Below are 271768 nucleotides of genomic sequence, written 5' to 3'. Positions count from 1 at the left end.
GTGTCTCACATTCTGCCCCCTCCTGTGTCTCACTGTCACATTCTTCCCCCTCCTGTGTCTCACTGTCACATTCTGCCCCCTCCTGTGTCTCACTGTCACATTCTGCCCCCTCCTGTGTCTCACTGTCACATTCTTCCCCCTCCTGTGTCTCACTGTCACATTCTGCCCCCTCCTGTGTCTCACTGTCACATTCTGCCCCCATGTCCAGCATTCTGCCCCAGTCTCTTGCATTCTACCCCCAGCGTCCACCATTCTGCCCGCAGCGTCCAACATTCTGCCCCAGCTCACAGCCTGCCCCCATGTCCAGCATTCTGCCCCCAGCGTCCAGCATTCTGCCTCAGTCTCCAGCATTCTGCCCCATGTCCAGAATTCTGCCCCAGCATCCAGCATTCTTCTGCCCCATGTCCAGCATTCTGCCCCGTCTCACAGTCTGCCCTCATATCCAGCATTCTGTCCCCAGCGTCCAGCATTCTGCCCCATGTCCATTCTGCCCCCAGTGTCCAGCATTATGCCCCATGTCCAGCATTCTGCCCCCAGCGTCCAGCATTCTGCCCCATGTCCATTCTGCCCCCAGTGTCCAGCATTCTGCCCCAGCATCCAGCATTCTGCCCCAGCATCCAGCATTCTGCCCCCAGCGTCCAGCATTCTGCCCCCAGCATTCCTGCCCCATGTCCAGCATTCTGCCCCCAGCGTCCAGCATTCTGCCCCCCGCATTCTGCCCCCAGCGTCCGCATTCTGCCTCCAGAATTCTGCCCCCAGCGTCCAGCATTCTGCCCCCAGCATTCTGCCCCCAGCGTCCAGCATTCTGCCCCCAGCATTCTGCCCCCAGCGTCCAGCATTCTGCCCCCAGCATTCTGCCCCCAGAGTCCAGCATTCTGCCCCCAGCATTCTGCCCCCAGCGTCCAGCATTCTGCCCCAGCATTCTGCCCCCAGCGTCCAGCATTCTGCCCCAGCGTCCAGCATTCTGCCCCATGTCCATTCTGCCCCCAGCATTCCTGCCCCATGTCCAGCATTCTGCCCCCAGCATTCTGCCCCCAGAATTCTGCCCCCAGCGTCCAGCATTCTGCCTCCAGCATTCTGCCCCCAGCGTCCAGCATTCTGCCCCCAGCATTCTGCCCCCAGCGTCCAGCATTCTGCCCCCAGCATCCAGCATTCTGCCCCAGGCTCCCTGGATAGCCGCTCTCAAAAAAAAAAAAAAAAAAATTCTTCTTACCTTGTTATCTGGCTGTGCTCCAGCAGCGAGGCTCCCTCCCTCTCCCAGTCCCACGTGGCACACTGACTGAATGAGGAAGTGGAGGAGCAGAGCAGTGTGTGACGTCAGGTGAGGGCGGAGCTGTGGCTGGACCATTGTGCAGGGGGGAATTTCGGCGCTAGCTGGACCATGGTGCGGGGGGGGGGCCTGCCCGAGGGGCCCGGGGGGCCCGGCAGGTGCTGAGTCTGAATTTAAAATAAAGCTGCAGAAGCCTGTATAAAATGTAGGGGGGCCCCAGCGCGGATCGGGCTGCCAGCATGGTCGGGCCCCCCTAATCACCGGGCCCCATACACATGTAAGGCCTGTCATGCCCTGATGGCGGCCCTGTATATATATATATATATACGCAGTATATATCAACATCCAAATCATTCCTTTTCCCCATTAAAATAAAGAAACAAAAAAAATAAACATATTTGGAATCGCCAAGTCCATAAAAGTCGGATCTATCAAAATATAGAGTTAATTAACCCCTACAGTCAACAGCGGTGGAAAGAGGAAAAAAAAAAAAATCAATAAACCAGAATTGCATATTTTTGGTTACTTACCTCCCTAAAAAACATGCATTTAAAAGCTATCAAAAAGTCATATGTACCTCAAATTAAATGTCAATAAAAATGTCAACTCACCACGAAAAGGACAAGCCACGCACTCAGCTCCATCAATGGAAAAATAAAAAAGTTACTGGTCTTGTAAAATAGCGACACAAAGCTTAAATTTGTTTTACACAATGCTGAATCTTTTTTAATTGCCTAAACAGGCAATGACTAAATGAATGGTGCAAATAAATTTTATCCCATCAAAAAAAAACCTCATACTCTATGCCTTTTGGAAGAAAGGGTGGTGGAAGGTAAACAAAAGTGCAAACGCTAAATATTTCCTGGTCCATAAAAGGGTTAAAGTTCATCTGCCAAGTATATATACACATCTCTGCCAAAAATTAAGAGACCACTGCACAGTTTTCTAAAAATCAGTTTTTCTACATGTCTGACAGTCATTGCATTCCAGTGTCAGTTGAATTCCAACCAGAGTACACCTCATTCTACTTAATGTGCTTCTGATTACGTGATCACCTGAACCAAATCTTATTTAACAAAGGAAAGTATAAAAAAACCCTGCTGTGGTGTTCACAATCCTTTTGCAATAGGACAAGCTGGATGGCAAAACAATATCCCAAAAGTAATAGGAATGAAAAACTATCTTTTAACCATGCCAGAGGAGTTGAAAAGAAAAGTCTTGAGTGAGTAAAAGAAAGGCTCAATTCTGGCTTTACTAACAGAGGGTTACAGTGAGCATCATGTTGCCTCCATCCTTAAAATTTCAAAGACGGCAGTCCATTACAAGCAGCAGACATTAGGGACAACAAAGCTACAGACCAGCAGAGGGCAAAAATGACTCTCCATTGACCAGGATGACTGTCATCTTATTTGAATGCCACTCAGCAACCGCAGGATGACATCAAGTGACCTACAAAAGGAATGGCAAATGGCAGCTGGGGTGAAGTGCATGGCAAGAACAGTTAGTAACAGGCTCCTAGAGGCAGGGCTCAAGTCATGTAAAGGTAGAAAAAAGCCTTTCATCAATGATGAAGCAAAGGAGAGCTAGGCTGAAGTTTGCCAAAGACCATAAGGATTGGACCATAGAGGACTGGAGTGAGGTAATCTTCTCTGAGTCTAATTTACAGCTTTGTCCAACACCTGGTCATCGAAAGGTTAGACAGAGATCGGGAGAGGCGTACACAAGCCTACGGTGTCTTGCACCCACTGTGAAATTTGGTGGAGGATCGGTGATGATCTGGGGATGCTTCAGCAAGGCTGGAATTGGGCATGTTAACCTTTGCGAAGGACGTATGAATCAAGCTGCATGCAAGGTTATCCTGGAAAAACAGTTGATTCCTTCTGCTCAGGCAATGTTCCCCAACTCTGAGGACTGGTTTTTCCAGTAGGACAATGCGCCATGCCACACAGCTAGGTCAATCAATGTGTGAATGAAGGACCATCACATCAAATCCCTGTCATGGCCAGCCCAATCTCCAGACCTGAACCCCATTGAAAACCTCTGGAATGTAATCAAGAGGAAGCTGGATAGTCACAAGCCATCAAACAAAGAACTGCTTACATTTTTGTACCAAGAGTGGCATAAGGTCACCCAAAAGCAGTGTGAATGACTGGTGTAAAGCATGCCAAGACGCATGAAAGCTGAGATTAAAAATCATGTTTATTCCACAAAATATTGATTTATGAACTCTTCCTGAGTTAAAACATTAGTATTGTTGTTTCTAAATGATTATAAACTTGTTTACTTAGCATTATTTGAGGTCTGCAAGCACTGCACTTTGTTATTTTGACAATTTCTCATTTTCTGAAAATAAATACAAAATTTAGTGCTTGGAAATTCGAAGACATGTTGTCAGTAGTTTATAGAATAAAAGATCAATTTACATTTTACTCAAAAATATACCTATAAAGAGAAAAATCAGACAAACTGAAAATATTGCAGTGGTCTCTTAATTTTTGACAGAGTGGTGTATATATATATATATATATATATATATATATACATATACAGTGGGGAAAAAAAGTATTTAGTCAGTCAGCAATAGTGCAAGTTCCACCACTTAAAAAGATGAGAGGCGTCTGTAATTTACATCATAGGTAGACCTCAACTATGGGAGACAAACTGAGAAAAAAAAATCCAGAAAATCACATTGTCTGTTGTTTTTTCATTTTATTTGCATATTATGGTGGAAAATAAGTATTTGGTCAGAAACAAGCAATCAAGATTTCTGGCTCTCACAGACCTGTAACTTCTTCTTTAAGAGTCTCCTCTTTCCTCCACTCATTACCTGTAGTAATGGCACCTGTTTAAACTTGTTATCAGTATAAAAAGACACCTGTGCACACCCTCAAACAGTCTGACTCCAAACTCCACTATGGCGAAGACCAAAGAGCTGTCAAAGGACACCAGAAACAAAATTGTAGCCCTGCACCAGGCTGGGAAGACTGAATCTGCAATAGCCAACCAGCTTGGAGTGAAGAAATCAACTGTGGGAGCAATAATTAGAAAATGGAAGACATACAAGACCACTGATAATCTCCCTCGATCTGGTGCTCCACGCAAAATCCCACCCCGTGGGGTCAGAATGATCACAAGAACGGTGAGCAAAAATCCCAGAACCACGCGGGGGGACCTAGTGAATGAACAGCAGAGAGCTGGGACCAATGTAACAAGGCCTACCATAAGTAACACACTACGCCACCATGGACTCAGATCCTGCAGTGCCAGACGTGTCCCACTGCTTAAGCCTGTACATGTCCGGGCCCGTCTGAAGTTTGCTAGAGAGCATTTGGATGATCCAGAGGAGTTTTGGGAGAATGTCCTATGGTCTGATGAAACCAAACTGGAACTGTTTGGTAGAAACACAACTTGTCGTGTTTGGAGGAAAAAGAATACCGAGTTGCATCCATCAAACACCATACCTACTGTAAAGCATGGTGGTGGAAACATCATGCTTTGGGGCTGTTTCTCTGCAAAGGGGCCAGGACGACTGATCCGGGTACATGAAAGAATGAATGGGGCCATGTATCGTGAGATTTTGAGTGCAAACCTCCTTCCATCAGCAAGGGCATTGAAGATGAAACGTGGCTGGGTCTTTCAACATGACAATAATCCAAAGCACACCGCCAGGGCAACGAAGGAGTGGCTTCGTAAGAAGCATTTCAAGGTCCTGGAGTGGCCTAGCCAGTCTCCAGATCTCAACCCTATAGAAAACCTTTGGAGGGAGTTGAAAGTCCGTGTTGCCAAGCGAAAAGCCAAAAACATCACTGCTCTAGAGGAGATCTGCATGGAGGAATGGGCCAACATACCAACAACAGTGTGTGGCAACCTTGTGAAGACTTACAGAAAACGTTTGACCTCTGTCATTGCCAACAAAGGATATATCACAAAGTATTGAGATGAAATTTTGTTTCTGACCAAATACTTATTTTCCACCATAATATGCAAATAAAATGAAAAAAAAAACAGACAATGTGATTTTCTGGATTTTTTTTTCTCAGTTTGTCTCCCATAGTTGAGGTCTACCTATGATGTAAATTACAGACGCCTCTCATCTTTTTAAGTGGTGGAACTTGCACTATTGCTGACTGACTAAATACTTTTTTTCCCCACTGTATATATATATATACATAAACACACACACATTTTTGTTGGTCTACCTGACCGTGGTTTTGTTATTACAGAGCCCCTGATTTTCCATTTGTTAATCCCAGTTTGACTGGCATTATCAATTCCTTGGATATCTTTTTGTATCGCTTTCCTGTTTTATACAGTTCAACTACCTTTTCCCGTAGATCAGTTGACGATTCTTTTGCTTTCCCCATGACTCACAATCCATAAATGTCAGTGGCTGGATGGAAGATGCAAGAGCCTGGATCTCAGAAACTCACTCAGCTTTTATGCACACACACTGATTACAAACAAACAGGTCACAGGTAAGTACGTTACCTTTAGTAGCCATTCAAACCCATTTGTGTCAACTTCTGTGCATGTTATCAGGCCAAAATCACCAGGGTATGTAAACTTTTGATCAGGGTCATTTGGTTGTTTTAAGGTGTCATTAAGATTTAAGAAGAGAAAACACAGTAGTTTGACAATAAATGGCTTCATCCAACCACTGCCCATGAGTGGAGAAAAGATGTTGGTGTTATCATTCATATTTTCTGAAGAAAGGCCAGTAAAGCAAAATTCTGCCGGGGTATGTAATCTTTTTACCACAACTGTATTCCGTAACTGACCTCTGCTGCTCACAAAGCCTTGACAGCATGTAGTGTACGGAGTTTCAGTGCGTGGCCACGTAACACACCAGTCAGTGAGCTGACACTTGCATGTGCTGCTGCAGTACTGCCAGAGTCTTGACAATGGCCTTGCTATCATTGCATTTAACAGCATAAAATGGAGTGACTCTGGGGAAAGCTTGGAAACACAATATCCCAAGATCAGCCACATAAAAGGCATCCTTGTCATCAGCTAAGGACACTTCATTGATCTTCTGCTCCAAGACATCACAAGCAGAGAAGCCTTCCTCAAGGAAGCTAAAGTCACACTCCTCACCACCCGTGAACCTGACCCTGACTGAAAACATTTTCAGTCAGTGTCAGGTTCGCGGGCGGTGAGTAGTGTGCGTGTGATCCAGGCATGTATATCTAGCTCTATTTAGTGTCTGCTCTCCTCGTGGTTACATTTCTTCTCTTCTGGGTACTTGGTGCCCTGTTGGATACATATTTCGTAACTTTTTTTAAGAATGCCAGCAGCACAGCAGTAAAGAACAGCTCTTTTTGAGCTAGTTTTATTCTTACCAAGCTTCTATTTCACCAGGAAGCCTCCTTGGGTGCAAGTCCGAGTCCCTCTTTGTAATAAACCACATCTTTAGCTTCAGCAATGAAAACATTGCCTTTAACTTCCTTGAGGAAGGCTTCTCTGTTTGCGATGTCCAGGAGCAGAAGATCAACAAAGTGTCCTTATCTGATGACAAGGATGCCTTTTATGTGGCTGATCTCGGAGATAAGGTGAAGAAGCATGTTCAGTGGTTCAAAGCGCTCCCCAGAGTCACTCCATTTTGTACTGTTAAATGCAGTAGTGCCATAGCGGCAGCAGCTGTAGCTGGCTTGCGGAAATATGTTTTCATAAACCGATGAATTACCAAGTTGAGTAGGTGGGCCAAGCATGATACATGTGTGAGCTTGCCAAAATTCACAGCCACCACCACATTATGGCCATTATCACACATAACAATGCCTGGCTGTAGGTTCAGCGGCGAGAGCCACAGATTTGTTATTCCTTTTAATAACTCTGCCGTGGTGTGTGATTTGTCTCCTAGAAAAATTAGCTTCAGCAGAGCCTGTTGCCACTTCCCTGAGACAGTGCTGCAGAGTTTCCAGCTTATGTGTGCTCTGAGATAGCACATCAGAGATAGAGGATGAGGAGGAGCAGGAGAGGGAGCAGGAGAGGGTGCAGGAACTCATATAGGAGGTGGGGGAAACCCTGATAGAAGTAGAGCCATCAATCCTTTGCATCAGTAGCACATGAGCCGTGACAGGGTGGGATTCCGCAATGTTCACCCAGTGAGTAGTCAGTGAAATGTAGTGTCCCTGGCTCTTGTCCATGTGTTGGTCGTTAAGTGAACAATCCCAGTATCCATGTTAGTAAGGATATGGGTAATGTTCCTGGACACGTGCTGGTATAAGGTGGAGATGCCACACAGGGATAAATGTTGGCGGCTGTGGACAGAGTACTGAGTGACCAAATTTGTACACCTTTAGCAGGCCAATTTTGATTTTTATTTCAAACAAATGAAATAGCACACAAACCAAATTCTAGAGTATTCAGTGGGTAAGGAAAGTATTCAGACTCCTTTAAATTTTTCACTCTTTGTTTAATTGCAGCCATTTGGTAAATTTGGTAAAACATTCATTTTTTTCACATTAATGCACACTCTGCACCCCATCTTGACTGAAAAAAAAGAAATGTAGACATTTTTGCAAATTTATTAAAAAAGAAAAACTGAAATATTACATGGTCATAAGTAGTGTTGAGCATTCCAATACTGCAAATATCGGGTATCGGCCGATATTTGTGGTATCGGAATTCCAATACTGAGTTCCGATACATTTTGCATATCGAATACCGGAATCGGAAGTTCCCATAATGCTATGAGCCAGTTTGATTTGATTCAGCCAATGAGGAATCCTAAGAAGTGTGGGCACATCCTGTTAGGCATGTCGGCATGTTAACTAATGGCATGGCTGTGATTGGCTGCGAGCAGACCACCCAGCTGCTCCTCCCCCAGACACACGCTGAACAGTGATCTATGGGAAGTGAAACTAGTGAGGGAGGAGGAAACGACAAGTTCTCATTTCAATGCCAGAACACCCCCCCCCCTGGACGTTTATCTTAGAAGCAAGAGATGATATCTTGGAAACCGTGCAGACTAGCCACAGAAGGTAAATTACTTATTGTCAGCATTCTGCAGCCTAGATATGCATTGAGATTATGTGAAAAGCCCGGACAACCTGTTCTGTTATGTATTTCCGCCAAGTTGGATCGCCCGCCAGGGATGGTGGGGTACTCGGTACCGGGCCCGTTGGTTTCAATGGGAGATGTCACGGTAGCTGTGACCCGGTCCGTGGCCCTGGGCGTCCATTGTAAAAGGGAAATGTTGAACGTGTGGATGATGATTAAAGTTTATGAGTGAATGATTCGTGACACCACCTTTGGTGTTCAGCAATGAAGATGTTAAGCCGACGCTGCAGACAGATCCTCTGGGACAGATGGTGTGGTGCAGCAATGATGTTGTGGCCCTCCACAGGTAGGGCTGTAGTCCCAGGGCAGTGTAGATGGAGAGGTAGTGAGAGACGTAGATGGTGCAGTGCCAGGCACAGAGATGTAGCAGTGCTGAGTGTGTTGGCGCAGGAATAACTGGAGGACACCAGGGCATGTAGTTCCAAAGCTTTACCCACAGTCTGTTGTGCATATAGGTGCCCGCATCCGTGCTGTGTCCTCCGGGTCAGGGGCTCAGTCAACCTCCAAGCTAGATGAAGCACTCCGTTCCAACACTCCGCCAACATGTGCCTTTTCTCAACGTCTCCCTCTATTGCTACACAACCCCTTTAACATAGTCAATATCTTTGTAACTCCGAACGTCTTAAAAAAAAAAAAAATTAATTCCTGCTATTCCATTTGCCTTTAATGTCTCCTCCACCTCCCCCAATACATTCTACATTATTCTTAGTTGTTTTCCTTCATGTAGAATTAACCTACAAGGAAAGAAAGGGTTTATTTTAATTCCGATATTTCTGTTCCATTGACTTGCATTCGTTTCCGATATCGTAATCGGCGATATCCGATACTTTTTGGGTACCGGTTCAATCCAATCCGATCCGATATTTCCTGATATCGGAAGGTATCGCTCAACACTAGTCATAAGTATTCAGATCATTTGCTCAGTATTGAGTAGAAACACCCTGTTGAGCTAGTACAGCCATGAGTCTTCTTGGGAATGATGCAACAAGTTTTTCACACCTGGATTTGGGGATCCTCTGCCATTCTTCCTTGCAGATCCTCTCCATTTCCATCAGGTTGGATGGTGATCGTTGGTGGACAGCCATTTTCAGATCTCTCCAGAGATGCTCAATTGGGTTTAGATCAGAGCGCTGGCTGGGCCAGTCTGCAATACCAAGACAGGTTATTACACTTGGGGTTATTTAGTTTGGAAAATCGAAGGCTTAGGGGTGATCTTATTACAATGTACAAATATATGCGGGGACAGTACAAAGACCTTTCTAATGATCTTTTTATTCTTAGACCTGTGACGGGGACAAGGGGGCATCCTCTACGTCTGGAGGAAAGAAGGTTTAATCATACTCACAGACGCGGATTCTTTACTGTAAGAGCAGTGAGACTATGGAACCCTCTGCCATATGATGTTGTAATGAGTGATTCCCTACTAAAATTTAAGAAGGGACTGGATGCCTTTTTTGAAAAGTATAATATTACAGGGTATATACACTAATTTCCTTAATATTGCGTTGATCCAGTGAGCTAGTCTGATTGCCGTATGTGGAGTCGGGAAGGAATTTTTTCCCCAATGTGAAGCTTACTGTTAGCCATATGGGTTTTTTTTGCCTTCCTCTGGATCAACATGTTAGGGCAGGTTAGGGTATGGGTTGAACTAGATGGACTTAAAGTCTCTCTTCAACCTTAATAACTATGTTACTATGTTACTATGTAAGAATGGTCACAGAATTGTTCTGAAAACACTCCTTTGCTATTTTAGCTGTATGCTTAGGGTCATTTTCTTGTTGTAAGGTGAACCTTCGACCAAGTCTGAAGTCCAGAGCACTCTGGAAGAGGTGTTCATCCAGGATATCTCTGTACTTGGCTGCATTCATATTTCCTTCAACTGCAACCAGTTGTCTTGTCCCTGCAGCTGAAAAACACCCTCATAGCATGATAATGCCACCACCATGTTTCACTGTTGGGATTGTATTGGTCAGGTAATAAGCAGTGTCTGGTTTTCTCCAAACATACCGCTAAGAATTATCACCAAAAAGTTCTATCTTCGTCTCATCAGTGTCATGGTTAGGACATGGTTAATGTCCTGTTCTCACAGGGTTAACTTTTGCCGGCCTCTCTTTTGATCTGGGAGGGGTATTTATACTCACTCCAGACTAGGATTCCCTGTCAGCGATACTGTTATTCTGGCTGTGTGTCTGCCCCCCTGGTGTGCGTGGATACTGCATTGCTTGTTTGATTCCTGTGTATGACCTGGTCTGTCCCCTCACTCTGAACTCAGTCTCTCGTTTTGGTACTATTGTCTTCTCCGGTTCTGACCTCCTGGCTTGGCTATTGTTACTCCGTTACAGTTTGTCCCTATTGTACAGTCTATTGCCTGTTCTGGTTTTCTGATCTATTGCTACGTCCTGACTATTCGCTCTGTCTAACACTTTGTTACTGTCCTGCTATCTCGTGCTTTGACCCGGCTTGATCTGGTTTACGTCCCTGTCTATGCCTCTTGGTAACTTGTCCCATAGTTACCTTTCTAGGAGTTTCCCTGCAGCTCCTAGCTCTGTGGAGCTTAGGTCACGCCCCCAGCAGTCACGTGCTTCAGGTCCTGATAGTCTGAAGCATGCATCGTCGCCGCTGCTGCCCCGCTCCACAGGTATCTTTGAACACTGTTTTTGTACTCAGGGCACGCGCACTGGCTCAGTGAGCAAGTGCAGTGCAGTGTTCCTGATATTATAGCTGACCATTTCAGGTTTTTTTTTTCCCTCTGAAGGAAAAAAAAAAAGTGTGTTATCCTCATGGATCCCATACTAGCTTTGGCTAATCAGGTCAAGCACCTGACCCAAATGTTCCACAAACTTAACGTGGGACAGTGCACGATGGCCCATACCCAGCAACAGTTGGTGGATACTGTGCAGGGGGCTGTCGCTGCAGGGGCTCCTAGTGCTGGGGATAGAGATGTGTCATTGGCATCCCCCGAATCTCCGGTCAAATTGCCAGACCCTTTCTCAGGGGATAAAAGGGAGGCTTGGTCGTTCAGAGAGGGATGCAAGCTGTTTTTTTCTCTGAGGCCCTGCTCCTCCGGGGATGAGTTTCAGAGGGTGGGGGTCGTCATTTCCCTACTTCGGGGGGCTCTACAGGCATGGGCTCTCTCTCTCTTCCTCTGCTCCTGAACGTATGTCTGTGAATTTGTTCTTTGAGGCTCTGGGGCACATTTATGATGAGCCTGATAGAGTGAGTCTGGCAGAGGATATGGTAATGAGTGTGACACAGCGGAGGCACTCTGCTGAATGGTTCTGCTCAGAGTTTAGATGTTGGACGTCCAAAGTATCCTGGAACGATGCCGCCCTGAGGGGGTTGTTCCGCAGGGGCCTGTCTTACCCTCTGCAGGATGCTCTGGCATTACATCCTCCTCCTGATACCCTGGAGGACGCCATGATGCAGGCAGTCCATATGGACCGGAGACTCCACGCTAGAGGAATGATGCAACAAGACTCTCCCTTGTACCCCAAATTGTGTGACACTGCACCTGTATCCGAGCCCATGGAGGTTGGGTCAGTCTCGGTTAAGGAGAAGGAGAGAAGGCACCATGGAGACAATCTATTATGCTTTTACTGTGGAGCCTCTGGACATTGGAAAAGGAATTGCCCCTCCTGCCCTTCTTCAGAGAAATGACTGAGTCTGGGCAACAATCGAGGAGGTTGTCCAGACTCCCAGGTACATTTTTTCTCACGTACAAAAATGGTGCTCCAGGTTGAATTGGAACTTGCTGGCGGTCCTGTTATGACCACCGCCTTTGTTGACTGTGGTTCCTCCATTAATCTGATTGATGCCCAAGTTGTGACTCTTAATAAGATAGGGACAGTCAGGTTAAAAGACCCTGTTAAAATTGTGGCTTTAGATTCATTCCCTCTTACCCAGGATGGAATTTGTTTTATGTCTGAAGATTTTTCTATGAAAGTGGGTTCCACTCATGTGAAAAATTTAAGTTGTTTCATTATGAATAATCTGCCTGTAGGACTGGTATTGGGAATGCCCTGGTTGCAACGCCACAATCCTCTTATTGATTGGGTGAAGGGGGAGATCACCCGATGGGGATGTAATGATAATGGTCTGTGTTGTAATCCGGTTCCTTTTGTCAATCCGATAAAATCTGTGTCTGTGTCATCTGTCGGTCTGGAGGGTATTCCGGGGTACCTGAGAGACTTTGAAGATGTGTTTTCCGAAAGCGAGGCTGAGGCGCTCCCACCACATAGACCATATGATTGTGCAATCGATTTAGTACATGGAGCCAAATTACCCAAGGCTCGTTTGTTTAATTTGTCCGGGCCTGAGCGCCAAGCTATGAAAGAGTACATCAAAGAAAGCCTTCGCAAGGGGCATATTCGGCACTCGGTCTCACCCATGGCAGTGGGGTTTTTCTTTGTAGAGAAAAAAAGATGGTGGGTTGCGAACGTGCCTTGACTTTCAGGAAGTGAACAAAATTACTGTTAAGAACAAGTACCCTCTCCCATTGATTCCTGATCTATGCAATCAACTCACGGGGGCCAAATGGTTTTCTAAGCTCGATCTACGAGGGGCTTATAACCTTATAAGGATCCGGGAGGGGGACGAATGTAAAACAGCGTTCCTGACAACTGAGGGGCTGTTTGAAAACCTGGTTATGCCCTTCGGCCTCACTAACGCTCCTGCTGTTTTTCAGAACTTTATTAATGTTGTTTTTTCTGACTTGATTGGACGTTATGTAGTCATTTACCTGGATGACATCTTGATTTACTCTGAAGACAGTCAGTCACACTTACACCATCTACGGACAGTTCTTATGAGACTCCGGGAGAACTATTTGTATGCTAAGCTGGAGAAGTGCTCATTTTTTAATGCCAGAACTATCTTTTCTGGGTGTAATTGTATCCGGGGAGGGATTCCGCATGGATCCAGGGAAGGTTCAGGCCATTACAGATTGGGTGCAGCCTCATGACCTGAAGGGGTTGCAGCGATTTCTGGGCTTCGCTAATTATTATAGGAAGTTCATTAAAGGGTTCTCGCAGGTGGTGAAACCCTTGACAGACCTCACTCTTAAAGGGGCAGATGTAAAAAATTGGTCGGTGGCAGCAAAAAATTCCTTCCTTACATTAAAGTGTTTTACTACAGCCCCTGTGTTGGTACAACCCGATTCGTCAAGACCTTTTATCGTCGAGGTCGATGCTTCAGAGGTGGGGGTGGGGGCAGTATTGGCACAGGGCCCCCCTACCCTGACTAACCTCAAACCCTGTGCCTTTTTCTCTAAGAAGTTCTCTTCGGCCGAGAGAAACTATGATGTCGGTAACAGGGAATTGTTAGCAGTTAAATTGGCCTTCGAAGAATGGAGGCATTTTTTGGAGGGGGCCGCTCATCCCATTACGGTCATCACTGATCATAAAAACCTGGCCTATATCGAGCTGCTAAGAGGTTGACCCCCAGACAGGCTCGGTGGGCACTTTTTTTTTCTCGATTTCATTTTACCATCACGTTCCGACCAGGGTCTAAAAATGTAAAGGCGGATGCCTCATCCTGAAGTTTTGATTCTGTGTCCCCTCCAGAACCTCCTTCCTCCATTCTTCAACCGGGAGTGGTTGTAGCCGAAGTCTCCTCTGAGCTACAGAGAGAGATTCTGGAAGCACAAGCTCCCAGGAATAAACCCAGGTAAATTGCTTGTACACTAAGAATTCCGTCTCACACTCCAAGAATTTCATGATTCTGTGTTAAGTGCACACCCTAGTATTGCAGCTACCCGGTGTCACGGTCACGTGTGTCTGGACGCAGCGGATACCGCAAGGCGAACCCATGACACGCGTGACCCTGGATACACCGCCTCCAGTAGGGCGAATTTAAATAATAAAACGTGCAGCTGGATACACCGCCTCCAACAGGCGAATTTAGATATTACACGTTATATATACAGTAGTCTGGAAACCTCGCCTCCAGTAAGGCAAATTTAAATAATAAAGGGGAAACCTGGGTAACAATAACAATGGTGGGCCCTGCGATAGGGAATAGGGACGTGGAGACCTCCTGTACTCCCCTGAGCCAGTGTCCCTGCACTCCTAACGTTCCCTATGCCGATTCCGCACCTGGCGACGCACGCGTACCTCAAACCCTGACTCGCCCTGCACCTAAACCCTCACTAGGGAATTGGTCAGTGCGGAAACTAATCCCACCACTGCACTAAATACACATAAGGGAAAATGACAATACAGGGGGAACACCACTTGGCTTTGCTCTGTTGCGTACGCTCCTAGCAACAGAGCCCACCACCTGCGTGCATCTTCTCCTCCAACCGGATCATCACCATAACCGGATCCATCACCATAGTGCAGCCTTGGAGCAGAGTCCACCACCAGTTGCAGCTGCCCAGTAAACAGAGTCCCAAAGATGAGTCCAGCTTCTGCCAATAAGTCCAGCATGCTCAAGTCCAACTTTTCTGCCAAGAAGTCAAGCATGCTTGAGTCCAGCTTTCAGCAACCAAGTCCAGCATGCTGAGTGCAACTCTCACCATAGTTGCCACTCCACCAAGCCATGCAAGCACTTCCTGCTGACACCAACATTGAACTCCACCAATCCATGCCAGCACTCCTTGCAGACTCCATAGCTGACTCAACCCCTCTGGCTGGGCTGCCCTGGACTCTTATTCAGCTCCTTCATCATCCAGCTTGCTTCCCAAATGACGAACTATCAATATCACCAAAGATCATCAAACACACCTGAAACTCTTTTATAGAGCCTCACACCTGATCCGTAATACGTGCACATTAAAACTAAAGTGCAATACCACTCACCACCACCGGGGCAACTTAGAACAAACGACACCACGTGTAATAATTCTAATGGCCACCGGGGGCAATCAACCCACTTTGGCACCAAGCCAAAGGAAAAAAAGTTCACTTTGTCCATTTACTTGTCAGATCCACCTTGGATCATGACAGTATCCCCTCCTTAATGAGGGGCATCTGGACCCTCAAGACCACTCCTCATAAGGGAAACACCTACAGCGGAGAAGCCCAGATCCTGGGTTCACCCCACCACCACCTGAAACTTCAGGTTTATGACAAACGCACCGCTGGTATTGGCAATACATGTTCTGGAGGCACCACTCATCTCCACAGCGCCGACCTGGGGAATGAGTTTATGTATGTGTATGTTTGCTATGAGCTGATCAGACTCCACAACACACTTCCACAAGATGTTTTTTGGTGGCCACCCATACATGCTCGTTCACACACAGGTCCGGACCTGAACGCTTATTGCCACACATTTGTTTGTCATATTTTGGTGAACTCATTCTGGACTCGACAACAGAGGCTTTCCCCTTTGTCACCACACTCACACCCCTGCTATTCACCAAGGGACACCACCCTCCAACCCTTTCACCATGAGGTCTGCGCCTCCCAGGGTTGATTAATGGCGAGGGGTGAGATTTGTCCCTACTCCCCCACAGCACACCTGCTGCTCACACCTGGAGGAGAAGGGGACAAGAATATGGAGGAAATATACACTCGCTGGTCGCCTTCCTCCAAACGATCAGGAGGGAGCGGCCTCTTCGGTGGTATAGAAGATTTGGCGTCAGCCCCGCGGACTATAACACCAAACTGCTCACTACAGGGACGTACCCCTTCACCTCGGGGAACCCCAGACAACACCATGGGGATCACAAACTCCACCCAGTTGTCTGGGTACGTCCGCCTGTATGAACAAGTCCCGCTCCCCAGCAGCAACTCTAGGGGGCACTTTGCCAGAGCCACAGGAATATGGAGGAAAAATACACTCTCTGGTTGCCTCCACACAACCAAGAGGGGGCGGCTTCTTCAATGGTATGGAAGATTTGGCGTGAGCCCCGCGGACTATACACCAGTCTGCTCACCACAGGGATGTACCCCTTCACCTCAGGGAATACCAGGCAGCTCCATGGGGCACCAACTCTTCCCACCTGCCTAGGTACCTCCACATGCATGAGCAAGTCCCGCTCCCTAGCAGCGACTCTAGGGGCTTTTTGCCAGACCGCAGCCGCCATTTGATTTTCTGGTTGAGCCCAAGGAAAGGCCCCAGACCCTGAATACTGCTGCTGGAACTGCTTCACACCATGCAGCTTCTCACACACCTCAGTGAGGTCCAGCAGCAATTACTCACAGGTCTCCACATGGCCAAGGCTGACCAGAAAAAAAAAATGTAGGGTTGGTGATAATGTCACGGTCACGTGTGTCTGGATGCAGCGAGTACCGCAAGGCGAACCCATGACACGCGTGACCCTGGATACACCGCCTCCAGTAGGGCGAATTTAAATAATAAAACGTGCAGCTGGATACACCGCCTCCAACTGGCGAATTTAGATATTACACGTTATATATACAGTAGTCTGGAAACCCCGCCTCCAGTAAGGCGAATTTAAATAATAAAAGGGGAAACCTGGGTAACAATAACAATGGTGGGCCCTGCGATAGGGAATAGGGACGTGGAGACCTCCTGTACTCCCCTGAGCCAGTGTCCCTGCACTCCTAACGTTCCCTATGCCGATTCCGCACCTGGCGACGCACGCGTACCTCAAACCCTGACTCGCCCTGCACCTAAACCCTCACTAGGGAATTGGTCAGTGCGGAAACTAATCCCACCACTGCACTAAATACACATAAGGGAAAATGACAATACAGGGGGAACACCACTTGGCTTTGCTCTGTTGCGTACGCTCCTAGCAACAGAGCCCACCACCTGCGTGCATCTTCTCCTCCAACCGGATCCATCACCATAACCGGATCCATTACCATAGTGCAGCCTTGGAGCAGAGTCCACCACCAGTTGCAGCTGCCCAGTAAACAGAGTCCCAAAGATGAGTCCAGCTTCTGCCAATAAGTCCAGCATGCTCGAGTCCAACTTATCTGCCAAGAAGTCAAGCATGCTTATGTCCAGCTTTCAGCAACCAAGTCCAGCATGCTGAATGCAACTCTCACCATAGTTGCCACTCCACCAAGCCATGCAAGCACTTCCTGCTGACACCATAAACTGCGACTCCACCATGCCATGCCAGCCCTTCCTGCAGACACCAATGTTGAACTTCACCAATCCATGTCAGCACTCCTTGCAGACTCCATAGCTGACTCAACCCCTCTGGCTAGGCTGCCCAGGACTCTCATTCAGCTCCTTCATCACCCAGCTTGCTTCCCAAATGACGAACTATCAATATCACCAACGATCATCAAACACACCTGAAACTCTTTTATAGAGCCTCACACCTGATCCGTAATACATGCACATTAAAACTAAAGTGCAATACCACTCACCACCACCGGGGCAACTTAGAACAAACGACACCACGTGTAATAATTCTAATGACCACCGGGGGCAATCAACCCACTTTGGCACCAAGCCAAAGGAAAAAAAGTTCACTTAGTCCATTTACTTGTCAGATCCACCTTGGATCATGACACCCGGGGGGCAGTAGCTAGGGGACAAACTGAACGCACCAACCAGTCATTGGAGCAGATTCTGAGGTGCCTGGCCTCCTCCAGACAGGAGGTCTGGTGTGAGGTATTACCCATGGCAGAATGTGCATTCAACTGTCGGATTAATCAGTCTACCGGAAAGTCTCCCTTTCAGGTCAATTATGGGTTTGTTCCACAGTTTGGGGAATTTTACCGTATGGATTCGGATTACCCTGGTGCCGAGGGGATGGTACAACAGTTAAAAACCCTCTGGAAGGAGGTGCAGGGGAACATCTCCAAAGCCCAGAAGAAGTTCAAACAGTTTGCGGACAGGAGGAGGGGGGTGGTTCCTGCGTTGACAGTGGGGGAAAAAGTCTGGTTGTCCACCCGTAACATCAAACTTAAAATACCCTCTATGAAGATGGGCCCCAAATTTATTAGCCCATACAAGATTGTAGAGGTGATCAACCCGGTGGCATACAGATTACAGTTGCCCACCTCATTCAAAATATCTAACGTCTTCCACAGGTCCCTATTAAAACCTGTAGGGACAGTTAGAGAAGATCCCTCATCCGTGGCTCCACCAGTGTTGGTAGAGGGTCAACTGGAGTACGAGGTAGGGTGCATCGTTGATTCACGGTGGGTGCACCGGAGACTTCAGTACCTTATTCATTGGAAGGGATATTCCGTTGAGGATCGGTCATGGGTTCCGGCCAGTTCGGTGCACGCTGATCGACTGGTGCCGGCTTTTCATGCCAGATACCCTGAGAAACCTGGGGGTCCAGTGGCCCCTCATTAAGAGGGGGTACTGTCATGGTTAGGACATGGTTAATGTCCTGTTCTCACAGGGTTAACTTTTGCCGCCCTCTCTTTGGATCTGGGAGGGGTATTTATACTCACTCCAGACTAGGATTCCCTGTCAGCTATACTGTTATTCTGGCTGTGTGTGCGTGGATACTGCATTGCTTGTTTGATTCCTGTGTATGACCCGGTCTGTCCCCTCACTCTGAACTCAGTCACTCGTTTTGGTAGTATTGTCTTCTCCGGTTCTGACCTCCTGGCTTGGCTATTGTTACTCTGTTACAGTTTGTCCCTATTGTACCGTCCATTGCCCATTCTGGTTTTCTGATCTATTGCTACATACTGACTATTCGCTCTGTCTAACCCTTTGGTACTGTCCTGCTATCTCGTGCTTTGACCTGGCTTGATCTGGTTTACGTCCCTGTCTATGCCCCTTGGTAACTTGTCCCGTAGTTACCTTTCTAGGAGTTTCCCTGCAGCTCCTAGCTCTGTGGAGCTTAGGTCACGCCCTCAGCAGTCACGTGCTTCAGGTCCTGATAGTCTGAAGCACGCCTCGTCACCGCTGCTGCTCCGCTCCACAGGTATCTTTGAGCACTGTTTTTGGCTCAGTGAGCAAGTGCAGTGCGGTGTTCCTGACAATCAGACCAGTGAATCTTATTTCTCATAGTCTGGGAGTCCTTCATGTGTTTTTTTTAGCAAACTCTATGCGGGCTTTCATATATCTGGCACTGAGGAGAGGCTTCTGTTGGGCCACTCTGCCATAAAGGCGTGACTGGTGGAGAGCTGCAGTGATAGTTGATTTTGTAGAACTTTCTCCCATCTCCATACTGCAGCTGTGGCGCTCAGCCACAGTGATCTCGGGGTTCTTCTTTACCTCTCTCACCAAGGCTCTTCTCCCACGATTGGTCAGTTTGGCTAGATAGCCAGGTCTAGGAAAACTTCTGGTGGTCCCATATGTCTTCCATTTAAGGATCTCGGAGGCCAATGTGCTCTTAGGAACCTTGAGTACTGCAGAAATTTTTTGTAACGTTTGCCAGATCTGTGCCTTGCCACAATTCTGTCTCTGAGCTCCTTGGCCAGTTCCTTTCACCTCATGATTCTCATTTGGTCTGACATGAACTGTGAGCTGTGAGGTCATATATAGACAGGTGTGTGCCTTTCCTAATCAAGTCCTATCAGTTTAATTAAACACAGTTGGACTCCAATGAAGTAGAACCATCTCAAGGAGGATCACAAGGAAATGGACAGTGCGTGACATAAATGAGTGTCTGAGCAAAGGTTCTGAATACAGTTGTGGCCAAAAGTATTGACACCCCTGCAATTTTGTCAGATAATACTCGGTTTCATCCTGAAAATGATTGCAAACACTAATTCTTTGGTATTATTATCTTCATTTAATTTGTCTTAAATGAAAAAACACAAAAAGAATTGTCCTAAAGCCAAATTGGATATAATTCCACACCAAACATAAAAAAGAGGGTGGACAAAAGTATTGGCACTGTTCAAAAAATCATGTGATGCTTCTCTAATTTGTGTAATTAACAGCACCTGTAACTTACCTGTGGCATCTAACAGATGTTGGCAATAACTAAATCACACTTGCAGCCAGTTGACATGGATTAAAGTTGACTCAACCTCTGTCCTGTGTCCTTGTGTGTACCACATTGAGCATGGAGAAAAGAAAAGACCAAAGAACTGTCTGAGAACTTGAGAAACCAAATTGTGAGGAAGCATGAGCAATCTCAGGGCTACAAGTCCATCTCCAAAGACCAGAATGTTCCTGTGTCTACCGTGTGCAGTGTCATCAAGAAGTTTAAAGCCCATGGCACTGTGGCTAACCTCCCTAGATGTGGATGGAAAAGAAAAATTGACAAGAGATTTCAACGCAAGATTGTGCGGATGTTGGACAAAGAACCTCGACTAACATCCAAACAAGTTCAAGCTGCCCTGCAGTCCGAGGGTACAACAGTGTCAACCCGTACTATCCGTCGGCATCTGAATGAAAAGGGACTGTATGGTAGGAGACCCAGGAAGACCCCTCTTCTTACCCCCGAGACATAAAAAAGCCAGGCTGGAGTTTGCCAAAACTTACCTGAAAAAGCCTAAAACGTTTTGGAAGAATGTTCTCTGGTCAGATGAGACAAAAGTAGAGCTTTTTGGGCAAAGGCATCAACATAGAGTTTACAGGAGAAAAAAAGAGGCATTCAAAGAAAAAAAACACGGTCCCTACAGTCAAACATGGCGGAGGTTCCTTGATGTTTTGGGGTCGCTTTGCTGCCTCTGGCACTGGACTGCTTGACCGTGTGCATGGCATTATGAAGTCTGAAGACTACCAACAAATTTTGCAGCATAATGTAGGGCCCAGTGTGAGAAAGCTGGGTCTCCCTCAGAGGTCATGGGTCTTCCAGCAGGACAATGACCCAAAACACACTTCAAAAAGCACTAGAAAATGGTTTGAGAGAAAGCACTGGAGACTTCTAAAGGTGGCCAGCAATGAGTCCAGACCTGAATCCCATAGAACACCTGTGGAGAGATCTAAAAATGGCAGTTTGGAGAAGACACACTTCAAATATCAGGGACCTGGAGCAGTTTGCCAAAGAAGAATGGTCTAAAATTCCAGAAGAGCATTGTAAGAAACTCATTGATGGTTACCGGAAGCGGTTGGTCGCAGTTATTTTGGCTAAAGGTTATGCAACTAATTATTAGGCTGAGGGTGCCAATACCTTTGTCTGGCCCATTTTTGGAGTTTTGTGTGAAATGATCAATGTTTTGCTTTTTGCTTCATTCTCTTTTGTGTTTTTTTATTTAAGACAAATTAAATGAAGATAATAATACCAAAGAATTTGTGTTTGCAATCATTTTCAGGAAGAAACTAAGTATTATCCGACAGAATTGCAGGGGTGTCGATACTTTTGGTCACAACTGTATTTATGACCATGTGATATTTCAGCTTTTCTTTTTTAATAAATTTGCAAAAATGTCTGTTTTTTTCAGTCAAGATGGGGTGCAGCGTGTACATTAGGGTGACCGCAAAAAAATCGATGTCGGAATTTTGTCCGTCTGGACCCCACAAAACGATTCCCCTTTCCAGATATTGAGAGAGCCAAAATTTGAGCTCGATCAAACGACGTTAACCCGTGCCGCTCGTCGTTCAAAGTTTGAAAAAATCCAAATTGAGGTATTTTAAGATTTAGGTATTTTGCATAGTCTGTTAGACTATAAAGAATGTGACAACAACATTGCAGAAATAGCCCTGACCAAATTTTCGAACCATTTGTGGTATTTGAATGCAGAGTTGGTGGGATTATCATTTTTTGATCCCACCATTACAGAAATTAATGAAAAGTTGTTAATGGCTAATAAATTGCTCAGTAGCACAGATGAACCATCAGAGCACGCTAGGGTTGTAAATCCAAAAGTTAGGAAAGAAAAATTAAAAGAGGTAGGAAGTAACCGACTTTAACGACCTTCTGACAAAAGATGAAGAACAAAAGCAATATGTCCTGCAAGTTGTAAGCAAATACCGAGCATTATATTCTGACGTTTCAAAAACTACTTTAGCAAAAGCTCTAGAATAGATTAGATAACTATGTAAAATTATCAACTCATGTAGGTTAGTGTGCTCTGATGGTTCATCTCTGCTACTGAGCAATTTATTAGCCATATACGCGGTTATACAACACGCAATAAAAATATTTGTGTTTTTGTTGACAGTGATTATTGTAATACTTTATATCATTCTGTAATTCTGCTGAAGTGTGATGTGTCTGATACAAACTATTTTTTGATTAATAAAATATTCAAAACTTATAAAGTGTCTTTCATTTTTACAAACTGTATAAAACAAATACTTTTATACTTGGGACGTTATAAGTTGGCCATATACATAATATCCCCAACCAATATCACTGAGAATTACACTGTCAAAATAATAATGTGCAAATAATTCAATTGCTTGTGTTGCTATGAAATTTTTTATGCAGGTCATCAAAATAATAATAGACTCTGGGGTATTAAAAATACATAATATGCCCAATCAAAATCATTTTAGAATTACACTGGCAAAATAATAGTGGGCAATTAATTGAATTGTTAGTGTCACTATCAAATCTAACATTTAATTGATTTACTAGTGACACTATCAAATTCATCGCGCACTACATCAACAAAATGTCAACAAAGTAATAGCAGCACAACATTTAATGGTTAGTGACATTATCAAATCTAACATTTAACCCCTTCATGATTGGAGGTATTTTCGGTTTTGCGTTTTCATTTTTTGCTCCCTTTCTTCCCAGAGCCATAACTTTTTTATTTTTCCGTCAATATGGCTGTGTGAGGGCTTGTTTTTTGTGGGACGAGTTGTACTTTTGAACAACTATTTGTTTTACCATATTGCGTACTAGGAAACAGGAAAAAAAATTCCAAGTGCGGTGAAATTGCAAAAAAGTGCAATAACAGTTGTTTTTGTTTGCTTTTTTACTAGGTTCAATAAATGCTAACACTGACCTGCCATTATAATTCTCCAGGTCATTACGGCTTCATAGAAATAAGATGCTTCTCCATTACTAATCCTATAGTTGTATTGTAAATAAACACACAGCAAGCACAGCAAGTATAAAGTTCTTTATTTGAAATAAAAACAAAACACAATTTTCCATTTTTATTTAAATATAACAGTTATTCTCACATAACGCCCATTGCATTGAAGCACTTGTCTCCTGTAATAAAGCAAAAATAAAAAACAACCATATCCCTCACCTGTCTGTCATTCTGTCCCACACCGTAATCCATGTCTGAGAATAAACAGTTTTCAACCTGGATTGTGTCAAAATGGGACTGTCCAGGCTGAGCACCACTGAAGAATGAGCTGCTGCTGCATCGGTGAGCAGCGGTGACCTCATCGAGGTTACTGCAGGTCACTGAGGCTGCATTCCCAGTTGGGCAGAACCTCATCACCATGGGAAAAAGTCAAGCGAGTGCACCGCAGTTCAGCTCAGTGAGTTAATTGCAGATCAATGTGAGAAAGACTGATTCTGCAATGATTGCAGGTTACAAAAAGCTACTTTTTCCTCAAAAAATATAGATTACATGACAGATGTATCAGAAATTTGATTGATTAATCATATATATGTACTGTACATCGCCCTCATTGCAAACTGCTAAATCAGTGTTCACACTGTCATCATTATTAGGCCACGTTCACATGTTCAGTATTTGGCCAGTATTTTACATCAGTATTTGTAAGCCAAGATCAGGATCAGAACAATCAGAGGAAAGCATAATAGAAACACGTTACCGCTTCTGCATTTTTCGCCAACTCCTGATTCTGGCTTACAGATAATAAGGTAAAATACTGACCAAATAGTGAACATACTACATTGTTCTACATATTTTCAAAAGCTGTCAGGTATCAGAAATGAGCCATTTCTTAATGATTTTGACCTGAATTCAAATCCGGCAGTGAAACTTTTTAGTTTCAGTACTTTGAAACATTATTATTTTTAGAAATATAAAGATAAGGAATATTTTGTTAAGCCAGTTTTCTGATAATTATATAGAGGAAACTTAACAATTCAAATAACTAAATCAAATCTAAACTTTATTGTGAATTATAAACATTCACAGAAATTGCACTACAAAATTTGGTCTTCATTCAGTAACAACTTTTTTTTTGCTTGTCTCTTGTACTTCTGCATCTGTTACAATTATCCAACATTAATCTGCAAACATTGATCAATTCCATTCCATTTTCCTTGATATCTTGTCTCCATAGCAGCAATATCTTGTTGAAGTCTCTCACCGTGCTCGTCGCTCCACAGTTTGGTGGAAAGAACTCAAGGTGCAAATGTAAGAAATAAACCTCTAAGAACATGCTGCATCCAAAATCCTTATATGTTTTGAAGAGATTTTCCGCCAGCTCTTCACAGTTGTCTGCTCTTCAGTTTCTCAAAAAATTAGTTTCCTCTAATGCAAATGCTACCCATGCAGGCTTTTCTTTGCCCTGCAAAAACGGATAAACTCCTCATCTTGAAGAAGCTTGCGAATCTGAGATCCAATAAAAATGCCTTCCTTTATCTTTGCTTCATTCAAAATTGGAAATTTATCTATGAGATACAATGGTTTTGCATTTTTTTCATCGCCTTTACAAAGTTCTTCATTAGACCCAACTTAATATACAATGGTGGTAACAAAATTTTATGTGGGTCAACAAGTGCTGGATGCAGGAGATTTTTACTCACTTGCTGAAGTAAATGTCGGAGAGGCCAGACTTTTTTTATTGTAGTGACTATCCCACTCACACAGAAAGCAGCAGTACTTTGTGTATCCACCCTGGAGACCAAGTAAGTGTGCAATAAGCTTTAACCCCTTCACCCCCAAGGGTGGTTTGCACGTTCATGACCGGGCCAATTTTTACAATTCTGACCACTGTACCTTTATGAGGTCATAACTCTGGAACGCTTCCATGGATCCTGGTGATTCTGACATTGTTTTCTCATGACATATTGTACTTCATGTTAGTGGTAAAATTTCATTCAAATAACTTGCGTTTATTTGTGGGAAAAACGGAAATTTGGCAAAAATTTAGAAAATTTCGCAATTTTCCAACTTTGAATTTTTATGCCCTTAAATCACAGAGATACAGCACACAAAAAACTTGATAACTAACATTTCCCACATGTTTACTTTACATCAGCACAATTTTGGAACCAAAATTTTTTTTTGTTAGGAAGTTATAAGGGTTAAAAGTTGACCAGCAATTTCTCATTTTTACAACACCATTTTATTTTTAGGACCACATCACATTTGAGATGACTTTGAGGGGTCTATGATAGAAAATACCCAAAAGTGACACCATTCTAAAAACTGCACCCCTTAAGGTGCTCAAAACCACATTCAAGAAGTTTATTAACCCTTTAGGTGCATCACAGGAATTTTTTTGAATATTTAAAAAAAATGAACATCTAACTTTTTTTCACAAAAAAAATACTTCAGGTTCAATTTTTTTTTATTTTACCAAGGGTAACAGGAGAAATTGGACTGCAAAAGTTATTGTGCAATTTGTCCTGAGTACACTGATACCTGATATGTGGGGGGGAACGACTGTTTCAGCGCATGGCAGAGCTCAGAATGGAAGGGCCATTTGACTTTTTCAATGCAAAATTGGCTGGAATTCAGATCGGACGCCATGTCACGTTTGGAGAGTCTCTGATGTACCTAAACCGTGGAAACCCCCTACAAGTGACCCAATTTTGGAAACTAGACCCCCATGGAACTTATCTAGATATGTGGTGAGAACTTTGAACCCACAAGGGCTTTACAGAAGTTTATAACGTACAGCGGTACAATTAAAAAATCATATTTTTTCCACAAAAATGATCTTTTCACCCCAATTTTTATTTTCCCAAGGGTAACAGGACCCTAAAAGTTATTGTGCAATTTGTCCTGAGTACGCCGATACCCCACATGTGGTGGTAAACCACTATTTGGGCGCATGGCAGAGCTCGGAAGGGAAGCAGCACCATTTGACGCTTTTGGCTGGAATTGAGATCGGACACCATGTCGCGATTGGAAAACCCCTGATGTACCTAAACAGTGGAAACCCCCCACAAATGACACCATTTTGTAAACTAGACCCCCCCAAGGAACTTATCTAGATGTGTGGTGAGCACTTTGAACCCCCCAGTGCTTCACATAAGTTTATAATGCCCGGGCATGAAAATAAAAAAATCGTATTTTTTCCACAAACATGATCAATTAGTCCCCAATTTTTTTTATTTTCCCAAGGGTAACAGGAGAAATTGGACCCCAAAAGTTGTTGTCCAATTTGTCATGAGTACGCTGACACCCCATATGTGGGAGAAAACTACTGTATGGACACACGTCGGGGCTCGGAAGGGAAGCAGTGACATTTTGGAATGCAGACTTTGATGGAATGGTCTGCGGGTGTCATGTGCGTTTGGAGAGCCCCTGATGTACCTAAACTATTGAAACTCCCCACAAGTGACCCCATTTTGGACACTAGGCCCCCCACGGAACTTATCTAGATGTGTGGTGAGCACTTTGAACCCCCAAGTGCTTCACAGAAGTTTATAACGCTCGGACGTGAAAATAAAAAAATCATTTTTTTCCACAAAAATGATATTTTTGCCCCCAATTTTTTATTTTCCTAAGGGTAACAGGAGAAATTGGACCCCAAAAATTGTTTTGCAATTTGACTTGAGTAGGCTGATACATGTGGGGGTAAAACACTGTTTGGGCGCATGGCAGAGCTTGGAAGGGAAGGAGCACCATTTGACTTTTTCAACTCAGAATTGGCTGGAATTGAGATCAGACGCCATGTTGCATTTGGAGAGCCCCTGATGTGCCCAAACAGTGGAAACCCCCAATTCTAACTCCAACCCGAACCCCAACACACCCCTAACCCTAATCTCAGCCCTAGCCCTAACCCTACCCTAACCCTAATGGGAAAATGGAAATAAATACATTTTTTTTTATTTTATTATTTTTCCCTAACTAAGGGGGTGATAACGGGGGGTTTGATTTACTATTTATGGCGGTTTTTATGTTTGGCAGCTGTCACACGCTAAAAGACGCTTTTTATTGTAAAAATAGTTTTTGCATCACCACATATTGAGAGCTCTAATTTTTCCGTATTTTGACCCACCGAGTCAGGTGAGGTCTTATTTTTTGCGGGACGAGTTGACGTTTTTATTGGTACCATTTTCGGGCACGTGACATTTTTTGATCACTTTTTATTCCGATTTTTGGGACGCAGAATGAACAAAAACCAGCGTTTCATGAATTTCTTTTGGGGGGGTGCGTTTACACCGTTCCGCGTGCGATAAAATTGATAAAGCGGTTTTATTCTTTGGGTCAGTATGCTTACAGAGATACCTTATTTAGGTCTTTTTTTAGGTTTTGTTGGTTTTATGCAATGAAAACTATTTTATATAAAAAATAATTATTTTTGCATCGCTTTATTCTGCGAGCTATAACTTTTTTATTTTTTTGCTGATGATGCTGTGTGGCGGCTTGTTTTTTGGGGGACAAGATGATGTTTTCAGCCGTACCATGGATATTTATATGCGTCTTTTTGATCGCGCGTTATTACACTTTTTGTTTGGCGGTATGATAATAAATCATTATTTTTTGCTTCGTTTTTTATTTTTATTTTTTAAGGGGTTCGCTAAAGGGGTTAACTAATGGGACAGTTTTATAGGGCGGGTCGTTACGGACGCGGCGATACCTAATATGTGTACTTTTATTGTTTTTTTTTTATTTCTAAAAAATGGATTTATTTGGGGGAATATTTTTTTTTTTTCTCTAATTTATTTGGCGATTTTTTTAAATTTATTTTAACATTTTTTTTATTTTTTTTACTTTATTAAATAGTCCCAGGTGGGACATCACTGTCCTGTGACAGATCGCTGATCTGTCACATCACAGATCACTGTGACAGATCAGCAATCTGTCACAGGCACTGCAGAAGGCTTCCTCATGCCTGCGCTTTACAGGCACTGAGGAAGCCAGCTTCCTGCAGGCCCCCGAAGGCCCCCGTCGCCATCTTGGATTCAGGGGCCTGCAGGAAAGGAGCCCCCCCCGCAGCAGCGCTGCACATTGCGCTGCCGTGGGGGGCTCAGGGAAGCACGGAGGGAGCCCCCTCCCTGCCGATGCTTCCCTTTAACCCCCGGTACACCGCGATCATGTTTGATCGCGGTGTGCAAGAGGTTAACGTGTCGGGGGCGGTCCGTGACCACCCCTGACACATTGTGCCGGGTGTCAGCTGTGATAATCAGCTGACACCCGCCCGCGATCAGCGGCGCTCACCACCTGGGCACCGCTGATCGCGGTAGACGTACTATCCCGTCCATGGGCATAGGGGCCCGGGGCCCATGGACGGGATAGTACGTCTCATGTCAGAAAGGGGTTATGTCATGACAGAGGAGCTACAAATGTTGGTCATAGTTCAGGCACCTCAATAGCCAGTGTCGGACTGGGGTGCTAACGGCCCACCGGTAACCACCTCCAGTGCCCCACTTTTCAGCTACATGCAAATGTGGCATTATCCTCAATCACAAATTTATATGACAATGGACTGGGTAGATCGGTAAATTAATAAGATGCCACCTTTGTCTGTACATAGTGATTCAAGTATATTGTGCCAAGTACTACTCATATTAGAGGGTGGTGGCCTACTCTTGCACAAGGGCCCACCGGAGGATTCTTTTGTTCCCCTGTGAGCCAGTCCAAGGCTGTCAACAGCTGTTTCATGTTGTCAAAGATTCCCCAAGCATATGGTTAGATGCTATTATTTTTCTTTCTTTTAAGTACATTCCATATGTCTTGATTATCCTTGAAAATATCTCGACTGTGAGCATCCGTGTAAACTTATTCAAATACAAAATAATATTGAAAAGGTTAAAATGTTAAGTAGGTGCAAAAAATAAGCCCTTTTAAATGATTTCTATTTGGTCAGGAGAAATTATGCATGCTGACAAATTAGTGAATTTATCTAATTTATGGATATCGCATGGGTTTTACGATGTTTGATTCCTGCTCTTTGCTTTTTTTACGTTGTTGAGTTCCCCTGAATTGGACAGTCATAGAAAAGACATTTGTACTGGATATAGCCCTAGAAATTTATGCTTCATGTAAAATAGCAATGGGCAAATTGGAGAAATTCTTATAAAGGAAACATATACTGGTCAGATTTAACTAGTTTGGAGAAATATATAAGCAAAAAAATGATCCCATTTAGTAGTGGTTGTGCCAGCTACTGCAATTCACTTGCTGCCCATTCACAGCTGCAGTACATGGCACAGCCACTACCAAATTTATGAACTATTCTGATATTGATGATTTTATCATAAGGATAGATCATATTAGAGTCAATACAAACCCTTTTAAGTGTTTTCAGTTGGTAGCATAAGAAATCAAGGAGGGGAGCTTTGGTGTATGAGGAATGTGCAGTAGTTATGCGGATCCAGGAAGATGAAGCCACTAAAGGTAGAGCCACATGAAGGTGAGACCTAATATCTGCAGAAACATGAGAGAGTACACTTTAATAGTAAGCCTCAAATGAAAATACTACAAGAAATAGTAAATTTGTATACGTGTATGAGGGTATTGCTAAATTAATTTACACTTTTAGGAGTCTGAAAGGATCTGGGCTTTAAAAATTTGAATAGGAGGGGTTATTACGTTATACACAGCCTAGAGCTCATGATACTCTTAATCTGCTCTTGGTTGCCACATGTGTTAGTCTACTAGATTATTTTGAGTTATTAGAGGGTGGTGGCCTTTGATTCAAGTCCTTCATCAATACGCTAGAAGAGTAAGCAGCTCCGAAGACCATCTCTCTCTTTCTGGAAGACTAATTCTGCCATGCATTATTTAAAAAGTACCTTTCACCAGTTTTAGCATGTTAAACATTGTGTAATAGTGGGTACAAATCTAAATACAATGTAGTTTTAATTTTTAAAATTTTCATCTCCTTTTGGGAGACTTTAACTTGTAAAATATAGGTTATAATTTTTGTTAAGACTAAGGGGACGTTACCAGAGATTTTTCTTGTGTACTTCTTCATATGCATGGAGTTGACCAATCATAAACAAGCAGCAACATACAGGAAAAAAAGGAGCATGCCTTAGAACAGGGTTTCTCCTGTGTGAAACATGTAATGACAAACTGTCCTGCTCTCCTCACTGGTATGGCAGAACCATGCACAATTAAAAACTGTAGGAAGTAGAGCAGAGATGAGTGTGAATCACTGACTGATACAGAAGGGCCCCTATGCAAGAACAGTACATATGCCCTTAAGAGTCCAAAAGCTCTTCATAATGCACAATTTCTCCTACTTTGGAGGTAAGAATTGGGTCCCCTAACCTCTTGGGAACTTTTGCAGTTGCAAGGGGTTGCACCAATGATATGTCCGCCCCTGGTGTGATTGCAAGCACCTTTCAGCTTTCAAATTCTGACAGTCACTGAGTGGGGACTGCAGGGGAATTGTACAACTCCTGCCAAATCCTCAAATTAATTACATCTGATTATGGGGGTCTTCTAGCAATAATGTATTTTCCAAAGTACGTAACCTCTTTAAAAATGCCAATATTCAAAAGTACAACAGAGAAAACCAAGCAGCGTAGCTTCTTTGAACCCAATTATAAGTTGACTTGCTAAATGTAAGAAATCTTGTCAGTTACAACAGGTCACTATGTATTTAGCTAGAATTGAAAAAGTACAAAGGCAAGTTGGAAATAATTAAGCAGATATCTGAACCTGGTAACATCCACTGTCACTAGTGTTGGCACTCAAATGTCTTTGTGACCACTGTCTTCTCTTCCCATAATTACTTTATGCAAATACTAGTCTAATCAATACATAATAGAAATCCAACAACACATACATAATTTGGTTGAATGATCCATCACATCAATGCCTGTCTGCTGTTAACCTTATGCATTGGAAAATTTCTGAACTTAGTTTTAATTTTGCTATCTATTATATTTCACAACTTCGTCATCACTTTATATACTTCAACATTTGTATTGTATTGGGTGTCCACTGTCAGGAAAAAGTTAAGTTCTAGAGCACTGGTGCATGTACACATGTAAGAGTAACTTCAGAGGTTGTTATCATATAAAAATGACTGAAAGTAGTTGTAAATTAAATTCTCTCTTCAGCATGGACACCCCTCAAAGCTCACATGTAAAAAATAGTGTGATTATTAATATACTAGATGGTGCCCGATTCTAACGCATTGGGTATTCTAGATAAAAAAAAAATTAAAAAAAAAGGTTATTCTCACCTTCCGATGGCCCCCGATCTCCTCTCTACGCTCCCGGCATCTTCCGGTACCAGTAATGCTTAGCGCGAAGAACTAGAGATGATGTCACTCTTGCGAGAGCGCGACGTCATCAGCGGTCTTTCGCGCAAAGCATTACTGGGACCGGAAGATGCCGGGTGCATGGTGGGAGGAGGGAAAGAGTCCGGGGGCCGTCGAAAGGTGAGTATATCACTATTTATCTCCTCTCCATGCTCCCGGCATTTTCCGGTCCCAGTAATGCTTAGAGCGAAGGACCGGAGATGACGTCACTCTCGCAAGAGCGCGACGTCATCAGCGGTCTTTCGCGGAAAGCATTACTAGGACCGGAAGATGCCAGGCGCGTAGTGAGAAGAGGGAAAGAGTCCGGGGGCCATGGGAAGGTGAGTATATTACTGTTTATCTCCTCTCCACGCTCCAGGCATCTTCCGGTCCCAGTAATTCTTAGCGCGAAGGATCGGAGATGACGTCACTCTCGCGAGAGTGCAAAGTCATCACCGGTCTTTCGCGCAAAGCATTACTGGTACTGGAAGATGCCGGGCGCATGGTGACAGTAGGGAAAGAGTCCGGGGGCCGTCAGAAGGTGAGTACATCACTATTTTTTATTTTAATTCTATTTTTTACAGGTTTATGGTACCCAGGGCCTGGAGGAGAGTCTCATCTCCTCCGGACCCTGGGTACCATCCGCACATTGAGCACTGCGCCGGTCATCTCCCGGCTGCATCGCCGCCGACCTCCGTGCGGAAGATGACCCGCGGCAACCGTTGTGAGATCAGTGGCTAGCGCCGCAGATCTCCAGACGGTAGCAGTGTCGTGCGTCATTCGAATGCCGTACCAATTCGCGGCCAGACTGCGCCTGTTGCTGATTGGTTGTACCCGGCTGGCGGCGGCCAATCAGCGATGCGGGATTTCCGTTACAGACAGACAGAATTAGATGACTATATAGTAGATAAGCATAGGTTGAATTGTGGTTCAAACATTTTCTTGGTTGTTTTACACGAATATCAATCATTTAAAGAAATAATACTTGTCATGTATTTAAAAAACAGTACTCTTTATCCCATCTCAAAGGTCTTCCACCCATTCATCCAGTGCTCTACTTTGGTTTTTCCAAATATTCAGAATCATGTTGCAAGGTCCACATCACATGGTAGATTGCTTAATACTGCTTTAACCCAGATATGTGACTGGTTGATGTAGGTTTCTTTCAGCCAAAAGCACACAAATGTGAATTGAAAGTGAGTTGGGGATCCTACAAGCAGGGGTGTTCATAGAAATAATGGGCCCCATAGCAGAGGTTCTAATTAGCACCCCTCTACACCCCAACCAAAAAAAAAAGAATATTCGTCGGGATCACGAAAGAACATATCTCACAACTTTCCAGCCTTTACAAAGTAAATTTCCTCTTACTGAAGCCCTAGCTTCACTTTTCATTGCAGTCAAAAAGTATGATGCCAATAGTGTCACACAAGCACTGTATGATACCCTCACAGTGAATTCCTCCACAGTACCCTCCACATGCACAGTATGAGAACCCTACTGTAACCCACCTCAACTCCTCTAGCAAAGTATGGTGAGCCCAAAACAGTATTATCCCCCATCTGTGACCCCCAAACAGTCCTCCATGCAGTATAATAGGCCTATAATTCACTACATTGTATAATGGCCCTCAATAGCCACACAGCATAATGGACCCCGCACAAACCTTCCCACTGTATAATTGCTTGCATACAGTATAATGGCACCCACATAGCCCTCCCTTTATTATGACCCCCACATAGCCCTTCATATAATAATATAATGGTGCCATATAATTGCTTGCAATAATACTGTATAATTGCTTGCATACAGTATAATGGCACCCACATAGCCCTCCCTTTATTATGGCCCCCACATAACCCTCCATATAATAATATACGGTGCCATAGTCCTCCATATATTACTATACTGCACCCGATAGTGCTCCATACAGTATAATTCACCCCATAGTCCTCCATATAGTATAATGCACTCCCTATAGTCCTCCATACAGTATAATGCACCCCATAGTCTTCTATATAGTATAATGCACTCTCCATAGTCCTCCATACAGTATAATGCACCCCCCTACTTCTCCATATAGTATAACGCACTCCCCATAATCTTTCATATACTATAATGCATGCCCCATAATCATCTATATACCACACTCCCCATATTCCTCCATACTGTATTATGGCCACCACACTGTACTCACTGATTTAAAAAAAAAAAAAAAAAAAAAAGAAAATACAATACTCACCTCTCCTCAATGTTCCCCCACTGCTCTCGTCTCTGCAGAGAGCATTCTGAAGCGACGCACATCTAAGCACAGTGGGCGCCATGTAGTGACAGCATTGCGCCCGCTACGCTGATACATCAAACGCAGAGGAAGAATGATGGAGAAGCAAAAGTCAGTTGACACTCCCACTCTCATCATTGCTTTTAACTGTATCTGGCATCCAGGTTGCCGATACAGCTGAACAAGCGATTATGAGCCTATACCTCATAAGAGAGAGGATATATACTTTTTATGAGTAGTTTCCCACTGTCTGACTCAGGTTAGGAAACACAGTTAAAGACTACTATATGGGGTGGCAGCAGCAACAGTAAGAGACTCAAATGCCAGCTATGCGATTGTCCTCATCTACGTTTTGTATGAGACTAGCACATGTACAGAAGGCCATTAAAGGGATTGAAAATTAACAGACAATCCCCTTTGAATGTCCCTAATATGATAAAAAAAAAAATAGTATACTTACCTGCCGTACAGGTGCAACTGTTCTACTCTAAATGCTGCTTTCCCTGGCAATCTTAATATGAACACTGCAGCCATGATTCTCTTAGAATGGATGTTCACGGGTCTATCATAGTGGTAGTGGGCGCTCACAGTTCTGTCAGAGCAGACAATTATGGCTATGTTAGATCAAATATTCAGAGTACTGTCAGACTGGACGATCATGGTTCCTTCAGAGCAGATGTTCACATTACCGTCAGAGCAGATGTTCATAGTACCATCAGAGCTGATGTCCATAGCACCATCAGATCAAATGTTCACGGTTCCATTGGAGCAGATGTTCACGGTTCTATCAGAGTGGATGTTCATTGTTCCGTCACAGTTGACGTTCATAATATTGAGGATAAATAGATAAAATTCATAAAGGTGTTTTGTCAAACGTCAAATAAATAAAAAATTGGTGCACTTGTAGAATTGTATTAAAATTTTTCTTTACAAAATATTCAATGATGTCCATTAAAGCAGAATAAAGGGGGATGACAAGCGCAAATATGGTGGTTTTGAAAGGTACAATTGAGAAGGTAGTTATGGAGTTACTTACGTGTGAAGGTTGTGATTGTCACAGCTCTAATTATAGCACATGAAAATTACAGTTGCTGCAGTCCCATCAGCAAATCAAGGGAAACCCTTCTTCCCTTCACCCATGACAGTAACACCTGAGAGAAGGTCTGCCCATTCAGGTTAGGAAAATCACTGAAATAAAAGGACGACATCTCTCCTCCACATAAGTTCGGTTTCCTGTCCTTGATGGGAGAACTCAGGATGAAGGTGCGTCTGGGAAAAAAAGGTCCCAAACCTGGTGGCTGGAATAACGGCTCACCTGGACGTGGCAACGGCGCATTGGGTCTGGAAGCGCCACCATAGGGCTTGATTGCTCATGCGGTAGGAGAGTGTGAGGGTTCAGCATAATCTGTGGCTGCTATGTCTACTTGGGTTCACTCACACGCATGGCATGCCACAAGACAGTGAGCCCTGTTTTAGAGCACACCAACCGAATCCAGGAAGTTGTCTCAGCGCATGCACACGGCGTGCGCACCCTGATGAGGAGTGTGCTGAGTCCATTGCAAATGATTCAGCACATGTGCATGGCCTGCCACAAGATGGTGCACCCTGATGACATCTGCGGAGAGTGAATGGAAGATGGTTTGGCGCATGCGCATGGCGCACCACAAGATGACATGTTCTAGTGACGAGCCGGTGTCAGTACCCAAGTACCTGAGCAAGTGCCGAGGTGCTGAGCAGGCGAGGGATTCCACTCACAGTCAGGGACACCGGCGAGCTATGGGGGCCCGGTGCCAGCTCCCACGAGTGGGTCCACCCCGCTTGCTCAGGGCCCAAATCAATATTTACCTCTCCCCGTTCCTCCGCTGTGGCATCTTCTGAGTCTTCTGACTCTGTGACATTTCAGCTCAGAGGGTGCAATGACATCACTGACTGTTCAGAGCAGAGGATACATAGTAAAGTGCAAAAAGCCCAAAGATGGCAACACTGAGGAGTCCGGACCTGCAGCCAGTGTGGAGAGGTAAGTGTTTAATTTTTTATTTTTTTATATTTGCAGCAATATATGGGAACCATTATGTATAGAGTACATACATAACAAATCCTCTAAAACGGATGATCCTTATACAGAACTAGCCGAAGAGTCGGACGCTGCCCGGGCATAGTAACTAACTACGGTTAGTTATAACAAATTATGATATATATATATATACACATACATACATACACTCACACACACACACAGATATATATTGTGGTGTAGTAACCACTGAGGCTACTTTCACACTTGCGTTTTTTTGCTGCGCATTTTTTGCGCAAACGCATGAAAAAACGCATCATGCGTTTGTGTGCGTTTTTTTTAAAAAAAAGCATGCTTTTTTTGCGCATACGTGCGCATTACAATGAGCACCCATAAACTATAATGGGTGTTTTGCTGTAAAAAAAAAAACGCATTGCGTGCGCATGCGTTTTTTGGGGGCAAGTTGGACGCACAAAAAATGCAACAGGATGCATTTTGTATGCCCGAGCGCACACTGCAAAAAAACGCATGCGCATACAAACGTATGTGTATGTGCACCCATGTTAAAGTATGGGGAAAAAACGCATGTTTTTTGCGTTAAAAAACAGCGCAAAAAAATGCAAGTGTGAAACCAGCCTGAGTCCACTAGGGGGCACTGTGTGGATATCCCAGGAGAAAGGATGAATGGCAGAATACGGAATGGCCGTTATGTATCCCAAAGTGGGTGGCTTTGGGATGGAGACACGTGTGTTGTTCAGCAATGATATTGCTGAGGTGTTGTTTCAATGTGTAAGGGAGAAGTCTCCAGGTAACTAGAGAGATGGGCGGACCTGGTTACCTACAAACCCACCCAGGGGGTGTGTTTAAAGCACTGTTGGAAAGAGTGTGTAAATGCTTGAAGGACCTGTGATGAGGTCAGTCATGTGACCCGGTGGGCGTGGCTATGAACCATATAATGTGGTCAGGGTAGGTCACAGGGGGTGAATGCTTGGACCCGGTTGGTCCAGTGTGGAAGGTCCTGCTGAGATGGGGCTTCCTGCCTGACAGCACGTGTGGACGCTGTGTTTAATGGCTGCAAGTGCCTGAGAGTTCCCTGGAGGGAATGAATGTCTGCAGTATGGAGAAGCAGCCATGAGAGTACCCTGACGGGGTGAGATATAACTGTGAGGCTGAAAAGCCTGCGTATTGGACATTGCTAACAGAGTGAAGCTCTGTCATGGATGCTATGCCGTTTATATATTGCTGGTCATGGTTTATGATGTTTAACAAACCGCATGGACTATACTGAGTTTCAGGAAAACCTGTGCCAAATCTAATTTTGTGGCTGCCAAGCGAGTGATCCCCTACTTAAATGACAGCGCTACCTCACAATAAATATATATTAGCTGAAGAGCCCGGCGCTGCCCGGGCATAGTAACTAACTGTGGTTATTTATAACAAATTATAATTATCCTTCATCCGATAGTCCCGTGCCCATATACCCATCATACATATCCACCATCCCATAGTCGAGTGCCCATATACCCACACAGCCTCCATCCAGTAGTCCCATGCCCATATACCCATCATACATATTCGCCATCCCATAGTCGAGTGCCCATATACCCATCCTTCATCTCATAGTCCCATGCCCATATACCCATCATACATATACTCCATCCCATAGTGCCGTGCCCATATACCCGTCATACATATCCTCCATCCCATAGTCCAGTGCCCATATACCCGTCATAAATATCCTCCATCCCATAGTCCAGTGCCCATATGCTCATCACACATCCTCCATCCCATAGTCCCGTGCCCATATACCCGTCATACATATCCTCCATCCCATAGTCCAGTGCCCATATACCCATCACACATCCTCCATCCCATAGTCAACCATTATGACATCATAGTGAGCGGCGGGGCTTGCAACCTATGATGACATCAGCGTCACCATGGCAACCATTATGACATCATAATGAGGGGTGGGGCTTGATACACACTTTTTCCCCATTATGTAGATAGGGGCAAAATTGTTTGGTGAATTGGAACGTGCGGGGTTAAAATTTCGCCTCACAACATAGCTTAGGACACTCTCAGGGTTCAGACGTGTGACTGTGCCAAATTTTGTGGCTGTAGCTGCGACGGTGCGGATGCTTATCCCGGACATACATACATACACACCCACATTGAGCTTTATATATTAGATAAAGCTAAGTGTAGAGCCACGCCCACTCCGCATAGCCACATTCACTATAATATCCCACATCATCCCATCAGTCAGAGCTACCGGATAACAACCCCTAATATCCCACATCGTCCCATCAGCCAGAGCCACCGGACTACTACCCCTAATAGCTCACATCATCGCGTCAGCCAGAGCCACCAGACAACTACCACTAATATCCCACATCGTCCCATCAGCCACAGCCACCAGACTACTACCTCTAATATCCCACATCGTCCCATCAGCCAGAGCCACCGGACTACTACTCCTAATATCCCACATTGTCCCGTCAGCCAGAGCCACCGGACTACTACCTCTAATATCCCACATCGTCCCATTAGCCAGAGCCACCGGACTACTACTCCTAATATCCCACATCGTCCCATCAGCCAGAGCCACCAGACTACTACCCCTAATATCCCACATCATCCCGTCAGCCAGAGCCACTGGACTACTACCCCCAATATCCCACATCATTCCGTCAGCCTGGGGTCAGAACGAGAGCGCTAAGTGGAAGGGCCCTAACTTCCATTACGGGGATCCCTTTAAGAGAGACCTGGTGTCAGAACCAGAGCGCTGAGTGGATTTGCCCTGACTTCCATACCAATGATCCCTTTAATAGAAGTCTGGGGTGAGAATCAGAGCGCTGAGGGATTTACCATAACTTCCATACTGGAGATCCCTTTTAAGAGAGGCATGGGGTCAGTACCAAAGCACAGAGTTGATTTGCCCTCACTTCCATACCGGGGATCCCTTTAAGAGGGGTCTTGGGTCAGAACCAGAGCGCTGAGTGGATCTGCCCTAACTTCCATACAGGAGATCCCTTTAAGACAGCCTAGGGTCAGTACCAGAGCATTTGAAGGCAATTGCCCTGACTTCCATACCAGAGATCCCTTTAAGAAAGGCCTGGGGTCAGTACCAAAGCGCTAAGTGGATTTGCCCTAAATTCCATACCAATGATCCCTTTAAGAGAAACTGAGGTCAGAACCCCAGAGCTGAGTGGAACGGTCCTAAATTCCATACCAGAGATCCCTTTAACAGAGGCCTGGGGTCAAAACCAAAGCGCTGAATGGATTTGCTCTGACTTGCATACCAATGATCCCTTTAAGAGGGAAGATGTGTGCCTATATTATGGAGGATGTGTGATGGGGATATAGGCACGGGAGGGGGGGTATTCATTTCTGTCATGTGCTCTGCTACTGTCGGGGGGGCGGACAATGGCTGGGAGCTTATGTTCCCAGGGATGCTAGATTTCCCCCACCATGTCAGTGTCTGCTGAGGTATTGTCAAGTGGGAAAACTTGCTCATAGCAACCAATCACACCTCAGCTTCTTTTAACCAGCTCTGGTGAAATGAGGGATGCTTAGTGATTGGTTGCAAGGAAAACTGTTGCTCATAACAACCAATCATAGCTCCGCTTCTTTTTAACAGCTCTGTTGAAATGAAAGATGCTTCGTGATTGGTTGGTGATACACACACATTCAGTTTTATATAGAAAGATTGCAATATAGTAAGATTATATCTTTGATGGGAGGAGTGCTTTTTTAATGTATGTAATTGAAAAGTGAGAACAAAATATTCAAAACATTTTGATATATTCAGTATAGAGTATTGGCACTATGCACAGAAATGCACTTACACACCTTGGCTGCTATGAATGAGGTTATTAATGGTTATCTGAGGAATGTTTTGCTATGCAAATCATCAAGAACTACTGCTGGTAGCTCCTTTTGCAACTGTTGACTAATGATGTCCCAGATGTGCTTGATGGGAGACAAGTCTAGAGATGCTACAAGCCATGGTGGCAAGTTTAAGCCAGGTTGCTGACACTAAAACACGCAACATGTGGCCTGACATTGTCAAATTGAAAAATGTCTCCTGAGAGAATTCTCTCATGAAACCTTCATGGCACTGCTCACATGATCTACAGACAAATCTTTGCCCATCATTGAATCTAAGAGAAAAGCAGGAGTCATTGGTGAAGAGGATAGATCTTCATTGCATGCTTGTTCTGCACTACCATAGCTTTTGAGAGTGGTTGCATTGAGGTCAATGGAACACCTGTAACTAGACATCTGGCTTGTAGCTCAATGTCATATAAATACCTTCTGATTGTTTGTGTGGACAGTGTTTCACACGTTAGGCTTTTTATCTGATGTCTAAATTCACTTGCAGTACAGTATGCATCAATAGATGCCATTCTTCAGATCTGACAAGACCACCTGGGCAGCTCCAACGAACACTCCTTCACAAGAGAACATCACACCTGTCCTATTCCCAAGGTTATTCTGTGGGGTAACAATGCATTATAGCTGGACCGCTCTAGTCTTCATTTGAGTTACAATACCAGCTTGGCATTACATTGCTTAGGTCGTGGAACCAGAGGTAACAACCATTTCTCCAAAGCATCACAGATGCCATTTTCCAAAAGGCTTCCGCCAGATTGCATGTTGCTTGTGAGTAACCTGTATGGCCTAAACATACGATGTTCTGCCACATCTCCTAACTGGTCTCCCATTGAACACTTCTTGGATATCATTAAATGGCAATTGCAAAGGGAGTTGCCAGTACCAGATCTTTAGGATTTGTGACAACCAATATTAACGTCATTGATAAAATGTCAAGATGTGCAAGTGCATGTATGACATCATAATGAGCGGCGGGGCTTGCAACCTATGATGACATCAGCGTCGCCATGGCAACCATTGTGACATCATAATGAGGGGCGGGGCTTGATACACACTTTTTCCACAGTATGTAGATAAGGGCAAAATTGTTTAGTGAATTGGAACATGCGGGGTTAAAATTTCGCCTCACAACATAGCTTAGGAGACTCTCGGGGTCCAGACGTGTGGCTGTAGCTGCGACGGTGCGGATGCCTATCCCGGACATACACACACTTGAGCTTTATATATTAGATATACATCATTAACAAGTAGTGAGATGCAACACTATACGAAGCAGACCTCCACAACATGCCCACACAGAACCAATAGAAAGCTGGTTCACTTATTTCTAGATTCAATTGTATTCATCTCTCAGACATGAGAACTGCGACAGGAACAACAGTGCTAGTCATCTCCAGCACAGACTTGCTTTGGGGAGATTGTCATGAGTGTAGGAGAGCAACAAGTGGAGCTGAAGAATGTAGGGACTTTTATTGTCAACAGATAATAGTGTGAGGGCACAGTATAATGAGGGCAATGTGCAAAGATGGGAAAAATCTGAGCGGGCTCACTAAAAAGATGAAGCAAAGTGGGGGGAGAGTGTGGACAGGTGGCATCATGGGGTAGTGGTCAGAGAGGGGGGCATAATATGTGGATAACACAAGGAAGGACAGTGTGGAGGCCATAGTTCATAAGGAAGGACATTGTGGCAGTTATAGTTCTTAAGGAAGGCCAGTGTTAAGGCAATGTATCATAAGAGGGACATTATGAGGGTCCTATTGTGCAAGAAACAGTGAGAGGCAATTATTTATTCAGTGCCACAGCATTGGAGATAAGTACATTCTATTAAACCATGAAATTATTTTAAAAAGGGCACCACATCAGGATTTACTTCAGAACAGCAGAGGGAATTCTGCAGACACTAGGTCTTGGTGTGAAGTCTCATCATAGTGTCTATACTACAGGATCATGCGATACAAGCATATATGGTGGGAGCTGACACTGCAACTGATCACAGTACCAATCTTTGTGGTGCATTCGTGTAGTGATGTATTCACATAACTCTGGTGCTGTATTCATGCAAGTTCCTCTTTGTTTGCAGTCTTTGGGATTGGGTCAGTAGGACAGTGTGACCTTTGGTCCAAAAAACAGTTGTGCACCTTTGACTGAGAACATTGTGAACCACATATTTCATAAAAAATGCTTTACTTCAAAATGGCATAACATTGTAGCCAAGAGAAAATGGAAAACCTCTCCTGTTTGATGTCCACCTTTCAAAACAATTCTATAGGTGACACATACTGTGGCTGATATAATTTCAACACTAACAAGATGTGATTTGTCTTTCTATTTTATAGAGCTTTGTATTGCTGTGGGTGTAAGCAGCTCTACCTATGGTACTGTAGTTCAGTCTCAACTAAGGAAATAGGTGGAGATACCAATCCAAATTCATACGGCCCTACAAAGACCTTACTCTAGGGGCCTATGGTGAGTCTTGGGGGTTTGGTCTTCCCTCTCATAATTCTAAGTTTATTAATGCCTATATGCATGTTCCATAGCGTTTTTACCTTTGCGTTCCATGGTGGCAGCAATTTCAAATAGGTAAAAATGCCTGAGGTCTGTACATGTTCAACTGTAGTTCATTCCTGAAACACGTTGTTTTACAAACTCCTATATCGATACTAAGAATATAGATTTCTTGGCTGCTGTTCCTCCACTTTGGTAGTGACATGCAGACCGACAACCTCTTCCTTCCTTTTTATCTACCGTACAATAGTGTTTTCATTCAATTACCATATTTCTCGTATTAGAAGATGCACTTTTTTTCCCCAAATTTGGGGGGAAAATGGGTGTGTGTCTTATAATGCGGATATACCTTATCGGCCACGGCGGAGAAGGGTTCCATAGTCGCTGCAGGAGGCAAGAGAGGAGCATTACTGCAGGCCTTAGGCTGGGATGAGGGGTGTTCTGATGTGCACCACTGCGGGTGAAAATGGCTGCGGTGTTCTGTGGTGCGGGGGGGGGGGGGTCCGTCAGCATTTTGTGAAAGCCCAGAACCCCTCCGCATATTCATTACTGCGATATGGTGGCCTCTGAGAAAATGGCTGCCGGGGGCAGCGCATGCCAAGATTGAGATCTCGGCACCTAAGAGCTCAATCTGAGCATGCGCCGCCCCGACACCCACTTTCCCAGAGGCCAACGCATCACAATGGATGTGCAGGGGGGCTCTGGGCTTTCACAAAATGCAGGCGGAGCCCCCCCTGCACCACAGAACACCGCAGCCATTTTCACCCGCAGCGGTGCACATGAGAACACCCCTCATCCCAGCCTGCAGCAACACGCCACTCTTGCCTCCTCCAGCAGCGACCCCGCTTCATCGCAGCCACCACCCCGGCTAAGCAATAAGACGCATGGATTATGAGTCACCATTTTATAACAAAAAACATTATTTGTACCTATTTTTCTCCTCAAAATTTGGGGTGCGTCTTATAATCCGGTGCGTCTTATAATCCGCAAAATGCGGTATATTAATGAATGGTTATGCATTTTCTTCACATGTAAATCGTTTTTGCATGGATATGCAAAATCTGCCATCGGATTGTTGCAAAACAGGAGGCTACACAAGTCCAGTGTAAACAATCAAACCCTTTATTGTGTAAATTACATTAGAGCGCTGTAAAAAATAACCTGTTAAAAGAGTGAGAAACAGTAGATTGATAGAGGTAGTAGGAAAATTGATGTAACAGTCCACAGATGGTTAACAGGAGTGTGTCAGGCCAAAAGTAATTTTAAAAGCTGATCAAAATAGGTTGACTAAATAAATAACAAAAAAATCATTTTTTTTTTTTAAATACTATAGCCTAGCAGATTTCTACATTAACAAAATCAACACAATACTGATGATAAAATAAGAGCACAAAAGCTACACCACTAAATAGGGTGATATTATAGGGAAAAAAAAATATGTTAGGATCCGTGGAGATTATTTTAATGCTTGTCCAATTATGTGACTCTTTTTTTCTGAACTGTACACAGCATGTAATTACCTACAATCATTTCCCCCTACAGTTGTTCTCCATAAAGAAACAATGATGCTGTAAACTTTGCTGATTAATACCAACATAGCATCAGTGACAGTCATGCTTCCTGCCATTTGTCAGATGTTCTTCAATTCTGTGCCAAAATGAAAGAGGACCTCCATTTAATTGTAAGATCACTGAAAGCGAGACTGTTTAATACCAGAGTTGTCATGTTTTCAATGTTTTGATAATAATAGACCATATATTATAGCATTTAATCACTGTGCCTTTCCAAACATTCACATTAACCAAAGTGTAGGAGCAGACTTCTAATGGAAAAAAAAATGGAGATACTTGTAACCGGTTTACACATATATTTTCATATATGTTAAGACATGGAATGCATCCATAACCTAAAGAAATTCTTCTAACTAAAGCATCTCAAATCTATTGCCTAGCCAGGCAATAATGTAGAATTCAGATTTAATAAATTGTAATAATTGAGGGGGAAAGGGTGTTAATCTAAAGATGGGAGAGGGTCAAAAAAAAATTCTGGTATACCATATAATTTTTTAAAGATATTGGTATGATCCTCAATAAAAACAAACTATGTTAAAATATTTGTTGGAAACACACGCACATGAGGGGAAAAAAAGCAATTTTTTTATTATTATTTTTTTTTTTTTTTAAAACCAAATTTCTATCATAAGCCAATACTATAAAAAAGCTATTTATTGTACAAAGTAAACTGTTCCTCTCACCAGTATTAAAAGGTTAGAATTATATCTGTACATGTAAAATTATTGCTTCTTTTGAAAAATATATTTAGCATGCTAGGATTTTTATACCCATTTCTGCCTTTATAAAAGGTTACAATAGAAAAAAAACAAAAAAACACTAGTAAAGCTTTTGCAATTTTTTTTTTTTTTCACAGAACATTTTCTTTCAAGGCAGCAGTAACTTCTCTTGATAATGCATAAAATCATATGTGCAAAAACGGAGACTCCGAGGCATTGCTGTAGCACATAGTGACACAGCAAAAAGGGGAAAAATATTTAGATCTATGGAATCACGTGTCCCAGTCAGTACAGCACAGCACCGCAGCCTGCTGGACTGAAGGGTTAAATTGGAGCACACCGCTTCATTTGCTTCCATTTACCATCACCCCACCAGAAAAATGTCGCTGCAGAAGAGGTATATAAAGCTTTTTATATCTCATTTTCCCCCACAACCTGAATGCCACCAACAAAAACAAATAACATTTTTTTATACATGCTATAAACAAGAAAGAAAAAAAAAATAATATATATATATATATTCTTAAGACCTCTCTCAAGGTACCGGCTTGGAGAAGGGTGGTTTTTGCAGTGTGGGGATAAATTCATGCATGCTAATCCATGCACATCATTTTTTTTTTCTTTTGTTTAAATGTTCTATCTAGTACAGTACTAAAATCTGCAGCGGATGTGTGGCAATAACAAAAGGGAAGGAGAAGGAAAAAAAAAAAAAAGAGAAAAGGTAACTTGCATAATCTTTCACGCGCAGGTTTAAGAAAGTAGCCCTATTATAAAAAGGTCCTGAGAGTAAAATGAATAAGCTCCCCCCCCCCCGTATTAGTGTTCTTGGAGCATAATGTCAAGTGCTTGTTGTACATTTCTATCATCGCGTGGATCATTCTCAAATGCAAGAGCAGAAACAATATAGCGAGGGTCTTCAGGTTGGGCAACTGCATATTACTATGCATAGTCAGTGAGCAGTCTGGCTTTTAGAGGATCAGTGGTAGATGAACTCATAGCATTTCTTGGGCCTCCTCTGTTACTCCCTTGTCATACTCACAAGTAGTCCTCTGAAGCAGGCAACAGATCAGTGCTTCCATTTACATATGGTCCAAATTGTGTCATGCTGTACCTTTCCTTCCATCCAGTGTGTGATGAAAATCTGCTGCATTGGCAAGTGTCTTAGGTCATCTCAACATCTGCCATTTGTAAAAACACAAAGTCTGAAACTTTAAGCTAAACAGGAATTAAAATGATATGGATGTATTGTCTCCTACATCTTCATTTAGTATAAATTGTTAAATAGCACAGATATACTCCTGCACTAGGGATAGGGCAATACAAGTAATGTTTTCTTCACTTTAGTACGAGAGCCTCGGGGACTTGATGATTTGAAGGCAAATTTTCCAGCTGTTCCTCCATGTAACTGTTGGGATTGTCACCTTGGTGTCGAAGAAGCTGCTTATCTGGGTACTCACTGTTGTCAAAAGGTACCCGATGCACACACTGCACATGTGTCTTTAGGTTCCCTTTTTGAGAGGCACTGTATGGACAATATCTGCACTGGAATGGTCTCTCCCCTAGGAAAAGACAAGAAAAATCACTTTTTCACAGCGCAACAGGTTAATTAGCTGCATAAAAAAAAAAATCCTGAAAACAACCAAAATTTAGTGCAAAATCTAGATAAAGTCATTACTCATATCACATTCTTTAAGGGAAGCCAGTTACCTGGATTTGACCATAGGCTTCAACCACTTTACGGGTCTCTAATGACTGTACAAACATGGCTTTAGTTACTGCGGCAGAAAAGGATCCCTTTGAAGAAGAGCTCTTCTAGTGTGCGCACTGTATACTGACCCCAATCAGCCAATTGGGAAGACACTTATCTCATCACACAGAACCAGCCATCTGTTCTGATGACTTTTGCTTTTTGGGCATTCACAGTGACCTGGACTACATGCCCAACGATAGCTGACGCAAGTATACCTAAGTTCACTGCCCTTTCCCAGAAGAAATAATCAACAGATAAGACAGTGGCAAGAGTGACTATTGAGCCAAAAGGGTCCACCCAAATTACTATTTCAACCGGAGTAGTTATAAAATTGTACTCACACAGTTAAAAGTTCACCGTCTGCAGTAATCATTGTCAGCTCACATAACTAAAAATGTGCTTGTACAACTATTAAAGAACCCCATAATATGAAGCAAAATCCAGCTGACAGGTTTCCCTTTAACATAAGTGACCTGGAAAATAACAGTATATGATGCTGAGGTCACAATGAGGAAAGGAGAATGAAAGAAAAACAGATAACAGGAAAGTACAAAAGCACAGGGAGATGTAAAAGTGATAATCAAAGAAAGAGGTTCAATGTGTGTCCACACAAAGAAGAGAAGTAAAGTATTACTCTCACACACAGAACTGTCAAAACCTCACAGGCTTTGTACCGATTTCCATAAAGAATCACAATGATGAACAAATAGGAGGTTCTAAGTACAGGGAGAAGCACGGCAAATGTGAACTAATGCGAGCCTGAAGCTTTCATACAACTGTTTAACAATGACATTTTGAACATCACAGAACAATGCCATGTTCCTAACGTAACATGGCAAGCTTAAGGTTTAATTAATACATTAACCTTATGGAGAGTTAATTAGAAAGTGAAAATCATTTGGAATCAAAAGAAACCAGCCAGGCAAATTATATTTAGGGCTGAGAAACGCTCCCATCCTACTCACTTAAACATGCCACTACTGAAAGGGGGCTGACATCTGCACATTTTGATTTTATACGTTATGCTTATCAACCAATTCAGATAAATAGTGTGGTTTATGCATGACATTACATTGTAGTGAACAGTAAAATACATTTGCACACAAATTTGTTTACATGGGTTCAAAAGCCAAATTTCTTGTCAATATAGGTTTCCATATATTAGCTCATAGTCTATTATGGTGACCATGCTGCATCAAAATTGATTAAAGCATCACTCCAGTGGGTTGTTTTTTTTTAAATTTTACCACTGGAGTGGTGCTTAATATCCAAGTCCCCTGCCCCCTGTCTGAGAGTCCCCTTCCGGTATTTACATCAATTTTTGCCGTAACTCTGGTCTGTCTCTCGTACTTTGTGACCTGTCCGCTGCTCCAGTTTTTCATGGAGCGAGCTGGAGGTCACTAATCAATGTAAATCTATGATCGCCTCATTCTGGCTCTCATAGGCTTGCAATGGGATTCTGGCCAGTCAGAAGCTATGCTCACATGATGACGGCGCAGGACCAGATCGGCGCAGAAAAACGGTGAATATGCCTTAGGGTGAGTATATGACGGAGCAGAGGACTTGCGCTAAAAGGGAACCTGTCACCCCCCACCAGGGCGTTTTCAAGTTGAAGAGCCACCTTCAGCAGCACTAAGACTGCATTCTGTGAAGGTGGCTCTTCTTTTTCTGACCCCTAGTAATGCTGAAATATCAACTTTTATAACTAGGTCCTCAAACCTGTAATGCGTCCCACAGGTATGGTGCATCCCCCCTGTATCAGCTGCCTACCATCCATCCATCATGCCCCTTGTCTTGTGTCTGGGCGCCGCCCACCATCCGTCTATCATGGCCCTGTGCGCCGCCACCTCCTCCTGGTTTGTATGCCAGCACCTGCGCTGTGACAAGAGTTCTCGGGCATGCACAGTGCGCGCTGCCCGAGAACCAACATCAGGCTATTGCGCCTGCGAGTTGCGGAGGCCCCAGATCCCACCCCGCAGTGTGTTATGATGTATTCACACTGCGGGGCTGGGGCCTCGGCAACACGCAGGCGCAATAGTCTGATGTCGGTTCTCGGGCAGCGCGCACTGCGCATGCCCAAGAACTCTTGTCATAGCGCAGGTGCTGTTATACAAACCAGGAGGAGGCGGCGGTGGCGTACAGGGGCATGACAGGCGGATGGTGGGCGGCGCCCAGACACAAGACAAGGGGCATGATGGACGGATGGTAGGCGGCTGATACAGGGACACATACCATACCTATGGGACGCATTGCAGGTATGAGGACCTAGTTATGTCGATATTTCAGCGTTACTAGGGGTCAGACACAGAAGAGCCACCTTCACAGAATGCAGCCTTAGTGCTGCTGAAGGTGGCTCTTTAACTTGAAAATGCCCTGGGGGGGGGTGACAGGTTCCCTTTAAAGCACCACTCCAGCGGTGGAAAAAAAAAAAACTGGAGTGGTGCTTTAAATATAACACTTGCAAGTCGGGAAAGAATGGATTATTCATACCAAACCTGAAAACAAAATACAGTAATTTGTAAATACATTTCTTACAAATCAGTGTATAAATTAATATGGAAGATTTTAGTTGCCTTTTTTAACTCAAAGAGTACCGTATATGTGCACAACGACAACATCTTACTGTACTACAATATAAGAAAATGCACTCTAGGAAACAACCAAGAATCTCAAATATTCTAAGATTCTTATAATTCCTATAGAAATAAATATCCCTGCTCTTCTTGGTTAGTATTTGTTCCCTTATTCCGCAACAGACGATCAAAAAACTAAAAGTAATGAAAAAACACAATCTGCTGTCTCATTAACGTTGGGGCAGCATTATATCTGGATCAAGACAACGGTTCTGTTGCGATGCAAAAAATGTTTCATCAGTAGATAAATCTAAAGGGGTTTTTTATGAGCAGGTGAGAAGCCCCTCTCAGTAGACTTGGCATTGGAAATGTGTTTATTTAACAGCCCCATTTAGATCTGAAAAGGGACAGTGCCTGAGCGTCCGCTCTTAAAACGGTCAGAACCCACATAATTTACTTTTAAAATGGGTCACATTTGACAGGTTATTAAAAAAAAATAATGTTGTGGCAACACTCCTTTGTTTAAAGATAAATTAAAATGTATGCAACTTCTAACAATTTAACCCAGTCTTGACAGGTGAAGTACATATAAGGTCGGGTTCATATTACCGTTCAGGGACTCTGCAGAGGGCTGCGTACCTCCTCCGTTATGCCCCGTCTACTTCCGAATACTTCTGCATACGTCCTGCGTACCTATCTTTAACATTGGGTACGAAGGACATGTGGATGTATGTGGATGCGTCGTTTTGACGCGCCCGTCTGCGCAAAATGCAACTTGTTGCGTTCCCGTGCGGTCGACGGGCGCGTCAAAACAACACATCCTCATACATCCACATGTCCTTCGTACCCAATGTTAAAGATAGGTACGCAGGATGCATGCAGAAGTAGGCGGGACTTAACAGAGGAAGTACGCAGCCCTCCGCAGAGCCCCCGAACGCTAATGTGAACGTAGCCTTATTCACACATAAGATGCAAGTGTATGGAGCGGAATCAGCAGCGGAGTTCTCATAACATCAAGAAGAGGATGGCTGTGTTAACCCGATGCACAGCTCCAAATACTGCCATAAACCCCTGAATTCATACCATAAATATGTGTCAACAGATGCACAGACTTCAGACTACTCCAGTTACTACCCCCAGAACACGATTTGTGGAGGGGGGGGCGCAGATGGCTGTAATTGCAGCCATGAGCTTGCCGGTACTGTTACTGTCAGAGCGGATGTTCACGATTCCATGAATAAAAAAAATAAATAAGATTTAAAAAAAAAATAAATACAAGTTTGGCATCATTGTAATCGTACAACCTTGCAAAATCAAGTTGGCGAGTCATTTTCACTGTACAATGAATGCAGCAAAAACAAAACAGGTGAATTTAAAAAAATATATATTTTCACCATCTGATCGCACTTATTTATTCATGGTACAATATGGTAAAATGAATGGGGTCATACAAAAGTACAACTCGTCCTGCAAAACAAAGCCCTCATATGGCTATGTCAACAGAAATTATGGCTTTTGGAAAAGGGAAGGGAGGGAATGAAAGAATCACCTGGTCATTAAGGGGTTTAATATATTTTACCTTGTAGCCTGTGGATGCCATGATTGCATAGAGATGTGGCATATTTAACCAAGCTCTACAGAATGCTACCAGAGTGTTCATGTAGCCTGTTAAGGCTGTGCATGTCGTATAAGTTGGGCTGCATCATCGACTTTCTATTGTCATTTTTTCTATTTGTAGAATTTTTTAGTCTATTTTCTGTATGTAATTATTGGAGCAGCCATCTTGACTGAGGCAGTGTGCATAGTAGAAAAGCGCACACCATCACCCTTTTATATATGGTCTGCGTCGGTCATTATTCTTGTTTCAGCACTTACAGATCTGCTTTCCAGCTTCCATATAAGGCATAGGAAGCAGCAGTCGGAACATGTTCATTGACTTACACAGAAGACTTTTCTAGGCATGATCTGTGACCTGTGCAGAGAGGGAGCCAAAGTGAACTGCGGCCATCTATTGTGAATGGTGGCTCCAGAGACATCAGATTATAGGGGATACATTAGTGTATTTCTGCATGTGAATCCAAGTAGCCAGTGAAAACAAGTCAGGATTTTATTTTTTTAAATACAGACAGTGATGTGTAAAATTAGGGGGAAAAAAAAATCATCAAAATTATACATAATAATGAACGCTTTGAGTTACACAGTAGGCAATTTTTTTCTTGAAATTCTTTGTTAATTACGCTTTAAAGTTTTTGAAATATCCATCATGAGAATTTGAATGAAAAATATCAGACAATATAAAACCGATTATGGTATTTGTTTTTGCATTTTTCCCCTTGGCCACTAGAGGTCAGCCCAAACGGCAAAAAAAAATAAAAAATTGTTTCATAGCCCAAAAGTGGATTATTATTAAAGAGAAAAATTCTCTGTCATGTAAAATAATAAATTGGTCAAAAATATATGGACATCTACCTTATTAGTGATAAACATTTATATTGATGCTCAAAGTGGTTTTGTGGCTTTATGAAAATATATTCATTCATTTACTAAAAAAAGCAATTTTCAAAAAATTCTTTATTAATTCCTCAAATTTTCTGGTACCTGCTTTTCATCAGGTAAAGCAAATATTCTTACTCATATTCAGAAATGAAAAAATCTGATGGCACGAGTGGATAGCTCATACCAAGAGAGCTCTACAAAACATTACAGAGTATCCTGACTACACAAATCCCATCAGTATACGCTCTCTTATGAAGAGTAGCGAGAGTTGCCACAGACTGCATCCAGTATGTTAATACAGTAGAATATAAAATTCATACATTGCAAAAAAAAAAAATCCATTGTTTTGTGGGTCCTTTCAAGCAGAACTTCAGTGTTGTCCTATTTTGTTTAATGTAAAGTTAGGTTAATTTCTTCTTTTTTTTTTAATCCACGCAATAGCTAAAATAGCTAAAGGGAGCCTGTCAGCAGGACTTCATCTCCCAAACTGTTTATATGTGCATGTAGGTCTTTCATAGACAAGTCCAGTAATACCTTTACATGGCCAGATTGTTCATTTGTTACTGAGAAATCGGCATTTGAATTGATGTGTAAATCCTACTGACAGGTTCCCACACACAATTTAAAGGGAACCTGTCACCAGTTTTGGCCGATATAAGTTCCAGCCACTGCCTTTCAGGGCTGATATACAGCATTCTATAATGCTGTATATAAGCCCACAATCCAACCTGTAAGAGAAGAAAAATAACTTATGATACTCACCTGCGGGGCGGTCTGGTCCGAAGGATGTCGCTCTTTGTCCAGCGCCTCCCATCTTCTTGTGATGCCGTCCTCCTTCAAGCTTCCCTGCATCATTCACACAGAGTCTTCGGCCCGCGCTCCTGCGCAGGCAGGCATACTTCTCTGTCCTGTTGAGGGCAGAGCAAAGTACTGCAGTGCGCAGGCGCCAGGAAAAGTCAAAGAGCGCCAGAACCTGCGCACTGCAGTACTTTCCTCTGCTCTCAACAGCGACACCCCTCAGACTGGACCGCCCCGCAGGCGAGTATAATAAAAGTTCTTTTGTTTCTCTTCCAGGTCGGATTGGGGGCAGATATACAGCATTGTAAAATGTTGTATATCAGCCTTGAAAGAGGATGACAGTAACTTGTATCGGTCAGAACTGGTGACAGGTTCCCTTTAACCAATATTATTCATATTACTCAACCAATCCTAATAAACATAAAACTGCTCATCACCAATTGAGCTTCCTGCAATCTAAACTAAGATTCGACATTGTTTATTTGTTCACTAAAGACAGACTTCCACCATATGCTTCAGCTAATAGATGAGGGACCTGAGAGGATGAGAAAACCTCATCCTATCAACTCAACATGTACCGTAATTACAGTTGTGCTCTAAAGTTTATAAACCTCGGCAGAATTTTTGCTTTCTTGGCTTTTTTCCAGAGAATACAAATGATAACACCAAACATTTTTCTCCACTCATGGTTAGTGGTTGGGTGAAGCCATTTATTGTCAAACTACTGTGTTTTCTCTTTTTAAAACATAATGACAACCTAAAACATCCAAATGACCCTGATCAAAAGTTCACATACCCTGGTGATTCTGGCCTGATAACATGCACAGATGTTGACACAAATGGGTTTGAATGGCTCCTAAAGCTAACATCGTCACCTGTGACCTGTTTGCTTGTAATCAGAGTGTGCGCATAAAAGCTGAGTGAGTTTCTGTGATCTTGACAGACTCTTGCATCTTTCATCCAGCCACTGACATTTCTGGATTGTGAGTCATGGGGAAAGCAAAAGAATTGTCAGCGAATCCAGGGGAAAAGGAAGTTGAACTGCATAAAACAAGAAAGGGATATAAAAAGATATCCAAGGAATTGATAATGCCAGTCAGCAGTGTTCAAAGGGTGATTAACAAATGGGAAATGAATGGCTCTGTAAAAAAAAAAAAAAAACTGCATTCAGGTAGACCAACAAAAATGTCATCCAGAAAAATTATTTGGGATGCAAAGAAAAACCCACAAACAATATCATCTGAAATACTGGACTCTCTGAAAACTAGCGGTGTGGCTGTTTCAAGATGCACTATTGGAGGCACTTGAAGAAAAACGGGCTGCATGGTCGAGTCGCCAGAAGAAAGCAATTACTGAGCATATGCTACAAAAAGTATTTCATCTATAAACAGCACAGAGAAAAGCTTCAAAACTTATGTTACAAGGTAATATGAAGTGATGAGACCAAAATTGAACTTTTTGGCCACAACCATAAACGTTATATTTGGAGAGAGGTCATAAAGGCCTATGATGAAAGGAACACCATTCCTACTCTAAAGCACAGAGGTGGATTGCTGATGTTTTGGGGATGTGTGAGCTACAAAAGGCACAGGAAACTTGGTAAAAGTTGAAGGAAAGATGAATGCAGCACGTTATCAGCAAATAATGGAGGCAAATTTGCAATCATCAGCCCAGAAGCTGCGCATGGGACGTACTTGGACGTTCCAACAGGACAATGATCCAAAACACAAGGCCAAGTCGAACAAAGTAAAGGTTTTGGAGTGGCCATGTCAGTCTCCTGACCTCAAAATCAGTCATTCTGGGGAGATCTCAAGCGCACAGTTCATGCTAGACAGCCCAGGAATTTACAGGAACTGGAGGCTTTTTGCCAAGAATAGTGGGCAGCTTTACCATCTGAGAAAATAAAGAACCTCATCCACAACTACCACAAAAGACTTCAAGCTGTCATTGATGTTAAAGGGGGCAATACATGGTATTAAGAAATGGGGTAAGTAAACTTTTGATCAGCGTCATGTGGATGTTTTCGGTTGTCATTATGATTTGAAACGAGAAAACACAGTAGTTTGACAATAAATGCCTTCACCCAACCACTAACTATGAGTGGAGAAAAAGTTTTGGTGGTGGTATCATTCATATTCTCTGAAAAAAGGCCAAGAAAGCAAAAATTCTGCCGGGGTATGTAACCTTTTGTGCACAACTGTATAAGATTTATGAAATGGAATTTTCCAGATTTGACAACCAAATAGCAACCATAATAAAGATTCTGGTAACAATCTACATTTTATAATATGGACATAAAGGTTTGCAGAATAAGTAGTGAATATGTCAAAAATTAATACATAAACTACATAAACTAATGAATCAATCTAAAATGGTTTTATGTTTGGGTGACACTATTCGTACAATTTTATCTTTTTCATTGCAGCTAAACTTTATCTAATCTTCACCATGAACAGAAATGGCATGCTGCAACAATCTTCACCTTAACATGTCACAAACTGATCCGAACTTACCGTCCCCAGGTCCACTGCTGAGTCTATGCCACTGCTCCCAATGCCGCCTATTGTCTGCAGGGCTGACACGTCGATAGCTCTGAAGTTTATACATGAGCTCAGTGGCGTTAAACGCCTCATGCCATCAACTTGGGCAAAGCCGCTGAGCTCCGTTATTGGCTGCAGAGCTGTCGGCACAATACCAGGAGTAGTGGCGGAGATTCAACTGTAGACTCAGAGAGGGCAAGTATAGCGCAGGTTTGTTTATTTAAAAAAAAAAAAATGCATGTGGGGGACAGAGGCTCTCTGAAATGGGAAACCCACTTTAAGAAGCATCAGCAAAGACCCTTTCACAACAGAAATTTGGACACAGACAGTTTGGCCAAAATATTTTGGGTTATATTCAAACTTGGCGTGGGGGTCCCCTCTCTTAACCTTTCAACACTTGGTAAGCTCTTTTTGCCCTTGTTTGCACTTTTTTATGCATACTTTGCACTATGGGCATCATATAGAGCGTCACTACCTGGTACTGCACCATGTGCTAAGGAAGCCCTTATATATGGTGTTAAAACTATGGCGTTATGAATCCATGAACACGAGCTGTTTAGGTACCTTTATCTGAGGGTGATACCCCCCTATTTTGGGACGTTCCTAGAAACATGTATCATGTCTTTGTAATATCCGTGTGCTTTTACAATGTATTGTGTCCTTAATAAATATTTTTCAGTACTTTTTTTATTGTAAAATAATGTAACAGTTGTAACAAGTCAGTTCATGGAATATTTAGGAGAGAAATATATTCCCGGATCAAATGAGTGATATTATTGAAAAGTAGAAGCATTTAGAGATCACACAAAGTGGCAAGCCACAAAAAGTTACACCCTTTTGTCAGATGGAGTGGAGTAGTGGCAATGTGTCCTCTTGAGTAACGGATTTCACTTCTCCATCTGACAGTCTGAGAAAGCCTTCCTCCAGAATAGTAGAAACTGATTTAGTAGTAAAAGAGGGATCAATTCTAAATGAATGCTAACAGATCTAACAGAAGATTATAAAAGCTCCTGAATATGTAATGTGCATGTGTCAACATTTTTGTCCATATACACCGTGTTTTAAATTATTACGCAAAGTGGATTTCAGTGTCATACAGATGTAAGTTTTTTATTTTTGAAATACATTCAAGGAAGGTATTGTTTGTCAGGCACTTTGGATCATTGAAATCAATCTCAAACACCTGTGATAATTAGTTTGCGTGGCGAGCCCAATTAAAGAAAAACAACTTAAGGACGTTTCATATTATTAGGCAGGCCACAGTTTTCGAGCAATACATGAACGACAAGGATCCGTCTGCTGCCAAAAAACATCAAGTGCAATGCATTGGACAAAGTATGAAAATATTAGTCAATGAAAACTTAAGCATAATCATAGTACTGTGAAGGTATTTGTGGCTGAGAAAGAGCACAGGCGAGTTTGTGCAAATAAAGGCACAATGAGGAAGTTTTCTGCCAGACAAATTCATTGGATTAAGAGAGCAGCTGCTAAAATTCCATTACAAAGCAGCAAACAGGTGTTTGAAGCTGCTGGTGCCTCTGGGGTCTCACGAACCTCAAAAGGTGTAGCATCTTCTAGAGGCTTGCAGTTGTGTATAAGCCTACTATTCAGCCACACCTAAACAGCGCTCACAAGCAGAAACAGCTGCGGTAGGTCATGATACACATGATGACTAATTTTAAAACAATATTATTTACTAATGAGTGCCGTGCAACCTTGGATAGTCCAGATGGATGGAGTAGGGAATGGTTAGTAGATTGTCATCATGTCTCAACAAGGCTGCAACATCAGCAAGGATGTGGCAAAGTAATGTTTCGGGCCTGAATCAGGGAGAAAGCTGGTAAGCCCCTTTAGGATTCCTGAAGGTGTGAAAATAACCTCGGCAAAGTATATAAAGTTTCTGACTGATCACATCCTTCCATGGTACAATGACAATACACCATCTCATGCTGCAGAGAATACCTCTGAGTCATTGACTTCTCTGGGCATAAAAGGAGAGAAACTCATGGTGTAGCCTATACTGACCTCAACCCTAGTTGGAGTATGCTCCAGAAAAAATCTATGACAGTGGGAGGAAGTTGACATCAAAATCGCAACTCTGGGAGGCTATTGTAATATCCTGCAAAGAAATTCAAGCAGAAACTATCCAAGATGTATAAGGTCAATGAATACCAAAATGTGAAGGTTATATCAAAGAAGGTGTCTTATGTTAACATGTCACTTGGTCTGTTAAGATGTTTTTGATTGAAAAAGCTGTTGATTTCAGGAAATATTACCTCTTAATGCTGCAAATTCAACAAATTACCATTTTCAGCTCTTTACAATCATTAAAACGCTTAGAAACGCTGTTGTGCGTAATAATTTGTAACAGGGCATTTTGAATTGTTTTAGTTTGTTAAAAAATATGGTTTTCATTGGGAGGTTTGGCCAATAAATTTTGATTGACACCAACTGTTGATGATTTGGACATGATACTGTCTCATTTGCATCAATCATTAAGGAAAAATCAGAGAAAAATAGCATTTGCATAATAATTTTGAACACTGTGTAGCCTACATAAAAAAATGTATGCCGTTTGTCTAAGAAGCTCATCCATGCTCCCCTTTCTACTGGGGCAGTAGCAGAAGCCTCTCTGCTGTGCCCAGCCTGCCATAGGAAGATTGGGGCTTCAGCGTTTCTTCTACATCAGGGGTGGGGAGCATGCGGCCCGCAGTGGCTTTTCATGCGGCCCGCGGGTAGGTCTCTGGAGTCCTCAATGCTCGGGCGGCTGCTGTATCCTGTCAAAACGCTGCCTGCCCTGCACATGAGGATGATGATGTCGTGTGGGTGGGTGGGGTTAGCGCCCAATGCTCTCCCGTCCACGTGTCCCAGAAGAGGAGATGCTGCCAAAGAGTCAGCGATCTCTGTGAGTGCGTGCCCGCAGCTCTGTGCCTCCCTGGGGATCTGTGCCCTCCAGCTTTGTGCCCCCCCCCGTGATCTGTGCCCCCAGCTATTCTTTCACATGTAATCTATGCCCCGCACCCATATATACCCCATGATCTGTGCCCCCAGCTATGTTTCCACATGTGATCTGTGCCCCCCACCTATATATACCCCGTGATCTGTGCCCTCCAGCTATGTTTCCACATGTGATCTGTTCCCCCCACCTATATATACCCCATGATCTGTGCCCTCCAACTATGTTTCCACATGTGATCTGTGCCCCCCACCTATATATACCCCATGATCTGTGCCCCAGCTGTTTCCACATGTGATCTGTGCCCCCCACCTATATATACCCCGTGATCTGTGCCCTCCAGCTATGTTTCCACATGTGATCTGTGCCCCCCACCTATATATAACCCCTGTGATCTGTGCCCGCCAGCTATGTTTCCACATGTGATCTGTGCCCCCCACCTATATATACCCCCTGTGATCTGTGCCCTCCATCTATGTGCCCCCCCCAGCTGTTTCCCCATGTGATATCTATGCCCCCTGTCATCTCTGCCCTCCAGCTATGTGCCCCCCGCTATGTGCACCCCTGTGATATCTGTGGCTCCTAGCTTTGTGCCCCATGTTATCTATGTGCCCACCTGCTATGTACCCCCTGTGATGTTTGTGCTCCCATGTACCCCCTGTGATCTGTCACCCAAAGCTATGTGCACCCCTGTGATCTTTGTGTCACCCCTCAGTGATCTGTCCCCCCCGGTGATCTATGAGCCTCCCCGACGATCCCTGCCCCCCCCGGTGCTATATATCCCCCCACAGCTGCTGCATTTACCCCGAAAGTGCTGTATATCCCCCCCGAGTACTGTATATCCTACCACCCGTGATATATATAGCCCCCAGTGATGGAGAAGCAGCTCCAGCCGTCACATTAAGGGTGAGTTACCGTAATTAATTGTTAGCCTGAAAATTACCCAGGTATATTTAGTCAATGTACCCACGTATACAGAAAATTTCTGCATGAAAACCGAACTCCTTCCCAGAAAACGCTTGTTTTTTTTCCGCGCATCCCCAGTCTCACAGAAAATAGCTAGAAATGCAGATTTTTCCGCAAAATTAATGAGCATGCTGCGTTTGTTACCGCGATGCGTTTTTTTTGTGGAAAAAACGCATCATAGAATCATAGAGTTGGAAGGGACCTCCTGGGCCATCTGGTCCATCCCCCTGCTCAAAGCAGGATTCGCTAAATCATCCCAGATGTCTGTCCAGCCTCTGTTTGAAGACTTCCATTGAAGGAGAACTCACCACTTCTCGTGGCAGCTTGTTCCACTCATTGATCACGCTGTCAAAAAGTTTTTTCTAATATCTAATCTGTGTCTCCTCCCATTCAGTTTCATCCCATTGCTTCTAGTCTTTCCTTGTGCAAATGAGAATAAAGTTGATCCTTCTACAATGTGACAGCCCTTTAGATATTTGTAGACAGCTATTAAGTCTCCTCTCAGTCTTCACTTTTGCAAACTAAACAATCCCAAATCCTGCAACCTTTCTTCATAAGACAGGGTTTGCAGACCGGTCACCATTCAGGTTGCTCTTTTCTGAACTTGCGAAAAGTGCGGAATTCATTAAAATGAATGGGATGCTTCTTTTAAGCATTTTTGCTGGTAAAAAAACACGAAAAAAAAACGCTTACGTGGGTACACAGCCTCAAGGTGATCATTTTTGTGCTGCCCTCAAATGATGGTAGAAATTTCCAAATGGCCCCTGGATGGAAAAAGGTTCCCCACCCCTGTTCCACATGATCCAAAACAAGAAACTGCAGATGAACAAATAGTGAGGGAAACTACATCTCCTATTTCAGTCATTCATTTTAAGGTTTTGCATTCCGGTAAACACTGCACTTCATCCATAACTAACATTCAAACCTTATTAGTACTCAATGTGTTCCAATTCTGCCAAGAAAGAATTCACATCTACTATTCCTAAACTACATCCCAAGATGACCAAACACAGCAAGAGAATAAGGAAGAGGGGGAAAAAAAAAAATTTCACAATAAAAGTTCTTAAAATAAAATATATGAGCTAGTGGTCTGCACATACACATAATTCTGGTAAAAAGTAACAAACCTGTCAGAATTTTTTGTTAATCTAAAAGAATTAGATAAAAGTACTGAATTCAAGTAAATCGGGATGATGGCAGTGCATATGGTGATAACGATTCGGTTGTTGTGGAAAATATTATTTCTCATAAAATAAATAAAAAGATGGAAAGGTAAGGAATGAAACAAGCAGTAAGAACCCTATATGGAAACTTACGCAAGATCGTTGCTTTCTTGCCACTGCTTGAGAGAACCACTGTGACTCTCCAAATGCCAAGTAATGTAATGGAAATGGGTCTTTCTATACTTTTTCTTTTGTATGGCTGGTTTACCTTTTCACTATATACTTTATTTAAAGAAATCTACAATCTTCTACAACCCATCCTACAACTCTATTCTGAGCTGGAAGACACTGAATGGGAATATCACCAATGAGCAAACGTGCTCGTATAAGGTGTTATCCGAGCATGTTTTGGTGCTAACCAAGCGTCTTCGGTGCGCTGAAAAAAATATGTTCCAGTCCCTGTGGTTGGTCGACAGCTTCAACACATGCAGGGTTTACTTGCATGTTAGGCAGTCCCTGCATGTGTTGCGGATGTCTAACAGCCGCGAGACATGCAAGTGCAGGGACTCTAACATATTATTTGAGCATGCCGAAGACACTCTGTTAGCATACGAGCGTGTTCACATAACACCTTATCCGAACACGGTCGCTCATCACTTTGGAATATTTATTGTTTAGACATATTCCAGTAAACAAAAAGTATCAGTGGAGCTGCACAGCTGGAACTCCATCGATGGTCAGTATGGAGGGACTTCGGTCCCCCGTTTAAATGGAGTGGTGGTTGAACATAGAACAGACTGAGCCTATGGAATCGTCATAGATAACCATGCACTCGGTGCGTGGCTTATTACTATGCAGCTATAACTATAACATGACAAGTATAAAGTTAAATTCATTCAATTAAGGTTCTTATTTAACCTTTTAACAACCCATATGTTTTAGTTTTTAAATTAGCCATTTTTAAAATAATTTTAAGAGGGGGCGGGGTTTTATTTTTATGGCTTTTCAGTTTTGCTTTTTTTTTGCATTTTCTTTATCATTTGTTTTAACATCCTCATATTCCAAAGACAATAACTTACACATTTATGAATAGGTTTACTTTTTCATAAGGAAGAATAATTTGCATTGATTATTTTAAATGTTCCTAAAACCTCACTAGTCTCTTCCTCTCTTCAGTTCTTCAAAGGGGGCAAACCAAGGGCCATAGCAACACATTGGCACCAGACAATAGTGTCCCAGAAGTGATGTTGGGACACAGGAATTGGTGCTCTCTGATCCCGGCAGCTGCGGGTACTCCTACAGCCCCTGCATGATCACAATGACAAATGTTTATGTCACAGATGGATATAGCACCCAACCATGACGTACATTTTTCTTACACATAGCTAATGGCTTTGTAACTATAAGTAGGTTCTTGGAAAACTTTGAGGGTTCCGTACGTCAAGGATATTGGAAAATTAAGTTTCATAATGTAGTTTATTTCAGGAAACTAGAAATCTCCTTTAATTAGAAAAGTACTTGCTTCTTTCAATTTGGGGTCCTTCAGGTGTACCATTAAATGACTGTTCTCTGTGCTCTTTGGTTTCAGGTACATTCAAGCACAGAAGTGTGTTCACATTTTCTCTACAGAAGTGGTTAGACTAGAAGTAAGAAGGAAGTGGAAAGGGAGCCTGTTTAGATAGACACTGTACATTAGAAAACAGGAAAGGCACACCACCACACAGTCCACAGAAACTGCAAGGTCAGGATACGGAGGTACTCTATAGACTTCATGTGTTGGAAAAAATACTCTTCAGAAAAACACAGACTGTCTTTGATTTATAAAAAACACAGAAACTTGGGATTTGTAGATTACTGGCTATATTAAAAAATATATATATGAAGCACACAGACAAAAAAAAAAGGCGATCAAAAATACCAAGGATATCTTGTAAATATGCAAAATATAATATTTATTGAGGTAAATAGATACAGGGAGAGGAGGAGTTCCACCTACTGGCACATGTGGAAATGGGACGCTCAGAAGGGCCGATATAGTATCACAATAGCCATGGGATTAAATGGAAACATACAAGGTAAGTATAAACTAAACATGTATTGCACATTACCCAAATGGCCTATTACAACAATGCTAGAGCTAATGCACCCAATATGACAGAATAAATGACAGCATAAATCAGCATGTTACCTAATGGAGAAGCAGGAGCCGGTCCAAGAGCGTCCACCCCGACGCACGTTTCGGCGGTATACGCCTTTCTCAAGGGGCATGACAATGAAAGGAAGAAGGAGGTTTAAAAAGCCCCAACAGCCAATAGCAGTCGCATCCTCTAATTAGAGTAATCAGTGTCCAGGCAACCAAATGCCAATCATATGCCAGCATGTGGCGTCATGCACAGAGTAGGGACACTGCAACCCCTCCAAGCGACGCGTGCGCAGACATGGTAACAGGGCGGGCGGCGGCGTCACGTGCCCAGTGACGTCAGGTCATACGACCGTCACTGTGGCAACAGGAGACGCCGAGAGCCGGCGCACGAGCAGGGATCATGATGCGCACGCGTACCAGGGTTGATATAGAGGATGGCATGAAAGAAATCAAGTTTAGAGGAATAACTACATCTCGGAGTGCACCTTAACCCGATTATATACAATATATAATGCATTGAGTGGCTTAATCTAATAATAATAATAATAATAATAATAATAATGTCTGTTGGGGCTTTTTAAACCTCCTTCTTCCCCTCATTGTCATGCCCCTTGAGAAAGGCGAAGACCGCCGAAACGCGCATCGGGGTGGACGCTCTTCGACCGGCTCCTGCTTCTCCATTAGGTAACATGCTGATTTATGCTGTCATTTATGCTGTCCTATTGGGTGCAGTAGCTCCAACATTGCTGTAAAAGGCCATTTGGGTAATGTGAAATACATGTTGACTTTATTCTTACCTTGTATCTTTTCCATGTAATCCCATGGCTATTATGATACTATTATATCGGCCCTTCTGAGCGTCCCATTTCCACATGTGCCAGTAGGTGGAACTCCTCCTCTCCCTGTATCCATTTACCTCAATAAATATTATATTATGCATATTTACAAGATATCCTTGGTATTCGTGATCGCCTTTTTTTTTGTCTGTGTGTTTCAGCTTTATGCGATTTTTTTGTAACTGTCCATCAATGTGTAATCACACTAAAATATTATCATTGGATTTTAAGGTCATATCAGTGTGATGTTGCTCATAAGATATTTATACATTTTTATAAAAAATATATATGCATACATAAGAGCAGAAATTAAACGTTTGAGTATCGAGCAAATATGCAAAAGGTCATCTTGACATAGATGAGGAAAGGTCAGTGCTTTACTGAGGAGTACTACTGTGCAACTTTTCTCCCCAGCAATCATAAGAAAAACCAAACACTCAATTAGTTGATAACATACTTGTTTTGGGGCATCTGCGGAGGTGGTGTGAACTTCAGTACCTCGGAGTCCATTAGACTCAAATACCACTGTGGGAACAAGGGGTCTTGTTAAACAGAGGAGCATTGAAGCTTTCGTTAGTGTGTGTACATCATTGAGACCATTACAATTCAACCACATTAAAAAGGGAAGGGGAGGGAAGAAAAAAAAAAAGAAAAAAAGACACCAGTTACTTGCCTGTGGCCAGTACATACCAATTTACTGCAACACTTTCAGTGAGAGTGTGTGCTAATGGCAGCCTAAGGCCACTGCCCTTTTTAATTCAGATTTCAGTGCTGAAGAAAGCAATCACTGACAACATTAATTATCAGTGTGTGTGTAAAGGGACCCTCTACTTGCATTACTTACCATTTGGCCTCTGTCATTTCACATCAGACTGGCTTATGTATGCATCATTCACACTTCTGCACATAAGCCCAATAGTCTGGAGCTGTCACAGAACGCTCGTAGCACATTTTAAGCTCTACCTAACTTGCAATGTTAATAGTCGCAAAGACCAAATTGGTGTAGCTTCAAACAGATATTAAATGGCTGTATTAATTAGGTTTCATTTGTCACTGTCCAGCTTACAGAGGGCATATTGCCATAAACCAAAACTGGCATAAGGTGATGATGATGAGGATGATCATGTAAAACAGGGGTTAATGCTATGCAGAGACGAGTAGCTGGATATCGGTGCGCTTGTGGCAAAATGAATCACTTGCATATTCATTCATACTCATTGTGGTCTTTAGTTAACCTTTCCCATAAAAAATAAAGTAAAATTCTGAAATAAAAGACGTAAAATTACAGCCGATACTACTTAAATGGGAGTATTAATTGCTCAATACCATCCATACCAAGATCAAGAAGACCTCTTATCAATACCAATAAAAGGTTATTTTTCAGGTAGGTAACTAGAACAAAAGACATATAGAAGCAATCAATGCAAGTAAGTCCATGGAGCCAAAGCAATACATCAGATTGAACAGGTTAGTATTTGCAATGTTATAAGGAATACAGCGGTAAACTGTATTGCCTAAATGCAAAGAAGATGTACCTGTGTGAGACCTCATATGGGTCCTTAAGTGGCTTGGCTGGGTGAAACATTTCCCACACTCAATGCAAACGTAGTCTCCTTGTCGTGCCTGTGTCCTTAGCATTCCTTTGGTTGATAGAAGGAGGAGGGAGGGGGAAAAAAAGAGGAGAGACGTTGAGAAGAAAACATTATGCTAGAAGAAAACATCATTAGTATGTCTAATGTGTCATTATGTGAGGCTACCTTCAGGCCCTAGATGACAACTGTCAGCCTTCATCTGGGCTGGGGATGACAGGCCAGGCACACACAGGACTGCGAGAATGCATAAATTACATTGAATTAAAAAACCCTCCCCGTGATGTGCCCGCACCAGGACTGGCATGTCAGGTGTGCGCTTTTCAGAGCAGCTGGATCCACTTTTCAGCCATCACCCAGCTTTGTCAAGCAGTGTATCAAGCAAATCAAAGTGACTCCAGCGTGCCAGAGACTAGTCAGATGGATAATAGAAAATGAGCAGAACCAGAGATTGCCTGTCCCCCCTGGGCTGATGTACCTTGGAGACAAATGCAGAGTGAGTGGAGCCATCACAGACTTATCAAACCTTTAGCCCTCACCTATCTGCCTGCTGGTGCTGTGCCGACCCTAGACCTGGGAGGCACACACTAAAGACAGCGGAGGATGAGAGTGTCTTTCTGGACGTTCGAGACAGTGGGCACATAACAGCCCTCTATTCTGCCTTTAGTAAACATGTTTTCTGGCCCATTAGCATTTGTGGAAAACTACTCAGACCTTCCTTTTTTTTTTTAAAGGTCAGTTTACAACATCTGACTTAAAGGGCTAGCTGTTGTCTTTGCTGCTGATCAAGAAAGACATGTCTGACTTTTAGATTTGTATGTTTGCCTGGGAATCACATTTGCTTCTTTCAAACATATGTTCCTGGAAATGACACACACTAGAGAAAAAAAAAAAGTGTCTAATAAAACAGCCTATAAAAAATAATTTACAAACTGTTTTGCATTAAAGGTAAAAAATCAAAAATTAGGATTTAATAAAAAAAAAAAAAAATTAGTAAATTTGAATAAAAAAAAAATCTAATCAAATGTGATGTATATACAGTGTTAAATGGGCAAAACCGGCCCAGCAATAAACGCCACATGAGATTAAGATGACGTGAATAGCGAAGCAGAGGGACTTTACATGAATTAAGCTTTGGTTTTACTTTTTGGAGATTAAACAATTAAAACGAGCTATATAAAATTGGGCAAATTAATAAATAGAAAAAAAAAAAAAAACTAAAACAAAACACAAAGGTTTCATTAGTGATTTTACCTATATTTCGCTAGATGATCTTTCTAAAAGGAGAGCAGAGGCAGAGGCCTCCCACATAACACTGGCCAATGTAATAGTTTGTACTGTGATGAGTGCAGTTTACAGAATCTACAGTATTTCTCCACTACATAGAGGCTGTAACAGGTCATCAAAGGAAAAAAGAATCGTTACATCCAAGTTAGTCATCACATCTGTATTGTCTGCAGCCAGGAATTCTAGAAGTTTTTTTTACATAGATTACAGAATGACCCTAGGAAGATGGAGTTGTAGTTAATGTTGCCTCATTAGTTATGTAATGGTTAATTCTAGGGGAAAAAAAGAACTCCATTAACCCCTATAATATCGGACACCACCAAACTGGCAATGTAGAACAGATACCTGGAGGAAGTAACCGGCTTAAGTCAATCTGTAAAGCTTGCAGCACCATCTAGTGGCCACCAGAGCTCACTGCAGCAGCATGTTCAATTCCCTGTACAACTGCATTCATCAGCAAATAGCAGCTTAGGAAAGATAAAGCCTCAACCGAAGACTCAGTGGGGAAAAACACTTCCTTGGGAATGAATGCAACCTATGACTGAAAATAAAGCCAGTTGTCAGTCCCCACTGACACCAAAAGCAAGGGAAGTCAGAACCAAGGAAAAAAAGTATGGCGAGAAAATCTCTACAGACTATATACCACATGTGCGATTCCCTTTATTAACATGCTAATAACGCATACTACTGAATGTGATGTGAGGAGTAAATCTATGCTGCCCACAACCTGACTGCGCTGGCACAGCTCACTTTCCAGCGACACACTCAAGCTGCCAAGGAGTAGAAGAGACCGGTCTGTTCAACATGAGGGATGAGATGGACAGACATTGACCAAATCTACCATCTGTACAGATTTCGGGGAAAGAGAATCCTGTAAGCCGGTGCTCACTCTCGACAATAACAATAATGTGCAAAAGATAAAAGACATTCTGCAGTACATTTATACAGGAACCTAAGATTCATCGGATCATCAAGGAGAGGTTTAAAGGGTTAGTCCAAAACCCAAAAGTAAATTTAAATTAATCTTTAAAAGCTAATAACTTTTATAAGGGATGGTAAAATTCCCTACAATTCACTCTGTACTATAACTTCGGGGTCTGTCTAGATTACCCACTTCCTATGACGATTTGTTTGAAAATCCCCAGTGGAAGATGGGATAGTCAAACAAGTCATCTACTGGCTGAAACAGCTGTCACTCCCCTTTCCACCCTGAAAAGAAGCATCTTCGGGGGTTGGGACATCCTGAAAGGAAGGGAATTTTACCAGGACTTAAATTACAAAAGTTATTCGTTTTTAAAGATTTATTACATTTCATTTTTGGTTTTAGACTAACCCTTTAAGCAACTGCAGTTAATGGGCTTACACCATGTCCTCCATCAGGAGTACTCTGCTCCTCTGCCTCCCAGCTTCCTGATAGCTAGGGGGCACTGTACTCCTGGATGGATGAGATTGGGCCTTCGGCAAGGTTGTACTCTCCGATGCTCCGAAGTGAAGCTCCCCAGATTCACTGCCTGGAAGTATCCCTTGTAATAATTAGGAAAACTTGCATGTCGGGAATTTCTAGAAAGGTGGGTAACAAGAACCGAGAGAGCAGTAATGCTACCTATATTGTATATCCACTATCCACAGGGCAGGAGATAGATTTCTAATCCTGCAACAAGTTTCAGCCCAATATGAAAGGGAATCTGTCACTAGGTTTTTCCTTCAGCATCTGACAGCTGCATAATGCAGGGGCAGAGACACTGATTCTAGTGATGCATCAATTATTGGGCTGCTTATTGCAGTTTTGATAACATTAATGTTTCATCTGCAGAAGATATACCAGTTATTGGAGTGTTTGGCTCTAATTAAATCTCCCCCAACACTGATTGGCAGCTGTCTGCCATTGCACAGTGTACACAGCAAGTGTGCCAATCAGTTATGGGGAAAGGGTTATAAAGAGCTTATGAATATGCTTGTCAACCTGGGAGCAGTTTTACTAGTCTGCTTGTGATATAATCACTGTTTTATCAACAGATTACCAAAACTACTATAAAGCAGCCCAGTAAGTGACACATTGCTAAAATCAGGAACTCTTGTCTCTAAATCATTCTCCTCTCAGATTAGGTGGCAAAAAGCTGGCGACAGATTCCCTTTAAAGAAGAAGCCTGAGGCCCTATTAACAGTATGTGAGCAGATTACATGACGGCACAAATTTACCTGCAGTATCCAAACTACTATTGGCGCCCCAACTTTGGTACAATGTTGCTAGGTCCTTTGGAATGTAGGTCTTGAAGATATTAAGAATGTCTACTCGCTTCTCAAGGCTCTCAGACCCAGGCTCCTGCTTTATTGTTTGAAAAGGAGATGGAGTGCCCGTTGCACTCAGAGGAGTTTGTAAAACAGAACTGGTCTTGGGTCCAGCACTACTGTTGGACATGCTTCCAAAGTCATTCATAATCTTGGCCTGAGATTCCCTTTGAGGCACTGCTGGGCTCTCCTGTTTCACATGTGGCTCTATTTTCTGGAATGGAAACTGTGGCTGTGACAATGTGAATCTGCTTTTTACCGCATCAGACACAGAAAGTTTATTTGGAGATGTAAAATGGGACACTCCCTGTGACATCAAGTATTTTTCTGCCTGCTTACTACTAGAAGGCTGCAGAACTTGTCTTGATACTGATGCCTGAACAGATGGATGATTTCTGCTGTAACTTCCAGTTTGGGTCAACTTGGGACTAGAGTCGTATTTGACCTTTGATGCTGGTTGTTGGACCACTGTGCTATATTGTTCCTGAGCAGGTGCTACCTTAGGCTGTCGCTGTGCATCAAAGTTTGGTGTTTTCGGACCATTGATGCTACGAGAATTTCCACGCACCGGAGATGTGAATGTCTTAGTTCCTAAATTTGATGATGAATTGCTTTTGGATGAGGAAGGAGGATTTGGCATCTGTGTACGAGAGAACCTAGCTATGGGTAATGGTTGACATTCCTTGCCACCGAGAGCTGGAGGAGGTCCTGTACGCCCATTTCTAACCAGAAAAAGAACATTATTTTTTAAGTTTTTGAAGCCATTTTGTTGAATCCATTGAGGAGCCATGGAGTTACAACTGACTTTATGCCAAATTCTTTTGTGCACCCATAAAACTTCAGGGTAATAGGTCTTATGACTACAGTAGGGACATGGGTGAACCACCAGTTCGGCTTGCATTGCCTCAGCAGCACTTTTACCACAAACCTCGCTCCGGCTTGACTTTTCACTTAGATCCAAGGGAATAAGTTCTTGATTCTCAGCTCCAATATTTTCTAACGCAGAAGTTTCCTTCTTCAAGTCAAGTGCCATTCCGCTTGAATCAGTAACTTCAGATGACAAATGTTTTTTCATATCTACCGATTCCAGGTTATTTTGTAATACAGGATGAGATATGCTAATATTATGGGTAAATCGGTGAAGCTCTTTGTTGTATTTGAAGGCTGGTACTTTTAAATCGGAGGGATATTCATTTTTCACTAAAGAAAGGTTTGGATGTTTATCAGAAACAAAAGAAGGACTTTGCCGATCTAGGTTTTCACATTTGCTGGTGTCTTCAGACTTAAACGTTTGATGGTTTGCGCTAGGTATTTCCATATCCATATCAGTACAATATTCATGGTGGTATGGCTTCATTCCTGAAAAACAAAACACACCATTTGTAGAGAAACTAAAAAAAAAAAAAAAATACAAAAACTCAACATATTCCTATCCTATGTCCACAGCAGATCAGTCACTTTCTTCATAACATATGTATACAATGGGGTTTTCTGCAGTTTAACGAGAAGAAACTATTCTTCGGCTACCTACTGTTTTCAGCAGAAACCCAGTGCAAATAGCATTTTCCAAAGAACCAGGAACATAGGATTAAAACAGAAGTTATTAAAATGTACCTGTCATTTCACCTAAATTTTCTGAATAATTTGCCAAGTGAGTACTTGAGGAATAACAATTTCATGCCACTTAATGACTCATATCCTTCACTGTCACCAGTTTTCTCCTATGAAGACTCTTTTGAATATTCAGTTGTCTATGAGCTGGTGGGTGGAAACTAGCTGCAATAATGTCTCCCATATATTGCCCACAGACATGTGACTGGAAAGCAGGAATCCCTTAAAGAGAACCTGACTGCTGATAAATGCTGCCCAATCCACAGGCAACACGTGTCAGACACTGGCTGTACGATCTCAGCCAGGTAAGCTTTAATGTGTGTGCGAATAGGCAGACACCTGTCAATCCAGGACAGCGGGCAGGGAGAAGACGCCAGGGAGCCGCTTATCTGACAAAAAATACGGCCATGTGAGCTAGCCCCAATTGTGATGAAATAAATACTTACTGGAAAGCAGTAGAGTAGTCTGTCTTTGTCTCTCTGCTCCTCCCCTTACCCTCTCCATAGATTTTAAGGCAGCTACAATCTAATCTCTTGCTAATCTGACTACTGCTGCCCAAGATTAATTTTAGCAATTTTTAAGAGCAAACCATGAATTTCTTAGGCAGGGGGAGGACAAGCAGTGGCTCATATGTGGGGAAAAAAAAAAAAAAAAAAAAAAGATATTGCTCTAATAAGTAGGTACAAAAGGTTCCTTATATTTGCTTGCACTACTGATTTATACAAAAGTTTGCTTATAATCAAAGGCCTGCTTCACACATCAGTTTTTTTAAATCCGTCAAAATCCACCGTTGTGCAAAAAAAACGGATCCGACATTTTGCTTGGCAGATCCGTTTTTTTTCCCATTCAGTTGCATTACCGGTGGATCTTGACGGATGGCCATCTGTTCAATCCGTTTTTTTGCGGATCCGCCAAAATTTTGGCGTCCGCCGACATGCCTGAACGGACCATGTAACGTTTTTTTCGGCGGCCGGATCCGCATTTGACATTGCGCATGCCCGGAGGATTTGCCTTTCTCGGAAATTTAACCCAAAACTATGTTCTGGCGGCGAAAAAATTCTCTCTCTCTCCTAAAATAACGGTCCGATGACAAACGTTGTCATCAGTCCAACAACGGATCCGTTGTCCGCCATTTTAGCGGATTTTAACTGAAGCAAAAAACTGATGTGTGAAACAGGCCAAAGACGCAGAGGGTGACCAGTACAATCCAAAACATAGGCTTCTGCAGATGGATGCCAATTCTCACAGACCACTATTTCCTCGCTTGCAAACTTATTAACCATTTAAATACCGTACATCAAAAAGGAGCAATCTAATTATTCAGATAAACCACAAAGCTAGGGAAAGAAGGAAATAAATGGAAAGATGGCTTTGTCCCATCAAATGGAACCTAAAATTGTAAGATTTGTCCATGGGACACTTCTTGGTAACATGAAGGCACCTTACAAAAGATGACGGTAATAGCATGATGGTAATACCTTACTGTTTCACGTGACAGGAATAACAGGTCAAAGCTTTGCTAACAGTCATCTGTAAAAACTTCCAAGGCCTTCAGGAAATTGAGAAGGAATTACTTGTGGGAGATATGGCCTTTTCACAAAATCAGCTTTATCTGCAAAAGGCAGCTCTACAGAATGACTGTGCACAAGACCAGCACCACACTGTGATGTCAGGCTTCTCTATATCAATTTTATAGCTAGAATTACTTTTCCTTAGGCACCGCGTCTGAAATGTGCTAGATGGCATCAATACAACAGCAATAGAGATGACCCCACATGCCATATGAAGAGGGAGTATGGAGCTAAGCTACTTATCGCAGTCGTTTAAGCTTTATTTATACGCAGAATAACTCTTTAGGCTGACTCAAGGTCTCTGCTGCCGATTTCTAATTACTGCTTTCACACACTGAACTTTAAAGAGTTAATAAACCTCATTTCCATGTTTAGTGGAGAGTCAGAATGACCTGAAGAGAGCCACCTAGTACCCAGGTCAGTGCCGCCAGGCCGTCCTCAGCACATTCACCACTGGCATCCATGATTTGCATATGCAGAGAAACATTAAGGCTACGTTCCTATGATGAGTATTAGGAGGGTTTTTCATGACGCAGATGTTCTGCAGTATTTCTGCACCTATTACCTGCGTTTTTTCATTGTATTTTTTAGGGTTTTTTGGCATGTCATGTTTTAAATAAAGCTGCTGTGTGGATTATGTGCATTTTTAATTTCCATTTGCGTTTCCCTGTAGATTTTTTTTTTTAGCCAAGATCAAGTGTAGTATCTTTCGAAAAGGCAGCTAAGAGAACAGGCTGCCATAGTAGATTGATACAATGCACGCTGGGTTTGGTGTGCTTGTTAGTACAACAGGTGGCTCAGTCATCTGGTCGAAAGCATCGCCCCCCAAGATCAACACCTTTGGATCAGGGAAGATCGAAAGCCCGAAGTCTGATTTGCCCCAGAAGTGGTGACCCTATGATGCCACAGTTTGCTGGGATTGGGAACCCAACTGTCTTCATGTACACACCCTTTTACACGACTTTTGGCCTTAGGATGAGGAATTTTTAAATCGCATGTCGAAGGTCTGGGCAATATTACACTGTAAATCCTTGACTATTTCATATGTATTAGCTGAAGAGCCCAGCGCTGCCTAGTAACTAACTGTGGTTAGTTATAGCAAGTTATAATTATCCTCCATCCCATAGTCCTGTGCCCATATACCCATCATACATATCCACGATCCCATAGGCCCGTGCCCATATATCCATCATACATATCCTCCATCCCATAGTCGAGTGCCCATATACCCATCACACATCCTCCATCCCATAGTCCCATGCCCATATACCCATCACACATCCTCCATCCCATAGTCCCGTGCCCATATACCCATCATACATATCCACAATCCCATAGGCCCGTGCCCATATACCCATCACACATCCTCCATCCCATAGTCCCATAGTCCAGTGCCCATATACCCATCATACATATTCGCCATCCCATAGTCCAGTGCCCATATACCCATCATACATATTTGCCATCCCATAGTCGAGTGCCCATATACCCATCCTTCATCTCATAGTCCCATGCCCATATACCCATCATACATATCCGCCATCCCATAGTCCCGTGCCCATATACCCATCATACATGTCCACCATCCCATAGTCCAGTGCCCATATACCCATCACACATCCTCCATCTCATGGTCAACCATTATGACATCATAGTGAGCGGCGGGGCTTGCAGCCTATGATGACATCAGTGTCGCCATGGCAACCATTATGACATCATAATGAGGGGCGGGGCTTGATACACACTTTTTCCCCATTATGTAGATAGGGGCAAAAAATTTTGGTGAATTGGAACCAAAAAATGCCAAATTTTGTGGCTGTAGCTGCGACGGTGCGGATGCCAATCCCGGACATACACACACATACATACACACACTTGAGCTTTATATATTAGATTTGACACTGTGTCACCCTATACACGTGTGACCACTTTGTCAGTATGAGGATGCAGTTCTCTCGCAGGTTCTTCTCTTGACAGGTCTAGAGAGGGGACAGTGTGGCAATCAGGTTCCAATCCCCCCTGACCACCTGGCTCCCCTCTTTCAGGAGGGGAGCATCGAGGCCCCTCTTTTCCGGGAGGGAAGTAGAGTCTTAAGCAGAGTCTTGCTTGGGTGAGAATTCTGGCAGATGCTGGGAGTAAGATGGGTTTCCTTTGGCTTCGGCTAGAGGAGGCTATTTGTTCCTGACCCTTGCTGTGGCCTTCTGGCTCAGAGGGACATGGAATGGTTTAGGGGGATACTTCTTTTGGAGAGGGTTTCAAGAGACCAGTAGCTTAGTGCACTTTTTTGTGGCACTCTGGTTTAGACACGAATTAGGGCTTTCGAGAAACAAAAAAAAAATACCCTATGGGGAAAATACACACAAAATATTTACCACAAATCCAATCCATTGTGCTGGAAATGTAGGATTGCTTCATTCTTTTGGGCACCAAGTACACAACTTTAATAACTCCCCAAAAACTCATCATGAGAACTTAACCTCAAACTGGTTTTCTGCCTAAATGGATTCAAGCTTTGCCAATATGGGCACGCTGGGAATGCAATGTCAGAGGTAAATAAAGAATGGGTGGTGGTTTTAAGGGTATATGAACACACTGCGGATTCTGCTGTGGATCTGCAGCGGATTTGGCCCTGCGGATCCACAGCAGTTCTGCAGACAGTGTACAGTCATGGCCAAAAGTTTTGAGAATGATACAAATATTAATTTTCACAAAGTCTACTGCTTCATTTTTTCTAATGGCAATTTGCATATACTCCAGAATGTTATAAAGAGTGATCAGCTTAACAGCAATTACTTGCAAAGTCGATATTTGCCTAGAAAATGAACTTTATCCCACAAAACACATTTCAACATCATTGCAGCCCTGCCTTAAAAGGACCAGCTAACATCGTTTCAGTGATTGCTCCATTAACACAGGTGTGGGTGTTGATGAGGACAGGGCTGGAGATCAATCTGTCATGATTAAGTAAGAATGACACCACAGGACACTTTAAAAGGAGGCTGGTGCTTGGCATCATTGTTTCTCTTCTGTTAACCATGGTTATCTCTAAAGAAACACGTGCAGTCATCATTGCACTGCACAAAAATGGCCTAACAGGGAAGAGTATCGCAGCTAGAAAGATTGCACCTCAGTCAACAATCTATCGTATCATCAAGAACTTCAAGGAGAGAGGTTCCCTTGTTGCCAAAAAGGCTCCAGGGCGCCCAATAAAGACCAGCAAGCGCCAGGACCGTCTCTTAAAAGTGTTTCAGCTGCGGGATCAGGCTACCAGCAGTGCAGAGCTTGCTCAGGAATGGCAGCAGGCAGGTGTGAGTGCATCTGCACGCACTGTGAGGCACAGACTCTTGGAGCAAGGCCTGGTCTCAAGGAGGGCAGCAAAGAAGCCACTTCTCTCCAGGAAAAACATCATGGACAGACTGATATTCTGCAAGAGGTACAGGGAGTGGACTGCTGAGGACTGGGGTAAAGTCATTTTCTCTGATGAATCCCCTTTTCGATTGTTTGGGACATCTGGAAAACGGCTTATTCGGAGAAGACCAGGTGAGCGCTACCACCAGTCTTGTCTCATGCCAACTGTCAAGCATCCTGAAACCATTCATGTGTGGGGTTGCTTCTCAGCCAAGGGAATGGGCTCTCTCTCAGTCTTGCCTAAAAACACAGCCATGAATAAAGAATGGTACCAGAATGTCCTCCAAGAGCAACTTCTCCCAATCGTCCAAGAGCAGTTTGGCAATCAACAATGCCTTTTTCAACATGATGGAGCACCTTGCCATAAAGCAAAGGTGATAACTAAATGGCACAGGGAACAAAACAGAGATTTTGGGACCATGGCCTGGAAACTCCCCAGATCTTAATCCCATTGAGAACTTGTGGTCAATCATCAAGAGACGGGTGGACGAACAAAAACCTTCAAATTCAGACAAAATAAAAGCATTGATTTTGCAAGAATGGACTGCTATCAGTCAGGATTTGATCCAGAAGTTGATTGAGAGCATGCCAAGGAGAATTGCTGAGGTCCTGAAGAAGAAGGGTCAACACTGCAAATATTGACTTGCTGCATTAACTCATTCTGTCAATATAACCTTTTGTTACTCATAATATGATTGCAATTATATTTCTGTATGTGATAAAAAACATCTGACAAACACACATAAAAACCAGAGGCCAGCAGATCATGTGAAAATATAATATTTGTGTCATTCTCAAAACTTTTGGCCATGACTGTACAGTACAATGTTAGCCAATAGTATTTCAAATCCGCAGTGCACATGCTACGGATTAATCCGCGCGTTTTGCTGCGGTTTTAAATCCACAGCATGTCAATTCTTTCTGTGAATTCCGCAGCGGTTTGACACCTGTTCCATTGACCAGGTGTCAATCCGCAAGTGAAAAATCGCTGGCAAATCCACAGGTCACTTTACCTGCGGTTTTATCTGCAAATCTGTGCAGAAAAATCTGCAGGTGAATCCGCAGCATGTACACATACACTAAAACAGGGAAGTCGTTGGGAGAGGTGCCCTATAAATGTTACCACAAAGCATCAGACGAGTATGCTGAAAATCAGTGAGAATATGGCAAGGTTCAGGATTCTGTTGGAGGCTCTGTTGCAAGTCCCGTCATTTTCCACACAAAAAAAGCACAGCATGCAGCCATAGTTTTTGTGTTAAATAACTTGTGTGTGACACCCTAAAGAAGCCAAACAGCTCCATATAGTCAGTCAGTTTTGTCTGGGACCACTGATAACGGACCAGTTCATTCAGTTTAGCAGTTTCTATACTGGGATAGAAAAAATTGAACTCAGAATGCCTGTGTGCATCAAGCCTTAGTAGTATTTATTAGGGGAGCAGGCAGGAAAAAGGCATCATAGACACCCATAATCAGAGAGCAGCTGTCCATTTATTTTCATACAAACTTTTCCTACCAAACAGAACACCTAAATTAGAAATATTACAACTTTATTTTGTAAAATGCCAGAAATGTTTATGCAAGTATTACATGGTGGAGAATTAGAGAGGAGATGTAAGCTTGCTTTCTATCATCATTAGTACAATTACTGGAAAAAAGATTTACGCTGCCATCTACACCACAGTGGCGATCGGACATCTGTGGAGCCGTGCTGCCACTTGCTGGCTAGCTTTAGAAATAACAGCTTTGAAAGCAAAATAATTGAAAATCCTTACTGCTTATAATCTGCTTTTTATAACTAAATGCTTGTGTAAATGGGTCATCTAGTTCTATGGGTACTTGTGTGAATGGGTCATCTAGCCGACAACCCTTCAATATTAGGTCACTAACTCCTGGCAGTCTCACTGATCAGCCTTTTAAAATGGGGTAACAGTACTCCACCACCACCATTTACAAGGCAATGCTGAGTGACTGTGCCTACATCACGAAACAATCACTGACCTCAGGGAGACCAGTCAAAGAAAACACTGCGGCAGCCGGCAAAGGCGCTCAATCACAGTGAAATCCTAGGTGCATTGCTCCCTGGGAAATACGAATATGCAAATAAAGTCCGTGGAGCCTCATTTAAGAGTCTGGTGCCTGGTATTACAATATGCTACAGATCCTTATCTACATACTTGGGATTGAATGGCTACATAGGCTATGTTCCCATGATGGGCCCAGAGGAAGGACCCCCAGCAAACACATTTTCCCTATAAACGGGCTGAGTATTTGGTGAGTTTTTGATGTTGCAGATTTGCTACAGCATTTCTGCACTTAATAGCTTAATTAGGTTAATTGTGTTTTTTTTTTACATACGTTTTTATCAAGCTTGTCTTTATTTTGGTATGTCATATTTTAAATAAAGGAGTAAAACCTGGTACCAGGACCAAAACGCTGCTCACAGTATACCTCCCTTGACAGCTCCACAGAAGCACGGTAGAACGACAGTAATTTGGGTGCTTGTCGGATATAAAGTACAACGGCATTGTCCAATATAGAGGGGAAGAAGGCAGCACTCATCGCACCAATCGCGATTCTATATTCAAGGCAGCTTAAAAACATAGCGGCGGGGAGAAGAGGTGGAGACATCGAGAGGACTACGGACAGTTCACGCTCCTTTGACCCGAGGAAGTGCTTGTAGCGCGAAATGGACAGTCTCCACCGCTTCTCCCCACCGCTATATTTTAAGCTGCCTTGAAGAAAGAATCATGACTGATATGGCGAGTGCTGCCTTTCTCTATTAGACAGATTTTAAATAAAGTTGCACTGTTTTTCATAGTTCCTGGTATTTGGCTTTGGCAAAACTTCATGTGCAGACTAAGTGCGTTTTTAATTAGTTTATGCCATGAAAACGCATGTGCAGTTTTTTCCTACAGATTTTCTACATCTAATGCAAGTTTATGGGAAAAATCTAAACATAAAACTCAGTACTTGCAAGAGGAAATGACATGTTCATGTTGCAGATTTGAAACACGCACTGCAGATAAGTTTCCACAAAGTGAAAAAAAATAGAATACTAATATATTGGCATCTAAATGGTACTCCACTGGCACCCTGAGATCTTGATTGTGTGGTCCTGGTGGTTGCCATGGTTATCTAAGGCCAAATAATGGCCTTCGAGTTTACCACACAGAGAATCCTGTTCAGATGGTAACAGTTTAGTTGTAAAAATAAAAAAAAAAGCTTTAATTCCCTTAATTCCTGGAAAGTACCTGAAGGGTTAATCTACCTGACACCAGTTTTTATCAAGGGGTCCGGCTTTTAAAATGGTATTACTTTTGGGGGGCTCCAATATATAGGTCCCCCGTAATCACTTGAAAACTCAAGGCATCCCCCCAAAATATAGATTTTGTAAATTTCCTTGAAAAAATGAAAAATTGATGCTTAATGTTTAAACCTTGTAAAATCCTAACAATATGAAAGGACATTTTACAAATAGTGCTAAATCACGGCAGACATAAGGGAAATGTTTTTAACTTTTTAAGGTGGTCTGACAATCCAGATTATAGGTATAAACATTCAAAATGAAATATTACTGATTTTTTTTTAGATTTCCATGAAATGTCGGATATTTTTATAAATAATCACACAACATATCAACCTAAATTTACCACTAACAAAGTACACTACTCAGAAAAATAAAGGGAACACTTAAACAACACAATGTAACTCCAAGTCAATCATACTTCTGGGAAATTAACCGGTCCAGTTAGGAAGCTACACAGATTGTGAATCAGTTTCTTCTTCTGTTATGCAAATGGAACAGACAACAAGTAGAAATAAGCAATTAGAAAGACAACCCCTTAAAAAAAGGAGTTGTTCTGCACGGGGTGACCACAGACCATTCCTCTGTTCTCATCCTTTTTGGCTGTTTGTTTGGTCAATTTTTCATTTTGTCATTGCTCTCACCCCTAGAGATACAGTAGCATGAGGCAGTGAATACTGTACAACCCTCAGAAGTTGCTCAGGTAGTGCAGCTCTTCCAGGATGGCACATCAATGCGAGCTATGGCAAGAACGCTAGCCGGGTCTGTCAGCAGTGTCCAGAGCATGGAGCAGATACCACGAGACAGGCCAGTACACCAGGAGACGTGGTTGGAGCCGTAGAATGGCAACAATCCAGCAGCAGGACTGCTACATCTTCCTTTATGCAAAGAGGAACAGGAGGGGCAGTGCCAGAGCCCTGTAAAATGGTGTCCAGAAGCCACGAATATCCATGTGTCCGCTCAAATTATCAGAAACAGACTCCATGAGTCCACAAGTGGCTGTTGTGCTTACAGCCCAACACCATACAAGGAGATTGCATTTGCCAGAGAACACCAAGAATAGATTCAACAATGGTGCCCCTGTGGTCTTCATGGATTATAGCAGTTTCACCCTGAACACATGCGATAGAGTCTGGAGACGTCATTATGTAATGAATGAAGATTTGCAAGTGGAATATTTCATTCAGTTATATCTAAGATGTGTGTGGTACTTTAGTGTTTCCATTATTTTTTGGAGCAGTGGATAATGTCTAGTGGAAAAACAATCTTAAAATCACTGGGATATGCTGGAATATCCAAGAGTTATTGCTTCAAAATGATACATGAGGGATTGGAAAAACTAACCCACAGATGTGCATTTAATGATTCAAAGATAAACAAATGGGGCTTTTTTTCCTCCCCAAGAGTAAATGTTGATGTGTAGATGATGTTGTGGGGACCCACATCATGTGAATGCCTTTAAAAGGAAACCTGTCATGTCCTTCGCTGCATGTAAAATGTCCACAGTGCGTTGTTAGTGATGCAATGTGCATCACCAACATGTTTTTTTCATTAAAAATGGTGGTTTAATCATGTGGAAAAAGCACGTTATATAGTTATATTGTACCTGCTCATTTAGTTATAGGGTTGTGCTTCATTGGGCTAAGTGTCACTCAAGATCAATTTGAGCAGTGTATCAAGGAGTCGCACATGGGCCGTGATGAGCAGCCCCGGCGGCACAGGCAGTGAAGCTGGGTACTAAACACTACACAAATGCGGGATTTTTAAATCAGATTTGAGTGCTGTTGACGCAACCCCGGGAACATCATTGAAATTGTGTGGGCGGCGACAACCGAGACTGAACCCAATGAAGCACAACCCTATCACTAAATGAGCAGGTATGACATACAGTAACTATATAAAGTGCTTTTTCTACATATTAGACCACCATTTTTGATTAAAAACATGCTAGTGATGGACATTGCATCACTAACAACACACTGGGGACTGTTTACAGCTGCAAACGACATGACAGGTTCGCTTTAACACTTTCGCAACACAAGACGTAATAGCATTTCCTACGTCAGGCCCGCAATCACCAACAACATGATTGGGTTGCCGATGCGCCCATTGCCTCCAATCTCTCCACAAAATGCGATTGTGGGTTACTAATGGGTTGTTATGGAATCCAGGGTCTGCTGAAGACCTGCGTCACTCATCTTAAGCTGACCATTCAAATTAGATAGCTGTTGGTCAAACGATGCTTGGACCGATGGTTCAGCCAACAGCCATCTCAGCTGACTGTCACTCATTCGGCTCCTGGGTTCTCTAAAGGCTCCGTCACACTAAGCGACTTACCAGCGATCCTGACACCGATATCAAGGTGTCAGGATCGCTAGTAAGTCGCTATGTGATCGCTGGTGAGCTGTCACACAGACAGCTTCATCAGCGATCAGCACAGCGATGCCGAGTGCCCGGCATCGCTGGCCATCGCTGTAAAAAATAGAATCAAAATAAAAAATCTAGTTATTCTCACCTTCCGATGTCGCGTTCAGCCATCCTGCCTCTCTCCACGCTCCGGTCCCAGTGATCCTTTGCACGAATGACCGCGAGATGTCACGGTCTCGAGGGATAACAAAGTCTCGCGGTCATTCGTGCAAAGGATCACTGGGATGGGACCGGAAAATCTTTGAAAATTCTTGGAGAACAGGAGAAGTGCCAGAAGACTGGAGAAGAGCAAATGTTGTTCCTATCTTCAAAAAGGGGAAGAAGGTGGACCCAGGCAACTATAGGCCGGTGAGTCTGACTTCTATACCAGGAAAGATCTTTGAACAAATTATTAAACAACATGTATGTCAATACCTGGATAAGAATGAAGTGAATAAGCAGAGTCAGCATGGGTTTGAACTAATAAGTCATGTCAGACTAATTTAATTTCCTTCTATGACGGTATTACTGATTGGGTGGGTCAAGGAAATGCTGTAGATATAGTATATCTTGACTTCAGCAAAGCATTTGACAAAGTCTCTCATACAATCCTTATTGAAAAAATGACTAAGTATGGAATGGACAAGGCAACTGTTAGGTGGATTCATAACTGGCTTAGTGATCGGACCCAAAGAGTGGTCGTAAATGGCTGCACATCCAGTTGGAAGAATGTCTCAAGTGGGGTACCACAGGGCTCTGTCCTGGGCCCTGTATTGTTCAACATCTTTATCAACAATTTAGATGAAGGAATTGAGGGTAAACTGATTAAATTTTCTGATGACACAAAGCTAGGAGGGATAGCTAATACTAGAGAAGAGAGAGAGAGGATTCAAAAAGATTTAAATAAACTGGAGAAGTGGGCAGCAACTAACAGAATGGTTTTTAACAGGGAGAAATGCAAAGTACTACATCTGGGCAATAAAAATGAAAAAAGCATATATAGAATGGGAGGAATAGGGCTAAGTGACAGCACATGTGAAAAAGACTTGGGTATACTAATAGATCACAGACTGAACATGAGTCAACAGTGTGATGCAGCAGCAAAAAAGGCAAATGCAATTCTAGGATGTATTAACAGAAGCATACAGTCTAGATCACGTGAAGTCATTATTTCCCTCTACTCCTCTTTGGTCAGACCTCATCTGGAATATTGTGTCCAGTTTTGGGCACCACATTTTAAAAAAGACATCAACAAACTGGAGCAAGTTCAGAAAAGAGCGACCAGAATGGTGACCGGTCTGCAAACCCTGTCTTATGAGGAAAGGTTGCAGGATTTGGGAATGTTTAGTTTGCAAAAGTGAAGACTGAGAGGAGACTTAATAGCTGTCTACAAATATCTAAAGGGCTGTCACATTGTAGAAGGATCAACTTTATTCTCATTTGCACAAGGAAAGACTAGAAGCAATGGGATGAAACTGAATGGGAGGAGACACAGATTAGATATTAGAAAAAACTTTTTGACAGTTAGGGTGATCAATGAGTGGAACAGGCTGCCACGAGAAGTGGCGAGTTCTCCTTCAATGGAAGTCTTCAAACAGAGGCTGGACAGACATCTGACTGGGATGATTTAGCGAATCCTGCTTTGAGCAGGGGGTTGGACCAGATGGCCCAGGAGGTCCCTTCCAACTCTACGAAAAAAAAAAAAAAAAAAGGCAGGATGGATGAACGGGACGTCGGAAGGTGAGAATAACTATATTTTTTATTTTTTTTTTATTATTTTTTACACCTGATCGCTGGTCTCCCGCCTGTCACACACAGCGATGCGTGCTGGCCAGCGGGAGACCAGCGACCAAAGAAATGTCCAGAGGTTTCTTCCAGCGATCAGCGATACCAGCAGGGGGTCCGCTCGCTGGTGAGATCGCTGTTACGTCACAAAAGTTGTGACTCAGCAACGATCTCGCTACCGAGATCGCTTAGTGAGACGGGGACTTAAGAGAAAGCCACTGGCTGACATGATGGCTGGCAGCTATCTCTGGGAGAACAATGCAAATCGACAGTAAACAAATTGGACATGCCTGATCAATATCTCTCCCGATCATCAGTCGGCCAACACACCCTTACACATCCATCAGCCTAACCAGCTGATATCGACAAGTTTGGCCAACATTAATGTGTGTGGAGGTCTTTAGATCACCTTGTGAACTGCAATAAAAACAATTGATCGCAGGTTCAAGTCGCGTGAAGTGGCTAAAAAAATATATATATATATATATATATATATATATATATATATATATATATATATATATATATATATATATATATATATATATATATAATACGAAACAATTTCAAATTTTTTTTTTTTATTTGAATCATCCTCCTTTTCCCCAGTTAAAAATTAAAGAAATTAAAAAAGAAACCCATTTGCCATCACACAGTCCATAAAAGTTCAATATATCAAAATATAAAATTAATTATAGAAAAGAAAAAATATATATATAAAATATAGATCTGAAAATAGCAAGTCTTTGAAAACAAAAAAGATATCAGATTTTTGTATTACTATTCAAGTGTAGTCATTGTTATAATGCTCCAAAGCATATTTACTGCACAATAATTAAAGTAAAAGCAAAATTAAAAAAAAAAACTAGAAGAAATGAAGAAATGTCTAAATTTCTTCACCGCATGTGTATTTTTTTTTTCTCATTCAGTACATCGTAAAGTAAAATTAATCCTGTAATTCAAAACTACACTTTGTCCCAGAAGAAACAAGCTCTCATACAACTAGGTTAATTAGCAAAAACAAAAACTGGCAGCGGTGAGAAGGGGTTAATTAAAGGATTTATCCACTGCAAATAATAATTACTCAACTTTAGGATAACTCCTCAATATCAGATCATAGGGGGTCTGACAACACGGTGCAGCATTCCCCTCCAAACACTACTAAAGGAACTGGTAACAACTGATTGGTGGGGGTGCTGGTTGTTGGACCCCCACTGATCTGATATTGATGGCCTAATCACAGGATAGGTCATTAATATCATTATAGCAGAAGGGTCTTTGAGGCCTGTTAACAAGGATGTGAAAATGTGTGTACATTAAAGGGAGTGTTATCCTAAAACTGAAACTTATAATATTTACTAGAAATAGGCCAGATGCTATCGCATTGGAAGTGTGCAGTAACAGCTGCGTCGTTACCGCGCATGTGCGGGTAGAGCGGGTAAAGCGCGCAGTTGTGGCTGTTACTGCGCATGCAAAAGTGACATACACGTCACAGCGATTCCTGCGGATAAGTAGTAACGACGCGGCTGTTAGAGCGCCTGCGTGGGAATAGCGGAGACGTGTATGTCACTTGCGCAGGCGCAAGTGACACTGCCACGGTGCCTTATGGGATTCGGGGACAGCGGCCAGAGGTCCCAACTGGCAAATTATATTATATATATATATATATATATATATATATATATATATATATATATATATATATATAATATAATATAATTTGCCAGTTGGGACCTCTGGCCGCTGTCCCCGAATATATATAAGTAAATATATATATTTACTTGTGGCACAGATTATTTATTTTGGGTTATGTAAAAACAGTTCTATTTCATAGGTCAGGTCAAATGCTCAGCGCACCGCTCTTCTCCCGCAATTACCATCATTCACCCCTTGCGTTGATTGACAGCTCTCCAAGGTCTGTGTTAGATCCCCAGCTTTCCACATACTGATGGTTGCTCGCTGCACACAGGATCACACAGCAGAAGGTGGCCAATTTGGCAAGAGGGGGACATGAAAGTGAACATACAGCGATGATGTACGCATTCAGGTCCTGTAATGTCAGTAAGCAGTCTCATCTTTTCATTTAGCATCAAACACCCGCTTCTGTGAAACCCTATGTGCAACAATTGACCGCTGCAGAAAGGACACAGAGGGTGTGGGAATACAGGGCACAGGCACATGCCGAAAAGGTGCGAGTGCTCAGCTTCTGAAGCGTCGGTATGTGCAGGGCTGGGAATTCAATACATACAGCGCTCCTTGGAATTCTGTCAATCATCACAATGTGAAGGGTGATGGATGGAAGGTAATTAAGTGGGTAAAAAAGTGTAACTAGCCCTTGGCCATGCCAAGAGTGCTCCGAAGCCCCTCATTGACATATGTAATAAGTAAAATCTGTACCACAAGTTTGGCCTTACAGGGTTAAATCTCCTATATTATAAATGGTCCAGTTTTAGCTTTGGAAGTGACAGACTACTTTTAAAATCTTCAGGTAACTGTACAGGTAAAAGGGAACTATGGTAATTCCACCTGATCTGAGGACATTTACTGACCCTTGGGATACTGCAAATGAAAAGGTTGAATGATTTTAGTCTTTTGATGTTTTATTTTATGATGGGGAAACTGTTAGCTACATGTCGTGGGCATGGGGTGTTTCCAGTACAATCTGTACACTGAAAAATCAGACAATCATGTATCGACATGAGAGAAGAAAACTAACGCATCTGATAAGTATATGGGTTACTCATGTTCGCAGTGCAGCGATGCAGCCTACTGGAAGTATTAGGCTATGTGCACACACTGCGGAATCACCTGCGGGTTTTTCCCCGCGGAACCGCAGGTAAAGTGACCTGCGGTTTTGCTGCGGTTTTACACCTCTACTATGTTAAAGGTGTGAAACCGGAGCGGAACCCACAGAAACAATTGACATGCTGCGGTTTATAAACCGCAGCAAAAGCGCGCGGAAAAACGCAGCGCGAGCACTGCGGTTTTGAAAACCCATAGGGTTACATGGTACTGTACCATGTCTGCGGAACTGCTGCGGTTCCGCAGGACCAAAACCGCAGCGGAACCGCAGCGTGTGCACATAGCCTTATGGTAAATAGTCTGCTCCATGTTCATAGACACCAAGCAATGAAAACTTCTGGGATATATGTGCAGAGACCCACCGCCCTATATACAAAGCCCATCCTTATTTTCAGACGAGTGTAATGCTTGGCTGAGCAATTCTGCCCCTTAATGGGGGTCTCACCACTCCCTCCCCCACTCACCAAAACTGCTGACACATCAGGTTTCTAAAACTAAAGTTACATTGTAACCCATATATTTCTTTATTTAGATTTCAAGTATTTGGTTTCATCAAGCCATCATTTTTCTCTTTGATAGGCTTTAGGTCTCATTCATCAGTGGGTTTTTTTTCTTTGCATACATAAGAAAAATATAAAGGTTTGGCATCGGTGTTTGGTCAGTCAGTTTTTCCTCATATGCAAAAAATAAAAAAATTTTTTAAAAAATGGAGGTTAAAGCACCAATTCAGCAGTTTTTTTTATTGCACCATTGTGCTGGAGTGGTACTTTAAGTGTAATTCTCCTACCCCTTCTCATACTCACATGACGCTGCCTTCAGTGACTTCCAACATATCCAGTCTGACTCCCGCGAAAAGTGACCTGTCGGCAGCTCCAGTGCTTCATGGGGCGGTGAGGATGTAACTTTTCAGTACATCCCTATGAGAGCCTCATTCTTGGTCTCATAGACTTGTATTGAGCTTGTGACGCAACTTCTGACGTCTGGCAACCGGATAGTGAGTATATATGACCGTCGGCAGGGGACTTACATTTCAAGCGTGGTGTTGGGGGGGTGGGGCTTACACTGAAGTGGTGCTTTAAGAGAGTGATAGTGAAAAATGGTTGGTATTAGTTTAAAAAACATAGACATGGTGAGATTTTCTTACTTTTCTTTTTCATACAGCAGGAACAAGGGGTAACAGGATAGAGAGCAAATAGCATGGTTTAGGGGAGGGCTACATGGCATGTGACGCATGAAATGGAGGATGCTTTGTCGCACTGCAACATCGTCTTTAGCCATTTCTGAGAGCGCCGCTCTGCGACATCTTCTAGTGATATCTGAGAGCGCCTCCCTGCGACATCTTCAAGTGCTTTCTGAGCACGCCGCCCTGCGACATCTTTTAGTGCTTTCTGAGCGCGCCGCACTGCGACATCTTCTAGTGACTTCTGAGGGCGCCGCACTGCGACATCTTCTAGTGCTTTCTGAGTGCGCCGCCCTGCGACAGCTTCTAGTGATTTCTGAGAGCGCCGCACTGCAACATCTTCTAGTGCTCTGAGAGCACCGCCCTGTGACATCTTCTAGTCCTTTCTGAGCGCGCCGCACTGCGACATCTTCTAGTGATTTCTGAGAGCGCCTCCCTGCAACATCTTCCAGTGCTTTCTGAGAGCGCCTCCCTGCGACATCTTCTAGTGCTTTCTGAGCGCGCCGCCCTGCGACATCTTCTAGTGCTTTCTGAGAGCGCCGCATTGCGACATCTTCTAGTGCTTTCTGAGAGCGCCGCCCTGCGACATCTTCTAGTGCTTTCTGAGAGCGCCGCAGTACGACATCATCTAGTGATTTCTGAGAGCGCCGCAGTGCGACATCTTCTAGTGCTTTCTGAGAGCGCCGCCGTGCGACATCTTCTAGTGATTTCTGAGAGCGCCGCAGTGCGACATCTTCTAGTGATTTCTGAGAGCGCCGCAGTGCGACATCTTCTAGTGATTTCTGAGAGCGCCACAGTGCGACATCTTCTAGTGATTTCTGAGAGCGCCGCCCTGCGACATCTTCTAGTGATTTCTGAGAGCGCCGCCCTGCGATATCTTCTAGTGCTTTCTGAGAGCGCCGCACTGCGACATCTTCTAGTGATTTCTGAGAGCGCCGCACTGCGACATCTTCTAGTGATTTCTGAGAGCGCCGCCCTGCGACATGTTCTAGTGATTTCTGAGAGCGCCGCCCTGCGACATCTTCTAGTGCTTTCTGAGAGCGCCGCACTGCGACATCTTCTAGTGCTTTCTGAGAGCGCCGCACTGCGACATCTTCTAGTGATTTCTGAGAGCGCCGCAGTACGACATCTTCTAGTGATTTCTGAGAGCGCCGCCCTGCGACATCATCTAGTGATTTCTGAGAGCGCCGCAGTGCGACATCTTCTAGTGATTTCTGAGAGCGCCACACTGCAACATCTTCTAGTGATTTCTGAGAGCGCCGCCCTGCGACATCTTCTAGTGCTTTCTGAGAGCGCCGCACTGCGACATCTTCTAGTGCTTTCTGAGAGCGCCGCACTGCGACATCTTCTAGTGCTTTCTGAGGGTGCCGCATTTTAACATCACATCTCCAGATTTCTGACATTAGATACAATGCTGCAGTGTGGCACCGATTTCTGATAGTGTCGCATACAAACATAGCCTCTAATGATATCCGACAGTGTCACATTGTGACCTGCAATCCTCTGCGACAGAGTTCCACATGCGTTGGTTTCTGGTTTCAAGTGTTACCAGGCTTCAATGCAAGTCACATACAATTTCTACTTGTGTAATTTTTTTCAGCAAACTCACGGCTCTAAAAAAGTTTTGGGTACCAAATGGCAGACAAGGAGCATAAATGTTTTTGGTCGCGCAACTTTCCTAAGGATTGATGTTTTGAGACACGTCAATGTGTGGCCCAGCCTTATTAATTATGTGGCTATTCCTACAGAGACAGTCGCTTTCAAGAGCAAAGTATCTGGCAGAACCAATAAGCTAGAAAATAAAAAAAAAAAAAATGTGCTAATTACTATCAGATTATAAATTATAGGTCGCCTAAAAGAGGGTTTCACGAGGATTAAATAAGAGAAATGGACATCTAGAAAATGTTCTCATTTCTTGACAAAAACGTATACAAGAACCTGTCCTTCCATGCAAATGAGGAAAAGCTGCCATTGTGTGCCTGCCCCACCCTTTCCTTTTGTGCTATAACCTTCACAAAACAGCTTTACCATTCCTAGGAAAATGAAATCCTTACTAATGACAAGCTGCAGGGACCAATGGGAAGGGCTTCCGAATTGTTAGGCAAGTTAGGTTTAAAAGTGAATGACTTCTGAACAGAAAAACGCCATCCTCATTATGTAAAACAGGCCCTCAGCTGCACCACTAGGTGGCGCCTGCTCACATTCTATAAAGAAGGCTTTCGCTTTGTGTGTGGTCCTCCCCTAAAATACCAATACAAATTATAGGAAAAACACAAATGTGCCGTCTTATTGGGGTGGCGAATGTCTAAAAGCCATGAATCCAATTTATACTGGGGCAGGCATCAAGTTGATTGAAATAAGAGAATAGTTTGCTTTTTCTGACTTGATTTTCCCTCAAGCCATAACCTATTTACATGACAATGTGCAGATATGTGAAGCAAGCAATTAAATGCTACAATGCTTCTGTCTGCAATGACTCTCCCTGCAGAAATGCAAGTATATAAAAGGTAGAAATATATATATATATATATATATATATATATATATATATATATATATATATATATATATATATATACACATACCGTATCTATTACTTAAGAGTCATAGCAAAGTGAGAAAATGCATAACATGGAAAGTAATTGGAAGACAGAAGCGAATGGGAAAACAAGAAGGACGGCATTTTATTCAGGGAGTGACTGATCCTGCTCCGGCAATCCCGCTGCTGTCAGCAGAAAACACTCCAGCTGCAGAGCAGGTTGGGAAACGCAATAGTAAGAGAGGGTCCTGTGCCCAACAATCATTGCTTGCTGTATATCCAAAGACTACGTTGCCATGATGAGTTTCTAGGAGCTTTTCACACTGCATATTTTTGCTCAGTTCCAGAAAGGTGGATTGGATTTATAGAAGTCTGGTGCCCGCCGTGTTTTTTTCTTTGTTTTTCCCCACAAACTGACCAGCTAGTCCATTTCTCTTGTTGGTATTGAGTATTATGTGAACGTTCCCCATAGAATTGCATTAGATGTAGAAATTCCACAGGTTAAAACACATTGCTTGTGTACTGCAGAAATGCACTAAAGCAGCAATATGCATGTAATCCGCACATGGCTAGATCAATAGCGTTTTGTCAAAGCCAAATACCAGGAAGTATTAAAAAAAAAATAAAAAACAACAGCCTCATTTATAAAACACAGCATGTCAAAACGAGAAAACCACAGTGTCAAAAATGTGATAAAAATGAATGTAAAAAAAATGTAACAAAAAGCAGTAAAAAAAAATAAATAAATAAAAAAGGACCTAAGGCTGTGTGCACACGATGCGGATATATAGCGGATCCGCAGCGGATTTTTCCGCGCAGAAACGCTGCATATCCGCATTGTGATGTACAGTAGCCTTAAAATCAATGAAGAAAAAAAAAAACGCTGTGCAGATGTTGTGCGGTTTTCCACTTCCCCTGTCTCCAAATCCGCAGGGGGGAATCCGCAGTGGAAAACCGCACAAAAACCGCAAGAAAACCGCAGGAAAAATGGAAGAAATCCGCAGGAAAAATGCAGGTCATTTGACCTGCGGATTTCTTCCATTCTGCGCGGAAAAATCCGCGGGGCAAAAAAGACAGTCTGCACTCAGCCTAATAGGTGCAAAAAATCTGCATCATCAAAAACTCTCATTGTGGGAAAGTGGCATAAAGGAGATGCCCTTGCACTAAAAAGCATGGTCGGCGACGCTTTCTAATTAAGAGGAGGAATAAATACGGTAAATAAATAGGAGGTATATAGATGCATCCTAGCCAAAGGTAGATACCAAACGCAGTGGTGCCTCTCATCACTCCAGGTGCGGCTTTGATGCAAAACTATAAAATTATTTTTCAATTATTCCAGCCTATATAAGGTTATGGATACATCAGGATATAACAGGGATAACGACACAGACCCCAGATTTTTATTAAAAGGCAGAAAAGCATCACAGAACTAAAATAAATACAGTTTTCTAAAGTTCCTAAATGAATCGGGAGGTCAGATAAGTGCAGTAGGCGCCCGCCTGGAGTGGAGGTCACAGTCAGTTCAAGGTAAGAGGCAGATGCCCTGGACACAGCTGTTTCTTCTTTCAGACTTCTAGAAAAGGCAGGCACTCCTCCCCTCCCCCTGCTGTCCCATTATGTGGCTGCTGTAGGACAGCTTCACTTGTGGACTAAGTCCTGCCCATTATTTCTTACAAGCATTACAACCTAGCTATAGTGACGTTCCCAGAAGCAGTTCTCTCCTTGTTCACTACAATGGCAGACTATATTATTGCCTACATACAAACACCAAAAGCGTTCACAAACCACCCAGAAATTAAAAATCACAAACAATTTTATTAATCACTATTAATATTTTATTATATTGTAGTGCCAATATCCCTAAAAGATAATAAATGGAATTGGGTGTATGAAGGGGATATCTAGTGCTTATCCATAATATGTCATGAATGGATGTCCCCCACAAATACCTCAATGAGCGTTTCGCACAAGTTACTTTCTCAAGGGGACCACCTCATATACTAACTTTTATTTATCTTTTGGAGATACTGGCACCGTCTTTGGTATATATGGGTACAGATTACATATTTGAAGCTAAATGTGTTATGTGTTCTCCTACTTACTTGATCCTCATTAAACAGTGTTTTTTAAATTGCCATAAGTATAATTTTTAACATAAACTAATAAAATTTTGTATTTTTTACATTTGTTGTGAGTGGTTTGTGATCACTTTTGGTGTTCATGTGTAGGCAATAGTACTCCACTCTACAATCATAGAATCATAGAATCATAGAATCGTAGAGTTGGAAGGGACCTCCTGGGCCATCTGGTCCAACCCCCTGCTCAAAGCAGGATTCGCTAAATCATCCCAGTCAGATGTCTGTCCAGCCTCTGTTTGAAGACTTCCATTGAAGGAGAACTCACCACTTCTCGTGGCAGCCTGTTCCACTCATTGATCACTCTAACTGTCAAAAAGTTTTTTCTAATATCTAATCTGTGTCTCCTCCCATTCAGTTTCATCCCATTGCTTCTAGTCTTTCCTTGTGCAAATGAGAATAAAGTTGATCCTTCTACAATGTGACAGCCCTTTAGATATTTGTAGACAGCTATTAAGTCTCCTCTCAGTCTTCTCTTTTGCAAACTAAACATTCCCAAATCCTGCAACCTTTCCTCATAAGACAGGGTTTGCAGACCGGTCACCATTCTGGTCGCTCTTTTCTGAACTTGCTCCAGTTTGTTGATGTCTTTTTTAAAATGTGGTGCCCAAAACTGGACACAATATTCCAGATGAGGTCTGACCAAAGAGGAGTAGAGGGAAATAATGACTTCACGTGATCTAGACTGTATGCTTCTGTTAATACATCCTAGAATTGCATTTGCCTTTTTTGCTGCTGCATCACACTGTTGACTCATATTCAGTCTGTGATCTATTAGTATACCCAAGTCTTTTTCACATGTGCTGTCACTTAGCCCTATTCCTCCCATTCTATATATGCTTTTTCCATTTTTATTGCCCAGATGTAGTACTTTGCATTTCTCCCTGTTAAAAACCATTCTGTTAGTTGCTGCCCACTTCTCCAGTTTATTTAAATCTTTTTGAATCCTCTCTCTCTCTCTTCTCTAGTATTAGCTATCCCTCCTAGCTTTGTGTCATCAGCAAATTTAATCAGTTTACCCTCAATTCCTTCATCTAAATCGTTGATAAAGATGTTGAACAATACAGGGCCCAGGACAGAGCCCTGTGGTACCCCACTTGAGACATTCTTCCAACTGGATGTGCAGCCATTTACGACCACTCTTTGGGTCCGATCACTAAGCCAGTTATGAATCCACCTAACAGTTGCCTTGTCCATTCCATACTTAATCATTTTTTCAATAAGGATTGTATGAGAGACTTTGTCAAATGCTTTGCTGAAGTCAAGATATACTATATCTACAGCATTTCCTTGATCCACCCAATCAGTGATACCGTCATAGAAGGAAATTAAGTTAGTCTGACATGACTTATTAGTTACAAACCCATGCTGACTCTGTTTAATCACTTCATTCTTATCCAGGTACTGACATACATGTTGTTTAATAATTTGTTCAAAGATCTTTCCTGGTATAGAAGTCAGACTCACTGGCCTATAGTTACCTGGGTCCACCTTCTTCCCCTTTTTGAAGATAGGAACAACATTTGCTCTTCTCCAGTCTTCTGGCACTTCTCCTGTTCTCCAAGAATTTTCAAAGATTATAGAGAGGGGTTCAAAAATTTCTTCTGCTATCTCCTTCAGTACTCTGGGGTGTAATTCATCTGGACCTGGAGACTTGAATTCATTTAGGCTAGCTAAGTGTTTCCTCACTATCTTTCTGTTTATAGATATCCTGGATTCTTCTATTCCCTTAATAGGACAGTGAATAACAGTTGATGTTACATTTCCTTTCTGAGAGAAAACAGATGCAAAATAGGAATTTAAAAGTTCAGCCTTCTCAACATCCTGTCTTACCATTTCATCATTTTCATCCTGTAAAAATCCTATAGCATCTTTGACTTTTCTTTTACTTTTGACATATCCCCAAAATCCTTTATTATTGCTTTTGACATCTCTTGCAAGCCTCAATTCATTTTCAGCTTTAGCTAATCTGATTTGTGCCCTGCAGGTTCTGCAGACAGCATTATATTCTTCTTTAGATATGCCTCCCTCTTTCCATTTTATAAACATTTTTTTCTTCCTTTTTAGCATGTGCTTAAGTTCTGTGTTCATCCATCCTGGTTTCCTTAACTGCTTCCTATTCTTCCCTCTTTTCGGAATTGTTAACAACTGTGCTTTGAGAATTTCATTTTTCAAGATTTCCCATCCTTCCTGGACATTTTTGTCTTTAAGGATATCCAGCCATTGGATCCCTCCAATTCTCTTTCTGAATCCCTTAAAATCTGCCTTTCTGAAATCTAACCTTGACGTCTGAGTCTTCACAGGTCTTCCGCCTCTAGTTATCCAAAATTCTAAAATAGCATGGTCGCTACCTCCTAGGGTCCCAGCCACTTTTACCTCCTCAACCATTTCCTCCCTGTTTATAAGGATTAGATCCAAGGTAGCAGTTCCCCTTGTTTTCTCCCTTACCTTTTGGAAGATAAAGTTGTCAGCAAGAGAGGATAAGAATTTCCTTGACCTGTTAGTTTTGCCTGAGAGAGATTCCCAACAAATGTCTGGATAGTTGAAATCTCCCATGACAACTATGTCATATTTTTTGGAGAACTTGGCCATTTGATGCATCGTGGTATATTAACGGGAGAACTTACATTATTATGTCCCTAGATGAAGAAAAATATATGTGTTGGATAAATATTTTTGTAGTTAATGGCAAAAATTAGTGTTCACACAAACCAAGTGGTTATTTAGCCTGTGGATACGTGGCGACTTTGGCCACAACATAGATCGTGCAATGTTGTACCATAATGCAGATGAATGGGGTCGCATTGTGACCGGCAGGGCACCATGGCTGCGGCAAGCAAGTGGTAGTACCGTGATGGTCACAGCGTGCAGCGGTCACCTCTATCACACTGCAGTGTAGCAGCAAGAAACGGCGAGCTTCAGGTGTACCGTGACCAAAGTCACCAAGTAGCCCCAGCCTTAGTTACATCTATATGCCCACATAATGCAGGCAATCCCCACTTCCTCCATGCCTAACCCTCCAAACAAAAAAATAGCCATGACCCATCAGATTAGTGCTACTTCTCAATAAGGTCACTGCATGAATCCTATACTGCGCCAATGTATTGGCAAGATTTCATAATTTCATCTGAAGAATACACTGATGGAGTCTGTATGGACCAGCAGATATGAAACCATGGTACACTCCAACACACACTGCTTGTAGCAAGGAGTAATGAACTATCGGCGCTATACCATTTTTTCTGCAGCATGCACGGGTCCTTAAAAAGACAAATGCAAAATACCACTGAAGAGTGAATGAGACCTGTGTGATGCCAGGCATGTATTCTTATGACTGCATAAACCTCATAATTCACTCTAAATCCACAATAAGGAACATGGATAGCCTTAGAGACCGAAACTAAAGAGGTTTTCCCACTATTTGTCACCAACCACAATATAACCAATAAATACATGATCACTGGGAGTCCAACCAATCAGACCCTCGCTGATCCTGAGCGTGGGCGGCCCAAAATCCAAAAAAAAGCTATATTAAATCCCCAGCGCTCTCCTTTTTCATGGCTGCAGCATGTGGATAATATTTATAAAATCTCAGCATCTTGCCGGATACAGTAACCTGCGGTGGATTTCTCATGTGCAATTCTGCAACAATTCCACGTGTGTGAATTCACCTTAACAATCCAGCATTCCAAAATAAACCCTAATGATTGCTACTGCACTCTTACACACTCCGACATTTCATGGTTGGGAATGTGCTGAATAGTCAGCCAGCTGGGTCTGCTGTCAGGCTCACGGATCTTGTGTTTTGCGGGAATAACATTTACGTTCATATAAGGAACATCTGGCACAGTTCAGTATTTGTAAGATGAGCTAGATTACGCTTACCCTGGAATCCTGACGTTTCATTTACAGCCTTCACCGATGAAGTAAAAAACAACTTACTTATTTTGCAGTATTGAAAAGTAATACATTTTTCTCTGAAAACAGTTATAAAAACGAGCCTGGCATAGGACGTGTCTGCTGAGTGGCTTCTCTCCATCCAGTTCTACTCGACATCTGAGCCAGGCGAGGAGAAGCGGTTTAACAGATACATCTCTACATTTATGGTGGAATTTATTAAGACCAAAAATTAAAGGGAATCTGTCAGCTAGTTTTTGCTACCTCATCTGAGATCAGCATAAAGTAAGAAGAAAGACCCTGAATCCGCAGATGTATCACTTAGTTTACTGGGTGCAGCAGTTGTGACACAGAGTTCTTAGATGTAGCAGAGCTCAGAAAGCTGCCACCGCCCACAGCTTTATATGGACATTGTTTACTGACAGTATGCAGTTAATCAAAGACTGTGGCACGGTGGGACCAGGGTCAAGCGAGCTGTTGTCTGGGCAGTGATAAAACATCAATTGAATTAATGCAGTCACATTACATAGCAACACATGCAGACAGATTCCCTTTAAATATGTCGGTCATTAAATATATAGTATGGTATTTTTCTTTTTGCCACATAAATGATGTAATCATCTAACTAACTAGATCACACAAATATATCTATATAGCCATCCATCTATATACAGGGTTAAATTGGAGGCCACATCATCAGAATGTCACAGTAAACGGAAAAATGTGGTCTGTCTGCAGCCTCTGCTAGGTAGCGCTTAGAGCATATGGTGTTCAAGTAAAAACAAAAGTCATTAAAATGGAACAACTGTTTTGTACTGTGTGTCTACAGTCTATTACCTGGTGACGATGTCGTTGCTTCTTCAAAACTGTCATCATCAGCTCCGTCATCCCCAATGCCATACGCCAAAGAGTCTTCTGGAGCTGAAACAGAGTCCGGACTACTTGGTCTACTCGCAGAGTCACCCTCACTATTTGATCCATATCTGTCATGCTGAGAGACAGAGCCACTCTCACTCAGACTTCTACGCTCTTTTCGATGAACCCTGGAATGAAGCACCATTTGATGGTACGTCCGGAAAATCTTTCCACACTCAAAGCACTCAGTAGATTTGTTTTGAGAAGATCTGCGGCTCTGCCGGGAAGGAGGTCTAAATTCTAAATCGTTAGGCGGCTCCACGACATTTTCTCCAGGCTGCATGCTGCTTTTTTCTGTGCGACTTCCACTTGAGCAACTACGTCTCTTTGGATTGCTGGCATTACCAATTTCAGGCTCACGTTTACGTTTCTCCTGATTGACAAGGACATATTCACCTTTGTCTCTATCGTAAGAAACATCGGCATCAGCCAAAGTTTCATCCCATCCCAGGTACTTGACATACTCTGATGGCTCTGCAACTTTGCCTTTGGTGGCCAGCTGCCAAGCTTGATAGCTATTGACTGGGTCAAGTTCAGGTACTCTCTTCCCATTATCTTCATCGGTGCTCTTGAGAGCTTCTACTAAAGGTTTCAATTGCAGATAGTCTAAGAAAATCTGTTTTGAGGCCGGTACCTCTGTACTCACATTCTGCAGCTCATCGCTTTTATGCGTGGCTTTGTTTTCAGAGAGTTCTTCGATTTTGCAGTGGACCAGGTTGTGTGCGCTAAGGCTTTCCAGATTCGTAAATAAATTTCCACATTTTACACAAACTTCATACAGACATAAGCCTGTCATCATGGTTTCCTCCTGAACAACATCATTTATAGTGGCTACCGGTTCACTATCAGATTTGGGTTTGCTTTTGCTCCCAGTCTTTGGACCATGAGATTTCATATGGTTTTTTAGAAACCAAGGCTCCTTAAACCTCCTACCACATATATGGCAACCATGGTCAAATGATCCACGATGCTTTTTCATATGAGCTTTAAGAAACCATGCTTGGACAAAAGCCTGGCCACAGATTTCACAAGGGAACTCGCCAGAATTCAGTTCACTTTTACCGTTTTCTGAGTATGCATCTCTATTCAATGGAATTGCTGTTGTGATATGGTCTTTCTCAATGTGGTTTAATAAAGTTTCCTCACGTAAAGTCATGTAATTGCAAAACCTGCATTTATATGGCTTGTGCACTTGTACAAGATGTTGATCAAGCTCCCTCCTTCGATCATACTTATTTTTGCAAAACATACAGTTGTAGTCACCTGGTGTGTCGTCATCCACGACATCCGAATCTTCCATTTGGAGAGAGCCATTAAGAATTTTGTTACAGGCAGAAGTGCTTTTTGTTGGACTTGCACACACTCCCATACCTTCTGATGCACCTAGCTCTCCAACGTGAGAATCACCCATTTCAACATCATGAACTTGGCCAAGTGTACCAGTCCTATGGGTGCGGAGGTGTATCTTCAAGTTTCCTTTCTGTGCAGCCCTATGATCACAGTAAGGACATTTATATGGCTTTTCCCCAGTGTGCTTTCGCATGTGCTGAGAGAGGGAGCTCTGGAAAGGGAAACTTTTCCCACATATCACACAACTAAAGGAGGTTGGTTTGTCATCGTCCATCTCACTTTTTGACTTAGCAGCTGATTCACGCAGTTCCATATCAAACGGTTTCCTTTTGTCCATTACTAGCCAACCATCAGGTTGGGAATTTAAAGCCTATCCAGGAATGACAGGCTGGAGACTTCTTACTCTGTTGAATGCTATTTAATTAGCATAACGTCCACAATGAACTTTACAAATCTGCATTAACACGTACCACACATGGATCCCTGAAAAAAAGGAAAAAAAAAAAAAAAAACGCATGTTACAATTGGGAATAATTACAACAAAGGAAGACATGTAAATTTGTCACAAGGGAACAATACAAAACAACTGCTACACTTTGCAACTAAACCAAAGAGTTGAGAGATTCGAGTAATTGGACACATAGGCCCCAAATCATCTAGACTGGTGAAGTCAACAGTTTGCTGGAGTAAGATGTGCTAAATCTATTAAGAGGCATGGGCTTTTTAACTAGCTTGGAAAATCTTTCGGCTGCTCTGAGCCAGCGCAAGAAATGTACTGTAGTCATGCACTGGAAAACAATTCTGTAGTGCTTTCCACCACTTTTTGGTATAAATCATCATGAAGTAGTTGGCTGCATTCACCCACACTCCCTTCCACCAAAGCTTCACCTACTCTTCAAAAAGTTGACAAAGCTGGCAGAGACTAGCGTGAAAAGAAATGAGCTGATCAATACCCTATATATAATAACATGTGCGTCGGAGGAAGTTTGGTGACCACACACTTATGTACCATGCAGCACCATATTGGCATGGATATAGGATTCTGAGTCACTACAAGACCCTCTATTCTTTTTGGATAACTTCTCTCACCCCACAAAACAGACTCCCCTAATGATTCTTCGGAGCCGAAGAGGCAACACATAGGGAAGGAATTACATTGCTTGGTGATATCCTTTATACTTGGGTACGGCCCTTGTTAGGGAAGTAGCAATACACGGGGCACGACTGGGTATACCAGTATCAATATCTATCTACCCATGTTCTGGTATTGGTAGTTTTGAAGGTTCAAGTCTCAAAAACACACAAGTGAGATCAAACCTTTTTCATTTGGCATGGTTATATTGAACATTTAAGAAAAAAAAAAAAAAGACTTGAACTTGTGCAAATTTTAATGTTTTGTCACTATCCACTAACTGACTTCCATCATCCGGCATAGCGTTCCTAGATTTATTAAAGCAAAGTTTTACATACGGTGCATATCTTTATACATACCTCCACATTCTGATTTATAACCATATTTAACGACCCATAATCATCTTTACTATCTTTGACATTCCAGTATATTTATCAATCTTTTCTCTTACATTTTGTTTAAGTAACTTCATCACCAACATTTGTCTACTAACTATAACCAGTTTGAAAAATAGTTTTTGTTTTATTATTCTATTTTCTGTACATGATCATCAAAAACAGGATAATGATGATCATTCCTAATCTAGTGTCGACTTCTTACAGAGTTACACTGCACAAAAGCCAAACGGACCACACAAACCTGTAACCCCAGATTTCCATTGATTTCTATGGGATAGTTTCCTGGGTATGCTCTGATCGGTGCAGGGAGGGGGAGAAGGTGAACTTTGACAATACTTATAATTTACAAAGCACATCACCACAGCATTCATAACTGTTAGCTCTCAGTGTAATCCTGCCACTAACTAATCAGACTACTGAAAAGAGATCTCTACAGAAGAGGACATTTCAGCGTACAGTGAGGATAAAAACTGAAAATACGGTACATCTGAGTGTCTTTAAAAATATATGCAAATTGCCTCTTCAAAGAAAATCAGGACTTGAACTCTATAGCGCCACCTGTTGGTAGTAGCGATCCTACAAGTCACAATCAACCCTTTAATGAATCTTGTAATATGACTTAGGATAAAAGCCAAAACATAATAAAAATATCATAAAATAACAAAATTTTTATTTAAATTCAACACGTCATTTTCAGATGACACATTGCCTTCAAAGTAGCAGTGAGCAACCAGCGGCTCTCAAAAAAATGCTCACAGATATAAGTCTCTGGTCACATGTATTTTCCATATCATCGAAAAAAAAAAAAAAACACTGGTGAATAGCACCGTAGGGGAAGGGAATTATGAATTGTGTGCTGCGTGGTCATTTCTGGGACAGCCATATTCTGGCAGAATGAATGAGTCGTGACTCATATGATACAGAAAGGAGTAGATTACGTGAACTAGATGCTGTGGGTGCGGTTATATTCATTGTAGTTTATGGAGAAGGAAAGCACTTGGCAGGTTCAGCGTCCGGCATGCACTACAATGCAGAGCGCTGAATGCATGGCCTCTTCCTCTGCTTGACCAACAGCTCACCCTCATTGCAGCACATCAGTCTGAGCTGTCAGTCAAGTAGAAGGTGGGGCTGGGAAGGGAATAAAGCTAGGGAAGCAGAGGCTTGGAAAAAGTTTGGAGACACCTAGTGCATTTAAGACTCATTTGTGTACGAAACATTGAATTTTCCATCAGGGTGCAACAGAGTGCATCAATAAAGGGATGGCATTATCTTTCAGACAGTAACGTGACATTACAAACAGTTTGAGGGGGTTAGATCAGTCTGCCAGATTCCCTTTACCACTATATAACCCACGTACAGCATGCAAACACCATCATGTCAGGAAGGCTACCATTATAAAAATGTATTGCACATAGTGCATAGTGTCACATGTACATAATCTTAAGACATGCTAGTACTAGGGCAAAAACAATCAGCACACACAGTATATATTCTGAGGACAGAGAGGTAGTGTATCTAATAAACAAAATCCCACAGGGGTACTTCTCTGCCCTGTTGAGGGCAGAGGAAAGTACTGCTGTGGCAGGCGCTGGGCCTCTCTGACCTTTCCCGGCGCCTGCGCACTGCAGGAATTTGCTCTGTCCTCAACAGGGCAGATAAGCACGCCTGTGCAGAAGCACAATGCCGGGAAGCTATGTAGCAACAGGAGGGCAGCATCGCATAAAGATGGGAGGCGTCAGACCCAGACCTGCGACACCCATCGGACCAGACAGCCCCCCCGGATGAGTATAATAAAGCTTACTTTTCTTCTCTTGCAGGTCGGACCGGGGGCTTATCTACAGCATTATAGAATGCTGTAGAAAAGCCCTGAGAGGCAGTGGCCATATCTTATAGCAGCCAAAACAGATGACAGGTTTCCTTTAAAAGGGAATCTGTCAACAGGTTTTCGCTACCTCATCGGAGAGCAGCATAATGTAGGCAAAGAGACCCTGAATCCAATAATGCATCACTTAGATTACTGGGTGCAACCATTCTGGCACACAGAGTTTTCGGATTTAGCAATGAAGCAGAGCTGAAAAGCTTCCCCCCTCCCCACTACACTCTGTATGTAAATAGCTTAAACTGCTTATCACAGTAGAGGGCTTGTGTCAGACCAAGGCTCATGCAAAATGCTAATCACAGCAATGATAAGCTACTGGTGATAAAACAATCATTGCAAGCAAACAAAACCTCAGAGCTAAAATCTGTGTTTTAACCCCTACCTCATGCTGAATTCAGATTACATAGCAAAAACATGCTGATGGAGAAAATGCCCAATATAATTTGTTGTGCAATTTCTCCTGGAGTACTCCAATAACCAATAAGTGGAGGAAAATAACTGTTTGAGTGCATGGCAGGGCTGAGAAAGGATGGAGTGACGTTTTGAAATGCAGATTTTGATGGAATGTTCTACAAGTGTCATGTGGCATTTGGAGAGCCCCTGATGTATCTAAACAGTGGAACCCCCCCCCCCCCCCACAAGTGACTCCATTTTGGAAACTAGACCCCTGAAGGAATGTATCTAGATGTGTGGTGACCGTCTTGAACCCCCAGGGATTTCACAGAAGCCTACAATGTTGCGCCATGAAAATAAAAATCTAATTTTTTCCAATAAAAAAATATTCTTTAAGCCCCAATTTTTTTATTCTCAGAAGGTTAACAGGGAAAATGAACCCCAAAATTTGTTGTGCAATTTCTCCTGAGAACACCAATAACCCATATATGGTCGAAAACTACTTTTGAGGCACAGTGCATAGCTGAAAGGGAAGAAGCGTCATATTGGGGTTCATATTTTGCTGGACTGATTTGAGGGTGCCATGTCACTGACAGAGTTCCTAAGGTGCCAGAACAGCAAAGACCACCCATAAGTGACCTCCTTTTACATACTAAAACAATTAATTCTTCTGGGGGTGCAGTGATCATATTGACACCATAGGTGTGTCACATAATTTTATGCTATTAGGCAGTGAAGAAAAAAAATTACATTTTTAACCACAAAAAATTGGTTTTAGCCCCAGATTTTACATTTTCACACTGGGAAATGGCTAAAATGGCACTAAAATTTGTCTCACCGTTTCTGTTGAATGTGGAAATACCCAATGTGTCTGTAAAGTACTGCTTAGCCACACGGCGAGACACAGGAGGGACAGAGTGCTATTTTCTACCTGGAGTGCAGCTTTGCTAGAGTAGTTTGCAGACTACATATACATAGCCAAGTGATAGAATAGCAGAACTTCCCCCCCTTAAATGACCCCATTTTGGAAATTATACCCCTTTGGGAATTGATTTACAGGTGTAGTAATGATTTCTACTCCATAGGTATTTTCCAAAAACAAGCAGCACTGGATGTTACTGAGTGAAAATTGCAAACTACCATTGTAGTGCCCAGTGACACTGCAGTCACCAGTACGTTATAGTGCCCAGCTAATGCCTCTGGAGACACGAACCTGTAAATTAGGTGGGCTGTCATCGCTACAGAAATGCCAAAATTCCAAACATGTGGACACTAAATGGGGCTCAGAAGGGAGGGGGGCATTTGGATTTGATAGAGCAGAATTTGCTGAATTTTTTTCTTTTTTTTGGGGGGGGGGTTGCGAGGAGCTATAGCACCTTTTCAGAGCCTCTGTATGACCAGTAATGTGGAAGCCCCCTATATTTCCGTTAACAGATGACGGAGCTGAGCAGGGACTTTTTTTTTGTGGATTGAGTTGAAGCTTTTGTTGGGAACATTTTGCATAATATTTGGGATCACATTAATCCGGCACTCTATGCTGAGCACTTAAATCGGGTTTCCATCTAAATCTATGAGTGATGAGATTCAGATGAAACTCCTGAGGGATACATTCACTATAGTGCGGCATCAGAGTTACTTTGGACTAAGTCTGACCTCTGCGCAGCGGTGTCTTTTGCAGAAGTGCATAAAATTGTGGCGGACACTGCCGGATCAGAGGCGGCCAGACAGCATCCACAGTGCCTCGATCTGCCTCATTATACGGAATCTTCCACTTGGAGTCCCGTCTGAATTACATATTTCATATATTTAAACAGAAACCCCAGTTTAACCCCTTCACTACCAAGGGTGGTTTGCACGTTAACTCCCAGGCCAATTTTTACAATTCTGACCACTGTCCCTTTATGAGGTAATAACTCTGAAACGCTTCCATGGATCCCGGTGATTCTGACATTGTTTTCTCGTGACATATTGTAATTCACGTTAGTGATAAAATTTCATTCAAATAACTTGCGTTTATTTGTGAAAAAAATGGAAATTTGGCGAAAATTTTTAAAATTTCGCAATTTTCCAACTTTGAATTTTTATGCCCTTAAATCACAGAGATACAGCACACAAAAAACTTGATAAGTAACATTTCCCACATGTTTACTTTACATCAGCAAAATTTTGGAACCAAAATTTTTTTTTGGTTAGGAAGCTATAAGGGTTAAAAATTGACCAGCGATTTCTCATTTTTGCAACACCATTTTATTTTTACGGACCACATCACATTTGAAGCCACTTTGCGGGGTCTATATGATAGAAAATACCCAAAAGTGACACCATTCTAAAAATTGCACCCCTTAAGGTGCTCAAACCCACATTCAAGAAGTTTATTAACCTTTTAGGTGCGTCACAGGAATTTTTAGAATATTTAAAAAAAAAAATTAACATTTAACTTTTTTTCACAAAAAAAATACTTCAGGTTCAATTTTTTTTATTTTACCAAGGGTAACAGGAGAAATTGGACTGCAAAAGTTATTGTGCAATTTGTCCTGAGTACGCTGATACCTGATATGTGGGGGGGGGAACCACTGTTTCGGCGCATGGCAGAACTCCATGGGAAGGAGCGCCGTTTGACTTTTTCAATGCAAAATTGGCTGAATTCAGATCGGACGCCATGTCGCGTTTGGAGAGCCCCTGATGTACCTAAACAGTGGAAAACCCCCACAAGTGACCCCATTTTGGAATCTAGACCCCCCCAAGGAACTAATCTAGATATGTGGTGAGAACTTTGAACCCACAAGGGCTTCACAGAAGTGTATAACGTACAGCCGTACAATTAAAAAATCATATTTTTTCCACAAAAATGATCTTTTCACCCCCAATTTTTATCTTTCCAAGGATAACAGGACCCTAAAAGTTATTGTGCAATTTTTCCTGAGTACGCTGATACCCCACATGTGGGGGTAAACCACTATTTGGGCACATGGCAGAGCTCAGAAGGGAAGCAGCGCCATTTGACGTTTTTGGCTGGAATTGAGATCGGACACCATGTCGCGTTTGGAAAGCCCCTGATGTACCAAAACAGTGGAAACCCCCCACAAATGACACCATTTTGGAAACTAGACCCCACCCAAGGAACTTATCTAGATGTGTGGTGAGAACTTTGAACCCCCCAGTGCTTCACAGAAGTTTATAATGCCTGGGTGTGAAAATAAAAAAATCATTTTTTCCACAAACATGATCTTTTAGTCACCAATTTTTTTTATTTTCCCAATGGTACCAGGAGAAATTGGACCCCAAAAGTTGTTGTCCAATTTGTCCTGAGTACGCTGATACCTCACATGTGGGAGAAAACTACTGTATGGGCACACATCAGGGCTCGGAAGGGAAGTAGCGACGTTTTGGAATGCAGACTTTGATAGAATGGTCTGCGGGTGTCATGTGCATTTGGAGAGCCCCTGATGTACCTAAACTATTGAAACTCCCCACAAGTGACCCCATTTTGGAAACTAGACCCCCCACGGAACTTATCTAGACGTGTGGTGAGCACTTTGAACCCCCAAGTGATTCACAGAAGTTTATAACGCCCGGGCGTGAAAATAAAAAAATCATTTTTTTTCCACAAAAATGATATTTTTGCCCCCAATTTTTTATTTTCCTATGGGTAACAGGAGAAATTGGAGCCCAAAAGTTGTTTTGCAATTTGTCCTGAGTAGGCTGATACACTATATGTGGGGGTAAAACACTGTTTAGGCGCATGGCAGAGCTTGGAAGGGAAGGAGCACCATTTGACTTTTTCAACGCAGAATTGGCCGGAATTGAGATCCGACGCCATGTTGCATTTGTAGAGCACCTGATGTGCCCAAACAGTGGAAACCCCCAATTCTAACCCCAACACACCCCTAACCCTAATCTCAGCCCTAACCCTAATGGGAAAATGGAAATACATTTTCTTTTAATTTTATTATTTTTCGCTAACTAAGGGGGTGATAACGGGGGGTTTGATTTACTATTTATAGCGGGTTTTTAGGTTTGGCAGCTGTCATAGGCTAAAACACGCTTTTTATTGTAAAAATAGTTTTTGCATCACCACATATTGAGAGCTATAATTTTTCCGTATTATGACCCACTGAGTCATGTGAGGTCTTATTTTTTGCTGGACGAGTTGACGTTTTTATTGGTATCGTTTTCGGGCACGTGACATTTTTTGATCACTTTTTATTCCGATTTTTGGGACGCAGAATGAACAAAAACAAGCGTTTCATGAATTTCTTTTGGGGGGGTGAGTTTACACCGTTCCGCGTGCGGTGAAATTGATAAGACGGTTTTATTCTTCGGGTCGGTACGGTTACAGCGATACCTCATTTATGTAGTTTTTTTGTGTTTTGGCGGTTTTATGCAATGAAAACTATTTTATATAAGAAATAATTATTTTTGGATCGCTTTATTCTGCGAGCTATAACTTATTTTTTCGCTGATGACGCTGTATGGCGGCTCGTTTTTTGCCGGACAAGATGACATTTTTCAGCGGTACCATGGATATTTATATGCGTCTTTTTGATTGTGCGTTATTGCACTTTTTGTTCGGCTGCATGATAATAAATCATTTTTTGCTTCGTTTTTTATTTTTAATTTTTAACGGGTTCGCTAAAGGGGTTAACTAATGGGACCTCTTGTATAGGGCAGGTCGTTACAGACGCGGCGATACCAAATATGTGTACTTTTACTGTTTTTTTTTATTTCCAAAAAATGAATTTGGGAATATTTTTTTTTTCTAATTTATTTAGCGATTTTTTTAAAATTATTTTTACACTTTTTTTTTTTTTTTTTTTATAACTATTAGGTTGTCCCAGGGGAGACATCACTGTCCTGTGACAGATCGCTGATCTGTCACATCACAGATCAGCAAACTGTCACAGGCATAGACGCAGACTTCCTCATGCCTGCGCTTTGCAGGCACTGAGGATGTCAGCTCCCTACAGGGGAAAGAGACCCCCGCAGCAGCGCTGCACATTGCGCTGCTGTGGGGGGCTCAGGGAAGCACGGAGGGAGGGAAGCACGGAGGGAGCCCCCTCCGCGCCGATGCTTCCCTTTAACCCCCGATACACCGCGATCGTGTTTGATCGCGGTGTGCAAGGGGTTAACGTGTAGGGGGTGGTCCGTGACCGCCCCTGACACATTGTGCCGGGTGTCAGCTGTGATAATCAGCTGACACCCGGCCGCGTTCAGCGGCGTTCACCACGTGGGCGCCGCTGATCGCTATGATGTATTATTCCGTCCATGGGACTTAGGGCCCAGGTCACATGGACGGAATATTACATCCAATGTAGGAAAGGGGTTAAGCGCTCAGCGCAGAGATCAAGATAAATGTGAGCTGAGCCTTACTGCGATCTTTGAGAGGCAAAAAAAAAACAAATCAACAGCAGGTGAAGAATTGGTTTTATTAAATTTTTACGCAGCGTCTCATACAGTATAATTGATCAAACAACTTTATTCTTTTGGTCGGTGTAATTACAGCAATACCACATTTATATTGTGTTTTAGGTTTGGCTGCTGTCAGACTAAAAAAATGCATTTTATTGCAAAAATGAGTTTTTGCATTGCCATATTTTGATAGTTATAATTTTTCCATGTTTCCGCTGACAGTCATGTGAGTGGGCTTGGTTTTTGTAGGACGAATTTACTTTTTTATTGGTACCATTTTCAGGAACATGACATTTTTCGATCGCTCTCTTCCAATTTTTGGGAGTCAGAATGAACAAAAACCAGTGGGGGGGTGGTTTATGCCATTCCACATGTGATAAAATAAGGCAGCTTTATTCTTCGGGTCAGTATGACTTCAGCGATAACCCATTAATATCTTTTTTATGATTTCACGTTTTTACACAAAGTTTAATAGTAAAAAAAATATTTTTGCATTACTTTATTCTCAGAGCTATAACATTTTTCCGCTGACATAGCTGTATGGCGGTTTATTTTTTGAGGGACAAAATTACGTTTTCAGAGATACAGTTTTACGGATCAGGCCGTTCCAGACGTGGTAATACCAAATAAGTGTACTTTTTTTTTACATAAATAAAATATATTTATTAGAACAATAATTTTTTTTTTCTTTGTTCTTCATTTCGTGATTTTTTTAAAAAAGTATTTTTACATTTTTTTATTAAAACTTTTTTCACTGTCCCAGGATGGGACATCAACTTCACACTGCCAGATCGCTGAACTAATGATCTGCAATGCTACTGCATTGTAGAGCATTAGATCAGTGTCTGACATGCAGGGAGGAGGCGTGTCAGCTCGTGCTGTCAGCATGAGCAGACAGGCCACCATTCCTGGATGACCCTGCGGCCATCTTTCGGCCTGGGGTCACCATGGAGATCATAGTCATATCGTGGGAATTAAGTGCCCGCAATCGGTGCTAGCATCGATCTTGGGCATTGCTGCAGGGTATCCGCCCTCAAAGAGCTGCCACCCGCATTTGATCGAGGCTGCACTCTGCATGTGCCTGCATAGTCTTGGCGCCATACAAAGAACTTTGCGAAAACGCAGCTCATACGGCGCATGTCGGGAAGGGGTTAAATAATAATTGTAAGTATGCTTCACACAGGTTTTAAGAGGGCAAGTAGGAATCAGAGTGCAGCCAATCAAGTGCCCTTAGTAAATTGTTTATCAGCAAGTGTATATTCAGGTACTGTGCCAAGGAGATAAGATATCAGCAATGATCTTAGACAAGCAATTATTGATCGCCATCAATCTGGGTAGGGTTATTAGGCAATTTCCAAACAATTTGGCGTTCACCATTCTAAAGTAAGTGATATTGTTTACTAGTGGAAATTAGTCAAGATGCTTGAAAATCTCTCGAGTGGATAACCCAGCAAATTCATCTTAGGCTGGGTTCAGAGAGCGTATTTTTTGGTCCGTACATGAATGGATGGATTGTGGGTCTCTGTCCAAACACACAACCTCATGTGTCGATGTGGATGAAAGCTCAGGTCAAGAGACTCCTAGTCAGACCAGGCATTTGAGTCCGAAAACAGGTGGCTGAACCCAGCCATAAAAGGACAAGTCGAGCAATGCTCAAAAAAATTTCAAAAACGAAGAATTAAAGCTCAGACACTACAGGCCTCAGTTTGTTAAATATTCAAGTTCATTACAGAACAAATTAGAAAAGAGATGGAGCTAGTCTGGCTTGTTTAGAAGGTTTGCCCAAGAGAAAGCCTTGCATTTCTAAAAAGAACAAGGCAACACAGCACGGGAAAAATTTGCAAAGTTGCTTCTGAACAAACTGCAAGACCAAGTCTTGGCCAGAAGACACCAAAGTGGAAAGGTTTGGACATAATGCCCAATCATACACAGCATATACGGTAAACAAAAACACCGCATACAAACTGTCAAGCATTGTGGTAAAGAGGTGATGATTTTTGTTTGTTTTGCAGCCACCTAGCAGTTATGAATTCGACCATGATCTCTTCCATACACAAAAGTTTACTAAAGTCAAATGTGAGGCCATCTATCCAAAAGGAGAAGCTTGGCCAAAACTGGGACATGCAAGAGGACAATGACCACAAGTACACCAGCAAATTTATATCAATGTCTAAATTTTTATTTTTATTTTAAATCTGGGTATTGGAACAGCCAAGTCAAAGTCCCAACTTCAACCCAATTGAAATGCTGTGGTGGGACCTTAAGGCTATGTTGCCCGTGATAAATTATTAAAGCCGCACATTTTACAGTTGCAGCAAAGTGGATATTTATAGAAAGTATTGCGTATTGCTTTTTTTTTTTAAACTGACTTGTGGAGCGCATTACAAAAATGCTACTGAGTAAGCTGATTTTTATGTGTAGGTTTATCCCATAGAATTGCATTAGATGCAGAAAACAGGAAGTTAAAAACGCATATGCATTAGTGTCAAACAAAATAAACACAAACAGATTAAGAAATGTTGCAGAAAATCTGCAACATCCAAAGCTCATGGTGGGAACATAGCTGAAGAGCTGTGCATAAGCCAATGCCCACAAACCTCAATGCATCAAAGCAAGGTTGGCTACCAAAATGAAAACTAGAAATATCCCCAGAGTAGGTCAAGATGCCAGACAATGTGAGACTGAATGTCATTCAGAAAACAATTAGGTACTCTAAAAAGATACTGCCATTTAAGACTGTTCTACCATCTATTGATTCATGAAGTGTACTTCATTTTTCACACACTGTTTCTACATTTCAGCCTGGTTTATAGTAAATAATGACACTAATCATATGCTGTTGTCCTGTGGTATTTACCCAATTTTAAGACCTTTTAAGGACCAGATTTTGTTTTTCATTATGTTCGGATAGGCAAAACAACACATTTCAAAAGAGGGTGTATTTTGAAATTCCTCATGACTATGTAAAATTCTAATAAACTTTAGATAATGGACAGTTTAGTTTAAATTGACCAGGGCTGTGGAGTCAGTAAGCCAAACCTGCGACTCCGACTCCTCAATTTCCCTTACACCGACTCCAACTCCAACTCCCACATATATTGCTTATATTTAAAGGGAATCTGTCACCCCTTTTTTGAGATATCATATAATGATATCATTAGATTGTGTGTCACATAAGGATTCTCTTAGTACTTTTGCTTCCCCCTGACCCCGCACCTTTCATGCATAAATACCTTTTTTATATCGGTTCAGATGTATGTAAACTGCCACTGTCCGATCCGCTGGGCGGGGCTTATTCAACTGCTCCCCCTCCCTGTCTTGCTCTACGCATTTCTTCTTGTGTATAGCAAGACAGGGAGGGGGGGGGGGGGGGGAGCAGTTGAATAAGCCCCGTCCATTGGACCGGACTGCGGCAGTTTACATACATCTGAACCGATATAAAAAAGGTATTTATGCATGAAAGGTGCGGGGTCAGGGGGAAGCAAAAGTACTAAGAGAATCCTTATATGACACACTTGAATGATATCATTATATATTTCAAAAAAGGGGTGACAGATTCCCTTTAAGTGAAAAATTTATTGTAGTACAATGTGAACATCAGAAATTTAATCATTTTTATGATACAATAATCAAGATATTTTAGATAGAACATAATATATATTTATTGGAATACAACTTTAGAACACAAAAAACTAATAAATTGTAAATATGTAATACACTATGTAATATCGATTACATTCATATTATATACTAGCTGAAGAGCCCGGCGCTGCCAGGGCATAGTAACTAACTGTGGTTAGTTATAGCAAATTATAATTATCCTCCATCCCATAGTCCCGTGCCCATATACCCATCATACATATCCACGATCCCATAGGCCCGTGCCCATATAACCGTCATACATATCCTCCATCCTATAGTCCCATGCCCATATACCCATCACACATCCTCCATCCCATAGTCCCATCATACATATTCGCCATCCCATAGTCGAATGCCCATATACCCATCACACATCTCATAGTCCCATGCCCATATACCCATCATACACATCCTCGATCCCATAGTCCCGTGCCCATATACCCATCATGCATATCCGCCATCCCATAGTCCTGTGCCCATATACCCATCATACATATCTTCCATCCCATAGTCCAGTGCTCATATACCCATCACACATCCTCCATCCCATAGTCCCGTGCCCATATACCCATCATACATATCCTCCATCCCATAGTCCAATGCCCATATACCCATCACACATCCTCCATCCCATAGTCAACCATTATGACATCATAGTGAGCGGCGGGCCTTGATACACACACTTTTTTCCCATTATGTAGATAGGGTAAAAATTGTTTGGTGAATTGGAATGTGCAGGGTTAAAATTTTGCCTCACAACATAGCCTAGGACGCTCTCGGGGTCCAGACGTGTGACTGTGCCAAATTTTGTGGCTGTAGCTGCGACGGTGCGGATGCCTATCCCTGGCATACACACATACATACACACACACACACACACACACACACTTGAGCTTTATGTATTAGAACTTTATATATATATATCACTTTGTAATAAAACTATGTAAGTGGAAAAGAACAGTTTTCAACAAAAACATACTAAATAACATTTGTGCAGTCTATGAATTTGTTCTAAGAAATAGTATCGCCTCCATCAGATCCTCCATAGATGACCTCAAATCTTACCTAATAATTTTAAGGCTAGAGAACAACCTCTACACTAACTTGGGATAGAGGCAAAGCCGTAACCACATGGGCAACATCTCTAACAATTTCCAAGTATAAAGGAATTGCCTCATGCACAGTCAGTTTTGATGAACGGTTGAATTTTTCTATTTCTTTGAGAGCAAGTGAAACATTTTGCTGAAATATGGTCAATCTACTTGCTATAGGAGACGGAGTGAAATCTTTTTCCTTGCGGCAATGCTTTGCCTGCTCCATGCCATCCAAACACTTGTCAAAGTCAAACTCCTCATCTGATGAGGATGAAGATATGGCAGCAGTAGCACTGTCAGGACCCAAGTCCTCTTGCGCCTGGCAGTCCTCCTGTAGGCCACTCATCCTAACTGCTACCTCAGTCAGAGCCTCTTTTCCTTTAGTAAGCTGTTGATCATCAAGCAGTATATGATGACTCGGATCCACATAAAACAGCTGCCAGAAAAATTTTATTTTTCAATAGCTGTGTCTCCATTTCATTGAAGCAGAAATGCCATCTGCGATTAAACCTCCTCTTTGGGACAGGCAAAATAGCAAGTTCTTCCACTCCCTTATGAAAATGCCAGGAGTTAAATCCTCAGCTTTTAATTTTTTAGTCACAGTAAATGGGTGATTAAGCAATTCCTTCAATTCAGCTAACCTGTGTCCATTGACCTTCATTTAGGGTTACCTGAGGGTTCGCCATATCTATGAGAAACGGTTTTAGTTCAAGCAATCGCTCAATTATTAAATAAGTGCTGCCCCACCAAGTGGCTTGATCGACAATTGCTCCTTTCTCAGCACGTCTCTTCAAGATGGAATCAATTTTAGGGGTTCTGGCAGCAATAACCAATTTCCTCACTTTTCCAATCAGATTTCCAGCATGTCTCTCTTGCAGACTATCTCTTATTGCCAGCTGCAGCGTGTGCACAACTTTCTCACTTTCTCCAGCTCGGGGCCCAGGAATCAGATACTGTGCAGGGCAGGCACCCCTCCCCCGCCTCTCTCTGGTGAAGACAGCAGAAGACAGGACAGAGGAGGGGAGATTGCCCCCTGCAGTCTGGAGCCAGTGCAGGACGGGAGCACTGCAGCATTCGAGTTTTGATAGGTGCGTGCCCCTGCTTCTAGGGGGGCAGCTGCCCCCCTGCCCCTCGCTGGCTACGGCCATGATTCACACACAGCGTTTTTGCGGATCCTTTTTTTGCATTGACTCTGGGCATCCCAGCAAAGTCAATGGGTTTCAAGATATGACATTCAGACACATCGTTTTGTGATTATTCATTTTTGGGCTGAATGAGCATGTCAGTTTGTGTGGCGTTTTTCTAATCTGCTTTTGCTATTGAAAACATTATCTATGAGCTCAAAAACCTTTCAGGTGATGCGGTTTTTTAAAAGCTGATCTGCTTTTGCAGCTGAAAAACGTATCCTCAAAAAAACGCTGCAAAAACGCTGTGTGTGAATGTAGCCTTAGATCAGGAATAGAACAGCCATTTATAGCACATTTCATAACTTTTTCAAATTCCTATGAAAAAATATTCAGCACATTCTGCATTGAACTACTGTACCCAATTTATTATATATTTTAGGAGTCGGTCCATTTTATACCGACTCCACCAAAATGAGCACAGACTCCGACTCCACAGCCCTGAGATTGACCACTATTTTTTTTTTTTTTTGAGTTTTTTTTGCTGCTCACTACAGAGGTAAAAATTACCAGGACAAAAACAAGCTGGAGAAAAAGATCATAAAATTTAAAATGAGGACTAAGGTAAAAAGAAAATGCTAAATTTTGTGAAATCTCGATCTATCACTGCCTGCCTATATTAGAGCGAAAATACACAATAGATAGCTGTTGGTCAAACATACAATCGTTCGTTCGACCAGCAACCACCTTACCAGACCCCTCGGCCAAGCACTCCTGTGCTCTCTATTAGGCTAATCCGATGAGTGTCGCAGGTCCGGGGCCTCCTATCTTCTTGCGATGTCGCCCTCCTGCTTGCTTCATTGCTCCCGACATCACACTTCTGCGCAGGCATACTTATCTGCCCTCTTGAGAGCAGACCAAAGTACTGCAATGCGAAGGCGCTGGGAAAGGTCAGAGAGGCCTGGCGTCTGCGCATTGCAGTACTTTGAGTCTGAGTCGAGTGTCATTAGCATAATTGGTCTCGATGAGAGAATCTACAGCCGTCTGAGCACAACACAACCTAAGGGCGAGTATACACTAGGAGTCATTGCGTATTTGCATGGACTAAAACAGCGGGCTGCAATAGGAGTCAAAAAATACGATTTTTGAGATGTCATTCATGGGCAGCTGAATGGTTCCACAGGGAAACAGACCCAAGGTAGATTTACAAATCCACAGCAGGTCCAACTTGTGTTATCAATCTTCACCACATATTTTACCTTTTAAAAAGCGGAAAAGGTGAAATCTAGTGTAACCTTCCTCAAAATCCACACACTTTTTTTAAGCAGATTTTTCTATGAATGTCTCAAAAGTAACAATTTTATCTTGCTGAAGAATTTACAGCCACATACTCTAAGGCTATGTGCATACGCTGCGGATTCACCTGCAGGTTTTTCCGCGCGGAACCGCAGGTAAAGTGACCTGCAGTTTCACACCTCTACTATGTTAAAGGTGTGAAACCGCAGCGGAATCTGCAGAAAATTGACATGCTGCGATTTATAAACCGCGGAAAAAACCACAGCATGAGCACAGCGGTTTTTAAAACCCATAGGGTAACATGGTACTGTACCATGTCTGCGGAACTGCTGCAGTTTCGCAGAGCCAAAAACGCTGCGGAACCGCAGCAGAATCCGCAGGGTATGCAAATAGCCTAAAGACAGGACAGGGCCGGGTAAATGTCAGGGGGAGGGGGATAAAGCACAAGTATACGACAAATACTCTTCGAATGTAGCAGCAAATAAACATTCATGCTACTGAGGACAACTTGAACCATATAATATAGATAATGACAGAAAACTCATTATCAAATAATAAAGCTCTTAATCAAAATGTGAATTATGATGAATTCCAAATGAAGCTAAGCAGCCTAAGCTCTACTGAGAAGGTCACTATAATGTCTGTGCTCTTTTTAACTGACTTAACACAAATGCTACATAGAAATTACATTTTTTTCAGTGAAAAACTACTCCAGACTTCAGCATAAAATGTAAACGCTTGTCGGTAAAACAACAAAACCTAAAACAATTGGTAGTTTATTATTCAATGTCTGGAATTACTGCATGAAATGATGCATTCACTATTGGAAGAGTAAGTACCATTGATGACACAACCTCGGGGCTTCTGCTGCTCTCAGGCCAATCAATAATCCATTATGAGCCAAATACATCTCTACTTTTTATACCAAGAAACACATAAAAGGAATCTCTATGTACACGGCTGCGGAGCCATGGACATCATTGTAACAGGCACGGATCTGAAAGCATGCCTTTTCATGATCCCCTTTTTGTGGCCTCTGCACAGTTGTCCAGTTTAGGCTTCTTTATTGTTCTGCAGTGGCTTATGAAAATGACAAGATCACAGGCAATACAAACGTCTGCACTAGCCACCATTAATCCTAAATCAGACCTAAACCAGTGTGCGAGAGCTAAGTATACCATTACCCTTCATTTTCCGATGCATACCTCCCAATGATTCACGATTGAGGCATCCAAGTAAAAGAAGAGTTTCAGCAGTCTAGCAACGCAGACAAATGGGAAAAACTAATTTTTAATTTAAACTTGACATTATTTATTCCTAAGCTATTTACTGGACTTTTATTAATGTAGAACTAGAAAAGGGGACTATATTGCTTACCCAAGAGTGTACTTTTAGTGCTCTCTTCACAAAAGCACCAGGTTTTCCTATTGTTAGACAGGACAACATTGGGAGCCATCAAAGCAATAACAGGTGAGTTTTTACACAGTTGCCCTATAAATAGTGATGGGTCCTCTTTTAGAAAGTCCTTGCTAATTACCACTTATATGCGTCAATAATAGCCATTTCTAAAAGATTACCATTCTTGATAGAACATAAAGTACTCCTGGTTATTCCCTATCAAATGCCCGGCAACCATTTTATTCGATTGGGTGCTCAGGTCACCCACATGTGCATGGTTAGGAGTAAGATGGAAAGTGATGACCATCAGCCACTGATACCTCATGTGTATGGTCTGTTTTACCAGTGTGTTAAGGATCCGATGCAAGGCATGCCATAAGATTGGCGCGCTGAGGAAGACGAGCTGGAAATGCCTGGGAGAAGATTCTATTTCTTTGTAATTGATAGAAACAAAAAGAGTAATTAAGGTAACGTAGCGCTCCAATTAACTATTTTTCTCCAAAGCCTTTGCATATGTGTACTATGCGTTAATATACTCATCTACCAACATCTTCTCCAGTATGCAGTGCCATTCTACTCCTCTTCAAGGACCTCATTGCTCGGCATAACCTGAACGTGGCTTTTACAATGTAAACTTATGGATCATCAAGAAAAGACACCATAGACCAAGATTGTAAAAGACTACCAGCTCACGCGTAGCGACCAGGAGAGTCTGGAGAGGGGCGACATCACTGAGAAGAGGAGTAAAATGGCACTGGATATCAGAGAGGTCGGCAGTAGGTGGGTAAATCAACATACTGACAGTACACTACATAAACATGTACAGACCTAGAGGAAAAAAAGAAGCTAAAAGGAGGGGCTGCTATAAAAATATGTCTAATGGAGATGAGAAATGGCTAAAACCTGGGACTATGAATTTGTAATTTTAAATTGCGAGTTAGGTATGAGTGTATAAAAAAAAAAGAAAAAAATAAAGTGGAGCTGCTTAGGGATAGACATTCAGGTGTTCGGATAACCCTAGATACGCATAACACCGTGTACATACAAAAAAGGCTATCAGAACGTAAAGACGCAGAACGTAAAGACGCTTTCCCATTTTTTGTTTTTACTTTTAAAACCTAACCAATCATTACAATCACCAAATGAACCAATTGTGCGAAGGGGGGGGGGGGGGGGGGGACACAGACATGTATTATATTGATCCGCGATGCGATTCAGACTTCTGAAATACAAGTCAATAGGCCCGTGAAGTTTAAAAAAAAAAAAAAAAAAAAAAAAAAAAAAAAAGGATGCCATCCGTGGGTTGTCCATATTTTGGTAATTAAATTGGTAGAAAAAAATAAAGACGTATTTCTTCATATAAGAAAGGTATTTCTTCATATAAGAAAGAAGCAACAGGGATTGTATAAAAATAAAAAAATATTAAAAAAAAAAAACTGACACCAACAATGAATCTGACGTAAATAAAAAGCAAAAAAAAAAACTTAGCGAAACAAAACTGCCGTGTGAAACTGGCCTAAAGGGACAAAAACTACCACTATCAGGAGGAAATAATTAACAACCATGGTGTTTCCTTATGTATTTAAATGTTGAATCCGTAGCAATAAAGCATTATGGTGCAGTTAAACATTATCAAACCAAAGAAAAGGATTGCAAAAATACTTAAAAGATGTAGCAAGTATGGTTTGTACGCAATTTTAATATCTGTTCTGTAAAGTGAAACTGTCTGAGAGTAGGATAGGAGACAATGGAAATATTAAAAAAGCACACCCAGCCAAGAACAGCAGTGGTGCATATGCAGCTTAGCAATGGCTTTCCCCACTATCCGGCTCACAAGAGCTTCCTGCTTTCTAGGTATGCCACATTCCAGCATTTAACATGACCTAGATTATTACTTGTGTATCTACCTGCAAAGACTGCACAAAGCTCACCAGCTCTGTGAAGGGAACATATCAGTGCACGAGTACTGTAAAGAGAGCAATCAGTGACAAGTGCATGCAACTTCATTTTAACCATAGTTCCTAACATGCCTATAATTATGCTGCAGGTTGGACAAGACGCAGTAATAACTAAAAATGACATTAGGGGAATACATCATCATAGCTGCCATCAATATACAAATCAGAGAAAGGTAAAGGGGTTAGTGCACAGCGGCTTTCATTCTGCTTGTATATTTAGACAAAGCCATGAAAAATCACGTGTGTCTGTCATTTTAAGAATTAGAAGAATAAAGCATTTTTGACCTGCTGAGGCTCCAGCCGGCACTCTGACACTGTACAGCTGCAGTTAAAGAGTGTTAATCATGGTTTGCTGCTAATGCGCTCGACATCACAAACAGAATCCCTAGTCTCCTGGTAAATTTGCAGAGTATTAATGTCGTGAGCAGATTTGCAGTACATTGCTAGGAGACAGATCAGGACGCAAGAAGACTACAAGTCAGTACCGTGAACACGTCTGCAAACAATGCAGAAGACAAACCGCGGCTCGGAATTAGCTGAAATTTTGCTGGACACTTATGTTTATATGTTGTATATGTATGTAAGAGACGATGCATATACATGAGCACTACAAAAACATTGCGACAGTATGCGTAAAAATATGTAAAAAAAAAAAAAAAAAGTGTGTCTTGATAGACAGATATTTACAGGCACATAAATGGGTGAATGTGATTTGTACAGTCAACATAGACATTAATTGTAGTATGGATCTCACAGAGTAGTTCGGGGATTTCAACTTTTGGCAAAGGCAGCAACCTAGGACAGCGCCACGTTTAGTTTGTGAGATTTCTCACCTGCTAAATCTGACCATCAACAAGATGAATTAGCACTTTGAAGAATGCTGGCGATTTCTGTTTTCATTATCAATTAACAAACCCTCTCAAGGCTTCATAGATCGGAGATTGACATCATTATCGGTCTCGGAAAATGGCAGCACAAGCACAATAACAAATTTCAATTTATTTTTTCCCACTTAAATAAAAATCAAGCATGTTTAGCACCTCCATGATCCTAACTGCCCTGGAGAATTATATCACCAGGACACTTTTACCATATAAATGAATAATGTAGAAACAAAATCCCCCAAAAATTGCAAGGTTGTGCTTTTTGCAATTTGGCCGCACTTTCAATCTTTCAATATTTTTTCTTGCTTCCAGTAAGTCACATGATAGCCTTAATGCCATCATTCATTTTATGTGCACACGTTCAGAATTGCCGCGGAAATTTCTGCGGCAATTCCGCAACTCCCTGCCATGGGAAATATGCATGCAGAATTGGCATGCGTATTCCCGCTAAACACTAGCGTTTTGCAAGCGTAATTAGCTTGCAGAATGCTAGCGTTTTCCAAGCCATCTGTAGCATCGCTTGGAAAACTGATTGACAGGTTGGTCACACTTGTCAAACATAGTGTTTGACAAGTGTGACCAACTTTTTACTATTGATGCTGCCTATGCAGCATCAATAGTAAAAAGATAAGTTAAAAATATTTAAAAAAAAAAAAAAAATTGTGATATTCTCACCTTCCAGCGGCCCCCACAGCCTTCCCGATCCTCACGGCAACTCCCGTTCCCAGCGATGCCATGCGGCAATGACCCCAGATGACGTAGCATCACACAAGACCGCTACATCATCACAGGTCATTGTTGCAAGGTATCACTGGGAACGGGAGTTGCCGGGAGCATCGCGAGGATTGGGAAGGCTGCGGGGGAAGGTGAGAATATCATTTTTTATTTTAATTCTATTTTTTACAGGGATATGGTACCCAGGGCATGGAGGAGTCTCCTCTCCTCCAGACCCTGGGTACCATCCGCACATGATCCGCTTACTTTGTGCATGGTGGGCATAGCCACATGCGAAAGTAAGCGGATTAATGCATTCGTATGTGTGCGGAGTCACCGCGATTCCGCACAAAGAATGAGCATGTTGCGTATTTTTCCGCGTTGCGATTCCGCCGCGGAAAAATACGCATTAGCACAGCATTGCAGAATGCCATTGAATTCAATGGGTTGCGTTGTGTAAGCGTTTTCACAGCGAAAAAATGTGGCAAATACGCTTACAATCCGCAACGTGTGCACATAGCCTAAATATACAACTTGTCCTGTAAAAAAAAAAAAAAAAAAAAAGTTATGGCTGTTGGAAGAAAGGGAAGAAAAAACAAAAGCACCAATACTGAAAATTGTCTGGTCTGAAAGGAGTTAAACTAGGGCGATCTCACTGTTTTTCAAGCAAAAGTTGCTTAAGGAAAAATACTGCCTACGTTTTTACTGAAGTGCGCTCTTAGGTATTTATTGCCGCATTGGCTTTATTTTTATGCTCTGTTTTGTTTTTTTGTTTTTTTTTTACTTCCATATTTAGAAGCCGCCTGAGGAATGGTCAGGTCACTGTGTGGATTTAGAACATAACGCAGTTATAATAAAAAAAACAAAACTCAAAAGACTGAATATACACTACCATTCAAAAGTTTAGGGTCACTTAGAAATTTCCTTATTTTTGAAAGAAAAGCAGTTTTTTCCGATGAAGACAACATTAAATGATTCAGAAATACACTATACCTTGCTAATGTGGTCAATGACTATTCAAGCTGAAACGTCTGGTTTGTAATGCAATATCTTCATAGGGTGTATAGAGGCCCATTCCAACAACCATCACTCCAGTGTTCTTATGGTACTTTGTGTTTAACTGTGTAAGAAGGCTAATGGATGGTTAGAATACCCACGAAAACCCTTGCAAGTATGTTAGCACAGCTGAAAACAGTCTGGCTGATTAGAGAAGCTATAAACCTGACCTTCCATTGAGCTAGATGAGAATCTGGAGCATTACATTTGTTGGTTCCAATAAACTCTCAAAACGGCCAGAAAAAAAAGAATTTTCAAGTGAAACTCGACAGTCTATTCTTGTTCTTAGAAATGAAGGCCATTCCATGCGAGAAACTGCAGAGAAACTGAAGATTTCCAACAATGGTGTGTACTACTCCCTTCAGAGGAGAGCATAAACAGGCTCTAACCAGAGTAGAAAGAGAGGTGGGAGGCCTGCTGCACAACTGAGCAAAAACACAAGTACATTAGAGTCTGTAGCTTGAGAAATCGACGCCTCACAGGTTCTCAACTGGCAGCTTCATTAATTAGTACACGAAAAACGCCAGTGTCAACGTCTACAGTGAAGAGGCGACTCCAGGATGCTGGCCTTCAGGGCAGAGTGTCAAAGAAAAAGCCATATCTGAGACTGGCTAATACAAGGAAAAGATTAATATGGGTAAAAGAACACAGACATTGGACAGGGGATGATTGGAAAAAAAGTGTTATGGACAGACGAATCCAAGTTTGAGATGTTTGGATCACACAGAAGAACATTTGTGAGGCGCAGAACAACTGAAAAAATGCTGGAAGAGTGCCTGACACCATCTGTCAAGCATGGTGGAGGTAATGTGATGGTCTGGGGTTGATTTGGTGCTGGTAAAGTGGGAGATTTGTACAAGGTAAAAGGGATTTTGAATAAGGAAGGCTATCACTCCATTTTGCAACGCCATGCCATACCCTGTGGACAGTGCTTGATTGGAGCCAATTTCATCCTACAACAGGATAATGACTCCAAGCACACCTCCAAATTATGCAAGAACTATTTAGAGAAGAATCAGGCAGCTGGTATTCTATCTGTGAAGGAGTAGCCAGCGCAGTCATCAGATCTCAACCCCATTGAGATGTTGTGGGAGCAACTTGACCATATGGTACACAAAAAGTGCCCATCAAGCCAAACCAACTTGAGGGAGGGGCTTCTGGAAGCATGGGGTGAAAATTCTCTAGATTACCTCAGCAAATTAACTGCTAGAATGCCAAAGGTCTGCAATGCTGTAATTGCTGCAAAGGGAGCATTCTTTGACGAAAGCAAAGTTTGAAGGAGAAATTTATTATTTCAAATGAAAATCTTTTTTTTTTTTCAAACCTTGTCAATATCTTTTTAAATTCATTTGGCAACTCATTTGATTTATAAAATTAGGAGTTTACATGGAAAACACAAAATTGTCTTGGTGACCCCAAAAGCAGGCACGTGAACAGTATGTGCAATAGCGGATCCTGTCCAATCGACTCGCCTATATGTCATTGAGGCAATTGTGCGCCACAGGTATTTTGGTTATTCATACACTGGAATATAAAATTCCTGACATTGTGCATGTGTACCTAGAAAAATAGATGCGGTTTTGAAAGCAAAAGGTGGTCTCATCAAATAGTGATTTCTGTATTGTCATCTATTCCTCATTCACTTAGCACTTTGTTAAATAATAAATAAAAGTATTATCAAGTCTGTTTTTAAAAGCATTTTTAATTTGCACTATTTTTTACAAACTTGCTAAAAGGTTTGCACAGTAATACTATATATTTTATAGATCGTACTATGCAAAAATATCACACGCCTCCCAGGTAGGCTTGCATAGCAACATATTAAACATTTGGAATCATCAGCCCAGAGGACCTGCCCTGTTTGGCTATAACAGAGTGAACTTGGTTTGCCAATCATTCCTTTATTCCCCCACCTGCCTAAAAATTTTGCACGGTAATATGTACTATGACATAAATATATACGAGCATTAGAAAAAGAACCTGAGTCAAAGCTATATAAAAAGTATATATTTATTACTGAACACAAAAAACACACATAATGGAACAGACACATTAAAATAGTAAAGTAGAGGGGTAAGGGATGAGGGCAATACAGTGACCAAAATACCCAGAGATGAAGATGGCCGGTAACACAGAGATGTAAATAAAGAGATAGGAAGAGAGACCTTCATATATGTGAATTCCTATTTAAAAGGGCTCAGAAGGTAGTATTCAGGCAAAAAAATCTGTATAAGGATGACATAAAAGGGTCAAGGATACCAAATAATAGAACATGAGGTGGTGGGTCAGCCACAAATGCTGCACAATGGCTGGTTCAAGCAGACCTAAATGTATAATTACAAATGCAAATAGACCTGTCAAATTAGAAAGCATATCAAAGCAATATATGCAGTTATATTGCCTGTAACCCAGAGATATAAATGAAGACATTAGGCCTCAGAACATACCATAGCTAAAATAAGCAAAGTGCACCGGCCAGCTGTCCCCAACGCACGTTTCGCAGTTGGTTTGCTTCTTCAGGGGCGTGGCCTAAATTGTCATGGGTACCTCTATATATATCTAGCTCCTCCAAATCACATGGTCAGCAGGAGCCATTCACACATCCAGTATTTGGTGAGTTTTTTACCTCAGTATTTGTAAGCCAAAACCAGGAGTGGGTGAAAAACGCAGAAGTGGTGCAAATGTTTCTATTATGCTTTTCCTTTGACCATTCCACTCCTGGTTTTGGCTTGCAAATACTGGGGTAAAAAAAAACTCACCAAATACTCAATGTGTGCACATGGCCTAAGTGTAGCGGCACATGCGCACCCGCCTCGGGGAGCCCTGCTTCCTCCCACCTGCCTGCCAACCTGATGCGGTCACTTGGGACGACCGGCGCCAAGCCATTACCACTCAACCACACCACGCTTGTAGAGACAGGAGAACGAGCGGAGCAGGACGAGGGGGATGGCGCGCATGTGCACACACACCGCAAATGAGAAAACAGAAGGGCAAGCATAAAACAGAAAGTAGGTATGCATACTATTACATATTATATAGCATGGAAACAAGATACAAAATTATGCATTATGCAAATATATAAACCTGGGACCAAATCATTGGTAAAGGTAAGTTTAACAATACAGAAGCCACCAAAACAGTCGCGCATATATAGCAAAAATACAAAAGCATCATATGTCCAGCGGCCAAAGATTAATAGATGCCATGGGCAGGGTAGAAGTCCATTATATTTCAATAGGTGTTTTTCAAAAGGCTGCATGTCCAAAATACTATACTGTACAATGGCGAAGCAGTAATCACGAACATCAGGAGTTGTGAGGAATGAATATGATACTGGGCTCAATGATGAAATACTAGAAGCAGAGACAAAATGGAAAATAAAATCAATGTCTAAAAACATACAATATCAAATAGAACAAGGGGGCAGCAGAGACAAGGTAGCCATATATTACCATATAAGATTTCTTATAGAAAGGATGCAAATCCCAAAGATTTGTTGAGGCCATATGGGGTCTTTGTTCCCAGAACTGTGATCCATCTACACTCATTTTGAGCAAGGAGACATTTGATATCTCCTCTTATTCCACATTCAATGTGCTGGATTCCTCTTACCATAGAAGACTTAGGATTGCATTTGTGGAAAGTCTTGTAATGCCGTGGTATCGTTTTTAATTGGGACACTTGAGTGATTGTTTCTGCCGCTATTATGTCTCGCACTTGCTCCCTTGTGCGTATTTTAAGTTAGTGAGAAGTTATAAATTTTTGGACAGCTATAGTTGGCATAATATACAAACTGAGTAGTATTAGGCTAAGTGCACACGTACCGGAACTCTCGCGGAAATTACCGCGAGAATTCCGGAATTCCAGTCCGCGGGAAAATCGCATTTTAAATTCCCGCGATTTTCCCGCGGAAAAACTAGCATTTTACAAGCGTATTTAGCTTGCAAAATGTTAGCGTTTTCCAAGCGATCTGTAGCATCGCTTGGAGAACTGATTGACAGGTTGGTCACACTCGTCAAACACAGTGTTTGACGAGTGTGACCAATGTTTTACTACTGAGGCCGCCTATGCAGCATCAGTAGTAAAAGATAAAATGTAAAAAAAAAAATAAAAAAATAGTGTTATTCTTACCCTCCGACGTCCCGCGCATCCGTTCCCAGTAATCCTTTGCGAAAATGCCCGCGATGACGTCAGTTCTCGCGGGATCGCGACGTCTCGCGGTAATTCGCGATGACGTCGCGTGAATGACCGCGAGACTTCGCGATCCCGCGAGATCGGACACCATCGTGGGCATTTTCGCAAAGGACTACTGGGAACGGGAGCGTGAAGAGAAGCAGGAATGCTGCGCGGGACGTCGGAGGGTGAGAATAACAATATTTTTTAGTTTTAATTCTATTTTTTACAGGGATATGGTACCCAAAGCCCGGAGGACAGTCTCCTCTCCTCCGGACCGTGGGTACCATCCGCCATTGTTCTGCTTACTTTCCGCATGTTGTGCACAGCCACATGCGGGAAGTAAGCGGAACAATGCATTCCTATGGGTGCGGGATCGCCGCGATTCCGCAAATTAATGAGCATGCTGCGTTTTTTACCGCAAAGCGATTCCGCCGCGGTAAAAACCGCAGCATTAGCACAGCATTGCGGAATCCCATAGGAATGCATGGGATGCTTATTTTTCGCGTTTTCGCGGTTAAAACCGCCGCGGAAACGCGAAAAAAACGCCACGTGTGAACTCAGCCTTACAGGTGACGTATTATTTTAAAGAAAAGGGTTACATGCCATCTGCTGATTGAAAAGATTATGTCCGTAATATATTTTTACAAGCGACACAATTGCTGCAAGGGAAGCATCTCTGTGGAGGGTCATGAGAATTAAAGGGATTCTTTTTGGTAGGAATGTAGTGACTATGCACTAACATATCTCCCAAATCTGGACTTCTTCGGGAGGTCATGAGGGGGATAATGTGACAGATGCCTAGATAACATGGGTTCAGTCTGTAATACAGTGGGGGAAAAAGTATTTAGACAGCCACCAATTGTGCAAGTTCTCCCACTTAAAGAGATGAGAGAGGCCTGTAATTGACGTCATAGGTAGACCACAACTATGAGAGTCAAAAAGAGAAAACAAATCCAGAAAATCACCTTGTCTGATTTGGCAAGATTTATTTTGCAAATTATAAAGGAAAATAAGTATTTGGTCATTAACATAAGTTCATCTCAATATTTTGTTATATATCCTTTGTTGGAAATGACAGGTCAAACATTTTCTCTAAGTTCACAAGGTTAGCACACAGTTACCCTGCACATGGGGTAAGCGAATCAGAAGAACTATACTACGTTAATATTTGGAGGTATTTGCTAAGATTTTGACACCCACTACATATTGAGATAGGATCTTGGAGACGGGAATAACTCGTAAAGCATCAACGTCTACACAAACCAGCAGTAGGCATTTGCACGATTTTGAACTACTAGCCAGGCATCCAGAGTTGGTGAACCAATTACGAGCCAAAACATCAGTGCCACCGACCTTTAAAATGCTTATTTGGCTAAGTGGAGTGAAACCGTTCACATACACAAGACAATATCTTATGGAAAGCCTCCCCACAAGAGTGGGAGAAGATACTGGAATAAAGAAAAAAAAAAACCCTGGCCCAGCTGCATATCTCTATATATAAAAATGAATGTATGTATGTGTGTGTGTATCACCAACCAATCACGAAGCATCTTTCATTTCACCAGAGCTGTTCAAAAGAAGCTGAGCTGTGATTGGTTGCCATGAGCAACAGTTTTCCCACTTGACAACACCTCAGCAGACACTGACATGGTTCGAGAAATATAGCATCCCTGGGAACATAAGCTCCCAGCCATTGTCTGCCCCCCTGAAAGGAGCAGAGAGCACATGACAGAAATGACTCCCCCCTTCCCTGCCCATATCCCCATCACACATCCTCCATCCCGTAGGCACATCTTCCCTCTTAAAGGGATCATTGGTATGGAAGTCAGAGCAAATCCATCCAGCGCTTTGGTTTTGACCCCAGGCCTCTCTTAAAGGGATCTTCGGTATGGAAGTTAGGACAGTCCCACTCAGCTCTGTGGTTCTGACCCCAGGGTCTCTTAAAAGGATCATTGGTATGGAATTTAGGGCAAATCCACTCTGCGCTTTAGTACTGACCCCAGGCCCTTCTTAAAGGGATCTCCGGTATGGAAGTCAGGGCAAATCCATCCAGCGCTTTAATTCTGACCCCAGGCCTCTCTTAAAGGGATCCCCGGTATGGAAGTCAGGGTAACTGCCTTCAAATGCTCTGGTACTGACCCCAGGCTCTCTTAAAGGGATCTCCTGTATGGCAGTTAGGGCAAATCCCTCGGTGCTCTGATTCTGACCCCAGGGTCCTATTAAAGGGATCATTGATGTATGCAAGTCAGGGCAAATCTACTCAGCGCTTTGGTTCTGATCCCAGGCTCTCTTAAAGGGATGCCCAGTATGGAAGTTAGGGCAAATCCTCTCAGCGATCTGGCTCTGACCCAAGTCCCCTCTTAAAGAGATCCTCGGTACGCAAGTGAGGGAAAATCCACTCTGCGCTTTGGTACTGACCCCAGGCCGGATCTCCGTTATGGAAGTTAGGATAAATCCCTCAGCGCTCCGATTCTCACCCCAGGCTTCTATTAAAGGGATCCCCAGTATGGAAGTTAGGACCGTTCCACTCAGCGCTATGGTTCTGACGCCAGGCTGACGGGATGATGTGGGATATTAGGAGTAGTAGTCCAGTGGCTCTGGCTGACGGGATGATGTGGGATATTATGGGTAGCAGTCCGGTAGCTCTGGCTGACGGGATGATGTGAGATATTATAGTGAATGTGGCTATGCGGAATGGGCGGGGCTATATATATATTCATTAATTATAATTTGTTATAACTAACCGTAGTTAGTTGCTATGCCTGGACAGCGCCGGGCTCTTCAGCTAGTTAACCATATTTTTGGAGTTGCACAAATGAGTGAGATATATAATAATGGTGTAGTGACCACTGTGTCCACTAGGGGGCGCTGTGTGGGTGTCCCAGGACAGGCATATAAGCATTTCCAGTGTCCTGAAAGGAGTAGGATGCTGAATGATCGTAATGTATCTCAAGGTGGGTGGCCTTGAGATGAAGGCTTGCTTATGTGCTGATCAGCAGAGCTGATCTTTCCTTCGAATGTGTCAGGGATAAGTCTTCAGGTAGCTGGAGAGACGGGCAGAACCGGCTACCTACAAATCCACCCAGGGGTGTCTAGAACGCCATACTAAGGAATGTATGAATGCTTGTAGGACCTGTGATGAGGTCATAGCCATGTGACCTGGTGGGCATGGCTATGGACCATATAAGGTGGCCAGGGTAGGTGAATGCTTGGACCCGGTTGGTCCGTTGTGGAAGGTCCCGCTGGGAGATGGGGCTTCCTGCCTGACAGCATGTGAATGCTGTGAGTAATGGCTGCAAGCGTCTGACAGTTCCCTGGAGGGAATGGACGTCTGAAGTATGGAGTATGAATCAGCTATGAGAAGGTAACCCTGACAGGGGATATAGCTGTGAGGCTCGAGAGCCTTTGTGCTGGACACTGTTTATCCTGTAGTCATACAGGTTGTGCAGAGTGAAGCTCTGTCATGGATGCTATGCTGTTTATATGAACTTTATGTTGCTGGTCATGGTTTATGATGCCTGAATACACCGCATGGACTGTTATTTTATGGAAAACCCGTGCCGGACGTGATTATTTGACTGCCAAGCGAGTATCCCCTACCCGAATGACAGCGCTACAGTACAATATATATATATATATATATATATATATATATATATATATATATACACATACATATATACACATACACACACAGTACAGACCAAAAGTTTGGGCACACCTCATTCAAAGAGCTTTCTTTATTTTCACGACTATGAAAATTGTAGATTCACTCTGAAAGCATCAAAACTATGAATTAACACATGTGGAATTATATAATTAACAAAACAGTGTGACAGCACTTCAGAGTGAATCTACAATTTTCATAGTCATGAAAATAAGGAAAACTCTTTGAATGAGGTGTGTCCAAACTTTTGGTCTGTACTGTACATATATATACATGCATACATATTGTTAGGCGTTGGGTTCCTGCCTTCTGCGGTCTCCCATTCCTCTCCGGCCGCAGAGGAGCCTGCAGCCTGCTCAGCAAAGACGTCGTTCCCAGCGTCTTGCTTAGTCTACTACTGTTGGCTTGGTTACTGCTGCCAATCAGGGTTCAGCTATAGTAGCCTGCAATAACCAGCAGCAAGCAGCTCTTGGGACCAAGTCCTTCTTTCGGCCCACTGAGCATGCCATGGGAAGTCCTTTCATTGGAGGTCTGAGGTCACATGCTCAGGTCCTATTGCTGCTCCCATTGGACCACTAGGAAGGTCCCGGAAGGACGCTGCTATAAAAGTCGCATGGCTATGCGCTAGCAAAGACAGTAATTTGTAGTGGTGTGTGATGGATGCTTGTGAACCGCTGACTGACTCATTATGAAACCCCTTCCCTTTGATACGCATGTTAGTAGGCTTTAGAGTTAAGAGTCAGAGCCGAGTAGTGGCACTGCCTTGCGCCGCAGTGCTCCCAGCTCCTCTCAAATGTTAGTGCCAGTGTGCGCCAAGCTATAAGGCACCACTGCACCGCATCTACTATAGCGCCTGCCAGAGCGGCACCGTGCGCACTTCTGTACCATTAGCGTGCGCTTTCCAGTCCTGAGTCGAGGCTGGTTAGTGGCATCCGTCAGTACAGCATTGTATGCACTTTAGTGTGGTTTCGGTTTAGCTTCTTCCTGGCACCGCAGTTGCGGCGCCGAGTGCTAGTGGTCTAGAAGGACTCTAACCCAGCGGCTGTGGGGCTGAGATCTAAGACTGTACACTAGCGCTCACTCCGCCGAGTCTTGTGTTGTTAACAGGCTCCGGCATTTGTTACAGCGGCTCTGTGAAGTAACAGAGTTCACTTCCGTACACACCGAGTCAGCGGTTAACCCGCTGGTGTTTTGTTAGTACTCTGCCATTACTGAGCAGCAGTTTACCATCACTGCATGGTGGCCCCGTGTTGTGATCGCACTCTCTCTTATTTTATATTTAGTGTGATCCACAACCCTAACACATATACACACACTAGCTTGGCCCTTGCGAAATTTTCGCACATTGGTCGTCGGGGGTGCAGGCAATTTCAGAAAAAGCAAGCTGCTCAAATGTAAATGCATTTCATGAGATGAACACAGACATGTATTTATATATGTAGATTGGTAATACAATAAATTGGTTTGGTAAGTAGAGGCCAAAAAATGTCTTCCGGTTGAGGTGCCACCTGCAGGTCATTGTGTCTTTCTGCAGGTTTATGAAAATCAATGTTTAAACTGTATTTAGTGATAAAATCGTGAATGTGTAGTTTGTTTGGCTCTTTTCTTGCTGAAGGGAGCAAGTTTACCTTTTAAATGGTGTATCATCTGTTTGTGTGCGGCGAAGTAATCACTGAAAAAGCAGTGCATGTTTACAAATGTGTCTGCATATGTGATTCACCTGCAGTGAAGTGTGCAATCCTCCAATGTGCCTAAAATAGGCTGGGCAAGCACTTGAGCAAACTGGAAAGACCCCAAGGCATATGATTGGATTTGTGTGTGATATCTATAAGCAACTTTGTAGTAGTGTGCTTTGGCGTACTGTGGTGCCACCTGCAGGTCATTTTTCCTTACTGTAGGTTTATGAAAATTAATTTTTAAACTATTTTGTTATCAAATGTGTAGTTTGTTTGGCCATTTTCTTTCTGAAGGGGGCAAGTTTACCTTTCAGATAGTGTATCGTTTGTGTGTGTGGATGCAGTATGAATGGAGATAAAAAGTAATCACCGAAAAACAGTGTTTAGAAATAGAATAGATGTGTTATATTACAGTACAAAGAGAACCACACAAGACAATATTTTAGGCAAATGAACGCATATGTAAGTATCCAAATCTCCACAATCACTAGAGGTCATGAATAAAAGCATGCAGGCGCCCACTCTGCAAGTAAGCAGAGTCACATATTTGCCCTGATTGTATGAACAGTACTATTGTTTTACACAGTCACATAATACACAAATGCTTTCAGGTCCACCTATAGAAAATGGGCATCACAAAACATGAAATGATGGCTGAGTCTCATAAGCCTCGGGGGACCGGAACAAGGGACAAAGACAAGCTCATTGCTAAATGCAATTCTTAGCAAGCGCCAGCTATTGAGGCTTAGCTGCCTCGTCATTCTTTATCCTTGAATTTTATTCAAGTGTACCTTGTTCAGTGTGGTGCTCAAGACAGTTATTAATCACAAAAGCACCATACAATGCAAGCAAAATAAAACCATGAGTCAAGTATTGATACTAAAAGACGACGCAAAAAATGGAAATTACTTCATACCAAATACCAACTAAACATGTACATACAAAGGCAGATTACGCGACAAAGTTCCACTTTGCTATAACAATCTATCCAGCCATGGTCTCAAGTATTGCTAAACCTGCCAAAAGTACGGTAAAAACAAGTCTTGCCAGGGGAAGTCTGAAAGCTACACCATTAATTTATGGTTTAACAAAGGCTCTTTAATTCAGCAGGCACTGCTTCTACTACACAAGTAAATCCCGTTACACAACGAATAAGCATGGATTACTGAATGACCCTGTGATCAAACGCAAGAGACAAAGAAACTTTTGCAATCTACTACATTAGAAAAAAAATAAATCATATTCAATCGTTGTCGAAAAAGAAATTGTGTCAGACCACTATATGAAGAAACAGATGAACATTTTCTATGTTATTAATCACAGAGGTAGCTAGGTATGTCTAACACCAGATAACAGGGCCAACTAGGGGACTTTAACACACAATGTCCTGGCATAGAGAAAAAAAAAACAATGAATAATGTCGCTCAAAGACTATTCCTATTCATTTCTGTTGAAAAATGACACTGTTCATATGGTCAGCCTTGTGATTGTGTTTTTATTAGCTTCTGCATATAAAAGTGACCTGTCAATATTTCAGGCATTTCCACAGCAAAGACAAAGATGCTTAAGCATTTAGTTAGCCGTTTTGAAACATTTTCGTATCATATAAAACGCAAGGATTTTATTCAATGCTTAATGGATTTTTAAAAAAAAAATTGAGACTCACCCACAAAAAAAAAAAAAAAAGTAAAAATGTTTACCGAAAATGCTCCAGCAAGCGATAAAGAAATCTGGCAAAGGGCATAAGAACAAAATTGCTACATAGAAGGAAAGTTTCCTTAAGTGGTATCACCTTGAAAAACTCATCATTTTTGACCCACTTAAAATCTCTGTGTGCATTCAGCCTAATATTTGCCAAGAAAACTACAGACTGTATATGCAGATGCTGTACAGGGCATCCTAAGTCCTGTGCCTCTCTCCATGCTGTGACTTGATGGCTCCAGTGTGGGAAGATTTCAGTGTGCACAGTAAGGGTACGTGCCCACGATCAGTATGAGCAGCATTTTGGATGCAACTCACCTTCTACACTAGAAGCACAATGGACTGGATTTATAGAAATCCCATGCACAATGTGCCTGCGGTGCGGGTTTACAAGCTGCAGTAGGTTATTGACTGTGTCTGCCATGTAGTTTCACCCATAGCCATCCATTAAATGCAATAAATCCACATGGTTTACTGAACACATGCAGATTTAATTGCATGATTATGGTGTGTGCACAAGTTGCGGTTTTTGGTACGGCTTTTTCTGCAGAGATACTGCAGGGTAAAATATTCCTGCGGATTCCTAGTATTTTTTCAGCGGATTTAATGCAGGTTCTGGTGGAGAGAGAGGGAGAGGGAGAGGGAGACAGAGCGAAACTGCTGCGGATCCGCAGCAAAAAACGCAACGTGTGTACACACCCTTAGAAGGAAGCGTTCTGGACGAAGCAAAAATATGCTGCTTCCGAAACGCTGCCATTTCCTGATCGCGGGCACTTAGGCTGAGTGCACACGTACTTTTTGGCCCTGCGGATTTTTCCGCGCAGAATGGAAGAAATCCGCAGGTCAAATGACCTGCATTTTTCCTGCGGATTTCTTCCAGTTTTCATGCGGTTTTTGTGCGGTTTTCCATCGCGGTTTTCCCCCTGCGGATTTGGTGACAGGGGAGATGGAAAACCGCACAAAAGTAGTAACATGCTGCGGATTTTGTACCGCGGGAAAACCGCGCGGAAAAATCAGCAGCGTCTGCACAGCGTTTTTTTTTTTACATTCATTTTAAGGCTACTGTACATCACAATGCGGATATGCAACGTTTCTGCGCAGTAAAATCCGCTGCGGATCCGCTGCAAATCTGCATCGTGTGTACACAGCCTTAAGTAGGATCAGTTGCAAGGATTTTATTTAAACACAAGGATTTTATTTTGAAATTCAAAACTGCAGCCTCAGGCCATGTGCACACGTGTTATTGCAGTGTTTTTCAATGCAAATTTTAAGCTGCATTTTATAGTACCAGCAAAGTCCATGAGATTTCAGAAATCTCATGCACACATTTTTTTCTTTTCCTGACCGATTTGGAAAACTGCTGCATTTTTAAGACTGCAGCAGGTCACTTCTTTCAGCATATTTGCAGCGTTTTTTTCACCCATATGAACAAATGGGTAAGTGCAAAAATGCACCAAAAAATGAAGGAATCAGTTTTTGCTGCGTTTTTGGTACAAAAACCTGAGGAAGTTACCATACATCATGCTTTCTTTTGTGCCACTAAACTTTACCCAACATATACAAGAGATAACAACGTAGCAGCAGAAAAAAAACACAAAAAAAAAACCCCACAACACAGCAAAACTCTGCTTTTTGTAAGCAGCTTGTTTAAGCAGGTTTTGCCTGCAGAAAAAAAACAGCAGAGACGCAACGTGTGAATATAGCCTCAATGTGAAAAGAGCCCAACAGCAAACATTAAAAATGTCCATTTAAAATATGAATACCTGTACTATATCCATAGGATAAATTTGTGAGTGCTGCCCTCCAGCAAACCACAGGGTCACTGCCCTGCTATCCAGGTAAAGTAGATTGGCTGCACAGCTAAAAGGACTTGTTCCACGAGTGCCATGAATACTGCGCCAACATCACTGTAACAGGTCAGAGTGGAGAGTATGTGGCGTTTTTATTATACACGGGGCATTGCTGCATTTAAAAGGAGGTTGTCTATGTAGCGGAAAACCTCTTTAAGCCCCCTAAAAAAAAAAAAAAAAGCTCCAAAGCTGAACAGTTCATAGAAGAAAAGCATGGTCTTAACTTGAACTTTGCAACTCAAAGATTTTCTGTATAAGAACAGTAAGGAAATATATAAAAATCACAATAAGACAACAAAAACTGACTATCGAATACTGGTGTCAACAACATGAGAAGCACTGGCATAATGTGCATGGAAAAATGGCTTACTAGCATAATGTACTTCAAATATTTCTTTGACTTTCAGCATTTAAAAAAAAAAAAAAAAACGTAACAGTGCCAAAGATTATCCCATGCCGACAGAGCATTGAGGAAAATATTGCTTCCTATAAAAGTGAAGTGTACTTTCATAAAAGGCGTGCTATTCAAGGTTGTTTTCCAACTAGTGTTCTGAAATCTAATGGGCAGAGGTTATTTTGCAAATGGAAACATTTAAATGGATATTTGCATTTCATAATGGGAACGCAAACTGATGTATTCCCCATGCAGAGATGGGAAGGAAATATCATTTCTAGTGTATATATGAAAAAATACAAATAAAAAAATATCAAACTTCTAACAAAAACAAGAAAAAGTACATTTTTTGCATAAATATACAGTTTGGAGTCTTTCTACCAATCACATAAACAGCAAGTTATGTACTTGATGAAATAAAATAACTTATGCAGTGGGTGTCTGCTGCCCTCACAGTATAAACCTACTGTCAGTATCGGGCCAGTTAACAAAAACCATGGGCAGCTTGTTCATGCACACAGTTAAAAAAAAAAACAAAGCTCTAACTACTAAGCCACAACTAACTATGATAACAGGTACAGAAGCTACCCAGGAATATCAAACTTATTATAGGGAATCAGGTTTTTGATAACCCTCCAAGAGCAGCATGATATAAGGGCAGAAATCCTGATTTCAGTGATATGTCAATTACTGGGCTGCCTGCTGCAGTTTTTATAATCAGTAGTATGGTCTGCTGTAGATCTATCAGTTCTCTAAGTGCTGAGCTCTGTATAACCTTGCCCACACCAATGATTGGCAGCTTTCTGCCTATGCACAGTGTAAAGGGGTGGGTATTACAGAGAACATGAATATGGAGGACTACACAGCAGCAGGTTTACTAGTCCTGTAATGATAAAAGTCACTGTTTTGAATCCGAAATGGATTATCAAAACTACAGCAATCTGCCCAGTTAGTGACATCGCTGGAATCAGGGTCCCCATCTCTACAATAAACTCTAAGATTAGATGGCAAAAACCTACTGGCAAATTCACTTTAAAATAATTGGTAATTGGAGTCAGAAAATTATGATTTGAACATCACTCCATCCTGAAGTCTTTCTGTTGAAATGGCTCTAAAAGATGAAGGTTTTCATGGGACATCCTCTTTTATTATGATATATGTATGATTTACAATGGGATCAGCGGAAGAGCCCCCAAGTGATCTACAGAATGGAGATTCTAAAGTCCCCTTTGTGAATGAAATATTAATAAGCACGTGAGCAATGCTCTATTAACTAGGATAAATTCTAAAGAGACTTACCTGAGCAACAATCACAGATGCGCATTAGCGCGTCATTCACACAGGACTGAGTTCCGTGTTCTCAGGAACAGTGCCCCCTGCAATCATACATTTATCATATGGCCTGTTTAACCCCATGTTAAAGTGAATTTGTCACCAGATATTCACAATATAAACATTAACTATTAGATATTTACTATTATATAGACCTGATGATGATTGTGCACTTAATCTGAAAATCCATGCCAGAATGGCTGTATAAGCCAGATATTAAAGAGAACCTGTCAGCTGTTTTGGCCGCTATAAGATGCAGCCACTGCCTTTCAGGGCTTATCTACAGCATTCTATAATGCTGTCCGGTCCGACCTGCAAGACAAGAAAAATAAGTTTTATTATGATCACCCGGATGGGCGGTCCGGTCCGATGAGTGCCTCCCATCTACTTGCGATGCTGTCCTCCTGCTTGCTTCATCGATCCCGGCATTGCGCTCCTGCGCAGGCGTGCTTATCTACCCTTTTGAGGGCAGAGCAAATTCCTGCAGTGCACAGGCACTGGGTCTCTCTGACCCCCGGCGCCTGCACACTGCAGTACTTTGGGCAACAGGGCAGGGGCATATCAGTACGTCTGCGCAGGAGCGCGATGCCGGGGAGGCATGAAGCAAGCAGGAGGGCGGCGTTGCAAGAAGATGGGAGGCGCCAGACCCGGACCTGCGACACCCATCGGACCGGACCGCCCCCCAGGTGGGTATAATAAAACTTATTTTTCTTATCTTTCAGGTTGGATCGTGGGGGCTTATCTACAGCATAATAGAATGCTGTAGATAAGCCCTGAAAAGGCAGTGGCCGTATCTTATAGCGGCCAAAACAGCCGACAAGTTCCCTTTAAACGCAGCATTTTAAGAGTCTGGCTCAACTCAAAGGCTTAATGGATAAAACAGCTGTACTAGCTGGGATTTCCTATGCAAGTACACCAGCCTCAAAAGGTTTAAGAAAATTTAATGGTACATGCAATTTACGTTGTAAAAATTGGTAACCAATCCATTCCAATGCTCACATACATAAAAGGTTGTCAACACGTTACAGAGTCAAAATCCAATATTCCATAAAGTGGGCATAGTAGATCTGTCACCATGCTGCCCTAGCTTACAGATAGGTTTGGCTACTAGCAATTTTCACATCAGGTTCATAGTTCTGAGTCCGCTATACTAAGGAGAGGGCTGCGCCTCACTGCTAATAGAAGAGCAGACCAGGGCGAAGTAACAGAACAGATCCATAGCCACAAAATCCATTACTTCCTTGTCTCCGTTAAAACAGACGTGCACGCTCGGCCAAGCTTGCATGTTTATCGTTGCACTGGAGCTGTCAGTCATATGAGTGATCAGAGGACAGCTGTTGCATGTGTATAGTAAGCCTCAGTACAGTAGTCACATTTCATAAGCCATGGATGGAACAAAAACAGACAGTTGCCATTTTCATATTTAGAGAGAAAGAACACTAAGAACATTAGACTCCAATGACTAAACCCTTGTGAACATGACATAAGGGAAGAAGAATCATGGGAGAACTAAAATCATTTATTTCCTTTAATTTACAGCCTGACATTACACTGTATTTATTTGTACACGACTAGGCACATATTTGAGGAAAATCAATTTATAAACCGCTGTTTACCATAAGCAAATGCAGGCAGACTAGTCTGGGGAGGCATTTGCTCACCAAGGCTGGTCCGGCCTGAGTAGCGGCAGTCATTCCACCTTGGGGCGTAATTAACAGCTCCTGCGCTGCAGCATCTTCTCATGTGCAGGATGTACAGGACTGAGAAGATGGGGCAGATCAGAAAATGTCAATCACGCCAAGGGTCGTGTCACTACAGCTACAGATGCCAGACTAGTTCTGAGAAATCACCTTTCCAGATTATTCTCCACAAATATTTGAACAATGGCACATAAAGGCTGTTCAAGGTACATGATGGCCGATTTAAATCAGCCATCACCTGCTGGGAAACATGCAGGCTTAGCATGCGAGCCCACAATAAAGCCAGGGTTGTGACATAAATGTACATTATATGCCATGAAGTGGTTAAAGAGAAACTTTCACCAGGTTAAAAGTGAGCAGATTTTGCTCTTATTTAGTTACTGCTGCTCCTGTAATTATTGTGATTTTTACTGTTGTTTTAGTTTAAACATTAAAGTATAAGTACTAATTGTTATCATGGGGTGGGGGGAGCAGTGCTCACAAGGTAATCACGCAGAACAGTCTAAACTGCTGCATATTGAAAGAAGATATTCTCAGTAGCGCTTTACACCAAACTACAGTGCCTTGGGAAAGTATTCGGTCCCCTGGAACTTTTCAACCTTTTCCCAAATATCATGTTTCAAACAAAGATACCAAATGTAAATTTTTGGTGAAGACTCAAACAAATGGGACACAATTGTGAAGTTGAACGAAATGTATTGGTTATTTTCCTTTTTTGGTGGAAATTCAAAAACTGAAAAGTGGGGCGTGCAATATTATTTGGCCCCTTTAACTTAATACTTTGTTGTGCCACCTTTTGCTGCGATTACAGCTGCAGGTCGCTTGGGGTATATCTCTATCAGTTTTGTACATCGAGAGACTGAAATTCTTGCCCATTCTTCCTTGGCAAACAGCTCGAGCTCAGTGAGGTTTGATGGAGATCATTCGTGAACAGCAGTTTTCAGCTCTTTCCACAGATTCTCGATTGGATTCATGTCTGGACTTTGACTTGGCCAATCTAACACCCGGATACGTTTGTGAACCATTCCATTGTAGATTTTGCTTTATGTTTGGGATCATCTTCATCCTAGTCTCAGGTCTTTTGCAGACTCCAACAGGTTTTCTTCAAGAATGGTCGAGTATTTGGCTCCATCCATCTTCCCAACAATTTTAACCATCTTCCCTGTCACTGCTGAAGAAAATCAGGTCCAAACCATGATGCTTCCACCACGTTTTACAGTGGGGATGGTGTGTTCAGGGTGATGAGCTGTGTTGCCTTTACGCCTAACATATCGTTTGGCTTTGTTGCCAAAAAGTTCAATTTTGGCTTCATCTGACCAGAGCACCTTCTTCCACATGTTGGTGTGGCTCCCAGGTGGCTTGTTGCAAACTTTAAATTACACTTTTTATGGATATCTTTGAGAATTGGCTTTTTTCTTGCCACTCTTCCATAAAGGCCAGATTTGTGCAGTGTACGACTGATTGCTGTCCTATGGACAGACTCTCCCACCTCAGCTGTAGATCTTTGCAGTTCATCCAGAGTGATCATGGGCCTCTTGGCTGCATCTCTGATCAGTTTTCTCCTTGTTTGAGATGAAAGTTTAGAGGGATGGCCCGGTCTTTGTAGATTTGCAGTGGTATGATACTCCTTCCATTTCAATATGATCGCTTGCACAGTGCTCCTTGGAATGTTTAAAGTTTTGGAAATAATTTTGTATCCAAATCCGGCTGTAAACTTCTCCACAACAGTATCACGGACCTGCCTGTTGTGTTCCTTGGTCTTCATGATGCTCTCTGTGCTTCAAACAGAACCCTGAGACTATCACAGAGCAGGTGCATTTATACGGAGACTTGATTACACACAGGTGGATTATATTTATCATCATTAGTCATTTAGGACAACATTGGATCCACAATGAACTTCTGGAGTGAGTTTGCTGCACTGAAAGTAAAAGGGGCAGAATAATATTGCACACCCCAATTTTCAGTTTTTGAATTTCCACAAAAATTTAAAATAACCAATACATTTCGTTCAACTTCACAATTGTGCCCCAACTTGTTGCTGATTCTTCACCAAAAATTTACATTTGGTATCTTTATGTTAGAAGCATGATATGTGGGAAAAGGTTGAAAAGATCCAGGGGGCCGAATACTCGCAAGGCACTGTATATGCAAATTACTATAATTAATAAACCACCATTCATACTAAAAGGCAAGCAACATGTACAGTTATTATACCTAAAGCAAAACACAAAACAAATATCCTGGAATAAAAAAGTAAAAAAATATATTGCAAAAATTGCATGAAGGTAGTAATAATAGTAATAATAAGGGTATTTAGTTAACATAATTTTGATCAAAATTATACCTAGTAAAACTCTCTGGATGTTCCCAGGTACCAGCTTTTTTTCACCATGGTCAGATTTTTGTCCTTAAGTTGGTTCTATATCAGGTTATACATATTAGATTCCTTGATATTGCGTTGATCCAGGGAGCTAGTCTGATTGCTGTATGTGGAGTAGGGAAGGAATTTTCTTTTCCCAATGTGGAACTTAGTGTTTGCCGCATGGGTCTTTTTTTTTGGCCTTCCTCTGGATCAACATGTTAGGCTGTTGGTTGAACTAGATGGACTTAAAAGTTTTCCTTCAACCTTAAATGCTATGTTACTATGCTTAGAGAAGCTGACATAGGAAAGCAATATTTACAAAAAGAAACATTGTAAATGCACTTATCAGTGTACAGCACGCTTAGTATATTGCTGGCAAGAAAGTGGCCCCATGGGAAAAGATGTTGCACAGAAAGAATTTACAGTACATAAAGTTATGCCCCCTTCCTTTACTATGCTTTTTGGGGGGAGTTCCTTTTAAACTAATGTTAGGGGCACAATGCAGATTAATGTTAGAGCTACCCAGCAATATTTGATGCTCATCATTGAAATGGCAGTGCCGTATCATGGCTTTGCATCCAATGGTGGTAATATGGTCTCGCATTATGAACCTGCGACTGGAACACAGAGGCAAACATTTCCAAATGAGTTGGATTTTCTGTAGCAAACAACTCACTTGCCAAGGACTTCAATGCCAGTTGCATGTCGCTTGCAGCTTGGCAGTTTTATTTTACAGCAAAATCACAGCGCTAAAATAGTTGCACGACAGCAAGTCTCAAACCAGTTGAACAAATGTCAGTGTCCCCTAGGCTTTGAAACAAGTAAATGGCTCCTGAACAGAAATATAAATAAGCCCTTACAGTTTTACAGTGGGGAAAATAGTTATTAGACCTACCGGTAATGAGGTTTCCTGGAGTCCATTCTGACAGCACCATGGAGGACGTCCTCCTCCTCATTACAGGGACAGGAAAAGCACACGAGAGGTTAAAAGGTCATGTCCCACCCCCTCTCCCTCAGTGATTTAACAAGTACCAAAAGGTAGGTGATGCTAGTAACAGTTTAATGAAACAATCATATTACAGCATATGACATAACATAATACAACGTAGTATAACATAACAGGGAGGGAACTACCCGTGATGTCAGGATGGACTCCTGGAAACATCATTACCGGTAGGACCAATACCTATTTTCCAGGACGTCCACCTGACAGCACCATGGAGAGTACCAAAGCACATCCTCAGGGTGCGATTACCGCCTGGAGAACTTTTCTCCCAAATGCGGTCTGTTGACCAGCTAACACATCAAGCTTGTAGTGCTTGCAGAGTGTATTAAGATTGGCCCAGGTTGCTGCTCTACAGAATTGATCAACCGAGGCCCCCGCCCGTTCAGCCCATGAGGCCGATACCGCCCTTGTAGAGTGGGCCTTTATGGAATCTGGCGGGTTGGCACCTTCGGCTTGGTAGGCGTCAGAGATTACTGAGGTAATCCAGCGCGCGATGGACGCCTTAGAGGCATTTTTCCCCTTATTTTTACCCCCAAAAAGGATGAACAGGTTTGGGTCGATGCGCCAGATATTGGTGGCCTCTAGATAGTCTAGAACTGCCCGCCTCACATCCAGTTCCTTTTTATTACGGGGATTATCACAGAAAGATGGTAACACCATCTCTTGGTTAAAATTTTTAGAAGAGGCTACCTTTGGGGTAAATGCCGGGTCTATCCTTAAGATTATACGTCATCTCTTATCTGGAGATATGGGTCCTTAGTGGACAGGGCCTGGATCTCCCCTATTCTTTTGGCCGTGGTAATGGCTACCAGGAAGGCCATTTTACGAGTGAGAGCAGAGATGGTAATTTTCTCGCCGAGAGCATAGGGGTCTGTACAGAGAAACCTGAGTACCAGGCCCAGGTCCCAAGGCGGGGTGAGCTGCCTAATCGTGGGGCGCAGGCGCTGCGTGGCTCTTATAAATCTTATTACCCAGGGATGGGAAGCTAACTGGTAATCGAAGAAGGCGCTCAAGGCCGAAATCTGGACTTTTAGAGTGCTGGGCTTAAGGCCTTTATTAAACCCTGCCTGCAAAAAGCTTAGTATGCTAGGGAGGTCAGGGGTGCCTGCCACAAGATCGGACCTGCCACCCTCCAGACAGAATCTTTTCCATATCTTTCGATAGACTGCGGATGTCACCGCTTTCCTACTGGCCTGTAGGGTGGATATGACCTGATTCGACAACCCCTTTGCCTTCAGGATGTCCCTCTCAGGATCCAAGCCGATATGTGGAGTCTTGCTGGGTTCGGGTGGTGGATCGGGCCCTGGTGGATGATGTCCTTCCACAGGGGTAGCTCGACTGGATTTCCTACTGCCATGGCTCCTAGAAGGGGAAACCAGCTTCTCTTCGGCCAGTATGGAACAATCAACATCACTCTTGCGTGGTCCTCGTGTATCTTCCTGAGCACTGCCGGTATGAGAGCCAGTGGTGGGAATGCATAAGAGAGGGATTCTCCCCCAAGTCTGACTCAGGGCGTCTATGCCTTCTGGGTCGTCCGGCGGATTCAGGGAGTATAATCTGGGGACCTTCGAGTTCTTTCGGCTTGCGAAAAGATCTATACTGGGGGTCCCCCAACGCTGACAAAGATGATCGAAGATTTCCACGTTCAGTTCCCACTCTGTCGGGTGGATCTGTTGTCTGCTCAAGTAGTCTGCTACTTCGTTCTGGGAACCTTCTAAGTGTACTGCGGTCACTGATCGGACTGTTCGTTCTGCCCAAGGGAATATTTCTCCCGCCAGGGCCTGTAGTGGTTGATGTCTGGGCCCTCCCAGGTGCTTCAGGAATGCCACTGCCGTTATATTGTCAGATAATATGGGAACGTGACGATTCTTTAGTACCGACTGGTTTCGCCGCAACGCTTCCCAGACCGCGAAGAGCTCTCTGAAATTGGAGGATCTGGTCCTAATGTCTACTGGCCATTTTCCCTGGAAGATCTTCCCTTCTATGTGGGCTCCCCATCCCCATGCACTGGCGTCTGTGGGGACTACCACGTATGGAGAGGTTGTCCATAATACGCCCACTTGAAAGTTTCTGGACTGAGTCCACCACCGAAGGGACTCCTTTACTCGTTCTGACAGCCTTAGGGGTTTGTCTAGCGACGCCTGACTTCTGCCCCACTTTGCGAGGATCTCTCTCTGTAATGATCTCGAGTGGAATTGGGCCCATCGGACACACGGGATGCAGGCCGTCATGAGGCCCAAGACCTCCATTGCCTCTCTTATGGAGCATTGACGCCTCAACAGGTCTCTGGTTCTGGCCTGAATAGTCCTCTGCTTCCGCTCGGGTAGCCAGGATATTCTGTCGGCTGAGTCTAGAAGGACTCCGAGAAATACTTTTCTGGTCTCTGGCCTGAGGTCTGACTTCTCCCAATTGATCACCCAGCCAAGGAACTCCATTACGGTAGTTGCTTGGTTCCAGTCTCGAATGAGCGCTTCTTTGGATCTTGCCACCAGTAGGAAGCCGTCTAGATATGGAATGATCACGATACCCTGATCTCTCAGGTAGGCCACCACCTCCACCACCAGTTTTGTAAAGATTCTGGGAGCTGAAGCCAACCCAAATGGAAGACAATGAAACTGGAAGTGGCAGGTCCGGGCTGGTAAACTGACCGCAAACCTTAGTAGCCTCTGGGATGAGGGATGGATAGGGACTTAGTAGTATGCTTTTTTTAGGTCTAGGGTGCACATGACGGCGTCCCTGTCTGTCTATTAGGAGGATTGTGGATCGGATCGATTCCATCCAGAATCTCTTGTACCTGACCCAGGCATTCGGTGGGTTCAAGTTTATGATAGAGCGGGCCTCGCCGGATGGTTTTGTGATCGAAAACAGGGAAGAGTAGTGCCCTCTTCCTCTTTCCGTCGGGGGAACTGGTACTATGACTTGAGTTGACCATGTCCTGTAGATCTGTCCACATTGCGGAGTCCTCCGGGACACCAGTGGGGGCAATATATCTGTCGGGGGGAGGTGAACAAAGCTCTATACTGTAGCCTTCCGCGATGGTTCCGAGGACCCACTGATTGTGGGTGACTCGGGACCAGTTTGCTGCGAAGTGGCGAAGTCTCCCCCCAATACCTATGGCGTCATTGCCTCCTCGATCTAGATGTTGATGTGAAGAGGGGACCCTTGTTCCTCCCACCTTGGCTGAAGGAGCTCCTATAGGAGCTTTTATTGGACCTTGCCCGACCCCTGAAGTCAGTCTGTTTCCTAGAGAAGGAGCCTCTCTGAAATGACTGGGGCCGTCTGGGTTTTTCCTCTGGGAATCCCTTATTTTTATCGGACACTAGCTCTAGAATGTTATTTAGGGCTGGACCAAATACCCTCAGGCCCGAGAAGGGGATGGCGCATAGCTTTGTTTTAGAAGCGTTATCCCCCAACCAGGATTTAAGCCAGACTGCTCTTCGGGCCGCATTAGAGAGGGAGCTGTTTCTGGCTGCAAACCTCACTGACTCAGCCGACGTATCCGACAGGAATGCCGTGGCCGATTTCATGAGAGGAAGTGATGCTAGGATCTCTGATCTAGGGGTCTTGTTGGTTAGGTGTTCCTCCAACTGCCCCATCCACAAAAACATAGACCTGGCCACAGAGGTGGCTGCTACGTTGGCCTAATAAGAGCCGCCGACTCCCATGTTCTCTTTAACAAGACGTCCGCCTCCCTATCCATCGGGTCTCGGAGACCTGATGAGTCCTCGAATGGGATGGTCGTCTTCTTGGAAACCTTGGCGACTGGAACGTCTAATTTAGGGACTTCCTCCCATGCCTGTGATTCCTCGGGATCAAAAGGCAGTCTATTTTTAAAGTCTCGGGAGAGTATCAACAGACGCTCTGCCTCTTTCCACTCCTCCTGGACCATTGTCCTGATGTGTTCACTTACGGGGAACACTACCTGTTTCCGGGCCACCAGTCCTCCAAACATTAAGTCCTGTCTGGACTGTGGTTTAGGGACTTCCACTATTTGCATAGTATTCCTGACTGCCTGGACCAACTCGTCCGTGTCCTCCAGTCTGAACAGGTACTTCCTGCTCTGATCCTGTCTATCCCCCAGGATCTCGCCTTCTTCCACCTGATCTGAATCCCGGAAGTCGGACTCCTCACTAGGGCTTGCTTCCGAAGCTGGGTCTGCTTCCCACCTTGGACGCTTGCGACTCGGCCCTGGGCTGGGGGACTGACGCCGTGCAAACCTGGCTGTAGAGGACTGAACTTCCTCCCTTATCTCATTTCGGAAAGGAGAGATGGCTGTTCCTCGCCTATGACCCTTGAGGTACAGGGTCCGCATAGGGTCTTGTTATAGGTGTTAGCAGCTTTATCCTACATACAGGGCATCGGGATGGCTGTTCCTCGCCTATGACCCTTGAGGTACAGGGTCTGCATAGAGTCTTGTTATAGGTGTTGGCAGCTTTATCCTACATACAGGGCATCGGACCGATTTGGAGGTGGCTTTTGCCGGGTCCTTCACCTCGTAGGGGGATTCTGCCAGGGTTCCCTTCTCCTAATAATACAGAATGGGGCACCTACTCAGATCTGGGCTGCGGGGATGGTGGTCTGCACCATGCGCACTTACCCCTCCACCTGCTGGAGCGTTTCCTTCCATCCTGCGCGATTCTGCAGAGCGATGTGGACCTCAGGAGCGCGCTGGGATTCAAGGCCGGCGTGTGACGTCACCAGACATTTCTCGCGATAGGCCGCTTCCTCCACTTCCTGCCCGGGCTGCGCCTGCGCACAACCGCGCTATGCTCCTGCCGCCGGTGCCCGCTCAGCCAGCCGCTTGCGGGGAGCCGCCTCCCACCTGCTATGGCGGTCTACTGGGGCCGCCGCTCCTTCCTCTTCCCGGCGCCGACCGCGCCGTCTTCCTGCCGGTGCCCGCTCGGCCTGCTGCCTGCGGGGAGCCGACCTCCGCCTGTTATGGAGGTCTGCTGGAGCCGCAGCTCCTTCCTCCAGGCGCCGACCGCGCCATCCTCCTGCCGGTGCCCGCTCGGCCAGCCGCCTACGGGGAGCCAACCATCGCCTGCTATGGCAGTGAATCCTGGAGCCGAGAGCCTCCCATAGGGAGGAACGGCTCCCTCTAGGAGCGTCATCCTGCTCCTGGCCTTTGGAGCAGAGGGACTCCCCCTCGGAGATTTTCGGCCCCGGGACTTCTTGACAGGGGAAGGATTGGACTGGCCGCACGATCCCCTGAGCCCCTCCGGTAAGTTCAGCGCAGTCTCTCGTGTGTCCCTCCATGCAGGGACAGGAAAAACACTGAGGGAGAGGGGGTGGGACATGACCTTTTAACCTCTCGTGTGCTTTTCCTGTCCCTGTAAGGAGGAGGAGGACGTCCTCCATGGTGCTGTCAGGTGGACGTCCTGGAAAATAAGTATTTGATCCCTTGCTGATTTTGTAGTTTGCGCACTGACAAAGACATGAACAGTCTATACTTTTAAGGGTAGGTTAATTTTAACATTGAGAAATAGAATATCAAAAATAATATCCAGAAAATCATATTGTATAAATTATATACATTTGCATTTTAAAGTGAGAAATAAGTATTTGATCCCTTTGGCAAACAAGACTTAATAATTGGTGGCAAAACCCTTGTTGGCAAGCACAGCTGTTGTCAACTCTCTTGATTTGACTTCTGAGTCGGGGCTCCCTCTGGTGGTTACTGTGGGTAGTGGAGCTGGCTGAAGTCTGCCACCTGACGATGATTGGAAATCAAGGGTTACTGACGGCAGTATTTAAGTGAGGTTTCCTTCAGTGGCTGCTGGCGATTAGTTTCTTCCTGTGCACTCTGAGGTCTGCGGTCTATTGCCTCTTGCTTGATCCTGCATTTTTCAGTTAAGCTGTTAATTTGCTAATCTTGATCTGGTTTTGCCTCTTTTGGCTTTGCTGTGAGGGTTCAGCGTGCTCCCTGCTGGGGCTGTGCTGGTCCCTGCTCCATATGTTACAGCTTGTTCAGTCCCCTGTTATATTAGTCTTGTTTGCTTTGCTACCAGTTTACACCAGAATGCTGATATAGTGGGGGAGAGGTCGTGAGACCTCAGTGTTTTTTTTGGGACATCAGACGTGTTGGATTTTTTAGGGTTTTTGCGTGATTGCAGACAGTGTCTTTCCTTTCCTATCCTATCTAGACAGTTTGGGCCCCATCATTTGCACAGTCTATTTTCTGCCTGCGTTTGTGTCTCATCTTGTCTCACCGACAATATATGCTTGGGGACTATCTATTCCTTTGGGGTTCTACTCCGGGGCAGTTTAGATTTCACCTTTCTTGCTTTAGGCTTAGTTAGCTCTCCAGCTGTGCTGAGGCATCTATGGCATCGTAGATACGCCCCAAGGCTACTGCTAGTGGTGGTGTTAGGGGATTAGGGGTCTGCAATCCGCTAAGTTACCAACATTCCTGGTGGCCTAGCCTATTCCTGCCATCCTCCTCGGTGACCAGTTCATAACACACAGCAGTCAGAGGTTTTTTGCGGTTGATGATGAGGTTTGCGCACATGTCAGGAGGAATTTTGGTCCACTCCTCTTTGAAGATATTCTCTAAATCATTAAGATTTTGAAGCTGTCGCTTGGCAACTCGGAGCTTCAACTCCCTCCATGTTTTCTATGAGATTAAGGTCTGGAGACTGGCTAGGCCCCTCCATGACCTTAATGTGCTTCTGTTTGAGCCACTCCTTTGTTGCCTTGGCTGTATATTTGGGGTCATTGTCGCGCTGGAAGACCCAGCAACGACCCATTTTTAATGTCCTGGTGGAGGGAAGGAGGTTGTCACTCAGGATGTTATGGCACATGGCTCAATACATTCTCCCATTGATGTGGTGAAGTAGTCCTGTTCACTTAGCAGAGAAAACACCCCCAAAACATGTTTCCACCTCCATGCTTGACAGTGGGGATGGTATTCTTTGGGTCATAGGCAGCAGTTCTCTTCCTCCAAACATAGCGAGTTGAGTTAACGCTAAAGACCTCAATTTTTGTCTCATCTGACCACAGTACCTTCTCCCAATCACTCACAGAATCATCCAGATGTTCATTGGCAAACTTCAGACGGGCCTGCACGCGCCACTCTTGAGCACTGGAACCTTGTGGGCACTGCAGGATTTTAAACCTTTACGGCATAATGCGTTACCAATGGTTTTCTTCGCGACTGGTTCCAGGTGCCTTGAGATCATTAACAAGTTCCCCCCGTGTAGTTTTAGGGTGATCTCTCACCTTCCTCACATTAAAGTAAAAACACCACGAGGTGAGATTTTGCATGGCGCCCCAGATCGATGTCGATTGACAGTCATTTTGTATTTCTTACATATTCTTACTATTGCACCAACAGTGATCTCCTTCTCACCCAGCGTCTTACTAAGGCTGGTTTCACATTAGCGCTTTTTAAGCGCACGCACGGCCGGGGGTAGCTCCGCCCCCAAGCCGGCTCTCTGCCCGGCGTGCCCGCCCCTTGCTTGTAGCGCCGCCTCCTAGCGCACAGCGGCGCCTGCGATCGGCGCACCCTATCTTTAGCATAGGGTGCGCAGATCGTGCGCAGGCCGTGCGCTAGTTGCGCTTTGACCTGCGCTGCGCACTTTTGACGGTGCGCCGTGCGCGCTAAAATCCGAAAAGTTTGATTTTGGCGCGCACGGCGCACCGTCAAAAGTGCGCAGCGCAGGTCAAAGTGCAACTAGCGCACGGCCTGCGCACGATCTGCGCACCCTATGCTAAAGATAGGGAGCGCCGATCGCAGGCGCCGCTGTGCGCAAGGAGGCGGCGCTACAAGCAAGGGGCGGGCACGCCGGGCAGAGAGCCGGCTCGGGGGCGGAGCTACCCCCGGCCGTGTGTGCGCTTAAAAAGTGCTAATGTGAAACCAGCCTAATGGTTTTGTAGCCCATTCCAGCTTTGTCCAGATCCATGATATTGTCCCTGACATCGATGGAAAGGTGACTATGAAAGACAGCTTTTTTTAATACAGGTAACGAGTTGATTAGGAGCATTTATATGGTCTGTAGGAGCCATAACTTTTAACGGTTGGTAGGTGATCAAATACTTATTTCTCACTGCAAAATGCAAATAAATTTATATAATTTATACAATTAATTTCTGGACTTTATTTTTGATATTTTATCTCTCAATGTTAAAATTAACCTACCCTTAAAATTATAGACTGTTCATGTCTTTGTCAGTGGGCAATCTTACAAAATCAGCAAGGGATCAAATACTCATTTCCCCCACTGTATGTCAATTAAATTATATCAAGTAAAGGTGTTATCCAGGCAACAAGAAAAGATCCCGGCGGCTTTTAACAGTAAAAACAAACTTATTGATACTCCCCTTCCGGAAACAGCACAGGCCACTTCGTGGTCAGTGTCGACGCATGAAGAGGAGACGCCACTGTTCCACCAGCAGTAGGACCGCTGCAGGTTTCAGGTGAATTAAACAGTGCACCATCAGAAAAACATCCAATGACACACTACTCAAGTCACCCAACCACTGCAGTCAATCACTGTCGCAGCTGTTGCTGGTGGAATGGTGAGGTCTCTATTTCCTGCATTCGCGCAGACCACGACGTGGCCTGTGCTGGGTCTATAGGCCCAGTCACACACAGTGATCTCGCTAGCGAGATCATTGATTTTGTGACGCGCCAGCGAGATCGCTGTGTGTGACGGGGGATCAGCGACCGGCCCCCCTGCAGGGTATCGCTGATCGTGCTCGATCGTCCTGGGCCATTTTTTGATCGCTGGTCTCCCGCTGGCCAGCACGCATCGCCGCGTGTGGCAGCGAGAGACCAGCGACGCTGGACGCTGGTTTCTAATGTAAACAGTGGGTATCCACGAGCCGCGGCTCCTGTATACCCGATGTTTATATTAGAAACCAGCTTGCTCGCTGGTCCTGATCGCTGGAGGGGCTGTCTATGTGACAGCTCACAGCGATCAGCCTAACGATGTCCCAGCGATCCCACCCATGTCGGATCGTTGGTGGGATCGCTGGGACATCGTTATGTGTAACGGGCCTTAAGCGAGGACCAAACAGAATTGATTAGGCTAGGTCCAGATTGCATTTAATGCCTACTGTCGGACACATACAGTTAGGAGTTATTTGCCCGACATTGTGCACAGTGAGGATGGATGCCGAGATATCCATCTACCATAGAGACCCACTGAACAGAAACGAGTAACGCATAGTACAAGTATCTACCTCACTTACCTATGCAGCTACGCAAACAGTATTCAAAGTGCACACGTGCCATGCGGAGGCTGAAAGAACACACTTTTGACCTCGGTCTAATGAATGGGAGCCTATGACATAAATCTGATGACGTACACTGTAGGCTAGTTGCACCGACCTTATGTGCACTTAGCCTTACCTTGTTTTTTAATTTCAGCAATCCAAGCTCCTGGGGGAGAAAAAAATGTCCAGGCAACCCATCTACTATATAATCATCTAATTCTGTCTGTCGGTCTGTAACGGAAATCCTGCGTCGCCGATTTGTCGCACCCGGCCGGGCGCGACCAATCATCGACACGCAGTTCAGCCGCGAATTGGCAGTGGCACGGAAATTGAACGACACATGCCACTGCTACCATCGGGAGATCAGTGGCACTAGCCGCGGGCGGATCTCCCGACGGTTGCCGAGGGTCGTCATCTGCCGCACGGAGGTCAGTAGCGTCGCAGCCGAGAGGTGACCGGCGCTACTACATACATATTCTTGAATACCCGATGCGTTAGAACCGGGCCACCATATAGTTTAAAAAATAAATGCTTAATTAGAAAAAATAAAGTGTCAATGCAAAAACAAATAGAAACGGTACCTAAAAGATAGATGTGGGTCCAACAGATGCTCAGTATTAATCTGTGCTGCGTAAGCTACTATGGTTTAAAATCCTGTACACATTAGATTTAAGCTATGTGCACACTGTGGATTTGGCCCAGCGGATTCGCAGCAGAACTGCATGTCATGTACAGTACCATTATAGCCTATGTAAATCAAAATCCGCAGTGCACATGCTGCGTTTTTTTTCAGCGCAGATTTGCTGCCGAATGAAAAATGCAGCATGTCACTTTTGTGCTGATTTGCCAAAGTTTACCACCTGCTCCATTCTAGAAATCCGCAGGTGAAAAACCACACAAAAAATGCAGTAAATCCGCGGGTAAAATGCAGAATACGCACCGTGCGCACGTAGCCATAAAGGGATTGACACAATGTCTTTGGTGCTACAAACCAATCTTTGCAAAAGCGAGTTGTATAAGATGGTCAACCAGTGAATGTTTATGGGGGCCTCCCGATTCACCACAGCAGATGATAATAATTACTGGTCATTACAATTTTCATAAAAATTAATACAAAATATATTTTGCCAGCAGCAAATTTCTGCATTCATGACGCGCTGCTAAGAATTGCCTAATACTGACATGCTAACAAATGCCTAGATAGATAAATAAAGAAAATGTCTGTGCCATAATAAGAATAGCTGCTCCATTAATATCAAATACACAGTTACTGGAAGCATTTGTTATCGCTGGTATGCTGGGAGCTGTGGAAACTGACCTTGAATTGAAGTACTGATTGTCTACGTCCATTTCAACACTAGGAAACTGGACCTTCTGCCATAGTGAGACTGCAAAAAATTCTCTATTGAAGCTGAAATAAAGCAAAACATCAGTGGATTACAAATTCATAAAAATCTAAGTTTTATGGCAACATTTCACATTTTATTAACATGTAAAAGCAATTTAATCAGCTTAAAAAAGCCTTAAAAGTAATACGCCTAAAATACAAAAGCAACACACAAAGTGTCTAGATGAGGGATATAATATAATCCTATGCTACTACAGTCACAGGCCACTGCCTCTATTGGACCCCACAATCATAGAAAATGGCAGCGCAGAATGATTGAATCTGATGGAGAGAACAAATCGTTCTCGCAATGCGTTGCCCAGGAATAGTTTATGTACCTCAAGTTAGCTGAACATCCCGGACACTCTGCAAAGCTGCGCATCTTACTCAGGTTCTTTGGACACATTCTGTATATGTTAAGCTGTGCCATTTTGGCGGGCATCATCTATTCTGAATTGGAAATGTGTGGCAGCCTTACGCACAACATGAACAAGTGAAGAGACACACACCTTTAGGGTATGTTCACACTGCATGTTTTTTCCAGGGGTCAAAATTGTCAGAACAAACAGGAGAGGCCTCAGGAAACTCTCCCCTTGAACTGGTAAACTTTAAGAGTCTTTTGCTAGCATTTTTTCTGGTCGTTTCCAGACAGTTTTTTGGCACCAGCAATATTTGGAGCAATAATTATTATTATGCACGCGGCCGGAGGGATCAGATTTTTTTTTTTTCCTTTACACGACTTTAAGCTATGAAGACAACTAAAATTTTACATGCAACAAAAGCATAAAAAAAAAAAAAAGAAACACGGGTATCTCTAGCTGTCCCACTGAACTGCATTGCAAGTATTGAGCCTCTTCCAAGTAGAAACTGTCTGAAGAATGTATATGTTCTTCACAATAAGGATGCATTACAGGATGCAGGAGCCCCTTGATTAAGGTGGAGGCAGCACATCCACCCTATCCATTAATAGTAGGTGTGAGTGGTTATTTCATCAGTATTTTGCACCGTTACCGTGGGGATGCTGCATCATGTAACACCTTAGTATTGTGACTAGTGATGGGCGAACATGCTCAAATAAGATGTTATCCGAGCGTGCTCGTATGCTAACAGAGAGTCTTCGGTGTGCTCGAAAAATATGAATCCCGCATGTCTCGCAGCTGTTTGACAGCAGCAACACATGTAGGAATTGCCTGTTTGTTAGGTAATCTCTGCACGCGAAACATGCAGGAGTGGGGACTCAAACAAGTTTTTCAAGCATGCAGAGGACACTCGGTTAGCACCCGAGCATGATCGGATAACCCCTAATCAGAGCATGTTCGCTCATCACCAACTGTGACCTGCTTTTTTCTGTGGTGCTTATTTTAATAATGTCCTTTTCAGTGAGTCACTTTTAATCTTTAGCTCCGATCTCGTCAGTGAACCTCAGCATCTCTGATCGCTGCAGGTAAAGGCAGATAACAGCTGCAGGACATGCTCCGAGCAGGCTCATATGCACCGTGTTAGCCTGTGGTGTGGTGGGAATCTCCACCATACGGCTCAGTTTTCATTCTGGGGGCTATGCATGCCATATATATTTAAAGCATCAAGCCAACTCATGCCGTTATAAACAGATCCAGGGACATAAAATGCTCGGCATATCTGGGACAAGCCGCAGTTGTTCATTTCTTTTATTAAATGATTGAGGGTTGATGGAAAGAACACCTCTCAAAATGCATGTCTATAGCCACCTTGTGTTTAAAGGACTCATTTTGCTTGTACATAGTTAAAAATAACTAAATGACATCCATAAGTTTTACAATTGATTGGACTCCACATAATTATTGCTTTTCAGCAGTAAATCCCCTGGAGGGGGGGGGGGGGAATGCAGCTGCCACAGACCAAGATGCACTAAAGAGCTATAGAGTAAAAAAGGCTTACAGGGAACGTATTCCTGGAAGCTACACAGAAATGGAAATATCCATCAAGAAACAGGAGCGAAAATAATATACTGAGCAAAACCAGGTCACAAATGCACAGCAGTATCAAAATCTAAGTGTGTACTTCTAAAGTTAGATATTATACATATATATATATATATATATATATATATATATATATATATATATATATATATATATATATATACACACACAAACTGTCTATGTTCAGCTTCACCAAATAAAACCACTGTAGGAAGCATCATCATAGCATGATCAATTATTTAATCTCACAAGCAAATGGAACATTTCTAGTCAATTGTGAAGAGACTACACAAGCACTGTATATGAGTACAGGCTTCACCTTATATTTCACTTGGCTTCTTGCCATTAGCAACTATTATATGTCCACATGCATACTACCCTTGCAAGCTGGATCTAGTAACCCTTGTCTTCATCTGTAGGAAACAACCAAAATACAATCAAACTCCGTGACACCCTGCATCAACCCCAATAGTGAAAGTCAAGTTGCGTAGATTTCCTAAACCCAAAAGTCGAAAAGTAGTAGGCGTTTCTTAATAGCTCCCATACACATGTTTAGTCTGGATCTATGTAGCATGCTTTAGTAAACCATTGACAACAAAGTATATTCTTTAAAAACAGGAAAAAATATTTTTGCCAAGTGTAAAGAAAGCAACAAAATGGTATTGACGCGGGCATTCATTTTAAAAAGGTCTTTTTGAGGCTTAACAATTTAACCTTTGCTTTGTTTTCATACAGGTTAAAGTCCTCTCGAGATGAGTGTTTGAGAAAAGAAAAAAATTCAATTAAGAGATCGGAAGGAAAGCGATATAGTTCTAGCCATAAAACACTAGTGAATAAGTGAAATTCCAATTTTGATTTGCAATTTGTGCAGTTATAATCAACAGTGAGTTTCACAAGTAAAGACGGATTGCTGTAACACATTGGGATCTGCACTCTCCAGCAGAAGGGATGCAACATGAAACAAAACCTATGGCCTTTAGACAACAGGCCATGAAGGCCATCTGCTCCTGCTAACTGTAGCGGGAGGATCGGAATCACATTTCTTGGCATCTACCATGATCTCGATAAGTCATTTAAAAAGAAAAGGACAATTACTGCGAGATAGATAGGAGACAGTTAAATCAAACTTTGAGGATACAGCAAGATTAGAGTGCATGCAGTATTTTTCAGGTGGGAAAACGCCATGACCCGCTAAACGCAACAACAAAAAAAACCCAACCAAAAAATAAAAAAAAAAAAAACACGCTGGCTGAAAGACCACCACAAGAACTACCAAACAGGCACCAAAAAAGAAAAATATTGCCAACAGTTTCTTGAAGTGTCTTCAGCTTGAAAAGCTCAGTAGTTAAAAAAGATGTCGCGTGCACGGACCCATAAAGCTTGTTCACACATTTTCTGCGCTTTTTTGATGGGAAAAACACAGATTTACAGTGCCAAAGTGAAAGATTTCTGTACTCTTATGCACACACTGCTTGTTTTCCCTTGCACATTAGAACCGGAGCGTTTTTTGCTTTGTTTTTTTCAAATCTGCATCATGTGAATTCTTTAAGCATTTTTCTTAATGAATGAGAAGAAAATGCAAGTAAAAGTGCATAAAAAATGTGCCTATTTTACACAGCGCATTTCCTGTCAATCTGTTTTTTGCAGCAGAAAGATCTGATGGAAATACTGAATGTGCGTGTGCATACCCTTAGGGCTCAGGCATCATTTTTCTGCTTACAAGAAAGTATTTTTTTTTTTTTTTTTCTTCATCTGTGTTTTTCAGAGTTTCATTCGACTAGGCAAAACTGTCACTGAAAAATAGAATCATAGAGTTGGAAGGGACCTCCTGGGCCATCTGGTCCAACCCCCTGCTCAAAGCAGGATTCGCTAAATCATCCCAGTCAGATGTCTGTCCAGCCTCTGTTTGAAGACTTCCATTGAAGGAGAACTCACCAATTCTCGTGGCAGCCTGTTCCACTCATTGATCACTATAACTGTCAAAAAGTTTTTTCTAATATCTAAACTGTGTCTCCTCCCATTCAGTTTCATCCCATTGCTTCTAGTCTTTCCTTGTGCAAATGAGAATAAAGATGATCCTTCTACAATGTGACAGCCCTTTAGATATTTGTAGACAGCTATTAAGTCTCCTCTCAGTCTTCTCTTTTGCAAACTAAACATTCCCAAATCCTGCAACCTTTCCTCATAAGACAGGGTTTGCAGACCGGTCACCATTCTGGTCGCTCTTTTCTGAACTTGCTCCAGTTTGTTGATGTCTTTTTTAAAATGTGGTGCCCAAAACTGGACACAATATTCCAGATGAGGTCTGACCAAAGAGGAGTAGAGGGAAATAATGACTTCACGTGATCTAGACTGTATGCTTCTGTTAATACATCCTAGAATTGCATTTGCCTTTTTTGCTGCTGCATCACACTGTTGACTCATATTCAGTCTGTGATCTATTAGTATACCCAAGTCTTTTTCACATGTGCTGTCACTTAGCCCTATTCCTCCCATTCTATATATGCTTTTTTCATTTTTATTGCCCAGATGTAGTACTTTGCATTTCTCCCTGTTAAAAACCATTCTGTTAGACCTGGGTGTATGGGTGGACGACAAACTCACATTTAGTGGCCAGTGTCAGGCAGCTGCTGCAAAGGCAAATAAAATAATGGGATGCATTAAATACTATGTTACTATGTATAGTCCCTTGATGAGTTTTAGGTGAGTTTTTTTACACGGCATTTAAAAAAAATGCAAGTAACCTATTTTTATTAATGGGTGTAGAAAATCTGCAACAAAAGCTCATTGCTGTAACAGAGCCTCAGAGTCTGGTCAGAGTTTCATCAGCTTTTTCTACGATAAGGTAAAGTTGAGAAACTTTTTTTTTTCAAATCATACAGTCTGTAAAGAATGGGCATGCACATGGAGGACATTCAAGAGTGACCTGTAACTCAGGTCAAAAAAAAAAAAAATCAGACATCTGTGATTTTGTGCTGATCACTAGATGTGCAAAAAGACACCGACATGTGAGCAGCTCCATAGACTATAAGGCTATGTGCACGCTGCAGATTCACCTGCAGGTTTTTTCCCGCAGAACCGCAGGTAAAGTGACCTGCGGTTTTGCTGCGGTTTGGCCTGCGGTTTTGCCCTGCGGTTTCACACCTCTACTATGTTAACGGTGTGAAACCGCAGCGGAATCTGCAGAAACAATTGACATGCTGCGGAAAAAAAAAACGCAGCAAAACCGCGCGGAGAAAAAAAAACCGCAGCGTGAGCACAGCGGTTTTGAAAACCCATAGGGTAACATGGTACTGTACCATGTCTGCGGAACTGCTGCGGTTCCGCAGGGCCAAAACTGCAGCAAAAACCGCAGCGTGTGCACATAGCCTAATAAATTTTAGCCATGAAAATCATGGATTAAACTTGTACATGAAAAACTGTCTTCTAAATAAGCCGAGGCTACATCCACACGGTCAGTAACTTTGAACGCAGCACATGTCCGCTGTGTCCAAAGCGCTGCTGGCTTTTGAACGCAGGCTATTCCGCATGTGTTCATTGAAACGTGCGGAATCAGTGAGCCCTATACATTGCACTGGTGATATTTATCTTGTGGAGACTCGCGTCTCTGCAAGGTAAATTGACACGCTGCGGTCAGGAAAGACATGCCGCATGTCTGTCTCCACAGGTGGTGGTGAGCGCATATTGGACATGCGATTTCTTGAAATCCCATCCACTATGCTGTAACATCTGGCCGCTGTGGGTTGGATGCTGCGAATGTACACAGCGTCCAACCCGCAATGTTTACTGACCATGGGAACATACCTTTATACTGTATGTAACTTGCAGATTACTACAGCCCTAGAGTACTAACATTTCCGTCATTCCCCACAGACATCAGAGGAGGGCCCTTCGATACCACCGTAGTTACAGCTTTGCCTCCCCAAAGTCATAACTTATGTTATATACCTGCTTGCAATGCACCTTCTGCAATCCAGACATTATACAAGATAGAAGTATGTACGAAAGTATGTAGGTCTGTAAGGGGCAATAATATCATACAAATACAGATGGCAATACATATAAAAAAAGTTAGCAGAACCTCAATTTCAGAAGGCTTTGCAAATAATAAGGTGTATGGGATTGCCTTGACTGTCCTCTAAAGATAGATATTGAGAAATAATGGGAGAGGTTATGTTGGGAAAAGGCGAACAAAGTCTAAATGGACTTTGTGTAGCCCATTATACTGAAAAGCTATATCGTCACTTCTGGCCAAATCCTATTTTTCAGAGGTTAAGGTGAAAACCCTGACAGTGCGCATTGTAACAGTACACAATCTTGTCAAAAAAATGTTGCCACCCTGGAAATTGTTCCAGAAAATGAAATATTTCTCTCATAAAGTTATTGCAATTACACATTTTGTTATACACTTATAAAAAAAATAAATAAATAAAACTGGACATAATTTCACACAAAACCCACAAAATAGACCGGACAAAATTGTTGGCACCTTTGCAAAATTTAATAACCCTGATTCAAGCACGTAATGCTTGTTCTAACTCACCTGTGGCAAGTCACAGGTATGGGCAATATGAAAATATAAAAAAGACATTGAGTTATTTAATATGAAAATCACACCTGAAACCAGATAAAAAGGGGACAAATTGCCTGAATCTTTGCATTGTGTCTACTACACTAAGCAAGGAGAACATAAACAAAAGAGAACCAAACTTATTGAAAAATATCAACAATCTCAAGGTTACAAGTTCATCTCCAGAAATCTTGAAGTTCCTGTTTCTATGGTAGGCAACATAATGAAGTTTACAACCCATAGAACTGTAGCTAATCTCCCTGGACATGGACAGCAGAGAAAAATTGATGAAAGTTTGCAACACAGGATAGTCTGAATAGTGGATAACAAGCCCCAATCACGTTACAAAGAAATCCAAGCTGTCCTGCAGGCCCAGGGTGTATCAGTGTCAGCGCAAACTGTCCGTCAACATTTGAATAAAATGAATTGCTATTGCAGGAGACTCAGTAGGACCTCACTGCTGGCCCAGACAAAGCTAAACTGCAGTTTGCCAAAATGTATGTGAACAAGCCAACATCCTTCTGGGAAAGTGTCTTGTTGACAGACGAGACCAAGATTTGCGATAAAACACATCATTCTAGTTATCAAAAAGGGAATGAGGCCTACAAAGAAAAGAACACAGTATCTACAGTCAAATAAATATGGTGGAGGTTCAAAGATGTTTTGGGGTTGTTTTGTTACCTCTGGCACTGGGTGCCTTGACTGTATGCAAGGCATCACGAAATCAGAAATTACCCAAGGATTTTGGGTAACAATGTAAGTGCTCATTGTTGAAAGCTGGGTTTGCGTTGTAAGCCATAGGTCTTCAAGCAGGACAAAGACCCCAAACACTTCGTAAAGCACCCAAAAATGAATGGAAAAGAGCTGGAGAGTTCTGAAGTGGGCAACAATGAGTCCATATATAAATCCCATTGAACACCTGAGGAGAGATCTTAAAATTGCTGTTGGGGGAAGGCAACCGTCAAATGTGAGAGACCTGGAGCAGTTATCAAAGAAAAAGAAAAGAAAAAAAAAGTGGTTCAAAATTCCAGTTGAGAGGTGTAAGAAGCTTGTTATAGGAAGCGATTGATTGCAGTTATTTTTTTCCCAAAGGGTGCGCAATCAAATATTAAAGTTGAGGGTGCCAACAATTTTTTGCGGCCCATTTTTGGGGTTTTGTATGAAATTAATGTCCATTTTGGGTTCCCCCCCCGCCTCTCTGTTTTTTGTGTTGTTCCACCACACAAAGAAAAACATGAGTATAACAAGGTGTGCGTAACTGCAATACATTTCTGAGCTACTTCATTTTCTGTAACAATATCAAGGATGCCAACACTTTTGACCATGACAATAAATGGAAAACTGCCCCGACAGAGGTGTCTGGCAGTATGTTTTTACTCCCCTTGGAGTAATGCCATGCCAACTTAGCCATCTAAAATTGTGCCGCCTTAAAAAAATGCAGTTTATTAAACAGGAACACAATTATAAAAGGGAAAAAAAGCTTTTCATGTCATAAATATCCATAATCAAGACCCCAAATACAATTATAGAATTGGTTACTGACAGCGTAAAATGATTGAATATTCCTCTCTCATTTATGTCTGTCACTAGTACTAAATACATCAATAAGTAAAGCACATAAGGGTGGTGCCCTGCAGACATTGAGAATAGACAGGACCTATAATAAATAAAATAGAGAATATATATAGATCGCATGTTCACTTTGCTATAGAATAGCAGCTTAGCAGGGGAGGGGGGCAAAATAGATGAGCACAGTTTAGATAAATGACACACATACAGGTTCAATTTACACTCGGTGCAATAAAAGCCATTGAAATATACAGAAAATAATTTCATTGTTCTGGCTTCCCCATATGGTATTGAGCACAGACTAGCAAATTAACAAAGACAGGATAGAAAAACATTATAACTAATCCGCACTGAAACGGATTACAGGACTGCCAGCAGGATCTCCAACCCAAAACTCATCACAAGAGAAATACAAGTAGAGGGATAAAAAAAAAAAAAAAAACAAAAAAAAAAAACGACACAACCTGACTGCACACACACTAACACTGCAAGGGTATTAATAGCAAAAAAACAGAATAGCTGAAAATACGACACTATCTAAACCTGCTATATACACCTGGAACAGCACAGGAGGGGCTGGGGGAAGGTCGGCACTGGGTTTCCAGATTAATAAACCAGTATTTCTGCTAACTTCTTGAGAAATCTCCTAATTTACATGACTAGGACAGTGCTTGCAGAAGAGGGAAATCCAGAATATTTAGCACAGGGCAGCGCTCCCAGGATCTTCCTCTTATTGAAGCTAACTGTGGCCCGGCTTTTATTGTGGCATTATACCCTACTTAGGCTACTGGAGCCCGCAGCGTTGGTGAAATGAAGCGCCTGAGCAAAGTCAGAAAATCCACCATTCGTTCCATGAGCTAAGTAGCTTTTACCATGATATAATCCATGCACAGTTACTGTTCTTTGTAAGTCTCCGAGAGGTTTGCCTCCTACAGCTGTACACTTAGGTATATTTAGTGTGTGGAATGGTGTGCAATTTGATTAATAAGAAGAGTGCTCACATCAGTCAGAAGAGAGAATGGTCACACAATTACACTAACAAAGAGGTATCAGATAAGTGTCGGAAAATGCCAAAACTACCGAGTGGACAATTCCAGTTTATTCCTGGCAATGCCCTGATACATATGGGTGAATTACAGAAAGTACACGATAATAGAATATAAAAAGCTACCAAGATGTTTGGACAAATACAGGCAGCCACATTGAGCTGGACGCAGGGGTGGACTAATTTACAGACATCTCATGCCCACTGGACTTTTTCCTTATATTTATTAACGCAGTGTAAACCGACCTGCGGTGCACGATTCAAATCCGCAGCATGTCAGTCTCTGTGGCGAGCACGCCGAGTTTTACGTGCAGATTTTCCCCATAGAAGGTGTTTTTTTTTCTCTTTTTAGGTATCGCAGAGAGAGATTAGCTAAAAGATTTGCACTACCCCAGTCCGACATCCTTTTTGGTCTGTAGCAGCAGGACCAGGACAGCGTGAACTCCGGAGGTCAGAACTCGAATGCCAGCATCCATGTAATCACTAGGACCTACAATGTCAGGACTAGTGAGAGGAAGAGGCACCCAGGATTCCAGCAATAAAGTTCCAGCCAAGGAAGTTCACACTGTCGTCTGACCGTGAAGGAGTACCAAACTGGAGGTCAGACCACAGTGTGAATGTTTTAGCTCATCTCCTATAGCTGAGGAAGTTCTTACTGTGGTCTAGATCACTCAAAATGGTTCCATAATTTCTCAGTCCAATCTATCAGATTTTGTCCATGTAAAGTGCTGGGTTTTATCTGCAATAGGTAAAATATTCTATATTCCTATTGTAAAGGGGTACTGCCATCTCAGACATTCATGGCATATTTAAAGGATATATGCCATAAGTAACTAGGGTAATTAGTTCAGTCTCAGTGGTAGGACTACAATTAAGAGGATGGCTTATCTCTATTAATATTTACAGGTGTTCCAAATATAGCCAAATACTACCCAGTGAACATGCCATAAGTGTATGAGGTGGGAAAACAAATTTGTGTCCATGCAGAACGACTGTTAGAAAGTGTAGCAACAAAAATGCAGCCGTTTAAAAAGGACTTGACATCAAATTACATTTTCTATTTAGTTCCATGTCCAATAGCACCATGTTTGTAGATATTACAGCACCAGGAAACTATTTTATATAACATTTCTCAATTTCTTATGCCACTATACAAAGGGTGGGGGGAAAAAAACACCATCAATACAAAAAAGGCCAAATTTTGACCTGCACAACTGAAGAGGCCGGCCAGCCTCTACCTGCCCTGCTCCAAGCAATGCTTCACAAATGGCCTTACAATAGCACAGCACGAATCTGGTGACAAGTTCCCCTGAAATCACCAAATTAATCAGGCCTTAAATGGAAATAAATATCAAAACTGCTGAAGTGTAATTACTATGTGAAATACAGTTTTAATCACATATTATACAATTATACAGAAGCCATGCAAGACACGGATATCCAAATAATCCTAATATTGATTTTGTGCTAAAAAAAAAAAAAAAATACTGGACTACTTTAACTTCTATTGGTGTCTAACTAGAATGACTAAACTAATGCCCAGGCCTTTCCAGAGACAGGCAGACCAAAAAAAAATGACCGAAACTCACCTTCAGTCCATACTTAAATCATAGAATGGTAGAGTTGGAAGGGACCTCCTGGGCCATCTGGCCCAACCCCCTGCTCAAAGCAGAATTCGCTAAATCATCCCAGACAGATGTCTGTCCAGCCTCTGTTTGAAGACTTCCATTGAAGGAGAACTCACCACTTCTCGTGGCAGCTTGTTCCACTCATTGATCACTCTACTCTAATCAGAAGTATCTTTCGTTTCTTTCAATTTTGTTTGCATCCTTAAGGGCTTGTGCACACGTGGCAGATTTTACCCTTCAAGAAAAGTTTCATACTTACTAATGCGACCACACATTTTCAAATGGTAGCAAGACTTTTTGATCACCTTCATTTGTGACTTGCCGTGCTCTTTAATATATTTAAAAAAAAATGAAAAAAAAATTTAAAACATCCTTCCTGCATCCTCTAGTAAATTTGAACGTCTGCCACAGAAGATGATGTTGGATGTGATTGAGTGGTGGGGGGACAAAGAGGCAACCTACAATGGAGATGTGAACGGCATATTTTCAGTCACTAGACATGGCTGACTTCCCTCAATACAACTGAATTATAGAAGCCATGCAAATGTTATCGGCACGCGACAGCATGTAAGCAAGTCGTATGCTTGTGGTCCTGTGACTGCCCGCTTTCACTGGTAAGTCCTAGCAGTGTGCGCACCGCACGGGGTCAAGATTCAGGAGTCTGCAGTCGGTATATGACTGCAAACTTGTCAGAAGACCAAACAACCCCTTTAAGACCACCGACAATAGAATGAATAACAAAAATGCATCTCTATTAAAGCTCATATTTCAGGTCTAATTTATTTTTTTTTTGTAAGGCTTAATTCAGATGCCCATGACATACGAGTCAAGAGTACGGACTGCAATGTCTGAACAGATTGTGGGTCTCCAGCGTGCTGAGCATATATGAGGCCGTCCGGTTCAGAAGAACCCCCAGCCAGCTCACAAAATCACAGCCCGTACTTGAACCATGTTTTACATACATCTGAATTTGGCCAAAGGTTTTTAGGTTAATACTTGGACATAAGGACTAATTGGACTAATTTTCTACATTTATACTATCTGACAAATAGAGAACAAAGAAAAAACAACACATACAGTGCCTACAAGTAGTATTCAACCCCCTGCAGATTTAGCAGGTTTGATAAGATGCAAATAAGTTAGAGCCTTCAAACTTCACACAAGAGCAGGATTTATTAACAGATGCATAAATCTTACAAACCAAAAAGTTATGTTGCTCAGTTAAATTTTAATAAATTTTAAACATAAAAGTGTGGGTCAATTATTATTCAACCCCTAGGTTTAATATTTTGTGGAATAACCCTTGTTTGCAATTACAGCTAATAATCGTCTTTTATAAGACCTGATCAGGCCGGCACAGGTCTCTGGAGTTATCTTGGCCCACTCCTCCATGCAGATCTTCTCCAAGTTATCTAGGTTCTTTGGGTGTCTCATGTGGACTTTAATCTTGAGCTCCTTCCACAAGTTTTCAATTGGGTTAAGGTCAGGAGACTGACTAGGCCACTGCAACACCTTGATTTTTTCCCTCTTGAACCAGGCCTTGGTTTTCTTGGCTGTGTGCTTTGGGTCGTTGTCTTGTTGGAAGATGAAATGATGACCCATCTTAAGATCCTTGATGGAGGAGCGGAGGTTCTTGGCCAAAATCTCCAGGTAGGCCGTGCTATCCATCTTCCCATGGATGCGGACCAGATGGCCAGGCCCCTTGGCTGAGAAACAGCCCCACAGCATGATGCTGCCACCACCATGCTTGACTGTAAGGAAGGTATTCTTGGGGTCGTATGCAGTGCCATCCAGTCTCCAAACGTCACGTGTGTGGTTGGCACAAAAGATCTCGATCTTGGTCTCATCAGACCAGAGAACCTTGAACCAGTCTGTCTCAGAGTCCTCCAAGTGATCATGAGCAAACTGTAGATGAGCCTTGACATGACGCTTTGAAAGTAAAGGTACATTACGGGCTCGTCTGGAACGGAGACCATTGTGGTGGAGTACGTTACTTATGGTATTGACTGAAACCAATGTCCCCACTGCCATGAGATCTTCCTGGAGCTCCTTCCTTGTTGTCCTTGGGTTAGCCTTGACTCTTCGGACAAGCCTGGCCTCGGCACGGGAGGAAACTTTCAAAGGCTGTCCAGGCCGTGGAAGGCTAACAGTAGTTCCATAAGCCTTCCACTTCCGGATGATGCTCCCAACAGTGGAGACAGGTAGGCCCAACTCCTTGGAAAGGGTTTTGTACCCCTTGCCAGCCTTGTGACCCTCCACGATCTTGTCTCTGATGGCCTTGGAATGCTCCTTTGTCTTTCCCATGTTGACCATGTATGAGTGCTGTTCACAAGTTTGGGGAGGGTCTTAAATAGTCAGAAAAGGCTGGAAAAAGAGATAATTAATCCAAACATGTGAAGCTCATTGTTCTTTGTGCCTGAAATACTTCTTAATACTTTAGGGGAACCAAACAGAATTCTGGTGGTTTGAGGGGTTGAATAATAAATGACCCTCTGAATAAACTTTTCACAATTTAAAAAAAAATTAAACAAAGAAATAACATTCTTTTTTGCTGCAGTGCATTTCACACTTCCAGGCTGATCTACAGTCCAAATGTCACAATGCCAAGTTAATTCCGAATGTGTAAACCTGCTAAATCTGCAGGGGGTTGAATACTACTTGTAGGCACTGTACATTGAAAACAGGACAAGTAAAGATTTTTGGTAAAGTGACTATCAACCAGTGGGCGAAGACCGGGTGGCCACTATGGGGCCCGTGAGTTGGGGGTGTGGTGTCAGCATACATGTGTTTTGGAAGTGTTTTTACGCATGCATTTGAATAGGTGAAAAACACGGCAAAAAAAATTTAAACTTTGACTTTTTTTAAAGCATGAATAAACGCTGCAAACACTCTGTGTACACAAGCCCTAAATGTATTGGATAGTCAGAATGCATTACATTGTGTAGTCTCCTCAAGCAGGGCCCAGAATATATTGGTGTCTGCTCGATGTATCAATGTACAGACTAAACTGGATTTTATACATTCAGCCAATACGCCCAATTCATGCCACATACAAGGGCTCAAACGACACATTGTATCCATAGCTGGATGGGGTGATTTCTCTAGCCTACAATTTCAAGACTAATGTGAGCCAGCTCCACACACACACGACAATGACAGAAGAGCCAGCCTCCTACACAAGGTGGAAGGATGAGCATTTACAAAAAGACAGAATGTTCTCAGAGTCCCCTTTACCATGATGTCAATGGTGTAATCCATGGGAGTGGCACACTACTGATGTAATCTGTTTTATGAAGAGGAGCTTTTATTGGAAACACCAGCTTATTATACAACAGGACATGAAGCACACATACTAAATGATTTATGATGTACTACTCGTTTCATAAAAAAAAAAAAAAAAAATCACATTACAACAAAGACTTCAGGGCGAAAAAGAAAAGGAGCTAAAAGCAGAAGTGCTTTTTTCGGATAGCAACTGCTCAAACTGTGAGATTTGTCAAGGTGGGGCCTACGGGTTGCCTGAAGTAGGACAGTGAAGTGTAGAAAAATATAACCCGACAATGTACAAAAATGAAATCCATAGAATTAATTTTAAACAAGATTAAACATACAGACAAAACCTCAATACCATCACATTATCATTCTTCTCCCCACATAGAAGATACCTGACACCATCGTTACAACAACGCAGTGCTAGAACTAAGCAAAAAAAACATAAGAGATGAGAAGATCGCTCATTCTTTTGTTTTAGGGTATTGTAACATGGTCATCAGACTTTTGTGCAGTCAGTTTGCAGTGAACGCTGAATAGATGAAAACGCTCACGACGTATCCACAGCAGCAGTCAGAGCTCTGCTCAGGAGCCATGCTCACAGTAGGGCTACAGACTTCACCGGGATGTCAGTTTATCATACTAGGCCACCCCCACTGCCGTCACTGACAGAAATACTCTTGCTCATTTACAAAGCTTGTTCACTACATGTCCAGTGCCTTCATCTCCATAAAGAGAAGTAGAAAGAGAAATTGATGAGCACAAGAGGAAATTAAATTGTACAAAACCCACATTTTACATCTGATTAGACAACACCTTTCTGGAGAAGAAAAATGAATGTGATAGTCACAGCATTTTACACATTGCATCAATGACTGGAGTATGTGTGATCTAATCCAGCTGATTTTGTGACCTGTACATCTGTTTGGTGACAAGGTCAAGAAACCTTGTGAATCACCATGTCAAAGTAAACATACAGAGGGTCAGACATCTGTAGCGGCACGACACTACCACTTACAAAGCAAAGTGCCTACTCCCTGAAAGGTGACTCGCTGCATTGTACGTCATTTCCACTATACACTTAGCAGCACAGGGATATTATACATGTTAGATACTTCGGATAAAATATTCCAGGCACTTCAAATTGAGCATAAAAGAAGCCCTGGCAATACTGTGCAGGTATCCTTAGAAGGTCAATGACATCTCAAAGTATTGGCTTATTAAGAAATCGCTTTGTGTCAATAATCCTGGTTTAGCACTGCAGCCCCTTGCTATTAAACGCATCAACTGCTGTATAAACACTTGTCATTAATCAATTACAAGATTCTGGCAATATGCAGTAAAGCTGCTTCTCGTAGTGGGCCGCAACGTAAAATGGCCGCTACACGGCAACGCGCCCGAACCATAGCTTCACATGAGCGTATAAATCAGGGGTCCTCAAACTTTTTAAACAGGGGGCCAGATCACGGTCTCTCGGACCATTGGTGGGCCGGAATATAGTTTAAAAAAAATTAGCACCAAATTCATATGCACACTGCACATATCTTATTTAGAAATCCTAAAACAAAATAGGAACAAATACAATATTAAAAATGAAGAAGTAAAGTTAAATAATCAAACTTACCGATTCTTTTGGGTTCTTCAAATATCCTACACTTCGAGTCAATTTTTTCTCTTTCTTGATATCATTGTTTCCTAGGGATTCAAAATTGCTATTGGTAAAATACCAACATATATACAGCGCTACAAAAACAATATACCAGCAATAAAATTGCCCATACAGAGACATACAGACTGCACTGCCCATCAATGCAGCCTGATCAGTGCCCATATTGGTGGAACTCCACTTTTACCTCAGGCTCAGACTAGTGTGGTGCAAGAATCCCCAAGAGGCAGCATTGGTCCCTAAAGGCAGGTAAACGTCCCCAGTAAGCAGCACAGGTCCCAAATAGGTAGCACAGGTCCCCAATAGGCAGGTAAATGTCCCCAATAGGCAGCACAGGTCCCCAATAGGCAGGAACAGGTCCCTAATAAGCAGATAAATGTCCCCAATAGGCAGGAAAATGTCCCCAACAGGTAGCACAGGTCCTCAAGAGGTAGCACAGGTCCCCAATAGGCAGGAAAATGTCCCCAACAGGTAGCACAGGTCCTCAAAAGGTAGCACAGGTCCCCAATAGGCAGCACAGGTGCCCAATAGGCAGGAACAGGTCCCCAATAGGCAGGAACAGGTCCCTAATAAGCAGATAAATGTCCCCAATAGGCAGCACAGGTCCCCAATAGGCAGGAAAATGTCCCCAACAAGTAGCACAGGTCCTCAAGAGGCAGCACAGGTCCCCAATAGGCAGGAAAATGTCCCCAACAGGTAGCACAGGTCCTCAAGAGGTAGCACAGGTCCCCAATAGGCAGGTACAGGTCCCCAATAGGCAGGAAAATATCCCCAACAGGTAGCACAGGTCCTCAAAAGGTAGCACAGGTCCCCAATAGGCAGGTAAAGGTCCCCAATAGGCAGGTACAGGTCCCCAATAGGCAGCACAGGTCCCCAATAGGCAGCACAGGTCCCCAATAGGCAGGTAAATGTCCCCAATAGGCAGGGACAGGTCCCCAATAGGCAGGGACAGGTCCCCAATAGGCAGGGACAGGTCCCCAATAGGCAGGGACAGGTCCCCAATAGGCAGGGACAGGTCCCCAATAGGCAGGTACAGGTCCCCAATAGGCAGGTACAGGTCCCCAATAGGCAGGTACAGGTCCCCAATAGGCAGGTACAGGTCCCCAATAGGCAGGTACAGGTCCCCAACAGGTAGCACAGGTCCCCAACAGGTAGCACAGGTCCCCAATAGGCAGCACAGGTCCCCAATAGGCAGGTACAGGTCCCCAATAGGCAGCACAGGTCCCCAATACGTAGCACAGGTCCCTAGTAGGCAGGTAAACATCCCCATTTTGCAGCACAGGTCCCCAATAGGACCCGGAGTTAAAAAGAAAAAAAAAAAAAAAAGACAGTACTCACCTATGTCCCCCGCTGTTCTGAAGAGGCGCTCGCTCGTCTCAGTCTTCTTCCGGCACAGGTGGTGTGACGTCATTAGGCCACGCAGCCGGCGTGATGACAATCACGTCGTCTGTGTGGTCTCTGCTTGAGGGCTTCACAACGCCTTTCCTCGGCGCCTCGTCCCGCCTGCGAGTTTGCACTCTAGTTCTTTAGTGGGCGTGTCAGGGGGGTGGCAGTGTTTGTGAGCTGCAGCGCTGATTGGTTCATCACGGCTGCAGCGCTGATTGGTTCACCACGGCAGTGAGGGTGGTGCAATCAGTGCGGTTAATGTCAGCCTGGCCAGGGGCCGGGTAAAAGTCCTTCGCGGGCCGCATGTGGCCCGCGGGCCGTAGTTTGAGGACCCCTGGTATAAATAATCAAATAGTTGGTCAGAGTTTCATCCAAAAAAGTGGGACAATTTATTTCTCATTTGTAATCAATGTGCCGTCCCCGTATACAGTCAGTTTTTTTTTTGGTTTTTTTTTACAGCAGCTAAAGTTTCCCATGGTCAAGAATTGCAATGTGTTCATAAAAATTGAATACTGTGGCTCCATATGGCATCCGATTTTATTTTTTCTTTGCGCAACCTTGAAAGTGCAAGTCTCATCCAATTTACAGAAGCTGCTAGTGAATGCTGATTTTTTTTTTTTTTTTTTTTTTTACTCGCAAATTCGGTCAGTGGGTGGTGGAGGGGAGAAGATGCTCATCTGCACTGTCCCACTGAATAACATTGCTCCGAGTGCTGTCTGTTTGCTTTCACAGACAGCACTCAGCTGACAATAAGGTCATGTGAACAAGCGCTAAGATGGGATGAGATGAGCTTATTGAAGGGGGGGGGGGGGAATAAAAATCGATCAACAGATTTTCATTTAGAAAACTATTTTCATCCATGTGCCATCCAAGTGTCCGGATTTTATGACCATGTGACATCCATATTTATACATCAATACAATTTCCTCAGATAATGGTAATGTATCCATAGAAATTGGATGCTATATGGATGATCAATATGAAATCAGATTTTATTATTTGCACAGCATATGGTTGTACAGGCAAGTCTCATCCGATATACAGAAAGAATAGCGCATGCTGCAATTTTTTTTGGGACACTCGTTCCTTGTGGAAAAAAAAACAGTCATTTGAACAATTGAAATTGGTCAGTGTGCCGTTTTATTTTTATGCAGCATAAAATGCTCATCTGAACAAGCCTTAAGGCCATGTGCACACTTGGCGGATTCTGCTGCGGATACGCAGCGTTTCAGGCTCTGCGGGGCCGCAGCAGATTTAGGTGCGTTGTACAGTGCCAGTTTTCAATGGTAATCTGAAAAACGCTGTGCACATGCTGCAGATTTGCTGCGGGTTCAAATCCGCAGCATGTCAATTCTTTGTGAGGAATCCGCAGCGGTTTCACACCTTCTCCATTGTAGAGGTGTGAAACCGCAGTGCTAATCCGCAGGTCTTTTGACCTGAGAATTTACCTGCGGATTTTTCCAAATCAGCACGGAAAAATCCGCAGGACCTAAGACTACGTGTGCACATAGCCTAAGGTTTGTTTCACACTTAATATTCAGGGACTCCTGAATGACTGGCCATGGGTCTCCTGACCTGCCCCGTCCGGACTGGCCATGGGTCTCCTGACCTGCCCCGTCCGGACTGGCCATGGGTCTCCTGACCTGCCCCGTCCGGACTGGCCATGGGTCTCCTGACCTGCCCCGTCCGGACTGGCCATGGGTCTCCTGACCTGCCCCGTCCGGACTGGCCATGGGTCTCCTGACCTGCCCCGTCCGGACTGGCCATGGGTCTCCTGACCTGCCCCGTCCGGACTGGCCATGGGTCTCCTGACCTGCCCCGTCCGGACTGGCCATGGGTCTCCTGACCTGCCCCGTCCGGACTGGCCATGGGTCTCCTGACCTGCCCCGTCCGGACTGGCCATGGGTCTCCTGACCTGAACTCACCATATCCGCTTATCTGTGGGTCGAGAGACGTCATCATGAAGGTGAACATACATGTCCACAGACTGGACTTCTCAATACACATGAATTCTCAGCTGAGAGTTCTTTTGTGTGTTTTTAAAGGGGATAGAAGGTGTAAGATGCATTTAAACCTGCTGAAAGAGGCCAGTAAACCACTGCAAATCTGCTTATACAAGCCAATCGACAGTCATTTATTGGACAGGCCAATCATTTATAGACAGCGCATCATTTGTTTACAGAAGATGAAGTGCTGCCGATAATGATTTTAACGCCAGCATGAATGAAGCAAATAACCTGACAAACTTTTTACTTGTTCATCAGGTAATTGCTTGAATATTTACACAAGCAGATAAATTGGGAACAAGCCTTCATTAGGGCCCCGTCACACATAGTGACTCACCAGCGATCCCGACAACGATATCACCTTGCCAGGATCGCTCGCTGATGTGTCGCTACATGAACGCTGGTGAGCTGTCAAACAGGCAGCTTCACCAGCGATCAGGACCAGCGACACGTGAGTAACAAGCGACGCACGCCGCTTAGTTAACGAAGATACACGGCGGCTACCAACGCGCTGATGCAGGGAGCTGGTAACCAAGGTACACATCAAGTTTCTAAGGGGCGCGCGGCACTTAGAAACCTGATGTGTACCTTGGTTACCAGCTCCCTGCATCAGCGCGCTGATAACTAAGGTACACATCGGGTTTCTAGGTGCCGCGTGCCCCTTAGAAACCCGATGTGTACCTTTGTTACCAGCTCCTGCTCACTGGTCTCCCGCAGCAAAGCATGCTGGCCAGCGGGAGCCCAGCGACCCCAAAAATGTCCAGATGTTTCAACAACGATCAGCGATAACCGGCGGGCGGGCGGGGGGGGGGGGGGGGAAGGTAGCTAAGGCTAGTTTCACACTTGCTTTTTTTTTGCAGCGCGTTTTTCCCGCAAAAAAACGCATTGAAAAAACGCATACAAAAGCATACAACTGCTGCGTTTTTTTCAAGCATTTTTATGAGCATGCATGAAAAAAACGCAGCGTTTTTAAGCGTTTGTATGCGTTTTTAGTGCGTTTTTACCGCGTTTGCGTTTTTTTCCAACATTGGATGTCCCCTCACACTAACCCAAACCATGACTTTACTAACCCTAAACCTGACCCTAACCCTAACCCTGACCCTAACCCTTAACCAAATCATACTTAACCCTAACCCAAACCCTAAACCCTAACTAACCCTAACCCTAACCCTAACCCTAACCCTGACCCTAACCCTTAACAAAACCATACTTAACCCTAACCCTAACCCTGACCCTAACCCTGACCCTAACCCTGACCCTGACCCTAACCCTTAACCAAACCATACTTAACCCTAATCCTGACCCTAACTCTGACCCTAACCCTTAACCAAACCATACTTAACCCTAACCCTGACCCTAACCCTAACCCTAACCCTGACCCTAACCAAACCATACTTAACCCTAATCCTGACCCTAACTCTGACCCTAACCCTTAACCAAACCATACTTAACCCTAACCCTGACCCAAACCCCAACCCTAACCCTGACCCTGACCCTAACCCTAAACCTCCTTAACTAACCCTAACTCTAACCCAAACCCCTAAATTCCATGGTTAAAAAAAAAAAAAAATCGCATATGCAAAAAAACGCATACATGAGCATGCCAGTGCGCACATATGCGCATCCATAGGCTATAATGGCCATTTTTAGCGCAAAACGTGCGCATATGTGCGCATGCGCTTTTTTGCAGGACCAAAAAATGCAACATGCTGCGTCTGGAAAATCACAACGCACACCCCAAAAAAACGCAGCGCATGAAAATCGCATACATGCGCTTACAAGCGCGCAGGTATGCGCACCCATGTTAAATATAGGGGAAAAAACGCATGCGCAGGTTAGCGTTTTTTTCCAGCGCTAAAAAACGCAAATGTGAAACCAGCCTAATAGCAATTCTGCAGTGCGCAGGCGCTGGACCTCTCCCAACGCCTGCGCACTGCAGGACTCTGCTCTGCCCTCAACAGGGCAGAGCAGTGCGCCTGCTCCGCAGCCATTACAGGACGGGAGAAGAGGACGTCATCGCATGTAGAAGGGAGGCGTCGGACCAGACCGCAACGCCCACCCCGGTGGGTATAATCTAACGTGTTTTTCTTATCCTTCAGGTTACATCAGAGGCTTATCTACAGCATTACAGAATGCTGTAGATAAGCCCCCAATGTCTATGCCGGCAGCTGCAAGCCGAAAAAAAGGGTGACAGATTCCCTTTAACAAATCTGCTGCATGTCTGGCACCAAATCTGCAAACCTTTTTACATCTGCGTTTTTGCTGAAGATTTGAGTGACTCAGTGGAAGTCAATAGGTGAAAAACACTGCAGATTCGCAAAAATAATTCACATGCTGCGAATAAGGACAGAATTTTCCGCATCACGTGCCCAACAATTCTTGATTCTCATTGAGTAACCTTGCTTTTGTAATCCTTTGCATTTTTGGTGCATTTCCGCACAGAAACGAACCGCTGCGGAAACGTAACAAATCCGCATCTTGTGCGCATAGCCTTAAAGCTAAAAATCAGAATGACTTTACCTAGAATTGCGCTGGTCTTATTTAAGATATATTGCCATTTTATTAATCAGCTTCTCTTTGCCTCTCCCTTAAGGGTAACGTGCACAAGCAGTTTTTAGGTGCTGCAGATTTCTCCCCGCGGATTTTGCAAAATCCGCAGGTAAATTTCAGGTCAAAAGACCTGCAGTTTACCTGCGGATTAGGCTGCGGTTTATCACCTCTACAATGGAGGAGATGGTAAACCGCAGCGGAATCCGCAGAAAAGAAGTGACATGTCATTTCTTTCTGCAGATTTGAAACCGCAGCAAAACCGCACGGAAAATTCCACAGCATGTGCACAGCGGTTTCCATTTTACATAGAGTAAAATGGTACTGTACAACGCAGCAGATTCTGCTGCGGACCCGCAGAGCCAGAAACGCTGCAGATCCACAGCAAAATCCGCAGCGTGTGCACACACCCTTATTGCTTGGCTGAAGGACTGAAACGCTATTGAATAATTACAATGCAGCTATGACTTTACCTGCCTAGGAAATAAAATCATATTTCCAGCTTATTTACCAAGAATTTATATTTATCAACAAAACCATGCCTGAGTGCCATAATAGAAATTACAATTAAACAATGGTTTGTCTTTCCGGCTCAGTCACAGACGACATGAAAACATTCCAGGATCTCAGAAGCCAATGAGGCCTTATAAAAACACAATGCAATTAGGGTTTCATATTCTAAATACTCCACAGGATTGCATGACCACAAAGACACCATAACCTAAACACTTGTACATAGTAACACCGCTGCATGGAAATGATGCAACTGCTGCTCCAGAGAAGTATTACCAAAGACTAAAACATCACTTTCCTAATCTACCGGATAAATGCAATGCTAACACAGAGTTGTCAGCTTGTGTCAATCAGCAGGGCTTTTGTTAAATTAGGGCACTGAGAAACACCTCTTTGTTACAAGACTGGACTTTATTTACTCTGCTCCTACAGCAGATCTGACACTTGCTTACATGGCTTTTCTGTGCTGCAGCAATACTACATATATTATCATTGTATAAACATGGCTAAAAGGCTCCAGCTGGACACCGGGATAAGCAATAGCATATAATGTAATCAACTAATGGGCACATTTAACATTTCAGAATAAGGCATTGCAGAAGCACTGATACTCGTGGGGTGGGTGGTGGTCCCTCAACTACCCCCCTCCACCCCCATTTGTTGTTAATAACCTTGCTCAACAGGAGTTATTTCAATTAGTAAAATTATCTTCAAGTAAAACACAAAAGTATTTTGCAAGCCATATTAATTAGAGGCAATGTGATTACTGAATCAGGAATTCTATGTGCACAGTATATAAATACACAGGAATTTTTTTTATGTTTTGTGTGAAATGACAACTATGTGGCCACATTTCATCAAACAGCTTTCATCAAAATTATACCATACATGTTTAAAATTTTGAAACTTTTGGTATTTTACGGCGGTCACAATTTTTTTTTTTTTTTTTTTTTACAGTAGGCGTACCTTCACTTGGAGGGGCTGTGGTCGAACACATACGGTAAATTCGTGTTTTCCGCCACTGAAGTGCCATAATCTACGACAACTCCAATCCCTGACTGAAGTCAAATTCAAGCTGTTGCGTACAACTAAAAGATGTGCCGAATCCATTAGGCCTGTTTCACACTTCAGTTTTTTTGTGTCACTGTAAAAATGCGGATCCGGCAGCACAAAAAACGTTGCATGGTCCGTCCAGGCATCTCGGCGAACGCAAAAAAATTGACGGATCCGCAAAAAAACGGATCCAACAGATGGCCATCCGTCAAGATCCGCCGGTAATACAAATCAATAGGGAAAAAACGAATCCGCCAAAAAAAATGGCAGATCCGTTTTTGCAAAAAAGGCGGATTTTGACTGGTCAAAAACGGAAGTGTGAAACAGGCCTTAGGAGGCGCTCGCATCTTAATAAATGTGGCATATATTTCTCCCGAACACACTTCATCAAGACTGGAATACAAAAATGACAACCTTTATGAATTGGAACCTGTATTTTTTTTTCCTTTTTAAATAGCTGTGCTCTTCAAAAGTGATATTTACTGTTAAAAGCAGAGAATGAATGTAGAAACTAGAAGTAACGTACAAAAAAAAAAAAAATCTTTGCATCAGATAAGTCAAAAGCTCTAAAGTCAAATACAACTGAACAGAGAAACAAAACAGCTGGATACTATTGGTCCTCCATCCGTAACTCAATGCACCAGGCATGCCAAGACTATTTATAAAAAAAAAAAAAAAAAAACCACACACACAACAGCAAATGACGCTTTCCAAGATAAATATTGTAAGAATGCACCATTATTTTGTTTGTTTAAAATGAATGCTACCTGCACAATCTGTCCACTTCCCAAAAAATATTTAACAGATCAGCAGTCCTATAGTTCAACAAGGTGGGAGGTGTAAACCCTTCTCAAGTTTTAACTGTCTAAAACTAGACAGTATAATTAAATCTTCTCATTCGTGTTCCAAAATAAGTATGAGGCACAGTTTTCCCTAAAAACAGTTTCACTCCACAAAGACACTGGTATAAAAAGTGGCATCGTTTTCAAAGTCATTGCATAATTATAAGTTTGTCAATATATCTGACAACGAAATAGCTGTAAAGTGTAAAGATCAATTCAGAAAACTTCTGACAGGTAGTACATTTCGTTTGGAGGGCGTTCGAGTGCCACACCAATCATTACAACAAAGGGACAGAAGTTACTCAGTTAAACACTGTGCCCTTTTAACTGATCACCAGGCACAAGCATGGCACCGTACTGACTATGAACCCAAACGCCACCAAGTCCAAGGTCCTAATTCATCATTGCTGTTTCTCCAGTTATCTGGACTAATTTGCTCCTTTTTAGCAGCTTTAGTATTTGAACCTTACTCTATATGGTTTGCGCCACTTTTTAATTTGCCTCTCCAAGTTTTTTATTTTTCCTTCACAACTTTGCCTATCCAGCCATTTTAAACAGATTCAAGAAATATGACATTTACAGAAAAAAATAGAATTCTTTTGGTGCATCAAACTCTAATTGAGTGAGGTTTTTGGCAGAATACTCAATTGGGGACATTTTTCAAAATTTTTTAAAAGGATTTGCTACTTTTGGAGCTGAAAAAAAAACAACTGTTAAAGAGCATTTTTGATTTTGTAACGAATTCATGGACCATGTACACCATTTTGAAGTACTCAATACAAAAAACTTCAGCGGATGCCACAAGACAAAAAGAAAGAAAAATAACCACCAAATTGTAAAAGGATGTCTTTACAGCCAGCCATACCATAATTTATTACCAACCAAGATAAAGTGATGCCTGTTCAGCCAAATCCAACAAAAGGCTGCAAAATTTTACTTACATAAAAAGTTTTCACGTTATATTTAAAAAAATAAAAATAAACCCCAAGGTGTTACCTACAAACACACAACCAGGTAATAGCAAATCACAAATTGGAACTGTTGCTGTGACTTTAATACCAGGAATGCTGCTGTAACTGATAGCAGGAAATGCAATAATTGTTGTAGGCATATGCCTGTATCCAAGGACAAAAGGGTAACACAGCAGCAGGAAAATGGTAAAATTATCTCCTATGCATCAAGCTTCTATGTCACTTGAAAGCCAATCCTACTAATACAAAAAAAAAAAAAAAAAAAAGTAAAAAACGGGAGCATTGAATAACACTGGCCTAGTTCTGGAAATCAAAGACCTGAATATACAACACTGGGTTTGATACAATTGTTACTTACGGTATGTTCTCCCTGCCACCAAACTCCTACAGCATCAGGAACTTACAGGATATCTATTCATTTCAGTAAGGGTATGTGCACACTTTGCGGTTTCTGCTGCGTTTCCGCAGCGTTTTTGGCTCTGCAGAAACGCAGCAGATTCTGCTGCGTTGTACAGTACCTTTATTTCCTATGGAAATCAAAAAAAGCTGTGCACATGCTGCGTTTTTTTCCGCGCGGTTTTGCTGCGGTTTACAATCCGCAGCATGTCAATTGTTTGGTGCAGAAACGCTGCGGTTTTACACCTCATCCATTATGAGGTGTAAAACCGCAGGGCAAAACCGCAGAAAAAACGCAGATAATCCGCAGATAAACCTCAGAAAAACCGCAGCACTTTGTCCTGCGGATTTCCTGCGGTTTTCTCTACAAAATCCGCAGAGACTAAAAACTACGTGTGCACATACCCTAAGGGCATGTGCACACACTGCAGATTCACCTACGGGTTTTTTCCCGCGGAACCGCAGGTAAAGTGACCTGCGGTTTTGTTGCGGTTTGGCCTGCGGTTTTGCCCTGCGGTTTGACACCTGGACAATGGAATAGGTGGCAAACCGCAGCAGAATCCGCAGAAACAATTGACATGCTGCGGGAAAAAAAAACGCAGCTTTTCCGCAGGTAAAAAACCGCAGCGTGAGCACTGCGGTTTTGAAAACCCATAGGCTAACATGGTAAAGTACCATGTCTGCGGAACTGCTGCAGTTCTGCAGGGCCAAAACCGCAGCAGAACCGCAGCAAAACCGCAGCGTGTGCACATACCCTAAAACTACTCCCATAGCATACCATCCTGTTTTTCTTAGAGGAACAGCAACTGCACAGCTTAAATAAAATTAACAATATGTAATCAGATGCATGTGAATGCTGGAAAACAGAATAGCACCTAGCCTGCAAATAAGGAGTTTGGCGAGAGTCTGTGGAATGTCAACTCCTCCACATAAAGGCCGAGGGGCAGGAGGGAATGCAAGCTACTAAATAACAGAATATCTACACACATTTAAACTTTCATCATCTACGTACAGTTGTTTTTTTGTGGGTGCAGCTACTGTAAAAGTCATCTACTGATTCATTGGGAAAAGAAAAGGAGCATGAAAGGATTTCTCTTACTCACCCTACTAGTGCGCCAGCATCAGTAACCTCTCCTGGTTACACAGGGCTGGTAAATAAATAATAATGGTACTACTACAGCAACATTCCTTCAGTCTAGCAATAATGGGTCTGACATCAAATATTCTGAACTTACATTGAAAAGTTCATAGATGTTCTAAATGGGGTCATATTCACATAGGCTGCATATCTGTACTACAGGGCCTCCTCAAAGAAAGCTGGAAGATAATCTACAAGATACAGTATATTGAATATTAGTAAATGCCCCGTCTCACATAACGAGATAGTTAGCGAGATCGCTGAAACGTCACAGATTTTGTGACGCAACAGCGATCTTGCTACATATGACACATATAGCGGCAACCCCCCCCCCGCTGATTGTGCTCGAATGTCCTGGGCCATTTTTTCATCACTGGCATCCTGCTGGCCAGCATGCATCGCTGTGTTTGACGCCGACGAGCGACCTCGTTGGTGACGCAGAACTCAGGGACGCAGGCTGGAATCGTTCAGAATAGCTGCTGTGTGACAACGCACCAGTGATCCTTACCAGGTCGTATCGTTGTCGGAATCGCTGGTGCATCGCTATTTGAAACGGGACCCTAAGTCACATAGAAGTGAGATCCTACTGTCCAACCCCACGTAAATACAAATTTCCACGCCTAAAGCTAAGTTCACACACAAGTAACAAAAAAAAAAAAAAAAAAATTTTTTTCATCTGCATGCAATCCATTTTGTACATCAGCGCTGATGGAAATATACGAGACCAAAAATTGTTTCCTATTTAAATAACGGCATTATGTATCTGTAAAAATCGGATGGTGTGCGGTTGATCTGTATGAAATCAAATTTCTTTTTTGCTCACTATAGACTTCAACAGGCAAGTGTTATCCAAAACACGGAAAAGAACAGAGCATGCTACAATTTTATCAAGTGGACATAGGATCCGTGTGGGAAAAAAAGAATGTCATTTGAACAGACCTATTGAATAACATTGGTCCCAATATCCTTGTGACGTTAGAATTTGTTTCTTTTTAGGCTGTGTGCCCACGTTGCGTTTTTGTAAGCGTTTCCGCAGCGTTTGTGCCGGATCGGAAGCTGCAGAAACACTTACAAGATGCTTCCAATTAATTTGCGTGCTTTTTTGGCTATTTGTGACAATGCATGCGTTTTTAACCGCTCAGGAAACGCTTAGCGGCTAAAAACGCAGCATGCTCATTAATTTCCGCATAGCTGAGCGTTTTTAGCATTCCCCCAATGTTCCCAGAAAACACGTGTCAAAAACGCGTGGCTTTTTGGCAAAAACCACGCAAGAATCACGCGGAAAAAGATGCGCGTTTTCTGGGAAAGGGGATGCGATTCCTGAGCGTTTAAAGACGCTAGCGTGGGCACATAGCCTAAGTTTTTTTTTTATTTTTAAAGCACAGGCAGCACTTGGGCCAAAAATACGACCATGTGAACAGTGTCCAGCAGCATTCATATCTCTGTGTGTCACAGTTTGAGCACAGGCCATAATGCATGGACTATCCACGGGTCAGAATTTGTCTATGAGGCGGTCAAGTTCCGGTCTAGAGGCTGGCGGCCAGTCCATGCTCGGACTGTGACACATGGAAGTGTGATTGTGGCACTAACATGTGCCTACAATTGTTCAGGTTTTATTTTCTAACTGATGATGCCTGATGTGTGCCATATTACCAAACCATGGTGAAACTTAAGGGCCCGTCACACTAAGCGATATCGCTAGCAATATCGCTATAACGTCACTGGTTTTTGTAACGTTATAGCGATATCACTATGTCTGATACTTACCTCCGACCGCTCCCCCGCTGGTTATCGCTGATCGCGCGAGAACGTCCTGGACTGTTCCTCGTCGTCAGCTTCCTGCTGTGACGACGAGCGACGCGTGGACGCGGGCGGGAGGACGTCAGGATCGCCTCGTCTGACAGGTAAGTAGCGACCCCCGACCCCTACGATGTCGCTGGTGAGATCTGCCTGTGGGGCAGCTCACTAGCGACCACTTAGCGATGTACCAGCGATCCTGACCACGTCATATCGCTGTTCGGGATCGCTGGTACATCGCTAGGTGTGACAGTACCTTTAGATATGTACAGTAAGATGTTTTTGGATTGTTTCACTATGTCAGACTTCTGATATTGTATGCTCTCATAGGACGTTTCTTATTGTCACGTGAAAAATAATTAAACATTCAATAAAAAAAATCCTAAAGATAAAATTTAACAAATCAACTACCATTATGTGTATTAATCAAAGGAGTCGGACTAAACACTGATATTTTCTACCTCTAACACTGAAGGAATCTACATTTCCATGTGCTTTTAGAGAAAATAGCTGGACTTGCCAAAAAAAAGTACATTAAATGCAAAACTTAATGTTTGGGTCATGCTGTATTAAAGGGTTTGTCCATACCATTTTTATATTAACATATTGAATCCTGACAGTGTGTAATATGTGATTTGCATACTTCCAATCATGTGCAGACCACTTTCTCATCGGCCGTGTAGGAGCCGTCATGTGATGCCTATGAGTGTTTGGGTATGTGCACACGCTGCGGAATGCTCTGCGGATTTGGCAACGTGGATTTTGTAAAATCCGCAGGTCAAAAGACCTGCGGTTTTTCATCTCCACAAAGGTTGAGATGGGCAAACCGCAGCGGAATCCGCAGAAAGAATTGACATGTCAATTCTTTTTGCGGTTTGGAAACCGCAGCAAATCCACGCGGAAAATTCAGCAGCGTCTGCACACCTTTTTTTTCCCATCAGGTATAAAAGGTACTCTACAACGCAGCAGAAACTGCTGCGGATCCGCAGCGGCCAAATCCACTGTGGATCCGCAGCATGTGCACACAGCCTTAGAGCAGATGCCTAAGGCCTCTTTCACACATCAGGTTTTCGCCGTCAGGCGCGATCCGGCGCTTTTGACAAAAAACGGATCCGGCGAAATGCAATGCCGGATCCGGTTTCCCCCCCATTGACTTGCATTTGCGCCGGATCGCGCCGGATGGCCATGCGTTTCGTCCGGTTTTCGCCGGATCCGGCAATGTGTGTCAATCCGGCGTCTGGAAAAAACGGCTACTGTAACGTTTTTTGTCTCCGGCGAAAAAGCCGGACACGCCGGATCCGGCGCGTCCGGCTTTTTCACACAATGAAAGCCTATGAGCGCCGCAATGCGCCGGATCTGCCGACAGCCGGATCCGGTGGCCGGATCAGGTTTTTTTGGTCTGAGCATGCTCAGTAGCTCTGCCCACAAGACACATATATAAAAGCAAGACAGTGGGACCCTCAGCCACACCCAACATACCACCCAAGACAGCAACCAGGCGCAGGAGAAGGCAGGAGACCACTGCAGCACCATCAGCACCACCACCACGCCAAATGGAGCAGCAAATGGAACATGCTGAGGAGGGGAGTCCAGCAGCAGATGAGAGACGGTAATTATCAAATCCCCCATTCCTCCAAACTAGGGCCATGGAATATCAAGATATTCATTGGCCCTTTGTTTCTCTTTATTCAACAGCCGCCCAAGAGATGCAGCAGCACTGGCAGCAGCTGTAACACCACCCACAGGCATGGAGTCTGGCCAGCAAGAGGACAGCACATCTTCTTCTGGGAGCCCTCCCTCGCATCGTCAGCGTTTGACGGTAAGTTTTTATTTCCAAAATCCATCATCTCTTTAATATATGTCTATTCATTGCCTTTTATTTCAAAACAGGAATCACAAGATGAAGAGGAGCTCCCAGGAGAAGAAGGAAGGGGTGGACAGACACCTGGAGTGGGCTCACAATTGGTAAGTTTTTGGCATCAAACGCAGAAACACAACATCACACTACACACAACACATAGAAAACAATGTTCTGCAGACCACACACAGCTAACAAATGCCTACATCCAAAGACATAACATTTTTTGTTTTCTTCCCTAGTCTTCCCAATCTGGTGCTCGGCCAAGAGGTCCTCGCAGTGCCTCCCAGGGTCGTCGGCGACAGCAACGCGGCGGTCACCAGCGTGTAAGTATAAATATTTTTGCTTTGTTTTTTTGCACTTTTTATTTCATTTCTTTTGTGGAGGCTAATTATGTTATTTTTGTCTTTTTCTTTAACAGCCTTCACAGCGTGCTCCCGACTCTGATGGTGAGGATGGAGGGATTGATGTGGACCACCTCATCGATCTCGTCAGAGAAAGGGAGCCGCTCTGGAATATGGCTGACCGCCGCCACGCTGACCTGATCGTTACCCGATGACTCTGGGAGGAAATCTGTTCGCTCCTTGTGGACCGCTGGGAGGACCTCGATGCTCGGGCCCAGATTAAAGAGCGTAAGTATATACAGTACCGGTTGCTTGATGTAAACCAGTGTTTCCCGAACAACAGTCCTCGTGGTCCCCACGGATCATGTGTTCAGGATTTCTATTTACTATGGAAATCATGAAAACATGACCTCTGGGGACCACGAGGACTGGAGTTTGGGAAACACTGATGTTGTATACTAACCACTCCTTTCTCGTTTCAGGGGACAGAATTGTGAAGCGGTGGCGGTCTGTGAGGGATCGTTTCAAGAAGGAGTTCAATAAAGAGATGCGGGCCCCGAGTGGATCTGGAGGACGCAGGAGCAAGTACAAGTACGCAGAAGCCCTGTCGTTCCTCCGGGAAACAATGGTCACCAGAAGGTAAATATTACACACCACATGTGAAAAAAAAAAATGTTTAGATGTAACAATTTTTTTTCAGCCAGGGCCATGCCATGTCACTTTTTTAAATGTTTTTTTTTTCTCTTTATTCCACAGCACGGTGAGCAGCACTCGGGAGCCTGCACGGTTGGACCCTTCTGAGGCGATCCCTGAGGAGACCGGCACCGAGGGACACTTCGACCGCCCCGGTACATCTGCACCTTCACAGCCTTCCCACACATTCGACCCATCTGTCCCATCCACCAGCACAGGAGCATCGTGGCCGCCTACATTACATGAAGCTGCTGGTGAGGAGATCGCTTTCCCTTTACCCCACCCTTCTGCCCCTGCCACCTCTAGTACACCTGCGGGTACTGGGCGGCAGCGGGGTCAGGAAAAGACTTATGCGCCAGAGTTCTTGCATCTGAATGCATCTTTCCAGAACTGTCTAAAAGTCTTGTCAGAGCAAATCTCCGCAGGCTTTCAGCAGATCAACTCCAGCATTCTGGAGGTGAAGACACTTCTGCAAACCATGCATTCAGAAGCAAGATCTTCGCCAAACCACACCTTTTTCAGGTCTGTTGTGGAGCGCATGGAAACGCTATCTCCTACCCAGCAGATGCATGTAATGCATTCATGCCACGGTGCTCTCCAGCACGTTACCTCCCAACCTCCTCTTCCCACCCCAGTAGTTCCTCCACCTGCACCCCCTCCAGCCACTTTCCATCCTCCCCCTCCTATTACATACCAGCCACCTCCCCACTTCCAGCAACCTCCCCACTTCCAGCAACCTCCCCACTTCCAGCAACCTCCCCACTTCCAGCAACCTCCCCACTTCCAGCAACCTCCCCACTTCCAGCAACCTCCCCACTTCCAGCAACCTCCCCACTTCCAGCAACCTCCCCACTTCCAGCAACCTCCCCACTTCCAGCAACCTCCCCACTTCCAGCAACCTCCCCACTTCCAGCAACCTGCCCCATACCAAACTCCTTCCCCATACAACTTGCCATCAACATCATCTGCTCCTACAGTCCCTGCCCAACCCTCCACTCCACTGCCCACCACCTCTTCTGCCTCCCACATGTCCACCCATTCTGTAGCTTTTTCCACACCTTCACCTCTAACTGTTCCTTCCCCACCACGATCCCAGTCCTCTCTCCACACTCCCAGTGTCGAAGTGTCCCGCAGCCCCTCCAGCAGTATTTCCACCCCACACTACACAGATTTATAATATGTGTGTATTTTAATAAAAATGACCAGTTTTATGGTTTCAAAGCTTTATTAAAAAAGTTTATTAAAATTTAAAAACAGTTTACTAAAAAAAACATTTTTCAATAAAAGTTAAATTATTTTACACTGGTTGTCTGTCATTTCTTTCTGCGGCCAAAAAGGTTAAATACAGGGTATTTAAAAGGTAAAATGGTATTCAAAACTAGGTATATAACTATGGGTAAATTTTAACTTTTTGCCACAGTTGTGTTCCTGGTTGTGTTTGAAGCAAAGTATTTCACCTAAAAAGTTGTGTTTATTGTTGGTGAATTCCTAACAATGTATACAACTTTTGTTAAAAGGTGATATACTTTGCATAAAACACAACCAGGTACACACCTGTGGCCTAAAGCTAAAAATAGTAAGACCATGACAAGATAGCCAACTTTGGTTGGCAAAGGTATATACTGTTGGTACAGAAGGTACACAATTTTGGTTAAGGGCACAAATCTTTCACACTCTGTCATCCTGCCAGTGTACTCTGCCTTGAGGTGACACAAAGTATAGTGCAAAACTGTCCCTCATTATTGAAACCGTCACAGAACTTCTAGTGGTAATGTCATGGTAATCTTGCAAGGTGGTTTCTTCAGAGGTGTCCTCAATGGAAATGGGTTCCTTGCAGATAACAAAATTGTGGAGAACCACGCAAGCTTTGATCACCTCGTCCACAGTTTCTGTCTTGAGGTTGATCGCAGTCAATAGGACCCACCATTTGGCTGTCAGAATACCAAAGGTACATTCAACCATTCTTCTTGCTCTTGTGAGGCGGTAATTAAAAATGCGTTTTGTTCTTGACAATCCTCTGCTACCGTACGGTTTCAAAAGGTGTTCTGACAGCTGGAAGGCTTCATCCCCTACACAGACAAATGGCATAGGTGGACCAGATGTTTGCGGCAGCGGTCTAGGTGGTGGGAACTGGAAGGTGTTTCCATACAGTTTACGCCCCATGGCAGACAGTTTGAAAACTTGAGAGTCATTGGAGCGGCCATAGGCCCCAATATCAACAGCAATAAATTTGTATTCCGCGTCAGCGATGGCCATGAGGACAATTGAAAAATATTTCTTGTAATTGAAATATTCCAATCCCGATCCGGCTGGCTTTACAATGCGGATATGTTTCCCGTCCACAGCGCCCAAGCAGTTGGGAAACTGACATATCTGTTGAAACTTTTCTGAAATTTCAATCCACCTCTCTGTTGTGGGCTCTGGTAAAAACTCTTCAGCTAAGGAGTCCCACAGTGCACGGCATGTGTACTTCACTATTCCAGATATGGTGGAAATCTCGAGTCTGTACTGGAAATGCAGTGACGAAAGGGATTCTCCAGTTGCAAGATATCTGTGGGGAATTAAAAAACAATCAATTAGTTTTAAATCACAGCATTACATACCAAAACTCAGCTATAACACTTGGAGATACAAACTACCACCAACAAGATTGCAGTGAAAGTGTGCTCTGATGCGAGCATATCCAATAAATGTGGCTTACCTTAAAGTCACCATCAGACGCTCTGCGGGTGAAACAGAGAAGCGGCAATAGGTGTCTGCTTTTCTTATGAGGTGTGCAATGCGCTCCACCAAGTAATCAAAATTCTCCATTTTCATCCGAACATATCCAAAAAAATTTATCCGGGTTTCGTCGAAGGTCCATGCATAGTGTAGAATAGACCCCACGCGTCATTCTCTTGGCTGTGATGGGGTGGATCCACAAACGTCGTCTACGATGCCTGATGCGCTGCTGTCTCGCTCTCTCCTTCTCCAGAACAATCACCCTCAAACGATTCGCCTCCGCTGTAAAATCCGCCAAATTCTTTAAAATATTTCCAATGACAACATCCATCTTCGCCAGTAACTTGCTCTTCTCTCCAACCTGCACTTTCTCCTCTACAACCTGTCAAAGAAGGGCTGTAGGAACACGCTATATATAGTTTTTCAGTAGCCAATCCCGTCCGGAAGGCAACAAGGGGTGTTTTTAAAAACCGGATCCGGCGTAATCCGTCGAAAAACGGATGAACCGGATGAGACGGATCCGGTTTTGTCTGACAAGAACAAGACGGATCCGGCAGAAAAACGGATCCGTCACATCCGGTTTTATGAAATATTTGCCGGATCCGGCGCTCCGGCACGACGCCGCATCGCGCCTGACGCCGAAAACCTGATGTGTGAAAGTAGCCTAACAGTGAGCACATTACACATAATAGGGTTTAGAGGGTCATGCTGCATTTAGACAGACAGCCAATTCGAGAATGCTCGTTCCTCGATTTGACTAACTGGTCGGGTCAACCAAGCAGACCAGGAAACACCAAAACAGTGTAATAATCATTATAAGCAGCACATCGCCTGCGTAAACAGGACATGTGCTACATATTACATGATATTATTTGCACCCAGAACATTACAATGCGCAGAATTGTGGACAGCCAAGCTAAAAATGCCTTTAAGCAACCACAAATTGGCATGTAGGTAGCCCATACACACGTGGTCAAAATTGTTGGTATCCCTCGCTTAATGACAGAAAAACCCACAGTGGTGACAAATAACTTGAATTTGACAAGTAATAATAAATAAAATATCTATGAAAATGAACAAATGAAAGTCAGACATTGCTTTTCAACCATGCTTCCACAGTTTTTTTTTTTTTTAAATGAGACTCATGAAATAGGCCTGGACAGACATGATAGTACCCTTAACTTAATATTTTGTTGCACAACCTTTTGAGGCAATCACTGCAATCAAACGATTCCTGTAACTGTCAATGAGACTTCTGATCCTCTCGACAGGTATTTTGGCTCACTCCGAGAGCAAACTGCTCCAGTTGTCTTGTGTTTGAAGGTTGCCTTTTCCAGACGGCATGTTTCAGCTCTTTCCAAAGATGCTCAATAGGATTTAGGTCAGGGCTCATAGAAGGCCACTTCAGAATAGTCCAATGTTTTCCTCTTAGCCATTCTTGGGTGTTGTTTTGGCTCAATATCCTGTTGCAAGACCCATGACCTGCGACTGAGACCAAGCTTTGACAGTGGGCAGCACATTTCTCTATAGAATCCCTTGATAGTCTTGAGATTTCATTTTACCCTGCACAGATTCAAGACACCATATGCCAGATGCAGCAAAGCAGCCCCAGAACATAACAGAGCCTCCTCCATGTTTCACAGTAGGGACAGAGTTCTTCTTGATATGCTTCATTTTTTCATCTGTGAACATAGAGCTGTTGTACCTTGCCAACAAGTTCCATTTTTGTCTCATCTGTCCATAAGACATTCTCCCAAAAGCTTTGTGGCTTGTCAACATGTATTTTGGCAAATTTCAGTCTAACTTTATGTTGTTTTTTTCTTCCAACAATGGTGTCCTCCTCGGTCATCTCCCATGAAGTCCACTTTGGGTCATACAACGACGCATGGTGCGATCTGACACTGATGTTCCTTGAGCTTGAAGTTCACCCTTAATCTGTTTAGAAGTTTTTCTGGGTTCTTTTGTTACTATTCGTATTATCCGTCTCTTTGATTTGTCATCAATTTTCCTCCTGCAGCCACGTCCAGGGAGGTTGGCTACAGTCCCATGGAGCTTTAAATTTCTGAATAATATATGCAACTGTAGTCACAGGAACATCAAGCTGCTTGGGAGATGGTCTTAGTTTTAACGAACATGTTTGTCTAAAATTTTCTTTCTAATCTCCCAAGACAACTCATTCCATCGCTTCCTCTGGTCCATGTTGAGTGTGATACTCACTGTGCTGTTTGATGACATGATGTGTATCTGTAGCCCTATATACAGGCCCACTCACTGATTCCAAGATTGTAGACACCTGTGATGCTAATTAGTGGACGCACCTCGATTTAATATGTCCCTTTTGTCACATTGTTTTCAGGGGTACCATCATTTCCGTCCAGGCCCATTTCATGAGTTTTACTTATTGTATTTTTTTTTTTTAATTATTTGGAAGCATGGTTGAAAAGCAATGTCTAACTTTCATTTGTTCATTTTCATAGATTTTTTATTTAATATTCATTTTGTCAGATTCAAGTTATTTCTGTCACCATTGTGGGTTTTTCTGTTATTAAACGAGGGGTACCAACAATTTTGACCACGTGTGTAGGTAGCCATTTAATAGCAGCAGTCCACAAGTATAAACCCAGCTTTAGACTCCCTTACCAATTATATAAAATGATAGACAACCTCTGTAAAGGGGGTTTTACACATAGCGATATCGCTAGCAATATCGCTAAAGCATCACTGATTTGGTGACGTAGCAGCGATATCACTAGCGATATCGCTATGTGTGATACTTACCTCCGACCGGCTCCCCCGCTGTCTGTCGTTGATCGCGCAGCTCCATTTCTCGCCGGGCGCTTCCTGTGGCGCTGACGAGCGACGTGTGGAGGCGGACGGGAGGATCGCCACGTCTGAAAGGTAAGTAACGACCGCTGTATCGCTGCTGCATTGCTGTGAGATCTGCCTGTGTGGCAGCTCACTAGCGATCATTTAGCGATGCACCAGCGATCCTGACCGGGTCGTATCGTGGTCGGGATCGCTGGTGCATCGCTAAATGTAAAAGGGCCTTAAGACACCATGGTCTCAAAAAACAGTTCAAATAAAAGTTCAAGTTTCCTGCAACAATTGTGTATATTCTTGTTTAAAAAGAAAAAAGCGAAGTAGTTCTAGCTCCTTAAAACGTAGTTCCTTTATTAAGTCATTTTAAAATTTATATAGAAAATGGCATGCTCTCATGTGGACAAGGTATATCAAAGACAAAGCGTTTCGATCAAAAGATCTTTCTCAAGTCTTTCTTGTTTCACATTATTTGCTGACTGGACATTTAGCCAGAAGACCAGTAGGGACATGGTTGTATACATACAGACTTTAATAAAACAAATATTAATGTTCAAGCAATGACAGTCTACACAGTAAAGCTTCCACTTTGTGCATTCAACATGATACAATTACAAAACACTGTCTACTTTCTGGGCATAGGTTATAGTACTGAAAACTGGACAATATCAATGTCACCGCAGCTCCAAATACAACATGGCACACTGCAGACAATGTGCAGTGTTTGCTGGAGGTTATAAAAATATAACGTACAAACTCCTGAACTGTGTGGTGTGGTTTACACATTAACCATCCTAGCAAGCCAAAATGGCTTTCTAAATGAAGTGCAGCAAAACCTCTCGTCTTTTAAGAAGCAGCTGTTACCATTTAGACATCTGAAAAGCATAACTACCAGAAAGACAGCACAATCACTGTCCCTCTCTCATCATAATAAAATGGTTAACCCAAATGGCCCAATAAATTATTTTAAAGGCTCAGCCACATCTCAGATGGCCTTTAAATTACCAGATGAACACACCAAAACTCAAATGCAAACCAACCATATCTGAATGCAGCCTCAGTGATGGCCTAGGAGAGCTGGTCACTTGGCTCATCATGTAACCTGCATGGAAGTGGGATTATAAAGTTACACTGCTTTAGAGTTTGAGTTATGTAATCAAATGTTGTTTTCTCCTCTTGGAAGAGAATGGAGTCAAAATTCTACTATACATGTCACATGTATTTAAGAGTTTTGACACTTTTCACACCCCAATAGGCGCTTCTACAGAAGTACAGCATGCTGTTTTCCCAACAGACATGCTTGCACTCTTCCGATAGGAGCTTATTCCTGTTCTCATGGACTCATGATGCAGCAGAGACATCCACACCTGGGGCACAACAATGGCTGGGATAACACTCAACAATATTGCTTAGGTCACACATTAAAGGCAACATGCCAAACACAGCTGAATCTTGTTACATACAGCTCCAATGTAATGAAAGTAGCTGAAAAAACAAGCCCTATTTAGGTATGGAAGCAAGATATAGGGCTCGCCAGCTGCAGAGGTACAATTTTAGGAGTCTATTTATCAAGCTCTGATGTCAATACTCCAAAACTTTTCATAGAACAGCAGATGGATCACGAGAGGCTGAGCAGTGTCTCTAAATACTGACTATTTCCAATAATGTATTTTAAATAATGCGTACTACCTGTAAGACATGATTACAGTAGTTTAAAAGAAAAAAAGCGCTTACATAACTTCTTGCAAAGCTTTGGAAAAAATACCTAACAACCAATATGGCTTCAAAGAACTGCCAGGTCAAGGTAGTGGAGAAGATGACTAGCCTCAACCAGTCTTAATAAATTCTTGACTAAGGGTCCATTTACATAAACAGACGGCCAATCTTTACTGTTTGGTGGTCATTTAAACGCCTGTTTACGCAGGCAGACCAAAGTAAACGATGTCTACTTAGCAATATGTAATAGATCACGCAGTGCCATTGATCTCAGCAAAGAAAGTACCGTTTACACAGGACGACGCACCAACGAGAATGAAGATTTTCTTTTGCGCTGAGCAAAAAAGGACATTTCACCCAATGAATGAGCGCTTTGCTTTTTCATCGAATGATCGGCAGCCTGATTACACAGCAATACTGTGAATCATGCAGTTTTATGAATGGGGAATACAATACATACAATTATCCTTTCTATATACTTTGAATACTTGAGGATTCAGTCATGCATTTTATACCCTATTCACATGTTTATTACGACAGTGGATTCCAGCCATGGATTAGCCCTCAACAAATCACAATATGCCTAAACCTCATGCGGATCTGCTGGCATAGTGGCAGACTGTTCCAATTTTACCGTTGGATTTCTACCATGGATTCATTGACAAATCCACGTGAAATGTGCCTATGGCAAATTCCACAAGTCACCAAGCAAGGTCTAAATATATTTTTCTGCACTTCTGAAGAAAAACAGTCTCAAAATTTGACAGCCAATTTTAAAGTTCAAGTGCATATTTTTTAGATCGAAAAATGCCTAAAAAAAAAAAAAAAAAAAAAAGTCACCAAGATTATGTAACATATGCCAAAATTTCAAGGGTTGACTACATCACCTCAAAACATCAGACACTTCTAAACATATAAAGCCAATTTATAAGAGGAGACATGTTCAAACACATGTTACAGGAAGAGATGCCATAAGGCCAAGCTGCACTAAAGATCATTAAGTCTGAGTTCATTGATCTTTGGGCCGTCCCAAAATGCAGGGTCACGTCTGACCGATTGCTGGCAAACATATGCTGCATCAAAAACTGCCTGCTACCACGCAAGTTACATAGCCTGTGAAAACACAAGCTGATAAGTTTTTTGAGGAAAACACAAAGCAAATGTGAAAAAAGATGACAAAGAAAGACGCAGCAGAGAACACATTCATCAGGTTGAAGCATAACAACAGTCCCGCCCTGCATGCCTTTTACGTCAAGATATAGTTCTACAATAACTATCAGATATAAGAAAAAAAAATAAACTCAACAAATCCCAGGAGCCAAGTAGCTATTGACAACTATTTGAATTGGATGCACGGCTACTAGAATGGCTAGCAGCCAACTGAACCATAAAAAAGCCAAAGTCAAGGATACTAAGCCCGTCCCATGGTAATAAAGAGGGTAGTCTCTCGGAGAGGGTGGTGTTAAAATAACTTTCTGCCATGCCCACTACTCTAAGCAATCCAAGCTTTCAAAGTGAAATCGCAAACTCACTAGATTTCTCAATTTGTACCTTCCTGCCAAAAAAAAGGTCACAGCCTGGTAGCTGAAGTGCACCCAAAGCACCACCTGTGGAACCAAGACTAAACAGAGGGCCAGGCGCTGAGCGTCCCGCCATTGTCTGCTGCTCCATTCCAGAAAATAGCAATTGTGTTATACCCAAACACACAAGAGCTCTGCCGAGAACAACGCTATTTCACAACAGACTGACAAATCCCTTTTCTTACCAGCACCATGGCTTATTTAATAAGAACTTCGCTGCAGCGTCTGCATTAACCCCTACGGCACTAAAGCTATTGTGAATTGTACACAAGTGCTGGAGAAAATAAGAATGAAAGAGGAAAAAAAGAAAAAGTGGCACAACAAGACGGATCTCACTGCAGATATGGAAATCCACAAATGAATATACATTATGTTGGGTGGCTAGATGCAGATGATTGGCATTCCTGGCAATAAAAGGTTGTTTCACAACAAAAGGAACATGACGTAAGATGAGCTGCCCACTTCTGTACAGTTCCAGCCTTGACGGGGAACATATCAAGTGATTATTATTCTTAACAAAGGACATCCTGACCCTAGAGTCACAGGAGCCCTCCAGAAAGTAACAGCAACTTCTGCACATAGGTGACAGCAGACATATTTGGGAGATATTGGCCCCAAACACAGCACAGAATCCGTTCTCAGGACCCCAGATCTCTCACGATGACCCCTGCAGGTAGCCTGTGGATGCCTCCTTACTGATGACCCCACAGGTGCTGCTGAGGTCACACAGACAATACATGAGGCATGATGTGCAGCCCCCCCCCAGTCACGGATTCATCTCCACACATAAGCACTGGCTGGCCATGAATGATTCAGGCTGCATGGGGGGCAGCACTATAGGGGGCTGCTTCCCTCCTCTTTGTTGTAGAAAGTTACACAGGGGCTTTCACTAGTCCTGCACTTGGCCAGGCCGATCCTCCCTCCTTCCCTCCTCGGGAAGACAATACATTGTGTGCCCCCTCCGGAGAGCCATGGCTGCCACGCCTCAGCCTGCACCCTGGGCACCACAACAAACTTCCTCCTCTCCATGTATTTACCTCTGGGATGCGAGTGCAGCTCCAGTATAGGCACAGCAGGTCCGGCTCTGGCATCTGGCACTGCCCACAACATCCAGCTCCGGGGAGAGAGGGCAAATGGAAACTTCTCAACACAAATGTGGCGGCTCCGGTGTCAGCGGCCACACGGAGAGCGGAGCCGGAGCACGGGGCTTTGTTGGGGGCCAGAAGTTGGGTTTTGCCTGTTTGTTGAGCTTCTCTCTCACTCCCAGTATACAGAGTGACGCGCTCACTAGAGGGGGAGCCGCTCCATGCTCGCCGCCCAGCTATGCAGGAGCTCCGCCCCCCGACACTGCACGGCAACGGCTCCCAGGCAGGCCAGGTACGGGAGGGAACACCGTCACAATGGTGTGTGTGAGGAAATAACACAGCGCTCCTCCACTGAATAAAGTGATAACGACCAATCAGGTGGCGTCTTACGTTTACAACCTGCACTGGAAATATGATAGCACAATTCTTATTGGTCCTCTGAAGTTATCGACCAATCAGTTGGCATCTTATGTTTACAACCAGCGCTGGAAATATAATAAATTCATTCTTATTTGTCCTTTGAAGTTACTGCTGACCAGTCAATTAGCGTCTTACATTTTATAACCTGCTCTGGACGTGTGATAGCTGAATTCTTATTAACAGCTGATGTCTTATGGACTTCTGATTGGTCAGTATACTCCCAGGCGACCAATAAGGTGACGTCTTACTTCCAGTGCTAGTGATGTAAAACGACACCTGATGATAGGCCACCCCAGCAGACCGATAACAATAAACCTGTCATAGTTGGAAGACGGCGCAGGTCCTAAAATTAATGACCAATCGGGCGGCTTGTTACATTTATTCACCTGCGCTGGAAGTATGCTAGCTGAATTCCTATTGGGTGACTGGAGTTTCCAGTGATGGGAGGAGCAGGCACATATTGCTGCCGGCCTGTCTCTTCACTTCACAGCACAATAAGCCTCTCATGCAGGGGGAGGTCCGCATAATCCTCACACAAGAAACTATCTAGTGCTTGTGCTAATTTAATAGAGGACTAGTATGCGGCTGCATTCCCCTCATATGTGGGGGGCACACTTCTGCCCCCCACCTGCCATTAGGCTCCACATTAGCCGCCATACACTTGTGGAACATCCTGGGGGTTTAAGCTGCTTTCATGAAAGCCAAATAATTTCTAAAGGATTATATATTTTTTGTGGGTGAAGTTTGGGGGGGGATTAGCCTGCATATAACGTGCTGCTATGGGCCCTGACAGACATTCCTGCACTCAATGTGCCTTTTGTGCTGGGCAGAACTGGTCATTATTCATGGCATTCAGGGATCTGCGCCGGCGAGCTGCACTTCTTATTCTTCCATGCTGCTCGCCGTACGGTTACAGTGTCCACCATTAACTCGTCTAATTGTTTTACGACTAATTTGCACATCTGCTCACAGTTTAGGATTCTGGGATACAGAGCCGGCGATATAGTACTGGGTCTAGCTGGCCACTTACTGGTGCCACCCCATTATGGCTGCCGCTCCCAAACTGCGTCCTAAGACCTGTTTCACACATCCGTTTTTTAGCTCAGTTAAAATCCGTCAAAATGGCGGAAAATGGATCCGTTGGCGGATTTGAACAAACGGGTGTCACCGGACCGTTATTTTGACAGATCCGGATGATAGAGAGAGAGTTTTTTTTTCAGCCGCCAGAACAGAGTTTAGGGTTAAATTTTCAGCTGAGTCAATTCCTCCAGGCATGCACACTGTAAAATGCGGATCCGGCCGGCCAAAAAAACGTTGCATTGTCCGTCCGGGCAACTTGTTTTGGCGGATCCGTATAAAAACGGGTCCAACGGATGACCATCCGTCGGTAATGCAACCCAATGGGGGAAAAAAACGGCGGATTTTGACTGATGGTGACAGACGGATGTGTGAAAGAAGCCTAACAAGTGCAAACAATTATGCACAAAATTTTAGTTACTGTGTAGGCCGAGTCAAGGACTACACGGTGACACTAACATGGCAGTATCACATTGCACCTAATGAGTTCCTATAGCGTCGCGCTGCGACCTCTGGCAGCTACGACACAGCTGCACTTGTTTCCAAATGTGTTGGATTCTCTGCCGCCGGTCACATCACATGCAACTCACTTGCTATAGACTGTAATGCAAGGCAGATGTAACTGCAATTTGGCTTTTTTATTTAACGGGGAGAAAAAAACAGCAAAAATCACAACTCAAAAATAGTGGCATGACAACAAGGCGCAGACTAGTTGTACAAGTTTTTTTTTTTGTCGCATGGCGTATCTGAGAATTCCACATCACCGTGTAGCCCTAGCCTTAAAGTAAAAAAATGTTTTATTATACTCATCCGAGGGGCAGTCCAGGTGCGATGGGTGTCGCAGGTCTGGCACCTCCCATCTTCCTGTGACACCGCCCTCCTGCTTGCTTCATCGCTCCCAGCATCGCGCTCCTGCGCAGGCGTACTTCCCTGTTGAGGGCAGAGTAAAGTATGGTAGTGCACAGGTGCTGGGCCTCTCTGATCTTTCCCAGCACACTGCAGTACTTTGCTCTGCCCTCAACAGGGAAGATAAGTACGCCTGCGCAGGAGCGTGGTGCTGGGGAGCCATGAAGCAAGCAGGAGGGCAGTGTCACAGGAAGATGGGAGGCGTCGGACGTGGACCGGCGACACCCATTGGACTGGACCGCTCCCCCAGGCGAGTATAATAAGGGTATGTGCACACGCTGCGGATTCTGCGTTGTACAGTACCATTAAAATCAATGAAAGACAAAAAATGCAGTGCACATGCCCCAGATTTTTTCACGCGGATTTGCTGCGGTTTCAAATCCGCAGCATGCCAATTATTTGTGCGGAATCCGCAGCGGTCTCATACTTGCTCCATTGTAGAGGTGTGAAACTGCAGGGGAAAACCGCAGGCTAATCCGCAGATAAAATCCGCGCAGAAAAGTCCGCAGACGAATCCACAGCATGAGCACGCACCCTAAAACTTATTTTTCTTAACTTTCAGGTCGGACCGGGGGCTTATTACAGCATTATAGAATGCTGTAGATAAGCCCTGAAAGGCAGCGGCCTCATCTTATAGCGGCCAAAACAGATGACAGGTTCCCTTTAATTGTAGATTTTAACCGCCCATTATTGTCCATGGGGAAAATCCATAATTAATTTTAATTATTTACATAGGTGAGAATGACATGCAGTGGACTGAAAAATATGCAAAACAGCTCAATTTCTAAAAATAAAAGCAAAACTAGCATGAGATTACTAAAACCACAACCACTGTGCTAGGATTGTATACTGTTGTGTAGTTTCCATAACATACAGTAAAAAAAAAAAAAAAAAGAAATGAAATCAGAAAAAAAAAAAAAAATTATGCCTTGTTTTTAAAAGTTTATCTTCCGTATAAAAAGCCCTTCTGGAGGGCGATATCTCTTTTGGTTGGAGCCAATAAGTTTAATGACACAGAGATAGCTATATATATATATATAAACCTTTTCCAAGTCAAATCATTACATGGATTTCCAGTGAATAAAGACAACCTGCTGACTCTCCATACAGTCACAGGAGTGGGCTCCAGACATTGATACAGTGGGGCATGACTGGTAAAACCACTCTTGTAGCTTGAACAATGTCCCTATTGATGACATATCATCATGCACACATGTGAACATAGAACTGGGGGAAACCAAACCGCGACAGAGAAGAAGCAGTAAAGAATTCTTCAGGTAATTATACAGCGAGTTTTTTTGTTTGTTTTTTTATAGTAAACCCTGGTACTCTTATGTACAAGGAGTAAATGTAGACCAGAAAAATCTAACATGTAATTCCTCTAGGTTTCTGCTCCAGATTTGCAGTTTACACGTCTCTTCATTCTATGGGGCCCAATTCACACACGACACTAACTGCTTTTATTTATGATCAGAATCCATACAGAAACTACTTAAATATGGTAGGTGACATGTCACTTACTAAAATAGTTTTTGAAACTACGCTGGGAAAAAAAAAAGCTACCTTATGAACGCCAATATGATGACCCCATTTAAAAAAATGGGAAGTGTCAACAGTCCTATTAGGATATCCTTCACATGGCTTTTTTGGCATGTGAAAGATCACACTGAAAAAACAAACACCAAAAAGAAAAAGCCCACTTTTTATGTACATATTATATGTAGTTATTCACTCAAACATGCCTAGTGCATGCTAGACTTTGTAGAAAAAAAAGCAATATGCACGCATAATACACCCAAAATAGCACAACTAGCATTGAGCTTCTTTAAAAAAAAAATAAATTGGCATTTTTCTTTCAACCCTGGGTGTGACACTGTCCTCATAGATATTAAAAAGTTATTGTAAATAAATGTGTACATAATGTGCCATTTTGAAGTAAAATGAAAGGCTCACACCTCTTGCGGGATATGGTCATGGCAACGTACACTTCTTGCGGAATATGGTCATGGCTACGTGCACGTCTTGCGGGATGTGGTCATGGCTAGTGAACATAGCCAGAGTCAACTGAAAGGAGACTTAATAGCTGTCTACAAATATCTCAAGGGCTGTCACATTGTAGAAGGATCATTTGCAGAAAGAAAGACTAGAAGCAATGGGAGGAGACACAGATTAGATATTAGAAAAAAACTTTTTGACAGTGAGGGTGATCAATGAGTGGAACAGGCTGCCATGAGAGGTGGTGAGTTCTCCTTCAATAGAAGTCTTCAAACAGAGGCTGGACAGACATCTGCCTGGGATGATTTAGTGAATCCTGCTTTGAGCAGGGGGTAGGACCAGATGGCCCAGGAGGTCCCTTCCAACTCTACAGTTGTATGATTCTATGGGCATGGTTTCTAAAAAGTCACACAACCTTCAGAAGTTTGTCACACCTGTTGGGACCATTACCTTGTTACCAACAAAAATGCCATGTGTGTCAATGACATCAGAGAAAGTCATAACTTTAATAAGAACAAGCAGATTAAAAAAAAACGAACAAAAAACAAACAAACACATTTTAACATTAATAACCCCCACGAAACTTTCAGTGTGTCTGACAAGTTTCTGCCTCACATTTCAATGACACTTTACAAAGAAAGAAGAACATGCTCAGGCACTGGAGGGGTTAATATGACCACAGTACCCCATACACTAGCTCGGCTGGAACACTATGACCAGCCTACAAGTCACCAGCACCCAAAAATTGGAGGCAGCGTCACCTGTGTGTGAGCAGTGCAGCACACATCTCCTCCCCTGCCACAGCCACCTGTGGTGCCCATGGATGTCCCCCCTTCTCTCCTGTGCAGGTTCCATGGAATATGGGTGACAGGAGAAGTAAATACAGATAAGCCATTGCTGGGGAGGGAGCTCTGGCTGGAATGACTTAAGCCCCCAGACGGATTGGTGTGCTACCTTGTCCCTCTGCTCTCAGGGAGGGGATAGGCAAATCTCGGCTGCTTGCCATCCTCCATAGCCCTGTCTTCCTAGGAATCTCCATCTGCCCTACTCGGCCATCCCCGCCCCTCAGCAGCCACCTAACTACTATACACCCCACAATCACCTCTTCTTCTGTATATCCTTTTGTTTCTGCACTGCGAGCAGGAAACAGTGAACTGCAGCACTGAGAAGTGGGGGATGGGACAGGGAAGGGACTTGTGGGCCTCTGCCCAAAATGGGACTTTGACCTTATATCGATCTACAAAAGATGTCGGAATTTAGAAGAAGAAGGAGAAAGAAAATTCCCAAGCAGCCATCCCCAAGTAATGGGCAGTTTCATGATCAGGCGCCAGCCATCGTGCTTCCTTAGGAACTGACCTATTTTTGGCTGGAGATAAACGATCATGTTAGCAGATGTTAATCTTGTAATCTGTAAGCACTTCCCAGACCCGCTTCTCCGACATGTCTGCCACAGGCAGCGGTGACATAGATGGCAGCACCTCATGGACCACAGCCACAGGTTCCCTCCATCGTCACCCTGCGCTACTTTCCTATTTACTAGATACAACTACACGGCCATGACATGAGTGACGAGCAAACAATAGGTGATCAGACCCGGCCATTCCCCAGGGGAAGGCTTATTAGAACCAGCATTACCCAGCGATGGCTCCAAGACACAGCCACACTTTCCTATACAGGAGCCTGACACATGATTGCTGGAGCAAACAAGGGCTGATTGTCATTCTACACCAACCTCCATACATACTCAGCCCATTTCAATACCCCACCCAGTCAGCTTTCCACAAACTTTCCCAAACTTGTCCAAGCACATAGATCCCCAATTAGATCCTTATGTGGATCTGGCTCAGATCAAAAGGAAAGAGCATTAGCATAAAGTAGGGATCCACTCCGATCTAGTCCAGGGAAGGCTTGCTGTGTGGAGAGTAGCTGTGCACTGTGCCCTCCACCCCCAACTTCCTCTCCTACACTTCTCTGATGGGTGTATGGCCACATACAGAAGTCATGGGAAATCTCCAGCAGACAAAAGCAGCAGCAGGCGGTGCACCCTCCCAATCACTCCGATCAGCAGAGCCCCTAATAATGGGAGAAGTAGCCGTCTCAGCAGGCTGCCATATGACGAAGCTATATATGTGGCCATCAGGCTAGGTAGCCAGGAAGAATACAGGCAGCTCCTCATTCAGGCTGCCTCAGGACTCCATGTCCTCAATGCAGTAAAACGATCGCGAGAAAAAAAAAGACTGGCAGAAAAAAAGGCAAAGTTCCATTATAAGTCATGCAAATGCTAAATAAAGCGGCTGCTGCTTCCACCCAAAGAACTTGTCTCGCCAGCCCCCTGTCATCTGTCACTTACCTCCCACTGTGGACACAAGGGAGAGTGTTTTATTGAGGACACAGACAAACAGGAATCTGAAGGTGAAACCATGCACTGAATGCAATAAAGAAAGAAGTGCACATGATTGACTGAGACCGCACCACTGTCTCACAGGGGACTCCGCTGGCGGCTGGGGCTCTCCGCTCACACACGGCGCTCCTCACCCGGGCTTCCTGCTCCCACCGCGCCCAGTGTCACACACACTTCACCTGGTAATGTGCCACACACCCGAGACAGGCCTGAGCCCCGATCTGTCAGTCATCTGCTCAGAGGGTATGTCAGGGTGTCCCCCGCAGGCAGGACAGTGGTATGGCCTAAATTAAATGCACACACACTATCTACTATTGTCTCATCAGCTCACACAAAGTTCTGCCTCAACGCGGGGAAAGTGTGCGGGCATCAAATGACTCCTACATATCACTGACGGCAAGATTGCAGCACACTGCTCCCCTGTCTGCGGCTGTACACATGTGTATACACACAATCATATATAATATCCCACTGCTCCCCTGTCTGCGGCTGTACACATGTGTATACACACAATCATATATAATATCCCACTGCTCCCCTGTCTGCACCCTCTATATATACTGTACACATGTGTATACACATAATCATATATACTATCACACTGCTCCCCTGTCTGCGGCTGTACACATGTGTATACACAAAATCATATATAATATCCCACTGCTCCCCTGTCTGCGGCTGTACACATGTGTATACACACAATCATATATAATATCCCACTGCTCCCCTGTCTGCACCCTCTATATATACTGTACCCATGTGTATACACATAATCATATATACTATCACACTGCTCCCCTGTCTGCGGCTGTACACATGTGTATACACACAATCATATATAATATCCCACTGCTCCCCTGTCTGCACCCTCTATATATACTGTACACATGTGTATACACATAATCATATATACTATCACACTGCTCCCCTGTCTGCGGCTGTACACATGTGTATACACACAATCATATATAATATCCCACTGCTCCCCTGTCTGCGGCTGTACACATGTGTATACACACAATCATATATAATATCCCACTGCTCCCCTGTCTGCACCCTCTATATATACTGTACCCATGAATATACACATAATCATATATACTATCACACTGCTCCCCTGTCTGCGGCTGTACACATGTGTATACACACAATCATATATAATATCCCACTGCTCCCCTGTCTGCACCCTCTATATATACTGTACCCATGTGTATACACATAATCATATATAATATCACACTGCTCCCCTGTCTGCGGCTGTACACATGTGTATACACACAATCATATATAATATCACACTGCTCCCCTGTCTGCACCCTCTATATATCCTGTACCCATGTGTATACATATAATCATATATACTATCACACTGCTCCCCTGTCTGCACCCTCTATATATCCTGTACCCATGTGTATACATGTAATCATATATAATATCACACTGCTCCCCTGTCTGCACCCTCTATATATACTGTACACATGTGTATACACATAATCATATATGATATCCCACTGCTCCCCTGTCTGCACCCTCTATATATACTGTACCCATGTGTATACACATAATCATATATAATATCACACTGCTCCCCTGTCTGCGGCTGTACACATGTGTATACACACAATCATATATAATATCCCACTGCTCCCCTGTTTGCACCCTCTATATATACTGTACACATGTGTATACACATAATCATATATAATATCCCACTGCTCCCCTGTCTGCACCCTCTATATATACTGTACACATGTGTATACACATAATCATATATAATATCACACTGCTCCCCTGTTTGCACCCTCTATATATACTGTACACATGTGTATACACATAATCATATATAATATCCCACTGCTCCCCTGTCTGCACCCTCTATATATACTGTACCCATGTGTATACACATAATCATATATAATATCCCACTGCTCCCCTGTTTGCACCCTCTATATATACTGTACACATGTGTATACACATAATCATATATAATATCCCACTGCTCCCCTGTCTGCACCCTCTATATATACTGTACCCATGTGTATACACATAATCATATATAATATCACACTGCTCCCCTGTCTGCGGCTGTACACATGTGTATACACACAATCATATATAATATCCCACTGCTCCCCTGTCTGCACCCTCTATATATACTGTACACATGTGTATACACATAATCATATATAATATCCCACTGCTCCCCTGTCTGCACCCTCTATTTATACTGTACACATGTGTATACATATAATCATATATAATATCCCACTGCTCCCCTGTCTGCACCCTCTATATATACTGTACCCATGTGTATACACATAATCATATATAATATCACACTGCTCCCCTGTCTGCGGCTGTACACATGTGTATACACACAATCATATATAATATCACACTGCTCCCCTGTCTGCACCCTCTATATATACTGTACCCATGTGTATACACATAATCATATATCATATCACACTGCTCCCCTGTCTGCACCCTCTATATATACTGTACCCATGTGTATACATGTAATCATATATACTATCACACTGCTCCCCTGTCTGCACCCTCTATATATCCTGTACCCATGTGTATACATATAATCATATATACTATCACACTGCTCCCCTGTCTGCACCCTCTATATATCCTGTACCCATGTGTATACATGTAATCATATATAATATCACACTGCTCCCCTGTCTGCACCCTCTATATATACTGTACACATGTGTATACACATAATCATATATGATATCCCACTGCTCCCCTGTCTGCACCCTCTATATATACTGTACCCATGTGTATACACATAATCATATATAATATCACACTGCTCCCCTGTCTGCGGCTGTACACATGTGTATACACACAATCATATATAATATCCCACTGCTCCCCTGTTTGCACCCTCTATATATACTGTACACATGTGTATACACATAATCATATATAATATCCCACTGCTCCCCTGTCTGCACCCTCTATATATACTGTACACATGTGTATACACATAATCATATATAATATCACACTGCTCCCCTGTTTGCACCCTCTATATATACTGTACACATGTGTATACACATAATCATATATAATATCCCACTGCTCCCCTGTCTGCACCCTCTATATATACTGTACCCATGTGTATACACATAATCATATATAATATCCCACTGCTCCCCTGTTTGCACCCTCTATATATACTGTACACATGTGTATACACATAATCATATATAATATCCCACTGCTCCCCTGTCTGCACCCTCTATATATACTGTACCCATGTGTATACACATAATCATATATAATATCACACTGCTCCCCTGTCTGCGGCTGTACACATGTGTATACACACAATCATATATAATATCCCACTGCTCCCCTGTCTGCACCCTCTATATATACTGTACACATGTGTATACACATAATCATATATAATATCCCACTGCTCCCCTGTCTGCACCCTCTATTTATACTGTACACATGTGTATACATATAATCATATATAATATCCCACTGCTCCCCTGTCTGCACCCTCTATATATACTGTACCCATGTGTATACACATAATCATATATAATATCACACTGCTCCCCTGTCTGCGGCTGTACACATGTGTATACACACAATCATATATAATATCACACTGCTCCCCTGTCTGCACCCTCTATATATACTGTACCCATGTGTATACACATAATCATATATCATATCACACTGCTCCCCTGTCTGCACCCTCTATATATACTGTACCCATGTGTATACATGTAATCATATATACTATCACACTGCTCCCCTGTCTGCACCCTCTATATATCCTGTACCCATGTGTATACATATAATCATATATACTATCACACTGCTCCCCTGTCTGCACCCTCTATATATCCTGTACCCATGTGTATACATGTAATCATATATAATATCACACTGCTCCCCTGTCTGCACCCTCTATATATACTGTACACATGTGTATACACATAATCATATATGATATCCCACTGCTCCCCTGTCTGCACCCTCTATATATACTGTACCCATGTGTATACACATAATCATATATAATATCACACTGCTCCCCTGTCTGCGGCTGTACACATGTGTATACACACAATCATATATAATATCCCACTGCTCCCCTGTCTGCACCCTCTATATATACTGTACACATGTGTATACACATAATCATATATAATATCCCACTGCTCCCCTGTCTGCACCCTCTATATATACTGTACACATGTGTATACACATAATCATATATAATATCCCACTGCTCCCCTGTCTGCACCCTCTATATATACTGTACCCATGTGTATACACATAATCATATATAATATCACACTGCTCCCCTGTCTGCGGCTGTACACATGTGTATACACACAATCATATATAATATCCCACTGCTCCCCTGTCTGCACCCTCTATATATACTGTACACATGTGTATACACATAATCATATATAATATCCCACTGCTCCCCTGTCTGCACCCTCTATATATACTGTACCCATGTGTATACACATAATCATATATAATATCACACTGCTCCCCTGTCTGCGGCTGTACACATGTGTATACACACAATCATATATAATATCCCACTGCTCCCGTCTGCACCCTCTATATATACTGTACACATGTGTATACACATAATCATATATAATATCCCACTGCTCCCCTGTCTGCACCCTCTATATATACTGTACCCATGTGTATACACATAATCATATATAATATCACACTGCTCCCCTGTCTGCGGCTGTACACATGTGTATACACATAATCATATATAATATCCCACTGCTCCCCTGTCTGCACCCTCTATATATACTGTACCCATGTGTATACACATAATCATATATAATATCCCACTGCTCCCCTGTCTGCACCCTCTATATATACTGTACACATGTGTATACACATAATCATATATAATATCCCACTGCTCCCCTGTCTGCAACCTCTATATATACTGTACCCATGTGTATACACATAATCATATATAATATCACACTGCTCCCCTGTCTGCACCCTCTATATATACTGTACACATGTGTATACACATAATCATATATATCACACTGCTCCCCTGTCTGCACCCTCTATATATACTGTACACATGTGTATACACATAATCATATATAATATCCCACTGCTCCCCTGTCTGCACCCTCTATATATACTGTACCAATGTGTATACACATAATCATATATAATATCCCACTGCTCCCCTGTCTGCACCCTCTATATATACTGTACACATGTGTATACACATAATCATATATAATATCCCACTGCTCCCCTGTCTGCACCCTCTATATATACTGTACCCATGTGTATACACATAATCATATATAATATCACACTGCTCCCCTGTCTGCACCCTCTATATATACTGTACACATGTGTATACACAAAATCATATATATCACACTGCTCCCCTGTCTGCACCCTCTATATATACTGTACACATGTCTGTGTATACACATAATCATATATAATATCACACTGCTCCCCTGTCTGCACCCTCTATATATCCTGTACCCATGTGTATACATATAATCATATATACTATCACACTGCTCCCCTGTCTGCACCCTCTATATATCCTGTACCCATGTGTATACATATAATCATATATACTATCACACTGCTCCCCTGTCTGCACCCTCTATATATCCTGTACCCATGTGTATACATATAATCATATATACTATCACACTGCTCCCCTGTCTGCACCCTCTATATATCCTGTACCCATGTGTATACATATAATCATATATACTATCACACTGCTCCCCTGTCTGCACCCTCTATATATACTGTACCCATCTGTATACACATAATCATATATACTATCCCACTGCTCCCCTGTCTGCACCCTCTATATATCCTGTACCCATGTGTATACATGTAATCATATATACTATCACACTGCTCCCCTGTCTGCACCCTCTATATATACTGTACCCATGTGTATACATATAATAATATATACTATCACACTGCTCCCCTGTCTGCACCCTCTATATACAGTGGGGCAAAAAAGTATTTAGTCAGTCAGCAATAGTGCAAGTTCCACCACTTAAAAAGATGAGAGGCGTCTGTAATTTACATCATAGGTAGACCTCAACTATGGGAGACAAACTGAGAAAAAAAAATCCACAAAATCACATTGTCTGTTTTTTTTTCATTTTATTTGCATATTATGGTGGAAAATAAGTATTTGGTCAGAAACAAGCAATCAAGATTTCTGGCTTTCACAGACCTGTAACTTCTTCTTTAAGAGTCTCCTCTTTCCTCCACTCATTACCTGTAGTAATGGCACCTGTTTAAACTTGTTATCAGTATAAAAAGACACCTGTGCACACCCTCAAACAGTCTGACTCCAAACTCCACTATGGTGAAGACCAAAGAGCTGTCAAAGGACACCAGAAACAAAATTGTAGCCCTGCACCAGGCTGGGAAGACTGAATCTGCAATAGCCAACCAGCTTGGAGTGAAGAAATCAACTGTGGGAGCAATAATTAGAAAATGGAAGACATACAAGACCACTGATAATCTCCCTCGATCTGGTGCTCCACGCAAAATCCCACCCCGTGGGGTCAGAATGATCACAAGAACGGTGAGCAAAAATCCCAGAACCACGCGGGGGGACCTAGTGAATGAACTGCAGAGAGCTGGGACCAATGTAACAAGGCCTACCATAAGTAACACACTACGCCACCATGGACTCAGATCCTGCAGTGCCAGACATGTCCCACTGCTTAAGCCTGTACATGTCCGGGCCCGTCTGAAGTTTGCTAGAGAGCATTTGGATGATCCAGAGGAGTTTTGGGAGAATGTCCTATGGTCTGATGAAACCAAACTGGAACTGTTTGGTAGAAACACAACTTGTCGTGTTTGGAGGAAAAAGAATACTGAGTTGCATCCATCAAACACCATACCTACTGTAAAGCATGGTGGTGGAAACATCATGCTTTGGGGCTGTTTCTCTGCAAAGGGGCCAGGATGACTGATCTGGGTACATGAAAGAATGAATGGGGCCATGTATCGTGAGATTTTGAGTGCAAACCTCCTTCCATCAGCAAGGGCATTGAAGATGAAACGTGGCTGGGTCTTTCAACATGACAATGATCCAAAGCACACCGCCAGGGCAACGAAGGAGTGGCTTCGTAAGAAGCATTTCAAGGTCCTGGAGTGGCCTAGCAAGTCTCCAGATCTCAACCCTATAGAAAACCTTTGGAGGGAGTTGAAAGTCCATGTTGCCAAGCGAAAAGCCAAAAACATCACTGCTCTAGAGGAGATCTGCATGGAGGAATGGGCCAACATACCAACAACAGTGTGTGGCAACCTTGTGAAGACTTACAGAAAACGTTTGACCTCTGTCATTGCCAACAAAGGATATATCACAAAGTATTGAGATGAAATTTTGTTTCTGACCAAATACTTATTTTCCACCATAATATGCAAATAAAATGAAAAAAAAACAGACAATGTGATTTTCTGGATTTTTTTTCTTAGTTTGTCTCCCATAGTTGAGGTCTACCTATGATGTAAATTACAGACGCCTCTCATCTTTTTAAGTGGTGGAACTTGCACTATTGCTGACTGACTAAATACTTTTTTGCCCCACTGTATACTGTACCCATGTGTATACACATAATCATATATACTATCACACTGCTCCCCTGTCTGCACCCTCTATATATCCTGTACCCATGTGTATACATGTAATCATATATACTATCACACTGCTCCCCTGTCTGCACCCTCTATATATCCTGTACCCATGTGTATACATATAATCATATATACTATCACACTGCTCCCCTGTCTGCACCCTCTATATATACTGTACACATGTGTATACACATAATCATATATAATATCCCACTGCTCCCCTGTCTGCACCCTCTATATATACTGTACCCATGTGTATACACATAATCATATATAATATCACACTGCTCCCCTGTCTGCGGCTGTACACATGTGTATACACATAATCATATATAATATCCCACTGCTCCCCTGTCTGCACCCTCTATATATACTGTACCCATGTGTATACACATAATCATATATAATATCCCACTGCTCCCCTGTCTGCACCCTCTATATATACTGTACACATGTGTATACACATAATCATATATATCACACTGCTCCCCTGTCTGCACCCTCTATATATACTGTACACATGTCTGTGTATACACATAATCATATATAATATCACACTGCTCCCCTGTCTGCACCCTCTATATATCCTGTACCCATGTGTATACATATAATCATATATACTATCACACTGCTCCCCTGTCTGCACCCTCTATATATACTGTACCCATGTGTATACATATAATCATATATATAATATCACACTGCTCCCCTGTCTGCACCCTCTATATATCCTGTACCCATGTGTATACATATAATCATATATACTATCACACTGCTCCCCTGTCTGCACCCTCTATATATCCTGTACCCATGTGTATACATATAATCATATATACTATCACACTGCTCCCCTGTCTGCACCCTCTATATATACTGTACCCATCTGTATACACATAATCATATATACTATCCCACTGCTCCCCTGTCTGCACCCTCTATATATCCTGTACCCATGTGTATACATGTAATCATATATACTATCACACTGCTCCCCTGTCTGCACCCTCTATATATACTGTACCCATGTGTATACATATAATAATATATACTATCACACTGCTCCCCTGTCTGCACCCTCTATATATACTGTACCCATGTGTATACACATAATCATATATACTATCACACTGCTCCCCTGTCTGCACCCTCTATATATGCTGCACCCATGTGTATACATGTAATCATATATACTATCACACTGCTCCCCTGTCTGCACCCTCTATATATCCTGTACCCATGTGTATACATATAATCATATATACTATCACACTGCTCCCCTGTCTGCACCCTCTATATATCCTGTACCCATGTGTATACACACAATCATATATAATATCACACTGCTCCCCTGTCTGCGGCTGTACACATGTGTATACACACAATCATATATAATATCCCACTGCTCCCCTGTCTGCACCCTCTATATATACTGTACCCATGTGTATACATATAATCATATATATAATATCACACTGCTCCCCTGTCTGCACCCTCTATATATCCTGTACCCATGTGTATACATATAATCATATATACTATCCCACTGCTCCCCTGTCTGCACCCTCTATATATCCTGTACCCATGTGTATACATGTAATCATATATACTATCACACTGCTCCCCTGTCTGCACCCTCTATATATACTGTACCCATGTGTATACATATAATCATATATACTATCACACTGCTCCCCTGTCTGCACCCTCTATATATACTGTACCCATGTGTATACACATAATCATATATACTATCACACTGCTCCCCTGTCTGCACCCTCTATATATCCTGTACCCATGTGTATACATGTAATCATATATACTATCACACTGCTCCCCTGTCTGCACCCTCTATATATCCTGTACCCATGTGTATACATATAATCATATATACTATCACACTGCTCCCCTGTCTGCACCCTCTATATATCCTGTACCCATGTGTATACATGTAATCATATATACTATCACACTGCTCCCCTGTCTGCACCCTCTATATATACTGTACCCATGTGTATACATATAATCATATATACTATCACACTGCTCCCCTGTCTGCACCCTCTATATATCCTGTACCCATGTGTATACATATAATCATATATACTATCACACTGCTCCCCTGTCTGCACCCTCTATATATACTGTTCCCATCTGTATACACATAATCATATATACTATCCCACTGCTCCCCTGTCTGCACCCTCTATATATCCTGTACCCATGTGTATACATATAATCATATACTGTATACTATCACACTGCTCCCCTGTCTGCACCCTCTATATATACTGTACCCATCTGTATACACATAATCATATATACTATCACACTGCTCCCCTGTCTGCACCCTCTATATATACTGTACCCATCTGTATACACATAATCATATATACTATCACACTGCTCCCCTGTCTGCACCCTCTATATATACTGTACCCATCTGTATACACATAATCATATATGCTATCACACTGCTCCCCTGTCTGCACCCTCTATATATCCTGTACCCATGTGTATACATGTAATCATATATACTATCACACTGCTCCCCTGTCTGCACCCTCTATATATCCTGTACCCATGTGTATACATATAATCATATATACAATCACACTGCTCCCCTATCTGCACCCTCTATATATCCTGTACCCATGTGTATACATATAATCATATATACCATCACACTGCTCCCCTGTCTGCACCTCTATATATACTGTACCCATGTGTATACACATAATCATATATAATATCCCACTGCTCCCCTGTCTGCACCCTCTATATATACTGTACCCATGTGTATACACATAATCATATATACTATCACACTGCTCCCCTGTCTGCGGCTGTACACATGTGTATACACACAATCATATATAATATCCCACTGCTCCCCTGTCTGCACCCTCTATATATACTGTACACATGTGTATACACATAATCATATATCATATCACACTGCTCCCCTGTCTGCACCCTCTATATATACTGTACCCATGTGTATACACATAATCATATATACTATCACACTGCTCCCCTGTCTGCACCCTCTATATATCCTGTACCCATGTGTATACACATAATCATATATAATATCCCACTGCTCCCCTGTCTGCGGCTGTACACATGTGTATACACACAATCATATATAATATCCCACTGCTCCCCTGTCTGCACCCTCTATATATACTGTACCCATGTGTATACACATAATCATATATACTATCCCACTGCTCCCCTGTCTGCACCCTCTATATATACTGTACCCATGTGTATACACATAATCATATATAATATCCCACTGCTCCCCTGTCTGCACCCTCTATATATACTGTACACATGTGTATACACATAATCATATATAATATCACACTGCTCCCCTGTCTGCACCCTCTATATACTGTACACATGTGTATACACATAATCATATATATCACACTGCTCCCCTGTCTGCACCCTCTATATATACTGTACACATGTGTATACACATAATCATATATAATATCCCACTGCTCCCCTGTCTGCACCCTCTATATATACTGTACCCATGTGTATACACATAATCATATATAATATCCCACTGCTCCCCTGTCTGCACCCTCTATATATACTGTACACATGTGTATACACATAATCATATATAATATCCCACTGCTCCCCTGTCTGCACCCTCTATATATACTGTACCCATGTGTATACACATAATCATATATAATATCACACTGCTCCCCTGTCTGCACCCTCTATATATACTGTACACATGTGTATACACATAATCATATATATCACACTGCTCCCCTGTCTGCACCCTCTATATATACTGTACACATGTCTGTGTATACACATAATCATATATAATATCACACTGCTCCCCTGTCTGCACCCTCTATATATCCTGTACCCATGTGTATACATATAATCATATATACTATCACACTGCTCCCCTGTCTGCACCCTCTATATATCCTGTACCCATGTGTATACATATAATCATATATACTATCACACTGCTCCCCTGTCTGCACCCTCTATATATACTGTACCCATGTGTATACATATAATCATATATATAATATCACACTGCTCCCCTGTCTGCACCCTCTATATATCCTATACCCATGTGTATACATATAATCATATATACTATCACACTGCTCCCCTGTCTGCACCCTCTATATATCCTGTACCCATGTGTATACATATAATCATATATACTATCACACTGCTCCCCTGTCTGCACCCTCTATATATACTGTACCCATCTGTATACACATAATCATATATACTATCCCACTGCTCCCCTGTCTGCACCCTCTATATATCCTGTACCCATGTGTATACATGTAATCATATATACTATCACACTGCTCCCCTGTCTGCACCCTCTATATATACTGTACCCATGTGTATACATATAATAATATATACTATCACACTGCTCCCCTGTCTGCACCCTCTATATATACTGTACCCATGTGTATACACATAATCATATATACTATCACACTGCTCCCCTGTCGGCACCCTCTATATATCCTGTACCCATGTGTATACATGTAATCATATATACTATCACACTGCTCCCCTGTCTGCACCCTCTATATATCCTGTACCCATGTGTATACATATAATCATATATACTATCACACTGATCCCCTGTCTGCACCCTCTATATATACTGTACACATGTGTATACACATAATCATATATAATATCCCACTGCTCCCCTGTCTGCACCCTCTATATATACTGTACCCATGTGTATACACATAATCATATATAATATCACACTGCTCCCCTGTCTGCGGCTGTACACATGTGTATACACATAATCATATATAATATCCCACTGCTCCCCTGTCTGCACCCTCTATATATACTGTACCCATGTGTATACACATAATCATATATAATATCCCACTGCTCCCCTGTCTGCACCCTCTATATATACTGTACACATGTGTATACACATAATCATATATATCACACTGCTCCCCTGTCTGCACCCTCTATATATACTGTACACATGTCTGTGTATACACATAATCATATATAATATCACACTGCTCCCCAGTCGGCACCCTCTATATATCCTGTACCCATGTGTATACATATAATCATATATACTATCACACTGCTCCCCTCTCTGCACCCTCTATATATACTGTACCCATGTGTATACATATAATCATATATATAATATCACACTGCTCCCCTGTCTGCACCCTCTATATATCCTGTACCCATGTGTATACATATAATCATATATACTATCACACTGCTCCCCTGTCTGCACCCTCTATATATCCTGTACCCATGTGTATACATATAATCATATATACTATCACACTGCTCCCCTGTCTGCACCCTCTATATATACTGTACCCATGTGTATACACATAATCATATATACTATCACACTGCTCCCCTGTCTGCACCCTCTATATATCCTGTACCCATGTGTATACATGTAATCATATATACTATCACACTGCTCCCCTGTCTGCACCCTCTATATATCCTGTACCCATGTGTATACATATAATCATATATACTATCACACTGCTCCCCTGTCTGCACCCTCTATATATCCTGTACCCATGTGTATACACACAATCATATATAATATCACACTGCTCCCCTGTCTGCGGCTGTACACATGTGTATACACACAATCATATATAATATCCCACTGCTCCCCTGTCTGCACCCTCTATATATACTGTACCCATGTGTATACATATAATCATATATATAATATCACACTGCTCCCCTGTCTGCACCCTCTATATATCCTGTACCCATGTGTATACATATAATCATATATACTATCACACTGCTCCCCTGTCTGCACCCTCTATATATACTGTACCCATCTGTATACACATAATCATATATACTATCCCACTGCTCCCCTATCTGCACCCTCTATATATCCTGTACCCATGTGTATACATGTAATCATATATACTATCACACTGCTCCCCTGTCTGCACCCTCTATATATACTGTACCCATGTGTATACATATAATCATATATACTATCACACTGCTCCCCTGTCTGCACCCTCTATATATACTGTACCCATGTGTATACACATAATCATATATACTATCACACTGCTCCCCTGTCTGCACCCTCTATATATCCTGTACCCATGTGTATACATGTAATCATATATACTATCACACTGCTCCCCTGTCTGCACCCTCTATATATCCTGTACCCATGTGTATACATATAATCATATATACTATCACACTGCTCCCCTGTCTGCACCCTCTATATATCCTGTACCCATGTGTATACATGTAATCATATATACTATCACACTGCTCCCCTGTCTGCACCCTCTATACATACTGTACCCATGTGTATACATATAATCATATATACTATCACACTGCTCCCCTGTCTGCACCCTCTATATATCCTGTACTCATGTGTATACATATAATCATATATACTATCACACTGCTCCCCTGTCTGCACCCTCTATATATACTGTACCCATCTGTATACACATAATCATATATACTATCCCACTGCTCCCCTGTCTGCACCCTCTATATATCCTGTACCCATGTGTATACATATAATAATATATACTATCACACTGCTCCCCTGTCTGCACCCTCTATATATACTGTACCCATCTGTATACACATAATCATATATACTATCACACTGCTCCCCTGTCTGCACCCTCTATATATACTGTACCCATCTGTATACACATAATCATATATACTATCACACTGCTCCCCTGTCTGCACCCTCTATATATCCTGTACCCATGTGTATACATGTAATCATATATACTATCACACTGCTCCCCTGTCTGCACCCTCTATATATCCTGTACCCATGTGTATACATATAATCATATATACTATCACACTGCTCCCCTATCTGCACCCTCTATATATCCTGTACCCATGTGTATACATATAATCATATATACTATCACACTGCTCCCCTGTCTGCACCTCTATATATACTGTACCCATGTGTATACACATAATCATATATACTATCACACTGCTCCCCTGTCTGCACCCTCTATATATCCTGTACCCATGTGTATACATGTAATCATATATACTATCACACTGCTCCCCTGTCTGCACCCTCTATATATACTGTACCCATGTGTATACATATAATCATATATACTATCACACTGCTCCCCTGTCTGCACCCTCTATATATACTGTACCCATGTGTATACACATAATCATATATACTATCACACTGCTCCCCTGTCTGCACCCTCTATATATCCTGTACCCATGTGTATACACATAATCATTTATAGTATCACACTGCTCCCCTGTCTGCACCCTCTATATATCCTGTACCCATGTGTATACATGTAATCATATATACTATCACACTGCTCCCCTGTCTGCACCCTCTATATATCCTGTACCCATGTGTATACATATAATCATATATACTATCACACTGCTCCCCTGTCTGCACCCTCTATATATCCTGTACCCATGTGTATACATGTAATCATATATACTATCACACTGCTCCCCTGTCTGCACCCTCTATATATCCTGTACCCATGTGTATACATATAATCATATATACTATCACACTGCTCCCCTGTCTGCACCCTCTATATATCCTGTACCCATGTGTATACATATAATCATATATACTATCACACTGCTCCCCTGTCTGCACCCTCTATATATCCTGTACCCATGTGTATACATATAATCATATATACTATCACACTGCTCCCCTGTCTGCACCCTCTATATATACTGTACCCATGTGTATACATATAATCATATATACTATCACACTGCTCCCCTGTCTGCACCCTCTATATATACTGTACCCATCTGTATACACATAATCATATATACTATCACACTGCTCCCCTGTCTGCACCCTCTATATATACTGTACCCATCTGTATACACATAATCATATATACTATCACACTGCTCCCCTGTCTGCACCCTCTATATATACTGTACCCATGTGTATACATGTAATCATATATACTATCACACTGCTCCCCTGTCTGCACCCTCTATATATCCTGTACCCATGTGTATACATATAATCATATATACTATCACACTGCTCCCCTGTCTGCACCCTCTATATATCCTGTACCCATGTGTATACATATAATCATATATACTATCACACTGCTCCCCTGTCTGCACCCTCTATATATACTGTACACATGTGTATACATATAATCATATATACTATCACACTGCTCCCCTGTCTGCACCCTCTATATATCCTGTACCCATGTGTATACATATAATCATATATACTATCACACTGCTCCCCTGTCTGCACCCTCTATATATACTGTACCCATGTGTATACATATAATCATATATACTATCACACTGCTCCCCTGTCTGCACCCTCTATATATACTGTACACATGTGTATACACACAATCATATATAATATCACACTGCTCCCCTGTCTGCACCCTCTATATATACTGTACCCTTGTGTATACACATAATCATATATACTATCACACTGCTCCCCTGTCTGCACCCTCTATATATCCTGTACCCATGTGTATACACATAATCATATATAATATCACACTGCTCCCCTGTCTGCACCCTCTATATATACTGTACCCATGTGTATACATATAATCATATATACTATCACACTGCTCCCCTGTCTGCACCCTCTATATATACTGTACCCATCTGTATACATATAATCATATATACTATCACACTGCTCCCCTGTCTGCACCCTCTATATACACTGTACACATGTGTATACATATAATCATATATAATATCACACTGCTCCCCTGTCTGCACCCTCTATATATACTGTACCCATGTGTATACACATAATCATATATAATATCACACTGCTCCCCTGTCTGCGGCTCTATATATACTGTACACATGTTTATACACATAATCATATATAATATCACACTGCTCCCTGTCTGCAGCTCTGCACCCTCTATATATACTGTACACATGTGTATACACCCAATCATATATACTATCACACTGCTCCCCTGTCTGCACCATCTATATATACTGTACCCATGTGTATACACACAATCATATATAATATCCCACTGCTCCCCTGTCTGCACCCTCTATATATCCTGTACCCATGTGTATACATATAATCATATATACTATCACACTGCTCCCCTGTCTGCACCCTCTATATATACTGTACCCATCTGTATACACATAATCATATATACTATCACACTGCTCCTCTGTCTGCACCCTCCATATATACTGTACCCATCTGTATACACATAATCATATATACTATCACACTGCTCCCCTGTCTGGACCCTCTATATATCCTGTACCCATGTGTATACATGTAATCATATATATACTATCACACTGCTCCCCTGTCTGCACCCTCTATATATCCTGTACCCATGTGTATACATGTAATCATATATATACTATCACACTGCTCCCCTGTCTGCACCCTCTATATATCCTGTACCCATGTGTATACATGTAATCATATATACTATCACACTGCTCCCCTGTCTGCACCCTCTATATATACTGTACCCATCTGTATACACATAATCATATATACTATCACACTGCTCCCCTGTCTGCACCCTCTATATATACTGTACCCATCTGTATACACATAATCATATACTGTATACTATCACAATGCTCCCCTGTCTGCACCCTCTATATATCCTGTACCCATGTGTATACATGTAATCATATATACTATCACACTGCTCCCCTGTCTGCACCCTCTATATATCCTGTACCCATGTGTATACATATAATCATATATACTATCACACTGCTCCCCTGTCTGCACCCTCTATATATCCTGTACCCATGTGTATACATATAATCATATATACTATCACACTGCTCCCCTGTCTGCACCCTCTATATATACTGTACCCATGTGTATACATATAATCATATATACTATCACACTGCTCCCCTGTCTGCACCCTCTATATATACTGTACACATGTGTATACACACAATCATATATAATATCACACTGCTCCCCTGTCTGCACCCTCTATATATACTGTACCCATGTGTATACATATAATCATATATACTATCACACTGCTCCCCTGTCTGCACCCTCTATATATACTGTACACATGTGTATACACACAATCATATATAATATCACACTGCTCCCCTGTCTGCACCCTCTATATATACTGTACCCTTGTGTATACACATAATCATATATACTATCACACTGCTCCCCTGTCTGCACCCTCTATATATCCTGTACCCATGTGTATACACATAATCATATATTATATCACACTGCTCCCCTGTCTGCACCCTCTATATATACTGTACCCATGTGTATACATATAATCATATATACTATCACACTGCTCCCCTGTCTGCACCCTCTATATATACTGTACCCATCTGTATACATATAATCATATATACTATCACACTGCTCCCCTGTCTGCACCCTCTATATACACTGTACACATGTGTATACATATAATCATATATAATATCACACTGCTCCCCTGTCTGCACCCTCTATATATACTGTACCCATGTGTATACACATAATCATATATAATATCACACTGCTCCCCTGTCTGCGGCTCTATATATACTGTACACATGTGTATACACATAATCATATATAATATCACACTGGTCCCTGTCTGCGGCTCTGCACCCTCTATATATACTGTACACATGTGTATACACCCAATCATATATACTATCACACTGCTCCCCTGTCTGCACCCTCTATATATCCTGTACCCCTGTGTATACATATAATCATATATAATATCACACTGCTCCCCTGTCTGCACCCTCTATATATCCTGTACCCATGTGTATACATATAATCATATATAATATCACACTGTTCCCCTGTCTGCACCCTCTATATATCCTGTACCCATGTGTATACATATAATCATATATACTATCACACTGTTCCCCTGTCTGCACCCTCTATATATCCTGTACCCATCTGTATACATATAATCATATATACTATCACACTGTTCCCCTGTCTGCACCCTCTATATATCCTGTACCCATGTGTATACATATAATCATATATACTATCACACTGCTCCCCTGTCTGCACCCTCTATATATACTGTACCCATGTGTATACATATAATCATATATACTATCACACTGTTCCCCTGTCTGCACCCTCTATATATCCTGTACCCATGTGTATACATATAATCATATATACTATCACACTGCTCCCCTGTCTGCACCCTCTATATATCCTGTACCCATGTGTATACATATAATCATATATACTATCACACTGCTCCCCTGTCTGCGGCTGTACACATGTGTATACACACAATCATATATAATATCACATTGCTCCCCTGTCTGCACCCTCTATATATCCTGTACCCATCTGTATACATATAATCATATATACTATCACACTGCTCCCCTGTCTGCACCCTCTATATACACTGTACCCATGTGTATACACATAATCATATATAATATCACACTGCTCCCCTGTCTGCACCCTCTATATATCCTGTACCCATGTGTATACATATAATCATATATACTATCACACTGTTCCCCTGTCTGCACCCTCTATATATCCTGTACCCATGTGTATACATATAATCATATATACTATCACACTGTTCCCCTGTCTGCACCCTCTATATATCCTGTACCCATGTGTATACATATAATCATATATACTATCACACTGCTCCCCTGTCTGCACCCTCTATATATACTGTACCCATGTGTATACATATAATCATATATACTATCACACTGTTCCCCTGTCTGCACCCTCTATATATCCTGTACCCATGTGTATACATATAATCATATATACTATGACACTGCTCCCCTGTCTGCACCCTCTATATATCCTGTACCCATGTGTATACATATAATCATATATACTATCACACTGCTCCCCTGTCTGCGGCTGTACACATGTGTATACACACAATCATATATAATATCACATTGCTCCCCTGTCTGCACCCTCTATATGTACTGTACCCATCTGTATACATATAATCATATATACTATCACACTGCTCCCCTGTCTGCGGCTGTACACATGTGTATGCACACAATCATATATAATATCACACTGCTCCCCTGTCTGCACCCTCTATATATCCTGTACCCATGTGTATACACATAATCATATATAATATCCCACTGCTCCCCTGTCTGCACCCTCTATATATGCTGTACCCATCTGTATACATATAATCATATATATAATATCACACTGCTCCCCTGTCCGCGGCTGTACACATGTGTATACACACAATCATATATAATATCACATTGCTCCCCTGTCTGCACCCTCTATATGTACTGTACCCATCTGTATACATATAATCATATATATAATATCACACTGCTCCACTGTCTGCACCCTCTATATATACTGTACACATGTGTATACATATAATCATATATACTATCACACTGCTCCCCTGTCTGCACCCTCTATATATACTGTACCCATCTGTATACATATAATCATATATACTATCACACTGCTCCCCTGTCTGCACCCTCTATATATACTGTACCCATGTGTATACACATAATCATATATAATATCACACTGCTCCCCTGTCTGCACCCTCTATATATACTGTACCCATCTGTATACATATAATCATATATACTATCACACTGCTCCCCTGTCTGCACCCTCTATATATACTGTACCCATGTGTATACACACAATCATATATAATATCACACTGCTCCCCTGTCTGCGACTGTACACGTGTATACACACAATCATATATAATATCACACTGCTCCACTGTCTGCACCCTCTATATATACTGTACACATGTGTATACACATAATCATATATCATATCACACTGCTCCCCTGTCTGCACCCTCTACATATACTGTACACATGTGTATACATATAATCATATATAATATCACACTGCTCCCCTGTCTGCACCCTCTATATATACTGTACACATGTGTATATACATAATCATATATCATATCACACTGCTCCCCTGTCTGCACCCTCTACATATACTGTACACATGTGTATACACACAATCATATATCATATCACACTGCTCCCCTGTCCGCACCCTCTATATATACTGTACCCATCTGTATACATATAATCATATATACTATCACACTGCTCCCCTGTCTGCACCCTCTATATATACTGTACCCATGTGTATACATATAATCATATATACTATCACACTGTTCCCCTGTCTGCACCCTCTATATATCCTGTACCCATGTGTATACATATAATCATATATACTATCACACTGCTCCCCTGTCTGCACCCTCTATATATCCTGTACCCATGTGTATACATATAATCATATATACTATCACACTGCTCCCCTGTCTGCGGCTGTACACATGTGTATACACACAATCATATATAATATCACATTGCTCCCCTGTCTGCACCCTCTATATGTACTGTACCCATCTGTATACATATAATCATATATACTATCACACTGCTCCCCTGTCTGCGGCTGTACACATGTGTATACACACAATCATATATAATATCACACTGCTCCCCTGTCTGCACCCTCTATATATACTGTACCCATGTGTATACATATAATCATATATACTATCACACTGCTCCCCTGTCTGCGGCTGTACACATGTATATGCACACAATCATATATAATATCACACTGCTCCCCTGTCTGCACCCTCTATATATCCTGTACCCATGTGTATACACATAATCATATATAATATCCCACTGCTCCCCTGTCTGCACCCTCTATATATACTGTACCCATCTGTATACATATAATCATATATATAATATCACACTGCTCCCCTGTCCGCGGCTGTACACATGTGTATACACACAATCATATATAATATCACATTGCTCCCCTGTCTGCACCCTCTATATGTACTGTACCCATGTGTATACACATAATCATATATAATATCACACTGCTCCCCTGTCTGCGGCTCTATATATACTGTACACATGTGTATACACATACTCATATATAATATCACACTGGTCCCTGTCTGCGGCTCTGCACCCTCTATATATACTGTACACATGTGTATACACCCAATCATATATACTATCACACTGCTCCCCTGTCTGCACCCTCTATATATCCTGTACCCATGTGTATACATATAATCATATATAATATCACACTGCTCCCCTGTCTGCACCCTCTATATATCCTGTACCCATGTGTATACATATAATCATATATAATATCACACTGTTCCCCTGTCTGCACCATCTATATATCCTGTACCCATGTGTATACATATAATCATATATAATATCACACTGTTCCCCTGTCTGCACCCTCTATATACACTGTACCCATGTGTATACACACAATCATATATAATATCACACTGCTCCCCTGTCTGCACCCTCTATATATCCTGTACCCATGTGTATACATATAATCATATATAATATCACACTGCTCCCCTGTCTGCACCCTCTATATATCCTGTACCCATCTGTATACATATAATCATATATACTATCACACTGCTCCCCTGTCTGCACCCTCTATATACACTGTACCCATGTGTATACACACAATCATATATAATATCCCACTGCTCCCCTGTCTGCACCCTCTATATATCCTGTACCCATGTGTATACATATAATCATATATAATATCACACTGTTCCCCTGTCTGTACCCTCTATATATACTGTACCCATGTGTATACATATAATCATATATAATATCACACTGCTCCCCTGTCTGCACCCTCTATATATACTGTACCCATGTGTATACATATAATCATATATAATATCACACTGTTCCCCTGTCTGCACCCTCTATATATACTGTACCCATGTGTATACATATAATCATATATAATATCACACTGCTCCCCTGTCTTCACCCTCTATATATACTGTACCCATGTGTATACACATAATCATATATAATATCACACTGCTCCCCTGTCTGCACCCTCTATATATACTGTACCCATGTGTATACACATAATCATATATAATATCACACTGCTCCCCTGTCTGCACCCTCTATATATACTGTACCCATGTGTATACATATAATCATATATAATATCACACTGCTCCCCTGTCTGCACCCTCTATATATCCTGTACCCATGTGTATACATATAATCATATATACTATCACACTGTTCCCCTGTCTGCACCCTCTATATATCCTGTACCCATGTGTATACATATAATCATATATACTATCACACTGTTCCCCTGTCTGCACCCTCTATATATCCTGTACCCATGTGTATACATATAATCATATATACTATCACACTGCTCCCCTGTCTGCACCCTCTATATATACTGTACCCATGTGTATACATATAATCATATATACTATCACACTGTTCCCCTGTCTGCACCCTCTATATATCCTGTACCCATGTGTATACATATAATCATATATACTATCACACTGCTCCCCTGTCTGCGTCTGTACACATGTGTATACACACAATCATATATAATATCACATTGCTCCCCTGTCTGCACCCTCTATATGTACTGTACCCATCTGTATACATATAATCATATATACTATCACACTGCTCCCCTGTCTGCGGCTGTACACATGTGTATGCACACAATCATATATAATATCACACTGCTCCCCTGTCTGCACCCTCTATATATCCTGTACCCATGTGTATACACATAATCATATATAATATCCCACTGCTCCCCTGTCTGCACCCTCTATATATACTGTACCCATCTGTATACATATAATCATATATATAATATCACACTGCTCCCCTGTCCGCGGCTGTACACATGTGTATACACACAATCATATATAATATCACATTGCTCCCCTGTCTGCACCCTCTATATGTACTGTACCCATCTGTATACATATAATCATATATATAATATCACACTGCTCCCCTGTCTGCACCCTCTATATATACTGTACACATGTGTATACATATAATCATATATACTATCACACTGCTCCCCTGTCTGCACCCTCTATATATACTGTACCCATCTGTATACATATAATCATATATACTATCACACTGCTCCCCTGTCTGCACCCTCTATATATACTGTACCCATGTGTATACACATAATCATATATAATATCACACTGCTCCCCTGTCTGCACCCTCTATATATACTGTACCCATCTGTATACATATAATCATATATACTATCACACTGCTCCCCTGTCTGCACCCTCTATATATACTGTACCCATGTGTATACACACAATCATATATAATATCACACTGCTCCCCTGTCTGCGACTGTACACATGTGTATACACACAATCATATATAATATCACACTGCTCCCCTGTCTGCACCCTCTATATATACTGTACACATGTGTATACACATAATCATATATCATATCACACTGCTCCCCTGTCTGCACCCTCTACATATACTGTACACATGTGTATACATATAATCATATATAATATCACACTGCTCCCCTGTCTGCACCCTCTATATATACTGTACACATGTGTATATACATAATCATATATCATATCACACTGCTCCCCTGTCTGCACCCTCTACATATACTGTACACATGTGTATACACACAATCATATATCATATCACACTGCTCCCCTGTCCGCACCCTCTATATATACTGTACCCATCTGTATACATATAATCATATATACTATCACACTGCTCCCCTGTCTGCACCCTCTATATATACTGTACCCATGTGTATACATATAATCATATATACTATCACACTGTTCCCCTGTCTGCACCCTCTATATATCCTGTACCCATGTGTATACATATAATCATATATACTATCACACTGCTCCCCTGTCTGCACCCTCTATATATCCTGTACCCATGTGTATACATATAATCATATATACTATCACACTGCTCCCCTGTCTGCGGCTGTACACATGTGTATACAGACAATCATATATAATATCACATTGTTCCCCTGTCTGCACCCTCTATATGTACTGTACCCATCTGTATACATATAATCATATATACTATCACACTGCTCCCCTGTCTGCGGCTGTACACATGTGTATACACACAATCATATATAATATCACACTGCTCCCCTGTCTGCACCCTCTATATATACTGTACCCATGTGTATACATATAATCATATATACTATCACACTGCTCCCCTGTCTGCGGCTGTACACATGTGTATGCACACAATCATATATAATATCACACTGCTCCCCTGTCTGCACCCTCTATATATCCTGTACCCATGTGTATACACATAATCATATATAATATCCCACTGCTCCCCTGTCTGCACCCTCTATATATACTGTACCCATCTGTATACATATAATCATATATATAATATCACACTGCTCCCCTGTCCGCGGCTGTACACATGTGTATACACACAATCATATATAATATCACATTGCTCCCCTGTCTGCACCCTCTATATGTACTGTACCCATCTGTATACATATAATCATATATATAATATCACACTGCTCCCCTGTCTGCACCCTCTATATATACTGTACACATGTGTATACATATAATCATATATACTATCACACTGCTCCCCTGTCTGCACCCTCTATATATACTGTACCCATCTGTATACATATAATCATATATACTATCACACTGCTCCCCTGTCTGCACCCTCTATATATACTGTACCCATGTGTATACACATAATCATATATAATATCACACTGCTCCCCTGTCTGCACCCTCTATATATACTGTACCCATCTGTATACATATAATCATATATACTATCACACTGCTCCCCTGTCTGCACCCTCTATATATACTGTACCCATGTGTATACACACAATCATATATAATATCACACTGCTCCCCTGTCTGCGACTGTACACATGTGTATACACACAATCATATATAATATCACACTGCTCCCCTGTCTGCACCCTCTATATATACTGTACACATGTGTATACACATAATCATATATCATATCACACTGCTCCCCTGTCTGCACCCTCTACATATACTGTACACATGTGTATACATATAATCATATATATCACACTGCTCCCCTGTCTGCACCCTCTATATATACTGTACACATGTGTATATACATAATCATATATCATATCACACTGCTCCCCTGTCTGCACCCTCTACATATACTGTACACATGTGTATACACACAATCATATATCATATCACACTGCTCCCCTGTCCGCACCCTCTATATATACTGTACCCATCTGTATACATATAATCATATATACTATCACACTGCTCCCCTGTCTGCACCCTCTATATATACTGTACCCATGTGTATACATATAATCATATATACTATCACACTGTTCCCCTGTCTGCACCCTCTATATATCCTGTACCCATGTGTATACATATAATCATATATACTATCACACTGCTCCCCTGTCTGCACCCTCTATATATCCTGTACCCATGTGTATACATATAATCATATATACTATCACACTGCTCCCCTGTCTGCGGCTGTACACATGTGTATACACACAATCATATATAATATCACATTGTTCCCCTGTCTGCACCCTCTATATGTACTGTACCCATCTGTATACATATAATCATATATACTATCACACTGCTCCCCTGTCTGCGGCTGTACACATGTGTATACACACAATCATATATAATATCACACTGCTCCCCTGTCTGCACCCTCTATATATACTGTACCCATGTGTATACATATAATCATATATACTATCACACTGCTCCCCTGTCTACGGCTGTACACATGTGTATGCACACAATCATATATAATATCACACTGCTCCCCTGTCTGCACCCTCTATATATCCTGTACCCATGTGTATACACATAATCATATATATAATATCACACTGCTCCCCTGTCCGCGGCTGTACACATGTGTATACACACAATCATATATAATATCACATTGCTCCCCTGTCTGCACCCTCTATATGTACTGTACCCATCTGTATACATATAATCATATATATAATATCACACTGCTCCCCTGTCTGCACCCTCTATATATACTGTACCCATGTGTATACACATAATCATATATAATATCACACTGCTCCCCTGTCTGCACCCTCTATATATACTGTACCCATCTGTATACATATAATCATATATACTATCACACTGCTCCCCTGTCTGCACCCTCTATATATACTGTACCCATGTGTATACACATAATCATATATAATATCACACTGCTCCCCTGTCTGCACCCTCTATATATACTGTACCCATTTGTATACATATAATCATATATACTATCACACTGCTCCCCTGTCTGCACCCTCTATATATACTGTACCCATGTGTATACACACAATCATATATAATATCACACTGCTCCCCTGTCTGCGACTGTACACATGTGTATACACACAATCATATATAATATCACACTGCTCCCCTGTCTGCACCCTCTATATATACTGTACACATGTGTATACACATAATCATATATCATATCACACTGCTCCCCTTTCTGCACCCTCTACATATACTGTACACATGTGTATACATATAATCATATATAATATCACACTGCTCCCCTGTCTGCACCCTCTATATATACTGTACACATGTGTATATACATAATCATATATCATATCACACTGCTCCCCTGTCTGCACCCTCTACATATACTGTACACATGTGTATACACACAATCATATATCATATCACACTGCTCCCCTGTCCGCACCCTCTATATATACTGTACCCATCTGTATACATATAATCATATATACTATCACACTGCTCCCCTGTCTGCACCCTCTATATATACTGTACCCATGTGTATACACATAATCATATATAATATCACACTGCTCCCCTGTCTGCAGCTGTGCACATGTGTATACACACAATCATATATAATATCCCACTGCTCCCCTGTCTGCACCCTCTATATATACTGTACCCATGTGTATACATATAATCATATATATAATATCACACTGCTCCCCTGTCTGCGGCTGTACACATGTGTATACACACAATCATATATAATATCCCACTGCTCCCCTGTCTGCACCCTCTATATATACTGTACACATGTGTATACACATAATCATATACAGTATAATATCACACTGCTCCCCTGTCTGTGGCTCTATATATACTGTACACATGTGTATACACATAATCATTTTATAATATCACACTGCTCCCTGTCTGCGGCTCTGCACCCTCTATATATACTGTACACATGTGTATACACACAATCATATATAATATCACACTGCTCCCCTGTCTGCACCCTCTATATATACTGTACACATGTGTATACACATAATCATATATAATATCACACTGCTCCCCTGTCTGCACCCTCTATATATACTGTACACATGTGTATAATCATATATAATATCACACTGCTCCCCTGTCTGCGGCTCTATATATACTGTACACATGTGTATACACATAATCATATATAATATCACACTGCTCCCTGTCTGCGGCTCTGCACCCTCTATATATACTGTACACATGTGTATACACACAATCATATATAATATCACACTGCTCCCCTGTCTGCACCCTCTATATATACTGTACACATGTGTATACACATAATCATATATAATATCACACTGCTCCCCTGTCTGCACCCTCTATATATACTGTACACATGTGTATACACATAATCATATATAATATCACACTGCACCCCTGTCTGCGGCTCTATATATACTGTACACATGTGTATACACATAATCATATATAATATCACACTGCTCCCTGTCTGCGGCTCTACACCCTCTATATATACTGTACACATATGTATACACACAATCATATATAATATCACACTGCTCCACTGTCTGCACCCTCTATATATACTATACACATGTGTATACACATAATCATATATAATATCACACTGCTCCCCTGTCTGCGGCTCTATTTATACTGTACACATGTGTATACACACAATCATATATAATATCACACTGCTCCCCTGTCTGCGGCTCTGCACCCTCTATATATACTGTACACATGTGTATGCATACCATCATACTGTATATAATATCACTTCTCCCCTGTCTGCGGCTCTGCACCCTCTATATATACTGTACACATGTGTATACACATAATCATATATATCACACTGCTCCCCTGTCTGCACCCTCTATATATACTGTACACATGTGTATGCACACAATCATATATAATATCACACTGCTCCACTGTCTGCACCCTCTATATATACTGTACACATGTGTATACACATAATCATATATAATATCACACTGCTCCCCTGTCTGCGGCTCTGCACCCTCTATATATACTGTACATATGTGTATACACATAATAATCATAATGTCACACTGCTCCCCTGTCTGCAGCTCTGCACCTGCTATAGATACTGTACATATGTGTATACATATAATCATCACACTGCTCCCCTGTCTGCGGCTCTGCACCCTCTATATATACTGTACACATGTGTATACATATAATCATATATAATATCACACTGCTCCCCTGTCTGCAGTTCTGCACCCGCTCTATATACTGTACATCTGTGTATACATATAATCATATATAATATCACTCTGCTCCCCTGCCTGCGGCTCTGCACCCTCTATATATACTGTACACATGTGTATACACATAATATATAATATCACACTGCTCCCTGTCTGCGGCTCTGCACCCTCTATATATACTGTACACATGTGTATACATATAATCATATATAAAATCACACTGCTCTCCTGTCTGCAGCTCTGCACTCTCTATATATGTATACACATGTGTACAGTATATAATCATATATAATATCACACTGCTCCCCTGTCTGCGGCTCTATATATACTGTACATATGTGTATACACATAATTATATATAATGTCACACTGCTCCCTGTCTGTGGCTGTGCACCCGCTATATATACTGTACATATGTGTATACACATAATAATTATATATAATGTCACACTGCTCCCTGTCTGTGGCTGTGCACCCTCTATATATACTGTACACATGTGTATGCACATAATAATCATACATAATATCACACTGCTCCCCTGTCTGCGGCTCTACACCTTCTATATGTACTGTACACATGTGTATACACATAATAATCATATGCAATGTCACACTGCTCCCTGTCTGCGGATGTACACCCTCTATATACTGTACATATGTGTATACACACAATCATATATACTATCAATCGCACTGCTCCCCTGTCTGCCGCTGTGCACTCTCTGTATATACTGTACACATGTGTATACACATAATCATATATAATATCACACTGCTCCCCTGTCTGCGCCCCTGAACCCTCTATGTACTGTACACATGTGTATACACATAATCATATATAATATCACACTGCTCCCCTGTCTGCGGCTCTGCACCCTCTATATATACTGTACACATGTGTATACACATAATCATATATAAAATATCACACTGCTCCCCTGTCTGCGGCTCTGCACCCTCTATATATACTGTACATATGTGTATACACATAATCATATATAATATCACACTGCTCCACTGTCTGCGGCTCTGCACCCTCTATGTACTGAACACATGTGTATACACATAATCATATAATTACAGCGCTCCCCTGTGGGGTTCTGCACCCTCTATATGTACTGTACATATGTGTATAGACACAATCATATATATTGTGGTGTAGTGACCACTGTGTCCGCTAGGGGGCACTGTGTGGGTGGTCCAGGACAGGCGTATAAGCATTTCCTGTGTCCTGATAGGAGTAGGATGCTGAATGATCGTAATGTACCTCAAGGTGGGTGGCCTTGAGATGAAGACTTGTGTATGTGTTGATCAGCAGTGATACTGCTGAGGTTCCGTGTGAAGGTCTTAGGGAAGTCTTCAGGTAGCTGGAAAGACGGGGGTCTAGCTACCTAGAAATCCACCCAGGGGTGTGTCTGAAAACGCTGGTAGTAAAAGACTATGTGAGTGTGAAGGACCTGTGATGAGGTCATAGCCATGTGACCCGGTGGGCGTGGCTACGGACCATATAAGGTGGCCAGGGTAGGTCACATGAATGAATGCTTGGACCTGGTTGGTCCGTTGTGGAAGGTCCCGTTGGGAGATGGGGCTTCCTGACTGACAGCACGTGAAGTGGCTGTGTGTAATGGCTGCCAGTATCTGAGAGTTCCCAGGGGAGCGAATGAATGTCTGGAGTCTGAAGCAACCATGAGGAAACCCTGATGGGCTGAGATAACTGTGAGGCTGAAGAGCCTGAGTACTGGACATTGTGTAACCTGTGTGACCACAGGGATAACAGAGGGAAGCTCTGTCATTAATGTTATGCTATGGATATGAACTTTATGTTGCTGCTGTGGGTTTATGATGCCTGAATAAACCACATGGACTGTTATGGTTTTATGGAAAATCCATGCCGGATCTGATTATTTGGCTGCCAAGCGAGTGTCCCCGACCTTGAATGACAGCGCTACCTTACAATTGGTGGAGAATGCTATGGGCATTGTTGTAGCCTTGTTGCTAGGAGCAACGGAAGAGGACTGCAAAATTCAGTTGCTAAGGGCAACGGTTTCCAAAAGCTCATGGTGCAGTGCTGGCAACGCTGAGCCAGGAGGGCTGACGGTCTTGAAAGCCGTGCGATATACTGATCAGGTCAGTGGAAAAGACTTATAGGACACCTCTGCGGTAAAGGGGTCCGAGAACCTGCGCGGCCGGCAGGTGAGGGTCGTGGAAACCGTGTGATGTGCTGACCGGAGTCAGAGAAAGAGACTGTGGATTGTGATTGGGTGCCTCTGTGGATATGAGGTACCCGAGGACCTGTGTAGCCGACACAGGTAACGGACAGGTGTTCATGTTGTACTGACCTGGGTCAGTGAGAAAGACTGTGCACCTGGAGGGTTCAGTGAGCAAGGTCCTGGAGGGTCAGTGATGGGAGGTTCTGGGAGAAGAATCAGATCCCTGGAGCACGTGGTATGACCTTTGACCTCGTGAGGCGTAAGTGTTGGAGATTCTCAGGCGGAGACGGATGTCCTTAATAGCACCCGCCGAGCCCCTGGACCTGGTGAGGCCGGTGTGTTGGGAAACCCTGGGAGGAGGGTCGACTCCCTGAATAGCACCCAGTGCAGCCTGTGTGTTGGATGGTCTCAGGAGAGAAGACGGACGTCCTGAAGAGCACACAGACAGGACACGTGAGTTTTGTGTTGCATGTGTGTTTTTTTTCTTTTCCCTTTCAAGTCAGCCTGCGGTGGCTCAGTGGTGGTCAAGAAGGGGACAAGCGGCTTCCTGTAACACGGCGGGGTTACGAAGGTGACACCAGCAGCTGTGTGTGAACGGCAGCCGGAGGTGTTGGAGATCGGTGACAGCAGGAGCTGTGGTGGTGCCAGCAAGGACTTGTGTGGTATCGTAAAAGAGACATAAACTGTGTTGTGTGAACTGTTGTCTAAGAAGACCTGTAGAACGGACATGGGAAAATCCCAAAAGGGGGCGGTGGCCCAAATCAGGGTGGTAGCCCAAAAGGGGGTGGAGTCCCAGAGGGGGTGGTGACCCAAATCGGGGTGGTAGCCCAAATAGAGGTGGAGTCCCAGAGGGGGCGGTGACCCAAATTGGGGTGGTAACTCAAAAAGGGTTCAAGTCCCAGGGGGGCGGCGACCTAATGTCACGTCACCGTCAGACTCGGGGCCTGCTGTTCCGCCCTCAGCCACTAGGAGGCGACGGACTGTCACGCCGCCCTCGGGCTCGGGGCCTGCTGTCCAGGCCTCGGCTACCAGGAGGCGCTGGACTGACATGTCATCGTCGAATTCAGGGCCTGCTGTTCCGCCCTCAGCCACTGTGAGGCGCCGTGGCTCGCGCCCGAGTAATGGCGGCAACAGTGAAAGGGCTTCTGCGCAGGCGTCTAGTGGACACAGACTCCGCTCCTCTGTCAGTCATGAAGGGGTTGGTGCATCGTCATCAGGTCTGGTCCTGGGGGCGGTCCTGATGACATCATCAGCCCGGGAGCCTGTGAGGGATGACCTGATCCCTCAAATACCTTTGGACTGGGCTTGCAAGCCGCCGGATATATTCTTGGTTCCCCTGCGTGTTACTGTGTGAATTGCTGTTGACTGACTCTGACTTTTGCCTGGACTTCTGACTCTGCTTCTGCCTAACGATTCTGTACCTCTGCGACTCTCCTGGTTTATGACTCTGACTTTGGCCTGGATTCTGACTCTGCTTCTGCCTAACGATTCTGTACCTCTGCGACTCTCCTGGTTTATGACTCTGACTTCGGCCTGGATTCTGACTCTGCTTCTGCCTAACGATTCTGTACCTCTGCGACTCTCCTGGTTTATGACTCTGACTTCGGCCTGGATTCTGACTCTGCTTCTGCCTAACGATTCTGTACCTCTGCGACTCTCCTGGTTTATGACTCTGGCTTCGGCCTGGAATCTGACTCTGCTACTGTCTACTGTTTTTGTACCGTTGCTGCCTGACTGGTTTAGTCTCGGATATCATTGCCTCTGTGTCTTGTATTGGAACACCTTTCTGGCGACCGTCCTGCTCTGGTCATTGCTCCTAGTCAGACAGTGCCTCCTGGGCTCTGCTATAAATCCAGATCCCTGTATAGGGGTAAAGGGTATCAGTGTTTCTCGGGGTGCTGTCTGGCTGCAGTCCAGACCGCAGGCAGACGTCACACCTAAATCGGGGTGGTTCAGGAAATGGCAGCACTGGTTGCCTCAGTGGGTATGTCTGGGGAACCGCAGTGTGTGTGACTTTTGAAGAATCGGGGACAGTCTTTCCAGATATTGATGGGCCACAGGTGTGTACCATGATGTTGCACCGAGAAGTAGTCTCTGTACGGTTGGACTCAAAGAGTCAGGTGACTCTGACAGGAACTCCTCTCGTTTTCTCTCTGACCGAGAGAAACGTCAGGGTTTGCTGTAAACACAGTGTCACGGTGGACTATGCAGTAGACAGAGTAATGTTTGAGGGGACCAAAGGTGGTGAGTGCCAAGGGGGCGGGATACCACATGACTTAGTGTATGCCTTGGAGAGGGGCCGGGACTTTGTTTTGTTTGATGACGTATGGTCGGACGATGGAGATGTTTCGACTGTGGAGCCAGCAGACACTGAGACGGTGACTCCTCCTAAAGTGGACAGGTCAGAGGTAGAACTGACCGGAAGAAAAGGTACATCTGCCCAACTTACGGACCTAACGTCTCGTGACATGACGGATGGTGACCTGACTGACGAGACAGCTGGGGTAAAAACACGGTTAGACGGTAACGGGACGGTTCACTCGGCTGACGGGACTGACCCAGTGGTACCCTTTGACAATATAATTAAAGAGGTAGTGGTGTGACACGTGCTGGCCAAAAGAGAACAAGATCATGAGATACAGTTAATAAAAGAAACAGTGGAAGGACATCTCGAAAGAGAAAGAGTCCTGAGACAACTGGCCAAGCACAGGGTGGAGGGGCTTGAGAAAGAAGTCTTGGAGCTCAGAGGTCACCTGTCCACCTGGCAAAGTGTGAACAAGACCCTTAGGGAAGAGACTGACGAACTCAGAGGAGTAGTAAAAGGTCTTCTGCGGGAGAAGAGCTTGGACGAAGACTTACAGCCGCCGAACACGAGTGATAACAAGGCGGAACTGCCAGTACCCATCTTGGCAAAGGGTCATGAAGAGATAAAAACTCATGAAGGTTGTGAGCTAAGAACTGAAAACAGTCACCCGGTCGGGTCAACTATAGTGAGGGAAGTGTCCGTGGTAAAGCCAGAGCCTTATGTCCAGGAAGAGAGCAAGACCATGACCTTCAAATCTGTGATTGATGTACTAGAAGTCATGCAAGAAGCCTGCACTGAGGAAGGTGTGCATGAGGCTTTTAAGGAGGCCGTCAAGGCGTATAAGGTGCACTGGGCACCTGAGACTCGGCAGTTGGTGATAATATCAGCCAGAGAAGATACAGCAAACCAAGTAGCTGTCCTGAAAGAGATGCATTTGCAATGTCTCCACGTCAAACAGCTGGTCAGGCGGAGTAATAGGAAAGCTGCTCGATGCCTAGAGTTAGCAAGGGAGGCTATGGATCGGCTGGTTTTGCAGAAAGATGTAGTTCCGGTACCCAAAAGGTCTGATTGGGAGAATCATTGGAAGATTCGGGAACGTAATGCAAGACCTTGAGAATATTACCGGTGGGGTGAGGATCTCTCCTGATGATGAAAACCAGGTATCCAGTGAAGAAGGTAAGATTCCCATCATGGTGGTTGGCTCCGTGGAAAGCCTGAGAAACTTTCGGATGCTCTTGGAGTATCGAGTGGGGTACCTGCAAGAGATTGAGCAGTTGAGGCTGGACCGTTGGCGGATCAATAAAGAGGTACGGAACACCAGGTGGCGGCCGCCTTCAACCCAAGATGTAAGGACCCGAAGGGTTTCTTCAAGTAGTGACATGGCAGGGGGCCGAAGAATGTCAGCAAGTGGCAGTTCGACGGGCCGTATGAGGCTGAGAGACCTTAGTTCCTGTGAGACGCTGAATGGGTCAGACTCAGGCCAGACAGTAGGCTCGATTAAGACTTATGACGGCACCAACTGGGAGAGCCGGTCAGTGAGAGAAAGGAGTGTGGTGACTAAACAGTGTCTGATGACGCAGACAGACTGTGACTGGAGGGCCAAAGATCAGGGCCGATATTCTGACCGCTGGGGCGGGGAGGCCTAACATAGAGATGAGGCCGGATGACAGATGGAGACGGTTCTCTTGACCTGTGGGGCAAGGTATAATGAGTGCCCGGTCTCGAGATCCCGGGGTAATGTTGTTTGTTCAACCCCACAAGTTTGAACAGAGGGGGGAGGTATGTGGTGTAGTGACCACAGTGTCCGCTAGAGGGCACTGTGTGGGTGGTCCAGGACAAGCGTATAAGCATTTCCAGTGTCCTGATAGGAGTAGGATGCTGAATGATCGTAATGTATCTCAAGGTGGGTGGTCTTGAGATGAAGACATGTGTATGTGTTGATCAGCAGTAATACTGCTGAGGTTCCGTGTCAAGGTCTTAGGGAAGTCTTCAGGCAGCTGGAGAGACGGGCGGAACCAGCTACCTACAAATCCAGCCAGGGGTGTGTCTGAAAACGCTGGTAGTAAAAGACTATGTGAGTGTGAAGGACCTGTGATAAGGTCATAGCCATGTGACCCGGTGGGCGTGGCTACGGACCATATAAGGTGGCCAGGGTAGGTCACATGAATGAATGCTTGGACCTGGTTGGTCCGTTGTGGAAGGTCCCGTTGGGAGATGGGGCTTCCTGCCTGACAGCACGTGAAGTGCCTGTGTGTAATGGCTGCCAGTATCTGTGAGTTCCCAGGGGAGGGAATGAACGTCTAGAGTCTGAAGCAACCATGAGGTAACCCGGATGGGCTGAGATAACTGTGAGGCTGAAGAGCCTGAGTACTGGATATTGCGTAACCTGTGTGACCACAGGGATAACAGAGGGAAGCTCTGTCATGAACGTTATGCTATGGATATGAACTTTATGTTGCTGCTGTGGGTTTATGATGCCTGAATAAACCGCATGGACTGTTATGGTTTTATGGAAAATCCATGCCGGATCTGATTATTTGGCTGCCAAGCGAGTGTCCCCAACCTTGAATGACAGCGCTACCTTACAATATATATATATATATATATATATATATATATATATATATATATATATATATATATATATATATATATATATTATAACACAGCTCCCCAGTCTTTGGCTCTGCACCCTCTATGTTCTGAACACGTGTATACACATAATCATATATAATATCACAATGCTCCTCTGTCTGGGGCTGTGCACCCTCTATATACTGTACACATGTGTATACACACAATGATATATAATATCACACTGCGGCTCTGCACCCTCTATGTACTGTACACATGTGTATACACATAATCATTAGTGATTAGCAAGTATACTCGTTGCTCAGGTTTTACCGAGCGTGCTCGGGTGACCTCCGAGTATTTTGGTGTGCTCGGAGATTTAGTTTCTCTCGACGCAGCTGCATGATTTGCGGCTGCTGGACAGCCTGAATACATGTGGGGATTGCCTATTTGTTAGGGAATCTCCACATGTATTCAGGCTGGCCAGCAGCCGCAAATCATGTAGGTGAGGCGACGAAAACTAAATCTCTGAGCACGCCAAAATACTCGGAGGACACTCAAGCATGCTCAGGGAAACCCTAACAATGAGTATACTCGCTCATCACTGATTATCATATATAATATCACACTGCTCCCCTGTCTGGGGCTGTGCACCCTCTATATACTGTACACATGTGTATACACAAAATGATATATAATATCACACTGTTCCCCTGTCTGGGGCTGTGCACCCTCTATATATACTGTACACATGTGTATACACACAATCAAATATAATATCTCACTGCTCCCCTGTCTGCAGCTTTGCACCCTCTATATAATGTGCACATGTGTATAAACACAATGATAGATATAATAACACACTGCTCCCCTGTCTGCGGGTCTGTACCTTCTATATACTGTACACATGTGTATACACACAATGATATATATATTATCACACTGCTCCCCTGTCTGCGGCTCTGCACCCACTATATATACTGTACACATGTGTATACACACAATCATATATATATAATATCACACTGCTCCCCTGTCTGCAGTTCTGCACCCTCTATATACCCTACTCATGTGTATACACACAATCATATATATAATATCACACTGCCCCCCTCTCGGGTGCTCTGCACCCTCTATATACTGTACACATGTTTATACACACACACACACATATATATATATATATATATATATATATATATATATATATATATATATAAAGCTGAGTGTATGTATTTGTGTATGTATCAAGCCATGCCCACTTCACATAGCCCCACCCTCTGGTGGGCGGAGAGCGGGGTGGCAGAGGGATAGTGCGGGACGCGGGTGGAGAGCGGAGCTGTGAGGGAAAGACCGGGACACAGTTGGAGAGTGGAGTTGCGTAGAGATAGAGCAAGATGGAGTGAGAGAGTGGGGCTGTGGAAGGAGAGAGCGCGATGGCAGCTGGAGAGCTGGGCTGCTGAGGGAGAGAGCGGGACGGCCAGTGGAGATGGGCTGCGGAGGGAGAGAGCGGTATGGCGAGTGGAGAACGGGATGGCCAGTGGAGAGCGGGGCTGCGGAGGGAGAGAGCAAGACGGTCAGTGGAGACAGCGGCTGCTGAGGGAGAAAGCGGGGCTGTAGAGGGAGAATGCGATACGGTGATTGGCGAGTGAGGCTGCGAAATAAGAGAGTGTGACGGTGGATGGAGAGCTGGGTTGCAGAGTGAGACAGCAGGGCTGCAGAGCGAAAGCGGAGCTGCTGAGGGAGATAGTGGGATGGCCAGTGGAGACAGGGGCTGCAGAGGGAAAGAGCGGGACTGTTGATGGAGAGCGGGGCTCCTGAGAGATAATGAGGGACGGTGGGTGGAGTGCTGGGCTTAGGAGGGAGAGAGCGGGACGGTGAGTGGAGAGCGGGGCTACGGAGGGAGAGAGCGTGGGAAGGCAGTTAGTTACTATACCCGGACAACGCTGGGCTCTTCAGCTAGTCATATCTATAATGTCACACTGTTTCCCTGTCAGCAGCTTTGCACCCTCTATGTACTGTATACGTTTATATACGCAATCATATATATAATATCACACTGCTCCCATGTCTGCAGCTCTGCACCAATGTACTGTACACACGTGTATACACACAATCATATACAGTTGTGGCCAAAAGTATTGACACCCCTGCAATTCTGTCAGAAAATAGTTTCTTCCTGAAAATGATTGCAAACACAAATTCTTTGGTATTATTATCTTCATTTAATTTGTCTTAAATGAAAAAACACAAAAGAGAATGAAGCAAAAAGCAAAACATTGATCATTTCAAACAAAACTCCAACAATGGGCCACACAAAAGTATTGGCACCCTCAGCCTAATACTTGGTTGCACAACCTTTAGCCAAAATAACTGCGACCAACCGCTTCCGGTAACCATCAATGAGTTTCTTACAATGCTCTGCTGGAATTTTAGACAATTCTTCTTTGGCAAACTGCTCCAGGTCCCTGATATTTGAAGGGTGCCTTCTCCAAACTGCCATTTTTAGATCTCTCCACAGGTGTTCTATGGGATTCAGGTCTGGACTCATTGCTGGCCACCTTAGAAGTCTCCAGTGCTCTCTCAAACCATTTTCTAGTGCTTTTTGAAGTGTGTTTTGGGTCATTGTCCTGCTGGAAGACCCATGACCTCTGAGGGAGACCCAGCTTTCTCACACTGGGCCCTACATTTATGCTGCAAAATTTGTTGGTAGTCTTCAGACTTCATAATGCCATGCACACGGTCAAGCAGTCCAGTGCCAGAAGCAGCAAAGCAACCCCAAAACATCAGGGAACCTCCGCCATGTTTGACTGTAGGGACCGTGTTCTTTTCTTTGAATGCCTCTTTTTTCTCCTGTAAACTCTGTGTTGATGCCTTTGCCCAAAAAGCTCTACTTTTGTCTCATCTGACCAGAGAACATTCTTCCAAAATGTTTTAGGCTTTTTCAGGTAAGTTTTGGCAAACTCCAGCCTGACTTTTTTTATGTCTCGGGGTAAGAAGTGGGGTCTTCCTGGGTCTCTTACCATACAGTCCCTTTTCATTCAGACGCCGATGGATAGTATGGGTTGACACTGTTGTACCCTCAGACTACAGGGCAGCTTGAACTTGTTTGGATGTTAGTCGAGGTTCTTTATCCAACATCCACACAATCTTGCGTTGAAATCTCTTGTCAATTTTTCTTTTCCGTCCACATCTAGGGAGGTTAGCCACAGTGCCATGGGCTTTAAACTTCTTGATGACACTGCGCACGGTAGACACAGGAACATTCAGGTCTTTGGAGATGGACTTGTAGCCTTGAGATTGCTCATGCTTCCTCACAATTTGGTTTCTCAAGTCCTCAGACAGTTCTTTGGTCTTCTTTCTTTTCTCCATGCTCAATGTGGAACACACAAGGACACAGGACAGAGGTTGAGACAACTTTAATCCATGTCAACTGGCTGCAAGTGTGATTTAGTTATTGCCAACACCTGTTAGGTGCTACAGGTAAGTTACAGGTGCTGTTAATTACACAAATTAGAGAAGCATCACATGATTTTTCGAACAGTGCCAATACTTTTGTCCACCCTCTTTTTTATGTTTGGTGTGGAATTATATCCAATTTGGCTTTAGGACAATTCTTTTTGTGTTTTTTCATTTACGACAAATTAAATGAAGATAATAATAACAAAGAATTTGTGTTTGCAATCATTTTCAGGAAGAAACTGAGTATTATCTGACAGAATTGCAGGGGTGTCAATACTTTTGGCCACAACTGTATATAATATCACACTGCTCCCCTGTCTGGGGCTCTCCACCCTCTATATACTGGACTCCTGTATACACACAGTCATATATATAATATTACACTGCTCCCCTGTCTGGGGCTCTCCACCCTCTATATACTGGACTCCTGTATACACACAGTCAAATATATAATATCACACTGCTCTCCTGTCTGGGGCTCTGCACCCTCTGTATACCGCACACAGCCAGAATCTGTGCATGGGGCGTACTTGGACGTTCCAACATGATAACCATCCAAAACACAAGGCCAAATCAACCTGTCATTGGCTACAGCAGAACAACGTGAAGGTTCTGGAGTGGCCATTTCAGTCTCCCGACCTCAATATCATTGTGCCATTCTGGGGACATCTCAAGAGTGCAGTTCATGCTAGGCAGCCCAGGAATTTAGAGGAACCTGGAGGCTTTTTGCCAAGAAGAGTGGGCAGCTTTACCATCTGAAAAAATAAAGAACCTCATCCACAACTACCACAAAGGACTTCAAGCTGTCATTGATATTAGAGGGGGCAATGCAAGGTATTAAGAAATGGGGTATGTAAACTTTTGATCAGGGTCATTTGGATGTTTTGGGTTGTCATTATGATTTAAAAAGAGAAAACACAGTAGTTTGACATTAAATGGCTTCACCCAACCTCTAACCATGAGTGGAGAAAAAGTTTTAGTGTTATCATTCATATTCTCTGAAAAAAGGCCAAGAAAGCAAAAATTCTACCGGAGTATGTAAACTTTTGAGCACAACTGTATACTATCACACTGCTTCCCTGTCTGGGGTTCTCCATCTTTTATATATACTGTACACATGTGTATACACACAATAATATATATAATATCACACTGCTCCCCTGTCTGGGGCTCTGCACCCTCTATATACTATACATATGTGTACACACACAATCATATATATATATATATATATATATATATAATATCACACTGCTCCCCTGTCTGGGGTTCTGTGTGGAAATTTGTGTGGAAGGAAAAGGTGTGGAAGAAAAAGGTAACAAGCATCCGGGATACCTGCAGCCTTGAAAGGATTGTTAAGAAAAGGCTATTCAAAAATCCGGGGGATATTCACAAGGAGTGGACTGCTGCTGAAGTCATTGCTTGAAGAGTCACCACACACAGATGTATCCAGGACATGGGCTACAAGTGTCGCATTCCTTGTGTCAAACCACTCATGAGTCGACTCATGACCAATAGACAACGCCAGAAGCGTCTTACCTGGGCCAAGGAGAAAAAGAACTGGACTGTTGCTCAGTGGTCCAAGGTGTTGTTTTCAGATGAAACTAAATTTTGCATTTCATTTGGAAATCAAGATCCCAGAGTGTGGAGGAAGAATAGAGAGGCACACAATCCAAGCTGCTTGAGGTCTAGTGTGAAGTTTCCACAATCATTGATGGTTTGGGGAGCCATTTCATCTGCTGGTGTAGGTCCACTGTGTTTTATCAACACCAAAGTCAGTACAGCCGTCTACCAGGAAATTTTAGAGCACTTCATGCTTCCCTTTGCCGACAAACTTTTTGGAAATGGAAATTTCATTCTCCAGCAGGACTTGGCACCTGTCCACACTGCCAAAAGTACCAATACCTGGTTTAAAAACAACAGTATCGCTGTGCTTGATTGGCCAGCAAACTCGCCTGACATTATGCCCATAGAGAATATGTGGGGTATTGTCAAGAGGAAGATGAGAGACGCCAGACCCAACAATGCAGACAAGATGAAGGCTGCTATCGAAGCAACCTGGGCTTCCATATCACCTCAGCACTGCCACAGCCTGATCACCTCCATGCCACGCCACATTGATGCAGTAGTTGATGCAAAAGGAACCCCGACCAAGTATTGAGTGCATTTACTGAACATACATTTCAGTAGACCAACATTTCGGATTTTAAAATCATTTTTCAAGCTGGTGTTATAAAGTATTCTTATTTACTGAGATAATGACTTTTGGGTTTTCATTGGCTGTAAGCCATAATCATCAACATTAACAGAAATCAACACTTGAAATTGATCACTCTGTTTGCAATGACTCTATATAATATACGAGTTTCACTTGTAATGAAGAACTGAAATAAATTAATTTGTTATGATATTCTAATTTTTAGAGATAAACACCTGTAAATATATAAATATACAGCTCTGGCAAAAATTAAGAGACCACCACAACAAAACCCTGACATGGGCAGCTCATTCTCCAGACCTGAACCCCATTGAGAACTTCTGGAATGTAATCAAGAGGATGATGGATAGTCACAAGCCATCAAACAAAGAAGAACTGCTTAAATTTTTGCACCAGAAGCAGTGTGAAAGACTGGTGGCAAGCATGCCAAGATGCATGAAAGCTGTTTTTAAAAATTATGGTTATTCCACAAAATATTGATTTCAGAACATTGGTATTGTTGTTTCTAAATGCTTATGAACTTGCTTTCTTAGCATTATTTGAGGTCTGAAAGTACTGTTTTTTGTTTTTCTTTTTAAATTATGAACATTTTTCTTTGTAAAAAAAAAAATACAAAATTTATTGCTTGGAAATTCGGAGACATGTTGTCAGAAGTTTGTAGACTAAAAGAACAATTTACATTTTACTCAAAAATATACCTATAAAGAGAAAAATCAGACAAACTGAACATTTGAAAGGGATCTCTTAATTTTTGCCAGAGCTATATATATATATATATATATATAATCACGTCATACTTGTTACACATAATAATGCAGAGCACGGGGACAATATGGTTTCACTGCTCAGTCATCACAGTCCCAGTCACTTGCGTAGTGAAATGGCAGCTAAACTCACATTTCCGTATGAATGCCTGCAGGATGCTTGACTTCCATGTTTTATGAGAAGCAAGTTAGCTAGCCAGGATTATGGCAAGTGTCACAAACAGCTTTCATTGCCTGCCTGGTGTAACTAGTGACTTTCATGTATTGTAAAACCTTTTGGATAGACTGAAGATAGATATTTTTAATAACAATAAGTGTCTCTCTGGAAGTCATTTAATGTCTAGATACTGCCTGTATATTAACTTTATGTTTAATAAGCTAAATATGGAATTCTAGACAAGTCTGATCAATCTAATTTAGTTAGCCTAATCTAGGGCTTTAAACTTATTTGCTGTGTTCACACTTACTGAAAATAATCTCTATAAAAATATAAAGACCAATATTGATATTACCGCCATATAGTCAGTGGTAGATACCAGTCCTACAGAACATATAAGTGATTACAGCAGAGTTACAGATAGTGACTTACCGCTGATGTTCTTTCTGATGGAATCATTCACTTTTCACGTCTTTTCCATCTGGCCCAGACCGACAATGACAATTCTCCAGCCAGGGACTAAGCTACAGAGATTACAAGAAAGACACGTTTCACTTCTCATATTCCAGCCCCATCACCATGTATCCCCAACCTGCACAAACCCCTCATCCTGCTGATACCCCAATGCTGAGCTGCTGCTGTATGTGTCCCTATTACTTCACCCGATACCCCAATGCTGAGCCACTGCTGCCGTATGTGTCCCTATTACTGCACCTTCTGGGTGGTTCTCTGTGCCCTTTAAATTCTAAAGCAACCCTCTACAATATAGTAATGCCGGGAGCAAGTGCCCTAGAGAACAGTGACCACACTTTGCTCCCTAGAAAGTAACAATGCCCTCTGTGTGCCCATTTGACAGTCACATTTACCAAAGTTCCCCTATAATAAGTGCTCACTTTACATTTAATAATGTCCAGAGTCCCCCCCTGTACAGCTCCCCTATACACAGTATGATGCTCCCTTATACACAGTATAATGCCCCCTCACTGTATATATACTGACCCCTTACTATCCCCCAAACTTTTTGATGGCTCCAACACTGTATGATGACCCCCTCACTGTAATCTCCACACTGTATGATGGCCCCTTAGATAGCCTCAATATAGCTGTTATGGTTGCTGTTACAGGGGCGATGAGGAACAACCCAGAAGTGGACCCTCTGGGTCACGGCTCCAGAGCCCCTGAGGGCGAGCGGCCCAGGTGTGGCCAACCCCTATACAGGGAGTGTTAGGGGCAGGCCCACGGAGGGTAGAACCGTGATGGCCGGAACCAAAGGGGCAACTGGGGTAAGCCAGGAGAGGATACACAGATAGGGAAAATGCAGAGATGGACCTGGAACAGTGGAGGAGGGGCTGAGAGGCAGACTCAGAGGATGGCACAGACGGGAGGCTGCAATAGAGAGGGACAGTGGATAAGGCACAGACAGGGAGACACGGCGGAAGGCAAGCGATCAGAGGGGGACACAGGAGACACCAACGGCAAGGGAAGGCAGAAGCGATAGCGGCAGACACAGGAGACAATGGCAACAAAGCAGACAGGCGAGACAGTGGCGGACACAGAAAGAGCGCTGGAGACGCAGACAAGAAGTAAGGCCTGGGACACAGTGAACGCTGCAAGAGACAGTGTCACCGAAGTCGATAGTCAGGCACCTTACCTGACTATACACCAATCCTATATAGCCGGTGGATGCCGCCATGTTGGGGGCGGCGCCACCGCGTCATCACTCCCAGGAGGCAGAGCGCTGGTGTCTCCACAGTGCGCAGGTGCCTGACTCCGGGGATGCGCCGGGGTGCGGGGACGCGCCGGGAGGAGCGCGCCGCAGCCGGGACCATGACAGAGGAGCTCGCAGCAGCCGCCGGGACCATAACAGTACCCCCCCTCTTTCTCCTCTCCCTCCTAATGTTGAAGAGAAATCGTTTGATAAGAGGAGCATTAATATTCTCCCGGGGTTCCCAAGATCTCTCCTCCGGGCCGAAACCCTTCCAATCAACCAAAAACAAAGTTTTTCCTTTGACTGTTTTCATGGCCAAAATGTCCTGCACCTCGAAAATGTTATCTGAACTACAGGGTTGGGAAGTCTGAGCTGACGCCGAGTGAAAATGATTGAATACTGCCAGCTTGAGGAGGGATACATGAAAGGTATTGGGAATTTTCAGAGAGGGGGCAATTTTAACTTATAGGCTACGTCGTTGATACGACTCAGGATCCCAAAGGGACCAATGTATCGTGGACCTAACTTATAGGAAGGAATCTTTAACCTGATATGCCGAGAGGATAACCAGACCCTATCTCCAGGTTTATATGGAGGAGCGTCTAACCGTTTTTTGTCGGCATACCTCTTCATCCGGAGGCTGGTTTTTTCGAGGGCAACTTTAGTCTCCCTCCAAATCTGGGAAAAGTCTGTGGACAAGGAGTCCGCTGCCGGCACACCCGAGGTAGGGGAAACAGGGAGAGGAATGCCGGGATGTTGGCCAAAAATCACAAAAAAAGGAGACTTGGAACAGGCCTCACCGGAATGGTTGTTATAGGCGAATTCTGCCCAAGGAAGCAGAGAGACCCAGTCGTCTTGGTGAGCATTGGTGAAATGCCGAAGGTATGCCGTGAGAGCCTGGTTGACCTGCTCCACTTGACCATTTGACTGGGGGTGATAGGCGGAGGAAAAATCCAGATTTATTTTTAACAATCCGCAGAGTGCTCGCCAAAAACAAGAGGTAAATTGCACTCCCCGGTCCGAGACGATATGCTGAGGAAAGCCATGGAGGCGGAAAACGTGGAGTAGGAAGATCCTCGCCAACTCGGGAGCAGTGGGCAGGCTTGGCAGAGCTATAAAGTGGGCCATCTTGGAAAACCTATCCACGACCACTAATATCACCGTACATCTGGAAGACGGAGGCAAATCGGTGACGAAATCCATAGCAACATGGGTCCAAGGTTTGGCAGGCACCGGTAATGGATGCAAGAGACCCGAAGGAGGATGTCGAGGGACTTTATTTCGGGCGCAGGAAGGACAAGAGGCGATGAAGTCCAAGACGTCCTTGCGAAGAGAAGGCCACCAATAATGATGGGAGACGAGAGAGAGTCTTTTTACCTCCTGCATGCCCAGAGAATTTAGACGAATGGCTCCAATGCAGAACCTTCAGTCTGTCTTTACTTCGAACAAGGGTTTTACCGGATGGTGGGGACACTACGTTCAGTGGAGCCACAGTAAGGATTTTGGCAGGGTCGATGAGATGTGCAGGGCCCTCCTCCTTATCCACTGATAAGAACGACCGCGATAGGGCATCGGCCTTGATGTTCTTGTCCCCGGGCCGGAAGTGGAGTTCGAAGTCAAAACGTTCGAAGAACAGTGACCATCTGGCTTGCCGAGGATTAAGCCCTTGAGCGGACTGAAAGTAAGCCATATTCTTGTGGTCCGTAAAGATGGTGAACGGATGGATGGCTCCTTCGAGCAGATGACGCCATTCCTCGAGAGCCAACTTTATGGCCATCAGTTCTCTATCTCCAATAGCATAGTTTCGTTCGGGAGTGGAGAAAGCTTTCGAAAAGAACCCGCAGGTGAGAGTTCGGCCGGAAGAAGACTTTTGCATCAGAACAGCTCCAGCTCCCACTGAGGATGCGTCGACTTCGAGAATAAACGGCCTGTTGGTATCCGGGCGATGGAGTACTGGCGACTTTGCAAATTCTTGTTTCAAAGCTTCAAAAGCATCTTGCACATCAGGAGGCCAGAGGTTGGGATTGACTCCTTTGCGGACAAGCGCGGTAATAGGTTTAGTCAAAGACGAGAAGTGGGGAATAAATTGCCTATAATAATTGGCAAACCCCAAAAAACGTTGAATGGCCTTTACACCAAGAGGACGTGGCCAATTGAGAACTGCGGAGACTTTCTCAGGGTCCATCTCTAACCCTGAGCTCGAGACGATGTATCCAAGAAAAGGCAAAGAAGTCTGCTGAAAAATGCACTTCTCCAACTTAGCAAAAAGGTGGTTTTCTCTGAGACATTGGAGAACTTGGCAAACATCTCGACGATATGTGGCAAGATCGGGGGAGTAGACCAAGATATCTTCCAGGTAGACCATGACACAAGAGTAGAGAAGATCTCGAAAGATGTCGTTAATGAGTTCCTGGAACACTGCAGGGGCGTTGCAGAGACCAAACGCCATAACCAAATATTCATAGTGCCCGTCTCGCGTATTGAACGCGGTTTTCCACTCATCCCCTGAGCGTATGCGAACAAGGTTGTAGGCTCCACGTAAATCGAGCTTGGTGAACACTCGTGCTCCCCTCAGGCGATCAAAGAGCTCAGAGTTAAGCGGCAGGGGATATTTGTTCTTGATTGTGATGCGATTCAAGCCACGGTAGTCGATGCACGGACGTAGAGACCCATCCTTCTTTTTCACAAAAAAGAAGCCTGCTCCAGCAGGAGACGAAGACTTCCGAATAAAACCTCTGGCTAAATTGTCTTGAATGTATTCAGACATGGCTTGAGTCTCTGCTGATGAGAGGGGATAAATTCTACCATGAGGCGGAGTGGTTCCTGGAAGGAGCTCGATGGGACAATCGTAGGGACGGTGTGGAGGAAGAGTCTCAGTCGAAGACATCCGAAAAAACAGTGTAAGCCAACGGCAACCCGGCGGGAACAGGGGAAAGAGAGAGATTACCTACGGGATGCACCGACAGCAGACACCGAGCCCGACAGGACTCTCCCCAGCGCAAGACATTGCCAGTATGCTAATCCAACATGGGTTCGTGGAGCCGCAGCCAAGGGAGACCGAGGAGGATAGGATGGAAGATCCCTTCTAAGACAAAAAATGTAACTCTCTCCATGTGCAGGGCCCCTATCTGCAATTCTACCTCTAGAGTAACATGAGTAATGGCCTCCTGTAGGGGTCTGCCATCAACGGACGCAAGAACCTGGGGGTTCTCCAAGACCCTCACAGGGACTGAAAATTTATTAACTTCCTCAAGTCTAATAAAATTTCCGGTGGCGCCCAAGTCCACATAGGCCGTTAGAGAAGCCCGCTTCCCACCAACATGCAAGAGGACAGATAAAGTGAGGGGTTGAGAGATATCACATATGCCTAGGGAGGTCTCTCTTACCTGGCCTAGGGAGAGAAGTTTTCCGGACGCTCAGGACAAGATCAGAGTAGGTTGGGGTTGCTGCCGCAATAGAAACAAAGGCCCTGGAGACTTCTTTCCCTACGACGCTGGTCCGAGAGCTTAAGGCGGTCCACCTGCATGGGTTCGGGTACGGAAGCAGGAGCGGAGGTCCTCGGTCGGGGACTGAGCGGTCTGCGAACAGAGGATATAGGACAGGAAACCCTTCACTCCCGGGCTCGTTTCTGGAACCGGAGATCAATCCGGGTGGCCAGGGAAATTAGATGTTCCAGAGCTGTTGGGGTGTCACGACCAGCCAGCTCGTCCTTAATACGACCCGAGAGACTCTACCAAAAGGCGCCCACCAGTGCCTCGTTATTCCAGCCTAAATCAGAGGACAAGGTCCTAAACTGTATGGCGTACTGACCCACAGTCTGAGAACCCTGGCAAAGGTTGAACAGTGCCTCAGTGGTGGAGGCAAGACAGCCTGGTTCGTCAAAAACTCGCCAAAAAGTGTCCAAAATACGGATGGCTGGGTGACCGCAGGGTCGTCACGCTCCCAGAGGGGATTGACCCAAGCCAAGGCGTCCCCCTCCAAATGGGAGATGATGAAGGCCACCTTGGCCCGGTCTGTTGGATACTGCTGGGGCAGTAGTTCAAAATGGAGACGGCACTGGTTTAAAAAACCCCAGCATAATTTAGCGTCACCATGATACAGAGGTGTCTTGGCTAACCGCGGAGGTGGGTGAGAAACCGGAGCGGGGGAGGAGGCAGAGGCGGCCGACTGCAGGGAAAGTAATCGAGCGTCTACAGACGCCATGTAACTGAGAATATGGGTCTGAGTATCACGCTGCTGAGCTAATTCTTGTTGTAAACCCGCCAACTGGGCGGCGTTACCAGGATCAGAGGATTGGAGGGCGGACAGACGTGAGTCCATGGTTTTCATGAAGGACATGATACGCGTCTGGTTCTCCCGAAGGAAAACTAATTCTTTTTGCGCAGCCGAGTGTTGTGAGTTAATTTTCCCCTTCGTCACTGAGGTCTGGGGAACTCCCTATTCTGGTAAAGGAAGGTAATGAGCCTGATTATCAGGCACCTGAGTCTAATGAGGATGACTGGCTGAGTGGAGTCACTGACTGGATATAAGGCTGCCGACGCCCTTCTGCCCTGCGGGTGATTTCTCTGTGGACTTCTAGGACACCAGTCTGATTCCTGCTTCCCTAAAGCTAAGTTTCTGCTTTGCCTGTTTGCATTTATGTTTTGTGTTTGTTTTCCTTGCTTTTCTGGATTCTGCCATTCCCTGCTGGAATGAGCTGAATCTTCTTTTGCCGGTTGCCCTGTCTTCAGAATATTCCTGAGTACTGACATAGCTTTTTTGAAGCCTAGCGTCTTCAGGGCCTTTTTCTGTCAGTCTGTTGGCTCTTATTTTCATAGGGTTTTTCACGGATTGCAGACAGCAGCCTTCCTGTCCTTTCCTATCTAGGTAGTTTTGGGCCCCGTCTTTGCTCAGTCTATCTTTCTGTCTGTGTTAGTGTTTTCATCTTGCTTCACCGTCATTATATGTTGGGGGCTGCCTATTGCTTTGGGGTCTGCTCTGGGGCAGTTTAGATTTCCCCTTTCTTTCTTTAGGCCTATTTAATTCTCCGGCTGTGATCGAGGGGTCTAGGGCATCGTAGGAACCCCCCACGGCTACTGTTAGTTGTTGTGATAGGATCAGGGGTCTGCAATCCGATAGCTGCCAACCTCTCTGGTTTTCTGGACTTAGCTAGCATTTTTGTTTTTGCCTCCTACGGTGACTCAATCATAACAGAATCACCCGCCATACCGCAGATCCTAGGGTACTCAATAGCAGGAAAGAATTGTGTTTAAAAAAAAAAAAAAAAAAGTGTGTGTGTATTCTTTCCTCTATATCTCTGAGGCCGTAGGGGGAATTTTTTTTTCTCTCAATGGAGATAAAGCAATTGTCTGATCGTGTGGAGCAGCTCGCTGCGGAAGTGCTGGGAATTTCCGCCTACCTTGCTCATTCGCATGCTGTTGAACCAAAGATCCCTACACCTGATGTATTTTTTGGGGATCGATCTAAGTTTTTGAGTTTCAAAAATAATTGCAAATTATTTTTTGCCTTGAAGCCTAACTCGTCAGGGAGCTCCGCGCAGCAGGTTAAAATTGTCATCTCTTTGCTGCGTGGCGATCCCCAGGATTGGGCGTTTTCTTTGAAACCAGATGATCCTATTCTGACTAATGTGAACGCATTCTTTCAAGCTTTGGGGTTGTTGTATGACGAACCTAATGCTATTGATCAGGCTGAAAAGACCCTGTTGGCATTAAACCAGGGTCGAGATTCTGCAGAGTTGTACTGTCAAAAGTTCCGAAAGTGGGCGGTCCTTACTACCTGGAATGATAATGCCTTGGCTGCTCTCTTTCGGAAGGGATTGTCAGAAGCCGTAAAAGATACTATGGTGGGATTTCCTGTTCCCTCTGGTCTGGACGATTCTATGTCATTAGCCATTCAGGTTGATCGGCGTTTACGTGAACGCAGGATTGCACGAGAGGTGTTGCCACCGCTTGAACTGATGTCTGAACCTATGCAATGTGATAGAGTTTTGTCTAAGGCGCAACGTCAGGAGTTCAGAAGGCGTAATAAGCTGTGTTTTTTCTGTGGAGATGCCTCGCATATTATTTCTGTTTGTCCTAAACGAGAGAAACGCTTTGCACACACGTTATCTGTTGGTGGTGTTCAACCTAAAGGCCCCGTCTCACTAATCGATCTCAGTAGCGAGATCGCTGCTGAGTCACAACTTTTGTGACGTAACAGCGATCTCACCAGCGAGATCGCTGTGTGTGACAGCGATCAGCGAGCGGCCCCCCTGCCGGTATCGCTGATCGCTGGAAGAAATCTCTGGACATTTCTTTGGTCGCTGGTCTCCCGCTGGCCAGCACGCATCGCTGTGTGTGACAGGCGGGAGACCAGCGATCAGGTGTAAAAAATAATTAAAAAAATAAAAAATATAGTTATTCTCACCTTCCGACATCCCGTTCAGCCATCCTGCCTCTCTCCACGCTCCGGTCCCAGTGATCCTTTGCACGAATGACCGCGAGACTTTGTTATCTCTCGAGACCGTGACATCTCGCGGTCATTCTCGCAAAGGATCACTGGGACCGGAGCGTGGAGAGAGGCAGGATGGCTGAACGCGACGTCGGAAGGTGAGAATAACTATATTTTTTATTTTGATTCTATTTTTTACATGGATGGCCAGCGATGCCGCGCGCTCGGCATCGCTGTGCTGAACGCTGGTGAAGCTGTCTGTGTGACAGCTCACCAGCGATCACATAGCGACTTACTAGCGATCCTGACACCTTGATATCGGTGTTGGGATCGCTGGTAAGTCGCTTAGTGTGACGGGGCCTTAAGTTTCTTCTGGCAATCACTCTGATCTGCTCCCTGTCCACATTTTCCGCCAAGGCTTTTGTGGATTCGGGAGCAGCGCTAAACCTAATGGACTTGGATTTTGCTAAACGTTGTGGATTTCCGATGACACCTCTGCAGATGCCTATCCCTTTGAGGGGGATTGATGCTACTCCTTTGGCTAAAAATAAACCTCAGTTTTGGACCCAGGTGGTCATGCGGGTCGCCCCAGACCATCAAGAAAATTGCTGATTTTTGGTGTTGCATGGTCTGCATGATGCCGTTGTTCTGGGGTTTCCCTGGTTGCAAATTCATAATCCAGTTTTGGATTGGAAGTCTGTGTCTGTGGTGAGTTGGGGTTGTCGGTGTGCCTTTAGTGAGGCTCCGGTTTTTTCCACCTCTCCTCAGTCGCATGATGTTCCTGACTATTTGGCGGACTTTTATGATGTATTTAGTGAGAATGAGTCTGCGTCCTTGCCTCCTCATAGGAGTTATGACTGTGCAATTGAACTAAGCCCGGGGTGTAAATTTCCCAAGGGTCGGCTCTTCAATTTATCTGTACCCAAGCACGAGGCTATGCGGTCCTATATTAAGGAGGCGTTGGAGAAGGGTCATATTAGACCATCCTCTTCACCCTTAGGTGCCGGGTTTTTTTTTTGTGGCCTAAAAGGATGGTTCTTTAAGGCCTTGTATTGATTATCGTGCCCTCAATAAAATTACTATTAAATATCAGTATCCATTACCCCTGATTTCGGATCTATTCTCTAGAGTTAGAGGTGCTTGCTGGTTTACCAAGCTTGACCTCAGGGGGGCGTATAACCTTATCCGCATTAAGCAGGGGGATGAATGGAAGACGGCGTTTAATACTCCGGAGGGACATTTTGAGTACCTGGTGATGCCTTTTGGGCTCACTAATGCCCCTTCTTTCTTGCAGTGCTTCATGAACGATATTTTCCGAGACTTTGTCGATAAATTTTTGATTATCTATCTGGATGATATTTTGATCTTCTCCAAGGATTGGAATTCTCATGTGGAACATATTCGGACTGTGTTCCGGATCTTGAGGGAGAATTCCCTGTATGTCAAAGGATCGAAATGCCTTTTTGGAGTACAGAGGATTTCATTTTTGGGATTTATTTTGTCTCCGTCAACTATTGAAATGGACCCGGCCAAGGTACAGGCCATTTATGATTGGGTTCAGCCCACTTCTTTGAAGGCCCTCCAGAAGTTTTTGGGGTTTGCTAATTTTTATCGGAAATTTATAGCAAAATTTTCTAGTATTGCCAAGCCATTGACTGATCTGACTAAGAAGGGTGCTGATGTGTTGAATTGGTCTCCGGAGGCTGTTGCTTCCTTTCAGGAGCTGAAGCGAAGATTTACCTCCGCCCCGGTTTTGCGGCAACCGGATGTCTCACTCCCGTTCCAGGTAGAGGTGGATGCTTCTGAGATTGGTGCAGGAGCTGTTTTGTCCCAAAAGGATCCTGTAACATCTAAAATGAATCCCTGTGCTTTCTTTTCCCGAAAGTTCTCTCCATCTGAACGTAACTATGATGTGGGGAATCGGGAACTGTTGGCCATGAAATGGGCATTTGAGGAGTGGAGACATTGGTTGGAGGGAGCTAAACATCAAGTTGTGGTCCTCACTGACCACAAGAATTTGATTTACCTAGAGTCGGCTAAACGCTTGAACCCTAGACAGGCTAGGTGGGCCTTGTTTTTTACACGTTTTGATTTTGAGGTTTCTTTTCTTCCTGGAACTAAGAATGTCAAGGCAGACGCCCTCTCTAGGAGTTTCTTTGCTGATTCTCCTGTGGTGACCAAGCCTGCTACCATCTTAGGCGAAGGGGTAGTTCTTTCTGCCATCTCGCCCGATTTGAGACTTGCTCTGCAAGAGTTCCAGGAGGACAAACCTGAGCGTTGTCCCAGTGGAAAGTTGTATGTTCCTGACCAGTGGAAGAAGAGAGTGATGTCTGAAGTTCATTGCTCTGCATTGGCTGGTCATCCAGGTATTTTTGGTACTAGAGATCTGGTGAGTCGCTCTTTTTGGTGGCCCACCTTGTCTCATGATGTCAGGAATTTTGTGCAGTCCTGTGGGACTTGCTCCCGGTCTAAATCTTGTTCTCGCTCTAGTGGGTTGTTGATGCCTTTGCCGGTCCCCAGGAGGCCATGGACCCATATTTCAATGGATTTCATCTCTGATGTGCCGGTCTCTCAAAGAATGACTGTTATTTGGGTGATTTGTGATAGGTTCTCTAAGATGGATCATCTTGTACCACTCCCTAAATTGCCATCTTCCTCTGAGTTGGTGCCCCTGTTTTTGCAACAGGTGGTTCGCTTGCACGGGATTCCTGAGAACATTGTATCTGACAGAGGAGTTCAGTTTGTGTCTAGATTTTGGAGGACTTTCTGTTCCAAGCTGGGAATTTAGTTGTCCTTCTCCTCTGCTTTTCACCCTCAGACCAATGGGCAGACAGAGAGAACAAACCAGACCTTGGAGTCGTATTTGAGATGTTTTATTTCCGCTGATCAGGATGATTGGGTTTCATTTTTGCCCTTGGCCGAATTTGCTTTAAATAATAGAGCTAGTTCTGCCACTTTAATGTCACCTTTTTTTTGTAACTTTGGGTTTCATCCTCGATTTTCTTCAGGGCAAGTGGAGCCTTCTGCCTGCCCAGGTGTTGACACTGTGGTGGAGAGAATGCACCAGATCTGGGACCAAGTGGTGGATAAGTTATCTCTCTCCCAGGAAAAGGCCCAGCGGTTTTCCAATCGACATAGGACCATTGGTCCCCAGTTTAAGATTGGTGATATGGTGTGGTTATCTTCAAAAAATATTGCTATGAAGGTGGCTTCTCCTAAGTTTAAGCCTAGATTAATTGGACCTTATAAGATTTTGGAGATTATTAATCCGGTCTCTTTTCGTTTGGCTCTTCTTGTCACATTTAAGATCCATAATGTGTTCCATAAGTCCTTGTTGAAGAGGTTTGTTGAGCCAGTTGTGCCTGAGGTGGCACCTCCGGACCCTGTATTGGTTGAAGGTAACATGGAATATGAGGTAGAGAAAATACTGGATTCCCGTCTGGCTAGACGGAGACTCCAGTATTTGGTTAAGTGGAAGGGTTATGGTCAGGAGGATAATTCCTGGGTTTCTGCCTCTGATATTCATGCCAAAACATTGGTGCGTGCCTTTCATCGGGCTCACCCTGATCGCCCTGGTGGCGTGGTTGAGGGTTCGGTGACCCCTCCTCAAGGGGGAGGTACTGTTGTGAGTTAATTTTCCCCTTCGTCACTGAGGTCTGGGGAACTCCCTATTCTGGTAAAGGAAGGTAATGAGCCTGATTATCAGGCACCTGAGTCTAATGAGGATGACTGGCTGAGTGGAGTCACTGACTGGATATAAGGCTGCCGACGCCCTTCTGCCCTGCGGGTGATTTCTCTGTGGACTTCTAGGACACCAGTCTGATTCCTGCTTCCCTAAAGCTAAGTTTCTGCTTTGCCTGTTTGCATTTATGTTTTGTGTTTGTTTTCCTTGCTTTTCTGGATTCTGCCATTCCCTGCTGGGATGAGCTGATTCTCCTTTTGCCGGTTGCTCTGTCTTCAGAATATTCCTGAGTACTGACATAGCTTTTTTGAAGCCTAGCGTCTTCAGGGCCTTTTTCTGTCAGTCTGTTGGCTCTTATTTTCATAGGGTTTTTCACGGATTGCAGACAGCAGCCTTCCTGTCCTTTCCTATCTAGGTAGTTTTGGGCCCCGTCTTTGCTCAGTCTATCTTTCTGTCTGTGTTAGTGTTTTCATCTTGCTTCACCGTCATTGTATGTTGGGGGCTGCCTATTGCTTTGGGGTCTGCTCTGGGGCAGTTTAGATTTCTCCTTTCTTTCTTTAGGCCTATTTAATTCTCCGGCTGTGATCGAGGGGTCTAGGGCATCGTAGGAACCCCCCACGGCTACTGTTAGTTGTTGTGATAGGATCAGGGGTCTGCAATCCGATAGCTGCCAACCTCTCTGGTTTTCTGGACTTAGCTAGCATTTTTGTTTTTGCCTCCTACGGTGACTCAATCATAACAGCCGAGGCTCTGGCGGGGTCCATGGCCTGACTGTACTGTTACGGTTGCTGTTACAGGGGCGATGAGGAACAACCCGGAAGTGGACCCTCTGGGTCACGGCTCCAGAGCCCCCGAGGGCGAGCGGCCCAGGTGTGGCCAACCCCTATACAGGGAGTGTTAGGGGCAGGCCCACGGACGGTAGAACTGTGATGGCCGGAACCAAAGGGGCAACTGGGGTAAGCCAGGAGAGGATACACAGATAGGGAAAATGCAGAGATGGACCTGGAACAGTGGAGGAGGGGCTGAGAGGCAGACTCAGAGGATGGCACAGACGGGAGGCTGCAATAGAGAGGGACAATGGATAAGGCACAGACAGGGAGACACGGCGGAAGGCAAGCGATCAGAGGGGGACACAGGAGACACCAACGGCAAGGGAAGGCAGAAGCGATAGCGGCAGACACAGGAGACAATGGCAACAAAGCAGACAGGCGAGACAGTGGCGGACACAGAAAGAGCGCTGGAGACGCAGACAAGAAGTAAGGCCTGGGTCACAGTGAACGCTGCTAGAGACAGCGTCACCGAAGTCGACAGTCAGGCACCTTACCTGACTATACACCAATCCTAAATAGCCGGTGGATGCCGCCATGTTGGGGGCGGCGCCACCGCGTCATCACTCCCAGGAGGCAGAGCGCTGGTGTCTCCACAGTGCGCAGGTGCCAGACGCCGGGGAACCTGGAAGCCGGGTGCGGGGACGCGCCGGGAGGAGCGCGCAGCAGCCGGGACCATGACAGAGGAGCGCGCAGCAGCCGCTGGGACCATAACAATAGCATAATACACCAGATAGTCCTCAATATTTTATAATGCACTCCCCGTAGGCAGACTCTACAGTATAATGCAGCCCCCCATAGGCAGACTCTATAGTATAATGCAGCCCCCATAAGCAGACTGTAATGTAAGGCAGTACCCTCCCATAAGCAGACTGTAATATATGGCAGCACCCCCCATAGGCAGACTGTAATGTAAGGCAGCACCCCCATAGGCAGACTGTAAGGTAAGGCAGCACCCCCCATAGGCAGACTGTAATAAAAGGCAGCACCCCCCATAGGCAGACTGTAATGTAAGGCAGCACCCCCCCATAGGCAGACTGTAATGTAAGACAGCACCCCCCATAGGCAGACTGTAAGGTAAGGCAGCACCCCCCATAGGCAAACTGTAATGTAAGGCAGCACCTCCTCTTAGGCAAACTGTAATGTAAGACAGCACCTCCCCATAGGCAGACTGTAATGTAAGACAGCACCCCCCATAGGCAGTCTGTAATGCAAAGCAGAACCCCCCCATAAGCAGACTGTAATATAAGGCAGCACCCCCCCATAGGCAGACTGTAAAGCCCCCGTCACACATAGCGATCTTGCTAGCGAGATTGCTGCTGAGTCACAAGTTTTGTGACTCAACAGCGATCTCATGGGTCTCCCCCACAGGCTTCACCCAGGGCAGCGGGGTACTCGGTACCGGGCCAATGTCAAGGCGGGAATGTGTCACAGCAGCGGTGACCCGGTCCGTGGCCCTGGGCGCCCAATATCAATGGCGGTGATGTTAATAGTGTTAAAGTTTATTAGGTAGTTCATGACGCCACCCGTGGTGTTTGGCAAGTAAGATGGCAAGCCAATGCTGCATACAGATCCGCTGGGACTGATGGTGTGGTGCAGCAGAGATGGTATAGGTCCCCACAGGTGGAGCTGTAGTCACAGGGCAGTGTAGGTGCAATGGATGAGGAGAGGCGCAGGATGGTATGGAGGCTGGTGCCCAGGTGTAGTGGTGCGGGAATAACTGGAGGACACCAGAGCATGCGGTTCCAAAGCTTTACTCACTGTTTGCAGTTCACACAACTGCCTGCCTCCGCACTGTGTTCTCCAGGTCAGGGCTCCAGCCAACCTCCAGGCAGGATAGGATTCTCCCTTCCACACTCCGCCAACATGTACCTTCCTGAACGACTCCTCCAATGCGCCTTTAGGTGCGAAGCACTCCAGTACTTAGTTACCCTGGAATGCCTCTCTCTAGGTGTTCCTAGTCTTTTCTTGTATGACAGACAGCTGTAGCCTGCTCGGGGACTCCTCACTGCGTCCCGGCTCTCTATTCAGTTGCTGTTGTGTCCCAAGTCTATGATGGGAGCAAGGCGTTAGCAGCTCACTACTCGTCCGGTGTCTGTTGCCGGACATAAAGTTCAAATCAACCTCGGGGACCGGGCCCTGGCCTTTGCGCTCTCTGGACTGGAAGGGTTCTCTCTCTTTCTCAACCTGCTTCGCACCGTCCTTCTGTTCTCCTTCATTCCGATCTGTTCTATCTCTCTTATGGAATCTGTAGTCTTCAGTCTACGTCTCTTTCTCCTTCTCTTCCTTCCCTGAGGAGCTCGTTCCACTAAGACCAGTCCTCAGCCTCTCCTGACTGACTGCCTTCCTCCGCCTTGAGCTCCTGTCAGGCTGACCTGCTGTCAGCCTGCTCTGTCTCTGGGACTCACCCCAGAGTGACCTTCTGTCAGACTGACCTGAAATCCTACACCTTCCCTCTCTTTTATCTAACTCCACCCGCCTCCCCAGCACCTCTCGTGTTATGAAGCCAGGGACCACAAAAGGCACCCTATGACCTTTCCAGCATAAAGCATGGATGGGTCCCTGCTGAACTATCCTGTGTGTGGGGTGCAGGTGTGGAGCGTGGTCAGGAGTTCCCACCTTACCTGGATGGTGGGGCACTGCACCTTAGGAGAAGGTGCAGTACCTCTGTGGCGACTGAAGCCTCAGGGGCGCCACACTCACCAGCAAGATTGCTGTGTGTGACACTTACCAGCGACCGGCCCCCCCTTCTGGTTATCGCTGATCGTCCTGGAATGGCCAGGACATTTTTTTGATCGCTGGTCTCCCGTTGGACAGCATGCATCGCTGCGCGTGACAGGCGGGAGACCAACGATCAGCAAGCAGGAGCTGGTAACTAAGGTAAACAGAGGGTTTCTAAGTGGCACGCAGTGCTTAGAAACCGGATGTGTACCTTAGTTACCAGCGCGCTGGTGCAGGGAGCTGGTAACCAAGGTACACATTGGGTTTCTAAGTGCCGTGCGCCACTTAGAAACCCGATGTGTACCTTGGTTACCAGCTCCCTGCACCAGCCCGCTGGTAACTAAGGTGCACCGTGGGTAACTAAGCGACGTGCGTCGCTTGTTACCCCTGTGTCGCTTGTGCTGATCGCTGGTGAAGCTGCCTGTTTGGCAGCTCACCAGCGATCATGTAGCGACACTCCAGCGATCCTGACAAGGTCATAACGTTGTCGGGATCGCTGGTGCGTCGCTATGTGTGATGGGGCCCTTAGGTAAGCCAGCACCACCCTTAAGCGGACTGTAAGGTAAGGCAGCACTCCCCCCATAGGCAGACTATTAGGTAAGGCAGCACCCCCCCATAGGCAGACTGTAAAATAAAGCACCCCCATAAAAATAAATGAATAAATAAATCCAATACGCACATCTCTTCCTCCTGGCTCCTGCGCTGCTCTGAGCTCCTGCTCATCTCCTGACAGCGGGCGCCGGGCAGTGACGTCATCGCGCCCCCTGTCAGTGTCTGGCATCAGACGCTGAGAGGGGGATGATGGGAGAAGGAGCGCTCGCTCCTTTCATCAATGCGGTCAGCTGTATCCGCTAGATGCCGATACAGCTGGACTTGCGATGACGGGTGGGGGGCCCAATGCTGGCATCGGGCCCCCCCGCCTGCTCAGGGGCCCATAGAGGCCGGGCGGCAGAGCAAGGAGATCGATTCTCCCTGCTCTGACGCAGAATGTAACTGTATGGGCGCGCTGTGCACGCCGATACAGTTATAGTAGCGTAGCTCCAGGTGGGACCCCTCAGAGCGTGGGGCCTGGGGTCACCGCCCCCTCTGCCCCCCCCAGTAGCTACACTACTAATCCCCACATTATTTATAAGCCGCATTCTGAGTGATCTAAAGTTAAGAGTCATCTTCATAACCAATGCTTTATTGTGCAGATGAAGTGAAAAACAAAGAAACTCTGCAAAAAGCTTTTTAGAGTGGTCCTGTTATCTCTCCTGACATGTCTTTGCAAGGACATGTTCACACTATAAGTACCTGGTCAGTATTTCACATCAGTATTTGTAAGCCAAAACCAGGAGTGTTTTAAAAATACAGAAGTGGTGGCTTGTTTTTATTATACTTTTCCACTCCTGATTTTGGCTGAGATTATGTGCACATGTTGCGGATTCTACTGCGGATCCGCAGCGGATATGGCCCTGCGGATCCGCAGCAGAATCTCCTGCGTTGTACAGTACCATTATATCCTATGTAAAACAAAAAACATTGTGTACCTGCTGCGGAAAAATCCGCAGCATAAACGCTGTGGGTTCATTTCTGCAGCATGTCAATTCTTTGTGCGGATATGCAGCGTTTCTGCACCCATTGACTTGCATTGAGCCGGGCACATCCGCAGTAAAACCGCAGGTCTAAAAAAGATCTGCGGTTTTGCTGCAGATGAAACGCTGCAGATCGGGAGGAGGGAAGAGTGTGGGCAGTGACTGTGTGCGTGTATAGTGTGTGGGCTGTGATTGTATGCGTGTATGGTGTGTGCAGGCTATTTGTGTGTGCGTGTGTGAGGAGGTGTGCGGGGGGGGGGGGGGTCAGTGGGCTGTCCAGGGGTCTGTCGGGGCTGTGCGGGGTGTCTGTGGGCTGTCTGGGGGTCTACCAGGGCTGTGTGGGGGTCTGCGGGGCTGTGTGTGTGTGCGTGTGTGCAGGCATTGTCGATGGGACTACAAGTCCCATCGGGCTATGCCTGCTACACTGACAGTGAGTGACACATAAGCCAATGAAGTGACAGTAGTAGTCCCGCTAATCATCCAGCTAATGTGTTGATTGTAAGAAAAAAAAAAAATCATACAGAACATACAACATATAACATACATATAACATACAACACATAACATAGGGCACATACTTACCAATCACCTAATTCCCGAAGCCCTCGTCTCCTTTAATAAAAATAAAATAATAAAACAACCTATACTTCCCTTTCCGCTGTAGTCCAATTAATAATGAGTGTCCCACGACGATTTCCCCTATAGAACAGTGACATCAGGTGATGTCACTGCTCTAGAGGGGCTCCAGCGCTGAAATGACAGACGGTGCTAATCCTCCACTGTGTATCCCTCCTCCGCTGGGAAAGAGATCCTGTAACCCTAACCCTAATTTTCATACAGCATTGCTGTAAAGTGAGAGTCTGAACTCGGGTAACTTCAGTGATGCACTGCAAGAGTCATTGTCTCCTGTCAGTTCATCACTGGGAGGCCCTATAGAGCAGTGACATCACCTGATGTCACTGTTCTATTGGGGAAATCGTCGTGGGACACTCGTTATTAATTGGACTGCGTCGGACAGGGAGTATACAGTTGGTTTACTTTTTTACTTTTTTTGTAGGAGACCGAGGGCGTCGCTTGGATCTAGGCATGCAATAAAAATATGAAAACCGTGTTGTTTTATTTCATTAAAATACTTTAGTCTTATGTGTGTGTGTTTTTATTAACCCTTTCAAACTATAATAATGGATAGGTGTCTTATTAACTGGGCTTAATGTCACCTTACAATAGCACGGTGACATTAACCCCTTATTACTCCATATCCCACCACTACATGGGAGTGGGAAGAGAGGGGCTAAGTGCCAGAATTGGTGCATCTTAGAAATGCGCCATTTCTGGGGCGGCTGCGAGCTGGTATTTGTAGCCGGGGGGCTGGTATTTGTAGCCGGGGGGCCAATATCCATGGCCCCTTCCTAGGCTATGAATATCAGCCCGCAGCTGTCTGTGTAGCCTTTCTGGCTATAAAATATAGGGGACCCCACGTCATTTTTTGGGGGGTCCCCCTATTTTAATAGCCAGTAAAGGTTTTACAGACGCTGCGGACTGATTTTCATAGCCTGGGAAGGGGCCATAGGTATTACCCCCTTCCCAGGCTACAAATATTGGCCCCCGGCTCTCGGCTTTCCCCCTCTGGTGCAGAAAATTGCACGGGAGCCCACGCCATTTCTTTTTTCGCTTTTTCAACTCCTTCCTTACCGATGACGGAATAGTACGCCATCGGTAAAGATCCCCTGCTTTGAGGTGGGCTCCGGTGGTGAGCCCACCTCAAAGCTGCGACATGTCAGGTGTCATGAACAGCTGACATGTGCCCGCAATAGGCGCGAGTAGAATCGCCATCCGTCAGCACCTATTAACTAGTTAACTCCCGTTGTCAAAGCTGACAGTGGGCATTTAAAGAGCACTTCCGGCCGCCGGGCCGGAAATGAGCTCATTGCCGACCCCCGTCACGTGATTAGGGGTCGGCGTCATGTTGCCTGGACAACCACACGTCTCATAGAGACCTCTATGGTTGCTCCAGGCAGATGGCTTTGAGTGCCACCCGGTTGTCGGCTCTCAAAGAACAGCAGTAAATCTGCCACATATGGGCGATCTGCTCATCGCCCATATGTAGCAGAGCCGATCGGGTTGTGCATACTTCTAGCCTCCTATGGAGGCTATTAAAGCATGCCAAAAGTTAAAAAAAAAATGTTTAAAAAAAAAAAAAAAGTTAAAATCACCCCCCTTTCGCCCCAATCAAAATAAAACAATAAAGAAAAAAATCACACATACACATATTAGGTATCGCCATGTTCAGAATTGCCCGATCTATCAATAAAAAAAACATTAACCCGACCGCTAAACGGCGTAGCGAGAAAAAAATTAAAAACGCCAGAATTATATTTTTTTGGTCGCCGCGACATCGAATTAAAATGCAATAACGGCCAATCAGAAGAACGTATTTGCACAAATGTGGTATCATTGAAAACATCAGCCCAGCTCGCAAAAAATAAGCCCCCACCCGACCCCAGATCACGAAAAATGGAGACGCTATGGGTCTCAGAAAATTGCGCAATTTTTTTTGTTTTTGCAAACTCTGGAATTTTTTTCACAACTTAGGTAAAAGAGAACATACACATGTTTGGTGTCTATGAACTCGTAATGACCTGGAGAATCATAATGGCAGGTTAGAGTTAGCATCTAGTGAACCTACCAAAATAGCCAAGCAAAAAACAAGTGTGGGATTGCACTTTTTTTTTGCAATTTCACCACACTTAGAATATTTTTCCTGTTTTCGAGTACACGACATGGTAAAACCAATGATGTTGTTTAAAAGTACAACTCGTCCCACATAAAATAATGGCTATATTGACAGAAAAATAAAAAAGTTATGGCTCTGGAAAGAAGGGGAGCGAAAAACGAAAACAAAAAATCGAAAAAACTGAAACATACTGTTCATTAATAAACATGGATATAGATATATCTATGGATCGTTGCCAGATGTCCGGAGTCTGATGCCACCTAGCCCTTGTCTGAACCCAGACATGACACCTAGTAGGTACCATGCCTGGGACCTTGGCGTGCCCTCGCACGCACCTTGCTGTTTATCACTTTGTCCTCATAATTATGTCTTGCACCTGATGTTACCCTGAGACCACGCTTTGTCTTGTCTTGTATCCTGCACGTTCCCTGTTTCTAGACACTAGCTCTCGTGTCTTCTCTGAGTCGGTCGTCTGGTTCCAGCAGTCGTGGTGACTCACCCCCTTTGTCTTGCCCCTGACACTCCCTGTATAGGGGGTGGTTCCTCACAAGGTCAGCTCGCCCTAGGTGGGTGGGTGCCACGACCCAGAGGGTCCACTCTAGAAATCGACTCAGCTGAAGCTGACTCCATCACAATACTGTATATAGGAGACTATGTGAGGGCTTATACTGTATTTAAGGAGCTATGTGTGGGCTCATACTGTATATAGGAGGCTACGTTGGGCTTATACTGTGTATAAGGAGCTATGTGTGGGCTCATACTATATATAGGAGGATAGAAGGTGACTCATACTGTATATAGGCAGCACGGGAGTGCTCATAGTGTATATAGGAGGCTATGTGGGGGCTGATACTGTAAGTTGGAGGCTATTGTCACGCACAGTGCAGGAAAGACTATGTGCAACATGAAGGGATGAGGGGAAGGAAGCCCAGACACTAGGGAAAGGGTGAGTGGAGACCAATAGGCAGAATCAGTAACACCCTACCTGCCCTAACATCCCTAAATTGGTTCCTTACGAAAGGCCGAATAGGAAACCTAAGCTCTGTATCTCCCTAGAGCTAAGCCCTGGATAAGTAGGTGTTTTGAACTCATTTTCTGGTCTGCCTCTGGTTTCTGGTGAGGGAGCTAGTTGTGCTGACAGAGGAGTTGTGAGTTCCCTTTCTGGTCTCCCTCTGGTGATGGCAGGAGGTAGTGAAGCTGATCTAATTAACAGAGACCTGCCACCTGATAATGAGGAAGAGGAGTGGACATCTGGAGTCTCAGACTGGATTTAAGACAGCCGACTCCCTATTCCCATGCTGGTGATTTTTTCCTGCCTCCTGGGGTCTTAGTTTCCAGCTCAGTTCCTGCCTTCTCAAGCTAAGTTGTCTTTGCTAATGTTCACATTTGATTTGGTTTGGTCTATTCAGTTTTTTGTGTGGTCAGCCAGCCCCGGCTGGGGCTGTGCTGAATTTCCACTCTTATGTCACTGTATGTGCCAGTTTGCTTTTTGTCCCTTATTAGATTGGTCTCTTTTTGCTCTGTTCTCAGAATATGCCAGAGTGCTGATATAGTGGGAGAAGTCTAGTGACTTCAGGGTATTTTTTGCTATCAGAAGTGTTGGACATTTTTGCAGGGTTTTTTGGCGTGATTGCAGACAGTATCTTTCCTTTTCTGTCCTTTCTAGCTAGTGTGGGCCCCATCGTTTGCTCAGCCTATTTTCCTACCTGTGTTCGTGTTTTCATCTTGTCTCATCGTCAATACATGTGTGGGGGCTGTCTATTCTTTTGGGGTCTGCTCTGGGGCAGTTTTAGATTTTACCTTTTCTTGCTTTAGGCTTATTTAGTCCTCCGGCTGTGACGAGGCATCTAGAATCATCGTAGGTATGCTCCACGGCTGCTGTTAGTTGTGTGGTTATGATCAGGGGTCTGCAATCCGCGTAGTTACCAACCTCTCTGGTTTTCTGTGACTTGGCTTGGTCTTGTTTTCCTCCTCGGTGACCCATTCATAACACGGAGGGGGTAGGATGAGCACTGGTTAATCCCCACTGTAAACTAAAGCAAAAAAAGTAGACAGACAAGGGGAATGAACTTAGCTTGAGTAGGCTCAAACAGCTGCAGAGAGGAAGTTAGATGACTTCTATAGCTCCAAACCTTCACAAGGGAAAAATATGAATATCATCAGCGACTCTCTGCAGCAGACTGGGGATTTATAAACATCCAGATCCAGGTGTGTCAACTAGAGCTGGAGGGAGATTGCTGCTGGGTCCAAGAGTCAGAAAGATTAAGGAGGTGTCTGTATTGCCATTCGCAGAGTCCTTCTGCAGCCAGATGCAGAGCGACAGTCTGTTGCATCTGACACAGCTGTGACAGCTATGTGGGGACTCATACTGTAACTAGGTAGCTATATGGGGGCCATACTCTATATGGGGGCTATATGAGGGTTCATACTATATGTAGGGGGCTGTATTTAGGGACACTGTGTGGGGGGCTCACATTGTATGTTGGGGCTATGTGGGGGCATATTGTCTTGGCCTGTGACCTGCTATCCTCATTGCAGTTTGGCTTATGGACTCCCTTTCTTGTCCTGATTGAAAGAATTCCCTGATAAACCTCCGAATGACCAAAAGAGAGGGTAGTCCATGTCCATAGAAACATGATTATGAGGTATATGGGTTTTTAAATGAACTAAATAAAAATAGAATTTGTAAAGCTTTTTTTTGCTATGGTTTACATGTATAGATTGATCGCTTTGTTTGTTGATTGCGGGGGCTATGTGGGAGCTCATATTGTATGTAGGGGGCTATGTGGGGGCTCATACTGTATATAATGGGATGTCAGTATACTTACGTCTGCTCAATATTAATGTCACGAGTGTGTCACGCCAACATGGGAGATCTGGGGGTAGACCACGTCAGACTGGAGCACCTTGGGCCCACCAGAGAAAATCATTCATTTATCACCAATTGTGTGGTAAAACGCGCTATAATCAGGGTATAATATATGGTAGTACACGTCTTAATTATGTAGCACGGTTTGGGGTAGCCCCCTAATAGAATATAATGTAGCCTCCCTCATGGAATATAATGCACCCCCCCTCATAGGGTATAATACAGCATCCCACAAAATATAATGCAACCCCCTCATAAGTTATAATGCCGCCCCCCCTATAGAATATAATGTAGCACCCTCATATTGCATAATGCATCCCCCTCATATAGTATAATGCAGCCCCCACACAGAATATAATGCAGCCCCCTGCAGAATATAATGTAGCCCCCCTCATAGGGTATAATGCAGCCCCCCTTCACCATTGTCCTCATCACCACCTCCATCATTGCCTCCTCCCCCACTACCATTGTTCTTTCCACCACTACCATCATTGCTTTCTCCCCCAACACCCCCATCATTGCCTCCTCACCACCATCATTGCCTCCCCACACCACCATCATCGCCTCCCCATCATCATCATCAATGCCTCCCCCCCACCTCCACCATCGCCTCCCCATCATCATCTTCACCACCAACATCATTGCCTCCTCACCATCATCACTGCCTCCCCCCAATCACCTCCTCACCACCATCATCATTGACTTCCCCCCACCATCATCATTGCCTCCTCACCATCATCACTACCTCCCCCCACCATCATCATCGCCTCAGTCACCACTATCATTGCCTTCCCCCCACCATCATCATTGCCTCCCCCCACTACCATCATCATTGCCTCCTCACCATAATCACTGCCTCCCCCCACCACCATCATCACCTCCTCACCACCATTACCATTTCCTCCTCACCACCATCATCATTGCCTTCCCCCCACCACCATCATCGCCTCCTCACCACCATCATTGCCTCCCCCACCATCATCATCGCCTCCCCACCCTTATCATTGCCTCCTCACCATCATCACTGCCTCCCCCCACTACCATCATCATCGCCTCCTCACCACCATCATCATTGCCTCCTCACTATCATCATTGCCTCCCCCACACCACACCATCATACATACAGTACCTCACACAGACAGCACCACACCACTCTCTCACACACAATGCACTGCACCACACACACACACACTCACCTCTCCACAGGAGACCCGCAGCACATTCCGGCAGCTTCCTCTCTGAAACAGCCGGGCTCAATGATGGCATCATCCAGCCTCGCTGAGTCAGAGGTAGTGCCGGGCAGGCCAGCAGGAAGGAAGACGGTGTTGGATCATGACTTGGATCCCTGCAGCTCAGTTCCGGTCAAATGCCGCAGGGATCGCAATAAGGGTTCGCCCCCCTTTAGGGGCCCACCTAAGGGGCCCCGATTCAACAGCACCAGCGGAAAGTGTTAGCCACAGCTTGATGGCTAACACTGCCCACTATTAAAGAGAAATGGTATTCACGCCTCTCCACACCCATAGGGGCATAGTGAAGCATGAATATTCATTTCTCTTTAGTAGCGGGGACAGGGGCTTGTCTCCAGCTGCTGCTCCTGGCAGCGGGAGGGCCCCCCTTGACTCAGGGGCCACATAGCAGCTGGGTGTGCCACTATTAGCGACACACCACTGGCTGGGAGCCCCTGGAGCAGTGGGGGCCCTATGCAGCTGCTGGCCAATATGCCAGCAGGTGTCAGAGCCAGGGCCCACCGGAGAATCCTCCGGTTCTCCGGTGGGCCAGTCCGACCCTCGGGGTAGAAGATCACTACATATTGTGAATCTCAGATCTTGCATTTAGCCTGTGTGTTTGGATCCCATATTAAATGATTTTGGTTTCCTTTGGTGCTGAAGAGGTTAACAACCCTTTCTATGCTGGTAAGAAGCTTGCAGCTCCATTTCAGCTGCTTCTGATCTGGTTGTTAAAACCTAGTGTGACAAAGTCACTGGTAAAGTGCTGGAGGGGAGAAATGTTTCACTACGCTTAATGGCATCAGTAATATGAAGCTCAGAGTTTTTCCTCCAGCACACTAAGTGTGGTGAGGGGTTCAGCTAATTTGTATAATGGGCTGGCTTTTATGTGGACATTTATAGAGCGGGCGGGAGGATGTAAAGCTTATCTCCTCCCCAGGGTGTGGTCTGGGGATAAAATAACGACTCCAGAGGCACTCTTGGTTCAGCAAGGCAGGAGACAGGATCTCCAGTGGTTTGTGTCCTGATGAGGAAAGACTAAACCTGTGTTGCTCCAGAGCGGGCAGCTCCCCGCAAATGTGTGGACAGTGTTACAGCATTTTGCTTATTTTATTGATTCCCTTTTTTGCCTGAAGGGCTGTGTTATACTTTTCCGTTCATGTTGGTTTATGTAATAAACCAACAGGAGATTTAAAGAGACAGTATTCCTGTTTTCTACCTCCGTGTACCGCTGAGTGGGTTGAACTGCCACACTGGCCAGACCTCTATGTCTTGCTAGTGAAAGTTCTGCTTTCCTGCTCTTTGGAGACACTCTGCTGAATAGGAGTTCATTGCTGCTTTTGGAGATTTGTCTTCCTGTGCATTGTGCTTAAGCTGTGTTTTAGAGAGAACTTGTTGTTAGAGGTGTTCTATTGTACACGTATGTTTATCTCCTGGTCTCTGCTTCCCATTTAGTTTATTCCTCCCTGTCCCTATCCTCCTCCTTATTGTTGGTTGGTGCTTTTGTATGTATGTAGAGGGTTTCTATTATGACTGTTTTGTCCTGTGAGTCTTGTTCGGAGTGCATTTCTGTTCCAGGCTCAGTGGGATGAGGGAGAGGACAGACCAGGGATCAACAGGAGCATAGTGAGGTCAGAGACTCGGGCCTCTCTACTATCAAGGGTACCCCCGTGACAGGGAGGGTTAGGGTCTCAGTTCCAGGGACCATTTGGGGCCCGCCTCCCATACCATCACAGTGTGACAATTAAGTCATACAATTAATATAAAAAACATATAATTAATGTTAATATTAATATTTAGCAGAATTAATTTCAGTCTATTGGTTCGGCCTCCAGAACAGTCATGGTCTCTCATGTGGCCCCTTGGGAAGATTAATCTCCCACCCCTGCTCAATTATATATAGCGCTATGTTAGGTATAGTGCTATACCTAAAGGAAAAATTTGTGCACCACTATTTCTATAATTTTCCATCCACAAATGTACTCAAATCGCCTTTCACATGATCTATGAAAGGAGATAATGTGACATGTCACGTGATACATCAAGTACCTGGGGGGCATACTTTCTAAACTTCCCAGGGCCCTGGCTATTCATAATCTGCCCCTGATTCCTGTCATCAAATAACAATTTTGTAGCATCTTTTCTTAGAACATTGTTCTGTGACATTTCTCTGTTATTGTTCACGAATGTGCATGAATATGAGACAATTGGGTGTAACCAAATTATTTGTGCTCCTATAAAATCTGATGAAGTGTGTAGGTGCATCCACCAAAATTGTAATATCTAATTGTCAAATTATTCAAACATTTCCAGGGTGAATAACAAAGGAACAGTGCAAAAGATGCTCCAGTATTTACTTAAGTAGACAAGTCAGTAGCGTTGACAAATCTATTTTGTACATATAGCTTCTGTTTATTTATTTAACTCACTTATAAAGCGCCATTAATTGCACAGCGTTTTACAGACATTATTGGCACTGTCCCCGATGGGACTCACAACCTACATATGCAAACCTTTTGTCTAAGGAACTAGAACAATGCTATTTATTTTTTCATTGATCAGAAGAAATTGCAAGATACAATATATTTCATACTAGATGGTGGCCCGATTCTATCGCATCGGGTATTCTAGAGTATTTGTTAAAATAAAAAATAGTTATATACTCACCTTCCGACGGCCCCCGATCTCCACTCCACGCTCCCGGCATCTTCCGGTCCCAGTAATGTTTTGGCGAAACACCGCTGATGACGTCGCTTTCTCGCGAGAGTGACATCATCTCCGGCCCTTCGCGCAAAGCATTACTGGGACCGGAAGGTGCCGGGCGCGTGGAGTGGAGATCGTGGACCATCGGAAGGTGAGTATATAACTATTTGTTATTTTAATTCAATGAATTAAACTGAATGTCATCAGCGGTGTTTCACGCAAAGCATTACTGGGACCGGAAGGTGCCGGGCGCGTGGTGAGAGGAGGGAAAGAGTCCGGGGGCCGTCGGAAGGTGAGTATATCACTATTTTTTATTTTAATTCTATTTTTTACAGGTTTATGCTGCCCAGGGCCTGGAGGAGAGTCTCCTCTCCTCCGGACCCTGGGTACCATCCGCACATTGAGCACTGCACCTGACTGCGCCTTGCGGCCGCGACCAATCAACGACAAGCGCAGCTTACCAGTACAAACAGCTGTGCCTGTTGCTGATTGGTCGCGGCCTAGCTGCCGCGACCGATCAGCGACGCGGGATTTCAGTTACAGACAGACAGAATAAGATGATTACATAGTAGATATACAGTGTGGAAAATAAGTATTTGATACACTGATTTTGCAAGTTTTCCAACCTATAAAGAATGGAGAGGTCTGTAATTTTTATCGTAGGTACACTTGAACTGTGAGAGACAGAATCTTGAAAAAAATATAAAAAAAATCACATTGCATGATTTTTACATAATTAAGTTGCACTTTATTGCAAGAAATAAGTATTTGATATAATAGAAAAACAGAACATAATATTTGGCACAGAAACCTTTGTTTGCAATTACAGAAGTCAGACGTTTCCTGTAGTTCTTGACCAAGTTTGCACACACTGCAGCAGGGATTTTGGACCACCCCTCCATACAGATCTGCTCCAAATCTTTCAGGTTTTGGGGCTGTCGCTGGACAACATTGAATTTCAGCTCCCTCCAAAGATTTTCTATTGAGTTCAGGTCAGGAGCCTGACTAGGCCACTCCAGGACCTCGAAATGCTTCTTACGGAGCCACTCTTTAATTACCCTGGTTGTGTGTTTTGGGTCACTGTCATGCTGGAAGACCCAACCATGACCCATCTTCAATGCTCTTACTGAGGGAAGGAGGCTGTTGGCCAAAATTTTGAGGTACTGTACGTGACCCCATCCATCCTCCCTTCAATACGGTGCAGTCATCATGTCCACTTTGTAGAAAAGCACCCCCTCATCCTTCTTCCTCCAAACATGGCAAGTGAAGTTGTTATCAAAAAGTTCATAACTATCTCCCATGCCTCCTCTGGATCATCCAGATGGTCATTGGAAAACTTCAAATGGATCTAGACATTTGCTGGCGTGAGCTAGGGGGACTTAGCGTTTCCTGCAGGATTTTACTCCATGGAGGCATAGTTTTTTACTAATGGTAATATTTGAGACTGTGGTCCCAGCTCTCTTCAGGTGATTGATCAGGTCCTCCTATCTAGTTTTGGGCTGATTCCTTACCTGTCTTGGAAACATCCTTACCCCATGAGGCGAGATCATGCATGGAGCCCCATACCAAGGAAGAGTGACAATCATCTTGTGTTTCTTCTATTTTCTAATAATTGTGCCAACAGTTGTTGCCTTCTCTCCAAGTTATTTGCCATTGTTCTGTAGCCCATCCCAGCCTTGTTCAGGTCTACAATTTTGTTAGTGGTGTCCTTAGATGGCTTTTTGGTCTTGGCCATGGTGGGCAGGTTGGAGAGTGATTGACTGTGGTTTAGGTCTCTTTCATACAGGAAAGTAGCTCAAAATTAATACAGGTAATGAGTGAAGAGTGTCACAGTTCTACCCCTCAGTGTGTCTGGGATTCAGTTAATGACAGTTCAGCCATCAAATCTGTTACAGGCACGTACTGAAGCTGTCGGTGATTTGACAACTCAGTCTTCCAGTCTGGTGCAGGGGCATAATGAACTGTCAGTGTTTTGACTGACAGCAAGGTCGTCCAATCGGAGACTGGGAGTTGCTGACTGTCTCCAGGTGTTCATGATCCTAGGTGATTGCCAGACTACTTAACTGAGCTGTTACTCTCAGACCTCTGCTAGATGTACACTCAACTTCTCTGTGGTTTGTCTCTTTGTGCCTTGCATTCTTCTTAAAGAAAAACTAACAGGTCTGTGAGAGAGAATTCTTGCTGGTTGGTAGATGATGAAATACTTATTTCATGCAATAAAATGCAATTTAATTATGTAAAAATCGCACAATTTTTTTTTTTATTTTTAGTTTCTGTCTCTCACAGTTTTAATGTACAGTTGTGGCCAAAAGTATTGACACCCCTGCAATTCTGTCAGATAATACTCAGTTTCTTCCTGAAAATGATTGCAAACACAAATTCTTTGGTATTATTATCTTCATTTAATTTGTCTTAAATGAAAAAACACAAAAAGAATTGTCCTAAAGCCAAATTGGATATAATTCCACACCAAACATAAAAAAGAGGGTGGACAAAATTATTGGCACTGTTCGAAAAATCATGTGATGCTTCTCTAATTTGTGTAATTAACAGCACCTGTAACTTACCTGTGGCACCTAACAGGTGTTGACAATAACTAAATCACACTTGCAGCCAGTTGACATGGATTAAAGTTGACTCAACCTCTGTCCAGTGTCCTTGTGTGTACCACATTGAGCATGGAGAAAAGAAAGAAGACCAAAGAACTGTCTGAGGACTTGAGAAACCAAATTGTGAGGAAGCATGAGCAATCTCAAGGCTACAAGTCCATCTCCAAAGACCTGAATGTTCCTGTGTCTACCATGCGCAGTGTCATCAAGAAGTTTAAAGCCCATGGCACTGTGGCTAACCTCCCTAGATGTGGACGGAAAAGAAAAATTGACAAGAGATTTCAACGCAAGATTGTGCGGATGTTGGATGAAGAACCTCGACTAACATCCAAACAAGTTCAAGCTGCCCTGCAGTCCGAGGGTACAACAGTGTCAACCCGTACTATCCGTCGGCGTCTGAATGAAAAGGGACTGTATGATAGGAGACCCAGGAAGACCCCACTTCTTATCCCGAGACGTAAAAAAGCCAGGCTGGAGATTGCCAAAACTTCTTTTTAACATATTTATTAATGACCTTGTAAGGGGCATAGAGAGTAGAATTTCAATATTTGCAGATGACAATAAACTCTGCAGAGTAATCAATTCAGAGGAGGACAATTTTATATTACAGGAGGATTTATGTAAACTAGAAGCTTGGGCTGATAAATGGCAAATGAGCTTTAATGGGGATAAATGTAAGGTCATGCACTTGGGTAGAACGAACAAGATGTATAATTATGTGCTTAATTGTAAAACACTGGGCAAAACTGTCACTGAAAAAGACCTGGGTGTATGGGTGGACGTCAAACTCACATTTAGTGGCCAGTGTCAGGTAGCTGCTGCAAAGGCAAATAAAATAATGGGATGCATTAAAAGAGGCATAGATGCTCATGCGGAGAACATAATTTTACCTCTATATAAGTCACTAGTGCGACCACACTTAGAATACTGTGTACAGTTCTGTTCTCCGGTGTATAAGAAAGACATAGCTGAACTGGAGCGGGTGCAGAGAAGAGCGACCAAGGTTATTAGGGAACGGGGGGTCTGCAATACCAAGACAGGTTATTACACTTGGGGTTATTTAATTTGGAGAATCGAAGGCTTAGGGGTGATCTTATTACAATGTATAAATATATGAGGGGACAATACCAAGACCTATCTAATGATCTTTTTACTCTTAGACCTGTGACTGGGACAAGGGGGCATCCTCTACGTCTGGAGGAAAGAAGGTTTAAGCATACTAACAGATGCGGATTCTTTACTGTAAGAGCAGTGAGACTATGGAACTCTCTGCCATATGATGTTGTAATGAGTGATTCCCTACTAAAATTTAAGAAGGGACTGGATGCCTTTCTTGAAAAGTATAATATTACAGGGTATATACACTAGTTTCCTTAGTGTTGTGTTGATCCAGGGAGCTAGTTTGATTGCCGTATGTGGAGTCGGGAAGGAATTTTTTTCCCCAATGTGAAGCTTACTGTTTGCCACATGGGTTTTTTTTGCCTTCCTCTGGATCAACATGTTAGGGCAAGTTAGGATAGGATGGGTTGAACTAGATGGACTTAAAGTCTCCCTTCAACCTTAATTACTATGTTACTATGTTACCTGAAAAAGCCTAAAACCTTTTGGAAGAATGTTCTCTGGTCAGATGAGACAAAAGTAGAGCTTTTTGGGCAAAGGCATCAACATAGAGTTTACAGGAGAAAAAAAGAGGCATTCAAAGAAAAGAACACGGTCCCTACAGTCAAACATGGTGGAGGTTCCCTGATGTTTTGGGGTTGCTTTGCTGCCTCTGGCACTGGACTGCTTGACCGTGTGCATGGCATTATGAAGTTTGAAGACTACCAAAAAATTTTGCAGCATAATGTAGGGCCCAGTGTGAAAAAGCTGGGTCTCAACACTGCCTGAATCCTTCTGGGCATGCTCTCGATTAGAGTCAAGCATGTGTCGACTGAAATCTGATCCCAGGTCTCTTCTACACATTCCCAAAGATGGTGCATACTGATCGACTCACTTGGGTATGTATGCAGCTTTTTCTTCAACTCTACCCACAAATGTTCGAATGGGTTGAGGTCTGGAGACTGTGTGGGACAATCCAGCACCTCTACTTCATTGTCAGTGAACCATTTCTTCGCCAATCTCTATATATACTTATATACTTCAGGTCATTGTCCTGCTGGAACCGTAAGTTGTCCTTTTCATACCCATAGTGCTTGAGTATATGAAGTAACTCATCTTGTAGAATACTTCATACATAGCTCAGCAATGAGACC

At 43.4% G+C, this 271768-nt stretch overlaps 1 protein-coding gene across 7 annotated transcripts; it reads right to left on the bottom strand.

Moving 5' to 3' along the window:
• Positions 1–43230: 43230 nt before the first annotated feature.
• ZNF516 (zinc finger protein 516) lies at positions 43231–197615 on the bottom strand. 7 transcript variants are annotated; one of them, XM_073566534.1, is made up of 7 exons: positions 197476–197544; positions 165223–165293; positions 149487–149579; positions 95281–97191; positions 67716–69164; positions 64176–64280; positions 43231–45978 (listed from the first exon to the last, which is right to left on the bottom strand). In XM_073566534.1, exons 4-7 carry the CDS (start codon positions 97043–97045, stop codon positions 45755–45757), a joined length of 3543 nt encoding a protein of 1180 aa, XP_073422635.1. In that variant the 5' UTR covers positions 97046–97191; positions 149487–149579; positions 165223–165293; positions 197476–197544; the 3' UTR covers positions 43231–45754. The 7 variants fall into 7 exon arrangements, 6 of the variants coding, with proteins under 6 accessions (XP_073422635.1, XP_073422624.1, XP_073422643.1 ...); XM_073566523.1 differs by lacking the exon at positions 197476–197544 and adding an exon at positions 190680–191264; XM_073566559.1 differs by lacking the exons at positions 165223–165293; positions 197476–197544 and adding exons at positions 63098–63165; positions 190680–191264 and having other exon boundaries at positions 45770–45978.
• Between the last annotated feature and the right edge of the window lie 74153 nt (positions 197616–271768).

This window comes from Dendrobates tinctorius, unplaced genomic scaffold (assembly GCF_039654945.1).
Source record: "Dendrobates tinctorius isolate UK_male_01 unplaced genomic scaffold, ASM3965494v1 ptg000004l, whole genome shotgun sequence".
NCBI lineage: Eukaryota > Metazoa > Chordata > Amphibia > Anura > Dendrobatidae > Dendrobates > Dendrobates tinctorius.
The sequence above is the reverse complement of the archived record's forward strand: the minus strand, read 5'-3'. Positions and strand labels throughout refer to the sequence as shown.

What these genes read in the sequence shown, in the direction of transcription:
- ZNF516 (XM_073566542.1), bottom strand. Translation starts at nt 97,045, where the DNA reads ATGGACAAAAGGAAACCGTTTGATATGGAACTGCGTGAATCAGCTGCT. An exon ending in AGCAACGACATCGTCACCAG is followed by an intron (nt 69,165 to 95,280) that starts GTAATAGACTGT and finishes TTTGTTTTTCAG; the next exon opens with GAATGAAGCCATACCACCAT. An exon ending in CCATATGAGGTCTCACACAG is followed by an intron (nt 45,979 to 64,175) that starts GTACATCTTCTT and finishes GTCTTTTCCTAG; the next exon opens with GGGAGAGACCATTCCAGTGC.